The following is a 288,358-nucleotide window of genomic DNA, read 5'->3' on the forward strand; positions in this document are numbered from 1 at the left end:
AAAAAAAGAGAGAGAGAGACTATTTTGTTATTTAAGCTCTCATTTAAAATTTTGTACAACAGAATTTTAAATGAGATCTATAAATTTCAATCATGATTTAGGCCTGTGACTAATCCTGTTGAGGTGTTTTCATTGAATCTCCACAGTACAGCTATTACCTCACCACATCACACTGTAAAGTAAAACTTGTTCTAGTTTCACTAGGAACTAGGCTAAAAATACCACTAACCTCTCTAGGGGGAAAAAACAACCTGTCTGTCCCAGCAAGGTCAGACATCTGAGAGTGGATTGTTGTAATTGTTGCAATCTGCCTGAATTCTTTCAAATGGGATTATCAGAATGAGCCTTTTGCTCCCCGGTTTTGTATTTGCTACATCTGTTAGGCTGTTTCTCTCACCCTTTGTGAGCTTGTCTCTCCTTTCACAGTGCCACATTCTTGGTTTACACCTGGGAGCTAACAGTACCTTTTTGGGATAAAAGGCTTGTGGGGGGCAAGGCCTGTAGGCTGCTGCTTATGGGGAAACAAAATGGTTTTAAATAGACACTTTAGATATTTGACAGCAAAAACATACTTCGTTGGCAATTCTATGTTATATGTATCCTCCTCAAAATAGATGTTCTCTAATTCTATTACCAATAGGATTACACAATTTGCTTATAAGTCTTAACTGCGAGGTGCTCTACACATAAGACCAATATCTTAGCATACTGATGTGGGTATAGTGCTTTAGAGAAGCAGCTAATCTTACTGACCTGTAAAGTATATGGCCTGCCCCATTTGGATTTTTTTTTTCTAGTAGTGGGAACTGTAAACTTAAACTTATTCTTTGGTTTGGAACAGTCACAGATGGATTACATGGAAACTAGACCAAGAAACACAACATAGTTTTTATGCGCTCAATGCACTGTTATGCAACTCAGTCTGAGGAATTTCACCATTATGATGTGGAGAGAAAAAATGTAATGATGTCTCAACACCACCAGATGGCATCAGTCACTTCCATTAGACAACGTGTGTACTGCACTGAAATACTGCTTTGTTGTAAAGTTGTTGTTCTAAGTATAAAACACAACATGTGCATAGAAGGCCACCAATCTGCAACTTTGAAACAACACTGACAATTAAACTTCACATTTATATCAATATTTTCCAGCCTGTCAAATGTGAGGATTTGCTATTGCCACTTTTCTTTGCCATTGTAAGTGGAATATTTTTTAGATTTAGACTGTTGGTTGGATAAAATAAGCAATCTCAAGATGTCAGATTAAATTAGTCAATAATCAAAATAACTGTAAGTTGTAGCTCTTGATACTTACCTTTTGTTTTCTTCATGGAGTTGCATTCCCCACCATCTGCAATTAGTTGTAATTATTTGCAGCTGCAAGCAGCTCATCTAGTTCCTTTGTGCATTGCATTGTGGGAAACTTATGTCCATCAACAGCACATTCAAAAATTTAAAATGGTGTTGTATGAACACTGATATCTTTGCTATATTTACTGTGTCACCTCTCTCGTGTGAAGCACAATATAATGAAAAACCTGCTTTGCATTGGTATGTAGTATGGAAAAGCAAGGAGCTTCAGAGCTCCAGTTTGTCCAATTTCACCACTGTGAACCAATGTTGCAACTACTGAAATAACTGATATGCATGTGCCTCTTTATGCATCTGTCTATCATCTCAGAGGTACACAGTATTATACAATCATATGCATTTAACTCAAGATATTTAGCCAAACCCTGCACATTTAATAATATATATCTTTAGGTTTACACCACATATAGCAGTGTGGCAACAGAATTCAAAACTCAGCAACAGGGAGAATTTATGTAAGAAACACTTGTATTTTCATCTGACACTTCAGGGCAAATTACAGTTACAGACAACTTCTGTAATCAGCTTACAGATCCAAATCTGATTCAAGTTAGCAGTGTTATTATGTGCCTTTTGTTGTAGTCAGATAGTTTTCAATCAAAAACAGTAAGACAATACAAGAAACATTATAACATTAAACATCAAACAATGTGAATACAATAGCTCTTTTAAATCATTTTTAGCCTCTTACTTCATAACTCTGTTTAGAGGAGATGGATGTGGCACTGTACATAATTACTCAAATGCTCAAATAACACAAAGGATTGGCACCAAAAACAGTGATATTTTATGGATGTGCAAAGGAGGGATTCTCAGTCTAATTTCAGTTACTTTTCCACATTGTTATTCATATTTAAGTCACTAGGTGGCACCCTGAGGCAGCCAAACTCCTCTGTAGCAAACCTCTCCTGCACATGCATGTGTGTAAAAGAATCTAAAACAAAAACAAGCACTAATAGAATGAGATGAAAACATCACCAATGACAACTCTCTCATGCAGGTCTTGTTGGCTAGGTTTGGCTCCTTTGGTATAGAGACCACAGTGTATCATGGTCCTCTTCTTTTTCTTGTCACACAAAGCCTGTTTCAGCTTCAGTCTTAAATCCACCTCTTCCTCAGCAGTAGTAGTGTTCCTGGGCACGCTGACAAAGCCAGTGTTTCTCTGGGTTCCTGACCGAGTTGTAAGGTTTCAGCTTTAAGCTCACAGAGGAAGTAGTCCATTGTTTAGTGTTGTTGCTCACTGAGGTGCTACAGTGGGTCAATAGCAGGTAAGTTCCAACTGTGTGACTGTGTCAGTCTTTCACTAGCCTGTAAATATGATGCTGTGCGCCGTGTTCACTAGTGGACACTTCAAAGACGTAGGCTATGCACAGCAGGGTCTCCAGTGTGTCCCTGTTAGTTACCACCTGTAGACAAACACAGAAGATCCTATTGAGACATGCCAAGATAAAATAACCTTACCTTGTAGGGTAACCTTAGTTACCCATGTTTTTAAAGCAAATCTACCTACACTTTTTCCACAGGTTGCCAGTGATAGAAATTTGATGTATTCACAATTCCACTGAAATGTGCACTGTTTCCTGTGCAGGGTGAGAGTACACTATGTAAACAATCAGAATTCCCTCTGCTTAAATCCAAACAAATTGTGATAGGATTTGGTTAGGGAAACTGTAAAACAGTTTACAAACGATAGAAATAAAACATCATGCGATGGCAGGATTGCAGGTTTTTAGAATTGTTTTTATGTAGTTCTTGTGTAGTAGAGATTTCCATCATTTAGGCAGTGGATGACGCAATTGACCCATATCAGGTAGTTATCCATCCATTAATCTGTCTATTAGCTACATCAGCTATACTGCTCATTCTTTTAGGTTCACAGCAGGGCTGGAGCCAATCCCAACTGACCATGAATAAGAAGCAGGGTTCATCATGTGCAGTAGGCCTGTATGTCTTTTTTACCACTATATTTATGGTTTTGGTAGAGCAGTGGCTTTTCAAGGCAGTGGCAATTATTAGTTTGAGGTATGTTCATTCGTACCATTAAACTATTTAATAAATAAATGACCATAATAATAAATCTAATGACAGCTGCACATGGTTCCAAACATAATGGAGTTACTTCCTTAACAGCAGCTCTTAAATGTAGTCATCTTTTCAAGCATGACTCTTTTACTTTTAAACAATCATTGTATGACCATACATTATGTGTATGACCATGCTGGGCCAACAAATCTATGTATGAGAAATGACAATCACAATGAGTTGATGATTAAAACATAGATGGGAATGTGAAGTCTACTAAAACACTACATAATATAACACATGACGAATAATAAATTATACATAATCTCTGTTACTCTATATGCAACGCTAGTTTGTATCTAAAACACAGGAGGAGTGTGGCAACGCAACAAGCATAATTCATTATGCTCAATTGCTTTGCACTGAATGCAACACTTGTTACATGAGGCATATCGATCCATTGTCCTCAACCTTGCAGTGTGGAAACTGTGCGTGCATGTGTCTGCACATCTGTGTTCGAGCTGTTCATGGTTAATATGAACTAAATCAGCCCATTGAGAAACCTAATGACATGCTGCCATGTAGTCGTCAGTGTGGGCTCAATATGGTCATTGTCCCTTGGCCAGTAGGAATGCAGCCACCAATGGAAGGGACACCAATGTCTTTGAACTCTGGTGTTGAGGACCACTTTGTTACTATGGTGATACCCTCCACCCTATTCACTTCCCTCTCCGTGTGCGCTCTCCGAGGAGCAGAGTGGCTCATTCAGAAAAGTCCAACTTAGAACAGAAACAAAAAAAATGTTTTAACTCTGTAAGAAACCATGAAACATTGCTGCTGATAAGCAGCAAAAATATTCTACCAGCTGTTAATTGTCTGTCATGGTTACACAGAAAACATCACAGCATGACCACATTCATTGAAATACAAAATAAATACAGTGGGATACCTGCAAAAACAGAAAGTATCTGCACACCTGAATGGAACTACATGCGTGATGAAGGACAATGAGTATACATAAATGTGATGCAGACAATGAGTCATATCAAAATTTGTTTCAAGTCAGGATAAGATGTTTATGCTTCTTTATAGCAGAATTTCCTATTGCAACAGAGCTAATGCTGTCAGCTTAAACTGGAAGTGAATGGGATTTGTGTTGGCATTCCTTAGTTTTCTTATATCAGCCCTATTCCTTTAATATGTAACAGCAAACCTGTTGACCAAAATGCTAAAATCTCCAGTTTCCATACACATATACTGTATTCCCCTGATTCTTGTGTGTACCTGTAAGATAGTGAAGTTCTCCAGTACACTGTTCATCATGTACTTCTCTGGAAGGTGTTTAAGCTTGTGGATGAAGTTGATCATGTATTCACATAACGGGGAACGGTGGATCCGAAACACATAGCGCCCATTCTCAAAACGTGCATACTCTGTCTAGAAAAACAGATACAATATACTATATAAGCATACAGTCCAATATATGAGAACATACCATGGAAAGACAATTTAAAACACATTAAAGGATTAAAAGTGAAATCTTTTGGAAAAAACACAGGGATACATCTTCCACTGAAATTCAATTGGATACATTGGATTTGAACATCTATGTGATAATCTGCAATGCGTGTAATATAATATACCTAATGCAGCATATGGCATGCCAGATATGACAATAAACATATTTCTCGTGACAACCATAATCAAATGATGAAGCCATTAAATATCATCATGTGGTCTACTGAGGCAGATGGCTCTACCTAGGGATGTGTGTGTATGTGTTTATATTGTACAATCCATCAGCAGTGGGTGGGGGCAGGGCCACTATTGTGTCTAGTTAACGGGAAGCATAACAGTCATGCAGGGGAGATTTGTGAATCATGTCAGTTTCCTGACCACACATCAGTGGTAAAGGACTGGAATCCATCTCCACCACAAGCAGTTATTCCCTCCTCTGGGTGATAATAGTGGTTTTTAACAGGGTCATGACCTCTTAATGTTGAAATATCACTAATCTATCGAGCAATCAGTTACATAAACTTCTTGAATTGTAGCCAGATATATATTGTATAGGCTACTGATGATAATTGTGGGAACTCTACTAACCCCAAACATTGTGTTTTCAACAAAATTTGCACACTACTTATGCACTGTCATCTGTAAATATAATCTGTAAACATAAATTACAAAATATTTTCCACAAAAATACTGCAAAGCATGGCACAGTTGTTTTTTCTACACCTGAGCAGAATCTACAGAACTCCATGTCTACAGTCAGACCATTCAGGCATGGTGGTTGCAGCTAGAAATATTTGTACAAAAATAAGTAACTGTAAAATGACTCACAATCACAAACATTCTTAAGTGACATAATACGCTTGAAAGCAGTCGATGTAAAAGATTCTACTATACATTGTAATGAAATGCTGTTGCCTTTTGGCTGCATATAGACATTAAGGTTTGCTTTCTGAGCTTTCTGAAACTTTTGCGTAACAAATATGTAACCTTCCATGAAAAATAGTAATATTTCATAATAAATACAGGGTAAATGTCTGACTATCGACAAACTCTAGTTTAAATTAACCTATAAAAAATATTCTTGATAACCCCCAATACCCTTGTCTTACCTCCACTTTCTCAACCACCTGCTTGCCAAAGGAGCAGACTTTGGTGGATGAAGTGATAATCATGTTCTCAGAGCTCTCATACTGGCTGGAAACACCGTAGAAGAAGCTGCTGTCATCCTGTAGGTTTACACTAAGATCCGCCTGGAGAGAAGATACATATAACATGTCATATACACCTGTCAGTCTGAGCCATAAGGAACCACAATTAGGTAGAAATCCTGGTGGTGTATGAGCATGTATGAAGATTTGCTTCTCTTCTCATGAAGACATCACCCCCTTTAACTGAAAACATGTGGTACACTACACTGATCCACACTGAGAATACAGACTCTCAAGGATATATAGTACCATCTCCATAATCTGGAACAAAATATCAGGTCCTACTTTTTAGCTCATAGATATAGATCTCAAGGAAGATGTGTATCTGACAAAGACACATCACCAAGAGTGTTACAGCTCAACAAAGCTTGAGAGTGATTCTCTGTAAAGCCAAGAGGCATCCAAGGCCAGATCCTTGTTGACCTGGTGTAACGCTGTCAAATCCACCTTCAAGATTCCCAAGGTACTATGCATCTTTTTTTTGTGAGTGCGTGTTTTGTTGTAAGATGACAATACATAAGATAGATACGATTTTGATCTATGATCTATGGTTCAAGTGGTGGTGTGTTACTGTAGAAGGGTACATTTGAACAAACCACTGAACTGGAAATTTTCCAAGATAAATGATCGAGCTCATGGATGGAGCCAAAGTTGAAATGCAGTGAACAAAATCCTTTGTCATTTTTGCAAAGAGGAAACAAGTTAAGATTTGTTTAATCGCCTTCCTATGTGAAAATACGTCAAGTTTCTTCATCCTCAGGTGGTGCAGATTTATCTATCTCTGATGCTTTCACTAGTTCAAGTTTGAATTGCAGCAAGTATAATCTGATTTTGGACCAGACTAAGGTGCCGTTCCCTCCGTCAGACAGCTGGGCTGTTTTACCTTTTCCCCTGTCAGGCTCTTGTCTCCTAATGGGCCATTGAGACACCGCTCAGCCTCCTCTCATCTCTTCATCACCCGTTCATCTTCATCCCTGGCTCATGTAATTCCTCTATTTGTCTTCATCCCTGGGGCCTAGTGACCCTCCCCGAACCGCCATTCCCTGCTTCCCTAACAGCCTGCGAGGGAATTCATCCAATTACAATCAGCACTGTGCAATTGGCTGATTAGATCATGGTGGGCAGGCTGGCTGTGTAACAATTTAGCAGAGCCAGCTCAAATCGGATTCCCTCGGCACTTCAAAGGCGTGAGACAATCCGTTAGGACAGGGCCACGGGCGCTGAGGGGGTGAGGAGGAAAGTGGGGAGAGGGACAGGGCAGCCAGCGGCCGACAGGGGGGTTTGCTGGAAATTCAATCTAGAATGCCATAGCTTTGGAGGTGGGCCAGCCGCCTGTCACCGTCACCATGCCAACCTGCGCCTCAGCACACCCCCGAGTCATGACCTGCCATGTGGCTGTGTCATTGCGGCAACATCAAATAGGCTCTACCCGTCTTTTACAATGGCATAAACAAGGTTATCGTATTTTCAGATGTGTTGAGGATTTCATTTTGCTTATTTTCATGGCCAAGGAGCATCTTTGCTGTTTTTTTTCCAGTATGGGTGTTGAAATGCCCAGCTGTTTTGCAGCATTCTGTGTTTTGTCATGGATGCCTTGAGAATTGGAGGACCCCCTTGGGATACACTAAGATGAACAGACTGAGAAGGGACAGTGTTATGAGCTTGTTTTCCTCTGGTGGAGAGATGCATATGTCATAACTGTTGACTCCACTGGGCTCTGACATGAATCAAGAGAGTAATATTTCACTGATGAATGACTTGTTGGTTACGTGCCACCCACCATTTCTCCTGCCATCCCCATCTCTTGTTCACACTGTCTCTGTCCCTATTTCTATCTCAGGCTCTTTATTGCTGTCTTTCTGTCTTTTGTTTATGATATATGGCAGGACTACTCATCCCCTCCTTCCCCTAACCCCTGAATCAAATGCCATGGCTTGACCAGCTGCTCTTTCAAAGGACTGGAGAAGACGACTTGCAATATGGTGTCACTCACTTTTTCTCTTTTTTCTCCCCATAATAAATAATGAGGCAGTCAAACATGTCAAAGGCTAATGCCATACATACAAAACCATCTGGTGGCATGAGAGCCTAAGACATCACTTTGAACTTGACATTCACAGTGTTTGGCACTTCAAACCACAGCAGTAGAAGGTTTGTCATCGTTCTTCACTGTGAACCTCCACCATCAACATCCAATCTCCAAACCATGCAAGACTCCTGATTTCCCATATCTTCTCCCTCAGTGTGCCGTTGGAAAACATTGTGCATGACTTTGAGTCTAAAAGTGATCCCTCATAGGTAGCGCTCCCCAACACTGTGTGTCAGGTTTGGACTGCAGATGGATGCTGATCTGTTCACCACAGCAGGACAGCTGATTGTCCACTGTGGTTTTCTCTGGTAATAACAGTTCCTCCCTTTAGGTGGATGTGTTTGGGGCCCCTGATATGTATACCAAGTACATGGATGACTGTGCTGCTGACACAACCCTGTCAGTCCCTCAATATTGGAGGGGTGTTATAATAGGCAAAGAGCACAATGCTTAGTCCAAGACAAGACAAGGCTCTCAGGATTCTGAAATGCTGCACACAGACTGCACATGCCTTTTGTGGTTAAAAACACTTCATTTCACTTTAGGTCAACAAAATGCAGCAAAACATTTAAACGATATGCCATATATTTTTACTAAAAGTCACCTTGGAATAGAGTTTGGCCAGAGATGATTTGACCTCTTCAGAATTTTTGTGATTAAGCTGTCCTTAAGATGTCCTTTTAAAGAGGTGTTATGTTATTTAAACTACATGCATGTAGATGGAGGTGCTCTGAGGTAAAGGAGTGTGTACGTGTTGCGCATGATACAAATACCAAAGGTCTTGTCCTGAGGTAAAGCGAGGTGGCCAGATCAGAGATGAACAAAGTAGACGTGTCCAATTACACCCTCTTAGTTCTTGTTTCTCTCTCTCTCTCTCCAAATCTCTTTTTGGTCGCAACTTGCACTTTTCTCCTCTTTTCAATGATATCACACACTCTCCTCCATCTGTCATCTTGAGACGACTTTGTCATCATGCTTTGCTCTCTCATCTCTCACAGTGTGTTATGGTGAGTTGGTGGTGTTGTGTGTTTGTGTGTGCGTGTGTGTTCTGGAGGGGGCTTATCTATAAATAAGTATATGGGTGGGGGGCATGAGGGTTGGACTCAGTCTAATAGTGCAGAGACAGGTGTCTAGGCTCACATTTCCCCTGGTGAAAGATCAGGCCTGCCACTCTCCCCAAGGCTGCTGTCACGCACAATCACAAACACACACCCACACGCACACACACACATCACAGAAATATAAAAATGTGCCCACACCAAATGCATGCTGTGCAGCAATGCCTTCTTTGCTGGCATAGAACCCACCAATCAGGTCACAGCAACAGTGAGTTTCCATTCATTCTGGACCTAAATCACACTTAAGTTGCTTTAACACCAACGCTTAAGCTATTGCAACACTGTTAACGCTGCTAGGCCATTAACAGCCAACAGGTGCTACAAAACATTAACAAGAGTATTCACTGTACTCTCACTTCACCTTCATGACTTGGGGAGGTTTAAGTGCCCTGATGATGTATGAAACATGCACAGAATATCAGACTGAGCTTTACATAAATAAAACTAACTAAACTGTTTTACCCAGAACTTGACGAGAAAGAAAGCATTATGTGGCCCTTTGTCAAACAGCTCCTTCAGGCCTCCTTTCTTCTCTGGGAACTTGTCGTAGATCTGCCTGATGTCCACCGACTCCAGATAGGGGTCACTGTAGCTCGGGTTGGACTGGCCAATATGCACAAACAGGTGCTTGTTGAACTGGAGAAACAAAAGTGCATATCAGGAGGTGAACAGAGCCAAAAATGTCAAATGTCCAGTTTGCTAAATTGTCTCTAATGCCAAATGCACTATGCACTCCAGGACATCTGTCACACTGGGCCTGCTGTTCCATTGCATCATATTTATTGTAATATCTTATCCCATCACCTGTCTCAGGGGTTCCACCCTTTTCTTTCCACTTGCACCATTCATGATCATGTAATATGCTGTTGTATATATGTGTGTCTGTATGTTTAAAACAGTTATCCTGTGATTTCTTTTAGTTGATGTCATACCTTATACCAAAAACTGAAAGATTAAAGAATTAAGCTCAAGTATTTAGTCTTTTTTTTTTTTTTACAGAGATTTGACATCTATTTCCTTAGTTTTTCTGTTAAAGGATGTTACTTACTGAATATAAGATGACTGTTCATGTGTATAAGTTTTGAATCTTTGAATTTTAAGTCTTTGAATTACAGCTCATGTTACCTATTAGGTTTATCATCTGTTTTATTTCAGACAGGTCTGTGCCAAAGTCTACGCCAAAGTACTTTTCCCTGAGGAAAGATAGCTAATAGCAAGGGTTTAAAACAGCATATGGAAAAGATTTCTTTATCTAGACGGAAACTGAAATATATACTGTGTTAATCAGCAGTAAACAGAAGCAACAGTCAAGCAGCTCAAAATCTGAGGAGCAAAACTTTGTGAATAAAGTGAGTTTTGGTCTAATACGCCCGTCAGTAAGACTTTCAGGTGTTCAAGAACTTTGTTGTAGTAGAAAATAAATAAATAAAATAAACTTTTGCGTGGTGGGAAAAAAAAACCTTTTGGATTACAGATGAGTTATCTCCAGTCTTGTCTACTCACAGTCTCTGGGTCCTGAGGTTGCTCCAGGAAGGCAGAAAACTCCAACATTCGCAGCTTAGAGCTGGCAATACTTCTACCCTGCCAAGGGGGGGCACCGGGAGACATGGACAGCCCTGCTGTGGTTTCATAACCTGCAAACGAGAGGGCAGTGAGTGTGTGAATGTGTGGTTTGAGTGTGACAAAGTAAAACCTGAAATGCAGTGATATTGCAGCTATTTCTCTGAGCTTTGTGGGAGCGCTTCATCATGAGCCAGATTGTCTCATCGCTTTACTGGCATGACAGCCTTCTGTCAACACAGCTAGGGGGAGAAAGAGCACCCACCTGTTATGGGGGCCGGGCCGGACGCTTGCATGGTGTAACTCTGCTGGGAGAAGGGCTTAATGCTGGAGAGACGAGACAGACGAGAGGGAGAGTCATGTTATGCACTGTCTCGGCCTCATGACCCCATCTCACATACTAATTGGACTGCCTGACCTCTAAAGATGCAGGGGGCAGAATGGTATGCTGAATGTCAGACAGCTGAAGACTTTTCTTTATAACTGCACTGATATGTTTTAATTTGTTCTGAGATTCATTTCCTGAATGAAATTTATCTAATGGTTAAAAAGTTGAACATGAAAAATGACTGATGGATACTGTAGTACGTCAGACTAGAAAGAATGGCTACTCACTCTTCATGGCCTCCTGGCTGTCCTGGAAGTGCCCCGTGCCAAAACTGGGAGAAACAAAAAAGTACAAACTATAATACTCACCTTGACACTAATTCTCACTCAACAATTGTGTTATTGTGTCTATTGTGAGGATTTTATGCAAAACAAAAGCACAGAGCTGAGAAGTGTAAAAGAAAAAGCTTAAATGTGTCATATCAAAAAGAAACTAGAATTACTGCCTTATGGTTGTATGGCTCCGCCAACCACTCAAGCTGCAGTTTACATCCATGTCTGTCCACACTCATATATGTTGTAAAGACTTGAGGGTATTAACTGTATGTTTTGGCAAAATGGAACATATCTCCATTCCATATGTATCACTCCAGTGAGTAATTTCCAGCGATGAATCCTTGTCCAAGTGCATATTTGTGAATATTTGAGGGTGTTCCTCAAGGCGTTCCTGAGGTATCACTTTCATGAGAATGGGATGAATAATATGAGAACATAAAGGCTCCTGGTGTGGGGGCATAAAAAGTGTTTCTCAAAGCTTTTTTTCAACGCAATATTTTATTGAATTTTTTATCTCAAAGGTTAATATATCTTTCCACATGGAATAAATGAAACACTGTAAGCATCTCTTTAAAATGACTTTAACTCTGAATTTGTAAAGGGGTCAAATCATCTGTGGCCAAACTACAAGTTCATAAATGTAAACAGCCTCAAATCTGTAAAATTCTGACAAATTGAATGAACAAAGAGGGACAGAAGTCACAAGATTAAACTAACCAATACCCAGGGAAATGATTTACCTGTATCAGTATACAGGGTGATGGAAATGATTAAAACCACAGACTCTGGGATGAAGTCAAAGGTTTTTTTTTTTTTTAAATAAATGTTACTACTACTGCTCAGCCTTTCAAGTTAATTTAAATAATATGCTGGAGGGGACACTGGTTAGGGACTCACCCCACCGGTAGTGGGATAAGCTGGCCTAGACAGTCCCTGGAGAGCCATCTTGTTCTGGAAAGCTGTGGGTGAGATGATCTGGGCTGAGGACATGGTGGCCATACTCTGCAGGGCCTTGTCTTTGGCAGCCTGGTCCTACAGAGAGGGACAGAGAGCGAGAGTGAGACAAACAGACAGTTACGCAAAGGGAGAGCGCTCATCAGACTCCATTTAAGTCAGCGCCCCACTTCACTGGCAACACAAGCAGAGCCCTAAAAGGGGAAATGAAGGGCTGAGGCCAGCTTGCATCATCGGTGAATCCCTGCCAGGCAGAGAGCCGGAGAGAAGGTGATATTACAGTCAAGGGCCTTTGGGTCAAGAGTTAAGTTTATTGCTTTGGCAGGGGCAAGCCAGTGATGACAACTAGCTTCTGTTGGAGGTCATATTGGAAGACAAGGCAGGCAACAGGGTGATATGTTAATATGCTAATCATAATGGTATCAAAATTGCAAAATGCTAATCCTATTGATAAAAGTTTAAAATAAGTGATAGTTAGAAAATTGTCTCTCCTGCGCTATATTGTAAATTGATACACCTCTTGTTTTTGAATCCACTCCTTCAGCAGTTTCCAAACCACAGAGGACTACAAGCACTTGCCGCCCAGCCCTAATGGGCAAGGCCACAAGGTGCATTCTTCTTCCCAGAACTGGCTAACACAAGGGCATAGCTGAAATACGGGGGGTACATGTGGTAGGGATCTCAGTTACACCAAAGACGTATTTAAAAAGGCCTGTGACAGGGGCCAACCCTGTGACCGATGCTGGGCTCTGCCAACTGAACCCTCATGGCTACTGTCCAAGGTGAGGGAGAGTCCTGTTGCCTGCTGTGACTGCGGGTATGCGAGTGTATGTGGATGAGAAATGTAAACTGAGAAAGTACTGGGGGGACAGGGATGTGTAAGCTCTCAGCATACCACACAGGAAAACTTTTATTGAGGTACTTACCAAACATAATACCTGGAAGGAATAATGCAGGGATTAATTTGTTTCCTGACAATTGCGTTTGGTTCATCTTGTTCGTAATTGTGCAGAGTAAGCCTCAGGCTTCCAGAAATATGTTCACATTTCATTGAAATGTGTCAGCATGCCATTTAAAACTAGCATCAATTAGAGAGTGCAATTAAAATAGCCAATGGTTTGTGCCTTTGTGTTAATGGAATGTGAATACATGGCAGTGCAGGGGCCATGGATGTTGAAATACCTTTAACAAAACATGAAACTTCATTATGCAAGGAAATAATATAAGGTAATAATGTTTTCAACTTCTTTCCATTTGCTGCTGCTCAACTTGATTAAAATCATGATAATAACCTCAGCTGAATGCTGGCACCGCAGTTTGATTATGATATAAAACCCTGTATGACTCAATCTCAAATAAAAATGCAACATACTAATGACACTTTTTCAGCAAGGACTTTCTTCTCGGGTAACATGCACACAGAAAAGCTATGTTACAATATCTGTACAGCAGGATTCAAAGATGTTGACTTATAATTATTACTTTGATAAAGTTCACATATATTTAACTCTTCTTTATTTTCCTTGAACTGATTTGCAATTCAAAATCTTGTAAAACATTTAGTGAATGTAAAAAAGCAGATAGAAATTGACTCACGTAGCGTACCTTCAGCTTCACCTGGATCTCTCTGGCCTTCCGTCGGGCTAGAACCTGAATGTGACTGGATACCTGAAAGACACAGATGACAGATGAAACAGCAGAGTTAATCATTGAATTTATGGGACACATTTCCAAGTAAAATGGATGGAGTGATGGCTTTGTGGTTAGCACTGTTGCCTCACAGCCAGAGGGTCCTGAGTTCAAACCTTAGCCCTCCAACAGGGGGGTGTTTAACCCTGTGTGTTTGCAGGGGTTTCCTCCAGGTGTTTCTGTTTCCTTCCACAGTCCAAAAACATGCTGGTGAATTTGCAACTCTACATTCACCAAAGGTGTGAGTGTGAATATTTCTGTGAGGTTCCCAGCTTCACCCAGGGATAATTAGGATGTGTTCCAGCCCCCAGTGACCATGCACAGGATGAACAGGTTTAGAGGTGGATACCCCTAAAACTGATACAAATGAAAACAAAACTATACACATAGCTCGATAACATTAAAGTCAAGTGGAAGAATATGCCTTTTTATAATATGGGTGAACTACCATAACAGATATTTTCCATGTATCCCTTAATCTATAAGAGGCACAAAACATTTGAATTAACAGTTTGGTTTATATTTAAATTAACTTGAATAATTATGAACTGATTTTAAAGGTAAATATTACTGAACATTACTCCTATCTCATATTTTTCTTTAATAATCTGGATTTAATTTATTCAATCAAATCAGCATCTTAACTACGTGAAACAAAATCTTTTTTTTCTTCTGTTTCTGTCAGAACAGCATTGTATTGAACTTTCATAAGATGCTGTACTGCATCACAGCAGACAGTCAGTTTACTGCTGTTGGACCAGCAGGTGTCCCTCTATCTCTCCAACCTGTCCCACCATCCATCTCTGATCCGTGACTGCCCCCCTTTTCCTCTCATCTCCACTCATCTCTTTTCATTCACACACTGACTGACTGCCAGATGACTTAGCAGGGACCCTTTCTCTCCACATCCATCACTGCCCATACATCAGTCGTTCCATATCAAATACTGTAGTGAGGATAGAGTTCCAAATCCCTTACCCGTCCCACCTCAGTCTCCAATCCAGATCACCATATTCCCCAGCTTCTTTCCCCTTCTAACAAGCACCAGATCCATGAGGTGGTGAAGAAATAACACCGACACTTGATCCTATAGCATCTGTGCATTGGGCCCTGGCCCTAAATCAATCGTCATGTCCAGTCCTCCAAGCAGAGGGGAGTGAGAAGTGGGGGGGTGGGGGAATGCAGCGTGCTGGGGCATCACTCAGCAGGACAAGACTTTCTGGAGGGTTTCAAAAATAGGGGCTGATTCATATGGCATTTGCAGAGAACTCACCTGCTTCCTGGTCCGCGTCTTCCCTGTGCGAAGTTTGATATACCGTGCAATCAACTCATTTCGTCCTGTAAGAGTCCAGAAAACACAATTTTAGTTTGATAGAAATTAGCATGGGGTTGACTGACTGGACAATTTTCAAACCGCACTGTAAACACCTTCAAACTCAAAATCATTTAAATTAGTCTGACATTTAATTCTATGCATGGATTTCCATTCAAATTTGAATGAGTAACACAATAATACTAATATGTTAAATATTAAGAAAACTCACAACATGTAATACTGTAAACTCCACTTGTCTTATTGTAAATAGTAATATGTTAATATAAGATAAGTGAAGGGAGAATTATTGAAGGATTTTTTAAAAATTTATTTCGATATTCAATTTCTTGCTTTAAAATGTTTTAGTTCACTTACTATTTGTATACTATTTGCTTTTACCTGCTTTATCCCTCTACCTGCCCTAAATCATATAAAATTAAAAACTATAAAAAAAAAAACCCTGAAAATGTCTGAGGAGATAAAATGGATAAGGTAATGTAGCACCCAAATTTGACCAAAAAACAGATTAAGTTTTACAGTTTCTTTAGTTCTTAAGGTAATTTTTCTTACTGTGTTACAGTGCATTCACATGAAATGCATTGTACAGAAAAATAAATCTTTGTCCATGGTGTATTTAAAGTGAAAGTGGGGGGTTAATGAGGAGCACGTTCTACATGTGGAGGAATTAAAATGTTTACCAAAGCTAACTATTAACTCATCATCGGTGAGCTGCTCCACATGCCTGGCCAAACCAGAAAGCATGAGACAGAGGAATGAGGAAATCTATATGCACTGTATATTTCTGTGCACATATTTATACACATAATAGTGCGCTGAAGTCATCGAAGTCACGGTGTAATTAGCTAGATTAACTTCTTAAAATATGTCTGTGTGTGCACATATTTGAAAGAGTTTGCATGCATGCACGTATAGATGCATGTGAAAACACGCATGTGCCCAAAGCAAGAGTCAGGGCTGTCAAGTGTGTCAACACTGAAAACTGCAAGTGTAAGTATATCACTAAGTATATACATCTGTCTGTGTGAGAGCTTGCATCAGTCTTGGGCTGACCCCCTGAGTGTACACTGAGCTTGTATATCTACAGTGAGTGTGTGCCTGTATACTGCCACTGCTGACAGACAGGTCACATTGGCAGAGCAGGTGGAGGCTGCAGCCATGCGATCTTCAGACCGGACTCAGCACAGACACGGCACAGGCCAGTGACCAAAGGGGGCCCAGTCTGGTGAGGCTGCCAGGCAGCTGGTGTGTGTGTCAATGTTTATGGAATATGCCTTTACGCCCACAGTAAATCTTGGGCTTGTTCCCCCCCAACCACAGTCTCAGGTTACAGTGGAGGGAAACGGTCATCTGGCTTCTTTCACCCCCTTCTCAAAAACTAAACCTCTGGTTTAAAGGCTAAAATGGATTTTCTCGGGTGCAATTCAAGAATAGGATGTTGGAAGATTTTTGTTGTGAATGTAGAGAAGCACTGAATGATTGAGGGATTGTGTACTTCTCTTTATGCAGTGTAATGGACTGTGTAAACGCTAGTAGCTATTATACAGATCATACAAGGGATACACATTGTGCAGACATAGTGCAGAAATTATTAGTCAATTAATCAATTACTTCATTAATAGACAGTTAATCAGCAACTATTTCAATAATTATTTCAGTAAATATTGAGCAAAAATGCTAAACATTTGCTGACTGCAGCTTTCAAAAACTGAATGTATGCTGTTTTTCTTAGTTTTATGTCATTACCGATTGAATATCTTTTAGTTTTGGACTACTGGCTGAACAAAAGCTATAAGTAATATATATAAGTCATATTGTGCTCTAGGAAATTGTTGTGGACATGAAATGGGCACAATTTTTTGACCTTTGATGGACTAAAAAGTTAACCATGTAATCTCAAACTTCATTAATTAAAAAATGTATTTATCAGTAATGGCAGCCATATGTTTGAGATCAGCACATTTACAAAGAGGTACTAAGAAAAGGGAGGATACCTACAAGCACAAGATCAGTTACAGAGTGAATCACACAACTCTCGCACTCAAAGGAGATCTCTCACGCTCCCACACAGGACCCAACACATACGCAAACACACACACATGCACACACATATACACACACTATCATACAAGAGTTTGCTAGACTTTACACCACCTCTTAAACACGGTCATTTTTCCCTTGGCACCACATCTCCCCGTGAATTAACACACAGTCACGACACACAACTGGTACAAACCCGTCAGATTTTCCCTCACATAGTGATGCTTGGGTCAGACCTCACAACGCTCCACAAACCAGCCAATCAAGTGACCCCAAGCGGTGAAAAGAGGAAACCTGATGCCCAGCTGAACCCCCATCAGAAATTTTGTCAGCCAATAAAAGTGATCAGATTTTGCTCGGAATGCAAAACAGTGTGCCTTCCCCGTGTTCTTGTGAACTGATCGTCCTGTTCCTTGCAGTTTGCTCAGACATTTAATGCTTTTTGAAAGCATTCATGTTTTTATTTTTAAGTCCTTGCAGAGGTTGCTGGTTATGCAAACTGGAAAACTGGAGTTCTGCCTCCATAAATTCTTGGGTACAACATTTTTAAAGCAATAAGGAAACCTAGCGAAGGATTTCCTGAAGAAAATCCATGTGATTGCACCATCATTTCCAGTGTACCAAAGTAATTTGTGAGATCTGGAAGCACAGCAACACAACATGAAGTCAGACAGAGCAAGAAAAGCAAGCAGTCAGATGATCAGACAGGATGTAAACACGCTAACAGTTTAGTCAGATTGTCTAAACAGTTTTATTCTGAGGTAAAGCTGAAAGTGAATGCAGCCAAAATTTTGGTAATAAACTCTCAATGCTTGGGAGAACTGTGTGAATGCACAACTACAGTAAGCATGGTAGGTGTAAACTGAACCAGAGAGCATGTCTGTAATCTGTACAGGATGTTAACAAGTTTGTGTAATTGTTTAACAGTTTAAGTTAGTTTTCTCTTCCAAGTTAGTTTGAACAGTCTCATATATCTAACTACATGTGTTTCTTGCTCTGTCTGACCCTAATGGCCACACACGACTCGTTGCAAATGTTTTGGAAAGGTAGAAACTACATCTTCTAGGAATCCCTCCAGCCAAAAATGCTGCCATCAAGAGCAACCTGCAATATTATGGTGCCACCATGTGAAATCAGCTGGATAGATCTACATACTAGGAACTAGTGCTACTGCTCAAAAAGTGGTGCAAATGTTAAAAATGTACACATTATACAACAGAGTGATATTATCCATGAATCAGTGATTGAATCAGTGTTGGTTTGGAAAGCAGAAGAGGAAAAAGTGGTCGATATTAGTCCTTATAAAGTTCCAGACCCATGAAACATGCACACACACTTTACACACACATATTACCCAGCTGTAGAGCTGCCTTTGTGTGAAGCTTTTGTGGACTAAACCCCTCTCTCAATTGCTGTCTGCTCCAGTTTATACACACAGTCGCACACAGAGATATAGACACAAACTGACACACACTCACACACACTTCAGCCCCAGTTGAGGCATTCATTCCGTCTCAATCTTATTTTCCTTTCAGGGCTGTAACTCCTCAACCGTTTACTGTTTATCAGGAGGTGCACTCGCTGGTCGATTGTTTGAGCCCCTAAATACATATTTCTTTAATTCCCTGGGGATTAAGAAAGTGTTCCACATTTCCTCGCAATCAAACTCTTGAAAGGACGAACAGAGAGCTTTGTCAAAGTCCTCACAGTACTTGACCTCAAATGAACATTAAGTTGCCTGTATCGACTTCCTCACATTACAGCAGCAAGTTCTTCCAGTTCCCAGCAATTTATCTTCTGGAAACTTCACTCAGTGTACAGTAAGATGTACATTGTGTATCCAATCCAATAGGGATTTTCAAAGCGGCAGACACACATGCGTGAGCATGTCTCCACAGATGAATAAAAACTTCTCATGAATTCGGAAAAGCAGCCTCTCTTTTCATTTGGTAGCCAGACACTTGTGAAGCTATGTTATGGATTTGGAGGACTCTCCTGGGGCTAAGCTGTTGTCAAACTTGATCAACCTGTAAAGTACCATGTTAACCGTAAGTCAAGTACAAGCATGAAAGACACTGAAATTAGAGTTTAAAAGTTCTTTTGAGAAAATGTTAACATACATGTCTGGCAGGATGTATAAAATATATCTATGTGTGTATAAACACATATACATACACATTCATATATATACATCTTCTTGGGAATAATGATTTAAAAAGGTATTCTGCCACCAACAGTACAAATGACACACTGTTTTATCGACGGTATCCCCATTCAAAATTAGCCAGGTATGTATTGCAAGCATTAAACAGCTTCATTAATGGGCTGTCAAAAAGGCTTTGCTTCATGTTCTTGTATCAGATGCCCTACCACTCCTAGTGTGAGTGCTTGGGGAAGGGCCCATCAAAAATACCCTCCAACACACCCATGAGATCAGAGAGGGGACTCAGTCACACAGCGATGAGATCATGATATCCAATGGGAGCAGCACAGACAGAGAACTTATGCCAGCCAAGGCTGCAGGAAAGTCAGTAGGAACATTATACCATCACCCACTGGTCCACAGTTTGATGTTGTTTATCACACTGCCTGCGGTCATAGACTTGTCTGGGGGGAAATCTGATTCTGGAAAAATTTCTTGAGGCCATGAAAAGTGACCGACCGCAGCAGAAGCAAAGACGAGTGTTCCAGAGTTCAGGGGATACTGCTGGGTTGTGCAACTTAGAAAACATTAGATTATGTGAGTTTACAGGGAATATTTCTGGTACGCATTTGACTCGACTCTTCATTTTTACATACTATAGGATCTAAGGTTGCCCTCATGACTAAGAGGAAATACGAGTTAGAGTCGTGAATGTATTATAAGAACTGGTGTGTGTCAATGAATCAAAAACATCAAAACTATACATCACATTCACTCCTAGAAAGTTTGCCTTCTTCTCTCGTCCTCCTCAGGCCTATTGCTGGAGGTCACAGAGAGGTGAATGGGGTTAGTGAAGGCAGCCTGCAGTGTGTTCCTTCCAAAGTCAACCTCTGGGCCTGGTTGGTCGTAAATCTGCCTTTGCCCAATGGGGCTGCGGTCATCACTGGCCTGGTCTGATCTCTCGTTCTCTCTCTCTCTCTCCTTCACAGTGTCCCTCTCTCTCAGCCCAGTGCATTCCTGACATTCCTATATACTGACTGGTCTGCACCGGGTCTTGCATCTGCTGCTCCAACATCACCCCATGGGTCCATGTCCTGTTTGTGTCCGTACAATAACAGCTCTATGTACAAGAACTTTATTTAGTCTATTTAAAAATTAACCATAACCCTTAAATTATGTTTTACACTATAATTATCATTAAGTTGTAAAATCAGCCATCTCTGCAAAACAACATTTTCCTCATATGTGCTCAGCTATGTTTAGGTCTATGGCAAAAATATCTTTGTTGTTGTAGTCATACTTAAGTCTGCTAATTATATTCTAATTTTGGCTGTGTGTGCATGTACAGTTGTGTATATATGTCTAACTGTATACTAACTGCCATCTTCTCTGAAGACACATCTGCCAGCCATACGTTTTCCCTCCGCAGCACATATGCCCCACTGTGTCTGCTCAGGAAAACAAAGGTCACATTTAGGCTGCAGGAATGTCTTGGCTCGGTGTTATTTCCCCTCTGATAGAAGCTGGATGCAGCCTACTGAGCTCTGAAAAGACCTCTATCCAGCCTCAATACCAGCAACAAGTCAAGGACTACATTAGTACAGAGCCAGATATGCAGCATCCCTGCTGGTCTGGCATTAAAACAGCCACTGAGCATATCTGGTTTAACTTAAAATTTTGACTGGCATCAACGTCGACTACAAAATTGTTTTGGTTCACCTTGTTATAACTAACAGTAAGACAGTCTTTTTATAGAGGACTGAATTGTTTGTACCTCTGACAAACTGAATGAATGATCTGCTGGTTTCTTTCCCAGACTGGATAAAGATTCACTAAAATTAAATAACAAAATAACAATATATATATATATATATATATATATATATATATATATATATATATATATATATATATATATATATACATACACACACACAAACATGCAATAAGCGCTACCTCATCATGAGGATATGTGGATACACAGCGTGACACAAACAGCAGTCAGAGAGTCAGAGAGGTAGGTGGCCCTCAAACTCTAGCGATTACAATTACATACTCAACACTAACTAAAGTTTTACTTGATAAAGCCAAAATTTTAAGTGTTTTCAAGTGACAAGAATCAAAAAGACTCATCTTTGGTTTGCGCAACTGTAATCTCAGAACTTTTTATTTTACATATAATAAGTACACCAAATTACACAGTTCTTACCAGGAGACTCTTGAGAAATAAGGAAAATGTGAGCAAATAAATGATGTGTAAAATGACATGTTATTTTACATCCCTTGTTAACTCAGTTTCTGTGAGTTGGTCTCTTACTATCTCTCACATTTGTCACTCAAACTTGCAAACGCCACAGCTTCCTCTCTGGGTGACTCTCATATGCAGTCCTGCACTCATCAGGATGGTAACCAGCTGCACTGCTGTCGGAGCCAAATCTAAAGTTTGCTCTTGATTTCTGACAAAGTATAGTATTTCTGGCAGAGGAGTAAATTCAACAGATGTCATGTTATATTAACACAGCCTGCCACAAGTGTCTTTGCAATTACAGAGATGTATGCTGAGGTAGTGCGAGGCTCAATGTACTGTATGTTAATCGCACAGACAGATCAACAGATGTCTTATCTGTCTGGATCCTTCTACCTTCCACCATGCTGACCTGAAATGTTGAGATACAGTGACAGTGACAGCTCTGTTACATGCCTGTCACTACTCCCGATGTCTTTTTACTTACACTGTGAGATATAGAGCAGAGAAGTACATAAAGAAGGACAGTGACAGGGATGGAGGGAGCAGTGTCTAGATTTCCAGAGTTCAATATCAGCTGAGGCTTTCCTAAAAACTCTCCAGAGGGAAATGTGACCAGTTTTTAATACTTGATGCCACAGACACTGACAGTCATATGTCCTGTTAAAATGTGCTTTAGCACGACAGTGAAGTCCTTCATATACTTTCAGCCAAGTCACCGAGGATTAGCCTAACTTATGTAATGCAGAGGCACACCTCTTCAAGCACAGAACTGAGGCATTTACAAAAGGAAACCACGAGATCAAGCCCCAGAGGCTTCTTCAAAGGTCAACAGGTCAAGGTCACTGGTGAATCTCTCACTTTACTGCCAAAGTTTGGACCTGGGTGGGGACTCGCTGTTGCTTTCTGCTGACCTTTACATCACATTCTTAATGAGGATCACTTGAGATGAAAACATATTTGCATTGTCTGACAAAAACCAACAATGGGTTGACATGTTGCACAAGCGAAGCTCAGTGGGAGCATGATTCATTGTGTGGGTATACTTTGTTCTGAACTGACAGAAAAACATGCCACTACTGAAGGAAGCTTTGTTGATTTTATCCACTTCACTAACGCAAGCAATCCCCCCCCCCCCACACACACACACACACACACCCCACCCCCAAACCTCCTCAGGAAGTAAGACCCATCAAAATGTGAGAAAAGTGGTCCTCTAACAGATGTGAGGAAATCAAGTGTGACGAAACCAAACAGCTGCATAAAACATGATGTGATGCAAGATTTAATGCAGCTAAATAAAAATGATTCAAAAGACATCATTAAATAAAACAATTACAATTGCAAAAGTGGCACATAAATTAATATGGCAGTTATATGGCAGCAAATAAACAGGGAAGATAGTCATATTTCCAGTACCACATTCTTCCAGTGAGAGCTGTCAGCACATTGGTTTCCACAGCACTACAAGATTGGGACTGTTTTTCCATTATTGCAGCATGAGGCCTTCGGTCAGACCACAGGGCACGTCTCTCGCTGAGAGCCACACAAGGCAGGAAATGTTTTCCTTGGCAGATGCATGTCAAATTACCTCTGGAGCACATAACCGCCTCAATATCCGTGACACCGTCCCTAATAAGCGAGCTAATTGGTCTGTTGAGTAATGGGCGCGAGGGCCAACGCTATGCACAGCATTATGGGAAAAAAATGTGGTGAATGTACATGGAATATGGGGTAAAAACATTCCATTCAATTTAGGAATTTACAATGGAGAAGGCGATCTGAACACATTCCTTTTGTTTCGCTGCTCAGAGACTCAATATCATATTGTTTAGCAAAGAATGGCACTCATTCCTCAAAGGGGAATTCAACCTAAAATTCAGAGTATGTCGCTCTCTACCAACAGACATAGGTATTTTGCTAGGAGTTTGTTTTGTCTGTGTCCATTTTTATCGTGTGCAAGGAGACTAAATAACATTTCTATAACTATCAAGTCATCACTTCACCATTTCATGTATGCCTTTAAAGATATTCTCAGCTGATATTTGATTTGGCCACCTGATTTAAGACCACCCATCAACGCTTTAACAACATTAACAACACTAAAGACCTTCAAAGTGGCTTTACATTGATTGTGGTTGCTTGAATGACTTGAGTTGTTGGCCACTTGTGCCCTGAGGGATGGTGATAAAATGGGAGGACTGTGGAGCTGCAGGGGCTGTAAGGGAGGGCTGTTTAGGGGCAATGGGGGCAAAGTAGGCCTTGCATGGGCTCAGTCTTGCCTCATTTCTCAAGTCATAAATCTGGATTTGCAGCAAGGCTGTCAGGTTGAACTCAGAGAGCAGCTGGAGGTGAACTGAAAGGCAGAAGGACTGACTGACAGACTGACAGGAGAGAGAAGAGGTTGTTCATAAAGGACAAAGACAGAGAGGGAGTCTGAGACAAAGAGATGTGAGGAGGTAAATCACAGAAATAGCAAGAAGCGGGGTAGGCACAAAGACAGTACCTTTGTCTTTCTCATTCTGAAACACACACATATAAGCACACTGGGGACAGGTGTGAGAGAGGTCTGCGGAGCCCAGAGGCCATGCAAGACACTACTGCCCACCTTGGTGTTTATTTGTCCAACCCCCTCCTCCCCTCCAGGCGCTCAAAGGGTAAACGTCTATTCTGGTTTAGGGTTACAGCCGAGCTGCCTTGAACCCTCAGGCTCTCAAGCGCACATGCCATTCCTAGCGGGCCAACGCGCTCCCTGGCGCGCATCACCTGCCCCTGACCCCCACAGGGAGGAAGGGGCACCTCAGTGCCTGCCTTGCCAAAAAGCCCCCCTCCACCTTTGCCCATCCAGTCCCCTATCCCCGTGACACAGAATGAGCCACCTGCCCCTCTCTCCTCTGCCCCCCACCCTCCCCCCAACTATTATTACAGGCTTTATATGGGTTTAAGTGTTGATCAGAGGATGGCCATGACCTCAATAGCTGGCTAAGCTAGGCTAGGCAGACCTAACAGTTAAAGGAGCTGTCTGGCACAGTGACAAAACAAGGCGATGACAGAGGTTGTCTGATAGCGCCACTACCTCTGTCCACCCTGTTTTCCACCGACCAGATCCGCTATCAAACAGTCAGTCAGTAGGACACACTATGGCTGAGCCATCTGTTACAAAACATCTTTCAGCAAGATGTCATAGAGGAATGTCACTTCACCTTCCCAACACCTGTTAGGCAATGACATTATCCAAAGAATCACTGAGGAAATACCTGCAGTTAGTTATTATGCTCCTTTCCCTCAAATCATTATCAAATGCACAGTAATAAACAAATCTCAGGAGGGGCACATAAAGGAATCAATGAGGCAGTAGCCACAAATAACATGAAACACTGATATCTAGTTAAGCTACAGTTACTGTGGAAATCCCTGAAAGAATGTGAAAGAAATTATCCGACCATATGAATAACAGTTTACAGTGGGAAGTGTGCAGAAAGGAATCTTTATCTGTTTATTCCCACAACACTGCAGATGTGGATTGCAGTTCATCTAAAAGAAATATTTCATTGCGACTGAATCTTCTGTCATCAACTTGTCATTGACATATCAGTGAAACCTAAAGCACAGAATTCAGGCAGCTTGACAGAGCTATTTTTCACAGCTTTAACAGTACCAGGAGGCCATTTATAATTATTATAATTATTTAAATTTAGATTGGTATGGGGGTATATAAGGTAGAAATAATGAAAATGGGTGCGTGCAAGCAAGGAAATTTCTGTATATTGTATTGTATAGTGTGTTTCAATCTTGTCTGCAAGTCAGAGTCACTTCCTGACTAACTTGAACTTAAGAAGAATTGTCCCCACTCCTGGCTTGTGTTTATCATCTCATTTAAGAAAAAAAGGTAGACAGATGACGATAGAGGTGGGCGTACCGTACATCTTGCCCTCATCAGAGAGGATGATCTTTCTGCGGCCACAGGGAGGGTAGATGGCCAGGGCCTCCTGGAAGCTCTGCTCGATGTCAGGGCTCCACACGCCCTCCGCATCATTCTCCAGAGGTTTGTCCAGTCCATCCCCCAGCTCCTCACTCCCACCCCTGGGGGAGGGAGCTGGCACCCACTCCGCAGACGTGGTGGGAGGACAGAAAGGAGGCCACAGAGCAGGGGGTGGAGGGGCAGGGGTTGGGGGAGATGAGGGTGGAAGGAGAAGGAGGCTTCAGGCAGTGAACCTGCTTCTATGAAATCCACAGGTTTGATGATGATGATGATGATGATGAGTCTGGATGTGGCAGTACAGTCCTGGGAAAAGAAAAGAGGATGATAAAATTAATGTGGTGCTATGAGAAGTTTCTCAGATCCACAAGGATTTCTCAGGTTCCTCTCTCAAGAATTTACATTTTGTGTAGAAAACAAATCCAAACTAAAATTTTTGTTCTATTTTCTGACTGAGAATTTACCAGACATGTAAAGGTACTATGTAATTTATGCTTTGAATGGTAATAATATAACATCAGGTGATATCATGTTACTGATATACTACTGTATATGATGATGATCAGTAACTCGTGTTACTGATCATCAAAGCTTTGAGATAATGCATATTTGACAAAATTACTTATACTGTCTGTGTTTTTAAAAATCATTCAAACATGCAAACTTACAACACTTACAAACTTATAAGACTTACAGAAGCAAGAAAAGAGAAAAAGCCCATATAAGCATTCAAAAGTAATTAAAAAGGTTGCAACTAACACTCATTTGTCATAATTGTTTTGAGTTCATCATGGTACTCGGGGGTTCTAAAACTAATTTAAAAAGCCACCAAAAACAAAATGGTTTGTAAAATAAGTGATACTGAGACCAGCTGACATCACCACCTAGGTTGGTTAGCACCATAGCTGCTACATTAAGGCAGTCACATGAATCTCATGGCGGACTATGAGATCACATCAACCCCACAGCTGCTAATCCCGACTTGGAAAAATTAAGATCATTAATTAGGTTAGTGCCACCATGAAAACAAATAACAAAGTGGCACCTAGCATTGAGACAACAGCAGGACAGGAAGGGCGGTGCAGGAGGGGCCTAAAGTCAACAAATGAGGAGACACATTAAAGTGGGATCACCATCCTCAGACACATTTAGACACGCATGCCAAGGATGATCATACCAGGATATTAAGGCCAGGGGGCTTTTTAGGTTGCCCATTTCTTCATCAGCACTACAACTGTCTGTATTATTAAACTTATAGATCCTCCACTGAGATTTTAATCAATGTGTTTGTGTGTTGTTTTGGGTGGGGTGTATTATATTAACCAGCTGACAAATTAAAAGGATTAACTTTACATTCTATTCGCTCTTTGTGACAGAAAAAAAAAACAAACAAAAAAAACAATGGGGTCGACATGCAAGTGACAGCATGGGAAGGTATGACTTGTAAAATGTCTGTCCAACATATTCATATCCTGTTTTCTCTACACACCAATTTGTTTAGGATGTGCAGTGCTTAAACATTTGGGTGGAGAGTATGAGACAGACGTCAGCTCCACCTCTTCCTCTTGGCGGATGTGAAAGAGAAAAATGGAATCGGACACGGATGGTAGGATACGGTGAAAAAGAACTCAAACCCGTGAGTCAGTACAAACAGAGCTTTGTGTTTGTCATCAACGGTTTTCCTGCCACCGTGATACTAAGAGACCTCCATGTCCATTTAGGGCAATAAAAAGAAAAGCAGTGACCATTACGTCAGTTAATAATCCCAACCATGAATGTGTGTGTTACATGTGGAGTACAGGGGTCTAAGTTCTGCAAGGCTACAGTTGGCAAGGGGTAGTGATTTGATGACCAAGTCAGGGTGTTGTAAGGCATAAGGCATAAGATTCCCCAGACAGTCCAGTCCTCCCCCCCTCTCACTCTTCCTCTGAGTCCCCTGATGTTCCACAATGCTTCCTGCAAAGTGTCCGGCCAGTCGGCCATTCTCCCCATCTCTCTCTTCTCTCTCTCATACACACGCATTCACATAAACACAAGACACACACAGATAAAATAAACTCATGCTCACACAAACAAAACTCTAGCACACTAACAGACAGACCGGACAAATGCAAAGCCACATTCACCAAACATTCTCCATACATGAAAGGTATGACTGATATGAGCTGAAATGATTAGTGTGATTAATGTTTCATTGATTAACAGAAAAAATAATCAACTATTTTAATAATGGAATAATCATTTAGATCCGTTTTCAAGCAATATTGGTGAAAAAAGGCATTTTCCTGGCTCTCAATGAAAATGTCACATTAGAATAAAGCTTAAAAAAAGCTATTTGAAGGTGTCACCCTGGAATCTGGGAACTTCAGAGAACTTCAAATATTATTACTACTACTAAACTACTACTAATCAATGATTAAAAAAGAGTTGTTAGTAACAATACATATACATACCTGGTGTTGTTATTTTCAATTAAACAGTCTGTAGACAGCACACAATATGTACAGTGACTAACAGTCTAATCACTGAACTCTGATGTGACCCTACAGGAAAATCTGAATCAACACCACACACAAGTAAGTGTGACATTGCTCATGATCAACTAGTTAACAGGTCTTCTCATAAGAGGCTGTGAAGGTTTTAGTAACTGCTTGCTTTTAAAGCTTATGTTAAAAATAAAAAAAGCTGGCAGGCTGGCAAATTTTGTCTTAAAACTTATCTGAAACAGAGAGTGTCTTTAAGATCTACTCTGTATATTGATTAGATTATGTTAATAGTACTCTTCTAAAACACAGACTTCAACCACTAAATGACTGAAAGCACTGAAAAAAATAAAATAAAATCAAATGACTAAATCGTGATAAAATTAAATGAGACATTTAATACCTATTTTCCTCATGATGCTAATTTGTGATTGTTTAATGTATCCAAAAAATGATCATCACTGTAAAATGGCAGACATGTCACTGCAATTAGAACTTCTCATCACAAGCCACAATCTTGATCAGAAACCAGTGACCCGATGGCATCACTAAAAGCACAACAAAACAAAACTTTCTAAAATCAATCACAAAACATAACTTGTAAGAATTTCAATTGTTTGTGTAACTGATTAAACTAAACTGCAACTCCAGCTCAGGGCCACTGTAGGTCACTGTGAGATCTACGGAGGCCATAAACCATTACTGTGTTGCTTGTAGCCTCAGACTGTTCAGGAGGTTAATTAACCTAAGCCATGCCTTAAAAAAAGCCCCCTCCGCATACGCACCCATTTACCCCCCCTCCGCCCCTCACCCGTCCACCCCGGTCTCCCATCCACCCCCAGTGAGGCCCCTCTTCCCTAGATCCGCTCAACGGGATAATCCCTCAGCTGGTCCTGCGGTCAGGGGGCCACGTAACCCCCTGACTGCCCCACGCCCCTGAACACAACTACACACAGAGACACTCACAACTGCACACACATACGCTGACCAGAGACAAACACACTCATGACAACAAATTATGAGGACACACACACACTTCAACAAAGACTGGTCCACACATACACATCATACACGAGCCACAGATGCTTTAAAACATCACAACACACTCACAAAATTCACTCAAGCAGGTTTACATGCAAGGCTGAGAGACACATCAACACACTGTAGCGGTCAAACAAAAAAGCCTTCCCTTCCCTACACACACTGACACACACATATGCACACCAAAACATAGGCAAACACCACAAGAATCAGCAGGTTAACTGAGCCTCTGTTGACCTTTGCCCTGAACCAGTGCCAGCCAGGTGGGTGGGTGGCTCAACTACATGGGGTTGTGATGCCTGAACTCATTATTCTGTGTAAGTCTATCTTATATTTTTGAGATTTTTAGCCTCACTAAGTGTATCTAAAATATCTTAATAATTACTGAATGGATTGCCATGAAATTTTTACATGCAAACGTTTGTGGTTCCCAGACGATGTAACCAGCTGAACTCAGTGTTCCTTTTAGCGCCACTAGCATGTTGACACAGATGTTTTGAGTGAAATGTCTCAACAATCACTGGATGGATTGCCATGAAATTTTGTTTATTAATTTCCCCCTCAGGATTAAAACTGTAATGCCTTGGGTAATCCTATGCATTTTCATGGCTGTCAGCTCTGTCTTGTTATGTTAAAGTAAGACGAGAAAATGTTCTCACACTCTGGCATGTTTGCTTGAAAAGTGACTCAGATAATTATTCAAAAATGTCAGGAAAGTGTAATGGCCAAAAAAAAAAAAAACCTGCAAAAAAAATTCTTCTAGAAAGTTTGTTTGTCTCAAAAACTCCAGAAAGCTACAGTACCTGCTAACTCTCCTGGAGTGTCTGTATGTCTGTCTGAGCATGCATTTGTGTGTATATTTGGCGAGTGTAGGTGTGTGTGTGTGTGTGTGTGTGTGTGTGTGTGTGTGTGTGTACTCAACTGGTCACAATCTCTACTAATCAGGCCGGGAATGTAAAGGCAGGAAACAGGCTGAAAATAAGGCAGCAGTATGGGACCAGGCTATGCAATGGAAAGTTGCAGTGAGAGCCAGTGGAGACAAACGGGTTTGTTTTGTCGGCTTTTTGCTGAGAGGACATGTTCTCTGGCACCAAGTCCAACAGGGCTGCACCAGCGGGAGCCTCCAAGCTCCACTCATGTGCGCACACACGCACACGCACACACACATATGTACACATGCATATACATGTATACAACACTGTGGGTTTAGCATTTTAGATATTACAGAGTCGTGTTTATATAAACATGCAGAGAGCAAACACTTCCTTTAAACACACAAACATGGCAGCCCAGGGTTACAACTACTGATTATTTTCATTATGGATTAATATGCCAGTTATTTTATCAATTAATCAATTGGTCTATAAACTCCTAAAAAATAGCAAATGATGCCTAACAAACTTTCCCTAAGGCCCAAGGTGACATGCAAATTGCTAATTTTGCCCAACCAACAGTTCAAAACCCAAAGATAATCAATTTATTATCACATACATCAAAGAAAAGCAGTTAATCCTCACAACTGAATGTCTGGAATTGGGGAAACATTAAACATTTTGCTTGAAACATGACTTATCTTAATCTAATATAATAGTACATATGATAGATGGCACTTAATTTTTGGTCGATTGAATCATCCGTGGATCCTTTTAGTCCTGTATGACTATCAAGTGATAGAGGCTGATGTCATCATTTCAGGGTAAAAAAAATTTTTTACAAATCTGATAACGACAAACTGACTAATACTCCCTTTTTACACAAACAGAATGGAAACATTTTCAGTTATATAAGCTGCAATTTGTATACTTGTGTATTTTTCATCATTATACAATCCCATCGCTCCAATTCCTTATCTAATGACATCCAGAGAGGACAGAGGGTCAAGACTTGATAGTCAGTAACTACAGAGTTGGAGCCAAACAGGACAGAGGGTCTGTCAGATCAGTCCCAGATAATCCAAACAGAGAGATCCATCAGACTGGCTGGAATCAATAGACAACACAGTCACACACACTGCACAGAGCTGTGGGTGCAGAGGGCTGGTGGTAGAAAAGGAGAGGGGAGGGGGTGCAGAAAGTCTTTGTTCTATAAGGCTCATATCTGAGGCATTATTCGTTTCTCTCGTGCGAGTGGAGGAGGAATGATCGCTATGTGGGATGAGCACAGCAAAAAAAGAAGAAAAAAAAGAAAAGAAAAATAACTCCTCCGCTATTGAGAGGACCTGTCTCAGGGCAACGCAACATACAAACACTCTGACTTGCAAACAAGGTTGAAACACACAAAATTTCCCTGCTTGCTCACACTTCTTTTCATACTTTTTACCTCCCTTCTCACTTGTTTCATTCACCCACGCAAACACACACACATCCACCTCTAGGCTCAGTCACATCCACCCACACACACACACACACACACATCAACCCCCATGTACAGATGCACAAACGCAACTGCAGTGCAAACAATAGAACCTTAGAGTTCATATTACAATATAATTCATCTGTCTGAGACAATAGTGAACCCAAAGCCTTGAAAACAAAGGGCCAAGGCCTGGAAAAAACCCAAACTCCTCTGCCTGTCAGACACTTCAGAGGAGGCTTTGACAGGTGTGTTTTTAACCCCCCACCTATAACCCCCCCTTGTCACACTGTCACCCTGCTCCATTCCACCTGTTGCCCCTCTGGAAAACACACTCCTCTCAGCTGCCCTGCGGGACACCATAACACACACACACACAGATGCACGCAAACACGACTCAGCGAGCCCTGTGTTAGCTATCTCAAACCATGAACGAAAACATTCACTACTCACTCGCTGCTTTTTCAGCTCTATAGCAACATGGAGAGAATCCACTGAAATATACTGTACAATACAAAGTCTGACACGCTGAAATACAGTATTTACACAACCATACTCAAGATAGAATTTTTATTGATTGGAGAAGCACATTTTATACAGTTGAGTATCATGTTCGCTAGAATTAAGAACTGAAATGATTATCCAATTAACAGAGAATTAATGTGTGACAATTTTTAAAGCACATGGCAAAGATTCAGTGGTTTGCTTCTCAAATGTAAATATTTGCTGGTTTTCTTAGCTCTGTATCATAATAAATATTTCATATCCATATTTCACTATTTTCTGACATTTTATGGAACAAACCGTGTTTTTTGTTCTCCGGGCATATCTGAACTGTCTTTTGTGTGTTTCACAAAACAGGACTATCAGGTTAACCACACCATTCTGAAAATTATGAAATACTTTACCCTCTGAAATGCTGCTCATTTTAGAACAATCCTCACAAGATATGTCTGAATCATTGCAAGTATGAGAAGGTAAAGTATGTATTATGCCGTAGAATGAACCGTGTGAGTGTAATATCACTATGTCACTATTTTATTATAATAACTGAATATGGTTCATGATGTAAGTAAGAGTTTGATGTATTTGGTTGAGTTGTAGCAAATACTAATTACTCTATACACTTTTGGGTAGTTTAATCTATTGGAATGCATCATATTTGATGTGCTGATCATATGTTTGACAAGTACAGTACTTCAGTGACTGTACGCCATTTCCAAAAAATCAAAGCATTTGTACTGTAGCTATGAACACACTTCTAGTTGTTTGTCTGGGAGGGATGCACCAATTTTTGATTACATCCAGCTCTTGCTCCTATCAAGTTTGAATGCACTTATCGTACATCACTTCAGACAAATGTAGCTGCTACATTTATGTAATGTAATAGACTTTAAACTATTAGTAGTAATGGACACATGCAAACATGTAGGACATGGTTTTTAGAGGATAACAAGCAGCTCAAAAATAATTAACAGAACAAACTGTAATCTAACAGGCCAGGAAAACATTTAACAGCAACAGCAGCAGTTGTACTAATACTTCTAATTATAGTAACAAGACAAATTATATATTCTTTGAATTAAAAAAAAAATAGCAGGACATTCAAGTACTTCACTTAAGAAAAATGTTGATATACTTGTACATTACGTATTTCCATTTCCTGCTACTTTATACTCCACTAGATTTAGAGGGGAAATGTTGCAGTGTTTATTTCACCATATTTATGTGACTGCTATAATACTTTGTGGATTCTTTCTACTTTCTGCATGTTTATACTTTTTACTTATACTTTTAAAGCTGCATTTTATTTATCTGACAGCTTCAGTGTCTATTACTTTAAAAGATATATAATAATAAAATTGGAGAAAACACCAAGAATCAGCTCAATGTTGGCCAGCTACAATATTAAAATACTGCTCAGATATGAATGCATCAAAATAATAACAATTATTATTGCACAATAGCCTGCTATACAGTATATCATAACATACAAAACTCTAACAGAGAGCAATTACCTGAACAGTGAGTCCTTTAATACCCTCAGTAAATGTTGCTGATACTATTTCTCTCCCTTACATGTAATGGAGTATTTTCACATTGTGGTATTTCTACTTTTACTTAAGTAAAGGATAAGAAAACGTCTTCCACATCTGCACGCACGTTTAGTACACATTAGAGAGCAGAACATTCACTGTTTTCACACTGTGATGTTTCAACTTTTACTAATGCGTCATCAAAACGCAGGTGTTTTAATTATCTAAACGGCAATTAGCTTAAAACGCATCATAGACCGAGAAACATTGTACAGAGGCAACAATCACAGGCACACCACCAGTGTGTCAAGCTACTTCCAGTCTACTCACACTTGTTGACAGGAGAGAGAAAAAAACACCGCTCTGAATTTAACAGGCGAGTTAATGAATACACGTTTTGAATTATCTCAGTTTCCCGGTGTAAAACTTTACCCAGACAGACGCTAATGTTTGACTCCACGGCTATGACGTTATTCCTTCAAAAAACAGAAAAAGTTCCGGCTGAAGCACAGGAAGTCAGACCACACGCTCCACTACTGGAATTAAAAAAAATGTAGGAATTTGAGCGAAGAAATGTAAGATATTTAAGGAATGCCGTCTCCGACAGTGAGTGAGAATGATTCAGAGAGAAAGCGTTGTGAAACACTGACTTCACATCCACAGCATTCAACATAACAAAAGTTTACACTCCGACACAAGACGCAGTTAAAATCTGAAGAGTCCAGCACTTGAAACAATTATAAAACACTTGTAGGAGCTTACCTGGTGAGACTCTATTAGCAGACGGGCAGGCAGGCAGGTAAAGCAATATTTGAATAGATTTTTTCTCTAAATGAAGAATGACTTTAAGGGGTTTTTTTTTCCAATTTTTTTTTTCTTTGTTTGTTTTCTGCTGCCTCGTCTCCTTCCTTAAGCCGTTTGTTTGAAGCGAGAGGAGGGCAGGAATTTCAGGAATTAGCCGTGGTATGACATGAAGCCTGGAAAAAGCCAGAGAAAAAGACCAAGGGAGAGAAGGAGGGGAGGGGAGGGGAAGGAGGGAAGCAGGCGCGGAGGGAGGGAGGCAGGTCTGACCGGTCAACACGTAATGACGAAAGGGGAGGGGAGGGGAGGGGAGGAGGGCTTCGAAAAGGAAAGGAAAGCAAAGGAAAGGGTGGTGAGAGGATGAGGGGGGCAGTGTTAAGGGAAATCTCATCAAGAATAAAAAATACAGCCCTGGTCAACAGATTGTGTAGTGACAGTTTCCTGAGGAAACCTTTAGGAGGAGGGACAAACACACATGACAAGATTATGAGAAATCACTTCTTTATAAACAGACTTTGCTTTTGTGTATGGCAAGGATGTTGTACTGTACACTGAGTAAACCACAGAATCAAAATGATTTAAACAGTTTTTTGTTTTGTTTTGTTTTGTTTTGTTTTGTGGGAGTGAAAAAAACCCTTTAAAACTGAAATTAACAACAATCCAACTTTGGCCCAGAGTCTTATTTATTTACTAAATGTCCAAGATTTATTGGGTTCTTAACAAACATCCGCCCCTTCTCCCCTTTTATTCTTTACTGTATTTATGTGTTTTTGAAATCATGTTGTTTGTGGATGCTGCATACCAAAGTGTGGTCTGTAAAGTTCATAACTCTCTCCTCTTGCTGATTGTTATTAAAATCTTTGTTGTGTCATGATGAACACCAAGTGGTTTCACTTTTCTTTATTTATGCACACTAACAGATAATGTTTTAATGTTGATATCAAGTATGTCAAATTTAATTGCTTAATCCATCCTTGAGGCCTCTTGCCAGATGTTTAATAGTTAAAGGGGTTAAAGCTTAGTATATGAGCTTTTTGAAATTTTTTTTTGTAACAGTCTTTTTTTCCTGTCCAAGTATTCTCACATTCCCTGCCTGTATTCTCACATAAATAGACAAATGCGATAATACTGTTGGACATGGGCATGTTGTTAAAGTCATTGAAGGTCTGGAGGTCTAATTGTCTCAGATGTGATTCTGAACTTTGGACTCTCTGAGGCAACATGTGCAGGACAACATGAACTGGGTGACAGACTCCTCTAGTGGGTATTATGGGTATTACATGGTATGGGTTTATTAGCAAGAGCCACTTCAAAGTGAGAAACACCATGACATTTTTTTTGTTTCAGTTGGTAATGTGCCATGCTATAGTTATGACGTGACTAATTCTATTTCTTAAGACTCTTAAGACTATTTCTTAATGACTACTTTAGCTGTACACCACTTGTGCTTCTCAATCACCTTTTTGCAGAGCTGACTGGAGTGTTGTTTTGCCTTTATGGTGTTTGTTTCGCCAAGATACTGACTGCAGATACGTGTGTATGATTATTTGAGCAAACATGTTTTATTGCATTTTTTGGTTGTAATTAATTTGTAAGTGAAACCATGCACCCAGACATTACTTTTATTTTCCCTGTGAGGAAACTTTAGTTTATTTGCCTTCATGAGGAAGGAGGGAACATAGTGCAGGGACAGCGCCCCCTGGAGCTGGATGTGCACTCTGCTGATTTTACATTATCAAAGTCATTTTACCAATTATATCTCTGCCTTTGTTGCAGCAGTTTGACCATTCTTTTTTCATGTCTCTTGCAAGTCTTCTAACTCTATGGAAGTTTCATCCAAGTGTTTCATATGTCACAGATAAACATTTCAATAGTTCTATCACAATGGTAAAACAAGAAGGAAACTTACTATTGCTCACCAGAAACAGCAAACATTACATACATAGTCTGTATGTATGAAAAATGATGACACATTTGTCTAATTCAAATCACTTTATTAATAAAGTTTCATTGCATTCTCAATCAAGTTTAATGCAGATCTAGTTGTTTTTGTGACACACATTGATACTGATTGACCTAACACACACATCATTCTTCTATCCACATCCTATACTGGAAACCCAAGTGAGAGATGTATTCACATTGTTTTTTTCCTCTTCTTTACATTTTCCTCAGTCTTCCTTTTGGTGCTCGTTCCTTTTTCCAATAAAAGCTCATTTACTTAAAACAGTGGTACATATACCCAACAACCCAAAGTGGTCTACAAACAGTCCAGACTAGACTCTGTTAAATAAAGCCTATTACAAACTACAGGAGATTTCTTTTCACTCATTTGAAGGAAATTTAAAAAGAGATTAAATTTGTCTAAAAAGAATATAAATTAACTTAAAAGCCTCCTGTTGTAGAAGAAGTTGTACTATTGCATTTATAAAAGCTTCGATAGGAAATACTTGGAATGTATGAGAAAGTATTGTACAAAACTGGATCTTCAGTGACACTCCTCCTTACAGGTTTATTGATGAAATCAGTGAACGACAAAGGGAGAACACTGTTCCTAAAAACATTTACACTGTGCTGTGCTATACAGTAATACACTGTAGGGATTTGACTGTAATCTGCAATCTACACATCAAAGCCTTGGAAATTGTGAAACTAGACACCGTTAGACATTGATTCACCATGTTGGAAGGGAATTTTGGTCCAAGCTGAGTGAACCCCTCATAACACTAATGGAATGACTGGCTAATGAAGCTGGGAGCTAAACCCTAACTTTCCCCAGATTCCCTCATGTTAACAAACTGGGAGTCCAGTTCACTTCAAACGCCCTTCTTTGTCCTGCTGTAAAGACACATCTCCATCTCTGCGTTCTCCACATTCAGGGAGCATGTTTTTCTCCTCTTTTTTACTTTACACCTCTTCGTAATTCTTTTTTTCTACGTTTACAGATGACATCCTGAGTCCAAGTATCATTTCTTGGAAAGGAATTTCATTTTATTTCCTGAAAAAAGCAACAGATGAAGAAAAAAATCTTAACTCAAGCGCAGTTGCAGTTTTTTAAAGTCACTTGACTGATTCACTGATTGATTGATTGATTGAGCGAAGATGTACATTAAATGATGTGTAGTAAATCTCACCTAAGCCCTTGAGAAACTTGTTGACTCCCCGTTGCTCGCTCCCTGGCAGGGAGTCCAGATACTCTTGTGCTCTCACCTCAAACAGACCTGGAAACAAAAATAAGACAGGTATTTCAAGTCAAATGTTTTATAGAGACCCCTTACCCTAACAAACAATTTTCACTATGTTGATATATAAGTAATATTAAACTAACATGGAGTTGAGTTGTATGAACTTTGTATGGACTTTTATTAAGGAATGCCCCATTACTACTGAGATTTCATATTCAAGAAAGCCTAGACAACATAAAATCAATTGTAATTACATCACTGAGTTGTACAGTTGCTTCTTATCCTTGGAAACAATAGTTGAAAAAACAACCTCAACTCAAGGTCCATTTACCTTTATTACCAATTCCTCATATTTTAAAAGATGTTACAAGATACTGAAGAAAACTTAAATATATTAGGATATCATATGTGCATAGGAGTTCAATCAGTACATCTACTTTAATGGTTATAAACTGCACTGTAGCACCACAGCAGGTAATCAAATCTCAGCACCTCTGAGACCCTGTCTGCGCAGCTCCCTCTCCTGGATGAAGCCGGTGAACATCTGGGTCTCCATAAACACCTCCAGAAACCTTCTCAAACTCTTGGAAGTGACCGCTTTGCGAAAAGCCTCGCGCTGAAAGGACGAGGAGGCAGAGGAAGACGGGCCGGGCAAGGTGGGGGAGGAGACAGACTCATCCTCCCATGAAGGATGAGTCTGTCCACCCATGAAGAGGGAGTAGTGACCCACCATCTCCACGAAGAAACGTACAAAGGCCTCCGATACCACCGTGCTGAGCGAGCTGGAGTCTGGGAGGCAGAGGATAGAGAACCAGGCAAGAAGAGAAAAAATGTAATCACATGATTTTTGCTAGCCTACTGTCTACTGCAGAAAGGCCATTATATACCTGAGCAGGGGTAGCTCTAATCAAACTTTCTTCTCATGATTTCCAGTAGTAAATAAACCATATTCCATTCATTAGTCTTGATTATTTTACAAAAGTGCCTTTATCGAATTTGGTATTTTGCATAAAAACATAAATATATTGTATAAATGCATATAAACAGTAGCAGTAATGAGAGTGCTGAGTCACCATTGGGCAGATCTCCTTTCTCACAGGCCAGTTCCCTCCTCTTGTCCAGCACATGCTCGAGAGCTGCCTGCAGCTTGTGAGGAAGAATGGAGTCCTCATCATCCAGCTGTGGAGGCAAAAATACAGATGTAAATGCAGTCAACATACGGCAGTGAATTCACATACTGTATTCACATAACATCTGGTAGAACCACTACAAATGTAATGGAGTATGAGGATGAGCCAACTCCTGTCATGGACTGACAGATTTTCACTGTTGTGTCTGTGTGTTTCTATGGTTTCTACCTGTCGTAGGAAGCGGCTGTTGCCGAGGTCGACCACCAGGACCTGAGGGAAGAGCAGTGGGAGAGTGATGTCATTTCCTGGAGCTATTGTTCAGGGGAGGAAAAGTCGAGAGTCAAGGGCACCACAAACAAAAAGACAAAAAAAATTGTCTTACTTCCTCAATAGGCAGCTCTTTGAGTCGAGGCAGAGAGCTGGAGAGGAGGCCGACTATAAAGGGTGTAGGGGTACAGACGATATCCAACATTGAGGGCGGGAGCACAGGGATGTATGTATGCTGCCAGGTGAAGGGGTAGAGTAGAGCCACCACTGCATGACAACACTGAGACAATGTGCTGCGGTGAGAGAGAGAAAGAGAGAGAGAGAGAGGTTAGTGCTCATATAACAAAGACATTTTATTTTGGATGAAATGATATAGTGGGAAAACAATCTATCAAAAAAGGAAAGCCTCTGAAAAATTGCATATGTTGAATACATTGTATTATTTTAATATTTTTCACAGCAGACATGCTGTCCAGTCAAACAAAGGAATAAAAAAATAGCAATACTAACTGCTGATTTAAATTGCAATAATAACAATATGCTATTCCTGCTATAATTCAAAAATGTTAGCAAGGTTACCAAGATTTAGCTTGGAAAGTTTTATTCAGAGTAGCACAAGTGTTTAACAGGGAAGAAAAAAAACTGATGGTGCACATTGAGTAGAAAATTCAGTCAAATCCTAAATATCAAGAAGCTTTTGTCTCTCTTAGTCCACTTAGTCAGTATAGCAGTGGAGTCTTGTATCTTGTGCATGGACTGTATCTTGCATGCACTACAGGACCTACTGAGACACATACGTGAAAAGAAACATGTAGTTTATGTCCCTAATAATGTCAAATAAAATTCTACTTATCTAGTTATAGTTATATTAAGTTATAATTAGATTTTAAAAATGTAAACTCAATGTTATACAAAGAAATGGGAAAATATGTTACAAAAAAATTTCAACAAACAAAGCAAATCCCCAAATGACTGGTTCTTGAGAGTATTATGTTATATTTAAGAGTCGGGAATACACATCTGATCTCTACCACAAGATGGTGCTAAAATACTCCCCCCAAAAATAGTCCCTCCTGCCACCCATTTCTTAATTTGGAACATTAATGTTGAAAGTTCATTTCTGTTGCCCCAACAAACCCGTTGTTACCCTGAGAGGAATTTCAAAAGCATCTTTTAGGGGAGGGTGATGTAACGCTTATAAAAACTATACAGCAGCAACAAACACACTCACCCCACACTGTTAAGTTAATCTTTCCCGCGTGTGCATCTGCTCGCATTTAATTCATTAAAAAATTGATTGACAAGGCCAATTTTCCGCTGACTCATGACTTGTGATCTGAGCTTTGGTGAGAAATGCTTCAACAAACAACCGTACTTAGGTAAAAATGAAAGATATCCCCAAAATATTGTATTTATATTGCCTAAACCCTCAGGGTGTTTCTTGTACTACATCAGGTTACGATGACTGTTTCCGCTGAGCCCACAAGTTGAACCAGGTGTACCACAACAGTTAAAAAAAAACCTTTTGACCCCAACCACAGTGATAATAGCTTAAGAGTAAAAGGTTTTAAGTGTACTGTGTGGGTGTGATGACGTCACTGTGCACACGTGTTAGTTCTGGAGTCATGCTCTAAAGCCGAACTCCCTCTATCTGGCATCCATGACAGTTTTCCAGAGAAGAAGTGATTGTTCCCCAGGCGACTGTATAACACAACAGCATTCCTTCCTCTCACACTTGGTCAGGATCTTCTTTTCCTCAGACTGTTTGTCGACTTGAGGTCTTGCTGTCATATCCTTCAAACTCTTTACTCTCTGTCTTTTCAGCATCATAACCCTTCCTTCATAGATCTGATCATAATGGAGTCATTAAATGGATTAATTAAATGCAATGACTCCATCTGCTTGTTGAAAGGATAAAATGTGATCTTTGGGTTTGAAAACCATCTGGCATGCCATGTAACAACATGTTGCTGGAGCTAACCTGAGTTTGTCAGCAGTGAAGATGACCCTGCGCTCCAGCAGTAGAGAGGCAAACACTCGCAGAAGGAGACGTAGACTCAAAGAGGAGAAGAGACATTCAAAGTCCACATGTTCCAGACGGGAATCTGATGGCCGACACAACTCTATGACCTGTAAGACAGACAGAGAGAGTGAGAGGGACACAACCAAAAAGAATAGAACTAATGTACATACTGCATGCATACACAGAAAGACACTAATATGATTATTTACATAATTTTGATTTGTTATATTTAATATGTGGAATTTGCCTTCAAGAGTGCTGTTTTCCACAGTGACAACACCATCCTTTTACCTCTGTCCCAGAGCCAGGTAGGAAGTTTTTGACAGTGATGGTCCTTCCTGGAGCAGGGAAAGGAGCTTCCATGATGCCCCTCATAAAAGGCTGCACCAGAGCAGGGGAGATAGCCCTCCTCTTCTCCACCTCATCCAGGATCTGGAAAAGGCAGAGAAGAAAGCATAGTAACTTGAATGCTGGCAATCACAAATATTTATATGAGTACATAGATGGTACGTAGATAGGTTAGATACGTACAGAGTCTTTATAACCCCAAACTGAGAATCCCATCCTAAAATATAATCTTTTCAACAGATTAGAGAATTTGTGTAGTATAGATTTTCTGTTTTAGGGTTAGGCGATATGGCTTTAAATGGATTTTTACATACTTATGGCGTGAAGTACCTTAGTTTGTCAGTATTTTGTAAAAAAAAAAAACAAAAAACATCATGATATACATCAAATTGTTAATTTATGGTACAATGGAATTAATTTTCTTCCTCTTTCCCTTAATTTAACCAATGAGGTTGAGAAAAGTGACGGTACTGAGAATACGTTGTGTAGCTGATCTAATACAGGTGAAACATAGTCGATATATCATCAGCACTGAGTACTTCCAATGCAGAAGGAGCTTTTAGTCTATTTGCTGTCTTCTGTAACAGCATATATACTGGATTTACCCTTCTATGTCCATGTCTGTATCCTTACAAACCCAACATCAGCACTGGCACACGTACACTGTACAGACATTTACGTACACAGATCAACATGCATATAAATCTGAGGCTCATTACAGGCAGCCTTTTCCACTGCAGTAACCACATCAGCTGCACTTCACATGTGTCTATGTACTGGTGCCAGAACTACAAGGCTCTGTGTAGAAAGTCAACGAGGCAGAGGATGGGTGGAGCTCTGTGGGCATCGAGGGTGGTACTGCTCTGTACTTTTTTTGGTGGGGTGGGGTTGTATGTATGTGTTTGTGTAACACATACAATTCCAAGCAATGTAATTTCACTGGATCCAAGTAATAGATTTGTGCACTTTATACTTCTGTGTTTATACTTAAGTCACTATATCTACCTTGGAGAAGAGGTCGAAGCAGCCCAGGCGGCTGACGATGCAGTAGACCTCAGGGAGCCTTCGGCCTTTACCACTGGGCTATGAACAGCCAGAAGGAAAGACAGACAGCTTCAAAACACCAGAGTAACATAACACTGCTTATCCAAATACAAGCACAGGATTAGACCAGTGGAGCAAAGAGCTGCCTTTGTTTTACAGAGATTTTAAAGATACAAGAAAGATAAAGATACATACAAGAACAAATTTCAATCATTTTATCATCAAGTCCAAGAAATATGCAGGAAATCAGTACTGACAACTTAAATGGTGATACAATGAATAAGATAATTTACAATGAAGAATTATCATCTTAAAATCTAGAGCTAATGACCAGGGGCAGAAGCATTGTTAGTGCATACCAGTAATCGCCGACAGTAGCCAAACCGCCTGCTTCCATCCTCACCAGTAAGGACGAATGAAAACGTCTCACTAAAGATATAAAAGAGAGAGAGAAAAACAAAGATAATTCAGATATGCTTAAAACTATTTAAAGCTGTAAATGTCACACAGAAAAGACTGTTGTGGAAACAGAAAAATTCCACTCTGGCCTGGACTTTTGCAAACAAAAGCCTGACTTTGTACTTGAGAGGGAAGACCCTCAGGACACATTTACTCTGCAAATAACCACATAAAACTTCCTAAGCTCTACCTGACAGGTATTCATTGACCAGTGACGACCTTCTTGACAGGCGAGAGTGCCAGCCAGTTCATGACTCAGTCTGCAGGTGTGTATTTAGTGCCCCGCCAATCATTGCTTCTAGGTAATTATTAGCCATCACCGTCAAGACACATATTATCTCTTCTTGGAACAATGCAGACGCTTAGAGGCTAGGAGGTATTGGGTAATATGGCCAATTATAAATAGCATACAAAAAAAGGTTCTTTCATCTTTACATGCCACAAGGTCATTTCCATTTTGGGCTTTCAGTTCCTTCATTAACAAGTGGTTATTAGCAACAGCTGAGCTATTACCACGCTGACGAGAAATGCCTGTGTCCCTGTTTTGTTTCACGTTTTTATGTTTTTAAGAGCCGCGGCAGCCGTAAGACGCTGACTGACCTGGGGAAGTTGTCGACAGGTGCCCAGTCTTTGGCATCAGGGAAACAGAATTGAGGGATGACCTTTAGCTGGTCCTCAGTCTCTCGCATGAATTTAAAGCTCCTCTCAAGCTGGATAAAAATAAGAGAACACGTGAAAATGAATATTTTTAACAAAAATAATGCCATTTAAATCTTAGGCCATCATGTTTTACTCTCACAGCTTTCAGATGAGCCCTTTAGAGTGCACATCTTTTTCTACTACATCTTTTCTACTGTATTGTGTTACTGTTTTTAGTTTGTTTAGTATGAATGCTGTTGTTGTTCTCTGTTTGCTGTGATGTTTTCCTTGAAAACACCTATCAAATGTTCACAAACATATATGGGTTGAATTATTACTCTTGTCCATGTAGGAAAGCAGACATCTGTTTAGTTAAATGATTTTCCTTCAAGGAAATTTTTTAACATAAAATTTTCAGTGTCTCATTTTGCTTTTACCTTGAGTGGAAACTGCTGTGTGACCTCTGGCAGGTATGGAACTCCAGCTTTGGTCTTGTGAAGTGCAACAACTATGAAATACTCAAAGAGTTTCCTCTCCTGCAACTCCATCAGATCCCTCTCCAGCGTTCGATACCGGCCCGTTTGCCTCAGCATGGACTGAACCGACACCAGCCGCTGGCTGTGAGCTGAGGAAGGGAGAAACACATTTCATGCTGTGTAAACACATGCACACATATATGCACAGAGGGTCATTGTGGATCCACAATGTAAGGCAATCTGTAGTTCCATCTGTGTATATTGTGATGTTAGCTATACAGTGGAACAATAGAAAGAAAGAAAACTGATCAGAATCAGTACACATCCCCTATTGTGATTATTTGTGAATAATGAAATAACACCAACATAAAAGTATTATTTATTTTTTCTGAGTTGTGGCTACTGGATGTGTATGTAAGAGTTTATTTTCTGTTCTCACCTTTTAGTTTCTCCTCCGTGTCACTTTCAGACTCACTGTTCTCATCTGTCACTACATTAAAGAGAGTGAAAAAGAAAATCAGCGTGAGGAGACTGCAAATAACAATCACAGGAAACTCAGAGCACATGGAATTTGCTCTCATTGCTTTTTTTCCAGCCACTACCACACAACACCACCCAGTCCTCAGACACATGGGTCAGTCTCAACTGACCCAAAAATGTAACCTTGCCCATAAAACAATGTGAATATATATGATGAGGTATTACAGCTTTTATGGAGGTAGACCTGTGAAGTCTTTTTGGTCAAACTGAGTCTCATAAGTTAAGATAATTTGTTTGTGTCTGCAGTGGGTAGAGCGTTCATAGCACTGTGATATAATATCACAAAGAGGTAGGTATACATTTTTAAAATAATGATTACAGTGAATAAAAAGCTATGTTATGGTAGTTATTTTGGAAATAAAATTCCTATTTGCCTATATTGTGAGGCTCTGCTCTTTAAATGTATATGGTATATGTTTTAGTTTATGTGTTAGTGTTGGTATTGTAGTGGTAGTGTATGCTGTCTGTTGCAATCTCATGTGTCTTTTGATTTTAATAAGTGTTACCAGCCTAGTTTCTCTGGGGATTAACAAAGTCATCTATCTAGACTTGCAAAAACACACACAGAGTGCCAGACAATCATGGAATTCCTGCGCAGTAGCACATTAGATAATTGTGAAAATGTTACAAAAACATGGCTTGCAGCGATAAGAAAGCCTTTAAAAGAATTCCTGAATCCACACCAGGATCTGCATCTGGACCTGTTTTTGCACCAGAAACTAATCACTCCTTCATTTCATCAGATTTTATTGAAATCGGTTAATGACACAAACAGAAACAAAAGGAAAAACATACTTTCCTTTATGGAGCCAATGAAAAGGCAGATTTGGTCTTTTACAAGTTAAAAAGGTATGTACATGAGTTTAGAATTTTTACTTCACTAAATTCGGAGTTGATGGGAAGAGGATGAGGGTAAAAACAAATAATGGTCTTTTTTGTGGCGTGCTGTTGTATTTGAAACCTCACCTCTTCCTGAGCTGGACTCAGTAGACTGAGACACTCTCTTCATGCGTTTCTTCCCTCTTCGTGCCTCAAAGATGCCATTGATTTTCAGCACCATCTGGAGGAGGTAAAGGGAAAGAAATGTCCATCTTTAACTCCTTAAACTAATAAACAAAATCTGCCAGGCTCCTACCAAGATCATTTCAATACATCTTCTGGGAGGCCTTCCTCTAGGCACACTTCTCACAGGAAATATCTATCAGAAAATTTTTCCCTGCCATACTCATCTCTAGACAGCAGCATGAGTGGACCAGCCCCAGAGCAGTACACTGGAACCATAAATAACAGACACAGTAGAAGGGGCTTCGTAACAGGCCTCTCAGACTCCTATACCTTGGGGATTTTCCTCCGTCTGCGATTGTACGGGTCTCCTGAGAGGCAGGGGGTGTCGTCAGGGCTGCTGGGTGTGGAGGGGGGGCTGATACGAGAGGGCGAGGAGACGCCAGTGTCCCTGCTGGTCTTGCGTAGTTCCAGGAGCTTAAAACTTCGCCGTTCTGAGTTTTGTCTGAAGAAGCCGGGCCTGGAGGAGAGCTGGTGGGGGCAGGTGGAGCAGATAGACCATAGACATATTAGAAAATAGTTTTAGTGTAGAACTTGTTCCAGTAAATCTACTTTGTCTTTACAGTGATGTATTGGTGATCAGGTACCTTAGTGTCAGGGACAGGAGATGAGGAGGCAGGTGAAACACATTTGCTTCCCAAACAACTTCTCTCCAGCTCTATATCTTCATAGGGATTCTCCTTGGATGGAGGGTCTTGAGAAGAAAAAATATACATATTTTTTCAGAACTAAGAAATCAGTGTCACCTGGATTACACAACAGCATCACACAAGCTTTCAAAAGAGCAGATAAAGTATTCTTTCCATATCAGTCATGTTTGTTTTGCCAGACGATTCCTACTCCAGATGTGTGGAGAGCTACCAGAGGCAACGGTGTGCTTACCCAGCTCATATTTTACTGTGATAAGATGCTTGCACAGCTAAAGCTAAATGTAACTCTAGCCACTGGCCTTCCCCTTCAGATAAGGAGTGAGCTAGTTTCATTTTCCAAAACCTGAGCCTCTTTCTCTCTTTGTCTCTGTCTGTCTGCATCTCTCCCCTGCTCTATCAATCCATCCACCAGATGTGAACTGTAGGAGTAGGAGGATGAAAAGGGACGTTCAGTTCCCTGCTCCATCTCCCTCTGAGGAAAACAAGGGATCGGTGTGCTGTTTTTCACATCGCTAGCCTGATGAGAACTTCACACTAATCTCTACAATGTGTTTGTGTGCTGTCAGCTGTGCACATGTGAGTTTGCGTCAGTCAGTCATCAAGACGTGCATCTGAATAGATGTACTGGTGACAGCTGCTTTCCTCTCAGTCTTAAAACATTATCAGGCATGTGGATTGTGTGTTTAAAGTCTGTTGATGAAACTTGGTTTCCATGAGGGGGCTGATGACAAGACCAGGAGGACATCACACCCATTCATTACTGTCTACACTATCTCTATCTGCTTCCCTGGGCTGCTTTTTGAGTAGACAGCTACAGTAAAGTGAGTCTGAGTTACTTTACCCGTGGGACATTGCTGAGTGTCTGTTGAACAGTGTTTGAGCATTTTAAAGAACAATACTACTGTAAGAAAGGAGGAAACTATAAAAGGATCCAAAATAAGTTGTGGCATCACTCAAACATAATTAAACTTAATTTGATTGTTGCCAGCAAGCAGCATTCATACAGCAGTCAACCAAAGACACACTGAAGCTATTGGCAGTAATATGCTGTGGCTCTAAGCCATTCATATGCCCCCTGCTGCTCTGAAAATCACAGTAGCCAACTTCAGCTACATGGCGACCTCACACAACGCCACCATTGTACGTTATGGAATTAAATGGGCTCTAGGAGGGGTTGGCATAACACACCAGACAATAAGGTAGGAACGTAGGTCAGGTTTCTACATATAATTTTTAATAAAAGTGGAGCAGCGTGGTTCTAAATTAAAACCGTAGCAGAAAAAACAGAGTTGAGTAAAGACAGCGTGGCCTCACCATCACCTCTGTTACTGAACTCTATGACACACACTGATATGAGAAATGAAACTTAAGGGGTCGTGCAGTGTATCAAGGGCATAGAAAATAGAACAACATACACCTACAATACAGAATAAAACAATATTTTTCAGTTTTTGCAAACACAAATCAGTCCATGCCATGCAAAGTTGATGCTGTAATGCTCTGAAACCACATATCAGAAACTTTGTCAGCACTTTATGAAATATTCAATTTGTCTGAGGAAAAATAAAGTGAGTGTTTACCTATTATGTCCTCGTAGACATTCTCTTCTGATAAAGTGCGTGTTAGGCCCAGTCTGGACTGAGCATACCAGTCCACCCTACAGCTTTCTGTAGACGACTGAAGCAGATCCTCAAATTCATAGGACTTCCTGGTGGACAGAGCAACACAAATATTTAGGACAGTTGCACGCCAAAAACCAAAGAAGAGGAAGGAAGGATTTCTGACTGATATTCCGGAGTGATGTTCTTGTTGATGCTTTCAAAAATGTCTGATATCGTATGCCAAGCCGGAAAACTGATGTCACCATTTGCTAACTGCCACATCTGACTGAGTGCATCTGTATTTCATCACTGCTGAAGATTAAAGCCCAGTAGAATAAAGTGCACACAAGGATCTGTGGTTTCATGCATCCCCTCATGCGTGCACACACATACAAGTATACTAAGTTGCAGCTTCGTTAGGTTAGCTTGTTACATTTAATGCAATACAACATCGTTTTCAATTTTTCTATATTGTGCATTGTCACTGATAATAAAATAAAATTACGCAAAGTAAATGACCATGGAAGTGAAACAACACCTCTCTTACAGAGTTTTTGCAAAAACTGAATTTAACAGTCCTTTTTATTGCAGAGATGTTGCATGGCATTGGATGTACCTAATAAATAGCAACTCTGTTATTTGTTCACACACAGGTCCATGCACAAAAATGCCCACTGCAATGGACACTCACAGACAGAGAGCCTGACTAAACAAAGGGCTTGACACAGCACACTTGAGCAGAGTGAGGCCTCCACATATGGTATGGAATGTAACAGATCCAAGCCAAGCTCCAAACAAGAATTTAGACCACTGGAAAAAGTGAACAATAGATGTAGTCCAATACTGCAGAGTTCACATTTTTTGGTCTCCCTACAGAGCCCTGTTTGTTTGATTGTAACCATGTGAATTTGAGAACTACTTAGTGGAGTTTTGAAAATTCCAACATGTAAATTGCTCATGGCAGAATAAGTGTCTCAGATTCTGGATCACACTTTACACATTAAAAGTACATACATTCTTATGTTTAGGAAGTCAAACTCTGCAAAACAAATGCCTGACAACTCATTAGGTCTAGCAAAGGGCCTTGCACAATCATTTTTACTGTCAAGGCTAAAATTCTTGAAAAAGCGTGGGGCCTCTTTTGACATGATTCACACCATTCTGCATGTTGTTCTCTCTTTCGAGTAGAGTTTTGGAAAGAGAAATGAGTAGCATTGATATGTGCATTCCTCAGATCCAAACAATGAGCTCATTCTGTAAGATATTTAGTAACATGGTGATGTCATTGGTGGTTTTGATTTACAGCAGATGTGGGAGATGTTGTTCACCTCAGTATTTGCTTGGTGGTGGAGGGGGAAGGGTTAGAGGATACACAGGGTCATCACTTGTTAACTGTTACCCCAGGAAAAGATTTTGTAAACAATTTATCTCTGTGAATTTAGCTTTGGAGTTGAGAAAGGACAACACGGCTTGATTGTGTGATATTTACTTTTTATGTCTTTTCAGCAAAAACTATGCAGTATCAAGCTTCAGTAAAGGTCTTTGGGTCTCATGCTATTGTCCTTACTGCTCAGTCTCCTACCTGTTACTGCTGTCCCGGGGTTTGTCAGCCCAGGGTCTCCTGCAAACTCCAGGTGGTGGGCATGTTGGTAAAGGTGGAGGAGGAATGGAGGGCAAAGGGGGCAAGTTCCTCTTTCCCTTCCCTGAGCCAGCCCCTGAAGCTGGTGTAGAGGGTGGTGTATGGTGCTGGAAGGTTCTCTGAGGTTTAGGTAGAGGATTTATAGATGGAGCACCTGGCTCACTGTATACGTTCTCTGGATCCCCCTCCCTCCTCCTCCGTGACCCGCCAGGCCGAACTACGTCAAAAGTCCCAAAAATGGGCTCGTTGGCCCGCTTTTCTATTTCCTCCAGCTCTTCCTTTGAAGGAGGGCAGAAGTAATTCCCTGGAAATGCCAGTGAAGGTCTGTCAGGAACGTCTTTTGTTGCCCTCTCCAGTTTCTTAACATGGGTTAAAACAGTTTTCTTGTCTAGGGGTTGTTCTGCAGGCTTGGAAGTCCGAGGCCCTTTCTCTAATATCAATTCTCTGTCTTTGTTTGTTGGGCCTTCTGGAGATTTTGGCCTTGAATCCCCCAGCTTACCAACATTCTCCTTCCCTGAGTCTTGTCTGTCCCAGCTGACAAACCTCTTGCTGTCTGTCCTTTGGACCTCTGAAACTTTAGATTCCTTTTTCCTCACTGTCTCAACTTCCTTTTGTGTTGTGCTCAGTGGACATGTCCCTGTAGAGGTTAGTTGGGCAGGTTCCTTTTTTCCCTCCCACTGTGAGATCTTATCGCGGATGCTGGCAGTCTTGACTCCTGCTGGGCTCTTGTTATGGTTCAGTTTGCCACACAGTCCGTTCTCCATGTTGGGAGTCCGCGGGTCGGTGGTTGTAGTGGCTCTCCTGTGAGCTAGCATGGTGTCAGGAGGACCCGGACTGTCGCTCAGGCTGAGTAGGGGTGAACGAGGACGCTTGGAAGATACAGCGGTGTCCCTCCTGTCTCTGTCCCCTGGTGACCCACACACCTCTTGGGGTTGGGGCACCACAGGTGACGGAGCCTCCCCAACCTTCAAACCACAGCACTGAAGCCTAGAAAAGACACACACAGAACAATTAACATACACACTCGAATGTTGTACTACATTTTTCTACTTGTTTAACCCTTTAAAGAATTACAAACAAAACATAAACAATTTACAAGACCTAACAAATGAAACATACAGCCTTCTCATATGTTAATAATAAGTGTAGGTAAAACTGTAGGTTCTAAGCAAAGCATCTGCCAACACAGAAAGCAAAAATTACTTTAGCAGTAATGGGATGAGGCTTATTTCATCATTAACAGGCCGAAAGGTCATCTATCAAAAACACAAGATGGACACAGACTGTGGGGAGGGAACACAAGTAAACCCAAACAAATGGGCAAAACGTGCACAGAGTCTTCTCTTGGTTATGGGGACAGCACTAACCACTGGGCTGCTGCTCCAACCGATGGGTACTTAATTCATTCCAGATAAACAGAGGGAGAAAGAACATTGCACTGTTGTCAACTCTAACAATTTATTGTGCAACTGTTTTTACTGAAACATCAGTTGCTGCCTTCAGGGTACATAGCAAGGCATCATGCTCCCTATTGCTCTTAAAATTGGCCACACAATGTGAGCACTTACAGTTATGTCAAAATAGAACTTTGTCTATGGGGTAAACAAGAATTCTTGTTAAAAGAGCTCAGACGTCTGTTTGGTGCCTCCGCTTTAGCTTTGAGTCACTCCTGGAAGATTACTGGGTCATGACTGTTTGAACTCTGGGTTTGGGGGTCAAAGTTTACAAGCTACGAACACAGCTATTTCTGGAGAGGAGATGAAAGTATACACAGAAGAGGGGAGAGGCCGTAGTGTAGACGTGCATCTTTTCTTTTCTACTCCTGACCCTCAAAACTCTGTTTTGGCCTAAGCCTATTCATCAAAAGATTTCCAACAAACAGAGGAAATGCGGCCTTGCTGGGTGACTTCTGATGACATCGCTGAATGTGAAAACCAACAGTCATGCAATCTTGAGGAAATCTCAGGGGGAAATTACTGATTCAAGTTTCCTCTGAGACCTTTAAAGAAAAGAAAAAAACCTTGATGTTGTAACTATGACCAGTGAAGAAAATAATTCTCTTCCAGATTGCTCTGGGTTTTATTACTTTGGTCTCTCTCCCCCCCTCGCCCCCCCCCATTTCATTCGCTTTCTGTGTCCCTCAGTGGAAACAGCATTTTTTATTGAGCATGAAGCAACAGAGGGGAAAAACTAGGTCAAATAGGAAAGCCAAGTAAAGGGGAGCAGGAGTAGGCAGGGGGGTCGAATGAAGGAGTAACAGAAAAAGTCGAGCAGATACAGAGGGAAATCAATACCCCCTCCTACTTCCTCTGAGATTGTGATGAAGAGAGAGAGAGAGTGTGATTAGATATTTAAACAATACACACTACGGAAAGCATGTCTACTATCCATGGCCATGGATGGGTGGAGGATGGAGATGAGGGTCATTGAGGGCGGGAAGAGGGGAAGGGGGGTACAAGGGCACAAAAGCATCTCTGACCAGCTGAGCTAACATAGGACCAGCAGCTAAGAGAGAGGGCTTGAAATAGGGAAAAAGGAAAGACCACAGAAACAAAACTAAATTCTTTCAATGATATTCCAACTTTTGACAATCAGCCAAGAAAAATGTATTGAACTTTTGAGCGATGGTAACTATAGTAACATGGCAAACCCTAAAAACAACAGACTAGTTAAATATTCCACTAGACGATCCCTCATTGGCCTAAACCAAAATCCCTTCATTATAATCTAAATACCACTAATGAATATTACAAGGATGACAGAAGGGACCACAGAGAGTGGTCACAGAAGCATTAGACAGTGGCAGCAGGAGGGCAGTAACAGTATCCAGATGCCAGATGGCCAATGCTGCTCTGCTCTCTAGCCCTGCTATTGTTATACTGCTGACCCTAATGGAAAGGCTACTTAAGAGCAATACAGAAGATTTTGATGATTATGGCAAAAGTGCAACTCAGGCTGAAGCAACATGTTGTGGGGAATGTGTAGAGGTATAAAATGGCAGAGTAAAAGTGAACTGCAGCAGGCTCGCAGTGTTTGTCACATCTTATATCTACTAGTTCAAGGTAAGTTTAAGGTATTTTCACCACTGGAAAGACTAAACTAAAAGTTGAAGGATAATCAGTCAAATAATACTCATAGCTTATGCTATAGTTTAGATTTTCACCATCATTTCTGACAGGATGTGTTTCTGATCAACTTGTTAGGTCCAAATTGACACTCAATACTACAGTACCCATAAGCCTCATTGACTGTCACTGACAGAAACCAGAACCATAAATAATTAATCATCTGGGCATTTAAAAGCAAGACTCTGCATCATAAATGCTGAATTGATCTACAATCTGAAAATCTGTAGGCTCTAACTGTTATTCAACATGTTCTACAAAACTCAATCTTCAACTTTACCAGCACTTTACCAACACAACGTTTTAATTGGATGTTTCTCACTGTAATACTCCTAATCTTGGGATTTGTAGTCGACTTCTCTCCCAAAGAAACACTATTACAAACAATATCAATGGCCTGAAGGAGATGCTGTGATCCTGGTCTCAGTATAATCACAGAGCACAATTCTTTTGGTAAAGGCAAATTGATGCATAAAAACGCTACACATTAAATGAAGAATACCATTTAAGAATCACACTTAATTAATAAATTGGCTTTTGAGCCACCTACCCGTTGACTGATTGGTAGATACAGTTGTCAGTGTTTGTACAGAGCAGCAGGGCCCTCCCACCAGTCATGGTGCTAGCAGCTGGCATCCTGCAAAGTCACACAAAGAAAGAAACAGTCAGTCAAAAGAATATTTGTGCAATGGGGTGAGTGTACTGTGTTGATGAAAACATTGTTGAAACACATGTGAATGCAAAGGCAAAACAAACATATGTTTGAGCTGAATTTGAAGCATTTACAAGTGTTACAGAACATAAAATTAGACAGCTATATATATTTCAGCTTGTATGTTTTTACTTAATATATGGAGACGATACACAGAAATAGGCAGACATATAGACTGAAAAATGAGGGATGGGTCAAAAGAAGGGTTGCTTCCCCAGGACTTCCTTAGGGAAACTTCTAACTCTGGTGTGTGAATGTAAACTATCACAAAGTTTAAACCTTTCATTTCTGTGGCTAGCAAAAGTAGTGTCTGAACCAAGCAGCAGAGAAGCAGACCTTACGGGTTGCATGGCATCCCCCCAAAATGCCAGTCCCCACTTGACTGGTAATTGGAGGATACAGCTGAAAACAAAGCTTTAACAACAGCAGGCCAACAGGCATAAACACACATTGCGTTTCAGCACCCATATGGCATTATGGAGAACTTATGGAAAACACTAAACACTAAACCTTGTAATATATTTAAGCTCCATTAGGAAAACATCAGTGGCAGCGAGGGGCACTCAGTTAAACTTTTCTAGGTTATCACTCAGTGTCTCATCTTTTTGCACTTGCAGAGACAGATTTCTGGAGTAATTTCAAGACAAATACTGCACAAACATTTTGCTTTTGTACTTGAGATCCTCTCTGCAAACTCTCCTTTCATTCCAGAGAATAACTTCCTTAATGTGTTGTGTGTATTCCAGCACTACACATTTCCCTCTGTTCTTTATTACAGACAAGCAGTGCCAAGGCGAGTGTGAGGGGACATGCTTGGCCAGTTTGAAAATATTACTTGGTCCATTTGTCAGAGTACAATGAAACCAGATCCACTTGGAGTGAAGCAAGACCATCCGTATGTAACATCAAATTAGAGCCGGTGGTGCGCAGACTTGGTCTGTAAACACTGGTGGAGGGCTGGCATGGACCAGAAGGGCCTGGCCTCCGCTTGGCACAGATGTGGTTAACATAAGAGAGGAGGATAGGTCAGGGCTAACTCCTGCTGGCAGGTACTCACAAATTTGTTCTTAAGTAAATTCACAGAGACACTAATACATGCTTTGCCACCCGGCTGCATACTCACACGCAAAACCTCATATAAAAACACACCTACATAGACTCACACATCCAGCCAAAGAGTTCATACTCCAAACCAATATATGGATGTGTGTATGAGGGACTTCTACCAGATGTGCTGGGATACTTTAGGGTATTCGTAGGCCGTTAAACATTTCCTGAGCACTGCATGGCCCAAACCCCCCTCTATTCCTCTGCCTATAAACCGGTATTAGCTTACCCTGACACTTTTCTCCCTTGTCCCCCACCGCCCCACCCCACCCCGACTATGTAGGGAATGTGGGCCCAATTCAGCCGAATTCCATAAATTGTTGTCCCAACTGGCAGTAAGGCAAGTCAGAGAAAAAGCCACAATTTCGTTAGATTATGTAAAACAAAATTGCAGCCAAATAGCTGAACTCTTCCCTGAGCTAACAACATAATTGGCCCTCTGGGTCCAGTGTTTTGGAATGATTCTGGGCTTCCACGTTTTTTTCTTCCAGAATAAAAGAATGGACATACGGAAAAGTTGTGGTCTCATCTGACAAGAAGTAAACAAAAAGTATATGTCATTTTTTAGCCTCTAGTTTTGCCCACAGCTCAACTTACAGCCTTCCATTACTTTGTCTTTACCCCCCTTCCTCCCCAATCAGTCCAAGGCCTAGCCCCCCACAGAGAGGAGAAAGGAGGAGGAGGAAGGTTTGCGTCAGCCATCCACTGGCTTGTATGCCCAAATTATTTTCAGCTGTGAGCCAAGCAGAGGTCACATGTTTGAGGGGAAACATCAACCAGTTTTTTTCCTTCCTCCCCCTCTTGATTCTTTTCTCCTTACTAAAAATCGAAACAAAAATGAAAAACAGAAATCCTGCACGGAAAGGGGGGTGGCGGGCGGACTATAAAGAATGTATAAAGCCTCCTAGTTTTACAGTCAGTTTTTTCTGGGTTGGGAAGGGTGTTGCATATCACAGGGGGAGAGGAAAGATGGGAGATATGAACAGGGGGAGCAAATCGAAGAGAAGAGAGGGGGGTTGGGGAGACAGGGGTTGTCAAAACTAAAGAGGAAAGTGGATATTGCAAAGAATAATATAAGTATAGTGTTGCGCTGTGAAAACAGTGGAGGCTTTTAGGCTGTCCCACTTCAATGTTTAGAGCCCCGAGGCCAAAACAGAGAAGTGCTGCTTAGTGGAAATTAGAGTAAGACCTTAAAGGGTAATTTTGTGTTTTCACACAATTCTGAGTTACTGAGCTTGAACATATCTCATACTTGATTTATACATGCTGGACAGTGCTTCCCAGCACTCGCCTGAATCTGACAAGCAGTGGTGTCTTCGCATCTCGTAAAAGCAGTAAATTTGACAGCATTGCCAGTTTTACAGCATTCGGTTACTGAGGAAAGTCTTTTCAGGAGCAGTGAAGACTTTTGTCTCCTACAGCTATTGGCAACCATTGTCAACTCTAACCCCAAGAGCAAGATGGCCACCATAACAATACAGGGGCTGAGGGAAGCCATCTGCTGAGGCCAATAAAAACATCACGAGAAACAGCGACCCAAAAGACCTCTACCTGCCCCACCCCCTTCAGCTTCATCCCTGTGAGGTGTGACGGGCATGCTGAGGCAGAGGAAGTGGTATTGTTAATCAACAGCTGTGAGTCTTGGGTGGAGGAGATGGCAGCAAAAAGTGTGAATGGAGATGACTCAGAGATATTTATATGCTTTAGTTTTGAGAAATCCTGAAAAAAAAAACTGTAAGTTTAAGATTATTTTTACTTTCTATTCCTAGAATCACCTGTTGTCCATATTGTCAGTTTTTAGCTTATTTAACTAATGGCCTTCAGATAATAACAATTAAATCAATATATTTCATACAGGATAACCTCCAGTACCGGCCTCAGATAAAAAAGGATTGGTGCTCAGTGAACAGCACTCAATCCTAAACACCTTAAAGCCTTTAACTGGATCGGGATAGCAGCAGTCTGGGTCAGAGGCAGGGCATCAGAGCCAAGCATCAGTTGCATAACAAACTCTCCTGGAGATTTCTATAAGCAAATGGACACTGGGTATCTGGCAATGGACAGATTCCTATAAACATCACTCACATATACCACTGAGAATGGGATGTTGTTGTTTGTGTAGGCTTAATGACTTAAGCATGGTGTTGTGTTGGTGTAATAAATAGGATCTTAGTTATCAAATAGCACCACTTATTCTGTAAAATGTAAACTGAAGTTGAAAGCAAAAAGAAGGAATCAATGTATGTGTTGTATGGGTATGTGTATATGTGAGTAGGTATGTTTTTCCCAGAAGACTAGAAGTATATAACCATGCTAGGAGTTCTCTACTCACCAGAAAGCAAAAAAAAAGACATCCAAAAAAAAAAGTAAAAACAACTTTGCTAATGTTTCCAGAAGTGGGAAATGTAAAGTTTTGTAAAGTTTGACCTAAGGGTAGCACCAGAGAAACTGTGTTCACCTGTATTAAAATGGTTAGTCCTCTGTACAATGGTCTATGACAAAAAAAATCTCAGCGCTGCATTTTTGGACGCCATGCTTCTCTTTGTCAACCCCAGGGTCTGGTTATTCTTGAAAATATTTAGTTCTTATGACATACTGTCTGACCATATCTAAAGGCAAGTGTTTATAACTGTTCTCAAAGGCCACATTCGAAGGCAAGGTGGAAAGGTAGTCGCAATAAATGGGGGTGACCCACCACAATCAAACGTTTTGAGACAATGAATATCTCTGAAGGGCATTCATAGTATTGTATTTGTTTGTACCCATCGAGAATGGCAGAAAAACACATAAATCATGAATGAAGAGAGCTTCACAGGGAAGTTCAAGCCCCACTTACTTCTCACCACCACACACCTGGCAAGAAGTTTCAAACACAAACACTTCTAATGGGGCATAAAGGAAGCTTTAGGCATAGCATCTTTTTCAGCTTTAGCAGTACTAAATTCATTCATCCACTAAATTCATTCATTCATTCAGTGAGCTTCAGAGGTATCCTGTCATACTAAAATGGTGAACTGAAGCATTGGAAGTGGAAATTTTGATGTGTTAATGCCAAAAAATGAGAAGTCAGTAAATTATTGATGCATTGCAATTCATCCTTGAGGGACCATGAATGTTTTTGCCAATTTTAATGACAATTCCACCACTCACTCTGAACCTGACTCCAAAACTCCACACATCTGGCACCGGTGGTCTAGTCATAGAGTTGTAAATGAATCCTGGATCCACAAAGACTTGGCACACATGTGCACAGTATGTTAGCCAGCACACCGATTACTCAGCTACACAGACTGTTTTTTTTCTCGTTCTGAACTCACACAGTTTTGGACTGACAAAGGTAGGTCCAAGAATCAATGCGGAACCAATCAATGGCAATGTGATGACACACACTTGCACACACACCAGATTTTCTTCAGGCTGTGTCAGTTCTGAGTTGGTTTATGACAGCTTTGTTATCGGGACTTGAATGTGTGAATCTGACCCTGTAATTCTCTTTATGCAATGCAATGCAAGTATAGACAATAGCAAGTTGGACAAGTCGGCTACTATGGTTTGATATGTTTAAGTGTAAATATTTGGTGATGATCAGATAAAGTTTAGCTGTTGGAGTCGAATTAGCTTTATCACACTGTATGCAAGGTGGTGCTGTCATTGTTTTATAGCTAGCTGTATGAGGCCTCTGGGTTGTTGTCAGCGAGATGTTGGCTGGCTGCTGCTATAGGTGCTCTGGAGGCCGGCCTGCCTGCCTCTCCCCAACAGCTGCTTCTCATAAAGATTTCATCCTCCCCTCTATCCCTCTGTCCCTCCATCCCTCTGTCCAGCTCTGCAGAAACAGCTAACATCATGACATCAGCACCCCTCACTTGTTCTTCCCCACACTGCTCTCTTTTACTCTCTGTCATTTCAAAATACCTAAAAAGGGCAAAGTTGCTCGCAGCCCACGCTACATTTTGCAGTTATCAGGACATGGAGTCAAATGCAGAAAGCAACCAAAAAGTGGTAGCCCCTAAAACCACTTGCCATCCTTATGAGTGAGGTTTTATGTAAAACTGGGACAAGGAGAGAACATGATAGCTCAAAATGGGAATTATATACTGCAAAGAAGCAACGATTATTCATTTTCTTCTTTTTCTTTCTGTGCTAGGCTGAGTTGAGGACCCCGTCCCCGACAAGATTTGGCTCATTATAGCTTGTGCCAAATCCTTGCCTGTAATCAATTTAACGCACCACTGCACATTTAGCCAGCTCTTTCTGGAATGGCAAACTTGGCTGCTTTTTTCCTCCACGTCCTTCACTCTTTTATTTCCCCCTTTTCATCCTCTCTCTTTCATTCCCATTCAGTCTTGGAGTTGCAGGGAGAAAAGTATGATGGAGGAGGGAGTGAAGGATAGGAAGCAAGGATGGAGGGGTTCTGGTTTTTAATCTTTAGCCCCTCTTTCTCTTTCATATTTAGCTGTACCATGTCTTATGCTCTGTGGATGTGGAGCAGAGATTATTCACATGCAGCAAATTTGTTTCCAGTACTGCAGGGTAGCCAGATCCTGACATGAAGTGTCTGGTTTGTGCAATATGGGGATTTCACAATAACCAAAATGCTTCCTTGATCTGGTAGGTTTCGGAAAGGCTTTGCCTATGAAGTAGGAAAGGTTGATGGTAAAGGAAGGGATGTATGGAGAGGAGGAGGGAAGGAGAGGGTCTGGAAAATAAACAATGGAATTTTATCTAAGCTCGACAGTCTCCCTCTCTCTTTTTCTCTCTCTGTTTCTGTTTCTGTGTCCTGTTCAGGGCCCCTGCTGCTTTCCCAAGCTGATTTCATAGCAAGGCCTTGGACATGAGCCAAACAGGCCAACTCTATGACTATGTGTGCCTTTATCTGTATGTGTATCTGTCCATGCATGTGGTTGACAGCCAGAAAGTGTGTTACAAGCCTGGAAGCTGCACTCTTATTGAATTTATCCATTTTCCCTGCATGCCACATTTACCTCTCTCTCATCGTCATCTCTTTATCTCTCTGTTTTCTCATTCTATCGCACACATTTCTTTGCTATCAACTGGCCTTTCTTATCTTTCCGTTCTATATCCAACCAGAGACCACAGGGATCTGCGTTGTATGATGTGCAGTGGTAAAGATGCTTATCAGCTGGCCTTTAGGGGCAAAAGACAAGCAGACAGGCACGCGCATACACACACACACACACACACACACACACACAGTGCATGTACAAGCCATTCTGTTGCTGACTGTCTTGTCCAAACCCATTGATAGTCCTCCTGCCCTGCTGTGCTGTGTCCTCTTGCCCCTCCACTTCTCTCCCTGCTCCCTCTATTGTTTGGAGAGGATGGACGTGAGACAGCATTGAAACTGGGATAGCCGCAGAACCAGACAGGAATACATGGAGGATACCACAAACAATTAATTTCTCCCTGCATGTTTTTTTTCCTTATCAATCCTCTCTAAATATAACACAAGTATCCATTGTTGTATTTCTAACGCCACACATATAGCATTTCTTGTTATTGTGGTTGGCGTTTATAACTGAGACTCTTGACGGCCCGGGTGTCTACAGACTATCCCGCTGGGAGCTGGAAGAATGGGCCAAAATATTACCTCAGAAAATGTATAAACAAATCTTAATTATAATTGGAGCCACAGAAAAAGCCACTGTGGATGTAATTATGGTGCACAGCACAACCAAGGGACAGACCATTTAGGATGCTTCTTATGCATGAAATGAATAGTTATTTTCTTGTTTGTGCTTGTGCACGCAAACAGACAGGAAGTGAAATGTGACTTGCAGGAAGCTGGGGGAAAGACTGACCTCCTGTGTCTCCTGAAATAAAGACATCAAGCTTTTGCACAGCAAGTTTTCTTGCTGATGAATTAACCCCATACAGTAAGATCTTGAGTTCATTGTTGATAAATGGGACAGCTTTGACTACCACAAGGTCAAAATGGCAGAAAATGGAAGGAAAGCTCCAGACACACTCAGCAAAATCCTCTTAAAAGTCCTTCTCACTCGCTCCACCTGTCACAGTTTACAAATGACCATTCTGTAACAGTTTAACCACAGGCTTTTAATGGGGAGGGTCTCCTTCTCCCTTTGGAGTTTGTGGCTTCCATTCCATGTTTCACTAACTGCAAATGGTGCAGCTTCCAGGCTAATGATGCACCAAAGTCTTCAGTATGATAAGCCTTTAAGAATTTGGAGTCTTTGACACTGTTTGCCTGATAAAAGCTGAAAAGAAAGTGGATAATTTAAAAAAATATATGGAAGCTTTTAAGCCCAGAGAAGTTTTTGAAAAAAAGAAAGAAAAACCTGGATTGAATGAATTCTTTCATCTCAACAATTGCGTTTACCTCACCAACAAAGAGGCCTTAACTGGTTCACTGAAGAGAAGAGAAGCCTTTCTACTAGAGAAAAAGACAAGATCATCCCAATAAGAGGACAAAAAGGAGTGGAGGAGGAGGATGAATCTGTCTTGGAGGCAGAGCAAACAAATTTCTCTATCCCCCCATCTGGGAAAGAGTGTCGTGTTTCGCCTCCTTGCAGAGGTGGAGCATCTGTCCTTCTACTCCCTCCTACAGACATGTCAGCCCCTCCTCCCCACTGGCAGAAAGCTCCCATCAGCAGAGCTCCTGACTCATCCCCAGTCTGCTCCCAATTACCCCGCTGGCTCCACAGACCAGGGGTTCATGCCAACTCATCCCAGGAACCCGCTCTAAAACAGCTCTCACTTTGGCCTACATAACCCCATCCAACAGTGCCTCTATCAAATCCAAAAATCCACATTTGGTACATTTGCAGCTGAAACACCACTCCATCGTCAGCCAACCTCAAAGGATTTGGTGTTGCTAAAGGCCTCAGTATGCTTCAAACAAAAGTGCTTGTTGGATTGCCTAACAGCATCTAAAGCTACGTTTCTGTAATTTTCTGAAACAGAAAATCCAGCAGTCACATAGTCTTCACACAGCGATTGACCAAGTGTGTGGTGGGGAGAAAATAAGCAGTGTTAAAACTTCTCTCTTAAGTTGCTTTATTTGATTTGCCACATAACTACTTCTGTCACTTACAGTATAGAGTGCAACACCATGAATGCTTTCAAAGAGAGACTGTCTGAAAGATACTGCTTTTCCCATCTGCATGTCATCAGGCTTTTCACCCCACCTTTGAGTGTGGCTGCTCACAACAAGTATAAGTGTAAGAGTGTTATTTTTCTATGTGTAAGCCTTTACTTGTTTCTGAGCTATGTCAAAGATACATTTCTATCTACTCATGTTGGACAATAAAGTTATTATGAATCTGAAAAGTCACTTTCAAATTTTCTGTATTCAGCTCCCAATATACAAATTGGAACACACCATGGGCTCATCCGGCTGTAAGAGACAAGACCTTGGTGTAGATGCACCTGTGGTTGGAGCACTGTGGTTGGAGCAAGCATAAATCATCACTGACAGAGTAAATAAGGCCATTGACAGGAAGGCTAGCCAAACAAAAGAAGCCATGCAGCTCTTCCTGGCAATGAGCCTGGTTGTTTGGCAGGCAGTGATGAATTTTAGCGGATGAGGTAATTTATAAAAAGCCACAGGTAATATGCCAGGTGATAGACACACACGCCTTCTGTCGTCTGCAACCACAGCTGTATTCCTTTTCACCATGCTGTTAAACACAGGAGACAGACAAGTCATGTCTTACACCTCAGACAATAACTGTCTCCGCTGTTAACAATACCCAGAGGGACTGGATCTTACAGACAGATTAGGAAGTGTTACTGAATACACCATCATTCACAGGGATAATACCGCTCCCTGCAGTGAGCAGTATTTACAGCTATCTGATACTACATTGTGCTGACACACAACGTGGGATTTCTGAGCATAATGGCAAAACCTCTCCTCTCTAAAACAGACTCAGCCACAGTGAATGTGCAGCAGTGAGTCGACCTACAGATCCTTTCAACAATAACCTGGCTTCTTTAGCACACTAACATTATTCTCTGGGCCCCAGATCAAATTTCTCCTCCAAGCCACAGTATCTGAGCTGAGCTCCAATGCCAAAATCCTCTCCTCTCCTGTCTCCTTCCTGTTTTTTCCCCCCTTCATATTTTAAGGGTTCCACTGGAGAATTCCCACCAGAGCTCCCCCATCCCATCCTTGCTCCCCTGCTCCTCTGCATGCCTGCACAGAAACAGATTTTTATAATTCACCCGCCGATCCCCACGGGAGCTGAACAAGGCGAGAGCTTGGGAAAGTGCTCTTCCGGAGTATAAACTCCAGAGTCAGAGTCGAAGCTGACGTTTTTGACCTCCACACACCCAGTGACCGACAACTATGAGCCTGGGCCAAGACTGCCAGTGGACAAAAAATTGAGTGAAATGGAGAGGGGTGTTTAGCACAGCCGATGCAAGCCAAACTAAACTGATATAAAGATTCACGTTTCCATCGGCATCTCCTCAGGAACCTCAGAACAAATTGTCCTCAACACATAGAAAATATGTTTTGTTAGGCAGTTAGCAAAGACTAAAGTAACTGCAACAAGTGTGAGGACCAAAGAGTGAGCAGGTTGTGCACACCATCTAATTTGTTTTTTACTCTGTCTGATTTTTGAATTGTATCACTGTTTTATTTCTTTGTTTGTGTTGATTTTTGTTGTGAGGCATTTTGTGACACCCGATCTAGAAAAGTCCTTAAAAAGACTGAAGACAAAGCTCAACAAATACAACTATACAACTACATAGCAGTATAATAAAGGATAAGATTATTGTAAACCATCATTACACTGGAGACAGAGAAATAGAAAACTACTACTTTCCCAGCTCTAGAACTTAACAAGACAGTGTTTAGATATGATTTGGTATGATCAAAGCTCCTCTGTGTCTGCAGTGCGTCTGGAGTATCTACTCATTAAGTTGTTACACTTGGATGAACCTCCAGACACTGTTTTAATTCTCATTATAGACTAGATCCCTAAATTGACAGGTAAACAACATTCTTCTCATTCTCAGAGAAGAGAAGAGAAGAGAAAAGAAGAGAAGAGGAGAAGAAGTAGACTGGAACTCTTTAAATGATTGGAAGGTCATTGGTCTTACAGTTTTTCCATCTCAAATATTACACAGATGAGCTGCACATAACCAAACTAACAAACCATGTGGTAACCTTTTCCCATTTTGCTTGGAATGCTCATCATAACATGGCAACCCGAGCCTAAATCAACGAGCTGTACAGCCACATTAGAGTTACACTTTGAACCCAGATGGACACATTCCTTTCCAGATGGCAGCCTTCCCCACATACAAGTTTTTTCCCAAGCTGGACATGTTAAGCAAATGGTAAATGCATTTTCACGTGCAAGTACAGTATGTTAGTGGATGTTCAAGTATTTGTGGGCACGTGTTTGTATCCATGTTTCTATGCATGTTCTGGTCTATATTTCCATGTCTGTGTTTGAGTATGCATGTATTTGTGTGTGTGTTCTAAAGTGTGTATGTGTGTGTGTGTGTGTGTGTGTAAATGGATGCCACGGCCACACGCTGTGGGCACAAGCTGGAAAGCCACACCAAGCTGGCAACACTAGTGTATATGGTCTTCATCAGTAAGCCCACATCTAACATTGTGCCATCAAACTGTAGCTGGCTTTGTATTTGCCCCTCTCTCCAGGCTGAAACCTGCTAGAGATTCACATTCTGTATTGCAGTCTGTGTAAACAACGCAGCAGGACAGGGATTCAGCCTGCCATGTCCTCTTAAATGTCCCAATTAGAGTCGCAGCAACCATTTTTCCCCAAGCCATAGTCCGATTTCTTGTTAATACAACTCAGACACTTAGCAGAGTGAAACTGCCAGACAGAGCAACAGCTTGCAAGCGACAGGCTCTTTGAGAAACAGTGTGTGTATGTATGTGTGTGTAGGGGTTAAGGGTGCATCTAATAAAAAAAACATGGCCAGCTGCCAACTGGATAAATGCCTCTAGTATCCAGTGTGATGGTATGCATTATCCATGCATGCATGTATGTATGTGTGTTGGTTTGACTCTTACAAGGACAGGGTTACGGGTGTTTAAGATGGTATGTATTATCCATGCATCTTTGTATGTGTGTGAGTGAGGAGGGGGTTGGGGGTGTTTTTGATCAAGCTAAACCCATGGCCATCTACCAGCATCACAGACAATAACCCCCGCCATATCTTAGAAACAAGAGGAATTCTTTCACCATCTCCACAGGACGCATTTTTGCTGAGTTTGTCACCATGGTAACAACAGCAGCTCGGGGATGGCAGGAGATTGGCTCAGTGGGGTCTTTAGGTTGCAGGCCGCCCTGCAGAGTGCCTGTCAAAAGCCAGTTCCTGTAAAAGGAGGGGTTGATGGGTTGTAACCTCCTAAAGCCCTGCTGTCACTTTTCTGAGCAGAAAAGAATGGAGAAGACAGATGTTGCTGGTTGCATCGGCTAACACACACATACACACATATACAAAAACAGACCATGCAAGACTGCACGACAGTTTGTTATCAACCCACTGAGGAAGTTAAACCATGAAAAATAACCAAAGTTATCACGTTTTCACTTGACAACAGCAAAATGCATGCAGGCTACTGTACATATGCATTCACAGGCTACTTGTACACTGCTCATAAATGTACACATAAACAAACATACACATTATGTGTAAATATGTAAAAGTCTAGGGAAAAATGTATCAATGTAAAACAGGCATCTAATAGTTAACTTTCTTGCAAATTCAGCCAGTAGTGTCAACGTGAAGCTAAACACTGTTTTCCTGGATGAATTTGCACTCCAGTGACTCATACCAATCATCAAACTGATTTCCCCGCTTCAGCACGCTTCCAAGAGAAAAATAACAAGCTGATTCAGTTGAGAGAGATGACAGACTTGTCACGAATCATGATAAAAAACATCTGGTGTTTGAGTTTTCAGGAGTTTTCTTTTTTTTCCCCTCAAAAAGCATGTTGATGCAGACTGATGAGACATTCTCCTAACCTACACTGAGCAGATTTAAGACCTGTTTCATGTGTTGATGTGTGAGGCTGCATTTATGTCAGTGTGCATGGTAGAAATCATGAGTCAGGGAGAGTGAGAAGATGGATGGGCATTGAGCGAGAATGCCACAAATATGAGTGTGTCAATGTTTTGGCGTGAAGGACAAAAATGAAAATGAATCAGTGAAACAGAGGAAAATGTGAGATTGGAGAAAAATACCCTAAGAATGAATGAGTGTGTGTGTCTGAGAGTAAAATGAATCACTGAGAGAGGAGGACTGAGGCACTGAGAGCGTGAATATTCTGAGTGATGAATATAAGGTCACAAATACCCAGTTTTCCACCACAGTGCACATTGTCTTGCACAGCAGTCATGCAGACAGTCAGCCTCTGCCCCTGATTCAGAATGTAAACAACTGACCCAATCTGACAAACCTCTATGTGTGTGATAGTAACGCTAGTAACAGACACATGCACCCACACAATGGCTCCACACCAGAGCCCCTTTTCAAGATTGCAGGCCACTTATTACAACCTTGCTGACTAGCAGACAGTCAGTCCCTGTCTCTTTATCTCCAACTCTATAAACTTCTCCACAGTAGAGAGTCAGCCAGTCTCAATTCAATAAACTCTCAACCTTACCCAGTTAAGTAAATACAACGCCAGCACAGACAGAAACAGGAGACAGAGAGGAGGAATGTTGATTTGTGCTCAGTAAAACTTCTATTGACCTGCCGAAGCTGTTCATTTATGCCAATACGAAAATAAAACTGAATTTAAGAGGCAACGCTGAAAGTTGGTCCAAATCAAAGAAAAAACATCAGCTGCTATTTCAATCAAGCAGAATAAATCAAATGTTTCAATGGATATTGGAGTTAAAAATTATCCCAACACAGGCTGGTCTGAGGGGCCTGAGGAAGCTGCTGAGATGGATTATGTTGACTGATTGATAACCATCTCTTAAGGGTCATTGCTTAGAGGACATAACAGCCATTCCTGCTGCACTATGATATGACATCCAACAGAGCATCTGTTATCTAGAGAGATACAGTTGATTCACAACACACATATTTAGATGCTCAACTGAAATTTAAAGGTGCCACGTAGAGTTTTGAGCAGTAGCAGCACTGTAGAACAATATTTTGACACAAAGGTCTATTTATTGTTCTATTTATTGTATCATGAGTATATTAACTTTCTAAAAATGCTGATAAATAAAACAGGCTTTTATCTTAAAAAACAGTTTCTGTTTGCTGCAACTCCCCATATTGTCAGTCGGTGGCAGTTAAGTAACATTATTACAATTAAGAGAAGTAGGTCTTGCAAGTTTCATAATATTTCCAAACATTAAAAAAGGTTTATGAGGTAGGAAATGCTTTCGATATGTGTCTTAGGCCTTAAGGGTGCATTCTGTTGAGAAACAATGTTGCATTTGTTTACAATGAAACTCCACATGGTGAATTTAACAGACTATTTTTGGTAAGTAAAGGATCTGAATCATTACCCTATTTATTTGTCCTGGAACATATCAACTCCTTACCGTAAGTTTCATTACAACAGTAATTTACTAGTGGTAATCACTTGGCAATCAAACACTGGGGACCAGTGAACGTCTTCATTCATCAGTTGATAAAGACTGACTCTGGATGTAGTGCTGTCTTCTGTGTCCATTTAGCCACTGTCACTGCTTGTGCTAATTGTCTAATTTGTTGATATATTCCAAACAGACTCCTGTTGCTGCTGCTGGAAATTCAGAATGGATCGCTTTCTGTGCATCAGAGTATTTTCAAGGTCTAAATTTTGGTATCTGGTTGAATGAGAAAACATAAAAACTTTAATCTAGTGGCCATTAGTTGAATCATTTCATAATTCCTGCAATCATTGAGACCTGTATGAGTTGTAGGATCTCATAATGAAAAACAATTCAAACCCAACTCCACAGTCTCAGTAATGCCTGATCATGAATCTGCAAACAAAATGTAATCCCTAATCACTGGAGAGATGACTTTTTGGAGCCACCTGAAGCTGAACTCCTCCATCCTCCCTGGGGAGGTTTCCACCCCTGCCTGCCTCCTCATAACAATACAGGGGCTGGGACTCTGCATGAAGAGGTGCCTTTGTTCACAGCCAAGAATGCTCATCTCACTTATCCTCTCCTCTCTTTTCTCTCTCTGCCCCTCAGCAAGCCAGTTTGGAATGTGATGGTTTTAGTGTGCACTTAGACTGTTATCCAAATGGTCACCAAACCATCTATCTCCACTTTGTTTTCCTTTAATAAGCAGATGAAAACCAACAACCACTGTGTGTGCATGTGTCCTCACGTGCTCAGATACTTCAGTGAGGTACAGATGAGTCTCTTGTGGGCAGCAGTAATGGACTTAGCGCAGACAGTTTGAGACTGGCTACTTGAGCAACACTCAGGCATACTTTATCATGGAGCCACAGCAGTCCAGAATGAAATATGGCTCAAACAAACATAGACAAAACCACAGCCTGACATGTACCATCCATATTGCTTTTAACAAGCATAGATGTACATTCTGTACACTGACACGCACATGCACGCTGACATGTTCAAGGTCACACGTGAGGATGTACATTTGGACTGCAGAGAATATATAAGTAGAGTATAAATAGAGACGGATCCTAAAGCAATATAAATGACTTTCTGACTGAGCTGGGCACTTTGGTTCAGTTGATTGCAATACTCAGTCACCATGTGTCCAGAATACTGTATATAAAGAAATTACACATTAATTTTACTGCAACATTACTGACTTTGTTTTTAAGAAAACCATGCAAACACACACACTGTCACACACACATGGACAGTCTTTAACTCTTCACATTACCTTTCTGAGCTGGGTGAGCCCTGATGAAGTGCTCTTGGAGTAGTTTCTCATTTTGCGTAACCTGACCCCACTGAAGACAGCATCCACTTGCATGGTTCCTTTCCTTCAGAGAAGTTTGCCTTTCCCCCCCTCTCTCTTTCTTCTTTGGTTTTTACACCCTTACTCCTGCCTCCAACTTTCTCTCAGTTAGCACAGTCCCTGCCTGCACACACAGAGAAAGACACAGAGTACAGCTCCGAGCGCACAAAAAGTTTGAAAAGGGCACAAAGGCAGGGAAATCCCTCCTCCTGTCCAGCCTACTCCAGGATAAAATGTTTACAGCTCTTTCTCCACTCTCGGCTCCCAAACACACACACACTTACTCACTCACTCTGACTCCTATCTCTCAATGACGATGGCTCCTTCTCTTTCTCTCTCTCTCTCCCCTTCTCAAACTTTTCCCACCCCTCCTTCCCTCATGCTACCCCCCTCCCCTTCTCCCTTCCTCCTTCTTTCTCCCTTCTCTCTCTCCTCCCTCTCCATTTTCCATCATCACCCCCTCCCTCCACATCCCCTCCCACCCACCTAAACCCCCCACTGCTGAACTAATCTGCAGCTGGCCGGGCGATTGGAGCCCTGGTTGCTGAGGAAACCAAGTGTCCTGCTCAAAAAAAAAAAAAAGGAATGGAGCAGGAAGGGGCAAAGCTGAGCACAACTGAATACATAAATAACAGCCTCCTCTGGGAGCCAATTAAAGAAGCCCAAGGGCCACTCTTCCTATCTCAATAAGGGGACAACATGTTCATCTATTTTATCTTTTCAAGATTTTGTTTACTGGTTCACATGTGCCATTCAACAGCAACATCAACAACAACTACAAGTAGTGCAGAAGCACATAAGTGGTGAGCACTGAATGCTGTGTGCGGTGAGACAGACAGAAAATGGTTTGGCAGAGTTTGGGTTGATTACCGCTGACCTCCTCTAAATGACAAAACACAGACCGGGGAGTCCAGCTCACAATCAGGCCTACGGCTGCAGAATAACTCAATGGTCCTGTGGAAAGAGCGGAAAAAGAAAGTGAGAGAGCAGGAAACAAGGCTGGACATGCATACTGATGGCCAGTGTGATTAATAATTAACCTGTTCAGCCCCACAGACTCTCATTGGCAAGTCCAATATTACAAACATATGCTGTAAAGACAAACTATGTTCAAAGTCTGAAATCTTTCATAATGAAAATATATCATACACAGACATGGGTATCAAATGCTGCACAACAAGACATTTAAAAATTTCCATTTGATATAAGAGTGAAGTCATTAAAGTGGCACCTTTGATTTAAATACTTCCCAAAAGAAAAAGAAAAAGTGTTCTACACATTAGCTTCAGTGAAATTGGGGCAAAGACATACTTTGACATACAATGGGAACTTTGAAGCTCTTGGAGGAAATTAGGAAATGTATGGGGTCTATTGGAAACAATGGGGCTTAATGTTGTTCACTGTACGCATACAATATGTAAACAAAACAGACACCATTATGCAAATGATAAAAACTGTACACATGATCAGGGATCCAGGTTGCACTGTGATTCAATTTGAACTTTCAGAAGTGCAATACGGCAAAGTATCTCAAAAACAAAAACATACAAAGGGGCCTAAGTTGCATTCCTGCAATCATTTCCCTGAGCAGCCTTCATAAAGTATCTAACAGCATCACCTCGGCAGAGCAACTATTCTGCTGACCTCTGAGCCTAAACCCTGACCTCACCTTTGAAAGGCAAGAGAGATCTAAAAAGCCTGGTTTGTCCATCAATAGCTGTGAGGGGAACAGGGTGGGAGGTGGGGGCTAGTAACATCTGTTTGGCGTTTATCCCACCTTATTGTGTTGCTGAGTCCTCTATCAGGCCTACAGCTGGGATCCTGGGAGCGTACTGAGCCCACTGTCCCGGGGACACACACCGTGACTGGGAACATGGTTAGGACAAGTTCTCAGTCCTTGATGGTGCGTAGTAGGCTGTCTGTAAGACCCCTAGTTTAAGCAGAGGAAATGACAATGAAATCAAACCCAGGGTGTGTTTTGTTCCCTGCCTCCTCCTTTCCTTCATAACCCAGAAACAGATTTTCTTAGGAACCTTGTCCAGGAAAACAGTGTCCCATCAGGAAGTACATTTTAATGCCACTTCCATTAATGCCCAAAACACATCTGTTAACTCTGCTCTGCCCAGCAAAGCTCCTATCAACAACTCATCAACAGCCAGTAAGAAATTTTGTTGTAAGCAATTAGATTATATAGCCAACCAAACTTAACTGAATCTGTATGTCATAGTTGTAATTAATAACATTAATAAAGGCTGTACTCCACTGAAATGAGCTACGTTCAGGGTCCTGATTTCGCATTTGCTAGTGGACACGACGAAATACAAACGGGACGAGCACCCACAGTGATGTGTGATATGTCTCCACCTGTGCGGCATTTAATGTCTTTACAGTGACTTGAAGAAGTAACTGTTACTGAATTAGTATTATATCCGTATGTATCAGTCGGAGTTTTTGTATTTAATAGTTAGAAAGCCTTTGAACATACCTTGTAGTGAGAAATACATTCAACGGACTCCGTGTGCTCCGTTAGGTGATACTTTGGTCCATTTCTTGGTTAAGTAGCATGAGTAATTCAGTAGGAAAAAAAGAACAAAAAACGCAACATAAGACTGACAATAATGAATATATTTACGCAGAGCGACGAGAACACAAACTTCCTCTGTATTAATTCATAAACAACCGGCAAACATTTGTGCCTTTTGTTTGTTTTTTGACTTGTTACCATTAAACAGCGCGCCTTTAAGACGAAGCCACGTGACCTGGTCAGCGAGACGTCAGACCCGGAAGTGAAGCGTCTGTCATTGCAGTGTTTTCTTGGATGGTTTGTTTTTCAGTAGAAATGGATGATGTTTTTGGCTGTTACTGTATCGCCAATTGGACTATGAAATGTCTCACTTGTCCTCAGCGGGAAAAGAAGCAATCCACTTTCCTCTCGTGTACAGGAAACTACAGCAACTGCCACCGAGCCTAAGTTAAAGTAACGCCACGAACTTGTAGTGAAATAGGCTCCTGTAGCTTTTTAAATGTAGCATAAATCCAGGTAGACGCTTTTTAGGTGGAATCCCCACCATAAAGCCGTGCATGTTTACATGGAGATCACACAGTTACACAGTGAGTTTGGAGTTATCCTGTTCTGACGATTTTTGGATTCTGTAGTACAAGACAGGCACATGTGGACCAATTCACCTCCTGGAGTTAGCAGCCGTTTTACACGATGACCATGATGGCATTTGGAGCAAGGGCAGTTATTCTCAACCTGAGATACACTTTGAGTAAAGCAGGCTCCTTTGCCAGAGTCAGACTCACTCAGAACTCCAGGGCATGTTTTGGTAAAAGAGGGCAGTTTTTAAACCAGATACCTAAGGTTACATTGCTATGTTGGGGTGCAGTGAATGCAACATCGTGTGCAGTCAGGTGCCAGGAAGCCACTCTACCATCCCAGAGAGCTGAGAAAAAGTCTGTAGCCAAAGTGCAAGTGCACAAAGTTATATTTTTAATTCGCCTCAGCTTCCGTGCATTGATCCTGATCCTCAAATTTGCCCCCCTGCTCCTCCTCTCCCCCTTGGCTCTGGTGTCCAGTCGCTGGGCATCTCGCTGGTTGGATGCTTTGCTGTGGGTAACTGAGACCTCAGGTCCTACCTTCATCAAGCTGGGGCAGTGGGCCAGCACCAGACGGGACATCTTCTCTCAGGAGTTTTGTGAACGCTTCTCCAGGCTCCATGTCAAGGTGCGCCCTCACTCCTGGGCCCACACTAAGCAGTGTCTCCAGAGGGCCTTTGGAGAAGGCTGGAGGAGGGTTTTAATCTTTGAGAGCAAAGAGCCAGTTGGCTCCGGATGTGTGGCCCAGGTGTATAGGGGTTGGGCTAAGGCAGACCACGTGGAAGATCCAGCCTTCCAGTCGCTGGTGGAGGAGATGGAGAGAGAAGACTTGCTGGAGGCCTGGGAGATCCCTGGTTTTAGAGGAGTGGTCAGCTCCCTCCGGCAGCTCTTGAGGGGGAGTAGGGAAGAGGAGGGCTACGAGGAGAGAGGTCACCCAGTTGGTCAGCATGAGGAGAGCAGCACAGAGAAGGCAGCATCTGATACCTGTGGCTATCAAGGTTAGTCTGACTCATCCCTCCAAATCTCACACTGCCTCCATGAATTGTATGCTAAGTAGAGCATGCTGTATGCTGTGTGTCTTTCCATATCCTGCGGCACATGTTTCTTAATTGTTTCTGGCTTATTCAAGGTGGTGCATCCAGGCATCAGGAGGCAGGTGGAGATAGACCTGTTGCTGATGAAAACAGGCACTTGGCTTCTGCACTGCCTCCCTGGACTTAAATGGCTCAGTCTGTATGAGATAGTAGAGGAGTTTGAGAAGCTCATGACCAAACAGGTAGGAAAGTTTAAGGAAAGCCCTACATTTAAAATGACACAGAATTTTCAAAAGTTGCTTTACTTTTCTTATTAAATTACTGATAGGAACTGACTCTTCTTTTTGTGATCAGTAAATACAGCTCTATGTTTGTTTGCATGTCTTCAGAGTGTAGAAGCTAAAAGAAGCTGGAGGAGTCTAATCATTTCAGTAACCTGACTAAACTTTTATTTCAGATTGACCTCCGTTTTGAGGCCAGGAACATCGAGCGTTTCCGGGACAATTTCCGCGATGTGGATTATGTCAAGTTCCCAACTCCCTTGCGACCATTTGTCACCAGGACAATTTTAGTGGAAACTTTTGAAGTGAGCACAGAAGTATTTAAAATCTATGGAAAATGCTGACTGAATGATTGAGTGATAAACTCAGCTTCAAATGTACAGTGCTATTAAGCCACACATCAGAATATAAAATGCTTCTTTAGCAAACTCAACCTGTGTGACATTATTTTTGGGAAATATTCAATTATTCTGGTTGAAGTAATAACTTTTTCATTCCTCATAAATGAGGCCAACATTCTTGCAATTGATAATCAGCCCTTTTCTTGCAGGAGAGTGAGCCCATTTCAAACTACCTGAGCTCCAAGATGCCTCAAGAGGTGAAGCAGAGAATCGCCAGGATGGGTGTAGACACCCTGCTGAAAATGGTAAGATATACAATTAGATGTATTTTTCCCCCTTCTTAATATCTGGAACATTTCCTAGTTGTCTTACGTATCCATCTGCATTCCAGGTCTTTGTGGACAACTTCGTCCACGGGGACCTTCATCCTGGGAACATTCTGGTCCAGTGTCGGGGGCCTCCAGCTGGTTCCAGTGACAGTTCTGGTATTGCGGGGGAGCCCCAGGGTAAGACCACCCTCACTGACTTGTGGGACACGGTGGTTGTCAGTGTCAGGCCAGAACCGTGTCCTCTCCAGTTGGTGTTGCTGGACGCCGGCATCGTGGCTCAGCTCAGTGACCATGACCTTGCCAACTTCAAGGCTGTCTTCACAGCTGTGGTGCTGCGCCAGGTAATGAGGGAAAGGGTACATACAGAAGATGAAGTGTCTTTACCGAATTGTGCTGGTAGGATGGCCTAGTGGACAGAAAGACCTTCCTTTGTATTGAGGATATGGAGGTGAACTTACACGAAACTGTTACTGTGTCTATAAGCAATTGTGTAGGTAAATTATCTGGTGACTATATTTTGGGAAAAGTAATGAAACCATATAGGTGTTTTCCAGATGATGAGTATAACTCAGGAAATATGGAAAATTCTCACTTCATAGGAATGCAGCAGAACATATTTTAAAGCTTGTTTTATGAATGATATAGCAATCCATCTTTAACCCTTTAAAATGCCTCTTATATAGAAAACTGGACTAATTGTGCTTGCCACTGTGCCTTTGATTTTTTTCTCTTCAGGGTGAGCGAGTAGCAGAGTTGATTTTGCATCATGCCCGAGCCAGTGAGTGCCAGGACGTGCCACAGTTTAAGAAGGAGATGGCTCAGCTGGTGGACCATGCTCTTAGCAATACCCTCTCTCTGGGAAAGGTACTAACCAAAATTTGTGCTTTCTCATTGTGTCTGGTTTGAGTTCCTGATGCAGGGCCATAAGATGATGGCTACCATGATGGTCATTATTACTATTTTCAACTGAGGACATTAAGAGATCAATTTTCTCCTGATTCATTTTTGTATTGTGCTTGTTGTTCTTGTGAAAATCTGATTGGTCTCTCTCCTCTAAGAGCCACAGTAGCAAATTAACTTGAGTTATTTGTCTATTCAAAATGTCTAATTGGCTGGTGACAAGTGGCCAGTGATTGTAAGGAATATTGATCATTGATTACTATTGATTTTGTTGACTGGGGTTTTTGATGTGTTTATAGATCCAAGTGGGTGACTTGCTCTCCAGAGTCTTTGGTCTGCTCATCAAACACAAGGTAAAATATCAGCAGCTTACATTTATGTATTATATTCAACAAACAGAACCCTGGTTCTTTGTTGCCATGGTCTTAACCAGTTTTTCTCAAATAAAATAGTCTGAAAAGGATTTTTTGTGCACCAGCCCAAAGTTTTGTTTGTTATTGTAAGTTTATGAAAGTATTCGAAATGTTGTACTGAAAGGCCTTTGAATCTGAAATAGGTGGTTGCTAAGGTTATTAACCTTATGAACAATGCTAATAAAGCTCTAGTTTTGTACTGAATTTAAAAGGTCTTTTAACCAGCAACAGACTAAACTTAAGATAGTTAGAAGAAACACAGTTTCATAACTGCATGAACAATGACTTACTGATTATTGTACTGATCATTTCTCTAGGTGAAGCTGGAGAGTAATTTTGCCTCGATTGTGTTTGCCATCATGGTGCTGGAGGGTCTGGGCAGGTCTCTCGATCCGAACTTGGACATCTTGGATTTGGCCAAACCCCTGCTGCTAAAGAACTGTGCCTCGCTGCTCTGATACATATGTATACACACAGCTGAAGCACAACAGATCAAGTATGTTATAGCTGTATACAGAATCAGGTCCAGAGCCACTCTTTAACACATGTAGCACAAAACAGGAGATTGGCCATGTCAGACACATGCTCACCTACTGGAAATACTCTGGTTTAGAGGAGGGGGGGGTGCCTGGGTAGAGAGTCATCAACATGCCCACTTGCTCACTGTGAATTCAGTGACAATGATTTGCTCTATTCACACATCAGCTGGCAGGGTAAAGTCTGTTTAATGTCCAGTCCAACTGATTTGGACATTTGCATTCTCACATCCAGCTCCTCAGGGTAATTTCTAGATAAGTTCAGGGTTGCAGTGTATGTGTGAAGTCACTATATCTGTGCTTGATCTGTTGTCTGTGTAGGTGCACACACAGCTGTGCTGTATTCACATTGTAAATCTAAAGGTACAATACATGTGTACATCCTCCTATGCCATGATGAAGGGTGGTCCTCAAGGTTGCAATGCAAGATTCCACTCTGGATCAAAGATCAGTGTCTCATCACTACATTTCATCAGTTCTGATGCCATAAATACCTCACTGAATTTTACATAGGTGGAGATCTCCACTTTCATCATTCTTGATTTATCATCTACTGTCTGGTCGAATTACGAACATTTCACACCCTGAAATCCACTTGAAGGCACCTCTAACAGAGTCTAATGAATAAGAGCGTGTATGCTTTCCATGAAACACCACTTGTAGTTTATTGAGTGCTAATGGATGAGTCAGACACATCAGCAGACACACAGATCACAATCAGAGACCATTTGTAGTGATATAAGGTATAAAACAAAATACTGCAAAATCCCTAGTTGATACTTAAAAGCATATTTTAACTTTTTAATGACTAATATTGATCTCAGGATGTCTTTTATCACTCCATCTTTTATTGCATCTTAGATAATGGTGTCTAATGAGCCATATTTGATTTAGTATGAATCACAATGTACTGTAACATTTGTTCTTACACACTACATTGACAGTGTGAAGCTAAATGTACTCACTACTGTACTAACTGACCCATGTCTATTAACTTTCCATCAAAGTAGTGGGAACATGTGTATGAATTATACATATCAATAATAAAGGGAATCTATGCTAACTGATCTTTGTCTTTGCTGCCTTGAGCGACCAGTTGCAAGTTTTCTAACCCTTTTAGTGAGGTCCATTGACGCACCGTAAAAGCAGAAAATTCACTACATCAACATCCATTAATTTACAATTTTATTAAATCTGTCAATGAAAAACACAGACAAGAGACGCGAATCTGTCAATGTCATCAGGAAGAACAGTCAGCATGGCTGAAAGAGTGAGATCAGGAGGTTTTGGTGCAAAATAACTCATTACATACCCTTTATTGCAAAACTGTTGATTTTTTTTTCATCACCATCAAGAGCCCAGACAGAGCAGCACTGTTCAAGTAAGGAGGGAGGGGAGAGGTGACAACTGTGTAAAAAAATCTTTTCAATAATAATAATTATAATTAATAATAATGACAAAAGAAATAAAAACATCTCTAATAGACAAACACAATCACCTCAGTATAAGACGAGATTCTGTCACAGTCACAACAACCAGAGAAAAGTTGTTTTCTTTTTTTCCTCTTTTTATAATGAATTAAATAGTTTTTAAAAATATCTCACCATTTACTTATACTCATCTTTTTTTTTCATTTATTGCGAAAAATAGGCAACTGGACTAATTGTGATGATGCAAGTTTTTGTGTGTCTGTGTGTATGTGTGTGTGTGTGACAGAGAAAAAGAGATTAAGTGGAGAGATATAGTGAAACGTCTTGGAGCGTTGGCACTGAGAGCAGCAGCTGTGTGTGTGTGGCGATGCAGTACTCTCATTCAGCCACCGGGTGGCATGGTTCAGTCTGAACATTCCTCCAGGGCTGGAGCTATGGCGGCCTGCTCCTCCCGCACTGTACCAGAGGAAGTCAAGTTCTGCCAACAACAGCCTCTGTGTTTTTTTTTGTTTTTGTTGTTCTTTTTTTGGAATGATGCTTGTGTGTTGAAACTTTGTCCACGGTCGCTTATCGGCGTTGCCAGATCTCAGTTCTATGTACAAAGGTTTCAAATCCCTGAAGGACATCTACAAAGACAAGTGCAACCTCCATTTGACCATCCCCTTTCTGGAGAAGCTCAGGGATCAAAGGGTCCCTCTATAGGGGAATAAAAGGGGGACTAGTACCAATCAGATCAGGTAAACGTGCCACAGCAGGACTCAACAGAATTGTTCTTGGGAGTAAAAGTCAGGAATGATGACAGAGGACCAAGATTTAGGAATGTCAAAAGGAGCAGGAGTTGTAACACAGTGACCTTCCTCAGAGGGGCACCAAAATATTCTAATATAATTCTTTCTAACAGAATGTCCAAAATAGGTGATGAAACGGGAAAGAAACCAGCGAAATGCACAAATAAAATAATGCATCCATTGTCCATTTGTCATATCCATTCATGCTGATCCATCAGTCTCCCCATGCATTTTAAAAACAGTCTTTAAAGACCAAGTAGTCCTCCTCCATGTTACATGGATTGTATTTTAGTTTAGTTTTTTTTTGTTTGTTTTTCTGTTTTTTTTTTGCTCATCCCGGACTTTTTCTTTCTGTCTCTGTCAGAACTGTCAGTGTGGTGCCCCCTGGAGGACTGGCTGTCCTCCACTTCTCTGTGGTAGCTCCCTGTAGGAGCATGCAGCTCATTTAGGAGGGGAGGAAGTGGGGAACCAAACAGGTAAAGAGGGACTGGATTCATAGAGGAAATCAGGGTGTAAACTTTTAGTCCAATGTGGGTGCATCTTCCACAGTAGGGTGGGGGAGGGAAGGTGGGGCTGCTGGACTAGAAAGAGAGGAAAAGGGGTCTACATAGGCAGATCTTGAGCACAGGCACATACGCTCATTCTCTCACACAATAACACACACACGTTTGTCAGTCTTTGAGGCCCTGGCTATGTAAAGGTCATGGCAGATGGAGCTCTGGGCCGTCAGCACTGCAACGGGGCTTCTCGTTGACTTTTCTTTCACGTCATTGAAAAGATCAGCAGCTGTCAGTGGCCCCATTGACCAGATCCAAACAAGTTAAACTGAGAATTTAGGAGATGGGTAGATAGATGCAAGGGACTGGCTGACATCTTGATGGCAGAAGAGAAGAAGAAAACACATCTCTTTTGGACAGAGCCTGACTTCTCCCTTTTACGGTGTGAGCAGCATCCATCCTCAAATGATCTGATTCTTTTTGGGAGGTGATTAGGAAGACACAGCTACTATGTCACGTTATCTCCTTAAGCTTGTCTTTACATTCCTTTTTGGAAAGATGGGAGGGAGCTGTGTGGGAGTTAAGCCTAGTCAGATAAGCATGTAAGGGTGCATGTTTGGGATAGGGCAGGAAAGATGAAGTCTTTCTCATCCACTCTTGACTGTTTGTCTCCAGCTTCTCTCCATGTTGTTCCAAAGGCTGCCACCAGGGGGTGATGTTTAGGCTAACTGTTGGGGAACAAAGGGAGGAGGACATCTGATCAGAGTTTGTGGCTACGAGTTGAGCCAGGGGTGGTTGAGGCATTCGCCAGCAGAGGCCCTCTTCTCAGGCACCATCTCCAGCATGGGCAGAAGGAAGTGAGTAAAGTGGCCGGCATCTTCGTGCGACCAGCCGTACTTCTCCACCAACACATCAAACAAGGACCACGGCTTCAGCTTAGTGATGTGTCGCAGCTCACCTGCAGGAGGCAACAGCGAGCAGAATCAATGATGGCACAGAAGGATGGATGGAGAGAAGAGAATGGCAATGTTTAAAAGGTTTGGTTCATCCAAATTACAAAGATATGTATTTTCTTACTTAGAAGATAAGGCTGGTGATGATTTTTTTTTTTTTCTCATTGTCAACAAATCCCATTAAAAGACAAAAACCAGCAATGAGGTGATCTTACTGACAAGAATTATCTGTGTAGCCAAAGCCAGATATAGTTTATTCCTCAGAGTGGAATCTAAAGGTATCTAGCCATGCACATAGTTTTAAATGTATTTGCTAAGGCCCTAAGATATTCATCTCTTAGATTTCAGCGTCCACCCCAGTGCAATGGGGGTGAATGGAATTTAGTTTATGGTTCCTACAGTTTTGTAAAATTCTATTTAGAAAATTCATCAACAACATGATTTTCTATCCTTGTTACCATGGGGCCCTTCCACAAAAGCCATAATTCACAAAATACCCGCTCAACAGTTTTCATAGGGACTGTTGTTTTGGCAAATAGTTGTTCTAATGAAAAGAAAAATTCCATTCACTTTCATTTTGTTGGGGTTGTGACAGAAATCCTTGAGGCAAATTTCTCAAAATTTGGCCAAAAATGTCTGTATGGCTGGATCCTGTTAGATTAAGTAAGAAAATATTTGTAATTTGACTGAACTGACGTGCCATTATTCTGCAGAGTCCAATCAATCACTACAGGAACTGATTTCACTAATTAGTTCACCTCTTTCTGCTTACTGCTCAAAGTTGTGCTAATCAGTGAGGAGCTGTAATGATGGGACTGAGAACCTGCAGAGTCTTGGCTGAAAACCACAGAAACAAAAGGACAAGATATGGATAGGAAGAGGCAGAGAAGTGGCAAGGTAATGGAAACAGACAAGAGGAGGAAGGTGTTCATTATTTAAGAGAGCAGGGAAATGATTGGCTGGCAGAACAAGACTGACGGAGAAGAAAAAAGTACGAGAGAATGACTAATGACGGGAGCGATTACGAGTAAAGGTCCAGTTCATGGCTGCCATGGTAACCTATCCTTCCTATGCACTGATTGGGAAGCACAGTATGGGGGAAGAGAAACCATTTATCAAGACTTCCCCCAATACTGTGCTGTACAAGAGACTGATAAGGAAACAGAGCTAAAATGTGTTTTGTTTTTTGCTTTAATGGAGACACTGCTTATGACATCGGTGCATGTTCTGATCTTTGATCTGCATCCTCATAAAAGCTGAGTATATTTCAATTGCTTTCTCTCCGATCAGCGTATCTACATTCACCCCCAAGTTAAATAAAAGTCTGCGTGTGCGCAGGAAACAAGGTAACAAGGCCGCTCGCTTGCACTGCACGGCCGAAGGCAGCATGGCAGACAGGAGAAGCCCAGAGAGACAGAGCGAGAAAGTCAGACCAGATTAACAGAGCGCTAAGAGATAAAAGGGAGAACATTGAGACATCAAGTGCAGGCCCAGACCTCAGATAGAGACAACATCAAAGGCAGAATATTCAGGTCTTATGACACATTATGAAGAATATATGAGCAGAAAGGGAAGGAGATCGAAAGAAAGAGAAGAGAGAATAAATGAGAGAGTGCAAGGGTTATCAGCTGTATCAAACACAGATCCATACACTTACCCGGCTCAAATATGAGCAGAATCAGTGAGGTGTGTGACACACTTAAGACTTTAGATGCAGTAAGGTGAAACCTCACTCTTCTATGTATAAAGATCATTTCTATTGTTATTGCTATTGTTGCCTTCAGAGTAGACTCTTGCTTGTTCTTTGAAGTGTCGACTTTTGCTCACCTGCAAATTGTGAATTATTGATCCCAACTTTGATATGCAATCTGTGGTGACTTTTATTTGTTCTTTTTACTATTATTTCACAAAATTCAACCGCTGTTAAAAATATTATAAGGCTAAACATCTGGCATCTATTGTTTGTTCAACTAAAAGCTGGTTTGCTCAGGTCTTTATTAAGATTATTAAGAACTTACTTTTTATACTTAGATGAAAAGTTATTTTATTCTTATGTCTCTGATTGTAGTAAATTAACTGGACTGTTTTGCTTCAGTCCAGTTCTAGATGATTAAGACAATCACAACAGAGTATATGAATGTCAATGTTGTAGAGATGGGTGACAAAAATTACATGTGAAATAATTAAACTGATGGTCAAAGCAACTAACTGTGTACCGGTTATTCGTGTTTTGTGAATTGTGTGTTTGGTTACTTCAGTTCAGACCTGTGTTTTCTGCCGTACTTTTATTTATTTGTGTTTGTTTATTGTGACATGGCCATCTTTTTTGACCCAATTCTGTCAGTCCAAGAAATTTATCATAACATTATCATGACATCATATACTAATCAAAGTCAATAAACTATAACAATGGATAATTGCCCAGCCATACAATTTATTATTCATTTTTGCAGTGATTGGCAACTTACCTGAAATCAAAATCTTAACTGCCTTGATGCAGAATGTTTGAAGTACTGCAAATGATACTACACAACAAATGCTAATTCATCCAGGCCTTGAGACTACTATAAAGTTCTACAGCTATTCCTACGGGGATAAAGACCTACCCTACACCTAACCAACCATTAGCCACAGAGTCGTTTACCTTTCTTGGAGAAAAACTCTCGGCTGTACTTCCCGGCAGCGACCACTTTGCGTGGGACCTTCCCAAGGAGCTCCATGATCAGAGCGATGTGGTCTGCCCACCACCACATACATCACAGAGGGAACAGGCACGGTTCAGCATTACAGCATGCACACACACATCAACACGACAGGCTGTATGGGACTGAAACACACTACTGCCTCAGGGCACTGCATGGACAAACTAAGGACTTATGTGACACCTTTAAGTGGTGAGGATTTGTTCCTGCCGTTTTCAGTCACAATTTCAATCAGTGCATCCAAATTTAAAAATTATACAGATATATCAATTGTGTTTTACTGTCCATTTTTGTCCATCTAAGACATCTGTGTGTCTCAGTCCCACCAGCTCTCTGTCCAGCGCTACCTCTTCTGTTGAAGAACTCCCGGGAATATTTTCCGGAGAGTGCAAAGTGCCTCGGAATACAGCCCAGCAGCTCTATGATGTGGGCTATGTGGTCTACGGAGGAGAGAGGGAGGTGGGAGGAAGGAAGGGAGGAGAGAGGGGAGGAAAAAGGAAAAAGGATGCCAAAGAAAGGAGAGAAGGGGGAAGGAAATGCAGACAAAGAAAGACAGAGAAAGAAAGGGTAAGGGCAAGGAAGAGAGGAATTAATTGAAAGAGGAGAGATGAAAGTAAAATGTGAAGAAATTGTAAAGGAAAATAGAGAGAGGGGAGGGAAGTGACAGGTTGAGAAAAGGGGGGAAAGGAAGGAAAAAAAGAGACAGTCACAGACAGTAAAGGAGAAAAATCCATGTTAGTGAGCTGTGCCCCCACAGCAGAGGTGATGAAATGAAATGTTCAGTCTTGGAATAAAAGTAACATGCATTCAGATGCAGAACTGAATGAACTGGAACCCGGAGCTACATTTTCAATTTGGCCTCAATGGCGGGAGATCAAAGGTGTCTCTCTGTGAATCAGGATGTCATGACAAAACTGACACCGGCTTATTGCCTGTGCAAAACATGCAAAATGAGGTTAACTGTGTGTCACATGCGATGAGAAAAATAACACCATGAGCTGGCTGAGATCAAAGATTAGTGGGGATGAAGAGACTGAGGAATTAAGTGAAGATGAGGGTGCACACTTTGGAAATGTGAGTATTTTTGAGTAAGGCTAATGACTGGAGTCTACATGCAAATGTAGGGACTGTAATACTTGATAGAGTAAAATATGACCAGAATATAGATACACATATACTCACAGGATAATTGGCTAATGTTGCTCTTAAGCCTATTTCAATAAATGTAATAATTTGCTGGAAACTAAGAATCTGTTACACTGCAGAAGTCAAGATATTGAGCACAGTAACAGGAATTGTGTGAGCTCTCAGTGTATCTATAACATTTGCGCAATTCAGGTTTAAGTACACAGTAGGATGAAAATGAGTGGAGGCATAACAGCAGAATTAAAGGACAGGATTTACAGTTGACAGTGGATAGGAGGATTTGGGGAGAGGGATGGCTAATTTAAACTAAGGTCCCTTCACTTTATTTTTATCCATTTAAAACACAATTAGTTTTGATCTATTACAGTTTGTCCATTGTTCAGATACACTGTTAAAGACAACAGCCCCACTTGTGAGAGGAGATGACACACTTGAAAAACAACAAATTAATTCTTGAAATTGTGTTGTGTTCTCAAAATCTCCTGATTCAAAAATCACATACTGGTGTCATGTGGTATTAGAGTCCCTGGTGCAATCTATACTCAGTGCCTGTCCTTGTGTTAAAAGGCAAAAAGCTTAAAATTAAAAGTTAAGCAAATGCATTTTAAGTTGTGATAAATGCATCACTGCATGTGTGATGTTAGAGCACCGTTATCAGCAATGTATCTTAAAAATGGAGAAAATCTGCAGAGGTTAAATTGGACAAAAACACAAATTTCCATATGAGAATACATCAAATCAATGAATATATCCAATTAGTTTTAAATTTCATCAAACATTTAGGACACTTTGCTTATGGATTTCTATTGTATGTTGAACATTTTCCTTCACTACTAGATATTTTTCATCTTTAAGTCAACATCCCAAATACAGATCAAGCCTATAGTTTTCTGTTTCTTTTGTATGTGTATGTCATAAAGATTAAATACTCACCCTCATCACGGGAGTAGTCCTCTCCAGAGTGGGGCTCAAACAGATAATCTCCAGTAGCCAGCTCAAATGCCTGCAAGAGAAACAATAAAGTACTTGAGTCTATACTGAGTGTGTATAATAAATAAATGAATAGGTGGTGTATTGTATATACAGCCTGTATATATTCTCCTCACCATGCAGGCAGTACTCCAGATATCTGCAGGAGTGCTGTAACCGGCTCCTATCAGGACTTCAATGGAACGATACTGTCTCGTCTGGATGTCCTCTGTAAAGTGCTTGTGCTGGAGAGGAGAGGAGAGCTTACTGTAAGCTTGTATATTTCTTACTAAAAAATGTAAAAAAAAAATGCTTAAAACCAAGTAATGTCAAAATCCAGATAATGTGTCTTACCACCCAGCAGGCATTTCCAAGATCAGCGATTTTGACTCGAATAGAGTCTGCATTGCGAGGGTCTAATGGGTTGATCAGGAGGTCTGCAGCTCTGGCCCTGACTGGAAGGGAACAGAATGGGAGAGCACAGGATTAATACATAGGGTAAGCAGAAAAAGGAAGAGTTTACACATTCTAATCTACTAATAGACTTACTAGAATAGCTTTATCAACAAGGAATCCAAACAAGAGAAATTTAGTCTTAAACTCTCCGGTCATCGTATTACATGAGAACCCAGTATTAAACAGGAAAACAGATTTAACATAGATAACCTGGTTGAGAAAATTTGTTTATAAAAGGAGGTACATCTTTTTACTTGATGTATAATTATCTAACAACGTGCTGCTTGTGATCTTAGAAATGACCCTAGAGCTACAAAGTTAATGATAATAAAATAAACGGTGTGTGTGGATGAGTAATATCGGTGGTGGTGAGTCATTAATAAAACCCAGGGTAGAGATTTGGACACTAAAACGTAATAATGAGCAACTGGGTTATCTTATCAGACAACTATAATGTGTAAGATGCAAGAAGAACATCAAAACATAACAATGATTATTCATGCTCTGCTGATCCGTTACCTCACCTAAAATCTGAATCACCTCTTATTATTATTATGCTTTTTTGCCCCATTCAAGTTAAACTCTCATTTACATTTAAATGATTAAATGATTAAAATTTCATTTTCAATAGAGAGCTTGGAAAAGATAGCAGCATAAACCCAGCAGCATTGAATCGTTTGTTGATGAAATATGAAAATAAGCTGACTAATACAGATGAAAAGAACTGACGCTCTATACTGTGGGCTGATTGAGACTATATTTTAAAAAATATATTTTGTGTAAATCTGTAAATCTTTTAACACAATATATTATTCACACTTAAATGCTTCACAAAGTTTGTAAATCTATAATCATGTGCGAATATAATCACTTTGTGTGTGTTAAGCATAATAATAATGATGATAACCTTTTCTTAACAAAGTTATAAAATACATTACAGAAAAAAATGAAACAAAAACAAAACAAGTAAAAACATGCACAGGGATCATAACATGCCAGTGAATTAAATGAAGTTAAATAAAAATATAAAATATAATGCTATAGTTTAAGGGTAGGATGATAAAACCCAGCAACATATTAATCCAAGTAGTCCAGTGTATATAACCATGTCTCACCTTTTGGTGTATCTCCCGTGCTTGAGGATGACACAGTGCGACTGCGGTCAGCTGTGGGGCTGTTAGGTGATGGCCCTGCTCCGATGTCTGCCGTCCCGACCGATATGGGGTTTCCTGGCTCAGGATCCAGGGGCAAGTCAGGAAAGAGGGGCATCGTGGCCCGATGGCGCTCGCTGGAGCCGTTGGTCAGTCCCGGTTCACCCAGCTCGCCATTATACATCTCATAACCAGAGCTGAGAGAGTTGTCCCTGTCTGTGTAGCTGAGCTCAGACTCCACCAGGGGGCAGAGGAGAGGCTCTGGGGTGGGCGAGGGGGGCGGAGGGGTGCCAGGGTTCGGTTTCAGTCCCTCAGACACCAACAAAACATGACCGTTGGTTTTGGCCGTGTTGGTTTTGTTGTTGTGGGGTTTGATGGGGGGGCTGTTGTCTGTAAGAAGGTCAGCAGTCGTGTCATCATCGTCGTCTTCCTCATCCTCATCCTCATCCTCATCCTCCTCCTCTTCATCCTCCTCCCCCTCCTGCTCCTTTGATTCCTCCTCTTCCACCACTGCCTCCTCCTCTGTTTTGCTCTCACTCTTTGGCTCCTCTGTCTCATTCTCCTCTTTTTCATTCTGTTTATCCTCTTCCTCCTCCTCCTCCTCCTCGTCCTCCTCTTCCTCTTCTTCATCCTCCTCCTCCTCTACCTTCTCGTCCGCCTCCACTTCCTCGTTCTCATCCTCTGTCCCTTTCAATCCCTCCTCCTCCACCTGCCCCTCTTCCCCCTCCTGTTCCTCTACCTCTGCTTGTGTCAGATCTCCGTTGCCTTCCTCTGTGGCGGGGGGAATGGGGGCATCTTTTTCAGCGACAGGCGTGGGCTCCTCGTCATCTTCCACCTCCTCATCGGGGTTGTCATCGGTGATGTGGGGTACATCGCTCTGCTCCTGGGGAGGTGCTGCGCCTAACATGGAGAGAGAAAAGAAGAAACAGTTAAGAGAGGAAGTGAGTGGGAAGGTATAAGCGCAATCAAAGACAGTGTAGGCAGAGAAGAAAACAGCATGAAAAGACAATAAAGACGGGAGAGAAGGAGGCAAAAGAGCAAATACGAGATTGAAAGAGACAGAAGGTGGAGAGACAGAGGGTGGAGGAGGGAGACGGAGAGACACTGTGTTGTGCTGTTTTTTTTGGTTTTTTTTGTGAATCAGCTTAGCCTCCCATACACAGTGGGTCTAGTGTGGGCTGAGTGGTTGGAGCCAATCCACCTCCTATTCATTCACAGACAAACCTGCGTACACATATTCACACTGACTCGTGCTGCAGATCTGTCAAAGCCACTGCTTAAATAAAAAAAAGGTAATCTTTCTGATTGATGACAACCTACATATGGTAAAAAGTACAAGCTAACCTAAATATGTTGCTCGCTCTCCATCACAGAGGATTTCACTTGAGTTGAAAGCTGTAGCCAACATGCTGTGAGGACACGTCATCAGACTGAGCCAATGTTTCCTTTACCTTAAATCAAACTGTATGCATAAGAAAGTACTGTACACCACACTGTTTAAATTAATAATAAATGCCTCAGTGTCAAGAGGAACTAAAAAGAACAAACTAGAGACTGTCAGTGAATGCAAAGTACAATATTCTCAGATTCCTATGAGGAGACATGAGTTAAGGATAGGATTCACCTATCTTACCATTTTTCAACTGAAGCTTCCAGCAGACAAGATTTTAAAGTTTCAAAATGTCAGTCTGATAATGTCCCTGAATTGCCAACAGTTCTCACTTAAAATGAGACAAAATGGCAGAAGTTCAGAGAAAAGTTCAGTCCAGTTCTGCTGAGCAAATCAGTGGTGGGTGAGGTGGTGACTCAGAGGTCTGAGGCAAAGCCGTGAGCAGGCAATGAAGGCAAATTCACTGCAAATGGCAGTTTTAGTTTTCTTTGCACACAGCCTTTCTCACCGGGATTTAGACCAAAGAACAAATAGAACGTGATGATAAGAAAACAATTATATGCAAAGGCAAATAATAATTCAGTCTTAGTGTCTTCAGTCAATAATCTACATAGGCATGTATGTAATTTCAATCATGCTCTGGAACAGTGTTTCCCAATCTAGGTGTCTGGATTATTAAATGATTAAAGGAGTAAACTAAAAATCTAATTTCAGGCACAAAAAGTTTTTGCTTTTCTAAATCTTTTTTTCATTTGAATACTTTTCTCTAGCATGATCAATCGTCCGACAATCGGACTGAATTGACATTTTATTTTCACATCATTGTTGTTTGGAACTGGGGGAAACTGAGACGTGGAGAGTGACTCAGAGGTCTAAAACCAGGCTATGTTGTTCTTCCTCAGTCCTCTAAAATCAAAGAAAACCACTCACAATAATGTCATAATCTGAAATGAGGGGGCACTGGTAGACTCTATATATATATATCTATACACATAAATCCACTATCAAATCACCTGCATCATACTATATATTGTCTTACCACGCCCCACCTTAGAATGACATGACTTACATGTATGATTAGTCAATCTGATAGGCCTCTCCCTCTCTCCTCCCTCCTCCTCCTCGTCCTCCCCATCCTCCTCATCATCGTCATCCTCGTCGCTCTCTCCAAGTGCCATGCTGGGGCCGAGCGGTGGTGGCGGAGGCTGCAGCGGTGAAGGCAAGTTGTGTTCAAGTGCCCCTTTCTCCCCCACTTCTTTGGCTCTCTCTTCCCTCCTCTCGGCCTCCCTCTCCAGGGCTTCAATCTCCAGCATCCGCCTCTCTAGCAGCTCCGCCTGCCGCTTCTGTTTCTTCTTCAGCTTCTTCTTCTTGTTCTTGGAGATTTTCCCCACCTGAGAGAAACAAAAGCGACAGAGGAGAAAGAGGGAGAGTCACAGAGGGGGCAAAAAGCACATGCATGAATAGGAGGCATTTAAGAAATAAAAAGTTTTGATACTTGAATGGAGGGTTATGATTTATAAGTAATGTCCGCTAACACTTGCATTGTATATGATACAATATTTAGATATATTTATCTAACCCTAACACTACATTTTAAATAGAGTGTATTATTGTTGTCCAATGAAAACCATGCATATCAGAATTTTGAATTTTCCATCTAAACCAAAGGATTAAAGGTTCCTGCATGGCTTTTCTGCCAAACTTAAAGCTGTTTTGGTTATTTTACATGAGAGAGCTCTGCATTTGTTTTTGCTCTTCTTGCTGCTCTGAAGTGGGTGAGAAAGGTGATGCCAATTTCCTCCCTGCACCAATCAGGATTTAGAAACATTTGCATCACCTTCTGCTGAGAGTTGCAAGGCTGTTTGTGTACATTGCCAGACCACCATCAGTCAAATTTGATCAAACCACACCCACACAGTCCTCATGACACAAATTAGCTGAGTGATAAACTCTTAATAAACAGTAACAAAGTGTTTTTATTTGATTATAAATATTAAATGCTAAAGAGAACACCCAATTGGATTATATGACAAATGAATTATTGCAAAGCTGTAAATAGAGCTATATTTCTTAATTTATGGAGGCTTGACATTTTGTAGATCTGGGTTTTCACAGGACCACAACAATATGTTATGTTATAGTTCAGTCTGATAGGGACATGAAAAAACAAACTCTGAATTTCACTGCATGTAATATGGTATTCTTGAAATTCCAAAAAGTACTATTTATTAAAGATTCATAAATAAAATGAGCATCTGTCCATGCTAATAGACAGAGATATTGCTTTTTAATATTGTGGTGCACTATCTTCCCTGGGTCTCTAGCAATTGTGATGATCATCTTGTTTTCCTCTTTTTGTGTTTCTATGTTTGCGTGCATGTTTATGTTTGTGTGTGTGTGCGTTTCTCTCATTTCATACTCACATCTGTTGTACTCACCGGTTTGAGCTGAGGGGCTGTGCTAACTGACAGACAGAAAGAAAAACAGCAACAGTCAGAGGCTTCAAAGTTTCACTAACATCAATCCGTCACACACCCGAGTTCACACTACGTTCAATATCCTACTCCTCTGAAACATAAATCATTAGGTTACGTGTTCACGCTCCCTTTAAAGATTTGATACGTACAGAATCTGTAGGTGAAGTGAGAAAATTGCAAACAAATGAAGAATAAGATCTTTCACACTCCCACTGCCTTCTTTGCTTGTCCCAGATCCATAATATTAATGGTTATTCTGCTTATGTCTGAGAATGTACACAGAACATTTCTACCTGCATCGATAAACCTCACAAGTCTATAAAATTTAAGCCCTGTCAATTTCCAAAACATATTTGAAAACCAAAAATGATCAATCTTTCATATTTAACACAAATAGTCTCTTATTATATATATATATATTTTACATATATATATATATTATAGGATTGACTTTAGTATAATCTCTGCCAGGTTTCCAGTTTAGCAGCTTAACATGTACAATAATATATTAAGCAGCATTTTCTGTTCAAAATATGTTTCCATTGTGTCCTACGTACCTTCAGTCATCTTTGTATTGTCTTCTCAAACGGTACAAGCACACATTAAAAGGCATTTCACAGAAACCAGATGTCTGCACTTATGACTAACTTCCACTAATGACATAACATTTTATTTGTTTTGTCTCTTCAGTCACAGACGGATTCTGTCACCACTGAGACCCTCTGTTTTGACAGTTGATGGTTTTGTGCCTGACTTTAATTATGTGGAAATGTAAGCAGTATAATTGGTTACCCTAAGGCTCAGAAGGACTCCATTGGCTGATGCAAGCAATTGACAGCTCATGGGGGGGTTCACCAAGGGGACAGGGTTCATGTCGAGTTCGTCAAGACTGTTTTTTAAGAACTTCAGCAGGGGAACTTGGCGACAGGAGATAAAAGAGCGAGAAATGTCTGTGTGTAGTAAAAAAGGCAAGCAGCCGAGGAAGCACAAAAGGCTTCTCTGCGAATCCTTTTTCATTTCTGAGCATTTCAATATTAAACATGATCATTTAGAGGAAAATAATATTTATTACATAATTGACTATTCATGATTTATTCAATTTATTAGAAATACAGATTAACAAATCAGGAATACAAGCTGTTAACCTACTACATGTATTATAAGCTTCCCCTTTTACCTAAAATCTAAATTTAGATGAAAAAGCTACACAGCTTGCATTAAGGAAACATACTTTATACTGGGTTTTTGTGGAGCAATGCTGCTGCCAATGTTAGATGTTACTCCAAAAAGTTTCCTGATTTTTCCTTTCAGTTTTACTTAACAGAGTAATACATGATCATTTGGCAGCAAAGTTTGGGCAATAAATTAAATTATCCAAAAAGGGAAACAAGCATGGATTCCAATTGGATGCTGAACCTCAAAAGTCAAAATGACTTCAAAAGTGGGAAAAGGTGGCACATTAACAGAATAAAAATGCCTGCAGAGCATCATATTTTATTAGAATACCATAGCTAAAAGTGTGGAAATGTTTCTTGAGATTGCCTGTCATTCACTTTTTTAGTTTTTTATTTTGTTACCTCCACCCAGATTTTACAGGGAATATTAACCAGACTGTTTTGGATTTTGCTACCTGTGTCCCGGTGTTTCCAGCCTTCATGTTAAGGTAAGATAACCTGCTGTACATTCCTATTTATAGAGTGGTATCAATCTTTTATTCTAACTTCCCACAATGTCAAACTATTCCTTTAGAATATATTAAACATAACTGTTTGTGTGCCTGTACCTGCTGATCCAGACGGTGGTGGGGCTCCAGCTTTCTGCCATTCGGTTGCCTCCATGGCCATGCGCCTAACAAATGCATCATCTACACACATCAGGATGTTCTCTGGCTTTATGTCCGTGTGGATGATTTTACACTTCGTGTGGAGGTAGTCCAGACCCTGCAGGACCTATGAACACATTCAGATAAACAGACACACATTGTATTACTGAAAATCACTCTCACACTTGTTTAATCTTGTACATCCTCAAAATAAAAGGTCTCTTTGTCTGCTCAGATCTTATTCTGTCTCTCTCCCTTTCATTCCTTCTCTCTTTCTCAAAGCCAAATTAGCCATTCTTCTGATGCTTGTCATTTTCTGAGGGCAGAGAGGAGAGGCTGTTGATGTTTTTGTTTCACTGTTCCTCTCATTTGTTTCTGTCCAGAGGCTTTGAGATCGCAGCGAAAAACACTCTCATTTAATTTCTACTCATATCTTCAGCTCAGCTTTTGAGAAGTGAGAGACCTGGCAGTGGCTGAATTGGCTCTACAGCTTCACATGCTCATCAGGTGGCTGAGGGGAAAATGCCTGGAAGACCTGTGTCTTAGGATGGCAATTTTACTGAAGTGTGAAGTGCACAATACCATACACTGTATTAGAAGGTCTGAGTACTGGGTGAGCTTTTTGCTTTCTTAAGTTTATCCCCTAGTCTGTGCATATCATATTTATTTATCCACTTTCTTCTTTCTCTCTTATTTGGACATGGAAACTGAATAACCTCCTCTTAACCTCCTACCCTCCAAGGAATTATAGATAGAAATACTTGACATCTCAGTACTACAGTGCACATGCATGTTTCATGATATACAAACCTACTTTTTGTCTAATTCTCAGATGCTGTTAGAAGATTAAAGTTCCACTGCTTCTGCTTCTCAATACTCCTAAGTACATAGGTGTAGCTGGCTTTTTTGCCAAATGATCTGCCATATTACTTCCTGTTTAAACTGTTATTACATTAGGATAGAGACAGTCACACCTTTGTCTTCCTGTAAAGCTTTTTGTAACTTCTTTTTCAAAAGGAGCCATACAATGAAAGTTTGTTTGCCTGCCATATACTGAAGTGACTCAGCCTTTACAGGCTTGACATGACAAGTACAGTAGTCAGTGAAGCTGAAGTTGCTGGTATCTGATGCTATATTATTCTGTGTAAAATAGACTGAGTTAAAACTTTATTAATCTAGTTTGTTGGCTATGCACAATGACTGAATCTTTAGATGTCACTGTGGACAACCCATGGATTTTCTTAGTATTACTGTGTTATTTTATCTTGTGTGTCCTTGAAGAATGTTTTTTTAATTACTCTTTTAATTGAATGCCTTTCACTTTGACAATAATATGATGAAAAGCCAGGCACTCTAAGTAAAGATGTAGTATAGATGTTTTCATATGCTAATATGTACAAGAAGCATTTCAAATTAAATTGTTCTTAGATGTATGAACTCCAAGTTCGAACATGCATTTATGATTCCTGTACATGCAATGGTGAGATCTGAATCCAGTGTAGATTGTTAAGGTGTTCATACTGTATTTAATGCAGGTTTAAAACTTTTTTGGCCCTTTAACTATCTTACACTCTTATACTCATTTTTGTTTGCAATTTTGAAAGTTTAAATGTTTGTCTAAATGTTTTTTTTTTCCCACGTATTTGACTTCATTCATTTATCATCATTATAATCATTGCATTCTTTACATTTAAAAATGTTGTTCTTAATGAGCATGAAACATCAGTTTGTGAGAAGAATTGGGACTCACCATGGAGTTTCTCTCCATGGTGAAACTATAATATCTGTAGCTACTATATAGCATCTAGTTGCAATTGTTTGCAATGTAAGTCTCTTAATGGATAAATGAGGTTAGAGCATATCAGTAGTAAAATATCATCATTAAATAAGGACACAGCTCCATTCAGGACAAATATGTAATAAACATGTCACCTTGTCTGACCTCTAATGCACCACCACCGCTTATGGAAGTCTGTGTGATTTTACAAATACTTGACTGCAGTGGTCAGATGCATAATTTATCCAGATTTCGTGGAAATTATATTATGCCGTCTATAAATACATTAGATTTTTTTGTGTGTGTGTGTGTGTGTGTGTGTGCGCACGCGTGCACGCGTGCCCTTACCTGTCGGATAATGCTCTTGACACATGGCAGCGGCAGACCTTGGTAGTTGGATTTAATAATCCACTTCAGCAGGTGGTGACCCAGCACCTCAAACACCATACACACATCTGGGATGGAGAGTCAAGGACTCACATTATCATATATCTGTCAGTCAAACACACACCACCACACACACACACCATTTGATCAGGATACGAATGCCATTGACTCCAGAGATCTTGAAGTCATCTATCAGCTGGACTACCATGTCTTTGTTGGGGTCACTGGGGTCGCTCTCTCGCACCTGAGAGTGAAGAAGAGGTCAATGAGATGAAGCAAACATGACAAAGAGGAGAGGACAGGGAACAAGGAAGAGAGAGCTGAGAAAAGGATGAGGAGATGAAGATGCTGAAAAATTGATTCTAAGAGGACTGTCCTCTGCACCCACCATGCAAGATAAATGACCAGTGTATCTTTAGTGCGTCTTGTTAACAGAGAGGCGAACAGAGAGAGATGCGCGGTGCGAAGAGGGGAGGAGGGATGCAAAAATGAAAGCAAGAGGGAGAGCAAAAGGAAAGAAAGAGAGAAGGAAGGAACAGAAATACAGGAAAAGGAAAAAAGTGAGAAAAATGAAGAAGAGCAAATGAAAAGAATATGTCAAAGTAATCAGATTCTCACACATCGCAGCAGTTTGATCTCATCCAGGGCCGTCTCTGTGTAATGCTGGGCGCTCTTCACCACCTTCATCGCCACAAAGTTCTTCACTCTATAACAACACAGATACATTATTCAGACTTTGTAGTGACTCACAAACCAATAGGTTGTTAAAGCCAGCAATGCTAATTAATGTGTGTGAGAGATGAAAATAGCACCTGCAACCAATACTGGCTAACAATTGGGCATTCACACTGCCCACACTGGCACTGGAAATGCAAATGTATGAGCTATGTGGCATTTTATCACAAATAATAATGTCAACATTATGTAATGATACACCAGTGACACACTGCTTTGGCCTTATCAAAGTCCACATGTACACTTTTTCACTTTTTTTGTTTTGTAATTCCACCTATTATATCATGTAGTATGGTGAAAATGCAAAACATGCCAATGAAAATGTGAATTGACCAAAACAACAACAACCAAAAAAAAAAATTAAAAGATAAAAGAAGACTGAAAGAATTTAAAGGAAAGCTGCTGTGAAAGGTCTGAAGTAAGCATGTGTCAAGCAGTGGGACTAATTGTAAAGTCAGCGCAAAGTAATCCAACTCCAGCTCACAAGTTTATGACCACCATCAGTGTAATTAACACCAGTGACAAGAGTAAATGAGTTTGTGCACGTGTGAGTGTGTGTGTGTGTGTGTGTGAGTCAGTGAAAGGTGACACTGGGTTGACGATACTGTCATCCATCCTCCCCAGTTGCTACGTGAACGCAGAAAACAACATTATAGTGCAAATGGATGGCGTCTGTGGCAGTGCAAGGTGGTGTTGGTTGCAACCGTTGTCGTGGTAACATGCCAGATCCTGTCAACAGGTGCGTCTGTGGTGTGTGTATGTGTGGTATATTTGATGATATGTGTGTGTCTATGAGAGCAAGGTGAAGTGAAGGACTGCAAGAGCAGCCTTTCTGAACGCTTGAGTGCTTTTTCTGGGTCATGACGTGTTTGTGGTGAACGCCTAAATGCATGAAAGCAGCATGAAGCAGAATTTAAAAGCCTATACTGTACTATAATGTGTGTGTGTGTGCGTGTGTGTGTGTGTGTGTGTGTGTGTGTGTGTGTGTGTGTGTGGCTCACTGTATGTCCCAGCATAGCCATACGGTGGAGAAGTGGCCCCATCCCAGCTTCCTGATCACATGGTACCTCCCATTGAACAAATCCCCGATCTTCACCGGATGGTACCCTCCTGAGAGAGATAAAGAGAGGGAGAGAGAGACAGAAGGTGAAGGTTACAGGCCACTGCAAGAGATAACCAGGCAACGACATGAAATCCATTAGTGAGTGAGAAGCAAAGGGGAGAGCACTGGAGAGGGAGGGAGGTCAAACAGACAGAAAATGTGACAGGACAGAAGTGTTTTACAGCTGAAAAAGAAGAAGAAGAGGAAAGTACAGCACAAACATTTCCAGTGGCGGGTATCTGCAGCATCTAGTGAAGCTGCGATAAAGGGACAAATGAGAAAATGTCTTGAACGTTCAATCTTAGACCTGGGAATTGAGACCATTTGGCCAAAAACAGTTTCTGTTTCTGTTCAGAAAATGCTCTCGGTTACTGGTTTATTAGATACGGCTCAGTAAAACTAATGCAGTCTAATACAACCCTTTGGAGGACTCAGTTTGTGGTGCTGTTCAACTGCATTGCATTACACTGATAGGTGTTATTATTTACTCTTCACTCACTGACATGAATGAGTTGGACATAATATTAGAAATAATTCTCAGTACGATATAACAACACAACAAACTACAGCCTCCAAATTACCTTCTCTTAAACACTCTGAAAACTGAACATCATAGCATTCAAAAAGGTAGAATTTAAGTGATGAATTAAACTGCATTAGTTTTATCTAATACACTGACAGCTGAATGTAAATCGCAACTCCTCTATATCTTATATTTATTATAAATTAATCAATTGAGCATTTCTTAAAGTGAGATTGCCAAAAATGTGCTGATTCATGATGCTATCTAGGAATGCATACAAAGCCAAATAGCATGAATGAAGAAGAAAAAATCTTAGATTTTTACTACATTCATACATCTGTGAGGTTGATTATCACTTGGAGTAACTCCGACTTTATGATGGTAAACATCCTTGAAGTTAATAATTCTGTAAGTGTTTATAATGCCTCAACCTGGAGCCGAACACGATTACCTAAATGAGACATCAAAATCCTCTTTGTTCCACAATGACACTACCAGCTGGCAGAGAGAGAAGTCTGGCTTGCCAGGGTTACATTGTTGTAGGTGTATTTTATTGAACGCAAACTTGGTAAATTGTGTAGTTTCAAGTAAAATAGCACAGACACTCAGGAAGGGTGGGCAGGCCGGGATCCACACACAGAAACTACTAAGACTACCACTGCTTATACTATTACTGTATAAGAACTGCATATATGTACTTCTGGGTGCTTACAAAGTGAGGGTTTTTCAAGTTTGTAAAATGACTGGAGATAAATAAAACAATATTAAAAGCTCATGAAAAGAAGAAAAATATATGACTGTGATTTAATCTCTTTTCTTTTAGTCTTTCATCTTACTCATGTGAGCGCTAGCACTGTGGCTGTGTTTCCGCCAAGATAACATCATAAAAATCAAGAGTTTTCCTACACAGTGACATATGGGCCATCTGAAAAATTGTCTCTTCATGAAAATACATCATGGTATATTTAGACAGACTGAAATCATTTAAAACATGCCGGGCTATTTTTTTTTTTTTCCTGATATTGAATGATAAGTGTAGTGTAATGTTCTACAGTGTTTACAGATTGGGTGTAGCATTTTGAAACAGAGCTATGGTGGAATGAAAATAAACCTCTTAACAGACAGTGCAGTCTTTGGCATCCTGAGCCTCTGCAGGAAACGAGTCTGCCGCTCCTTTCTGGCAACAAGCAAACAACCTTGAAATGCTGGTGTCACAACTACTGAGCGTCTAACGCTGATGGCGAGAACGACACTGCTGCAGAGCTCATCAGGATGGAGAGAGAAAGAGGAGGAAACACAGACAGAGACAGAGAGAGGAGACAGTGTGAGACAGGGTGGCCATTGTGGAGCTCCGGACAGCAGATGTAGAGACTGTAAGTAATGGGCTGGGACAGACTGATTTGAGTGCGCTTGGTCTGTCTGTTTTTGTGTCGTTCTGACCTTTGCAGTAATCTGCGGGGTCCTCCTGCTCCTCATCATCGGAGCCCAGGATCTCCTCCTCCGGCTCTGGAGGCCCTGCCGGCTCAGGGGGAGGCGGAGGGGGCGGTGGGGGAGGAGGAGCACTCACTGGGGCTTTCTGCTGGGTCTCAGGCCTGTAAACACAACATGGGGAAAGAAGTCAGGTAACCTTTCAGGTAACTTTTTTACAGGAAAATACAGCTTGAACGATTTCCTTTCACATATTCTAATATTTCTAGTGACTCACAGGGAGTGCAACTGTAGACTGAGCTTTAAGTGCAGATGACTAATATCAAAATAATAACATTTCCATATCTCTCTCTCTATATATATATATGTATGTATAAATGTCAGTTCTTGAAGAGTGTACTGCCGACTAGTACAATTAACAGCGATTCACCCAGTTCTGAGTTCATGACAGCTTTTATATTTGCTATTCTGAACACATTGTGTCAGACAGGTCTTTTCTGCAGAGAAAAAAAGGCTCAGGAAGGGACATACGGTATGTCTCTGTTTGGAATAAATACAGTTGTCTTGACCATCAATAGCCAATGTTCTGAACAAATAAAGAAAAGGATGTACTCTACTGAAAGTCCAAAAGCAGCTATAAATTTCTCTGCAACACAGAACATGCTTTAAGTTGGTCTGGAACTTTTTTTTGTGTACACAAGCCACTCCATTATTATTGATAAGATGAAATCAACGATTCATGTGTGAGGAATGCAGTGCTACAGGTAGCCAAAAACAAACAACAACAAAAAGGATCTTGCTACTTCCTTCTATAGAGTCAAAATCAAACAGAATGGATGTTCATGCATTCCCAAGTACAAAATTAAATCTGTGATAATCACTGGTTAATGTAACACTGAAGTACTCAAATAATCAAGTAATAAAAACAACAAAGCACATCTGTCACACTGATTTTGATTATTGTATTTTTAACAACATACACTATACATTTGCTATGACATATTTCAAAAAGATTCAACATGCTGTCATTAAAGATAACAATGTGAGAAACTTGTGATAATACATTTAAATGGAGTCCAAACAGTGCAAAACATAACTGCAGTTGGTTCACGGGCTGATAATTATTTGGAGCTCAGACACAGTCAGATCAAGCTAGTCCACACCCACCCGACACCTCAGACATGAATCAGCAGAAAAATGGAAAACCATCCAAAATCAGACAGAGTACAAAGTTTAAAAAAAAGCATACTGATTTTGACTGAGGTATTCAAGCAGGTATGACATGATTAATGAGACTGATATCGTAATACATAGAATATCTAGAAAGACAGATTGATGCATAGATTAGACTTGATCAGCTATTCAGGGTTCATCTCGATGGTCAGTCCTTTCACTTAACAGCCTTGTTCCACTTCCTTGCCCTTGTCTAAAATGGAACTGAGCCCATGAGAGGGAAAACATTAAATAGGCTGCAGAGAACAGGCTGCCTCTTTCTTCAGGCCTGGCTACATTTTGGGCATTTAGCTGGCACTCTTATCTGGGGTGACTTACAATGATTGATCAGGCAGGGCACTGAGAGTTTTGCTTTAGGACGCTGCCATGGTACACATGGCTATTTGTGGGGAATTTGGGAGCATGTCTGTGAGGTTTCTGTTTTGAGCAGACCACCCAGCAAACCTCGAGGCCATCCTAGTACCACTGTGTACTTGTTTCAGGACATTGCAAACTACTGTATGGCACTTTATTTATATTGTGTTAATATTCCCTAATACTAAACACACTGTAAATCAAGAAAACACATGCAAATAGACACAAACACATGCGCAACATTTAGAAAAAAAGAGAAAGAGAAAACGGGCAAATTGATAAACAGCATTCACTGAGTTGGCAAAACATACAGTATGCAGCAAAGTGAAACACACTGCAAACAGCAAACACAACCAAACACAGAAATTCACTTAAGTCAAATACCCGTCAGTGGCTTTGGAAAATGAGCTAACAATTTCAGCTCAGTTTTAACATTCTGCTTTCATGATTTAGATGTTATTGCAGATATCTGCTATTCCCCAAAAGCATACTTGCCCGCGAGTGTTCATCAAATTTTTTAGTTTTTTTTTTCTTTATCTGTAGTGCATTGGGCTATCAGGGCCACCATACATTTTTGCTAACAAGTCACTGCGCTGTACCATGTGTTTAAGTGTACATCTCACAATGCCATACTACAAATGCTTTTACATTTATTGTTCTTGGATAACAAAAGCACTTGGCTTCAAGGGTATTTTCACAGTTGTATTTTTCCCTTTCTGTAATATTCTATATGGATTATTCTGTAAAACACCATGCAATGTGCTCAGAGGTGAGAACATAGCTCTCATTCATTCATTCATTCACTCATTCAACGAAAACGTTTGAGATTTTCAATCAATTGAACATTTTTGTATAATGAATCAATCCAATCTTCACCTTGAGAGAACTGGTTGTTTCAACTATGTCTCTGTAAAACTGAATTAGTCAACTCCCTGTGAAAGCTGAGCCTGAGAGAGCTTGACAAACACTTCTTATTCAGCGTCACCTCACAGTAACGGCAACATGATCAAATGCTAAATTAAGAGAGAAAGGAAAAAATATAAACACACAAAGCCAGTGCTTGTGAGCTGTTATTTAATTGCGGTCACAGGCGCAGACACATGATGGAGGCTCTTGGTGCGTTGCCATGGCAACTGCAGAGCGAGGGGTGGGGGTTTGGTTGGGTGGGGGGGGGTCCAGGACACAAAGCGTTAACACAGTGGCAAGGCCAACAGACACACAACAGCAATGGTTCTTCCAATGCAGCAGCTAAGGACAGAAGATAACTTGGCATTGAGATTTCATTGCTATTTTACAACTTGCACACACACACACACACACACACAAATACATACACACACAGGCAGTAGAGGGTTGTGTCCTTGCGGTAGGATGCTGCTTCTTTACCAAAGCAGTCACGTAGGGTGTCATACATCACGTCTATAAGCTCAGTGCTTTTATACGGCTCATCTTGCCATTGGCTGTCCAAACACTTAGCCCCCCCATAACTTTCTGGACCTGAGCCGAGCAGCAAAAACATTAAGACAGCAAAGACGCCACAGTCTGATAGACAGGCAGAGGAGAGACGGTGACAGAATAGAGAGGAGCCTGAGCGGGTGGACAGACTGAAAACAGAAAGCAAGATGTAGAAATGCAGAGAAACAAAGCAGAGGAAGATTCAGAATCAGAGAGGTGGGCACGAAAAAAGAAAGAAAGAAGTCAGATATAGAGATAAACGTAAGCAGACGAAACCAACAGCTAAAGAGACAGGCATAAACAGAAAAAGGTAGACAGGCAGATGCAGGGAGACAGACAGACAGAAAAATTATGCAGGTGAAAACAGTGAGACAGACTGACATAGAAAGACAGGTAAGAGACATACAAAAAAAGAAAAGTATACAGCAGACAGAATTAAAGCGAGACAAACACAGCATGCAGAGAAAGAGGGACAGACAAATACGGGCAAAGACAGAAAAAAATAGAGGCGGAAAGGCAGAAAGAGAGTAGTAGGCTGACAAGCAGAGAGACCAGTCAGAACAAAACAGAAACACAAGCAGTGACGGCAGACAGAAAAAAAAAAAAAACAGAAACCGAGAAAGAGGCTGCCCAGAGGACGAGAGACAGGCAGCAAAAAAAAATACAATCAGGGAGGAAAACATGCAAAACAAACGACACTAAAGCAAGATTTGCCTCATTTTATATGTCTATACATTTGACACACAAAACCTTCAGACACAAAACTGCATGTGGGGAAATTTATCAACATCAGTGGATATAGACTGATAAATATAGCACATCATTCCACCTTAAATTACATTGAAAAACAGGTGGAGGCGAATAGAGCTTTAGTGCTGAGCAAGTGGAAAACATCAGCGTTAAAAAACAGGAGGCTGAAAACAAGCTCATCCCACCCCCAACAACAAAACACAACAGTGAACTGGTGCAATTAGAAATTCAGATTTTTTTTGGTGGTGATTTGTTTTTTCCTTATTTTGTGAGTATGAAGACGTTATATCCTTTGTTTTAAAATGTAAACCACTGCATGAATCCAGAGAGTAATTCACTCATATGGATTATGTTACTTATGTTTATTCATTCACTCATTCTTTCACTCAGGCACTGTAAGCATGCCAATCTGTCTCCTAGAGCCTGCTGGTGGCTATAAAATGACTTTTTCTCTATGTTATATATCAGGTTCTATTAAACCACCACAATCTATATTTTTAACCAATGACTCTAAAATGTGCCTCTGAGGACCAACAGTGCAGTATCCCTGCTTTCATTCTGACCAATCAGCAATGATTAATCCCCCCTTCTGGTCAAAGGTGTACTAATCAATTTCCTCCACTAATTGGCACTAATTTGCACACTAGGAGCAGCAATTTCCTGCTCAAGAAGAAGGCGTACTTCTATTCGTACCTCTCCTGCACAAAGTAGCTATCTCTATCTGTCGTCGTTTTTGTTTTTTACAGAATATTTAAAAATATTTTTTTTTACTCTCTTCTGCTGTTTGGTGTGAAATTAATTTGATGTTCTTCACACATATATGCTGAAAGTATATTTAACATATAACATTTAACATACAGTGTTGTAAATGATGTTTTTTCTTTTATGTTTATAAACTCAGTCTGTTATTGGAGGATGCATACTATATTTTGTTGTTGTTTAACAAATAGCAGTCTTTTGTAATCATGACACAGACATAAAAACTAATTAATTAACTTAATTACCATAAAGGCCACAACCAGAACAAATGCAAAAATGAACAACAAACGAAATAACACATGCACAGTCTCAAAAGTGGTAGTTTTAAAATCTAATTTCACACACATTTTTGGGATGACTTTTAAAATCTAATTTTAATGTGTTTAAATAGTTGAAATATCTCTCATTATTGAAAAAAAAAAGACAAAACAAACTGGTACAAGCTACATAATATTAGGCAAAGTCTTTTCATTTCTGAGCCTGGAGCCTTTTACTTCCATGCATGTGTGTGTACTGTAGAACTATAAAGGTTTACGAGCATGACTCTAACAGATGATCACTGTCATTTTCCTCACTGCAGGCATACCAGTCACTGGTGGGACAAAATGAACCGAGCACTAACTTGGGTGGGTATAATGGAAGAGCTGTGTGATTATTAGGATGACATAAACACTGTCATGGTTCAGGTTGACAAGTGTGTGTGTGGTGTGTGTGTGTGTGTGTGTGTGTGTGTGTGTGATCACCTTGCCTCAGGGCAGTCTGGGAGAAGCCAATATGAACTATCAGGAATGTTCTGTGTGTAAGTATTTCATGTTCCAAACGGGCTGAGTATGTGTTTGTGTCGCTGAGCCACTGCCACTGAGCAGTTTAAGCATGTTTAAAATAGGGCATTAAAGGCACATTTTAATGGGAGTTATTTATATGTTATTTTTATATGGGAGTATTTTTTTTCATGCACACGCTATTCTGGTAAAACACTCTTTGGAAACTGGTGGCGCTGTAACAGTACATGTGACTGTAGAGCACAGGTTAAGACAGGAGCCTACAACACTGAACTGTGGAGGTACATAACTGCAGAATGCGGTTTCCATCCTTCAGCATCTTGTTATGTGTACAGACATGCCCAGACCGCTTCTTACGCCCTAACTCAAGTGTAAGTGTGTGCACAGATCAGAACACGCACACTGCCCATTTTCAGTCTCAGCCTGAACCCACTCTCACGCCCAACAATGGCATCTGTAGCTCCAATGTTACATTTTTAACAGCCTGACACTTTTTTCCTGTATCCAGCATCTGAAAACTAACATGTAAAAACCACTATAGACTATTTTCCTTCTCACATACTATTGCTTGTGTATACTATAATATGATTAGTTCAAACTTTATGTGATGCTAAGTCTACTTGAAAGGTTTGTCTTGTTGCCAACCAGCTGAGAGTAATGCCCAAGCTCCATCACTCACACCTGAAAACCAGTTCTGTCATAAAGCTCATAGTGACTGCAGTGGGAATGCTATGTTGTGCTGAGAGATACTGAGCCAGAAATAAATGTGAAATTATTTATTTTGACAAAATCCAGAGGGCTGATTCCACTGATGAACCGGATTCCTAACCAATCGTAAAACAGTTTTTCCAACTAGTAAATTCCTCATCAAACCACACGTGTCTGAGCTTTGCTGCTGTAAACTGTTGACTTGACAGAGCCACACTGAAAATATTAACAGGTGTACAGGTAAAACAGCTTCTGGATTTACAATCAAAACAGGCATCCATTTGGATATAAATACAACTCTGTGGCCACAATCACAAAAATCCAGTGTCAGCATGCCAATTTATTGTTTTATAGTTTTATATGTTGATCATGAAGGGCTGTGAACACCATCATCATCCAAGCCTGTATCATACCCATAACACAACTGTCACTATAAAAATGAGTCAAAGCAAAGTAGTTATGATGGGAGCAGAGGAGAGTGTCAGGTACCACTGCTACAGAGCGACATAGTCTGCATAGGAGGTTGGGATGAATGGATGGTTTGACAAAACACTGTGTGGTCAGTGTTGTTTCTTTCAACTATGAACGTTCTATGACCTTAGCCATGTGTTTATTATTGTAACCATGATGAAGAAAAGCCTCTAACCTTAACAACAACAACTCATTTTAAACCAAACCATGATCCACGTGCCTTAACCTGACCAAACTTTACTATGGTATTGCAACATCACAGACTCCTGTAGGTTGTATTAAAATGGTATACTGTTGTTTAGATTGGGGGACTTGTTGGTGTAAACATATATACATACATATATATGGTGAGTTTACTCTGATGAAGAGAGTTTATATCAAAACATTAGTCGCTGCACCAGACTAAAAAGCTCTAACTATAAACCGTGGGCTTCAGACCTCAACACTGCAGATCCAGTTTCAATCGTTCAGTCTAGTTGAGACACCACTTTGAACTCTGAGATTCCCTCATCCTTAGGATATACAGTAGTCATTGTCTGCTGTTGTAAGAAAGTGTTCAAAAATCCCCCTCAAAGTTCTGCACTTTATATTTGAACTGAGGGAATGTATTTATCGTGTTGCAGTTTCTTCTACCTAAGGAAGCATTTTCTCATGATGCGATTTTTCTGCATCTCACCTGCAAACAGTATCCTTTTTCTTTTTACAGATAGAGATTAACTTCTTTTGAGATTGCAGTCCATGCAGATTTCTTTTGGACTGTTTTGTTTTTAAATTTTTTATGTTTGTGTGGTGAGTCCTCCATCCACAACAAATAAGCAACTGAACTTCTTAAAGGATTTCCAGGTATTCCTACTTGATCTGAGTACTGCTTCTATCACTGTAACACATAATTACAAAAAGTATAGTATGTCCATGAACACAATATTATAGAGGATCTCAAAATAAATGGCTAGAATTCCTCTTTAACTCGGTGACCCATTGCATGTTTTTGTTCCATGAGTCCTATAGATAATAGAAAAAAAATATTAATTGCAGTTTTCTACATTCTCTCCTGCCTTTTGATTGACTGGGGCGAATAAATTCATCCACATGCCTTCAGAGACTTGACATCAGTGATGTATCCTGCTGTTAATGACAAAGAAAGTCACAGAGCATAGCTAACACATCTCCGACCAGTGAGAAGCCGTATAAAACAGCTGACCGCTCTCAAGTTCAAACTTGATGACTCATCCTTAAACATGTCTCGTTATCACCAAGGTAACAGGTATTCCTTAGCAACAAGAGCATCATCCTCCACTCTCAATGCTAAGGCGTGGGATTCAGACCACGGGTGTCCTTCAGCTCTGCTTATCCATTCCAACAGTGGCATCTCTACCTCTGATTGATTCATCGTTAATCTTTCATTCTCTCTGTCTCTCCATCTTGGCCCATGTCAGCAGGACAGCTGACTCATTCTCTCCTCTCCTCCAGAGTATCTGTCTGTGTAGAGAACTGAGATCTCACCGCTATTTTCAGGATGCAGCCCGGCGTCACAGGCTGCACTGCCCCCACATAACCTCTAGTTGCACGTTAAGGCTGTGCTGGATCCCATTTCATACCACCGGCCCTCAATTCAGTACATTATCACTAGGTGCAATGCTAGATTCCCATGCAGTATATGCTATGAATGTGCAAACGGCCCCTGCAACAATCTTGAACTTCTATTTTGGCTTCAGATGGATTTTCACTGGCGGAGAAGACTGAGAATCAACAAGACGAAGTAACAAGGCACGAGGCCCAGACAACATCAGCCCCAAGGCACCTGAAGGAAAACTATGATTTATTACAGCTTGGGTTTTATTTTCATCGTTCAGGCCACCATTTTTGTTTTGTTTTTTTAATCATTTTTTTCCTTTTCTTTTCCAGTACACTAAAAGTTCTTGCAGGGCTTCATAAAAGTTCTTCTGTACATCACTGAACTGCTTTGTTTTGATGTTACCTGATAGAGTGTTTTCTATGGACAAACAATATTTCATCAACTCGTTCTGTGTTCAAAAATACTAGATAGACTTCTATGAAGTATGGGGGCTTTGTTTTCTCCAGGTTTTTTAAAATGAGTTTCTTCAAACAGGTGAGAAAAAACATAATCTGTCTTTACATCCATATTTTTTGTTTGCGTTTGTATTAAGGCAGAGGGAATGCATACAGTTAGGGAGTCATGAAATCCCCCAATTCATACACAAATTTGAGAAATTAGAATTCACTTTATGAATTTTTACCTCCTGCACAATACATTCTTGTCATCACTTTGTCTTGTGAGATATAAGCACCTCTTCTATTTTGCGTTAGCCCCGTTAAAATTAAGATTCGACCCTCATTTCCTTTGGTTATGACAACAGTGTATTCATGGAGGTAATTGCTAAGATCTCAGAATGGGGAAACATTGCCACTGACAGCTCCAACAAGGCAACAAGCATGAGCAGTCAGCCAATCATGCAGGTTGTAAACACGCCTGACAGTTTTGCCTCTAAGCTAAACAGCCTCTCAACTATTGTGCCATAAGTTTGCAGGAGTGTCCCTGCACAATTCCAAGCTTTCCTATCTCTCTCAGTTAGGGATAGGCAATAAATTCAAAATCAATCTGGCTAACTGGGATTTCTGTTTTATGTAGAATGTCAACACAATGAAAACCAAATAGATAGTCTGTGCTCTGCTAATCTGAAGCATCTGGTAGTGACACTCCATAGCTGTATGGCATTAACTTAGTCAACTAAGTTAAAATCATGCATAACAAAGACAACCTTACAAACAGTGCAGCCTCTTGAGATAGATGCAGTTCTTCACTACTGGTGTGGAGGACCAGTAGTATCTCATGCAGCATAGAGGCCAAGATATAATGGAGGGTTCTGTCCTTTGACTTCCCCAGTGCTTTCATTGTCATCCAGCTCACAATGATGCAGGTTCACCACAAAATGAGCAGCCTCATGATGATGTTCTGGCCCAAAGTTGAACTGGAATTTAGTTTACTCTATGTTTGGAATGTGTTGTGGATCTGTTGCCACCTCCAAGTGTCCTCTGACAACTCCTCTATTACCAAATGCATCAGTAACAACAATGAAGTCCTTTACAAAGATGAACTGAACAGAGTAATGAGGGGGTAGAGATCAAGATATCTCACAGGTTCCTAACAGAACAAATTAATCAAAAAGCATTAGCATTATCAGATTAGTTAATATCACAGCTCAATCAGCTGCAATCACACAAAAATCAATTTCTTTTTTATGCATGTAGAGTATTGCTTTAATTCCTACTTTCTATATATTCTTCAAATTGAGATTTGTATCTCCCCCTTGCATCTACCCCTTGTTCCCTGAGCTGCTGTAACAACTGAATTTCACTTTATTTACAGGGGTCAATAAAGTGGCATCATAACCACACACTCTAGCTAGCTCTGAGAAAATACAAAATGTACACAACACAACTTAATGAATCTGTGCATTTTACAGCACTAAATGAGCGTTTCATTCACATCCCCACACATCTTGCCAAGATGTTGTTACACAAGACACTGAACTGCTGCCCCCTCACTAACTGTGCTGTATGTCAGTCTGGATAAAAGCATCAGCTAAATGGCTATAACTCGAAATGTAAGCCATAATTTGGTTATAGCAAGTATAATGGGGTTGCAGTGTTTTGCGCAGCTCTCCATGTTTGAGCTAAATACTGTAGCCTCCAATCAGTAAACACAGAATAGCATAAATACTCAGACTCTGCTTTGTGTCACATGGTTCAGGCCACACCAATCTATAGAGGCTAAATTGACTGTTGATGAAATTCCCCAAGGGCAGTCGATGGATAGAATACCACATGCTACACTGCATTGACTGAACTCTATAGCAGATACAGGATGCATAAGTATACACAGTAACAAATGCAAACATTCTCAAAGATAACAGGCAATAAAAGCTAATGAGAAAAATCTATACAAAACCCCTATAGTATGCACTAAAATAAACTTGCAGCAGGCAGACACACACATCTGTGCTTGCATGGAAAACCCTTGTGATAAAACCAGTTGACTAGGAATAAAATTTGCATTAGAAAACAGGAACACTGCTCTGCATGGCTGGCGGGGTGGCATAGGCGTGCATGTGTACACACAAACACGGACACACACACAACCCTTTGAGGCAGTAGAAGTCAAGTGACATGGCAGCAGATCCAGTAGGACAAGCACATTCTTATCTCCTAAACACAAACCAACATCCACATCCCCAAACACACAAAAATATACACACATACCAGGATAATAATATTTGTATTTGTACCTCTGTTTTAGTGTGTGTCGACATGTGCGTGTCATGTGTGCTTCCTGTGACCTCCTGTACAAAAAGCCATTAGTCTGGGGTTCATGATTTCCTCTGCTCAGTATAGAAACATCAAACCACATGTCTCACACATAGAGCCGACGGGTATCTTTCATTGTGCAGTGCACTTTACACTCTGCTCTCCTCTTTCTATGGTGCACTCATTCACTGCATTCTGTATTTATACATTCCAATGACGTCAGCCAGCCACAAAGCCTGGTATTGTCAATGTTACATCCACCCACACTTGTTAGAGCGAGCGAAAGCATCACAGGAAGCCATGTGCATGTATGTAATATACCAACAAACATATTGCTGGCAGACATACAGTGAACACACAAAAATGTGAAAGTGCAGTGAAAGCCTGTGAAGCTCCTGTCAAACCCCTTTTTCTTCTATGATGTGATATAAGCGTGTTTATTACCTGCGGTGCTCTGCATGAACCAGATCAAGAGCTTCTCAACAGGAAACAATATCAGAATGTAACATCTCTACTGGGGGTGAGAATTAAACTGAGGATAGCTAGAACAATAACAATAACCAATCCAGTCTGGAGACCCACAATTTTGAAATAGTCATGTATAAATCTAATGAGGGGAAAGAGATAAGATGTGATTAGGGAAGAAGTGTCATGATGTGATGTATTAAAAACCAGCTATCATTACATTTATTGTCTCCAGTGTAAATGAGACAACTTATCTTGATAATGATTTAGAGCTGAAATCAGAAAAATGATAGGTGCCCATTTCAATCACTAATTTATCTTTTTAGTCATTTCTTGAGCAAAAATGGAAACACCCAGCTTCTTACACGTCGGTGGCAGTCCTCTATTGTCACCATGAATAAGGATTCTATATGAATGCTTTACTTAGTGAAAAAAAACAACAGAAACATGAAATCCTGTGTATTAATAAGCCACTTAATTTCATATTGACTCTACTCCACTAATTGCCAGCAGTAATGAAAACCCAGCAAATACCTTGATGAGGTGGAAACTTCATAACAAAAATGTATAAGCTAAGTTTACAGTCATTACGAGCAACACTGAGGAACCATGTAATTGCTGGTTTGAGACTTAATTATTAGCGCCGCTCCTTCAGCCTGTTCACCACTCCCATGGGGCTTCATTGATACCAAAGGCCCCATCTCGAGCTAGGTAACAATCCCCCTCATAAGTAACATAACATTATGAGTTTTCAGAGGCAGACTCTAAGTCATTTCTATTAATCACTGCCAATCACAGGCAATGTCACTATTAATGAGATCTATATATAACTGTGCCTCTGAACTGCAGTGAGATATAATAATATAAGCCTGTCAGTCTAAGCAAGAGCAAAAATAGAGAGATTTACATGGTTTAATGTGGACAGACATTTTCCCTGGTCTTTGTCCAGAGTCAGATTCATGTTGTCACTGTCATTTCAACCAAACAGATGAATTGCAGAGGTCTCTTCTGGATTAAATTCCTTTTATAGTTTAGCTTAATCCCTGAATAATTTATTGTATATGGGAGGACAAGAATCCTGGTTGTTTTATTTAGATGTCTCCTCTGATCTGTTTTAGGGATAGAGGTGTTTTCTCTCATTGAAATTCACTTATCAACATCACAGCTCAAAAAGGATGTCTCATAAATAGCAGTGATCATCACAATCTCTCTCCCTGGCATGACATATCCAAGACTGTTTGTTGCCTTCAGATCATAAAATTAAAGTCAATCTGCTGAAGGAATCCACACAGAAACATTACTTGACTGGATTAAAACCACACTGCTGTGAAGTCTAAAGACAGAATGAATGGGGCTAAAACTTCCAACATTTTGAAAAAAGACAAAATCACTTTTTTCAAAAATACTAGATAGACAGCTTGTCTGGTGTCTTTTAATACATTAACTTGATACTAACAAAGACTGAGCTACAAGGTTTTGATTTCTTAAATCAGTAACAACTTAAGGGCTGCAGCTAAAGCTTATGTCCAGGAGGCTACCTCATTAAACAAAAAGCTAAGACAAACCACATAGTACTGAAACTTAGCTTTACCAGTTGAAAACAAGAACTCATGTCCCATCTTGAAACTCGCCTATTAGTCTTGTTAATCCAGCACCCCTTCGACATTTTATTCTGCTATTTCTTTTTCTCCTTTCTCCCTCTACCTGTTTCGGAGTGCCCTGTGGCGCAGGCGGAGCACATACAAAGCCAGACCCCATTTCTTCTTAGCGGGCAGACGCGAGCTTAACTCCATAGAGCAGGAAACAAGGATAGATGGAGAAACAGAGAAAAGCAGCTCTTGCTCTCTGCCGCAGATTCATGCATACAGCTGTGGTGGGACAAGATGAACCCAGCCTTGAAGTCCAGCAGAAGTCACGTGGGCCTGTGACACCCACCTGCTAAGGATCTTTCTCAGTGCACGTTTTGACTATGGAGTCTGTAAATACATGGGCACTAATAAACACATTCGTACTATAGCATAGGCCCAGATGCACCTATTTTATAAACACAAGAGCACAAACACACACACAACATGTCACATACAGATCAGAAATGCAACACCTACAACACATTAACACCTCTCCATCGCCAGGACCATTAAAACTATCTTGTTTCCGAAAATACACTCTGAACACTCTCAAAAGACATCCAATGTCAATTAGCCTTACAGACAATGCTGTTCCCAAGAATACTTTCTGATGTGATTTGAATGTCAGCTCATTAGCATGCCAGTGTGTCTGGAGTCATAGCTTTACTTATTACAGTTAGGACAGAGTAGAACTGAGGCCTGTAGTTTCAAGACAATGTGGAACAGTGGTATGAGCTGCAAGAAAAACCAGCAGTGTTACTGTATGTGCAATGCCCGCCTTAAAAAAGTGGAGCCAATTAAAATAATATCCTCCGTGGATAGTCCCTCTGCCAGCCAGATAGATCTGAACCTAACCTAAATTGAACAGAACAGTAAAACCTGTAAAAATGTCAGTTTACTACTTCAATCTGTCATCTTTTGAAAGCAAATATATACCTTAATATTTTGGCAAAATATTTTCATGATTAAATGATTCATTGTATGTTCAATAAGATGTGAGAACATTTCCAAAAGCCCAGGTTTACATATTCAAATTGTTTTGTTTGTCTATTAGTCCAAAACCGAACGGTATTTAGTTTGCTCTCAAAGATGAAAACAAAAATAAATAAATAAATAAAATGACTTAAATGATTTATCAGCTAGGACATTTTTTTGGTCATTAATTTTCTGTTGATTACCAACTGAATTGATAAACTAATACCTGACTTCATCCACATTTATTTTTGTTTTTATTTACCATATATATCTGTTGAAGTAAGGTTATTATATATTTCATTTAAATCCTGACTCTCTCTAGAAAACGGGAGAGAATTCAAAACACACCCACACCAGAATCACCACACCTGACCTGGCAGTGTGTGCTAGCAGCAATGGGGAAACACACACCACTGTGGCGTTACTGGCCGATACTGCCAGTTTACTGCTGTCGAGCTAGAGGCCTGGGTGTGAGCTGAGCGTGCCGAGTTGGCATATTGTAAGACTTTCCTGAGTCCAGAGTTCAGTGAACTCCACCCACTTGGGCTGATGTGGACCGACAGAAAAAAACAAAACACCCATGACCATGCAAGAGGAAGAGAAACAACAGCTCAACAGTGTTCTCAGACACAACAGATGAATGCTGTTCTCAGTTATGTAGCAGACAAGTGACTCAGTCCTACGGGGCATAAGGCGTTGATGAGGGGGTTATGCGTGCGAGTATGTACATGTTTGTGTGTTTGTATGTGTGTGTGTGTGTTTGTGTTTTGACTGTAGCAGTAGACAAAAGGAGACAAAAAATAGCACCTTCAGATGTAAAAGTGGTATCTTTTCACACACATGCGTATGCAAAGCTGCTCAAACAAACACATCTCCCCACACACACAAACACAAACAGGCCAGTATCATTCCACTGCTTTAACGCTGCAGCATCAGTACAGATTAGTCCCCCGGTGACCTAGCATTACCCAACACACTGCGCAAGTCTGCAGAGAGCCATCTATCTTCTCCCTCCATCTTCCCTCACTTTCCCTGCTCTCCTTCCCCTTCTGCTTTTTATCTTTGTCTCTTCGAGGCTCCCCAGCCGTCTACATCGGCTCTCTCCTGAGGTTTCTGCTGTCCTTTCCTGTTTTTTGCTCTCTATGTCTCTATCTTGGTCTTTCTCTTTCTCTCTCCAGCATTCTTCCTTTGGCTTTATCGTCTCTTTCTCAGTTCCTCTGAGAGATCATCTCTTTCCCAGGGCTATCGTCGCACCACATTCCTCTGCTTCTCTCCTCCAAAAATCTCAATTTTTTCTTCCCTCTCTCCTTCCCTCTGCCCCCTCTCCCTCTCTCTTCCTCCATTTCCCCATTTCTGCTGAGTATAACTTACACAGCATCGTAGCAGTAGAGTCGACTCCAGAAAGACTAATACGCTGATGGCAGATAGCTGTAAAATAATGAGTGAGAAAGGCCCTAGCTGCATGCTAAATATCCATACTGCAGCTAAATGCATTACACAGTGAGATGGGAGAACTAAAGGAGAATGTTTGTCCTCAAATTCTTTCTTCAACAAATTCCTGTTGCTTCAACAAATTCCTGTTGCATAATGGAAACACAGTCTATTCTTAGCAAGGTTAGAACTGTCTATTAAAACAAATTAGGAGCACAGCTGGTGGCTACCAATATACTAATAATGCTGAAATGTCATTTTATAGATACAGAAAAGGCCAGGACAATAATTTTTTGGTTGCCCAATAGGAGGTGTGTGTAGTAAAGGAAACTGAGTGCAGCTCAAAACAACTTCAGTGCTGCACAAATAGTGCATGTTGTTTACATTTTTAACAATATTCACTTGGTAACTCTGGTACAATGGCTTCACAGCGACAGTCACGACAACAATAAACATGACCAATCCCGCCACTAGTTGTAAAAAAATGCTGCTTGAGATCTGGTTCCCAGAGAAACTAACAACCTCCAAATGGAACCGACACCAGAAGACAGGAAGAGATATGGAGGTTTAAAAAAAGAGCGCTAGATAAAGAGAGAGAATAAAGTCAAAAAAGAAAAGGAGATTGTACAGAGATGAAAAGATAGAAAGACAAGAGAGCAGCACAGGAAAGACTGGAATGCTGCATACGTAAACATACCGAGTCAGCAGGGACTTGGAGCACTGGACACAAACACACAAAGTCTAAAGCAGTAGAAAACCGAGCCCAATGAAATGATAAGCATTCTTCCTGGTTGTCATGTGGATCTAATGGCAAAGTTCCCATCTTTTTTTTGTACAAACAGCATAATTTTAGTGGTAATTTGCTTTTGCCAAAACCAATTGAATATTTTCAGAGTGGAATGCAGTAGTGCAGAGAATGGGAAAATGTGCTGTTACATTACTAGTTAAGTCAAACAAATGTGAAGGGGTTTGCACTCTTAAATCCAGGCTTTTCAAGAAGTAGTGTTATAGTAGAGTGGGTATGTGTAGCCAAGGTAAACAGCACCATATCATACTTGAAAATGCCCACACCTTGACAAAATAGACTGGAAAGACTCTTCTGATATAAAATGTTGTGCTGGCGATGGTCCTTATATCCTATATAGCCATGTATCCTGTGAAATACCTCAATATCCACTGAATGGATTAGTATGCAATTTTGTACAGACCTTCATGGTTTCCAGACAATATACCCTGATGACTTTGATGATCCTCTGACTTTTCATCTACTTTCAGTTATAACCAAACGCCTGCAAAACTAATGACTAATGTTACTGGTCATTTAATCATATGATATGAGCCTGTTAAACTACAAAAAAGAGGATATACTTTAGTCATTACACAGTGATTTCAGTTTCATCCCACTACATTAACAGTAACATCCTTTACTGCACATACTTTTCATCCCTTCTCATCTACTGTACATCTACTGCATGCATCCATACTACACTGGGTGACACCACAACCCTCATGGTGGATCAGGCGCCTAGGTCCAGATCACATGACCGGCTCCATGAGGGTATCGCCATGACAATCGCCTTCGACACACTACTCGTGAGGTGTCTTGTTCCCAGTTGCTGGATGTTTGACTCAGTGATTCCTATTACTGATTAACCACATAGGATTTCAGTGAGTGACATGGAAATTCCCTGTCTTACTCTGTGGTGACACAGTGAAAAAGTTGTGCTATGCAGTCAGGTTAGACTTGTTTGCAAGGCCAGCTTTGACAACACATACACCCACACACAAACTTTTCTATTTACCATTGCTACATCACTGAAAGCCCTCAGAGGGATAGAAGGGATGGGAGCATGCATGAGGACGTCTCCTTCTCCATCTGTCCCAGATGGAGACTGAAGCCCAAACAAATGAAAAAAAGAGGAAGCAGGAAAGAAAGTAAGGCAATCATCTGTTTCCTTCCAGACGTAAGAGGGGGGCTGGTGGGGATAATGGAGGCCAGAAAACCAGACAGGCAGGGCAGGCTGGCTACTTTGCTAGCTAGCTCCCTGCCACGCTTCATTAGCTATTGTCATGTCGTGCCATGGCTGGGGTTGCTCATGTCTGTGCATGTGTGTTTGTGTGCCCTGTATATGCCTGTAGCGATGTGGGTCGGACCAGAGAAGATGGTGGAGGCGATATAGGCCAGTCGAAGCTATGTATACTGTGTGAATGTGATGGCTGCTGAATGTGATGTTGTCTGCTGCATTGGCCTGGCTCACTAACCGACTGGACACATTCCAACACTTGCTGCATGCATGCTGCATCTTCTGCTGCTCTCTGTTGCATAGGTTTTTCCTTTTATCTTTTCCTTCTGTTTAATCTACTTCAGCTTTGCTGTAGCTTTGTGATTATTAAAATAGGGCAGCAACTAACTGTTATTTTCAATTAGTTAATCTGTAGATTATCTTCTTGATTAACTGATCAACTGTGTTTATCTCAGAAAATGATTAAGAATGCCCATAATTCCTCAAAGCCCAAGTTGATGAATATCTTGTTTTGTGTGATCAATAACCCAAAACCTAAATATATTAAACCAAGAAAATGCATCATATCCTCACAATTGAGAAGCCATAACAAGGAATATTTATTTGTCATTTTTGCTTAAATTACAATTAATTACCAAAATAGTTGCTTTCTCAGCTTATAGTAAATCAGTTAATAACTAGCTTAATTTGTCGCTATCTAGCCATCTAACCATGCCCACCACAACAAAGCCTGATGCTACAGATCACCTGATGTCTATTTTATGAAATAATTCTCTCATGGCTTCTTACTGTGTGGTTAATAGCTTTTGCAACACCACTAATTTAAAGTAATTGCCCACTACTTTAAAATGTAGCAAAAGCCCAAAATCCATAGATATCGAGTTTACAGTTAGTCATATTTAAGGAGGCAAAAGGGTGGCAGGAAATGTATCCAGCAACCTATGTTTCAACTGGTGTCAAATAGATGAAAGAGGAGATGAGATGGAAATTTTAGGTGCTGCGTGTAATGCCTGTGTATATGTGCATGTGTATATGTGATGTCTGTGTTGCTTATTCTAACGTCTCATTTCTGTCATCAGTTCATCAATCTGGTTCCTGCATGTGACATTACCTTCTACCCTTCTCTCTATCTCTATTTCTCTCTCTACCTTATTTTACCTTCAACCTTCCCTCTCACCTGTCTTGTTTCCTCCCCCTTTTCTATCCCTCTTCTTCTCTTTGCTCTTCCCTCCTCTCTTCTTTCCTCTCTCTGTTGGTGAAGAGTGGCAGTTCCAGTAATCACAGTAAAAGTCATGCATCAACCCATCACACTCCTACGGTACAGACACACGCTCATACACACACACACACACACACACAGCCGCTAGCGCGCACGCACACACACACACACACACACACACACACACACACGCACACACACACAGGAACGCTGGAATCATGTCTACGGATTACATGCAAATATAAGACATTAAACCCAGCTGTCATCGTTTGCTTAAGATAGCCATATCTACTACATACGCAGTTTGAAGTGGATGTCGCATTTTCAACAGCTCACCTAAGCATTGCATTAATTTAAACACACACAGCCAACACCTGACAGAACGCACAATGACTGAAGGTTAGATAATCAGCATCCAAGACAGGGAGGTTTACCCAACACCTCTCAGTGTCTCAACAGCCTCTCAACAGCCATGAGTCAGCTTTGCAACAAAGCAGGTAAACTCTTGACCTTTGGGTGTTTATTTATTCGACTTTTGTTTAATCCGTAAAGAAAGTCCCTTCAAAGGACATAAGCCCTCCACCCAGCAGCGTCAGTTATGACCTAAACTGACGTGTCGTCACCCCGCAGGAAGAAGCCTTAAGCCGCTCACACGCTACGAGGATGTCAAAACACTTGCATATCCTTCACGCACACATACATACATACACACACACACACAACGCTCCTTGTCCTCCATCCATCTCTCTCCACCATGTCTGAAGTGCCAAGTTACACAACGGGGATCGTCTTCCTAATGTAAGTGCTGCAAGACAAAATTTGTCACAGTGCCGCCTCTTGCTCTTTTCAGACCCTACTCACCCATCTATTTGGTTTAAAACACATAAGTAATCCATTCTACTCTGCCTTATTTTGGACAGACATGTTACTGCACATCTCAATTGACGCACTCAAGGGCTCTGTGAGTGGCACCTGGAGCCCAGATGGTGTCGCAGACAGAAACATTGTGCTGATATGTGCCAAAATGCAGGCCCAATATAGACTCTGAAGTCCAATCCACACTCAAATATAAGCCACTAATAAAACTAAAAATTAGGTCCAACTTCCAATTCAGTTCAGGCTGCATTTATGTGCCACAAACAAATAATGTCTAGTTTTGTTAATATATATACATTATATATACATTTCAAATATTTTGAAAAGACATTTTTGATGTTTGATGATTCATTTCTGCTACTTCACTGATCAACACATCACTACTACTTGCATCTAAATAATTTTTATCTTTCTAACACATTTCTTGCAATATAAAGCTCTTGAGCTGCCAATGTATGCAGATGATAATCATGTGCCTATTTTTACTAAAGTAACAACTGCTCTGTTTGGTATCTGCATGTATCCAGTCCAAAAGGCAACCCAGCTGTCTATGTCACACTCACAAAGCTGCAGAATCCTCTCTGATCTTTGGCACAGCTTGTGGCTTTCAAACACAGCTTTGAGTGCAGGGGTATTAGCAGCTAGTCTACTCGTGAGGTTCATAACTGATAGCGTTCTTAGGTATATATGAATTAATTCAGAGAGGTGAAAAGACAGAACTTCATGACTGGTTATACTAACACAACTGTTAAGCCTACCTCAGACTGGTAAACCTGAAATGGAGGTAGCAGCGTGCACTGTTTCTGTTGTCATATGAGATGTTGCAGCCGTTAAGGAGGGCAGCAGTGTGTGTATGACTGTAGGTCTTTGTTGTTACCTGCCATGCAACAAGGGACTGCTGCATTATTCTTAATTACAGAGAGACAACTGTGACCCAAACAATAGAGGAAGGGAGAAACGATACTCTATATTTAAGTATGTCTGAGATCAGAAATCCTGCTCTCCTTGTCCAGATGTAAGACATATAAGTGAGTATGACAGTTTTCATCCATATCTGTGTTTGCATACTTGTCTGTGTGTGTATTCGTACATAGTGCCACTGCCTCTTACTCTAAATTAAACTTCACTTCACATTCATCCAAAACTGCCAATATGACACCGCTCTCCTCTGTGCCCAACTGCCCATGTAATAACGCCTGATATTGTTAGTGCCCATTTACTTCTGCCTATTTGTGTGCCCACTGCGTTGTGTGTTTAAGTGTGCCAGTCTGGGGCCTGGCGCTATGTTGTGTGGATGGCAGCGGCTCTGCCTGATCGTACTTGGCACAGCATCAGTGGCTACCTGAGTCATCCAGTCTGCCTGCTCCTCACCCTCCAGCACCCGTCAAATCGAGCTCTTTCCGCATTTGCACACACTGAAAGAGGAATGTGGGCCTGGTCTGGATAGATGTGAATGGATATGGGATCTTGTGCAAGCAGCGAAGAGGTTTGGACGCACATCACGACTTTTGACGGATTCCCTTTTGGATTCACTGCCTATGACAGAGATGGAAACTACCAACAACAGAGCCTTTGTTCTCAAACACCTCGCCGATCCGCTTTTTCGGTTTTCAATTTGAAAAACAAAAACAAAACTTTCCTTCCTTGATTGACTAAGTTATGACTTGAGTGACTCTCATAACTATACAACATTACAACAACATTTGTTTTTTAAATCAAGATCATCTATGCAGCCCTGTAAGAAATAAAATACTGTGTTCACTTTAATCTTATAAATCTACACAAGAGGCTATAATTAGGCACAAATAGGTACAAATTATTTAAGAGGTCATTAATCTCTATTGAGTTACAAGGGTAAATGAGTCTGAAATAGCCTCTGAAACACAACTAGTCTTGATGTATGTGCTCCTGATGTATTATGAAATAATCTGTCCTGACAATTTGAAATGATGCTGCTGTGTGCGTGTCTTTGTCTGTATGTATTCTCAATTAGGCACAGTGTGTCCCGTGTCTGATAGTGCCTTGTGACTTTGCTATTCATACTAAACACCATAACTGGATGTTTCACTATATGCAAAATCTATAATGTAATGAACCGCTTACAGCTGGTTTAAAATATGTGTGTTGTGTAGAAGTTGTGTGGCATTCAGAGGTGCCATTGTTCAGTAATGCTATGCTCTGAGGTGCGTCATGTGGCGAGCTGTTGTCTTGCATCGCTGCTGAGATGCACTGCTGCTGCTGCTGCTGCTGCTGCTGTTGGCTGTGCTAATGTTGACTTGTGTTGACACTCTTGCTGTGTAAGCTCTGTGCACCACTGCCATACAGTGTGTGTGTGTTCTTGTTATTGTTGTCATAGGAGATGTTGCAGGCTCAGAAAGCAAGAGCAACTCAAGTGTGTATCTGTGTAGAGGTTTGTGAGGGATATTATGCTTTAAGATGATGTTTAAGTGCGCTGTACTGTATGTGCTGTTCTGCGTATGTAGGTAAGAATGTTCTGTTTCAGCAGCCAACTGAGTTACAGCACCACGCAACAATGAACCACTGCGTTTTCTTTCCTCGCTACAGTCAGACTGCTGTGACCCAGACAATAGAAGAAACCAGCTAAGGATACACAGACAGAAACAGAAACAGAAACAGACACAAAACATGGAGGTGCTGAGGGGGGCTGGTGGTTGGAGAGGGTTGGGGTGGCTGAGGACAAAATAACAGACAGACAGATGGGCATGCACACAGACATATGGGGATGAAATGATAAGGATAAGGAGTAAGAGAAGGAGGAGGAGGTGTTACCTTTCAGGGGACGAGGATTTCTCTGAGTTCACGGACATGAGCGGTGCCTGTTAGCCGCTCGCTGGCCGAGGGACCACAGGAGACGGCGAAATAGAACAGAAATCTGCTTTCTCTCTCTCTCTCTTTTTTTACTCTTCTCTCCCTATCTCTCTCTGCTGTGTCTGAGTAAAGGAGAGGAGAGGGTTACTGCCTCCCCTCCTCCTCCTTCTCCTCCTCGTCCTTTCCCCTCCTCCTCTTCCTCCTCTCTCTGTGTCTCTCTTGTCCTCTTGCTCAGAGGAGAAGAAAGGATGGAAGACAAAGCTCCGCAAAGGATTAAAAAAAAGAGCAGCAACTGTGCAGTGCACAATCTGGCTGAGTATGTGTGTCTGCCTGCGTCGGTGTGTGTGTGTGTGTGTGTGAGCTGATAGCAAGAGCAGCAATGTCAGTCAGGCGCCCCTCCTCATGCCCCAGCCTCCTTCCTCCCTCCCTTTCCTTCCTTCCTTCTCCTCCTTCACCTTGCCTCTCTTTCACTTTCCCTGCTGTCACTGAGGCTCCTTTTTGTCTTCCTCGTCCCTTCGTCCCCTTCCTCTCTGGTGTCGCTGGTTGAACTGGGTGATGAAATGAAAACACAGGCTCTGGATCCACAGTGTGTCTGCCTCTGTCTCTGTGTCTCTCCCTTCCTCCTCTCTCTGTCTAGCTGACTCTATCAGGCCTTCTGCAGCTCTGCACAACAACAGAGCCCAGAGCGAGCTGGAGCGTTCCACTTGGTGCGCAGGCAGAGGGGTGTCGGCTTGTCACAGCAACAGAAAAATTAATGCTTTTCTCCTTGAGGCACACTCTCCTCCCCCTTTTTCCCCTATGAATTAGTCCCTCCCTCCCTCGCTCTCTCTTTTTCTATCTCTCTCTCTCTCTCTCCCAATTGCCTTATTACGACATCCTGTATCTCAGGGCAACGCCACACAGATCTGCCTTACTCCCCCCTCACTCTTCTCCTCCTCCTCTCTCTCTCTTTGGCATCCTCCCTCCTTTTCTCTAAACCCCATTTCCACCTCTGTCTTTTTAGGATGCCACTGCATATATATGTGTGTCTTATCCCTCTGCCTCCGTCCCAGTCTGTCTCTTTTTTCTCGCCATCTCTCTGGGCAGATGGGTCTGCTTCTACATGAGTGAACAGCTCACAGAGAGGTAGCCAGAGGGTGTGCCATGATGGGGGGTCTGTCTCTATCTCTCAATCTGACCTCAATATTGGCGTGTGGGTCTACGGATGCATGTGTGCACATCTACATGTATATGTGAGCACGCGTGTGAAAAAGCACAGCGGGGGTCGAAAGGGTATCCTGAGGTTAATGTGACTGATTAGTAATCCAGGGAGTGTACAGTAGGAGACCTGCAGTACAAAATGTTTACAGTATGCACAGATTCTTCTCTAAAATACCTGGCAGTGGTTGCTGAATGTACTACACACAAAACAAGTTTTGTGGTGGTAGATTTAAGCAGCAAAGGTAGGAATTAATAAAAAGAGGTAGGGCTCACTAACATTTACTATGAGACACTAGGGATTTGTCCACCAGTAGAGATTTTTACAGTTTACAATGAGGCAGCTATCTCTTTAATATGTCTGTGAGTTTTCAGTTATTGCAGGCAATGTTGCAAATTAATAAGCAGCTGCTTTATGGCAATATTGGATTTGCTGGATTTTCCATCAGTGTGATGAAGTATCTTGTTTTGCCAGGTATTCAATTCACTGGATAATCCAGAAAAGACACTCCTTTCTGGTTACTGGCCATGCTAGCAGCATGGCTCGAAAGATAACAATTTGTCAGTTGGTCTGTTGGTCCACCACTTTGACTGACTGAAATATGTCAACAGCTTTTTGTTAGACTGCCATAAAATTTTATATAGATATTCATGGATGAATTCTACTGACTTTGGAGATGCCCTGGAGGTTAGAATTAAGCTCAAAGCATCGCTGTGCGTAAGTACAGCCTCACAGAGTTGATAGTCTGGCTTTAGACTGTTAGTTTTGTTATTAGTCTCATTCTATCTATGAATTGATCGACTGACTTTCCAGAGAATTAACTATATTACAATGTATATCACCATGGCAATTTTAAAACTTTTATTTTTTTTATTTTTTAAATTTCATCCATATCACGGAAGGTTTCCTATAAAATGCTCAAAGTGATGTCCAATGCAACTGTGTACCATTGTTAAGCATTACGTCCAAAAAAAAAAAAAAACATGACACATGTCAACAAAAACTCAAAAGATTCATTTTGTTTTTCTAAATCACAATTTGGTTGAAATCATTAATTTTGTAAAACGATAACAAGGTAAAATCATGGCATCACATCACAATTCCACAAAAAACGAGCTGCAAAACGAGGCCACTGATTTTGCAACAACTACTGCAGGTTGCATATTAATAAAATGTCAATGGCAAATACATTTCTGCTAATAGTACAAACACTGTAGCCATATATGACTATTTATCAGGGGCATGAGACATGCCTGAAAGACAGAAACAGAAAGAAAACAGAAACACAATGATTCCCTTTCTTTTCTGTCTCCTTTCCCACATAAAAGGACTACATTAGGCACACATGTCTCTGAGCCAAACTATTGTCCTCATTCTCTGTGGATGTGGGCCAATGGGGTGTAAAGTACACACTGGATCTCAATGCAACCAGACAGCAAGAGGAATATTGAGCTAATATGAGAGCAACCACTCGACTTTCTATTCATTTGTTTTCCACACCCAGATTTGTCAGGGTCACGGGAGGTGGTGGGGGAGGGGACTGGAGCTTATTGTGGCATAAACTGGAAGAAATTCAGGAAAACATCCTGACAAATCACCAGTTTATCAGTAAGAGAAACACATACACTAATGAAACAACAACAAATAGAAATCTGCTGGGAGAACTCATCTTATTTAGCCCAAATTAGGGTCAAAAAGATTTTGATGTTGTTAAGTGATGTTCACAAATAACTCCTAACTAAATTAAATCTCCATGAGAAAAGACTGTGAAAAAAGTGCATTTGTGAACAAATGCATAAAACTGCATGTAAACTCAGAGCTCAACGTCTCTACACTTTGAGAGATGCTGAAGTTAAACTTACACCTCTTGACTCTGTCTCTATACCTGAATCTGATTGGATTGGTACTCCAGTATCAGCAGGAATCCAAAGTTGAGGCATCAGAAGTATTGGGAGTTGGTGCATCCTATTTGCACAACACAGTTTATTTTCCTAACCCTAAACCCCCCAATTTTAATGGGTGTGATGGTACAATCCTGATGTCACCTTTCAGTGAGGACAAACTAAGCGAGACTTAAGACCCCCCAAAACGGAGTAGCTCATTCACATGAAGGGAAACATGCACACACGTTCACAGGTGCACGCACACACATGCATTTTGCAAATTCAAAGGCTGAATCTGGTTCCATTTTCAAAAAGAGGAGAAGGAGCAAAAGAAGAATAAGAAAGAGGGGGGAGGGAGAGAGATGATGACTCTCATGAGCAGATATATTTTGGGAGCCTTTATTGAGGCTGCCGGGAGCTATCTTTAAGCGGCCTACTTCTCCTCACTGCCTGGTGGATGCTGGGGAGAGAGAAGGGGTTTATATAGGCAAACACACACATTATCACCCACAGACACACACACACACACACACACACAGGTTCTGTTGCAAATTGCTCCTGGATGTACAGTGCACTCAAAGACAACAAATGTAGCCACAGACAGAAGTCATAGCAAAGCACAGTCATACAGACAAGTAGGCAAATGCATATACAGTGGAGTGTGTGTGTGTGTGTGTGTGTGTGTGTGTGTGTGTGTGTGTGCTTGCGTTAAGACAAACAAGCAATATGCTGGTACTTCAACAGTGACTGTGCTCTTTGTGTCTACAGCCTTGTTGTCACTGCCTGCAGAGAAAACACTGCCCCCAAGTGGAAACACACACGATCACATATACACAAAGTGGTTTGTTCTATAGTATATTGTGTGTGAGTGTTCGAGTGTTTGTGTGTGTTTAGAGCAGCCAGCGTCCAGATTGATTGACATACTGATAGCCTCAGGTCTGCCTTAGAGCAGCTAATTTCCTCTGCTACAGACTTCTATATGGAGCACACCAGCCTATGGGGACTCCACAGTTCAGACTGCATGACATAGCCCGAGGATGCAGGATATAAATCTGCACATACGCATGAAATGAATGTGCATTTCTCATACACACACAGGAAGAAAAAAAAAGTCAAACGGGCTGAGTCTCAATGTATAAGACACATTTCCTTCGAAAAATACACAAACTAGAGGAAATTTAAATATTTCATCATAAACATTTATGCAGTATAAGTGTATCCCATTACATAAACATTTGAAATGGTACGAGCCATTTCTATTTTTGTTTTTAGCCGTAAATGTGCAGAACTGACCAAAAATGACAGTAATGTAACTGCCATCTAGGGGAACTGTTTGCGACTACACTTATTCTGTTTTTAATCCCAATATGAAACAGGTATTCAACCAATTTTCTGAGTACTACTCAGCCTATGAAACAGCTCTATGATGTCATCAGTAGCTCTGGTGAAGCCTCATCAAGCCTGAGAAAATTAGTCCTGTGATATCACCTGGGTATCTTAGTGTATGCTGCATTCATACTTGTTTGTACAGTTTGAAGTAGTTACTGGATCATGTACTTGTGCTATTTAAGGTGTCCCAGTAAGCCATGACAGTGACCTAGCCTGCACAATATCCTGGAATATGTCCTGGAACTGGCTCACCTAAATGCAATACAGTGATATATAATGTTATTAATTAAGCTTGTGTTTTTCATGCTGTGACATGTCAAAATGTAAGCTGTTTAAAAAAAGTCTATTTCCAAACATCTAGATCAGTCATGGGCTTGATTCTCACTCATGGTTTTTGCCTTGAGCTATTCCAATCTCTTCCGCTTACTCATGTCCCATCACTCTACTTTCTTCCAGTTTAATGGGAAAAAACACACACACACACACAGAGCACAGTCACTGGTCAGTGTTGAGTGCTCGTAATTCATCTAGACATACACAGGTAAGCACATTGCATTTTCTCTGTCTCATTACCCTGGGGAATGCACTCTACAGCAATATGTTTGAATGTGTGCACTTTGCGAGCTAGAGTGTGCTGTGTAAGAGGGAAGGGAGGGGGGTATATACCATATACTGTTTACCCAAAGCTCATACTCAAAAAAGAGTAGTGAGATTATGACCCAGTAATAGCCCCTCCTGTTTCTCTGTGAGTAGTGTGTGAGTGAGAGCTCATTAGCTAAGTGGTGTGTGTTTAATTGATGAATGAGTGACCCCCGCCCTCTCTTCTTGCACTCTGACCTCATGTGATGCAGCTGCTGACATGTTTAAATGGATTCTGTCACACATGGGGTTGGGTGTCACTTCACACCAAATTCACCCACAAAACGGCCAGCCTCGTGTTTTTTAACGCCCTTTCACCTCGCTAATGGAGGACAGGTTCAGTAACAGCATGTAACTGAATAGAAGTTGTTTGTGTGATCAGTGTACTGATGTGCACTTTTAAAAGAAATTTAAGGGACTGGGTGCCAATTTAACATAAGTGAAATGTGATATTTGCCTGTACTTTGACTGATTCACATTAAACATCAAGTGTTGTTTATGTTGGAGAGCACACAGAATCTTAAAAATATTGTTTTCAATAGGTAAACATAAGGTCAGAGCTAAAGTATTCAGTCATTTCCAGCATGACGAAAAAAACAGGAGGTGGGACAGCAGTACCTACAAAGAATCCATTCACCCACCAACAAAAACTGGGACATGAATACCCTCTATTGGACAGAAGGAGGATTACACTCACGAGACTCAAACCTGCACACAGTGCACTCTTTGCTTGATACTAAGCACTCATAATGGGATACAGGGCGGCACAGGGGAGAAGTAAATAGCAGTACTTTGGGAGGCCAAACAAGGATAAGCATAAACAGAAAAATAACAAGGTGTTTTTTTCTCACTGTCATAAAGAATGGGGTGAGTGGGGAGCAGAGAAAATAGTCTTAACCGCAAGCTGAGGGGGCGTACAACAATGAGGGCCCTGTGTTTCCATCTACAGAGTAGTGAGATAACAGCCCTGCAGCATGGAGGAGAGAGAAGGCAGGCCTGTGGTCACCAGCAAGCGTTATGTCAACACAATGAATGTGATAATGCACTTAGCAGGACTACTGCTGTAATGTGACTGAAATACACTGACACTAGTGGTTAAATGTCTCTACATGACCAAATGTGAGATTACAGCCTTCAAGTTCAAGCTAAATGGGACTAAACAGGAGTCACAGCAAAAAGGCAGCCAAAAGACAAAAGCAGACTGGAAAAATATGCCTCACAACTGGAAAAACATGCAACTGAACTCCAGTGCAACATTAAACAAGATTAACTAACTATGAAATAAAACCCAAGTTGTAATAAACCAGAATTATTCTTTGAGATAGATGTAAATTCAACATTTAACATTAGGTGAGTAAAGACTTAGACTTCCTGTTACTGGCCAAGTTCCACTAGAAACCCACAAGCTCAAAAAAGTGGTGAAGACTAAGAGATTACAGCCTTACTAGTGGCTCTGTGAGGCTGTACTGGCATGGCAATGCACTGAATGAAATACTAACATCAGCATTGCCAGCATGCACACAATGGTAATGCTAACATGCTTCTGTTAAGCAGGTAGCTAGGTTAGCAACTGACATGTCATATCATATTAGTAATACATTATAAAAAGTGCTATTAAACTAAGGAAAGGAAATTGAGGATTTTAGAAAAATATAAATTGCCTGGTTTATTTGACCAAACCCACCTTTTTATTCATGAGAACATGGCTACACAAATCTCAGATGCTTCTAGATCTAACAAGAATTTTCAGTCTGGTTTTCGAGACAGAGCTAAATGAGGACACCAGACTGCTCAGCATAGCCAATTACTCAATGTTTACAATGGCAGGAGCAGCCGTGATAGAAAGAAGCTGATGCATGGACTGTGAAGGACACACTTACACACATAGAGCATATACACACACTCTCCAGAGATCTGGGTTAGTGTGCTGCAGAGATACTGAGACAAACAAATACCTTGTGGCTAGACTGCAAACATGCGGAGCAGTGATTACAGCCGACACAAGCAATTCGATACCATAGAAATGAGTATTGATTCTGCCCAGTTGTACCTGTGCCTGCATTCATCGTATTATCTGTGATTACTGGTGAGTAAATGGAGGAAATGTTTCAATGTATTACATTCTGAAACACTGAAGCACGCAGACATCACGAGCAGCATCTTGGTATCTCATCATCATGGCGCTTTCTACAGTTTCTTTTTAACTGAAACTGTATCTACATTTTCCATGGGGCTTTGGGTTTGTGTTTAACTTTTCCTATTTTTAAAGGGAGTAATTACTATTAAGTTTATGCTGGTAGTTCATTTTGTGCAAAAGCAATTAACCAAGCAGTAAGACGTCATGAAAGAGCTGGATTGTTTTATAAACTGAACGTCAACTGCTATCTTCCAGGGGTGCACAGGGCGTAACGACCTTTTGTTGCCCTAGGTTTTGACTCTTGATGGAGGTTGTCGAGGTTATATGCAATATGAAAAACAGGTTTGGAGGCACTATTTAAATCTGAAAAATGTCTTTTCACCTCCTCTCTGAGTTTAATCATTTAAAAATCAGTTGTCATCACTTTTATTTATTCAACTATATGGAATCTCATTGTATGCTTCCTAAGCCATGAGTGTGCCGCAACATCAACATGTATGTTAAAATCATCCACAATTAGAAGCCTCACATTAAATAGAGGCTGTAGATATTATAACAGCAAGTATGCTGGCTTTGCATTTCAATAGTACTGCATAATACTTACAGGAGGAGAAACACCCTGAGGCTGCGCTAGAAAAGAGGAAATAAAACTGCTGGCACCACCTCAGTTTCTGTCCTCTCTACATTAGTGTAGAAAATTAAAATGAGGTGTTGTACTGTCTGTTTATATGTCTCAGTTTCCTTAGTGGATAATTAAAAACCCAGCTTGATGGAGATTTTACACTGAGAAGCGCCACTGTAAAGCTTGTCGACATTGTCATGGCTTAATTTGTAAGCAAAAATGTATAATGTAATTAATGTAATAAGATCTTAACAGATTTAAAAACAGAAAAAGAGTGCAGTAAAAGCATTTCTGAAGGTTGAAAGTGCAGAAAGAATTTGAAAACTTGACAGAACATCCTCATAAATTCAACTTCATGAAAGCAATTCCCCCATCCCAAATGGCCAGAAGGTGGCAGTGGAGGGTGAGAGTGCAGCGTTCAGTCTCCCCTGACTGTGATAAGCTCCTGCCCTCGCAGAATTACATGCCCTATTAATGTCTTCCCTTCCTCCTCCCGTGATGACCCACTGGCCTGCAACTGCAAAACTCCACCATACTTCAGAAGCATTACATAGGAGGCACAAATCCTCGCTCCTTGTCCCTCGCTGAACAAATCCACACACACTCTACACATGGGAATCCCTCCTTTTAATTCACTCTTTCTCTGTCCATTCAGTCTGATCAACTCAGTAGATTTGTTTGGATCTTGTGCTTTCCTGGCTACCATTCTGGGAAAGTAGGAGGAAATCCTTAACAAGCTCAAACTCCCCAGGTCAGACAAACATTTTGAAAAGGGGAGAAAAATCCAATGGAAAATCCAGCCTGTGAGCCCTCAAAACAAGCCACCAGACGAGAAGATTTAGGGAGCAGTTCATATAACAACACAGATTATAGTACTGGCAGGCTTGGTAAGAGTTGTGCAGCAGTCAGAGCTAAAAAGGAACAACCACTCAACTTTACCCTTATTAAGTGCTAAGTCCAGAGGTGGTGGCTGGTGGCTCACAAAACCAGCAGACCTACCTAACTATTGAAAAGGTGAGTTTAAATTGGAAGCTTCTCCGCAGGAGCTCCTACTTCAACACCTACTGGAGTGGCCTATTTCTGTATTCAATTAGCCAGTCAGCCAGCAATAATACGGGCACTGTGGCCACCAGGGAGAATATCATTCCCACTCAGACACCACAGAGGAAGCAGCTAATATCATATTACAATTCAGTATATAACAATGAATGATCTGTAAGGGGCATAGCCAGTCTCTCTGACAGTATGAGTCAGAAATCTCAGTTCTCTTCCTAGTTGAGATATTTATGATAAGACTGTACAAAAAAAAGAGTCATAAATTTGGATTTCTTTTTTGACACAATTTTGACATGTGTGCACACGTGTTTTTTTATATCACCAGTTTTTATATCACCAGTTTTGACAGTGCAGTTTTGCACCTGATTGAACAGATTAAGAGTTTGTATACAAAATACATGTGATTTAAACTGCCTTTGTGATGTGCAGAGTATCTGACATCCACATGGTGGTAGCATCAAAGCCCATTAATTCTGTTCAACTGTCACTGTAAAATCTAGTGCTGCAGGTCGACTTGAAATAAGTTTCACCTCACAATCCTGACATGACAGACTGTGGGTGTGGATGGCTTCTCCATTGCCTTGACAATGAAATCAAAAAACACAAGCATGACTCTTGCTCTGGTCCCTCGGCAGGGCTGTTTAAACGGAAACTGTATCAATTGTTGTCCTTCAGGTTTGACTTGTAATGAAGCACATTTCAAAGTGTGTGACTCTGACTCTGGATAATAACAAACACAGACTAAACATAGAGCTGTAGCAGTCTGCGTGGGTTGTTTTTACATAAATGAGCATTTCAAGCTCTCCACACTGTTTCCACATTCAGTTGCTCACCATTCAGCGACCTATGCGCTTTCCCCCTTGTGTCCAACGCAGCAGTTTTTGCAAACCCTCATTTCCTGCCTTCAGCTGCCCTGTGGCATCCTCTAATTCCCTCTCTCCACTTTCCTTACTCACTCTCTCCATCCCCAGCTTTCCTGTTGCTATTGGTTGGCCAGACACATGCTCACACATTCAAACTCTCCTTTTCACCCTTTTCAGCCCTCCTCGCTCCCTCCTTGTCTCTCTCTTTATCTTTTGCTCCACCTCTCCAGCTTTCAGCACGCCTCTCACTGTTTCTCTCTCCCCCTTTTCGTCTCCCTCTCTCTCTTTCTCTCTCTACATGCAGCTCACATGCCCGCCATCAGCTTCATACAGCCAGGCTGCAGTACTGATGAAGGGAGCATTATTGGCTGAGCTGAACAAATCTGCTTGCCAAAGATCAACTCTCTGAGGACATCTGGCCAACTCAAGACACAAGGCCATTGGTGTTCATCCACAGATAGAGGCACTCCTGTGTTCTCCTGGGAATTAATTCAAATTACTAACAAGGGTGACAGTCTGGAAGCTTTCACTGACCAGTTTCTAATCAGTAAAGGTTAATTTATGACAACAACAGGCTGGTCTTGTACAGGACCCAAAAAACCCAGTGAAAAACTAACAACCTGTGGTTTTATAGCACCATTTTGCACCACAGGTGCAGGTAGGTGGATTCTGTTACCACCAGTTGTGCTTGGCTGGTATCCCCTTGTTTCCAGTTTTCATGCTCAGCTAAGCTAACCACCTTCATATTTAATGCACAGACATGAGAGTGATATAGTGACTCTTCTCATCTAAATCTTGGTGAGAAAGCAAATAATTTCCCCAAATTTTTAACTATAGATCTAATATCTCACATGCTAGTGATCTTAGGTTGAACCATGGACCTCTGTTACATCTCTCTCCCCCCTCATTTCCTATCACCTCTCTCCACTATCTAAAGAAGGCACAAAATGCCCAAAAATGTATTCAAGAAATATGGAGAATCTATAAACAAACATAAGGAAGCAAGCCAGTGCCTGTATATTAATGTTAGGCTGCACTGTATGTATATAGGTGTCAATTTATTGTAATAAGTACTGTTTATTTTTGGATAAATTTGTGTGCTGACAAACCAAAATGTCACATAAACCTGCCTTAGTTTTATAAAATAAAGTAAAAACCCAACAAGCTAATTCAGTCTTGACAAACACAAGCTTCAGGTTGCTGTCTGGTATCGGTAAATAAACCCTGTCTCGTCTCTGCACGGTGCTCCAGCCAGCTGCCTCCTCTCATCTTCAGTCAAAGACAGTGGGCTGGGCAAAACCCCTACCGAAAATCAATGCAGTTTACAGTGCAATGTGTGGGAACATTAGTCAGGTTAGAATCAGCTCATTTCATGCAAAGGGGTCTACAGCACTACAACGGGCACTGCAAGCTGACAGATATATATCCTGTGCAGAATATTAGCATTTAGACTCACTAGTGCTCCGTCTGGCAAAGTTATGACTAATGAATGCTATTATACTGCTGTCTGTTTATATCCCTTTCACAGCTCCTGCGTGTTTTGGTATGCTTATCCAGATCCGTTTAATCAAGGAGGTGATTCACAACAAGTCTCAGCCTCTGAAATTTGCAAGGACCTGTCATCTTATAACATGAAATGCGGGCACATTTACAATCTGTATTCCACAAGGCAGATTAAATATTTGATTTTAATCAAGGCTTACACCAGGTAAAAGGTCAGTCAGAGGGCTGCTAACAGTCTGTATAAGCTGCCATTTTGAAAGGCATTTGGAAAGAAAACTTCATTCTTTAGTAGTTATAGGCACCAACTCTGCTCTGCAATACCTCTGAACTACTGCATCATTGCTGTGCCTGTAATCATGGTGACTAGGACTTGCTCCGTTTTTATTGCTACTGGTTTACCGGAGTCACACAGCCAGCGTTTCTATGGCAACCTTAACAACAAAGGGCACGATGGTCCATTTATTTTAGGTTACAGCCCAAACTCGATAAGGGGAGAGATGATAAAGTGAGAGAAGCAAATGTGAAGGTGTAAAAGCTATGGTCCATCACTAAACGAATGCTGTCAGAGAAAAAGAGTACTACTGTTTTGTGAGGGTCCTGCAGCAACTTACAAAGCACTGTTTGTGTTGCTGTTAGTTAAATAATTCATAGTAAGGAGAACAGACTGGCTGGGTAGAGACAGTGAACATCGAAGATTAAACTGTATTAATAAATCTTTTCTGAAGTTATAAGAAATCACTTAAGTGCTTACAGGATATGACTCTTTTTTTTGCCACTTTGCTGCACTTCCTCATGCGTTTCTCCCTTTTTGCTTCTAACCTTCTCTATTTTATCATCTGAAGAGCTGCTGACCTCAACTGAGTTTTAATTCTGTTCACACATGCATCACAGATACATCAAGATATTTCACACAGCCAATGGAGCCAGTGAACAATCCAACAAAGCCTAACAATAGTGGATTTTTGAGGCAGATACTGATATCAATACTTTGAAAAAAATGATAACAATATACAGTGTATTCATTGGAAATACCAAAAGGGTTTTGTATTTATGATTGGGAGTGTTGGAATAAAGTGACAAGATTGGGTTACTATGTGCAGGTGATAAGCTAAACATCAGAGGACAACAAAAGAAAAAGTTGGATGCTGAAGAGAGATGGTGTAACAAAGTGAACTTGGTGTGAACTTTCTTTTGGGCCGCAACCAAGTTCAAAGCATCTCCTACTACTCCACCTACAGACCTCATACATCTATATCTGCAGACACACACAGAGTACTGTGTTATTTTTGTAGATAAATCCAGTAAATAATACCAAAGCACAACTATGCTTACAAATAACAAGTAATGTCTTTGAATTTTGCTGGCATTGCCCCAGCCTGGCTCATGGTGTGCGATCAGCACACTGAACAGAGGTGATAAAAGCTGGAGAAATACTTTGAAGACTAGACTTGTAGCTGCTTATATAAATGTGCTCTGCTCAGCAATTCACAAAGCTGAGCTCAAAAAACATGTGACTGATCCACTGCTTGTGCTGATGATCCAAAACGTAAAGGCAACACTGAGCATGTGGCTCCTCACAAATGAAGTTGTTTGCCTCTGGGTGAATCAGCAACAACTAGGTCACGTTGTTTTTGAATCTGTAAAAAGTGAAATTGACAAACGCAATGCTGAGATGTAACATACCTCCTGTCAGTATCTGATCAATGGTGTCAGTGTGACAAATAAAAGAAGACTGTTCCATCATTCCCTAATAGATAATAATGAGATTCAGTGAACAAACAACTGTCATTGTGCCATCACCTAAGTGAATCTCCAAAATGCTTTTTACATTGCCTCCTATAATCGTAACTGTGGGGACTTTTGTTAAATTCACATTAACTCAAGATGTGGTTCCATATTTCATAAAATCCACAACAATTCTGGTATTACCCTAATCAGTGGCATAACAAGTCAGAATCACAACACATCATTACCCAGAATTCCATGTGGCCATGTTTGCACATTTTTGAACTTTAAATTAACTTAAATAAAGGCAAATAAATAATAATTTTAAATTATTGAAAATTAATCTTTATTTAAACTTAATTTAGAAATGTAACATAGAGGTCTGAGTCAATAAACTATATTCTTATATGTTTATGTTATTCATTTGGTGAATGAATGGCATGGAGTAGATACTCAGAGTATGATAAATACTGCTTACCGTGTAAGTGCGGTTTGCACCATGTATGCCATAGACTCAGTACTAATGAAGCTCAAGCTCTTTTGATACAATAGCAGCAAGATAAAATGAATTAAGAAAGACAGGCTTGTCCGTGCGGGCCTCAATGAAGCTACATCACCTGCACATATGCTATTTATGACCCTGATACAGGTTCATTTTAAAACATGTCAGCTCTGCTATTTTCTATCACCAATTCATAAACAAGACACAATCCAGCAAATGGCTGAATGTCTGTGAAGATCTTTGAGATCTTGAGATCTTTCAGTGTGGACGAAAGTGGTAAATCCAACTTGCAGACTTTGCCACTTACAGGGCCACACCACTCGTGTGGATAAAAAAAACAGAGTTGCAAACCTTAACTTCAATCCTCCAGGTACAGTAAGCGATGCATCTTATTGGGTAGCAAGCATGACCACCCAAACAACAAAGAGACCTACAGTAATACCTCAAACTTGATCAACAGAAAACCAAGGCAAGAAAAGGAGCAGCTGTGCTACTGTAGTCATGCTTTCTGAACAACAATAACTGATCTCTGGAAAGTGCAGAGCACAAACATCACTTCTCAGCTATGAGTGACTCAGATCACAGTCTGGCTCAAAAATATATCTCATTTATCTTTAGACAATAAAAGCTGTTTTGAAAAAAAGAATTGCTGTTAAAAGGCCCTACACACCCCTGATACACCCACAACAGATGTTTTCACATATTTGCCCTGAAGCATGAATACTGTGACTGTTTTTGACTGTTTTGTTGCATCTATCCTGGTGGCAAAGAGATTTAAAGGACTGACCATGACTTGCAAAGTCATGGTCAGTCCTTTAAATATCATCCCAATCTCTCTCTCTCACCATCAATTAATTTCTTGTCACGATTCTACTACTGACAAAATGCCACTCAAAAATACATACAAAACATACATAATTTTGATGCACCTGTTGGGGCAGGACCACTCATATGTTTTCTCGTCTTCTTAATACATTTTTTATTGACCACACATATGCCCCAGCATGATTCTGCCAAATGTCAGCCTGAGCAGAGGTCTTTTTGAGAAGAAAACACCTACAGTATGTTGCATGATGCGGGTAAAAGGACAATGGACATGCAAGCATATAATCATCATATCACCCAAACATGAACTCTCCAGTGTATTTCCTGTAAAGTCCTCAGCAAGGCACCTTGATCTGTTCCTCTAAGCTGTAGTTAAATCTCTCCTCCTCCTGTGTTTGTTAATGTGAAATTGTTTGCCAGACTGAGTGAGGTCAAATCAGATGTCACACAGTCATGGGGGGTGAGATGCCTCTTCAGGCTGGGATTTTTTTTAATATACAGTATGTGCATGCATTCATTGTTTGTCTAAATGAATGAGCTCAAACAGAGATGTTGTATCAGCTATAATCAGAAGAGATCAAAGTCAAGTGACTGCATTGACTGCACCTGAACTGAGTCTTAAAACTACTATTGACTCCAGTACATAATGCTCTGGATGTGAAGGCCTCTTTGTAGTGGAAATGTGTGAGTGTGAGAGTGTGTGAGAAAGAGAGTGTGTATGCATTTGTGTACATGTGTGTTTGTTGTGGTTTCTGAACACAAAGCCCGTCTCAGCTGTGTGAAGCCCTTCAGCGGGGCCCAGGCATGAATCCGGATCAAAGCAGATTACAACCCTTAAGGATGAACACTCTCTTTGAAAGTGAGTATGTTTGTGAAATAAGTCAACTGTCAGAGGGGGAGAGAACAAACTTAAGCATAAAAACATTCAACTACTTTTGACTTGAAAATGCTGTTAAATTTAAGAGAGCTCCACCCATTCATTCATTCATTAGCTATACTGCTTGTCCTCTAATGTTGCTGAGGGGCTGGAGCCAATCCTAGCTGTCACTAGGCAAGAGGAAGGGTACACCCTGGACAGGTCACCAGCCTCTCACTGGGTAACACATAGAGACAAAAAAGCATTCACTCTCGTAATCATACCTGTGTGCAATTTAGGGTCACCAGTTAACCTAACATGCATGTCTTTGGACTGTGAAAGGAGGCCAGATCACCCAGAGAAAACCCACACAGGCACAGGAAGAACATGTAAACCATGCCCCAATAAGAGAGATTCAGAGATCTCTTAAAATGGTTAAGAGTAAATAAACGATGACTGCAGTACAGAAACAGAGCCGAGCACAGGTTTGCTTTCTGTCTGATTATAATAATAACAATAATGACGATACATTAGATAAGGCAGTATAATTAAGAATATAGCAGTTTTAGTCTTTTGAAAATTTGATAGATAGATAGAAAAAAATTGATTTTCTTTTCTCTGTATTTATAAGAGATGCAAACAAGCAACAAGAATAAATCTGACACTGGCAATTACTGTCTAAGCATCTTCACTGCCTGCACTTGTCAGCATGGTGCTAAATTCTCCTTATTATATGATTTTTCTGACATACCTCATCGGCCAACAGAAGGAAAAACAAACATTTTGTGGTTCCAGTGTCGCAAATATGAGAATTTGGGGCTTTTCCTTGTTTAACGCAATAGTAAATTTGATATTTTTAAACTTCTTATTGTTATTCTGACCAAAAAAGCTATTTAATACATTACTTTGGGCTTCAAGAAATGGTGACAGGCATTTTCACTATTTCCTTAATTTTTATAGACCCAAATGACAAATCAATCAACAAGTTTTTCATTCTTGATTAATTTGCAATTTTGTTTGTTTGTTTGTTGTCCCCCTCACAACTTTGCAGAGTCAAATGTGACATCTGCAAATGTCTTATATGGTACAGCCAATGACAAGATATTCAGTTTACTGTGATGTATGACACAGAAAAGCAGGAAATCCTCTCATTTAAGAAGTTGAAATCAGAAAACATCTGCCTACTGTTGCCTTTTGTTCAACTCTATCAGCAGACTAATCAATAATGAAAATAATTTTTAGCTAGAGCCCTACTTCACTGTAAACATCAGGAATGGTCTTGAATCAAGAATTATTTTGTTATTATTTTCACTCATTTTCTCTGCCTGCTTAATCCTTCTCAGGGTTAAGCCCTGCTGTATATTTCCCAGCATACACTGGGCAGAAGGCAAGACCACATCCACATCAGGACACCAATCTCAGGGCTATTTTTCACTCAGAAAACAGCTGCTTCTGGGGGGAAAAAATCCTGAAATAAGTGAAAATACAGCAGATTGATTGATTTCATCACTGACATAATGTTTTCCTGTTTTAAGACAGAATATTGGAATAGCTGTATTTATGAATGAACACTGTTTTGCATACATCTGTTTGCTGTATTTTTTCCCTATATTATATTTGAGCAAATGTTTGGGAATTCCAGCATATTCCAGCACCCGGCCGGAACCTGCCAGCCCCCTGAGGTGGTCGCACCGTTGGTATCACCTAATTGATGCTTTCTTCGACTGCCGGTGACGTCGCTCCAATAGCATCATGCCATGAAGTAAGCCCCCTCTCTCTCCACTCCAATTCGCATGCACTTTATAGAGCCACTGCGCTGCTCACACGCCATCCCGCTGCAGCCACTCACGCCTGGGAAAATCACGCTGAAATACCCGTGCATCTTCCCTGCAAGACCGCCCAACAAAACAGCTGGCACACACACCAGGAAACAATGCTCTGACAGATTCATGAAAAGTTGCATAATCGAACAGCGTGTGAGAGCTATTTCCAAATACGCTAAGTGATAAATGGGGGTGTTCTACTCCATATCAGTCTAGTACAACCACTGCAAAAGGGGGCAAGGAAATGAGCTGTCACATCTGTCAAACCTCCTTCTGCAACCTCCAGTGCAAAAATCAATCCAGAGGTCATCAGCACTGGAAAGGCAAAATAAGCTGAAGAACTGCCCTGCAAATGTTGCTGGGAGTCAAGTGTGGACCTGTGGGGACCTCTACGTCCAGATACCCCGTCTGACTCCTCTAACGTAAATGCCAACTTCCCACACTCCACGGTTAGCCAGTCTGTGAGATGAAAAATACACGCCTTTTGCCATATGTGCTCACAGTCTCTACCGCCGACGCACCGGCAGCAGCGCCGGCGTCACACGGAGAGGGACCCGCTGTCAACAAACCCAAACCCCGGCAAACAAACACTTCACGTCCACTCTCACTCTCACTACGTCGCGCTTTGCCCAACCGCCGCCGCCCCGCTTACCTCCGATGGTGACCCGTTTTGTCTTTCTTCCCCTTCGGCCTCCTCTTTCTGGCCTGGATGGCCATCACTGCCGGGGTGAGGTTGCGTTTATCCACGGGCATGACCGACGTCCGAGTCCGGGGAAGGGTGTAGGGAGGAGGGACGGGGAAAGAGAACAAACACACATCATCAGGCTCTACAAGCTGGCTGGTACGGGTCACTTAGCGTCGTTTAGCATGCGCCCGGTAAGGCTTTCAACTCGCGCAACTTCCGCCACCTTTCATGTTAAATACAAGCAGAAGTGGGGTAGCATAGCCGAGTTAAGAGGCTGAGGGATACGCACCTTTCCTGGAGCTCATGTTTCCTCCTCTTCCCCTCAGCAGGAGCAGGCAGCGCGGCGGCAGCAGCCGGAATCTCTCTCTCTTTCTCTCCCCCCCCTCTCTCCCTCTCTCACACACAAACACAAACACACACTAACCTCTATACCTTGGATGACACGCGCTCCCTCTGTCGTTTGAAGTGGGAGTCGCGTGCAGCCTGCGTGGACATGGACCCCAAATGGGCATGTGTGCTGAGTAAATGTAGTCTAGTTTATGTGTCACTAGCCATTTTTCACTTATTTTGATTAGTCTGTAATTTGCTTTACAGAGGAAGCACTTAGCAGTTACCGGTTTTAATGTTGTGGCTAAATGGACTGTGCAGTGTCGTTGCTTGGGGTCCAGCTGAGGACAGTTGTTGCATGTCAAAAGCCTGATGGTAAGCCCAGGATGCTACTTCTATACAATGTATACTGTTGTGTGTTTTTTGTATTGCTGTCTACATCCCACTCACTGATTTATGCTATTTCATCAAGATTTGTTGGACTTTTGACTTAGATTTTGGTGTTTTCTTTGGTCTCATCTTCAATCTTTCATGGTGCTCAAAAGCTCTGTTGTGAGAAACAACATCTTTGGTTATTAGTAATATGAAATTATTGGTCTGTGTCATTGCTGCTGGCGCAGTGGCTTTTATACAGTTCTCCTGAAGACAAGTGAGATCTGGACTTGAAAAATGTGTTTATGGATAATAATATTGCAATGTCAGTGCCATAGTACACATTTATCACTTGGGTTACAATAGTTATTCTCAGTAACGTCCAGCCCCTTACTTGTTTAAAAAAGATGCGATAGGCAATACCAAGGTTTCATCCCCTCTAGCTGTTTTATGTCTGTATGTGCAAAGACTGCATCTTTTGAGTCCAGATTACCATTACCAGAAAATATAATCTGACCCCCTGTAACTCCATCCTGAAGCCTGACAGTGAAAACCATTTATCTGTCTAAGTGTATTCAGTTGGTAGCAGTAATTGAAAAGGGTGATATCACACAGGTTTTCGCTCAAGAATATTTCATTTCTGGATATGGGAGATACATACACTTTAGCAAGTGTATGCACAGAATCATAAGTGACAATGACTGAACTTGCACTATTCCCATTTTAATTTAGAAGTCATGAGATGGAAATGTGGCAGCAAAGGGATTCAGATGGCTTCAGGAAATAAGTAAGTACCAAGACTTTTGAAATTTTGCACATTGCTTTTAGTGAAACATACCTACTTTTCCAGAAGAGCAGATGAGAAGGCACAAGGGAGGCAGCCCCAGGCTGAATAATTAATGTCTCGCGCCATTTAATCACTGCAGCTCTCCACTCAGTGCTGCATGTTAAACTGTGCTTTCACTAATGTAAAAATGTGATTGGCACTACTCCATGATGGTAAAATGGAATATTAGCAATTTTAGCATTGGACAATAGATAATTTGACTAATTAGTGGTATTTGTTAGCTACAATAATGAAGCCATGATTTTGATATAGCTGTTTTGAAAGCAGAACCACAATTTCTAAAGAGACCAAACCATCAGCTGTGCTCAAAAAGAAAAAAAAAATCTTTAAGGCATTAGTTCTAGCTGGATGTACCTAATAAACTGGCAAGTCAGTGTATTGACTAAAACATAGGGTCCAGTGGCAAAATATGCAGGCTATAATTGGACGCCTGATGTGTGATAGAAGTGCTTGGCTATATTTTGCATTACTAACATAATCACTTCGCTATTTCAGTACTTCTGCTATCGCGAAGCGCTTTTACGTTCGCGTCAACTCCACGACCCAGTCTCAGTAGTAAATCTTTCAGCTTAAGGAGAGGATACTTAACGCCTCCACAGCGAAAAGGCACCGCTGGGATTCGAACCCAGGATCTCCTGTTTACTAGACAGGCGCTTTAACCAACTAAGCCACGGCGCCGGTGTACGTCTATTTTTGATCATTCTGACTACCGAAATAAAGCTGTATGTAACGATAATGGCTGTCTAGGCTCGTGTGATCAAATGTGCTGTAATTACATTACATTCACACTGCGTTTCACGAAAATACAGTTGAACTAACTGAAGACGTGTGTCCGTCTCAGGGAAAGATAAAAAAATAAAATTATGTAAAATGTCTATTAGTGTTCCCTGAAGCCTAAGTTGGCAAGGGAAAGAAACTGCTTTTGTTTTATGCCTGCTACAATATGTAATTGTGTAATGTAATAATGCAGAAGAAGGGCGCATGCGTAAAGATTTTTTTCTGATGTGTCATAATAATGAATAAAAAAACTTTATTCAAATAGAACTTATCAAAATTACCAATTGTTGTTAGCTACCGGGCAGACATAAAAGCTGTAAAAAAAATAATAATAAAATGGAACACGTTTTTTTTCCTGAGTTGCTCATTTTATACCAAAATAAACTTTAAGCCAAGCTAACTCGATGATTGACAGCTTTTTAACCAAACATATGCAGCGGGCGGGCTCTAGGGTGGATCTGTTTCCGGGAACACACACACACACACACACACACACACACACACGTGTGGGAAAAGCTGCTGTTACCTGCTTACTCCCATCCTCACCAGACAGAGGTAAGTTAAATCAGCGTTTTGTGCTGAAACAACAGCGCGTTTCATGTTGTGTGTGTACACCCATGTTTTAGTTTAGGTATGCCGCTAGCCACTGTTAACCTTAGCTAGTGGTGTTAGCCAGCTAATTGATGCCAACGCGAATGCGCTAGCGGCTCTGCTAACTTTTGAGTGCTCAGCAGTACGTTCATTTGATCTTTTAGTGCCTGCGTCACGCTCGAGTAAGAAGTCTCCTCTACAAGTATTCAGCATCCAGGAGACGAGACGTGTTTCCCTGTGCCACTGTTGTCTTTTGCTACCTCACCCCCACAAACAGTAAGTCGATAGCATCATTTTGTAGGCCATTAATGTGTAGCGTTGTCTTTATTGCAGTGGAACGATGCCAGGTATATTTTGAGCTTACTTAAATGCAGCAGGTTTAGTTTACTGCATATAGTTAAATACAGCAGTTGCAATAGTGATGGTGTATAAATCTAAATTTACACAGACATAATACAACTGTTTTCATAACAGGAGTACTGTCCCTCGAACCTTACTCTGTTCTTCTTGTGTTCATCTTGTCCTAGTTTGGTTCAGATGGCTGAATCAGAGCCTTTGCCTGTACAGGTTGGAGAGAAGAGAAGCTGTCCAGAGAATGAAGAAGATGACACACGGTCCAAGAAACCCAAAGTAGAGAGTGATCATGAAAATGGAGGTCCTGCCTACCAAGATGAGGAGCCTGAAGGAGAAGGGAGTGATGGAGAGGAGGATGGGGAGACTTTTGCCAACATGATGAAGCATGGTCTCACTGAGCTGGATGTGGGCATCCTGAAGTACGTCAGTGACCACAAGGGCTTCTCAGGAATCCTGAAGGAAAGGTTTGTCCTCATGATTCATTCAAAATTTTGCATAATTTGCCTAAAAATGATTCAGTTTGGTTTGTTTAACAGATAATTTCTTGTGGTTTGTTCTCAGATATTCAGATTTTGTGGTGCATGAAATCAACAAACAAGGCAATATAGTGCATTTAGATGACCTCTCTATCCCACCAGATGATGAGGTAAAATAATATTTCACTTTATTATAGAGACTCACTAACATGGCTAGTTACTTAAGATGGCTAGCAGGGAATATCAGTCAACATTTAAAATGTGGTATTATTTCTTGTTGAACCCAGTCGATGATGCAGCTTGTTTTAAAGTCTCAAATTCATGACTTGACATGTAGACTTGAACTGGTATCAGAGGAAACTTTTAACCTGTCCTGTCCAGCCCTGGATCAGGTCAGATCATGCTTTCTGCGTTTTTTGTGTTTTGTTTCTTCTATGTCAGGATGTCCCTGAGGCTAAACAGCAGCAACAGGAATCTGATGTGCTGACTGAAGAACAGAAAAAGCAGCTCGGAGAGCTGCAGCTCTTTAAGAATAAAGAGGACAATGTCTCCATTGAGGTGAGTTAACACTGATTGGTTCCATTTATGACATCAGTTAAATCTAATTGAAAGTTTTACAAAATGTCTTTACCCTATTCCTTAAAATCTGCAGGTGATGGATGATTCAAAAGAGAGGCGGACACTGGTCCACAAAGCCATCAAGACTCAGTTTCCTGGACTGGAGACAAAGACAGAAGAGAAGGAAGGACGCAAGTTCATAGTGGCATATCATGCTGCTGGGAAGAAAGCTCTAGCAGGTATGTGGAGAGGAGACAGAACCCAGAACTGTCAGGACAGAATTTGTAACTGGTAATGATCAGAGAAAGGATTTATTGCATGTCCTTTTTATGTCTGCTGCAGTGCATGTGTTCACAGCTGAATTCCAGAGCAGTAAAATTCAATGCATGCACTTGTGCATGAGCATGATCAACACACCTGCATGATTCTGCCCAGATCTTTACTTATGATAATTTTTCAACCAGCTGTTTGTGATTATGGACTGACCTTGTTGTTCAGTGTGGAATGCTCTGATTAAAATTATGACTTGGTTTGGTCAGACCAAACACTTAAAAGATGATGAGGAAAGCAGAGACAAAATAAAATGAATAAACCCTGCACCCTTATTGCATAAATACCACGTTCCGCTCTCAGGCCCATGCATGAGATCTCACCTCTGACAACTCGCCCCACAGTATGCAAAAATCTCTTTCTTAGTAACATTATTCTATCCTCCTTTTGCTCTTCTCTGGTGGATAGAGGTCAAAACAACTGCAGGTAAGAACCTATTCTCCACACAGCACAGAGGAAGTGGTTAAAACCCACATGGAGTTAGGTGTTGGTAACTAGTTGTGATTAAAAATGCTGTTTGTGTTGTTATAGCAGCTTGAATTTATTTCCATCTTGTCTTGCAATATAGTGATTGAATATGATAGTGAAAAATAATCTTGATTAGAAGTGGTAAAATTAACTACAAATTCCAAAGGGGATAGCTGGAATTTTTTGAGGTCTTTTAAAGTGATTTTGTGTTTTTGAATATGTGAATTATAACAATTCCTACTCTGTGTTTCAATACAACTTTTTTCTGTGTCCATAAAAGCTCCAAGGAAACACTTCTGGCCCAAAAACCGTGGCAGTTTTTGCCACTTTGTCCTGTACAAGGAGAATAAAGACACCATGGACGCCATCAACGTGCTTTCAAAGTTCCTCAGGTCTGATTGCAGTGCTTTTCATTTGTTTTTTAGATAGATTAAGAGTATGTCTGGCCAATTAAATGTTTGTGGTTAAGAACCATCATATGTATAATAATGCATGTCTTTCTAGGCTCAGACCCAACATGTTTTCCTATATGGGAACAAAGGACAAGAGAGCTATCACTGTGCAGGAGATCGCTGTGCTCAAGTGGGTGCTCCGTGTTGCATCTCATCTGTGCTCGAGGTGTTTTTGTTGTAAGGCAGATGTTTGCTGGATCTGTAGTTAAAGAAAATCCCCCCATGTCCCTCAGGATCACAGCGGAGAGGTTGGCTCACCTCAACAAGTGCCTCATGAACCTCAAGCTGGGAAACTTCTGCTACAAAAACCATCCTCTAAAACTTGGGGAGCTGCAGGGAAACCATTTCACTGTGGTCATCAGGTCAGCAGATGTTACTAGATGTTTCACATGACTTTTGTTAATGTGCATGACTGTAGACTTCTTTCCTGTGATTTGTTGTGGATGCCGGTTAGCTGTTAACTGGAGGCAGTACACAGTGGAAACACCGGTCATACCTCAAATTTAGCACAAGCTCTCAGGTCTATAGATGAAGTTCCATGGCTTTTATTTACATTTGAAAACCCCTTTAATGCAGTATTGCTTTTAATATTGCTTTTTGCCACAATTTTGAAAAAAATACAGTATTTCATCTCTTAAACTCTGTCTGCTCTTGCCATTACTGTTAGAATTCCTGAACTTGTTGACCTCTCTTACTCTATCAGGAACATCTCAGGAACCGATGAGCAGGTCGATCAGGCCATGACGTCCCTCAAGCAGACAGGTTTCATCAACTATTATGGCATGCAGCGCTTCGGTACCACAGCTGTGCCCACACAGCAAGTTGGCAGGTAAGCTCGTGACATAGAGATACTAGCATAAATTATGACAGGATGGTATATTCAAGTGTTGTTTTCTCATTTTGTTTGGGGTAGGGCCATCTTGAAAAATGACTGGAATGAGGTGGTGGATTTGATTTTGAAGCCTCGTCCCGGAGGTAATAAACTTTTTTTTAAACCCCTTAAACCTAACCCTAACTTTTGCACTTTCTTTTCCTCCATCTGTAAAAGTATTTAAAATGTATCTTTCATCTTTATTGCCTTCTTCAGCAGAGAAAGAATTCCTGGTCCGTTGCAGAGAGGAGTGGGCTAAGACTCAGGACCCAGAGGCAGCTTTGAGAAAGCTGCCCAATAAACGCTGTGTTGAGGGGCAGCTGCTGCGAGGCCTGTCTATGTATGGCAAGAAGAACATCGTCACTGCCTTTGGACTGGTTAGTTTTCTGTTATTAATGGTAGAAGGTTGAAAATAACAGCAAAAAGATGTAGGCACATGCCACATATGAATATGTCTTAACTGGATGAATGAAAGAAAACAGGATGCTACTTGGAAAAGAACTGTCTATTTAGTAAACCCTCTGTGCATTAACACGTTTATTGTTTGTTTATGTACAAATTTATTGCAGCATGACAGAGCAAGACAAGTTTCTCCTCTTTCTAATGGCTGCTGTGCGCTTGTTTTCCAGATCCCCCGTAACAACCGTCTGATGTACATCCACAGTTACCAGAGCGTGGTGTGGAACACCATGGTGAGCCGCAGAATCGAAGCCTTCGGCCTGAAGGCTGTGGAAGGGGACCTGGTGCTCAGAGGAAGTTAGTAATTTGGCTCCTCTTTCAGCTCACAAATGTTGATTATTAAAGGAATAGTTTGACATTTTGGAAAATAGGTTTACTCCCTTTCTTGTCTGACAAACAAAAAAAAACATTTTTGAACTTTGGGCTTTGAATGTATTTAACAAAAAAGAAATAACATGTTATTTGGTGACCTTTTAACACGTCTGGTTGGCAGATTTGTTCCTTTTGGACAGAGCCAGGTTAGCTGTCTCCTCCTGTCCTCAGTCTATATGCAATGGTAAACTACCAGTCACAGTGAATATGCATTTCTGAGAATGTCAAACTACTGCTTTAACCACAGTGTGTTTTAAAGAATGAGAAAATCTGACATACATTAAAATTATTAAAATTAAATATACATTTTAAAATTAAAATTGTCCAAAACAGCATAGATTATTTTGTAATTCATCTGTTAAAAGCAACCAAAACGAAGCATTTCCAATTTGTCAGCCTGTTGCTATTTAGATTAGGATTTTCAGAGAATATTACAGCTTTCCACCCAATAATCTTTATCATTTAACAGACAAAGTGGGTCATGTAAAATATGCTTACTGAAAAGTGTCTCTTTAACAGTATTTTCAGCCTCAGTGTTATCTCTGATTTGTTCATGAAGCCACAGCACACGTCCTGTCTGCAGAGGAGGCTGAGAGTCACACCATCCATGACATTGTGATGCCCCTTCCGGGGTTTGACGTCATCTACCCAGCTCACCATGGTAAAAAGTGGCTCTGTGTGGTTTTGTGTTTGTTTATTTGCATGTTATACAAAGGGATAATTGTAAAAATAACATTTGGGTGGTGTAAGCACTACACCTGTTCCTCTTTCTTACACACACAAACCCACCCAGCAAGGGGCTTTTAAACTCTTTAAGCCTAGCAAAGCTGCTGATAAACAGCTAAGTGAAAGAAATGTGCAACAGAATAAACAAATCAAAACTGGCAAAGAAAAAACTGAATTAACGTATCAAGTAAACCTGTGACAAAAAAAATAAATGAAAGGAAAATACAGGTCTGAGCATGTAGTTGTGTTGCATTATCAGTGATTGTTGTTTGTTTCTGTCAGTGGGTAAAGGTTACAGAGAGCTGCTTTCTGCAGACGGGCTGGACATTGACAACATGAGGCACAAAGTGAAGGACTATTCCCTGGCTGGAGCTTACAGACGCATCATCATCAGACCGAGCGACGTCAGCTGGTTAGCGCTTTCTCTGATACAGTGCATAAAATGATCTGTTTAACATGCAGTATTACTGTTGCACCAGTTCCTCTGTGGTCTAGTACCAACACAACAAAATGTTGAGGCTGCTAATTGTGTCTGCAGTTATGTCAGTGCTGTAATTCTTCAAAGCAGTCTATGAACTGGTTTGTTGGTTTGGTGTTTGTCTGTTTTGTGCAGGGAGGTAATTCACTATGATGATCCCAGGATCTCCCTGGTGCATTCTGATTTTGAGAAACTGGAGAACAAACCTGCCCCCGTCTTCAACAAAGGTAAGTTCATCAAGGCTGCAACTAACAATTATTTGTGTTCCCGATTATTATGCTGATGAATCGATTAGTCACTCGGTCTGTGAAATGTCAGAAAATTGAAAAAAGTCCATCCCAGTTTCTCACAGTACAGTGTGAAATCTTTGCAAGTAATGGTTGCAGCTCTAGTCATTTGATGTTCTGCTTCTCTGTACACAGCCAAACGCAGCATTTCTTTCTTTTCCCCAACAGAGGGGAAGTATCGGGCTCTGCGGATGGAGTTCTCTCTGCCTCCTTCAACCTATGCCACTATGGCGATCCGAGAGGTCCTCAAGTTGGACACTAGCATCAAAAAACAGACACAGCTCAACACCACCTGGTTCAACTGAGACCAGAGTGCACCCTGGCATAAACCCGACTGCTGCTTCAGGCTGCAACGCACTTGTCTACTGTGGCTACTTACTGTTGTGAGTGTTTTTAAGTATATAGTGTGTGTGAGGGAGTAAGTGATTGGATTCTATATGAATCCAAATGTTATTTCTTTGAAGTACAAAGAGCAACAAATACTGTTATTCAACTGTTTTTTTTAAACAATATTTTTACTTGCTCTAAAGCGTTTCTCTGCTGCAATGATTCAGCATATTTTGACAATGATTTAAGTAAACCTTGTGATTTCAGGGTGCTCTCACATATAGTAATCCTTGCTGAACAGTCTGTTTGTACAGAAATATGAGTTTTTGTTTTTTTAGTTTTAAACTGAATGTAAACACTCCTGAAGAGAGAAATAAAAAAAAAAAATTAAAGATTGAGTTTACCATGTGCAGTTTGTCCTTGATTGTTGTTAATGTGATGCTTTGTTGTAACTTGGTGTCTTTCCATTATGCAGGTTTTTGATTGTGTTTTATGTTGTAATAATGCCATTATCTGCCTGTCTTTTTACACAGAAAGATAAGGGTGTGTCTCCCCCACAGAGATGCTTTTGACCACTAATGTGACTAAGATTACATAAACACTGTCTCCCTCTACTGGCTGCCAGAGCCAAGTGTCTCTCCAGTGGAGGATCTGAAATTTATTTTGGGCTCTTATCAATCTGCTGCTGGTCAAAACAGGCACTGTGGTGCTGACCATCTGGCACTGTGGCATATGCCAGCTGGCATGATACAGCTGCCCTCTCAAACTAAATGCGATTACTAATCATATTCATCCTGGGGCTATGTCTGCCCTCTTAGTTTTGGATCATCTCTTTATTTTTATGTTTTAGTGGTAGTGTTTTTAGCATGTGAACAAGTGCAACAAAGAGATTTGACAAGATGCTGAGGAGTCACATAAATAGAGTTGCCAAAACCGTTTCTGGGAGAAAGATGATTTTTATTTACTCTATTAAACTTAACTTGTGTAGTTCACATTTCATGGCATAGTTTATGATTCAAATAAAACAAAAAGGGTTTGCCCACCACAGATGCTGAACACAGGTTATTACTGTTTTCTGTTCATTATCACACATTATTATTCATCTACAAGTAAAATGTGTTACATATGTCAATATCCTTGTAATTTATAAGACAAAAACTTGTGGATGTTGGCCCAGTTTGTGCAGGATTTGTTTCAGTTTGAGAAGAGCATAGTAAGTGCTGCAGTTAAAAGGCTGTATATGAAAATGTAAAACTGTTGATCTAATCTGTCTGTGGTGAACAAAAGGCCTACACAGGCAGGTGTAGTTCCCAGTCATTAAGAGGATAAGTTGTCAAGATAAAGTGAGTGATGAGTACTACCATATACGCTGTAGGTTTTCCATGGTGAGTTTATGCACAACAAAAGCTTTTTAAGCTTGTCCAATCAACACAACACAACTGAAATAATAATCAGCATTCTGTATCAGAGAATAATATATGGAGAACTTTAGTTGCAAAGGGAATAAATACTTTTAAATACTTTAAAATTCTGACAGACATCAGTGGAAGAGTGTATATCCACTTAGAAACCAGTAAGTGGGCTATTTAACTAAGGTTATTTTGATATACAGTGTACACTGTGTTTAAGAAGGAAAGTATTTTTAAGCAAATCTGTGTGCTAGTGGAGAGAAGAACACAGGCCCAATGAAAATGATAATGATTAACTATTATTTCTTAAATGGGGAAAATATTTTTAATCACCAGTCCCTTGCAGAGCAATGTGCAAAACCTAGCATTATAATATGAGCAAAATTTAGAATAAAACATTTTAAATGAATATTGATTAATTTTTAATCAGACATTGATGTAAATTTGAACCTATACTAAATCTGATGGACCATCTCCATGTTTTTAAGGCTGGTGCAGAGCACTGTTATCACTATTAGGAGGCACACAGTTGTCATAGAAGATCTGGAAAGAGCTGCCAACATAAGTTACCCTCTTCAGGAAGTCCTCCAGCTGCTGCACCGACATTTCCTGAACCTTATTATTCTCCTTGTTGTTGAGCCCATAAGCTGCAAACACAGGGAGCTTTGAGCGCTCGGAGAATGGCGCATTGTGGTCAAAATCAACGCAGCAGTAAGCCGACCAGAAGTAGGTGGGGATGCCCAGGCGGTTAATGTTCCCGCGGCGGATTGTGTGACCCGAGGTGGTGACCCCGGTGACCACATAGGCTGTGCCTCGGCAGTAGTTGTTGAGCCGCTTGCGGATGGTGTTCTCATGGTTTTTCCAGGGGCCGATGTTGAACTCTCGGACCTGTGGGACCACATTTGTCAGGGTGTAGGTGGCTGCTTTGTCGTCAGGGTCGGCCTGGTGCTCGTCTGGATTCAGCTGTCCGCGCTCGAAGATAACAGTGTCAGAGTAGTCATCAAGGACAGCCTGTGCATCTTCAAAACCCCTATGAACATCTTCTGCAGGGTACTGCTGCATCTCTCTGGAGCCAGACACTGTGGACAGCTGCCAGAATAAACAATGTCAGTATACAGTAATAAGACTAATTCCTGAAGGATCTCTCCAAATTTTTAAGCTAGCATTAAGCTTTTTTAATCCTACGGGAGATGAGCAGCAAATCCAACCATTCCTACCTGTGGCTCATACATCCAAGGCACATAAACCCTCTTCATGCCATCTGAGCGCTTGAAGGTGTAGGCAGAATAAACAGGAATGTGGCTGACGGTGTCATACAGAGTCACAAATCTTGGTTTTCCATCATAGAACTGGCAGATCTTTTTAAATGGCTGCTCCTCAAGCCCTCGAGGCAGCGTGCCCATGTACAGGAATTGTTTACATTCAGGAGACAGATTTTCCTGCACCTCTGCTCCTGCCATCAGAACAAAAAGCAGACAGGCGAGGGCTTGATATGCTCCGTAGACAATCATGGCGAAACATACAGCGTCCCCACAGTGCATTTACTCCCTCTGAAAAGCCGTCCTGCTGTGTGGACTCTTGCAGCTTGCTCTGTGCCTCTTACCATATTATGCAAATTCTTATCTTTTTCCCTTTTACAATTATCCAGACCATTGCCATGTTTGACCAGCTCAGCATCACGAGTGCAGCCAACTTCAGAGATCTCTTTTCAAGTTATGCTGGGAAAAAATGTATATTTCTGTAAACCATCAACCTATAATTTCCCTGCAATGACAGATCAGAATGTCTACTGTGAGAAACATCTGTCCTGAGAGGTGTTCTAATCAAACAAATTAAGTGGGAACACTTGTGTTGTTGGGCCACTGGTGTATATGGGCTTTAACACACATATTAAGCACATTACAATCATTTATATGTTTAATGTTTCAGATCTTCAGTTCAAGCTTTTTGCTCATATCAAATGAACACAGAGGTTACAGCTGACTTATTATAGGCTTATTATAGACACACTATAACATCTTTAATAAGGCTAAGTGGCTTAGAAAATGGTCAGCTTCATATGTTCATTTAAAGTCTCTATTGGTCTGACACTGTTGTTTTGCACAGTGACGTTCAACCTACTGTTTTCTCCTCAATGAAACAGTTGTATTTACTCTTTCTTTCTTTCCTTCCCAGTAAGTAAAGCTGTATGTGTATGTGTGTGTGCATGTGTGTGCGCGTGTGTGTGTTCACTGGCATGTTTCAGTGAGAGAAAAGACGAATGTTTTTAGAGGCATCTGTTTCCATAACAACTGGTTGATGGCAGCGTGACCTCTTCCCCTGTGGCAACAAACACTTCCTGTTTGCTTACTGGAACATCCTCACTGTTTACTTTGTAACCCCATGCTGACCTACAGTATCTGTTCATCCATGTATCCATTCATGTATGGAATTAAAATACTTAAGTCTAAGTACCTCAGAATTGTAGTCAAGCGCAGAACTTGAGTAAATGTACTTTCCAAGGCTGTAACTATGACTGAACACCAAGGTTTTGTGCTTGATATTTTTTACATGCCCACTTTAACACAAACACAGAGTTCAGTTAGGAGGTTAATGAATGGTTTTTACTGCTTTAAAGGTATAACTGTAAAATACAAAGCCTTCTTAAATGCCAAATTACTAAAATAATGATATCTTTATTTCTAATAAACTGGATGATTAATACGCTGCTTTTAAAACTCACAGGGTGAAAAACACCTCTGAAATAGCATTTAGACTATACAGCACATTAGCACTATTATAACATTTTTGGTGTGAGGCGGCAGCCTCTTTGTGGCAAGAGTCCACACAGCTGCAAGTTAGGATCTACTTTCATCTGATATTTTTTTCTTTTTAACACTGTGTGTATGCAGATCAATGGTTAAAAGGCCTATTTAAATGTATTCATGAGGGCTGCTTCACATACATCCTCTCCTCTACTCTTATATTGTAGTCTGACAGTGAATGTGAGGGCAGTTAGCTGCTGTTTATCCTCTGTGTGGGTTGTTACATTTGGCCACTGTATATACGCTGTGTGTTTGAACATGTGAGACACCGAGAACAAAGACTGTGTTTGTGTTTGCACTCATTTGTGTACTGTATTGTATGTGCATTTGGATGTGTTTGTGTCTGTGCATAGAGAATATGAGCACTGCAGAGGATTTTGGGGGTGGGGGTGGGGGGGGTCTGTTTGCATGTCTCGAGTTTGTGTGTGTTTGTGGGGGGAGTTATTGTGTCTCTTGGGAGGTGTGTGTATTTGTGTTGAGCCAGGGGGTGGGGGGTGTTTGCTGGTCTCGTAACTCTCTGCTGGGGTGGTCTGGTTTGTGGAGGGTTCTGTGTATATGTGCGTGTGTGTCTGTCTGCATGAATACGTGTGTGTATATATTCAGACTTAAGGAGACACACCTTCTTCAGCTGACGCAGTATAGATGTTGTGAGAGTAACAGGAGGAGAGGTCACAGAGAGAAAGTGACATGACAGAGGACAGGAGGAAAGGACAGAGGCTGACTTCTGCTCCACAATGATCATCACACAATAATAAGAATCTCAGGAAGGATTTCATCAACGCTGGTGAAGCAGCCTGAGGTAAGTGTCTAAGATTTGATGCAGCACCTAGTTTCTTTCTTCAGTGTCTTTCAAGAACAAAACTTGTGAACTTAAATGTGGCGATTTGAAATCATCACAGAAATGATTTCTGTTGTTTTTTTCTGGAAAAATAGACATTAAGTGATGTGTTGTTGCAGGATAGATTTGTCCAAAATTCCTAGAACTCCTTAACTAATCTGTGTGTAGCTAAACTTTGACTTGTTGTTACAAGCTGTGCGTGTATGAAGGTGTATGAATCTCACTGCATTTTACTTTATTTTCAGAGCATCTGAGTCAAGGCACAGAAGGAGACCTGAAAGAGAAAAGGGTGTCCCCCTTTTCTCTAATCCACAACTGGAACCAGCTGTGCCAGTGCAGGAGTTCTTACTTTTTGCTTCTAAACATCGTACTGGCCAAACTTCAGCTCACTGGGAAAAATATTGAAATCTCAGTGATCTTAATGGCAAATTATTTTATATAGAACCACAGGAGATGGACAGACAGATGTCAGATGCCGACTTCCTTGTCTCCCCCTCTCCTCCCCCTCCCCTCTTTCACTGCGACTACACCGACTGGTCTCCCTCCTTCTCCATCATCCCGTCCGTCTACCTGCTGGCCTTCCTGGTCGGTTGCCTCGGCAATGGCCTGGTTCTCTGGGTCTACCTGGACCGAGCTGAGGGGAGGAGAACGAGGACTGGAGAGAGAAACCAAACTGGGGTTGGAAAGATTTGTGCCGGCATTTTCAGAACCAGTCAGCGGAACAGTAATAAACCTGGTGGAGTTCAGAAAGAGTCCTTTCCACAGAGGAACAAAGAAAAGTGTAGATCTTCCTCAGGACAAAACTACAGACCATCCTCTCACTCCTCCACCTCCTCCTCCTGCCCTCCCTCCATTCCTCGTCCCTCCCGCTCACTGACAGACTCTCTAATAGCCAGCTTAGCGTTAGCTGACCTCTGCTTCCTTGTGACTCTCCCTCTGTGGGCAGTCTACACTGCCATGGGCTACCACTGGCCTTTTGGACAACCACTCTGCCAAATCAGCAGCTTCCTCACTGCTCTCAACATGTATGCCAGCGTGTTCAGCCTGAGCATGCTCAGTGTGGAGCGGTACTGGGTCCTGACTGGACGCCGGCACTCTGGCCACCATGCCCCGCAGGGCTGCCCCAGCAGGGCTTTGTGGATACTTGGGGGAGTGTGGGTGCTGGCAGGGGTGCTGGCACTTCCTGGTTTGTTGCTGCGGTCTGTCCGGGAGATGGAGCTAGACTCTGAATCTGAGGATGATTGGCAACTAGAGCCTGCAGAGTCTGGGTCAGTGTTCCTCTCCTGCCAGATGGATTACTCTGTGCTGATAGGAGCAGAGCTGGAGGAGGCAGAAAAAGAGAGGGCAGAGATGTGGTGGGCGGCCGCCTTGAGTCTTAAATCAACTCTAATTGGCTTCCTGCTCCCTCTTGTCATCTTACTGGTCTGCTACTGTTCGCTGGCCCAGCTCCTCAACAGACATTTTGGACGGGGCCCTCGTCCTGACCGCAAGCGCCAGCACAGACTCCTCAGGGTCATTGTCACTTTAGTGATGGCATTTTTCCTGTGCTGGCTGCCTTTGCATGTTAACAAGACTCTGTCCATGCTGCTAGAGTTTGGCTTTGTCCCATACTCCTGCTCTTTAGATCAGATTTTACTGGCTGCTCACCCCTACGTCACCTGTTTAGCTTACCTCAACTCCTGCCTCAACCCTCTCCTCTATGCTGCCTGTGATCCGTCATTTAGGAAGAGGTGCAGAGGCGTTCTCCTCACGTCGTGCAGGACGAGCAGAAGAGGAGCAGAGGGAGTGGAGGGAAAGAAGGATGAAGGAGAGGAAGAGAAAGATGAAAGGAGCTCAGCTTTTCCCACAAGAATGCAGGAGGAAACAGCAGACAGAACAGAGGAGGAGATGATGGGGGAGGTGGGTGATGTGGCATGATGGCTGAAGGGTGAGAGGCCACAGCTCAACACCCAAGAAGATAATGGCTGAAAAATGAATGTCAGCATTTTCAAAAATAAAATTTTCAAATAAATAAACATCTTCATCAAATGAACTTTCATGGGTTCATAAACATATTGTAATTCCCTGCCCCCAGTCCACACATTTCCCACAGGAAAGATGCCACCACCTCCCCAGAGATGTTCCCTGGTTAGACCAAATATTTTTTTGGTCATATGATCTGTTTTTATACTTTATAGCCTGAGTTGTTTATTGGTTTATGTTGCAATGTTTTTATTGTTGTTTTCCTATTAAAACAAGTAAACTCATATTTTTACATTTTTGGCTTTTCTTTATTGCCCAAAAAGGAGGTAACTGTATAGACACACTAGCCTATCATATGCAAAAATGACCAAACAAAAAATTTGACTAATCAACTTGTTTGGTCTGCAAAACATCAGAAAATAGTGAAAAATGAACCTAACCACTTCCGAGAGCCCAAGGTGATGTCTTAAGAAGGCTTTTTGTATTTGACCAATAGTCCAAGACCCAAAGATACTTGGATTGGAAAAAGTGGAAAATCCTTAACCTGGAGAACAATTTTTGCTAAAAGTGGATGTAGACATAACACAAAAGGCAGAATATCAGCAAAATAGCCGCTCACCATTTCTCTTGACATTCTTCTCAGGGCCTGCTTCAAGCCTGTATTTTTTTATTTATTTATTTTTTAAATTTCTGTGGAGTACAGGTCTGTTCTGCAGAAGTAAGCACCAGAGCCCGTCCAGAGAGTGGCGCTGCTGCACCACTGAACTGTTTGACCACATCGATAAAACTCAGATTTAGTTTAACTTGACCCATTCCCACCACACTGTTTCCATGTGTTCAGCAGAAGAGGGAAGAAGCTCTTTACGGGGAAAGTCAATTTGTCCGATTAAAGCTGCTCGCTTATCTTTTAACTTTCTACGTGCACAGTTTGTATCGGAAACTCACAGGGAAAAACTATCGCACCGCAGAGACGTTCATGCATACATGTGTCTCAGTCCACACAATCTGACCGGGTTTGAGAAATAATGAAGATGGGGACGGCGTTGATTTATGATGAGGAGATGACCAAGTACAAACTGCTCTGGGTCGAGTAAGTATAAACAAACTCTGGTGCGTACTGCACAGCTAACTGTTAGCTTGCTAATCCGATTAATTTAAAATATGTAAAGTGATCTTACCAGCATTTATCAACTGGTTAATTGTGGCAACATTTAACTTGTTTTTATTCTTCTGTGCTCATTCATTGATATGTTTGTACAGGTAAAGTTACATTAGTGTTATTGTAATTTCATGTAAGATATCTGCCACAAGCTCTAATCTTAGAGAAGCCAGTGGGTGTTAAGGATTTCTTTATTACTCGTTAATGAGTAATTAATCAATTAAACGACTAGTGTTCTCTAACTATTTAATGCATTATATTAAATCAATAATTAAGTTATTGTGGTGGTAGGAACTAAAGTTACGGTTCCTTGTTGTTAGTCCAGTCAGTTAGTGAGACACACTCGCACTGTTCTTTCCGGTAGCTGCGCAGGCTAACAGTTGTGATTGTCTACCGTTGTGTTTCCCATTAAACATTACATCAGTACTTTTGCGGTTAGACACATCTTAACAGAATCTCTGACATAATAACAGAACTTTTTAGGGTTGTTCTGTTTGTGTTTGTTCCATATGCTTTGTGTGCACAGAAATCAAGAGAAACAGAAGCGAATAAAACAATGGTAATCTTGTTTGAACCAATGTCCAGCTCATTTTTTCCTGATTAAAGTCTACCATTAGATCTTCCGTAGTTTTACACACTCACACTTATATCTGGTTGAGACAGTGAGGTGTGAATGCCATAGTACTTTTTGCATTTGCAGATTCACTTGAAATGCAAAAGTGTGATCACAAAAATAGTTTGTGGTTTGCATAGAACATTAACAGTGAAACTATTTTTTTGATGATTATTTTCATCTGAGTGGTAAATAGAGCATTGCTCTATTCTGTACACATCTTTGTATTAATAATGAATACTGAAGGTTTTTAAATATTATGTATTTTATTATTAATTTGAAGTAGACTGCAGCTTCTTGACTTCTGTCATGTTTTACTTATGACTTGATATACTGTTTGTGCATCAAATATACAAAAGTAAAATTCCTACAAGTCTTTTTGCACAAAAATAAGTTTAGTTGTGCCTGGTGAACACTGACTCCTTTACACACACATACACAACTCAACACATGATTCAAATTCAAGCTTTTGAAATGTTTTTGTCCAGTCCAGCCTGTAAGATTGAAGTACCTGAGCGTCTGACAGTGAGCCATGAGGCTTTGGTTCAGAGTGGCCTTGCTGATCGCTGTGTCTCCATACCTGTCCGTGAGGCGACAGATGCAGACATTCTGCTGGTTCACAGGTCAGTCCTGATCTCGACAAAGACCTCCCACCTGGTTCAGTTAATTCTACTACTTCTGGTCATGAGGATGAGATATATACCTCAAATCAGCTAGCTACATGTACTTCTCTGCCACCAACAGTGAAGAATATCTGGAGGCAGTAAAGAAGACCCCATACATGACTCTGGAGGACCTGAAGGAGTTCACCCTCCAATATGGTGACGTCTACTTCCACCCAGTTAGTCCTACACTTAACATTCTTACTAGCTGTTGTCATTTATTTGTGTCTCACTTTTGTCCATTCAGTGGTGGTTAGAGGAATGATTTTCAGGTTGTGGTGATGAAAGTAGGTCATTTTCACTCCTGACTAATCGCCCTTGTTCTCATGAATTCTCCTAGAACATCTATCACTGTGCCAAGCTGGCTGCAGGGGCCGCGCTGCAACTGGTGGACAGTGTTATGACGGGGAAGGTGAGGAATGGCATGGCTCTGGTCAGGTGAGACTGTTTAACCAGTGAGACTCAGCAGTCCTGATAGGTGCACTGAATCTACATTAAGAGTGTTCGAGTATCTCTTTTGTGAGGTTCAAAAGACGTGTGCACATTGTTCTACAACTACAGCATTTGTCTGTTTAGAGAATCAATGTCTGGTCAGAGGGAAGAAGAGTGGGCCATTTAGGACAATATATTTTATATTGTATATCATTTATCTGAAAAGCAAAGATCTTTATGCTCCCAGCTGACATCTGGTATTTTACCACTGTTGAAAATGGACACGTAGAGTTGATAATTAGTTGATTTAGGTAAAAAGGTCACAACAAGTACATCGCTTCTCTGTTACAGACCACCAGGACACCACAGTATGCGCAGTGCTGCCAGTGGTTTCTGCGTGTTCAACAATGTGGCCATAGCAGCTCGATATGCAAAGCAAAAATATGGAGTAAAAAGGTAACATGAATTTTTCTTTTTCTGCTGCTGTATCAATTCTGTCCTCATATATTTATTTATGTCTGTTTTTTCCCCAGGGTGTTGATAGTTGACTGGGATATACATCATGGTCAAGGGGTCCAGTACTCTTTTGAGGATGATCCAAGGTGAGTCTTTGCTGATCCTGGATTGTTTATGTGGATGTTGTCTTGTCTTCTGGCATAATAAATTCTGCATTTTGCTACATTGTGTCCCAGCGTGCTCTACTTCTCTTGGCACCGCTATGAGCATCAGAAATTCTGGCCTCAACTTAGAGAATCAGACTTTGACAGTGTTGGCAAAAACAAAGGGGTTGGATTCAATATAAATGTACCATGGAACAAGGTGAGTAACCACAGAAATACTGTTCACTTTGTGCAAATGTTGCTAGCTTTTTTTAGACTCTGCTCCTCGTTGAAGGATTAACCCTGACAACAAAAAGAAATGTATTTATTTAAGATGCCCCATTGTGATATTTTTAGGTGGGAATGCAGAACAGCGACTATCTTTCAATCTTCTGTCATCTCCTTTTGCCGGTTGCATATGAGGTGAGACAGAAATTTCACACTTTTTGCAGATAGATGATGTGATGTGTTAGATGTGATCTATCTGAGCATGTGATTCTTTGTCCCAGTTTAACCCAGACTTGGTGTTGGTGTGTGCGGGTTTCGACTCAGCCATTGGTGACCCTGAGGTACTGAATATAAATGACTATGACAGCATTTCTTGCATATGTTGAATTTATGTAGCATCATATGCATATTCTACTTTTGCACTTACGTCTTTTTTCTCTTTACATCTCATGACGTGTGTGTGTGTTTACTGTAAAGCTACGTGTCCCGTCTGTTTTCCATCACTGGGACATGATGTAGTGAACTGACTTTAGTGACTGTTTTTTCTTTCAGGGTGAAATGTGCGCCACTCCAGACATCTTTGCCCACCTCACTCACCTTCTGATGAACCTTGCAGGAGGCAAATTGTGTGCAGTGCTGGAGGTTGGTTTGTTGTTGTCAGGCTACACAAAACATTTTATCAACATGGACACAAACATATGCAATAAAGATCTCTTTTCTTTAAATATGTTTCCTTTAACACCTGCCCTCCTGGAGACACTATCAGTTCCGTTTTTTTCTCCACTACGCAATGTATCAAAACACAAGAGTCTAATCTATTAATATGTGTATTACATTATTATATTCTAGATAGTGACCTTTGTGCATAACAGAAGGTTGTAAATGGATTTACTGTTTTTTCCAGGGAGGATACAACTTGACTTCCCTTGCCCAGTCTGTGTGTCAGACAGTTCAGACGTTGCTTGGAGATCCTGCACCTCCACCTGCAAACCTTGATGGTCCCTGTAAAAGGTCTTTATCTCTGTAATTCAGGTGCCAAATCTTATCTTGTGTGTGTGTGTGTGTGTGTTTTACAGTTGTAGTTTATTTTTCTTTTTTCAGTGCCCTTGACTCTCTTCACTGTGTCCGATCAGCTCATAGGCAGTACTGGTCCTGCCTCAAACATGCAGGTAATAACATCCACATAATTATATTTTTTGAGTTATTTAACATTACATCTCTCTAACATTGTCAGAGCAGTAGACTCACATCAATGCAGCAGAACAAGAGATACTGTCTTTTTTTTAGTCCATGAATCTTTCTTCCCTGTCAAGCCTGGCGCCTACATTACCTGCAGTGAAATTACTATATGACAAGCAGCAGCATATGTAGCCTCGAGCTGTTAGCCTCAAGCAGAGATGAGGAGCAGCCTCCAGAGATCTTTTAAGCCCACTTCTTTCCAACTCCACACCTTTACATTTTTGGTTTTTCATTTTCAAACTCGTAGTCTTCAGCCCCAGAGGACACTGACTCAAGTGACGCTCAAGGCTTTGTCAGACTTTGCGCAGCTATTTCTGTAGCCACAAAAGGTTTTATATGACTCTTTCATATCTGCAGTGATACTCTCCAACCAGCAGCACTTCATGATTCCTTCTGTTTATATTGTTTTAACCCCCTGTCACTTTTATGTTCACTGAAAATGTCAGATAAAATATGATATTTTTCCTCCAGCTGATCTACCCACCTGTGAAATCAGCACAAAGCGCATTAAGGTGGCAGAAGAAGAAGAAGAAGAAGAAAAAACGCTGGATAAAGGAGAAGAGGGGAACAGCATAGAGGAAAAGGTGTGGCCAGAGCCTCCAAAACGAGTAACTCCTACTATTCGTACTGCTGTAGTGCTCCCTGATGGTGTCACTTGCCCGGATGGGTGTAAACGCTTCAGTTCATCAGAGGATCTCGACCCACTCATAATCAGCAAACTCAAGTAAGAGTTTATACCTGTGTTCAAAATGGGAAAATTCTAATCATGATTTCATCTTCCACGCGATTCAAAAATGTGCTGTTCTTTTTGCTTCTATAAGGGAGAATTTCCTTAAAGATGCAGATGACAGTGACACTCTCTCATCCCTCTCCAGTCTTGCTGCCCTTGTAGAGAAAGTGGAGAAGAATGAGGTAAAGTCAGGGTGTTACTGTGTTTCGTCTTTTTGATCCGATTGCAAATATGTTATTTTGCTTTGCTGGCCTGTACACAGGAGCTGAAGGCTTCTATCATTATATTTAATTACTGCCTCTCAGATCTGCAGTGGCTTGGCACTGGTCCGTGACGTCTCCATGGCGACGATGTGTGTTGTCCAGCATGCTGCTTCTGCACATCTCAGAAACCGGTATAACAATGTGGATTTAAACCATGTGTAGACTTACTGTTTGTTTTAATATGGATTGTCCTGCAGAAATATCCTTGCAGGAAACACTCCACACTTGAAGGCCAATTACAGATTAATAATATCCAACAGTATAGTATCTAAGAGTAAAGGACTTACTAGTGGAATGTGCATTTTTATTAAAGGATATTTTATTGTCAAAAATATCACCTGATTTGATGCCACTTTCTCTTATTTTAGGGTTTTGGTTGTGTGTGTTGGCGATGGGAAGGTTCCGAGTCACGTCACTGAAGATGGGTGATTATTCTTTGTGATAAAACTTGCCCCCCCCCTATAGTAAACAAATAGAGGTAATTGTCTGCAAAAGAACAACATGGTTACAAAATGTTTCTGTCCGCAGGAAAATACTGGTGGTGCAGTTCAGCAACAAGGACTCAGAGGAACAGAAATGCAAATATTACATTCCTGTGTGTCTGAAGAAGGTAGGTAGTGTATTATACCAAAAGAAAACACAATTAAAAGCATTTGTCACTTGATAATTTCTGTGTACATGTAGCTCTGTACTGGATGCTTATTCAGTATTTTGTTTCATCATGGAGTTCAAGATATTGTGGTCATAAAATCCTGTGTGGTTTACAGAGGCATTTATTTTGTCCATGTTACCCATGACTGTGTGCATGTATGATCATCACAGGAAATGTGTGTTTTTAGAAATGTCAATGGAAACATATCTCACATATCTTCCTACAGGGCTATAGTGATGTGTCGGGGTTCATGCACGCTGTGTTGGGCCTCCTCCTGCCTTTGGCATACGAGTACGACCCCACTCTGGTTCTGCTGGTTCGGATGTCAGATGCTGGGCTGTGTGAGATCGTGTGGCAACAACTGACAGGTCTGCTGCAGGGCCTCGCACAAGGACACATGCTGGTACTCATGCAGGTAAGAAGTTTCATGAAAACATGGTGAATGCCATTTCATTCTTTGTTAGTGTGGAAGTACACATTTTATTCTTGGAGAGGTTTGAATAGCAGGGTGATTAATGGTCAATATTCTGTTTTTCATGTAGGATGGTGAGAAGGAATGTGTCGGCCCCACAGCCTCTTCCCTCCTTGGGTACCCTGCCCCCTCTTTGGGGCAGCTTCCAGCCCCTCTGCCAGAGGATGTGGCGTCCATCGAGAGCCTGAGACACAGGCTGAAGGCTGACTGGAAGCTACTGCAGACCACAGGTGACTTCACAACAACAACAGCAGCATCAGATATAAACATGACACATAATGTGACATCCACAGAGCTTTTCAAATGACCTGTACTGTATTAATTAGATTTTCTGTCTCCTAAAAACAGCTCAAGAAACTGGAAGAGGTGATGAGCTCTGAAGCTGATCTTCCTTTTTGTAAAAAAATAAATAAATCAAATAAAATAATGAATAATAATAATTAATGTTTTGATATAATTTTGTATTTTATTACCAAGTTTTAATGTTGGTGACTGAAATGATTGCAATTCATGAAAAATATTGTGAATCCCATTGTTTATTAATTGACAGGGCTTTTGATACTTTTAAACATTAAAACAACAGATTCAAACATTACAGCAACTCAGTTTTGATGCTGTAAAACATTTGTTTACATCAGTAATGTCTGATAAAACTGGACAAATACTGTTCAATGAATTATGATGACATGAAAAATGTGTTGATTTCTTTTTCCATCTGCAACTCAGACTTTAATATGTATGTCATTACACTGTATCTTACACTTAAATAGTCAAACACAGACTGATTGGCCTTTTAAATAATGAAAAGTTGTTAGTAATTGAAATATTGTAGCACCTAAAAAAACCCACAGATAGATAGCACCAATTAACATCTAACAATAATTTGTCATTACTGTTTAGTACATTGTATAAGAGGCCTAATTCAAGTCTAGTCATAGGCCTAATAATCAATTTAGATATGGTCTGTAATATTGTTTATTTTCTTTATGATTTGACATTTATATCATATTTTGTCAGTACTTCCTTGCACTATAGCAGGTGAAATTAATTGATGGATTTAGCAGTTAAGAAACAACAAATTAATTCCATGTGCACACATGGTATGAATTTTCATTAGTCTGGAACAACAGTACTGGGAATTTTCCAGCCAGGTTTTGCTAAAATAGCATACAGATCTCTTTTTTTACGTAAAATTACTGCCCATAGTCGTGCAAAGTATCGTTACCTTGTGCAGTAATTGAGTAAATACACTTCGTTTCCATCAGCGGGTTGAGAACAATAAACCCTGTAAATCCTGGTCCTGGCGTTGGGTGGCGCTGTGGTGTGAACCGTCAGTAAACAGTGAAGCAGTTGAAGCTCGGACTCACGTGTGAGTCACTTCGTGTCTATTGATGCCCCAACGCTTCTCCCTCCAGCCTGTTGTCTTGACTGTGATTGTGAGTGAGTGAGTGAGTGTGTGTGTGTTTTGTGTCTTTACGCTGTGATTGGATCGCACGCCGGTGCCTGAATGCATCACAGGGAGGAGTGACATTATAAACACAAACCTAACACAGGACACACTCACCCACAGTCAGCCTGGAAGATGTCTGGGACACCGACTACATCTTCGACCTCGCACACCGCTAAGATGAAAAAGGACGAATCTTTTCTCGGGAAATTAGGAGGAACCCTGGTGCGGAAGAAAAAGGCTAAAGAAGGTGAGTCAAATAAAAGATGTTTTTGTGTTTGTTTTTCCTAACATTGTAACATTATGAAAGGCCCCTATGTCTCTCCCCCTTGTTATGTTTCTGTCCATGGTGCTGCAATCACATGATGCGCTATTAAAATATTCTCCTCTGGGACACCACTGGCAGCTTAATAAATGACTGTAACACATGATTTACAAAAGAGTTTTACAGCGGTTCCCTGACACCCAGTTTAAATCGACTCAATGATTTTATATTTTTTGGTATAATATTCTAATCCGGCTCAGTAGGCTTACAGTTTTGAGTTTTAGTGTAGTTTTGATACTGTTTCGATACTCCCATAAGGGTAAGAAATACTTGTCAGCGAATGGGAGGCGAGACAAAGCCTCACAGCAACTCCACAGGCATTTAACATGAGGTAATAAACAGAAATAGATCAGACAGTCAGTGACCGGTGACAGGAATGCAAGGTTACTAAGATAAAGACGTAAGGATTAAAGTGCTTGCTGGATTTCCAACACGAAAACACTCAGCTGATTTCTCTAGTTTTCCAGTTGTTGACCAAACTATTTTCTGCCCTCCCACATGCCCAGTCACTGTCTGCTGGTAAAACGGACAGCTGCAAGGTTTAACGCCTCAGTGTGTGTCATAGTGAGTGTGTGTGAGTCTGCTTTCAGCCATGTGTTTGTAATCTCCATTAAAGGAGGGCCACCAGCAGGAGGACACTGATATTTTAATTGTCTAGGAGCCTCATTGAATTCCATACTTTACTGCAGAAAGTCAGGGGTTTCCACTGTGTAGCCAAACACAGAAGTTTGATTTAAACTGCAATGGAGACCCATAGATTTGATGAGTATGATTCTTCACTGCTGCCTTGATATATGTAATACTGTCCATCAGAGTGGGATAGGGTGATTTTTTTCCAAATAAAATGGGACATCTTAAGTAGAAACCCACAAACAGCAGCTCAGGCAATGGGTTAGTTTGCTGATAACCAAGAGGTGGAGTGAGTCCTGGTGTAATGAGGGTTTAGAATAATTGTCCTCCTGCTTGAACTTGTGCTTTAAGGACGACTGATACCTGCTCCGGTGAGTTACATTTACTGTTGTTCAGTGTGACTTGGCACAGAATGAACCTATACCAGTGTCTCTCAAACTTTTCTTGCTTGGACTACAGGAGTTACAGAGCTGTTAAGTTCTCATGCTAATGTGGACATGAGGTGAGACCTACAATAATCAGACATCATGATGTAATCTAGTCCTCACGTTGAATGACCAAAAAAATGTACTGTTTCAGTCATTTTTCGAGCAAAAAATGTAAACGTTTTTCTGGATTCAGCCTCTCAAATATGAGGATTTGCTACTTTTCCGTGTCATATATGAGAGTTAGTAAGATAAACGATTATTTCTTTGATTCATCAGTTAATTGAGGAAATAATCATCAATTAAAATAAACATTAGTTGCAACACTGGTTTTTGTAATAATGCGGTTTTACAGCCCTCTGCCCAGCCCCAACCTGGGCCCTGACCTTCACTACCCCCCACAGAAGGGACCACACATGGGGTCCAAACTTCCACTTTGACTTTAGTGTGGGTATAAGAGGTAAAAGTGTGGATAGAGAAACCTCTGATAGGATTTTCTTGTTGTGCAAACTTAATGAATGATACCAACATGAAAAAAACTCCAACTTACAGATAAAGACCCCATGTGGTCCTCAGACCTTCATTTTGCCAACACATGGCTCTAAGTCAGTGCTGTAGGTAATGAATTCTCAAAATATTACATGGTGAGTGTGCCAGTGTTAGTGCAGCTTGTGAGTGTGCAGTGCCCCTGTGTGGTCAGTGGATTAAAGCTCGGATGAGACAGGGATCAGTTTAAAGGGAGACAATCTTAACAATGTTTTAATTATAAAGCAGTATAACAGAAGAAGGTTGTGGGAGGTTATTGCTGCTGATGGAGCACAGCTTGTGGCCTCACATACTGCTGCTGTTGTGGTTTCTGTTACTTTTGGGTGTGGTACTCTATGTTCTTTAAGGGGAACACCCAGCAGAGACGAGTTGCCACTGGAAAAGTGGCTTCACTTTTGCTGAATGATCATTAACAGCATAATTGGACTGTTCCTTTAAGGAAGGAACTTATAGTTTCTTGACACTCCTTAGCAACCACACATGTTTAGTACAGTATTAAACACTTATGCCCTCCTCTTCCTCTAGATAGAAAATATTGCTTAAGGCTATTCAACAAGATCTAAAAGAAGATTCCTGTAGTTGTAGACCTAGTTTTTAAACATACTGTTATGTGCCTGGATCTGTCATATCCTGATAAACTGACAGGAAGCATGCATTTCTCTGACAAGGCAGAAGTCCCTTTTTAGCAACAGGCAGTACTGTAATAATAATACAGAGAATGAAAAAAAAACGACTTTTTACTTTGTAAGGACTGAGAGGATGAGTGTCAAGTCACATTTCACTTAGTGTGAAGACACTGGAAATACAGCATATAACTAAAATATAAGCTCCAGGATGGATGCTGATAAGAGTAAGTCATCTGTTTTTCTATCCAAAGTTCATCTTGTTTGTTTCTTTTTTGCTCACTTTACCTACTTATTTTATTGTTGCCACTTTTTCCTGAGATGAAGAGAGCTTTACATGAATTAATGTATTACGCATATATTAAAGAACAACGTAACCCATCATTGCAAATGTAAAAAGATGAATACCATTTGAATTTTTATGTGCGATACAGCAGTTATGTGCTTGTTTTCCTGTTCTCTATACCAGATTGTATTGTTGCAGTTACAAAGCCTTTGTCTCTGTTTCTCTCTCTTCACTTGCTCCTGTGGCTAATCTGAGTGCTCCTTTGGTTCAGGTCTGTCATTCTTTTTTTATTTGATGTTGTTCTACTTTAGTGTCAAGGGAAGAGCTCAGGAGGAACAACAGAGAATAGATCTCTCCTCTAGGACATGCAAGTAGCAGTAGTAGAGTTACAATATGGAGGAAACAGAATTCCAACATTAAGTAAATATAATGATAAATAAATATTAGGTGTAATAGGTTAACTAGTTTCAGCTGTCATGGTTAATATCTGCTGAAGGCCCCCTGTGGAACATAGTCAGTGACACTGTCATCTCCTGGCTGCTGTTACTCACCAGTGCCTGTGTTGGTCTAAATAACCAGAGCTATATTTAAGGTCCAGTCTGTCTTCTCCATACTGCCGCATTATTTATATCTTCCCCCATGTGCCACAGTAAACCGCCTCCCCCCTCGGGAGCATTGGAACCAAATGAGACGAGGTCGATTTCAATCTATTTTACGCTTTCGTTTACGATGCTGTCTGATTATACTTTTAACATTTTCCCTCTAAAGCAAAAGAAATCTAACCATATGTTGCTGCTCTTGACTAATCACTGCATCCTTTTTACATAATGGTTTGTAATACCACTGAGCAGCTTTTTACATGAATTTGTGCAATGAAGCCGGTGTAAGATAAATGCTCTTGACTGCAGGCTTTAGTTCATATTGAATTAGTGTAATTCTGTTAACAGGAATTCAGCCGCTGGATGATTGATTCTCTACTGCAGAAAAACATGTTAAAGGCTCCATTCACATTCTCATTGAGAGAGTTATTCACTAAAACAAGTCTGTTCTCTCATATTACTGTGAAATTACTAGACTGCAGCTAATTTTAATAATCAGTTGTAATTGTTAAGAAAAAAATCATAACACAGGGAACTGCTGATACTCGTTTGAGGGTTAAAACACCATGCTGCATTCATAAAACACATTTCATATTCAATTAGGGGATATCTGGATGACACTATACCTGTCATAGGTAAGTGAAGTCTGTCCTGTGTCCACAGCCCAGAGGTTGCTCATGTGTTACAGTAGAGTTGCTTTGGTGCCTTATGTCCAGTGTGATATCTCCTTCCTGTCACACACACACACACACACACACACACATACGTAGAACACAAACCCCACAGCGTCTCCGGTAACTGGACCGCAGAGGTGGGGTGGAGGGTTGTGACAGAAATAAACACGTGATGACGCCCCTGCCACTGCTCAGCCCCACCGACTGCCAGTCACACACACATAAACACACACTCAACATACGTACACCTCATTTTCTGCCCTCGCTCGCTGCTGATCGGGAGGTGAATTCGGGAGGTTTATAGTGGAGCTATGGCGGGGCTGCTGTGTGGGACCAAGAGAAAGAAACAAGGTAGTTTGGTTTTAATGTCTGGCTTTGAGGAACTTGGACGTGGGAATGAGGAAGCGAGACCTGTTACCTTAGTACACTGTGGGTTAAAATTTGTTGCCTGTTGTGAGAGATGAACAAGATGTGAATTGTAGTCACTGTAATATTTATATTTATATTTATACTTTATAAGTTATAGAACTGACTTTGATTGTTCTAAGTTTTTGTGACATTTCTGGACTGGTGAGTGAACATATTTTTATTTCCATATTGTTCTGCATAAATCTGCAGCAGTTAATGAATTATATTATATAATTTTATCATTTTAATACAGATTTTACTTGTGTGTGAAGTGCCAAAGCTCTGTCCAGCCCAGTGCAAAGCAGCGGTAATGCAGTCAGATGGACACAGAGGGAGGAAGCGGCACAATTATGATGAAATGCAGTGAGCCTGCTCTGTAATTACAGAGAAAACTGCTGATCTGTTGTGAGATCCAGGGCTCGGGCCAGCTTTCAGCTCTTATGAGAATCAGATAGTAAATCTGTGGGGACACCTCCTCCCAGGGTAATTCTGTATATCCTCTCTTTGCACATGCTTTGAAGTTGTTATTTTGGTCTTGACTCTACCATAAACACACTGCTCTAGTCTTTCTTTCATTCTATATTCAATTAGAAAAAAATATTTTACGTGCTTTTAATTTGAAAAAAAAAGGAGCTCAAGTGCTGTCATTTTTTTACCCCAGGCATCCTCACCTTGGTTCCTCCTCGCAGGCTTTATAAATAGCAGGGTCAATGAAATGACAGCTTTGAGAACATTGATTTTGGACCAGCCTGTCGCAGGTCTATGGTGGATGATAAAAGCTATGTGGCCATTAGGGGAAGAAAGCCTTTAAATCCCTGGAGTGTCTCTCCAGTCAGAAGTGAAAGCATCTCAGCAGAAATTGACTTTGTTCAAAGCTAGTGTGTGAAAGTGTGTGTTTGTTACTGTTTTGTGTGTGTTGTTCCTTTTTAATCAACTTTAATGAGCCAGTTTCAATCTAAAGCAAGATCCCAGCCATATTTTAAGAGTATATTATGTAAAGTGCCTGCTTAATGCTTATATTACTTGATTTCTGAGTAAGATGTATGGACACTGGTGCTCCCATATTGCAACCTGTAGTGGAGAGGAAAGAGCCTCACATGGCTGGAGCAAAAGTAAGGAAGTGACAGGCTTGTGACGGCTCTGGCAGCAGCTCAAAATCAACACACACTTTGATAAGCATGTCCACCAGTGCACGCTTCACAGTTTACTGTTCATTTACCATGTTCAAAATGGTCTAGAACAAGAAGATGGAATAGCCTACACTAAATAAATACTAAATAGCTGCCAATAATTCCCACTGAGTGTATTGATACTCATTCTTGAAATTCACTTTGATATCCTCTCTGTTTTCTATTCATCACATTTCCACTAAAACAAGGACATATTAAATTAAAAGTTAGATCAATTCAAATTAGAGAAAAGACTACATAAAAAGACCACAAAATCTGTCCACAGACAGACAAAACTGCCTCTGTGGTAGTTTCTGCTATTGTACATGTCTCCAGGACCACATTTTACCACGATGACACACACAGACTCACAAGATGATGTGTCTTAAGACTGTGGGCTGCAAGATTTAGAGTCCCATGAAACTATTGTAAATGTCATTTTTCTCTAATCTTACTGACACTAAGTATAGGAAAATCGTGGTTAAATGATTAAAAGAGTGTTTGTGGAGGAATAGCTGATTCATAAACTGACACCAAATTGACACTACACTTTCCCACTGGGGATTTTTGTGTGTGTGTGGTGTGTGTGAAGCATTTGCTTCTCTTTTTTTCTCTCTGTTCACAGTTTTTGCCTGCTAATCTCATTGTCACGTTTGTCTAGTGAGTGATCTCCATGAGGAGGGTAAGAATGCCATCAATGCTCCCATGCTTCCCATAGGGACAGACATCCATCCAGAGGACACACTGTTGGGTATGTATGCACATATGCACATGCAAAGAGGATTTTGTTTAGAATTGCAATCAAATCTATTTCTAAAATATTGTTATTATTGCCTGAATGTGTTAAATGTCTTATCTCATGAATGGATGTTGCAGTGTTACTGATAATGCGGTTTCTGATATTATCAACTTATCAAGACTGAGTTTGATTACAGCTAACTGTCAGAGGTTACTGTGGTCACAGATATGTTGACTACCGGGACTTTTAACAGGAGAGGAGCAGGAAATGAAAGTGGGTGGGGTAGAGACGCCTATGTCCTCAGTCACCATGTGAATCACTGTTGACATGAGGGTGATGGAAACATTGTGTATTTGTTTTTAGTGGCTGTAGATTTGTATTTTATGAGAGACAAAATAATATATGTGTCCAAACATGGTGGATAAATGTGTAGGAAATGAAACAGGAAACTGAGTTTCACTATAAATGTTCACTCGTGTCTTGATTTTGTCTCATGTTGTATTTATCAGAGGAAAACGCTGAGAGGATCATGTTGGACCCAACATCGCGGGAAAATCTTAAATTTAAAGATCTACTGAAGGTAGATATCATGATATCTCCTCAGCATAGTCAGAGCAGTAAAAGTACCAAGAAATGTGTGCATTGGAGGGGAAGGTTTCACTGTATTTTGATGTGATCCCAGGTCCTGATTGACTGGATCAACAGTGAGTTGGAAGAAGAGAGGATCATAGTCAAAGACCTGGAGGAGGACTGTTACGATGGACAAGTGCTCCAGAAGCTATTTGGTGAGAAACTAAATTTTTATTTATTTACTTTTTTGGGATCACAGCTCTCACAACATCTTTATCCATCCACCCTCCGTTGGCCTTCAACTGTCATCTGTCAGTATAAAGACGGTTTAAGTTTCGTCTAGGCATCAAACTCACAACATGAGACAACAACAACATGTTTTCATGAGAATAACAAGCTGCACCACCCCATCAGAAAAGTAGTCGAATCACAAACATCTGAGACAATTACAGCATTAATAATTGACTGTGCAATCGATTGGTTGGTGTAGCCTGTGGCTCTAGCACAAAGATGTTTCCTACTCACCTCCCCTCTCCTTTCTTTAGCAATTTGACACTAGTAACTTCCCTAAAAATGACCTCCATGTGCACTGTTGTCTTGAATTAGAATTAAACCACACTGTGATAAAGGTCAGAAGAAATAGGGATTGTATTGTGTTGTTAAACACATGCAGCATCCTGAGCAATTTGGGGAGGGGTAACACCCTTAACCTGACCAGAGTTCAGAGGTAGTGTCCTGCTTTTGGCTGTAGAAACTGGAAACTTCCATTCAGCCCCAGAGGAGGGCAGAAAGTGTCACCTGTGTGTATTTTGGTCCTTTTTTATCGTAATCCTCAAATTAAGCTTCACCCAAAAATGGTTCATCAGTTTGATATGACAGATGTAGTTTACAGTACATATTTCCAGTCATGTACATGTTGACATTGGTGAAGTTTTGTTAAATTCTTCATCAATATATGAAAACGTTGCTAGTTTTATATCTGGTATAACGGGTACAAAACACGTATACAGTACCATGTGTTGTTTGCTTTCCTTTTATTTTCTCTCACCTCTTAAGATAATGTAAGTAGTGTCTTGTGAGCCTGTGGGAGCAGGGCACCTTTAAGAAATAAGAAAAATCCATTCATTCATTCATATAACAATAACTACTGGCAATAAGAGCAGCATTATTCTTGTGTCCAGTGTCCACCGTGATAACTGTGTGTTCACTAGTGTGCTGCTATGATCACTGAAGCCTGACTGTCTTTGGTTTGTCAGGGGCTTCCCCCTTGTGTCTGTTATTTGTTACAGCAGGCTGAAATCTTAAAATTTCAGATTCCACCTCAACGCCACATGCTAACAGCTGTCTCTTGTTGTTCTGTAGGTTAGACAAAACCTTCTGCCAAATGAATATAATGTAATGTGAAAAACTAAGTTTATACTACAATTATTGATTGGATTTACATTGGATCTGTAGGTAGCAGGACTCTGTGTCCCTGTTTTCTTTTGCTCCATACTATATTGCAGTTCTTACATAAAACGTGTTTTCTCTTATATGTAGATTATTCTCTTTCTCCATCAGGATTGATTCTCTGGTGTGTTTTTGTGTAATCAAAGGGGAAACGCTTGTGCTCAAACTCCCTCTTCACCTCCTCTCATTTTTATCTCCACACTCCAACTGGTTTCCTCTACTTCTTTGCTCTCCCCCTTACTGTATTGTCCCCTGTGCAAACACCAGCTAATTATTTCATCCTAAAATTAAAAGTGTCGTCATCTGTCAAACATGTACAAGAATAATACATCAAGAATTTGCATATTACTTTACAAAAGCCAGCTCATGCGAAATAGGACTGATATTTCATTGCATATGCTTCTGAAGTGCCAAGAACAACAATTGAAACACACAGTAGGAAATATTTTATAGAGGAATGTGTGATTTCTTGCTTTCTGTTAAAGCCCTTTTTAGTTTTCGCACTCCCTTTTCACTTTTGCACCTTATGTAATCTCAGTCTTTTATTGCATCAGTGCTCGTTTTGGATTTCTTTTTTTTATCAGTGCTGCTAGTTCGTTTTTTTTTTTTTTTTTTTTGAATAATATTTGAACCCACCTACTTGAGTTAAGCCTCCTAAATTCTCTTCCTTACTTTTCTTAAGAGCAGAGAAGTCATCTTTGTTGTCTGCAGCCAACAAATTTGTACATTTTCAAGATCATTGTGTCCTTGTTTTGCGAGGAACAAAACCCACAGGCAAAAAAAACATTTTGTTATGCACTTTTTTGGTTTGAAGCACTTTTGTAACTTTGGTCTTTCATGTAAACGAAGGTCCTTGCATTTTTTTAAGCCCACGCCGCTGAAGCAAGACTCATAATTCAGAGGAGTTCTCTTTAAAGCACAGACATTGCTCACTTGTATAGTATAGTATAGTACAATACACTGCTGCTGCAAATAGTGTTTTCCTGTGTGCTTGACATTATTATATCTCCTCTGTCTCCCCTGTTGTTGACAGAAAAGTTGTCGGGCAGGAAGCTGAATGTGGCTGAGGTGACCCAGTCTGAGATTGGCCAGAAGCAGAAGCTTCAGACAGTTTTGGAGGCTGTTAACGAACTGCTGAGGCCACACGGCTGGACTATCGAGTGGAGTGTAGACTGTGAGTTTTACATTGACTTCAGTGATTCGCTGCTTGAAGGTATTTTTCATGGATGAAGCAAGAGAGGCTGAAATAGCTTGACTTATAGCCCCTAGTCTGGGTCAGTCTTCTTTTACAGTTGTTTTCATTTAATTATTTTTTTCAAAACATATCCTTAATGTCACCTAACATAGAAACAAGGATCATGCCAAGGCCCCCAGCTTTGTTTCTGAGAAGTCTAAATAAATACATACCCATGATCATCAGGTCCCACTGCTATGGGAAAGAAACATAACATACCACACAACATTTTCTATGGGAAAAATGAATGGAACTTTTACTTCCTGGACCAGGGACACCAGAAATAGCTCATCCCACTTTGCAACTCTATAGTTCTCTTTGTCTTTTGTCTTTAGCATACTGAACTTAATGTCTAAAATTAGTAGACTGCCCCTTTAACAGATAATTGACTCTGTTGATTTGCATTACAAATGGTGATTATTTAATCCTGTGCATGGATTTGAGTAACTCTACAAACACAGGAGCTAATGGCACAATTGCATGAATTCATGCTTCATTAATTTCTCATTTGCAGCTTTTTCATTCCTCTTTTGTCTCTTACAAAAGCGCCAACTGTTACCTTTCATCTTTAGAAAGCTGCTCACATCATTATAATAGCTTGCTGTGTGAAAGAGTTGACAGTCGTTTTTTATGCTTTACTGTTACAGCTATCCACTCAAAGAATCTGGTGGCTATTGTCTATCTGCTGGTGGCTCTTGCCATGCACTTCCAGGCCCCCATCAGACTGCCTGAGCATGTCTCTGTACAGGTGGTGGTGGTCAAGGTAAAGTGTCCCATCAAAGTCAAATCGGGGTGTCATCATCATCATCATTATGTGCAATGATGGCGGGTAGAGAGATGTTTTTATTTATTGTATTTTATTCATACTTTTTTTTAAACCAGGAAAAGCCTTGTTTAGATTAAAAGTCTCTTTTTCAATATGGTCCTGCTCATTTGCAGGCATTTCTAATACAATAATTTCATCTTAGAAATTGTCTAAATGTCACCTGAAAACAACCTGTCTAAAACAAAGCAATGATAATAATAATGCTAGCACCTTGTAGATAGTATCGTGTTGGTAATGTCTAATTTTCTGTCATCTTTCATCTTTCGTCTTTGTCTTGTCTGCTCATGTCACAAATAAATCACTTAGATTTATTTTCATTTGAGCAGAAACGAGAGGGCATCCTGCAGACTGCTCTAGTGACCAAAGAGCTGACAAGCACCACAGAGTAAGACCTGACCTAAGTTTTCTTCTCTCCTCTTCTCTTCAATGTTGTTATTATTAATAATATTTAGTTCAGTATGAAGTCTTTGGAGGCTAGAGAATACTGCAGACAGACTAGAAGACTAAATCCTTTTTATTTTCTGTCTCATTTTTTTGTTTTTCAGAATGATGCTTGGAAGATTTGGTGAGTCCCAGCCACAGACAGTATCTGTTTCATGTTATAGTTTTTTTTAAATCTGTGTAAAGGAATATTTCAGCATTTCATTGGCTTTCTCTTTGAGAGTTAGATCTTTCATGTCTTTACAGTTAATTTGTGCTAATTAATTAATTAAACCAAGTTCTAACATCTTAATCTGTGAGCTTTAGAGCTGTTGGTACATTGTTTTTTTACCCTTGGACAGAGCAAGGCTAGCTATTTCCCCTTGATTCCAGCTCAGTTAGCTGCCTGCTGGCTGTAGCCTTATATTTACAGGATGGATATGAGACTGGTATTGATCTTCTCATCTTTTTGACACCTTTGGCATTTCCAAAAATGTCAAACTATTCCTTTAAGTATTGACAACCTTTGAATCTTTGCTCTTTTACAATAGAGAGAGACGCGTTTGACACTTTGTTGGATCATGCACCTGACAAGCTCAACGTGGTAAAAACGGTAAGAAAAAAAAGACCCTTTTCTTTGCATGGTAATGGATAATTGATCACGTGAAATTTCAGTTTTTATGATCATGTTTAAAAATGGCTTTAATGGCTTCTTTTTACCAGTCGCTCATCACCTTTGTGAACAAACACCTGAACAAGCTGAACCTGGAAGTTACTGAGCTGGAATCTCAGGTGTGAGAGTTAATGTTTTATTTAAAAAATTGTTTTGTCACTGCTACAACTGTGTGATCCAGTGAAATATTAAAATGATCACTAGAAATACATGTCATGTAACAGATTTCTACCCTCATCTTCTCTGTATTTGCATGGCCAACTTCTTAGATTTTAATTTTCTGCTTTTCATATTATCAAATGTACTGTATATATCTGCTATCTGTATTCATGTGTGTGTCCAGTTTGCTGATGGAGTGTACCTGGTATTGCTGATGGGGTTGCTGGAAGACTACTTTGTCCCACTGTACAACTTCTTCCTCACCCCTGAGAACTTTGAACAGAAGGTGATGTGACCCTGAAATAACTAAAATGTTATGATCAAATTGGAAGATTTACTTAACAATTCGGTGCAATATTAAGTTTTAATTTTGTTTTCCTTCAGGTCCACAATGTGGCGTTTGCCTTTGAGCTGATGCAGGATGGAGGCCTGAAGAAACCCAAAGCCAGACCAGAAGGTATTTTATAGACAGAGATATATTACATTATTACAAGATCAGATAAAAGACATGAAATGTGAATTTTCCAGAGGAGATTTTATGGTGGCTGACTGAGATTATGAGTGTCTTGTACTGGCAGGGTGCTCTAAAAAAAAAAAAAAAGAAAGAAAAAAAAAAGGAAAAGGCATTGAATGGTTGATGTCCAACAGTAGCAGTCATGTTAAAGGTTGTCCAGTAGATGGAAACCTTCCCTTACCTTTAAACTCTAACACTGGATGGCTGGTGCTGAGTTCCACTTTGTCGTCTGGTCTGTACCTTTTTTATACGTAAAGAACCAAAATACAACTTACTGAATTCATCTAGTATTTGCTATAAGGATAATTATTGGTTAAAATAATTTCTTACTTTTTCACAATTTAGTATTTTTCCTCTACTCTAAGTTTAGAGCCATGCCAGCTTAAACATATCAGCTTATTATACTTAAGCATCTCAGCATTTTGGTCTGCATTATCATGTGGCATATTGTTCCATATTTAATATCCCATGTTCCATATAAACTTTTACATTTTTTTGTTATTTAAAAATGTCCTTTTGTCAAAATATGTCTGTATATTTTTCTCTATTTCAATACACTTACACTGTACACAGTTTATGGAGATGGCAGCTGAGCAGTTCACTGTTGCAAATACATCTTTAAATCTTGACCTAATACAGCTACAGTAGATTTTCAACATGTGTAAATACTGCCTCGCTCTGCACTGTGTTAATGTAAGAGCTTTTTTCCCTCTTTACAACATTTCCCTGACTAAGCCAAAACAGAAACCTCTCACAATCACTATTCGCAATTTTTGCAGTAATTGAAATCATTATAGTTATTATCTTCATAGCTGCATAGCTGTACCTCTAGTACAGTATACTGTATGTGTTAAGATTAGCATTGGGTTTGTGCACATCTGCAGGTTCATTAAAAATGAAAGCAGAGATCCCAAAGCCTTTAATTATATCAACACTGTCACCCCAGCTAGGGAAGTGCGGATGATGAGAAGCTTAAGGCATGCTATAGTTTAAATGGTGATGCAGTGGCACTGCTGTAACACTGCTGTCTGGCTGGAATGACTTAAAATAGACCTAGTTGTGATAAGAAATTACAATAAGCAAATAAGTATTTATGTAGAATACCATGGTACTGAGAGAGAACAGAAAGTATTTTTATGCCTTTGAATCTCTCCTGGTAATAATATATCATATGATAATAATTTGCAAATTCTTGGGAGCTATTTTGAGCTCCATTTCTTTTCCAAAATTACAAATAATGTTTTGATGGAAAGTAGTCCAACAGCAATCATAGAAGGGTCTCCTCTGAATTTTTTTATTCAGTCCTTTGCACGTGGCAAAGGTCTTAAGTATTCTTCCAGAAACTTCTCAAGTCAATGATCTCTGCTTTGTGTCAATTTTTGTTTTACAGATGTTGTCAACCTGAACCTCAAGTCCACCCTCAGAGTTCTCTACAACCTGTTCACCAACTACAAAAACTCTGAATGAACCCTTCCTTTTCACCTGCTGATATTACTCCCAACACTGTCCTGTGCCTGTGCAGATATTATGCATTACAGTCTGGACACTGGAGGAGACCAACTGGGACTGAAAGTCATTATGTTGGACTTAAAGAGACCCAGGGGGAGTAGCCTGAAAAAGGCTCTGAATGTTAGTATTTAATCTTCCCCAAATGTCAGTATATTTATTCCTTCCTTGAATGTTAACTGCAACCCAGGAAACCCTGCAACCTTTATCTGTGCATTTGAGTACACAGCCGTCACAGAAAAAATGTATGAGAGCAGAATGTTATAACTGGAAAACATTTGTGTCAAGCTCAGTTGCTTATCCTCCAGATTACTGAATAAAGTTGAAAATGCTGTTACATGTTACGAATATAGTATCTAAAAATACTTTGTATTAATATTAAAAGAATAGTTTGACATTTTGGGAAAAATGTGTATTTGCTTTCTTGCCGAGAGGTTGATCGATTAGCTAAAAAATCTGCCTAACATCACCTCTCGAGCTCACTTAACACGTTACATCTGGTTGTTTAATCTGCACAAAAACCAAAGTCTTGTGGTTTTACAGACAGCAGGAACTTTGGAGGCAGTTGAGAAAAAAGGGTTTAAAGTTTCAGGTTGGACAACAAACAGCACACCAGATGGAAAGGTTGTGTTACCTGTATTTTATTTCTATTTTGTTTTATTTTTAGGCTGATTATTTACCCCCCAAAAATCATTGCTATAGAGCCTACATGATACAGAAATTTTGCTTTTGGATTTTGGAGCAGAGGGAAAACGCTTTATCCTTTAAATACCAACTGTGTTGTTAATTTGAACTACTTTGTTCAGAAAATTATTTATATTTTATAGAAATTACATTTGATACAAAGGAAATACATGTATTTCTCAAAATGTCAAACTAGTCCTTTAAGAAACTTGAACATGATGTGTATTATATATTATATGGTGCCTGAAATTCCTTTGGATATTCTCACTATAGCCAGAACTTTTCTTAATAGCTGTAGGAACTGTTAATGGTTCTTGTTTACTGTGAACTATGCACACTACATCTCAAGCCATATTTAAAAGCTAATGCTGTTGCCTTCTGCCTTAAGTGCAGCGTGTTCTCGCCATCCCGGGGGAGTGACAGTCAGTGTATCTCCATTTTGACCAGCCTTTCAGACAAGTTCCAGAGGAAGCCTGGACCCGCAGTGCCACCTTGAGACCTGCTAAGATGTACAGTGCATGCATTTTAGAGCCAGGCTGAATTATTGAGTGAATGGATGAGTCAATCTAGACTGCGCTAGCACTGAATGGCTCACCCCTGTGCTTTTTTTTTCTTTTTTTCTTTTTTTTTTATCTTGCCTATCAAGAAATAAATGCCTGGAATCAAACAGAATGAGAATTTCATTTTACCCCTTACTTGTGTGATAGGTTAGATTTGCTTTGGCTTTTGAGTGAGATTGGCTTTGGAACAGGCAATTCCTGCAATTTGGGTTTAGCTAAAGGAATTATGGGTTTATTTTAGGCCTTTATTTTCTTGTCTCATTCCTTTGTTGCTATGGTAACCTTCCACATCCCCCAAATTGCCCCTTTATATGGCAGATGGGTGGTCCTTTTTCTTTTCTTCAACAAGGCCAGTGCTCACACAGAGCTTGTTGTTCTGTTGTCTCTATCTCTTTCTCCCTTTCCTTCTTTTGTTGCTGGTGTGTTTGCTGGAGAATGGAGAATGGCTGGAGACCAGATGATAGCAAATTGATCTGGCCGGTCACAGATGGAGATGTGTGAACCGAGCCTGAGTGGCTCAGGCCTCCGAGTGTCACGTTTCTCTCGGCCCTCCTGAAGTGTGGTTATCCAAACAATACATTTGTACCCAGACGTCCCCCTTGTTCTCTTCCCTTCAACACATATGTATTATTAAAGTGTCAAATGCGGTACGTGATGCAGAACGTATCCGCCCTTATCAGAAAATGCTCTGCTGCAAAGCCAGTATCAAAAAGAGGAAGTGCTACCTTCTTCTCTGCCACATCCTCTCATTTGTGCTTATCTTCCCTTTTGCCCCTGTGACATGTTATTTTCTTTTAAAGCAGCGGTTTGAAATTGAGTGCAGTCAGACCTTTTGCGTTGATAGAATTCACAAGAGCTTTCCATTCAGATTGAGTGCAGCCCAACACTTCGGATATCGCTGTTTTGACAGTTTGTGGAGTTGACATCAGTTAAGGAAGTCAATTCAGCTGAAGTCACCCGATTCTGTCGAGTCGCTCTCAGAGTGCTGAAGGTAAGCTTATTCAAAAAGACTTCTTGTTTATGACCTTGTTTGAAAGTTACTGTCAACCTCAGGAAAAGGAATCCACACTCACATAAAACACAACAGGAAAGTTGCTCACTGAGGCTTTTCTCTCCTCCAGATCCAGGAAACAACAGTTTGACACGCTCCAGGTCACGTCTGTTTTGTCAGAATGCGTTACTTTATGTGTTTGCTGTGCTTTGTCTCAGGCCATACGATTCAAAATGTTCAGAGGGAGAGGTGCAGCCCTGCGAATCTGTGGGGATGTTGATCTGTTAAGTGCTGAGTGTGTCACTGAAAAAAAGAGAAGAGGAAGTGAAGAAACTAAACATCTTCCTTCTTCAATTTGACAGGCTTTTGACCAGTTCGGTTGGATTCTGTGCCTGTCTGTTTTTAGAAACTGCATGACACCTTCAGAAAAAAAAAAAAAAAAAAAACACTGTGGAAACTCTAGTGGTGTATCACAGTTGATCACGACTTTTCTTTGTATCAGAAAAGCAGGAAATTTGGAGGTACAAGTTGAGAGACAGAGACACTCTGCCAAATACGTTGATGACAAAAGTGTCTCTTGATTCTGCTGTGGTTTTTATTTAAGCACTTCTTCTCTGTGTGTTACAGCGCAGTTGACTCCTCTTGACTTGTCTTCGAGAGGAGCGATGGAGGCCGACATCTTTGAGTATCACAAAGAAGAGGACACTGTGGACACTGAGTCATTCCAGGGTATGTGTGCATTTAGTAAGGTGCTAAATATTGCGTCATAATTTTCAGTTATCACCTGTTAAATCAGTCTCAGTTGATCAATCGTGACCACAATGAACCATTCTGTAGTGTTTGAGAAATTTCAATATTTATATCACAGCTGAGCGATGTTTCAAATGTTTAGTCTACCCTCAGTATAAATGTGAAACAATAAAAGTGGGATAGACTAAATATTAGAAACACCTCTCAGTTTAATGCAGTACAGTTCAACAGTACTGCAAACTGCAGCCTCCAGAATGACCATTGAGTGCATTAGCCAGGTGGAACAAGCTGTAAACACACAGTATAAGTTGTTGTAGTTAACTTAGCAAACAGTTGTGTAATTATACATTGAGCAGCCACTGAGCAACATTAGCATTCATTTGGGGTCCTGTTTCTGAGCACCTAGTGAATTTAAGTCCAATATTCACTCACTCTTGTAGTTCTGTTTTTGGTTGTTACCTCTTGAGGAGAATATGTAATATGTGTACCTGATAACAGCTGACTGCATCTGAAAACAACTTTGTTGGGCATTTAAAGTGAGTAACAAATGTAAGTCCACACAGGGTCTTGCACACTTTCTCTGTTGATTAAATTTAAGTCATGTGAACTATCACAATCTCACTGATGGGGAAAGTAGAACACACACTTTAAACCCTCTGTACTGCCGTCGACCAACAATTCTTGGTGAGTTTGTCACCATGAGCACACAGTTCACATTTGACATAGTCATTTGATCTGTAGTTAGTATAGCAATATTGACGAGAACAGCTTTAAACTGCATTATCATGTCACAATGAAGTGAGATTGCGAAGCGTGCAAGTGTCAAGAGTTCTGCTATCTCACTTCCATATTGTATGGAAAAAATTGGAAACCAGTGGCTTCCTGAAAAAATGTATCCAAACATGCATTCAAATGTGATCAATGTAAATGTTAAGTAAATATATACTGTAATTAAGGAGCTACCTCTTGATTTCATGACATTAATAAGATATAAATGACTATGTAAAAGAAAAAAGAATACAAGAATACTAACAACTAACTCACCAATGGAAGTTATATATATTCACACAGGAGAGAAGAGGAAAATCATTCAGCCAGCTTCTTTAAAAGACCCCAAACTTGAAAAGCTAAAACAGGTAAGAGATTAATTCCTGTCACCTACATTTAGACCTCTGTCTGAATCTCTGTCTTCCATTCAACATTTACCATAACATCATAGCCCATCCTGGATGACTATATATCCAAGCCTCCGTGTATAGGGGCTGGAGATAAATGCTACACTGAAAATACATTACAGAGCCTGCATGCATACATATGTGTGCAGTGAAGAGCATGAATAATATCTGATGCAGGGAGAGAGGTGGAGGGATCAGTAAAACTTTAATGAACATAATTATCAGAGGTGATGGGAGACAGATCAGAGAGGAGCGAGGAGCCAACAGAGTCTGCTGGATCAGACTTTGAAACACATTTTGATTGGAAAAGATAGCAGCTCAAGTACTTTGTGCAGGTGGCAATGAATGAATAAATAACTCAACAGCCCTGACATGTTTTATATGTAGATTTGGGAGGAAAAACAAATGAAGTATGGTCTTTAGTTTTGTGGAGCGTTGTCATTTTCCATCCTTCACAATCATAGCATCTCTGAAAATTGATTGAGAGAGTTTTTCAACAATGAGGTTTCATGCTGTTGAAATGTATGAAAGAAGATGAAAGTATTTGATATATCTGACTGTGTGATTAATTGTGTCTTCTTAGGCACTGGTTGATTGGATCAATAGCACTTTAAACCGGGAGCACATAGTGGTTCAGAAGCTGGAGGAGGATCTGTTCGATGGACTGGTGCTTCATCATCTGCTGTGTGAGTTGATACATATTTGTATGATTGCGCTGTCAGCCCCGATATTTAGTTTAACATTAATACACTTCCACTTAATCATTGTCTAAATTAGACAATGAAAACTAACAAATGTTTCCCTTTCAAATTCTCTTAAAAGCTGTCAGCTCTAATATCCAAAACACAGTTCTAGCCAGTACAACCCTGAACCTCACAAATAATAATTTCCTGATTTTTCCAGCCAGGTTGGCCGGCGTGCACTTGCCTGTGGAGGAGATAGCTTTGACCAGCAGCACTCAGATCCACAAGCTGGGAGTGATCCTGGAGGATTTGGACAAGAGACTGGGTCTGCAGGACAGCAGCCAGATCAAATGGAATGTCAAACGTGAGTCATGCAGCTGACTGGCCTCCACCAAACAAAGCAACAAGTGAACAAATGTCCTGTCTGTACTGGCAGCAACTTCGGATCAACAGGATTTGGTGCTAGCTCAAGGATGCCATGTTAGCTGATACCAACTGTGAAGGATTTTGGGGGAGATAAAATTTGCTGACATTACAATGTGTTCTGTTTTAATTATCTGTCAACTCTCAAGCATTATTCATTTGTTATGAGATTCAGATCCTTATAGCCTTCCTTCTCTTTCATACTGGGTGGTGATGAGTTCTGTCAAATCAGTGAACCTTTTTTTTTTATTTTTATTTTTTTTGTTCTCCGCTGTTCACCTGTCAGTCATCCACAACAAAGACCTTCTGGCCACTATTCATTTGCTGGTTGCCATGGTGAGATGTTTCCAGCCTGAACTGGATTTGCCGTCAAATGTGAAGGTTGAAGTTGTGGCTGTGGAAGTGAGTCTCGGCTTTTCCAGACTCCAAATTTGTCTTGAACACACCTTGCAGAGTTGTTGCTCAATTTTTTTTTTTTGTTGGCTTTAATTTTCATCCAGGTCAGCAGGAGCGGGATCAAATCAGATGTACAGACAGAGGTCCTAACGGAGGATAGGTGAGTTGATTTCTGCCCCGTGTGATTTTGCAGATATGAGAAAAAACCCGGGGCTCACTTCATATTTATTTATTTCTTTTCTTTTTTTGTTTGGCTACGTCAACAGTGACACAGGCCCAGGCTCCCTCAGCAATACTGAAAGTGAGTAAGAGCAGTCAAGAGGTTGAACTGATGTGACATCTTGAATGTCATCCAAACAGCGTTGCAGCCTACAATGACTTAACACACTTTTTCTGTCTGTCTGGTCACCCAGGGGAAGATCCCATTGAGCAGCTGCTGAAGCTTGAGGCTCACAAGGTCAATACGGTGAAGAAGGTATAACAAGGAGAGGAGGAGAAGTGCTGAGGCAGTTTAAGGTGTTAACTGTCACATTTCCACTGGCAGCGAGAGAGCAAAACATAATGGTGTTAAGACAGGAAATAAATCAAGCATCATACCATGCAAGGAATGCTTTTATTGTGGTATTTTGTATTATTTGGACTGCTGCTCTCGGTCACTGTGGGGTAGTCCATTTAGTCTATAAAAGAACAGGTATTAAATGGACCTTGTGGTGAGACAGTGGTTTTATCAACTAAAGATATTAAATTTACAATTATATGTGACAGAGAAGAACAGAAAATCTTCACATCTACCGACAAATATTTGGCATTTTTAGTCACTGATAGTGGTGTGACTCACGGATCGGTCGGTCTCAGTATGGCCTCACAGAGCCTAGCATCTTGTTGCTTGATAAGTGACTCAAACTGTCAGTTATTAAAGTAGTTGTCAATTAATTTCCAGCTGTTTGAATAACCTGTTAATTTACTTAATTTCAAGTGGAATGCAGACTCAAAAAGCCTGATATTATTATCACCCTTCATCTTGCTGATGGCATAAACTGAAGAGTCTGGGACATGTTTGATACTTTAATATGTCAGCTAGATAAGTAAATAACTACCTGACCTCATTTTTTTCATTTTCAGGCCATTTTACACTTTGTCAACCAGAACATGTTAAGCATGGGTCTGCAGGTGGCTGATATGGACAAACAGGTAAAAAACAAAAAAAAAAAAAAAAAAAAAAAAAAACTTACAAGAATAATTGATTGCTTCCTCTGAGATTACATCACCTCCTGTCTGTATTTTCTGTCTAGTTTGCTGATGGTGTGATTCTGTTGCTGCTGATTGGACAGTTGGAGGGCTTCTTCATCCCACTCTATGACTTCAACCTGACCCCTGTCAATCATTCTGAGATGGTATGGACTCACTATAGATTCACATCACATTAGTAAAGGAAATGCATCCTCAGAGAAGTGATAGGCTTGTACTGAAGGCAGGCCAGCTCAACTTTATTGATATGTGTTGTAAAGGCCACCATTATTATTATTCTGTGTGTAGGTGCTCACATGTAGGTTTCATTTTATCGTATTTATTTATTAAAAATCATTCACTTAAAAGAACAAATGACCAATTTCAGATTTCACTTCATTATTAAATCATATTTTTTTAAAGTGTTGATATGCACAGGCTCCATTAATCTGATTCAAAAGTACAAAGATCATAATGCACTTTTTCCATTTCGAATTTCAGCTAATCTAATTTCCCACAAGAGCACAGTGGATAATGAGCTACAGTGCAGAAACCTGATCCAAAATCATGCCTATTACAATATATGATATGATAAAATTAATATTTTACAATTCCCATAATAAAAGTAGATGCATAATTACTACTGTGTCATGGCTCCCTTAAATGATATCTTTGATCTCACTTTACTTGAAGCAATAGGATGAGTCCATGAAAAAGTTATGACTCCTTTATCACAGATATGATGAGCTCATGACTTAGTTATTATATAAAGACACTGTGACACTCATTATTAGACTTTTTTTTTTTTAGACCTTTTTAGACCTTGAAAACTAAAAAGCTTTTCCATAATGCATTACAATGGATTGTTAAATGTTTTCTAGCCAAATATATTAAATCTGACGGTTCTAATGGAAAGTTAACCTAAAAATACAAAGAAGATATGCACATTTGATTTATATTTGAACTATGAACTTAGATCATTCCATGCTAGATTTATAACTCAATTGGAGTTATATATTGATGTTTAAGTGTGTTATACAGTTAGTCACACATAATAGTATGTATAAATAAGATATTGGCACACATATATTACTCAAAAGTTTACTAAAAACATAGTTAAATACTACATATGAGTTGGTTGGGTAATTCCAGTAAATCTAAGCAAAAATTACAACAATATTTCTGTTAAATTTCTTGGATGAAAATGTGATGTGCTCACTTAGCGTTTCACATTTTTGTCTTTTTGACCTCTAGCTTCACAATGTAAACTTGGCCTTGGACATCCTGAATGATACGGGCCTGGAAATGTCCAGTGTTGACCCACAAGGTGAGAAAAGGCACTGTTCACACAATACAGCACACACTCCGCCTTGTTGACAACAGATTTTACTCAAATTAGAATGCCAGGCACAGAGGATGAAAAAACAAACAAACTAATAAAAAAGAAAAAAAAAAACAGGCGGTCTGTGAGTAAAAAACAGAAAAACAGTGGAGCTCCAAGACAGCAATGTCAAACTAATTCAGATGATATCCTCTTTCAAGAGCATTTATCAGGATGACAGGGAAATGCCAGTGTCTGTTTGTGTGTCAGGTGAGGGAGGGGGATCGCTCCGGTAGTTTGAGTTAATCTCAACTGCTTGGCGGAGTGCGGGTCTGACAGTGTTTTGGAGGGAAAGATGAAATTGCTTGCGGAATATGAATGATTGCAACTCGTGTCTGGATGAGTATCACTGTGGATGATTGGCTCAGTCCGAGGTCATCATCATTCATTTGGAAGAGAGCAGCGAGGGAGAAGCTCTCAAGGGGACGATGTTACTGTGGTGCCCAGCGATAGACACAGGGACTTAACCTCACCACTACGGCTATATCTGCTGTGTGTGTGTGTGTGTGTCTGTATAGATGTGTCTGCAGGAAGATATGTTATTTGTATTCATGAGCACTGCTACTGTATAACACACAGTTATCAGGCAGATCCCAGAAATATTCTGATTATATCTGTGTGCTGAAATTTAGTGTGTTTGTCAGTTCCAACCTGCAGCAAGTTATCTGCAGTTATCAGATTTCCAACCGTAAAATCACAACTTCATGCTTTGTGGCATAAATTTATGAGTCTGAGCATTCATCCAAAAACTAATGTACCAGTAAGAGCATTGCTTTATTAGCAGATTTTCCACTTTACATTTTATGTACAGTTTTTGGAAATACTCTTCTGTTAAATAAGGATTAGTATAAGCCTTTTGTACAGTGTCCAGTCATACTGGACACTGTACAAAAAAATAACAAATCAAATATTAAAATACCTCCAATATAACAAAATAATTCAGGTTGTACATCAGTAGATTGGCCTAATAAGTGCCTGTTACAATGGATGACACAACATTTGAACCAGTAACAGGTTTTACTGCTGTGCCTGATCTGATTATTTGTTGGTTTTACTTTTCATCCTCTCATGTGGTAAATTATTTTCATTTTCAATTAAATGACCAAGCTCTTTATTGATTAATCAATGAATGGTACAAAACATAAGAAAATTGTGAAAAATGTCCATTACATTTTCCCTAAGGCCAAGGTGATGTTATGACATAGAGTCAAAAACTGAAAGATATTCAGTTTACCATAATTTAAGATAAGAAAAACTTTTGGTCATACTGGGCAAATCACTCCAAGAAGAGAAGAATAAAACAGAGTGAGTATCTCAGTGAGTTGACCACTTGTCTAAGTGTGTGAATCAGTCAATATCAAATGGATCTACTTCACTTCCCTGCAGATCCATTATTGACAAGTTGCCCTGTATTCTCTCAGAGCTTCCATCTGCCTCTCACAGTCACTAAAACTTCTGCACAGTATTGCCTGCCAGTCATACCATATAGCCTGTGATTGTAAAATAAATCCTCAATGCGATAACAGTTAATGTAAAGACCAGCACAATTAATCTAAGCCAGGGGCAAGTGGCTAATTTAATTCATTTTTTGTGTCTTTTTAATTACTGGCATAATTGCTGTGATGGAATGAGGAATCCCAGCACTCAGGGTCTAAAACAGGAGCGTGCTGCATGCATTAATTAGGTTAGCCAGTTGTGGAGTCGATCTTTATGTCACATTCATTCAGTTAGTGCATCTCACAACTGAGAGCAATTTTGTTGGGATCTCATCTCACCAAGGACATATTGATTAAATTTCCATCTAATGTTTTTTTTTCAGTCCTCCTGATCTATGACCCGTAAGGACAGATAGAATGAGAATAGTCATTAGCTAATGTTGGTAAAAGCTTACACATATTCTCACTGCCACGGTGGCTCGGTGGATGCTGATGGTGCATTATGTCTCTTGTGGATTGACAGATATTGTCTCTCAGGACGTCACTGCCACCTTGAAGATCCTCTACGCCCTGTTCAAGAAGCACAAGGGGAAGTGAGAGTAGACGGAAGCTTGAAGAGGAATTTACCTGCTGGAAATACAAGCTGAAAACCAGTGGAGTCTTTGGTCAGCCTGTGATTTCCTCTGTTTCTAAACTATTGCAAATACTGTAGATCTAATTATTTAAAGTATGAAGTTGTTTATTTTTAGATATTTGGTTGATGCGCATAAGTTAATTTTAAATAAACGTGCAAGAAGCCCAAGTATCATTAACAACTCAAGTATAATCAACACAGCAGTGTCTAAAGGCCCAGCATTTATGATGGCCATGATCCATTCATCCATCCATCCGTTATCCATACCACTTATCCTTAAGGGTCATTGGGGGGCTGGAGCCAATCCCAGCTGACATTGGTGGAGAGGCAGGGTACACCCTGGACAGGTCACCTGTCTATCACAGGGCCAACATACATAGACAAACATGATGACGGCATTTTGGAGCAAGATCAATTAATTTAAAAATTAATCCACATGTTTTTTTCACTGTGTATTTTATGAAGAGAGGTGGATACAAAGCCAGGCTACCAACAAGGCAAAGTGGACACAGATGGATAAGTGGGCAACTACTTCAGGAGGTCCCAAAAGCCTAAGGCTGGTTGTGTGTAAATAAGTTATATTTCGATTAATTGCAAAATTGTGTAGGAGTTTGCACCACAGTAAAATCAACTGAGGTAGGCTCTCCATTATTGCGTGTTCTTGTGACCATGTCTTTTGGCCCCAGGTGGGTCCCCTGTTTCAAAATCTAGACTTAGGACTTTATTTTAGCCCATATTGTGCTCATGGTGCATTTGTTAATAAATCTGTCTTTTGCTGTGCCACCTTATGGTCCGAGTGAGCACTAAGTACTGTCTGCTTTCATGGTATTTTTAAATCTTGTTAACAGTGTGAGGACAAAAAAGTGTTAAAGCATATGAATATTCCACATTGGGTTTTCATTCAAAGAAATAATATATGGTGTGGATGCTTAACCCTGGATTATTTCCTGGTAATTTGCTGGGTTTTTTTCTCTCATTATATTTCCTTTTCAATCTGACACTGCTGCAACATAGCAGTTTTCATTCTTACTATACAACTCCCCCGTCCTTGACTGCCACTTCTCAATAAACAATGTGAAATTTTTTTCTCTGCTTCTTCCTTCTTCTTCTGTGGCCTCCTCCGCTTCTAGTCTGTGAATGCAATTGTCATTTTCGGGAAAATTGTGAGATTTTTTTTTTCTTTCCATCAAATTGTTCACAAGTCAATGTCACACAGCAGGCAGCAATGGAGGGAGGCAGTGAGAATGAGAGACAGACAATGGATGTGGTTCCATCAAAGCATATTTTGGAAAATATGTGTTGAATTAAAAAAGTCGACAAGAACTGGAAAAATCCACTTAATTATCCTCAGTGTTGCAAGGAAGTGTAATTTAAAACAAATTTATGCAAGCCTTTAGTGAATTGTTAGTGGAAATTTGTTATATTTAGCATTTTGGCACCTTCCTGAGTTTTGAATAATAGTATCTGCCTAGTACCACTGCCTCTCTGGTTTTAGTCTTGTGGATTTAGTTTGTGTATTTGCAAACTGCAGAGGGTGCTTCTTTGTTTTTGTCTTAAGGTTAATGTATGAAATTTGGGCGACACTAAATAGTAGCAGCAACCACTGTCACAATTCTTATTCCCTCCAGTTTTCTTGTAGATGTGCTTGTTGACATTCAGGAAGCTAATTAATGCATTTCCACCAAGGTGAAGGAAAATACATGAACACAGTGGAGCATTTAACAGCTAAAGATCCAGATATTTATCTCAGAAAGTGAATGCTGGTTTTGTATTCATCAGTCTGGATGAACTCTTCATCCAGAGTGAGCATGAGTTAAGCTATTATGAATAAGACAGCTGCAATGGAATACTCTTTGCATTTTAAGGTTTCTCAATACAGATTGAAACAAACTGTGCAAAGCCTTTCAGGCAGACATAAATGTCTCGTAACAGTCACATATTACATACACCGTCCACTCACATACTGTATGTTTGCTTCCCTTCTCTGTTGTTAGGTTGACCACATAAACATTTGGCACTCATTCTTTCTATATACTGAGCTTCACATCCTTGATGCTATATGACCTCTTGCTTTAAGCAGTTTTATTCCTCCAGCTCACCTCCCTCTTTCTGTATTAACATAAAGTTGTATGAACATAAATGTATCATTATGTGTATATTCAGGTTCATCAAATGCTGTGTATGTCAGTGTCAGTCAGGAGGGGTCGTGATCTTAGAAACAGCTTACTTATATATGTGTCAGAGCACCACATGAGCAGAGCCACACAACAAAAATATGTTTTATTGTTTCAGGTGTAGGTAGTTAAAACTTAAGTGACTAAAAGATTTGTTCTGAGACAACTGAGCCTTTAAATCAGTAAAAGACATGAATTGAACAACATTCATGAAAATATACAAAACCCCAGCCTGTTCTTTATTTGTTTGTTTATCCAGGTAGCAAAGTGACAGTCTTGTTTTAGACATAATTGACAGCATCATTATTTATCTGCTTTCCCGATAGAATAAATGTCTTTTTAAAAATCTCATACAAACTCTCTATAAAATCTCAATCTCAATCATAAAATCTCAATGACAAACTGTTGTGCTTATCTTGTAGTTCTTGCTCAGAGTTAATGCTGCTAAAATTTTTAAGCTTTGACACATAAGGATGTGAGCATTTTCAGAATAATGACACAAGCTGGGAAAAAAAAAAAAAAAACGTCCATGTGGCTATGTGCAAACATTTGTGTGCTTTTGACAATCACAGTGACATAGGACCAAAGTCAAATAAGATTAAGATTATCCACTGTATGCGTATTAGCAAAAAGGTCACGGCTTAGTCTGTCACCAGTTTCTAATCCATGCGAACAAACAAGGCTAAATTTCAGGATAAATGTTTCCAGGATTACACCTGTTCTGCTCCAATGATGGCACCTTCTTCTTCTTCCATTAGGACAACACATCACCAGCACTGACTCGGCAACATTATAATAGTTACTTTACAATGAGTACATTATATGTAAAAAATTAAATAGCATTCACCTAGGACTGAGAATGTCAGATGTAACTTTACAATTTTTTGAGGCTACTGTGAGTGTACGTTGTTTACACTGTACACTACACAACATAAAAATGATGAGTGAACTACTGAATTACTGAAATGAAGAATTACAATATGACTCTTTAATATATACTACTGACTTGATTTAAAACCAGAGTCTTGCAAAATTGATCTTTAATGTACACTTTTGTTACGGCCGCACCATCTTTCCGACCATTTCACGAAAGCCCTGCGTATATGCTAAACAGGATGTGTGGCCCCCAACACGCGATTGGCTCCAGCTGCTGGAGGCGTTGTTTGTCCGCCCCACCTACCTGGGCTGTGGATTCTGATTGGACCGGCACCTGATCCGGGCCTCCAAACAAGCGGATGAATTTGGTGACAGAGTTTATGAAAATATGGTAAACAATGCTTGACACAATTGTTACGTACGGCTCGCTAGCGTCTCTCGGTTTAGTGTTGTGTCGAGTTTGAAGCTAATTGATGATAATTCTGTAAACGCTGCAAACTCTGCACATTAACAACGAAGTAATCGTGAAGCTATGTGGGGATTGGCTAGGTATAAATTTAAAGCAGAACTTGTCTTTGTTTACACTAGGGACGGGTGGCGTTGTGGCTTTGGTGTTTGGGTTTCTTGGTTTAAAGACAGCGTAATCAGTAAGGTTTCATTTTCATTGTTGTTATGTAGATTGATTAGTCGTAGGTCTTGTTTGTTTAAGAGTCCTCTTTTTGTAATATTTGTTTCATTGTTTTAATAAGCATCTATTTGCCCTGTTTTTTTTTAAGCTTGTGACCCTTATATAAAAGTATTGTCTGGTCAGGGCTCCTTGTCATTAAATGTTTCTAAACATTGTTCAGCCCATTCTGCTCTACTGCTCTACCTGTTTCCTTAACATGCCCTCTGTCACAAACTGGGCCAAAATCACATGCATCACCAACACTGCTGCCAAGATAATAGGTCTCCCCACACCCAACCTCCTAAAGTTCAATTGTAAGGCCAAATACTGCAAACACAATAGCACAGGACATGGATTGTGTGTATATTTTTCTATTTTGGGTTATCTGGTGCTGTTGCTGATTGTGAGATGATATGTGTTCTGTGCTGTGAGACAGATTTTGCCTTTGGGGACAATAAAGTCTAACTAACTAGAAAGTGACCCATCAAAACCCCAGAAAGAGAAAATTATCCATTATTTCACAATAATAGCAAGGATTAGAGAAAAGCCCCCCCAAAAACCCTGAAACAGATCTGTGCATCAGATTCATTTTTTCTTCTTTCCTCTCCCATTAATCCCCTCTCACCCCCCTAAAAGGTAGTTAAAATCAGCTCCATCTCAAGCAGCTGCAACAGTAAAATCCTGCCAAAGCATTGATGCAATGTAAGTGCAATGGAGAAAACTAATCAAAATGAGGTATTCATTTAGATTTGAAAATGGCAAAGGTTTGGTAACCTTTAAAAATGCTGTTGAACAGAGGACAGATTCCTAATAAGACAGTTTTCAAGGTTCAGGCTGCCGAGCTGTCCATCATTCACACACCAGACAGGTCGACTCAGGTGACCAAACTGTCCAACTTTTGATCCAAAATGAGTGTCAGTGAGAGTTGAGAGGAGGAGAAAGGAACCCTGATGTTAAACTGTCAGTCTTGGTTTCCAGATTAATGGAAAATCAGGAGAACTGAACTGAAAGAGTTCAATCAAGGGTCAGAGAGTAGAAAGAGGTAAAAGGTCACCTCCTCTACTGCTTGGAATAAACCAGTGGAGCCTTTCCATACTTTGTTACTTCTAATCTAATAGGATGTCTTTAACCCAGTGACAGGACTTTCTCCAAGCGTCTACTCAGACAATTTCAGAGTTTCTCTGTTCATAATGAGTCTTGCATCAGTGTTAAAGAATAACAAGCTTTTCATGTGTTCTGCTATACTCAAGAATCATTATGGAGATTATGATTATGTTTCAAATGCACACATTGTAGAGATGGAGGCGGGGGAGGAGGTGTGTATGAAAACCGCAGGGGGAGCTCACTCTGCACTATAATTTCAATAAATACAAGATCTCCTGTGGCTGTGTAAGTGTATTTACAAATAAATTATGCACTTGCTGCAAAAAGTGGTAATTTATGATCATTTATTTTTTTATACCAATTTTGTAAAATGTATCATAAGCTTAAGCTAATTTGTATCTAAGAAAATCTAATTCTTTCAAAGTTAAAAGCAGTTTTATAAAATATTTCCTTGATTTCTACAGAAGAGAATATGAGGGTACCTTAAAATACCTCAATAAACAATGGGGAGACAGTGTTGGTAGATAGATGCCAATCACTATCATGTTTCTGGTCATGTATAAAAATACAAACATTCTGGCACAGGGCTATAAACAGATCCTTGAGGAGATTTTATGTTATAAATTTCCCAGGGACCCTGGATTATGTACCTGGGATTGATACTTGGTGATGTAATTCAAAAGAGGGCTGTCTGTCTCCTCCAAGTCCTGATATGCAACTATCAGTCACAAGAAGCTGGTTAAAATGATACCCTCCAAGATCAGGACAGCGACTGGACATTCCAGATGAAATGTACTTTGTGGAAAAATTGACCCACCCTAAAAGAGAAAAGATGAATCGTGTTCACGGCTTGTTTGAAAGACTGGATCAAAGATTTGTAAAGAGAGAGGACTGTTACCTTTCATATTTACATTTATTTTTTATTTTTGTCATTAATGACGTTATGTTGTGGATTTTGCTCAGTATAACAGTTACTGAATAATAGATAGATAAAACATTTAAAAAACAACAACCTCTGAGTCATGTAATTTATTTATTTTATACATGGTCTCTAAAAAAAATTATATTCACCACCAGTTTCTGCCATTAAATAATAAGAACACTGGTGTCATTTGAATTCTGCCAAAAAAACACAGCCCATTATTTTCTCCCAAGAGTGAGCTCATTATTTTGCTAGAAATAAATTATACTGAATATTTGCACTTCCTCTTTGGGTGCTGTGACCTAGGAAGATATAATGAAAAAGTGATTTAAAGTAAGTTATGTTTACCCTCATTTTCTATGCTACAAACTACTGATCCTCTTGGGGGAAACTTGTCCTCTGGATTTGACCCATCTTCTATATTTATAGTGAGTCAGGACCAAACACGGTCATCTTTCCAAGTGGGAGGTCACTGATGAATAGGAACTTACATGAATACAGAAGAGATCATATAAAATCCATAAACAACCCAGGATCTTCTTCCTACAAAGTCTTGTTGCACTTTAACCGCTGAAACTCCACTATATGTCATATAAACATGTAACTGAATTGATAGTGTGCAAGATGGTCAACTTTTTACAGGTTTGTCCTCATCTCAACCCTCATGTGCTGTATTGGAGTGAGAAGGTAATGGAAACAGCCTGGGAAAGATTAAGGCTTAACAGCCTGCAAGGTGCAGTATTGAACTTGTGATCAAACTGTATAGTAGGAAAGCCAAACTGAAAACAGACATTGATCCAAACAATGATGCAACGCAGGAGCTGCTGCAGCAATCATAATGATCATCATCCGTGTTTTTATCAGAGATGTAACTCATAATTTAAGTAGAAATCAGGTTTACTGTCCTGTTTACTTCAAAAATATGTAATATCTCCCAGTGTTCAATATTAAATAAGTATGGTCAAAGATATTATATATTGATAGATCATATGAATTATTGTGGACAGATATATAACCATGACATTGTGAACTAACTGAAAACATTTTTTAAAACTATGTTTATTGTTATGATATCTTATGTTTCACTCAGGCAGTTTTTATTTCAAAATATCCCTTTCCAAAATATGGTTTTAATTTAACACATTTTTTCTCCAATGACTGTTTTGTTTCACTATGCCATATTTCTTCACAATGTTTTGTCTGTTAGTCAAGACAAACAGGGCAGAGCCAGTTATGTGATTTGTTGCTTTGCTCTGAATTAGTGGGCAGCCAATTACAACCACCTGTTTAGACTTGCCTTTGCTGTATTTTATTTGACTTTTCTATTCTATTCTATTTGTGTTTGTCTTGTATTGTGAAGCAATTTGTGATGTCTGATCTAAGAATGTACAACATAAATTAATTCTATAACTTTGTCTTGATAGAAAAAGATTGTGTGTTGAAATTATGACAGAAAAATTGTAATTAGGAAAATTGGCATTATGAAATAAAAACAGCTGGATGTAGTTTGTGAGGTTACAATTGGATTAAATAACTTAATATATAAAACTATAAAACATTTCTTATGAAAAGAAGCTGGATTAGTTTTAAAAATGTATTGGGTTGTGTAGTAATTGCGTACGTATATTATTTTGACATGTGGTTATTATTTATTCCTTGTTATACAGCTTAATTTAAATTGACCGTTAAGGGCCTCCGTACAGAAAGTTGTCCTGTTATCGTCAAACGCACTAATTTACAAAATGGCGGTCTTGTTGAATTATAAACACCTGCGCAGTCTTTTGCTCAATTAGCTAACCTTTTACTGTGACTGTAAATCATTGCTGACATAATGTAGCATTTCCCAAGCAAAGACGAATGTGGACCACAAAAATGTGTACGCTTCCCCACTACTACTGGACGCCAATTTACTTGTTCTTGGATGTTGGTCTCTTGTCGAGCTCGTCGCGTTAGCTGCCATCTAGTCGCCTAGTTCTTCCCACTCTGAGATGCCATGTACCTTGCTTCACTTCACCAAGGTAAGTTTTTATTTGCTGCTTGTGCTGACATGAATATTGTAAGACTATATGTTGTCCCTGCCAAATTCGTGTTTGAGATTATCAATAAGCTATGAAGGTGGCTGCTTTATTTTTCTCTCAGATCTGCTTGATGTCTTCTTGGCTACGGGCCAAGTCCCAGAGCACTTTATTTATGTGTAGTGTTAGCACTGATACTAACTTAAGTTCTTGAAGTGGCTGACATTGTATTTCTTTTGGTAATTTTTGCCCTTGCATTGTGATGCTTTCATGCTGCCTTAAATAGTGGTGAAATATGAATACTCATGTTTGAACGTTATGAAGCTCAGCAGCTGAATTGGATTTGTGTATATTTTAAACATTATTCCCTTACCTGTTGCTGTTGTTTTGGGGGCTCTTTTGCATGCAAGGTCTGTTGTTGTAAATAACATTGTATGTGGTCTTTAGGGGCATAAACATGACTGCACACATCTTTTTCACTTAATTATATTGGCTTCATGGGGAGGTCAGTATGGCTTTTGTCACATTTCCTCGAGACATTTCATATTCAATTTAGCATTAGAGGAATATTTCAACTCAACGCAGGGGATGTGACAGCTTCTCCTGTTGTACTGTGTTGTTGTTTCTTTACTGAACTCTAATTTCACGACAACTCGAAAAACCTTTTTGTAAACTAATGCCTACCAAGGCATTATCAATAACTGCAGCTTGTCAAAATGTTACACCAGTAAATAATACATGACTAAAAAAACATGATAAAAAATAAATTGAAGTAAAAAGAAGTCTGTGTACAGCATAATTCAAACTAATAGTATGTTTTTCCAATGGATCCTGGTATCAGGACTATTGATCATTTTCACTATTGAAGTCATCTGCCAGTTATTTTGTAGGTTAACTACTTAATTTTTAGTTTTTAGTCCCACATGTCTACATGATATAAATATTCAAATTATAAAACAATAAGTTGTTGCTGATTATTTTTCTGACAACTGACTATAACTGATTAATTGACTCATTGTTGATTCTGAAATTCTCAGTCTTTGGTTGAACTACTCTCAACTACAGCTCCTTTCTGATTTCAAATGTGAATATTTGCTAGTCTCCTAAAGTCACTGTTTTTCTTTGAGTCCTGGGCTTTAAGTTGGACAAAACAAGACATTTGAAGACATAACTCAATTCAGTGAAATTAAAAATACACAATAACATCACCTTAATATCATACAACAAATGAAATCATATTTTAGTCTTGATCTATACTGTTACTTTGCGAAGCATTGCTGTGGTGGACCCCACCTAACTTCTCACAACACCACTCACAATGGCTACGCCTTAATATGGACATTAATATCTACTTCAGATGGACCTTAATGCAGTGTCAGTGCCACCAAAGATCCGGCCTGAGCAGCAAGGGCATCGGAGAGACGAGACCTAATGGAGTTTTAATAGACAAATGTTGGCAGGATGTATCTCAGGCTCCTCAATAACAGCAGGATGTGGAAATCCAGACAATGGTTTTTAAATGGTGATGGATAGCAGCAATTGGTCTCATATGCGCAGATGGAAAGAGCGTTGGTTACTGGCATACAGGAAGGAGGACACAGATGGAGTGCATGGAGAAGAGATTGCAGCGTCTTTGACAAGCTGAATCTAGGCTGATCGACAGAGGTGGATGAGGGCTGGATAGAAGTAGAAGTCAGAGCTTATTAGGAGAGCACAAAGGGCTCTTGACAACATGGTAACAAACTTCTCAGTTGCCAGGGGACTTTGATGCAAGCGAGCAGCAGCAGGTGTCTGATTTGAAGAGAGGTGTTGAGGTCTGACACCTCCTGTCGCTGTCTGTCTTTTGCCTTAGTTTTTCACCATCACTTTTTTGCTTTAATGATGTTTCTGTGTTTGCCAGCTATGGATGTGGCTCTGTCGGTTTGAGAAGGTCACTGCTTTGAGGCTGGATGAATCATCTCATGGTGTGTTGATTGACCAAAAGTCTTTTTAGAGCCCCCCCACAAAGGTTATCACCTGAGTCAAAAACACTACATAAAGATTTTCATTTTTTTCTGTAATCAATAATCAGTTTGTAAAGAAGATAAAGCATTTTTTATTTGATTTTCTTTTACCTGAGATTGGTCACTTAAACAAAAAATAAAATAAAATCTTTGAAATACTGGGCACAGCAGACCTTAGCTTTGAATTTCTATAGATATTAAAGTGCTGTGCATGGGTCCATAGTAAGAGCTCTATTCAATATAAAATGAGTTTAGATGGTGGTGTCTTTTTTTCAGCTATTCTAAAACCAAAAACATGATACATGTATGGATTAAACAGTGTGTATATCAGCTCTTGCATAAGCTCCAAATTTTAGCATGTCTGACTAACTAGCTTCCAACCCTCCTTAGAAACCTAACCCCTTACTTCCAAGGCCAAAAGTTAGGATATCATTAGCTAGCTATAATAGTTTGAGGGTAAAAGTTAAAAGTGCAGCTTAAGTACTACATATACTACATATATACTACTACTACATATAATACTATATATGTAGTCATTATGCAATATAAGCTATAACCTTTTTTATAATTTTCTAGCTGGTTATCTAGAATGAAATATCCAAACAACAGCTGTTATTTCAGTTGGCAAAATGGTTGGTTGCCAGGTAAAACTGAGAAATCTGCTTTTGTTAACCTTTGTCACACACTCTTCGCATCGTATAGGCATTGGAAAACTTCGAAATGTGAAAATAGGAAATAGATAAATGATACAACATGTGCCAAGCCCCCCCAAAATTAAGAAAACTAAACAGCTGAAAGAGAAAAGTAGCTAGTGAAAGACAAATATAAAAGTAAAATCAATAAAGTTTTGTTCATCCATCCATTTTAATTTTAAAAGCATTATTTACTGAGATATTGAGCTACATTTTAGACTCTGATAATCTTTTACTTCCATGTCAGTAGGGGCTTGGCTTTAAAGACTTAATGAAATAAAGGAGTTTATCTTATCAAAGAGCACTTGACAGGATTTAAACACACTGGAAAAGATAAAACTTTATTTTTCCCTGTCGTGACAATACAAAGTCAACAAGTGCAATAACAATCCAACTGAAAACGGTACTGAACATTCTATCTAGTAGTAAATACATAGACAGAACGTGGTGCACATTATCATCACCACTACCACACCCAAAAAGTGAGGTATCAACCACTACAAAGCGTCTGTGTACAGGTGGGTATTCAACTGTAAGGCAACTGTTACCATGACAACCTGGAGAGACTGAAACAGATGTGCGCTCCCTTCTTCCCATCCTTTGTTTTATTTTTTTTATTTTATTTTTTAATTTTTTCTATGTTTTATTTGGGAAGAGGGTTGAGCTGATACGATTTACAGTACCACATCACATCAGGCCAGAGTCAAGACTGTTTCAACAAAACAGAAAACATCACAAAACCAAGTTGTAACATTTTAAGAAACGGGAGGGGGGGGGATTCCTTATATGTTTCTTGAAGGAATCATTTTTTTACCCTGCTACTGCTTTGTCAGATGCAAAAATTAAGCTTTTTTTCCCTGGGTGTGATTATTACTTTATTGTTTATAAGAACATACCCTCCTTTTGCCTTATTACAGGTCAGAACACACAGCAGAGAGCCCTGAAAAGAGACATGTTCTCTAACATATCAGATTTTTCCCACTTAACCAGCATTGGGGATTTATTAAATCCCCTTTGTGCTTCTGCATCTGTTAAAAACTCCTCTGTTTGCTGCTGCTGTTCATACTGTGGGAATATGGAGGCAGCTACAGAGAGTGAGCAAAAGAGTGTAATTTAGAACCACTGCTGATCTCTGGGCCAATTATTTCACTTGGACACATCCTGTTTCTCTGCCCCTGAAAGCGATGGCATGAGCCTGCTGGGGCGCACACGCAATTAAACTTTAGCTATTGAAATGGGAATTAACTTGCTCTAACAACTCAGCAAATGTGAATATTATTGCTGATAACTGAGGATGACGCCTGGCAGACCCCGCTCACAGCACTTGACTAGAGTTCTGTTAGGGTCCACTTAAACTTCATGAAACAGAGAGGATAAATACGATGGTAAAAACGAGTGAAGCGGCTTAGAGCCTCCTTCAGCAGTCCTGTTTGCCTTGATGAGGACATTCCAATGTGTGCACAGACCATAGATTCTGTGCACGTACAGGCTCAGCAGCTGCCAAATTACCAGTTACAGATGCAAGATTGGGACAGGCACCCTTTTCTTACTGTACCTACCTTCTGTCCACCTGATCCTCACACTCTGTTGCTTTTATACAGCCTGGCATCAACAGCTGCCTTGTTTGCTCTCCTTAGACAGAGAGGACAGCATTTTATGATTACAGAATTTATTTCAGCAGTTAATAGAAATAGTTATTGTCTATAGTCTAGCACAAAAAAATATTCTAGAACTATTTTAATAATCAATTTATTGTTAAAGTTAATTTTCAGGCAAAAATGCAAAACAATTCCCTAGTTCCAGCTTCTCAGATATGAAGATTTGCTGCTTTTCTTTGTCTAATGTGATGGTTAATTAAATATCTCTGGATATTGGACTATTTGTTGGACAAAAAGAATAATCTGAAGACCTCACCAAATTGCTACAGGCATTTTCCACTATTTTCTGACACTTCATAGACCAAACAATAATTGAAAAAATAATTGGCAGATTAAACTATAATGAAATTAATCTTTAGTTGCAGCCCTAGAGGATTTTATTTTGATAATTGATTAATTTATAATTGATTAGTAATTTTTCATTTGCTGTTTCCAAATGTGAGGATTTATTGCCTTTCCTGTTTCTTCTCATATACAATAGTGATTATTGGTGGAATAAATTAAGGAATTTGAATACCTGACCTCAGGCTGTCAGAAATCATAACAGGAAGTTTTCACTATTTTTTTGACATTTCATGGATCTGACTCATAGATGACTCATTGATTAATTTAGAAAATAATTGGCTGATTAATCTCTAATAAAAGTAATAGTTGCAGCCCTAAAGCAGAGGCTTTTGTTTAAAGAGTGATCATTGTTTTCTCCTTACAAAGCTGACACATAAATGGTTGCAGACCTTTTTCAGTACGAGTTCATTATACAGAAATACTATTTGTCTATTTCATTGACTTCATCCTCATTTTGAATGTAAACTGAGGGAACTGTGTGATACACCTCAGTAATTACCATGGTATATTTGGCTGGTCCCTTTGACTCTTACATACCATGTCATCCTTCTACTTAAGCCACTGTACATTATTGCTGACAGTGAGGGGGATTTTATAATGGATTTCTTTACATTTTCTATTATGGCTAATCGCTTACCGTTATCTATTACCAATGTGGGATGTAGAGCGCTCATGGATATTCATTCGCATCATATTGCTAATGGAGCTGTTTTTCAGGCAGCCCTAGTAATGAGGAAGGGCAAACAAGTTTTCTGAGGCAACTTTATATGTTATGGTCACAAATGGGGTTGTAGGCTCATAGCCAAGGGTTAAGGTTACGTTTAACTTAGCATAAAGCTCTTTGCTGTTCTGATGGCATCCCTGATGTTTTGGGTGACATAAGTTATTCAAACTCAAGATCCCTTTCCTCACCATCGATAAACCAAAGAGAAATCTTGATGACCTCAAGTAAAACCTTTAGATCCACAGCAGTTTCACTGTATGGCGTTATGTCCTTGCCAGACATGTTACAATATAGAGAAATCACTTGTTTTGCAGAAAGGAGATCTAAAACATTTCATACAAGATATTGTTTTTCAACATGGCTGCAGAGACATTTTGTGTCTGGTTTCAGTAAGTAACAAAAACATTCTACTCTAAGTGAGATGCTCAGCATCAACCTAAGCTGTTACATGTTCCGAATGTTAACCACTCATATATTTCTCTGACTAGTTCACATAAATAAATCACCAAATAGATAACCCACAACTGTGTCTAACTGCTACTGAACACAAACTGACACAGCAGTGTACTAAACATTGTATATCTAGAAAGATGAACTTTTTTTCTTTTTTTCAAAAACAGGCAAGCCTCCTGGCTTGCGAGCACAGTTTATCCAGTTCAGCTTGGATTTGTTTGGGATACTCCAGGCCTTGGCAGCCATTTCAGGGGATCACTGAACACCTATGAGCAGCTGAATGTGTCTGTCCCTCCTCTGCTGTGGCAGCAGCAGTACTGTCCTCTGCTTTCTTGCAAACCTTGTTCAGCTGGGTTCCTAAATACCATATCAGCCTGCTTCTATCGCTCCATGGGTGTTTTGTGCTCATTAGAAAGGGGCAGTAGTCACTTCTAACTACTACAGTATGGCTAGCCCACCAGTAGTCTTTATATCTGTGGTCCAGAGAGGGGCATCTGTGGGGCATCTCCTCTGTGCCATGTAAGGGAACAAGGTGTTGCTACTCTTCAGTTTGTCCACTTGCAGCATCATTCTGCCAAAAAAAAAAGAAAAAGAAAAAGAAAAGAAAAATAAGCATGAGCATGAGCATGAGGATACATTCATGACCTTGGAAATAGCAGTTTGACTTTTTAAGACACCTTTATCTACATTCAGGTCAGTTTTTCAAATAGAAATACCCCAACTTTGATGGTTCTAGTTTTTGTCATTTTTTACATTATGATAAACTGAATACTTTTGAGTTTTTTTACTGTTGGTCTCTGGGAAGTTATGATGTTTTGTCACTAGTTTACAGACTTAGTAAGTAATCAATTCATCTAATTGATTTTAGGCCAAGAGTGCACATGTGTGCGTCATGAAATTCCACTGAGTTGTAACAGAAGTTGTTTGGGAAACATCTATTGGATCCCACTGAACATCACAGACATAGCTTTTAACTGCATGGCTGTCTCATGTGTGTTCTGTGCGCTTCATGGTCAACAATGATCTGTATAAGGCTTGTAAAATGGGGCAGCTTTGCTTTTCAAAAAGCAATCAGAGCTACAGGAAAAATTAACAAGTCTGTAATTCTTGTAAAGATTCTAAGCCACCTCCACTGCACTCATTTCTGCTTCCCAAAATGTTAAAAGTACATTGTTAATGGGAAAATAAAAGTTTCACCCTCTTCACCATATTGATTTTCCTTGCATTCTTACATGGACACAGGAATATTTGTTATCAGAAAGTTGATGTGATATTAATGCTTTTGCTCATTGTGCTTTTAGGACTTGAAGGTTATTTTATTGCACTCCAGAGAAAATGACTAAAATGCAACAGAATTGTGTGACACCAGATCTAATGAAAGATCACAAACACTGTTCAAAAATAAACACAAATAATAGCAGCAGCCCCTTTTGCTCATGGCAGTGCCACAAGTCATTCTACAACTTCCAGAGAGCTAAACCTGTACCTCTGCTCTTCCCCTCTAGCCTGCAGCAGAACTCTGTGCCTGGCTGCCTTTGTAGCATCTATGATGTTAATTAACTCACACCACATGGAGAGTGTTGCTTTAATTGGACAAGGTCTTGGCATGCTGCTCTGTGGACAGGCCAGGAATAATTTCATAATGTACAATTGTATTATTACCACAGAAAGCCAACCAGTGAGTTCAAAGATGGATGTGAATATGCAGGAGACAGAGCTGGGCTTTGATCACCACACTCTGACAGAAAAAACTCAGGGAAAAATAGATGTGATATTCTGTTTCAGCCTCCTGAGTAGGGCAAAGTGTGGATGGGTGTCAGTTCCTCTGCAGAGAGATGGACAGGTGTTTAAATGCCTGCGTTAGGGATGGTTACCTATGACCAAAGTGATGTAACAGACCGATTGAGCGAGTGATGGCGACTGCATTTTACTAGACTAGTGATAACGCTGAATCACTGGTGCCTGACTGTAAGAGGCAGTGTTACGGTTGCTGATGAGTCAAGTATATGTGGTGACAGATGTCACCTCACATGGACCGCTCTATCCGTGGCTAAGCTCAGCCAGCCCAGTAAGCTACCATCCCAGAGTGAGTGGGTGGATGCTGGCATGATGTGCTGCTGCAACTTGGTGCCAAGTGATTTATGAACCGCCAAGAGACTCTTTGACGTGTTCTGGTTGATGTGCAGTGGTGTCATTTGATGTTGCCCAACATCTCATTTCTCCCACTTTTATCTATGACACTTCTGGCTGATGACTTGCACAGAAAACCAACGTTGAGTCATGTATTTTTAATTCTGCCTCCAAACAGCAAAGAAGCAGCTTCTTTTATCATCTTGATTACACACTTATTTTTGCACAGTAAGTCTTTATCACTGACTAGGCCAGACTGCATCGACAGCAGCAGATCAAATACTTCTTGCAGTTTAGAGACAGGGAGTATCAGAGTGGGCACACTACACAAGGAATTGTAAAATATGTGATAATATCAGAGATTCTCACTGCCAGGTCCTTTTAAAATTTCTTTCTAGTGTCAAGATATTCAGAAGATGCTGTTGGTGCTCTCCAGTGCTACTAATTGCAAGAGGTGTGTTAGTGAGCAAAGAGGGCTGGCACAAACTGGGATTTCAGCCAGACTTTTTATGTCCTAATAGCCACAAATGGACAACCAATCAGAGCTTTAATGCTGCCGAGTGCCTTATGACCATAGAGCAGGAGCTTCCAGAAACAGCTGAGTTTATTGCCGTTTAAAGGTTACAGAGGAGCCCCTGCTAAGATTTGTAATGCCAAAATGTTTTTTTCCCTTTCTGTGGCAATGAGATAAGCTTAGTGCAATGGTTCCCAATATAATTTGTCTGATGCACCACCACAGCCCTTTCAGGTCAGCTCCAGTGGCCCTTCATTAGCACCACCCATTATGTTCCAAATGTGTTAATTTGAATGGATTTTAAACTGGATATTTAAAGGAATAAATGGATGCTGCTTATTCATGCAGAGAATTAGATTAAAAGATAAAAGATAGCTCTCTCATGTCTGCAAGGTAAATATGTAGCTGGAGCTAGCAGCTGATTAGGTTAGCTTACTATTAAGACTGAAAACAAGGGGAAACGGCTAGTGTGGTTCTGTTTTTCAACTTATCTGCTCACTTACAGACTATTACTAATGCTCTCTCATGCAGCATGTGGTGCGCAGGTGTTACAACTGACTCAGGCTAGTTAGAGGTGTGTCCTGTCCATCCACTCTATTGTAGCTGTTTAATTAACTGGATATTTTGACAATGAATATACTAAAAATGAGTTTAACACCTGTTTATAATCCCACTTTTATATGTGTATTTTCCCCATAAACACAAATATATGGATATATTTTGTTTGTATCAAAGCTATTTTTTTCCAATTAGCTGAGCTACTGCATAATCTTTTAACTGCAGAAGTACCTCCAAGGGTACAGATACCTCTGACTGGGAGTCACTGGCATAGAGTCAGATTTGATGTACGGTCTTGTGTAACACTGACTACAGGGATTATGCATACCCAGGCCAGTGCTCATGCCATGTTCTATTACAAAAAAGCTGATCTTCAGAAATAACATGTCTGCTTTTGAGAAACTGTCTTTTTTTATCAATCATTGGCTGGGTTGTTGCTGCTATTAAGTGCTACATTACTCTGTGAGTAAACTCTCATCTTCTGCCAATTCCCTGCTCATGAAGAAACAACGTGTTCTGTCCTATAAAATGAAGATAAACCATAATATTTGGCTCAGCAGACCCTTTGTTTTTCTCCTGCCCATCATTTGGCGAGAAATGACACCAGTTGAGTTTCTTTTATTTGTTCAAACTTAAGTGAATACATGAATAGTAGATTTTAATAAAGGATATCCACAGAGAGAAAGTAATAACAGTTTCCCAGCCCGCCCACACTGAACCCCCAGCAGATCTGCAGCAGTACATACCAGCTCGCTCATGTAGTGATATGGTTAACAGTTTTCCCACACTCTGAACGCCAAGCTGCACTTTCTCTGAAGACATAGATCTGTGCATGCCGAGAAATGATACTTTTGACTTGCTTTCAGGATTGCTCTGCTGCACTGCTAACCATTTGTGCTGGATTCCTGAGTTGCTGTGCAACTGGGTTGTTTTTAGATGCTGCTGCGCCAGTTGTGGGACTTGACCCCATCTCTTGTTTGTTTACATTTGGCCAACAGATGTTCAACTGAGTGGACCCAGTTTTCTGAGCCATTACCCTGCATCCTCTCTGGGGATAAAGATCTGTACCCCTGCAAATAAACCATGGGCCATCTGATGACGCACTGTGTGGGCAACATCAACTGTGGTATACATACAGTATCACCCAATGGGGTTACTTAACACATTTAAGAAAAAGTGTAAGCATTATCTGGATAGTGAGAAGTGCTTCACTGTGTGAAACAGCAAACAGGCTATTCTAATTTTGCCCCAGAAACTGCTTGTGACTGAATTTAGCTCACAGCATCTGTCACTTTTTTTCCCGATGTGAATGATTATCCAAGAACATTTTTAGCTCTTTGTAAATGCTGTCCTGTTTATTAAAAAGCAGCTACATTTTTTATGGCAAAAAATGTTGCACATGATTATTCCACACCACCATCCATCCTGAAGCAGTTTCTGTCAGTCGATATCGCATGAATTACCATGGATTTAGCATGCTCTCATTTTCTAGGCCCACTTTGTCAATGAGTATTTTGCTGAAGTTTCGAACTCCTTTTTATAGACATCCTCTAGCTTAAAGCCAGAGAGCTGCCAGTACGGGTCAACCTCGCCATTCTAGGATTGATGAGTCCTATCATACTGAACTGACTTCATGTCTAATGAGGAGGCTCCATGGATATGTCCAGTCTTAGTTAACCACATTTTCACCAGCAGAGCAGCCCCAGGGTCCCTCTGCAACACCCCAGCTCCTCTATCTATGGCTCCCACTGTTCACACAGCTTCTCAAAACCATTTGTCAAACCCCTGCCCACATTAAATTATCATGACCCGAGAGATCTCTACCTCTAGGAAGAGACTCTGAGCTCCAGACAGATAGGGTGCACAGTGTCTGAGTTGGAGCACTGAATGTAAAATTGACTGCACACAAAATGTTGGTCAGACTGTGCTCTATGATTTTGTAGCTATATTATGAAAGTCTGAACAATGTCTGCCAAAAGAAGAAAAGTTCCCTGCGGCTGCTGTGTGTTATCGTTCACTCCTGGCCTTATAAATCATCTTGTATGTTTTAACAACAGTCGCGCCACAGCCTAACACTCCCAGAGACTCCTGTGACTGCTCTCAAAGGTAATAAAAAGATAAACTGAAAGGACAGCAGATGGTGTTTTGCTACAGAAACTCCATGAAAGGTTTCTAATGTGACTCTGAGTCGACTCATTCAGGCTAAATATGAGTTAGGGGCCCCTGGCGGAGGGCGAAGCTTTGACATTATTCTCTTTTTTTCTATTCATTAATAATGACAGCTCCCTAATGAGCCGGTCAGACTTAAAACCAAGAAAATTTCTCTTTTAAAAAAGAGGTTGATGTTGAGACAGAGTGCAGCTATTTTGAGATAAAAGACAAATACAGATCAAATGCTTTGCAGAAAATTATCCATCAGTGCGTGGAAGGGCTCTTAAAATATTGATGAAGTCTGTATTCCTTAGTCAAAGGGAAACCATATATTGAATTCTTTACCAGTGAGTTGCTATGATGTTAAAATGGATAGAGTTATCAATATCATTGGTTAACATTAACTGTAATGACGGTGCGTGTGCCTCTGTGTGTGCACACTGCATTCTTAATAAGGAACTCAAGTAAATGGGGAGCCTGATGTTTGAGCCTCCTCCCTGTTGGCTTGGGGAAAGTATGCTAGACATGCTCTAATTTGTCCTTCTAGACACACACAGTTTCTCTGCCATGTAGCTCTCTCTGTAACAAAACACTAGAGTACAAAGAAAAACAGGCAGGCAAGAAAATGAGACACAAAGAGAAACAATGTTAAAAAGAAATGAAGTAAAAGAACATCTCTGAAAGGCACCATTGAATTTGTTCCTAAGCATCTTTTTCATTCATTGCTTTTTCCAAACAGTGAGAGTCCCTGCACAGTAATATATCAGGGTAGAACAAGTCGTATTTTGTAATAGTACAGGCTTATGTAACACATCCCACTGTATGGCTGTAGTCTTAAAGTAAACTGATATGAATTTGATGGGTTTTGACCTGTATTGGAAAGTAACTGAGTATTTTTACTCAGGTAAAATACTTCAGTTGAGTTTTGAGGTAGCTTCTACTTCACTGTATCTCAGAAGCAAATATTAATACATATTGTACTTTTTACACCAATATATGTACTGGATAACTTAAGATAACTTAAGTTACTAGTTACTTTACAGATTCAGATTAATAATACAAAGTAAAACAAACAAATACCGTATCATGGATTGTAATATGTTAAGACTAAGGTTAAGATAGGACTTCAAGTACAAAGTAATTACAGCTAACTACTGCAACATTAAAATAATTTACACGTAATAATCTAATAATATAATTGATATGATTTTGGAATGCGTGACTACTTTAATTTTGGTACTTAGTATAGTACCAAGTATATTTTGATAATTAATGCTTTTGTGGTTTAACCATTGCATGACTTTTACTTCTAACAGTATCTCTACACAGTGAGATTGCTAGTTTTAGATCTGAATACTTCTCCCACCACTGGCATTGACACGGCATTGCCTCATATCTGAGGTATTCAGTCAGCCACTCAGTCACTGTGTTGTTGTAAACTGATTTGGTCTTTCGGCATTAGCTATGGGTCTCATTGGTGACACTGCTAAGTTACTGCATGTTATAACGCACACACCATAAATACAAGAAGCTCAGTGGAGAAAAATTGTTAATGTGAACTTTAGTTGTACTAAGAACTATGATAAACCTGTGGCCACCATCACTTGTAGTTACATCTGCATAACTAATATTAACACAACTGGTTCAACCACCTAAAAGGGAGCTACAGCCTCTTCCAGCTACCTGACTGTTCTGTATAAATTATTTGCACACTGCCATCTCTCCCATGGAGACAACTCTGTGAAGACTACAGCTGTTGTTACCCAGGAGATCTGTGATGTAAATCATCCTCTTTGCTCATTCTTGCAGCTTTATTGTAGACATGTGCACCGAAACTGCAGGTTGGCAGTCATAACATGACAGACCGTGACTCACCATGCAGTGGATGTGTTGTAGGGCAGGAGTGTAGGGCTGTGGCTCTCCCCTCGGAGGCTGTGTCGGGGCTGGTAGTGGCTGGGCACCATTGGCTGGGCTTGAGCCTGGGCTTCACTCTCCTCTGGCATGGACCTGTGCCACTGACTCCGAGCCTTCTTCAGCCAGCGTCCTCCCAGACCCCATTTCTCCAGGTAGACCCGGCACAGCTCGTAGTTTATGGCTGAGTAGTAGAGAAAGTCCAGCGCCAGCAGCACCATGACAAAGAAGCCGTAGATCCACACACCAACCAGGGCTGTATAATTACTGCAGGAGACAGACGGAGAGTATTAGCACAGTGTAATCTGAGAGAGACGATGATAAACACTCCTCACATACTCTGAGCTACCATCCAGAAACCCTTAAGCTGAGTCTTTAACTCCCAGTAGCTTTGATGGAGCTGCCAGGTGTGAATATTTGCTCTTCATGTGGCAAGACCAAGACGTTCATCAAATCCTCCCTTGATAATAACCATAAATATATTTTAAAAACTCCATCTGTTCAATTTGCTGCTTTTTAAATACTTACTTCTTAAATTGGACAAAGAATTTCATTAGCACTAGAGACTTTTTAATCCATCTCATTTTGGCTTCTTCATAGTGCCTCTGAAAATCTATGCTCCTTTGTTTCACCTCACATAAATTTTCTCCATGTATTACATGATCCAGCTGGATTTATGTGGGGCACATTTGTACTTTCTTTTAGTCCACCCACATCCATAAAGTACAGCAAGGTAAATGAGCAGAAATAGTGTTGAAAATAGAATCGTGAGGAGTTTGAGAAGCAGCATTTGCCAAAATGGGTCTGCTAAATATTTCTGGTTGTGATGTCTCTGTATTTATGGTGCTGAGGACATTTAGCGGGGGAATATCACACAAATTGAAAGTGATTCAGACCTATCTGGATGCTATTTAGGAAGAAAAAAATATTATTCTGACTCTGAGAGACAGGGATGACAAAGGATATTACTTCAAAATTTATTTAAACTGGAAGAAAACCCATCACACTTTGCAATTTGTTTGACTGCACTGATTGAAGCCCCTACAAAAAGTGAAGTCCAAGTGCTTCTAGTTCAATAAATCAAGTGAATCCACTTCTATCTGAAAATGATGTGTCCTTGGGGATATTTATCTGAATAAATGTCCATAAAATGAACATCTGAGCTGCTTGAATGAGCACTGAGGCAGGTGAATATCACCACTGCACTCACATTCAAATGCATTCTTAAGAGCATTTACCTTTCTTCAGGTCTGTGTCTGAGACATTTACCCATAATTTGTTTGTTTGCTAAGGTGATTTGAGGGGGCAACAGGCTTTCCATGTAGGACTATACTGTGGTCAACTAGAGGGTAAGCAAACAATATGCGTTCTGTCCTTGAAGGAATCGATTATAACCACACAACTAAAACAAATGTTATTCAATATTGAATGCAGCTTTCTCGAGAAGGAGAGCAGATGCAATTGATTATCTGTCAAAGGTTTGTAGCTTTTCTTGCTGCTTTTTAAAACATTTATTCTCAGCTGACTCTTTCACTCTGAATCTATTTCAATTCTGCACCATTTCAGCTACTCTGGAACCATATAGAGGGCCATATGCTACAATGCATTGACCTTTGAAACCCACACAGGCCAATCGCCTGTGGTTTTACTTCAGACTGCAGTAAATCTCAAACCATAATACCATTTTCACCGTGCACCGTGAGTAGAGAGCAGAATAATGGCCAGTTAACTGACTTGGCCAGTGGTAAATATCAAACCTGCGGTGCTATCTTCCATTGAGGCAGGATGAAAGAGTGGCCCAACAGGCCATCTGACACTAAAATTAAATATCATGACTGGCTGCAGGGCAGTGTGGACCATCCCAGACAGAGGCATGCTGGGAGGGCATTAGTATAGAGAGCTGTGGTTTTGTCACCCAAACCTCCCACTGAGAGCTCCCACAGAACAAGAGGCTCATTTTTCTGAATCCTTCACACAGCTTTAACCTGTTTATCCTGCAATGATTAAGTGTGTCTTTGAGTTTATGTCTCCTGTGTGAGAATATTTTGATGTTTCTTGACATCTGTAGTATAGGTTACAATTAATAATACTGGACACTATAATTTAATGTATGAATTTCTATGATACAGTTATGGATGCCACAGTGGTACTTGATATAATAGCCAACACTTAACACCTGCCTTAGTGAGCTATCACGTGGAGGCATCCCACTCACAACACAACAACTGCTTTTAGCGTCTGCTCCTCTCTCTGGTGGTTTTGAATGCTTTTGTAGGTGTAGATCAATGTCAACGACCCCTCCGAGCAAGAGGCAAGTGGTGTCAGTGAGTGTGATACTGTTGAGAGTGGGAACTGTTTGTGAGTGTGCAGGCCATAATCGCTGGTTTCATCTGATCTGAGGAAATGTCACTTCTCTGAAACTGCTATCTCTGAAACAATTTCTTCCACCATAGCTGCTCAAATGAAACTCTCCTCAAGATTCAGCACAGCCTATTTTTTTTCCTGTAATTACCACCACCAAGCAGGTTATGTTTTGGTCCTGTTTGTTTGTATTTTAGCAGGATATTTGCAGCTTTTCAACAGATAGGACCACAATGTGGCACATTTTATTTCATTACTCCTGTGACATAGGAGTCTTATTTGTGTATTTCCTCTTTAAGGGTTAATGTAATTAGGATAGGTTTCTTACAGTTATGTCTTGAAAGAGTTTTTTTCATCACACATTTTATCTAATTTCAGCCGAATTTGGTACGTATATATTTGGATGACCTCAAAAAGATTCATCAATTCATTTTGGGTTTCAGCTAATGATAACTTTCATTGTAGAGTAATCTGCCTAATTTTATCTCAGTTAATCATTTGGTATATAATACATCAGGTGATCTTGAGCTCACTTTCCTAGAGCTCAAAATCATCTGATGTCTTGTTTGGTCCAAATAACAGTCCAAAAGTCAAAGGTATTCGGTTCACTACATTGTAAGGCGAGTAACAGCAGCAGCAGTTAAGAAACTGATTGATCAACTAATTGATTAATCGTCGCAACTCTAAATTAATTTGTTTTCATGTGCCATCATGTTTTCCTATAAATGGTCAGAAAGGATTTGCAGGTATGACAAATTTTATAAAAACTCTTTAACAATTGAACAATACAAACACTTGTACAATTGCTGCCAAGTTTAGAGAACATGTCTAATGTCATTTTGCCCCCAGGTGGCATTACTGTAACATTTGAAGGGCAATAACTCAGTGGTCAAAAGCCTGACTCACTTTAAATTCTGCACATTTCATTGTTGTCGAAGTCCAAATACTCCTGCTCAGTGTGTGGAAAAAGCATGTAGTCACCACGAGTTGGCAGGGCAAGCAGGATCATTAGACTGGGAGCTGTTAGTTTTTAATGTAGATGTACTGTACCCTAAGTAAGCTGCTGTTTTACGTGTGGAAAAATAAAATAATAAAAATAAATGGAGTGGACTTTCTTAGTGATTATTAAAGGGTTTAGATTGGGATCAGGGGCAAAAAAAGTCTGGCTGGCAAAGGGGGCCGTTGACCCCTTGTGCCCCTGGGCCTGTGCGTGGTAGACCTACTAGGTAATCCATCCATGGATTAAGATTTTCTCCAAAATAAACAAAACTGTCCATCATTGTGTGTATTATAATCCAGGTCAAGATCTAGATTAAAAAATCTCAACATTTTCTGCAACAGTGGTGATTTAGGTAATAATGACATCTCTCAAACTAAACTGTAATCAACCTAAACCAAAAGGCTGTAATAAGATTAAAAACTGATAGGGCAGGGGGTCAAACTGGGTCAAATTGCAGCATATTATCACTCACTTGTGTGCATATCCGTCTGAGGTGGTGGTGAGGTTGATCTGCATGACCATCTGAAACTCAGTCTCGTTGCAGCAGTACTTGAAGGCGGTGTTGTTGTGGTGGCAGCAGAACATGTAGGTCTTGTTGTCTGAGAGGCGTGGGCAGTGAAAGCCAAAGTGGTAACGCCCCTTGTGGTCGGAGTAGGGTTCGCACACCCGATAATGAGCTGAAAGGGCTGCAGTGTTGGGGAAGATGAAATTAAAATGTCAAAATCCATTCAGAAATAGTCAGGAAGGAAGTAGTTTGGTACTGCAGGGGATAAAGACGTGACTCATGACCTCTGAGGCAGACTCTGTGTTTATCTTCCAATTCTAAAAAAATGACAACCCCTTATTAGATATATTGATGAAAAACAGCTCTCCGGGAAACACCCTTCAACCCACAGCAGCAAAATTACAAAAACAGTACTGAGTGCTTTTTTGTTTTCTTTGGAAGCCTCAGAAAAGACTCGATTGGAGAGAGTGTGTGTAATAATAACAGTGTAGGACAAGGAACAGAAAACAACCACAATGTACCAGCAAAATAATCAGGAGACATCACATTATGCATACGGACCTCAGTGGCAAAAGACCTGTCACCTTTATTCTTGGAGGAACACAATAACCCAAAATACATCAAGTACCTCTCATTTATTAGATCATTGTGAAAACACTATAGTGTCAGTGCTTCTGGATGGAAAATGCCAAATATGCTCAGGTATTTGTCCTCAGACTGGTTACAGAGTTTGCTGTGCCAAAATTGTATTACAAATACTAATATGATGGTTTTGGATGAAGCTGGGAAAGGACCAAAAAGGATGAAACATTTTTTTCTGCACATGACCAGGAAAAAAATGAACTCAATGAGAGAAGCTGGCTTGCATTATTCTCTTAAGCTAAAAACAAATGTATACTACTTTTTGGCAGCTGGAATTATATGGAATGGCAGAGTCCCAAATTCATTATGGAGCAATGCTAAAATACTGTATGTAGTACAAATAGTACTATGGCTTATTAATTCATCAGTAATGGTGTGACTTTCAAGTTCCTGTAGCCATTGGAGGAGATCAATCTGTGCATTATTGCTGTCACAAAGGGAAAAACAATAATGTTTCTGTCATGGAGCTGAGCTGATAATAATAAATTACCAATCTATCAGAGAAATGAACCATATATAATGAGTGTCAGTTTTATGGGATTGATGATTGTTAATGTACATCATAACAAACTAAGATATACCAGCTTGTTCAGCACCCTTATAAATAATCAGTGTCAGTTTCTTAGTGTCCTTCCTGTTTCTATTATCAGTAAAAAGAGCAAGAATGAATGTTGCACTTTGCCTAGAGACAGGGCCAGTTACCTGTGTAGTAGTGATATACAGTAGACACTCCACAAAATAGAAACTTTATACTCTCGACCTTTACCTCAACCCATTGAGTGCTGGCCAAGATCAGCAGCATTTAACATTGAGTATGAAGGGAAATAACATAAGACAGATAACACAAAATACGCCACAAATCATGGGTGCAAATGGCAAAGGATTTTATCCTACAGCCAACCATAATAGCACTCTAAAACAACCCAATCAATAAATAAACTAAATTAGTGAGAGCAACTTATTATAGCAACGCAATATTTTGGGGTTTATCTAAAGTCAACTGACAGTATTAGATATGCAGATGTATCAGTCTGGCTCTGTTTATGTGTGTCATTTGCGTAATCTGTAGTAAATGAACCTCTTTGATTTATTTTTGTTTGATCATTCTCAGGCAAAGCATAAATTAAATGATGCCACTTCATGTGAAGTACACTCATATTTGTATTATTGTAACTGATTTGTCCTTGTCTTGTGTTATTTCCTTTCATCACTGAAGCCTAAAAATCTGGCCATGTTGTCAGTGAAAGTGTTGCTGCTGTGATTTAGTTCAAGGTCCACTTATGCTGCAGGCTGATAGAAGTCTTTCAGTAATCTCAGACGGGTACAGATCAGCATTTGAAAAGCGAGAGCTCTTTCAGGTTATAATGAGCTTGGTGTGGCTAGCTGTCGTCCCTTTGACAATCATAATTTTAGCAGTGTAAGGGGTAAATGAAGGACACAGTAGGATTAGAAGTCAAGGATGGCTTATATAGTGAAAGAAAACTCTTCATTTGACCTTTCCATTGACTGTACAAGTTGGTGAATCGGTGAAATGATTTTGCACTCAGCTCATGTTATTTATATCCCATAAATCCTCATACCTAAAGGAGGGGTCAGTGAACTGGCAGTAAGGAAGTAGAGGCCCTCGACATCGGAAGTGGACCATAAAGTCCTCTTAATAATGCACAACTTAAAGGTTTGAAAAGAGAAGAGTTCAGGGGAACCCTCTGGATTTTCAAATGAACAACAGCTGGTTCTGGAAACGATACAGCTGTAAACACACCCACCTGCTTAATTTCATTAACACCTCTTGAAATTTAGGATACAGTTAACAGCTTGGCTTTTTCATTGCAGTTTGTTTACAACCTGCGGTCTGAAAACAGCTACTGTATGGCTCGCTCCATCAGTGCAGCCAACAACAAGCAACATCTGAGCATCAGTCAGTGCTCACACATCATATTTATTTATTTATAGCTGCAATCACACCTACATTTTGTTGACGTTCTAAAACATGGAGGAGAAGTTGGCTCTATTGTACTTGTGTTTCATTCAGTGTTCAGGCACAAGATAAAAAAATGATACTGATTCACAAGCAGCTCATTCAGTTGGATGTTTTTGATAAGATGTAAAATTAATTTAATTACTTTTTCTTTAGCTATGTATACTGAACTTTTTTGTACCAATTTGGCATTGTATTCATTCATCCAACTGTATCTAGGTCCAGCTTCTCACATTTTTTTTACATCATTATACATTGTATATGTTTGGGTTTTTTGGACTGTGTATGGGATAAGCAAACAATCAGTGTCACTTTAGCCTCTGGAATATTTGGATATTTATATATTATATATTGATATATATTGATTATTGTTGGACATTTTATAGACTTTGATAGATTAATGTCAAAAATTGAAGATGAATTGATTTTAAATTGCCGTTGGTAGTAGCCCTACTCTCGGGATCACCTGACTGTATCTGTAACCACAAATTAACTGCTAACTATTTTAAGAATATTTTAAATTCTTCTTTAAATGATTTCTGAGTGTGGAAGTTAGATAAAGGCTCACTTTATTACATTTGATTCTGGTCTATAGTCTATAGTGTTTATTGAAACAGCAGGTTTTTGTCTTTTTCCAGAGAGTAATATTTTCCTCTAGACCAAAACCAATCTGTGAAAAATCTGCAATGTAGCCTTGTACTCAATACCTCTGAAGCACAAGTCAAGTCAGAAATCAGTTGTCTGCATGGTTGAGAGTTATATTTCATTGCTCCTGACCACCAAAGATGGTAGAAATCCAGGAGTTGTTATTTGAAAAGAGATTGAGGTTCTCTGGGCTTGAATACATATTTTTTGTGTATGTGAAGGAGGACTTTTAAAGCTAAAATGGGGTGTTAAGCTGCTCTTTAATGAGGTGGCCATTAACATCAGTCACACACTCACTCCTCTGGTTATTATTATGGATTTTACTGTTTAATCCTGCTACATGCTCTCAGTAGCTGTTTTCTCCCACCATCGCTCCATCCTCCTCTTTCCCTATTTTGTCATTTTCAAACTTGAGTTGGCATCTTTTCCCTTGTGCATAATGTATACTCCATATCACAGAGTTACTGTATGTGTTGGCTGGGGTTTTCTGTTTATACCTTTTGGGGTTATAATGTGCTCTCTTCACAGTTCTATGCGGCATGGCCTCATTTAGAGAACGCCCTCAGGTTTAGAGCTTTCCCTGCCAACTACACTTTTGCTTTTTGGCAATGAATGTTTTCAAGTCCCTTGATGTTAAGTGTCTCTGGCTTAACTTCTGGCCATCAGATGTCAACATCTATCTCTCATCTATTCATAAAACTGTGTCTTTTGGGGTTGGAGGTCCTTATAATGGAAAAAAAAAAAACTTTGGGGGGCCAGACTGGCAGATTCACTGATAAGAAACTTTACAGACCTGCAGTGGACAGCAGGAGGAAAATGACCGTCAGGACATTGAAGGACTGCCGGCTGGTGATAGTCATCTTCTCGTCCTCATGTGGGAAGAAGGGAGGGAGGGAGCGAGGGAGGGAGGGGGGGGCCTCCTCGGCTTTAGGTGGATGTGGGCATCCTCTGCTTGCTGATAGCTCCGCTCACATGGCTGGTACTGCTGGGAGTCAGGACTCCTGATGGGAACAAGACAACCAGGGATAGAAATTATTAAGTTGTTTGATTTGGATTTCTGGAAGTTCCACCCTACTGTGTGGACAGCTTGTCTGGCAGTGAGCGCCCACGATGCCTTTTCAAAATCTGTCATTTGGTTTACATAATGGGATGGCTTGGGCATGAATTTTAATTGTAATCGGCACTCTGGCAACAGTGGGGCTAAGTGTTGGTCTATACTTGTAAAAATTAAGTGAATACAGTTTCTCTGCATTTGATGAGAAAACAGTTCACGCTTGAAACTGTGATCATCTGTAACACAGTACTGACACAATTACTTGATTAATCGATTAGTCGATCAATAGAAAAAATGATATTGATTTATTAGATTAGATTAGATTACCTGGTTCCACCTTCACAAATATTACAATATGGTGCTTTTGTTTGTCTCCCTCTTTGGCTGTGATATTAAATAGAATATCTGTCTGTTGTTCTCATTGTTGGCAAGACGATACAAGTAATTTGAAAAGGTCATCTTGGCCTTTAGGGAACTGTGATTTGATTTTATTTTTGAACATTTCATAGACCAAACGATTGATTAATCAAGAAACAATCAGCAGATTGGTGATAAAAATAATTACAGGTACAGGTCAGTAATTTATGACTGTCGTGGTTTCCTGGGAAGAACTATGTAATTTGTCATTAATTATAGTGAAAAATAGGGAACTGCCAGTCATCAGTAGGGTAGCTGAACATGTGACTTTAAGGAAGCATATACATCAGCATAGAGAGAATAAAAATTATAATATTTAATTGATTTGTTATAATGAATAAATGATTAGATGGTACTTACTTGGTTTAAAATTGAATTTTTAGTACAGATTTAGGTAGTAGACAAACAGTCCCATAAAAATAAAGTGTCATGGTTAGTTTAAATCCTAATGGACTCTTTTTGCCTTGTGACTACACTTCCTTGTAAAAACACATAATGCTTACTGATGCATCATGTCAGCACTCCAAAGCATTAAAGACAAAACTAAGAATAGATAATAAATATCTTTCTTTTATGAGAGCTTTTAATTTAATTTCTAAGTTTATCTTGTGGAGAACTGAGATTTAAGCAACACATAATATCTCGGAAATGTTTAATTATGTAACTATGCTTGGTAGTAAAGAAAAATGCTATAAATGCACTAAAAGTATGATGTTCCTAGAGAAAGTGTTGCTTTTACCAAATATTCAATGAATTACACAGAAGTTGCTCCTTCAGCACAGTGTAGAGAGTTTTGATTGCAGAACTGCTGAGGAGCACTTTGCTTGTTAAATGATGCATCGTGGGACTTCTTGGGAATTATTTTTCTACCGCCTCAGTATCACCGTGCGGTTGCTGCTCCAAGCTCCGTCATAGACACCCCACCCACTGATGCTAAGTGAGATTAATGGGGCGGCGGCACATTTTGCTTAGCCACGCTTGTTTCTGTTGTTTGGCAGATTTCTTCCTTCAATAGCACCAGAGGAAATTAAACATAAATGGTCCCTGTCCCTGCATTAGTTAATGGTGACGTTTATGGTAATTTATTACCAACTCATTGTGCATTTGCATTTGTGGCTCTTACCAGTGTCAGCCACATGTGACAAAGGAATTCTGGATGGACTGAAAACATGGCCAATGTGAGAGGTGTGTCTAATATTAAGGGTGGCTGAGAGACACCAAAGCTAGCGTGTCTGCACAGATTTAATACCAGGTTAGATGTTAAAATGGTTTGGAAAATGTATTCACTTCACCAAAACCATAGGACCTGCACTTCCCATATTTATGACATAAAACGTCTTCAACTGTATGCAGCCTGCCTTTGAAAATGACCAAAGCCATTGAGGACTTCAGCTGCATGTATGTGCAAAGAAACCTAAAGATCCCCTCTGCAGTGGCAGCATGGAAAGTATTACAAAACTCAAGCTTTGAATTATTAAGGAGCCAGCAGCAGCTTACAGCAGAACAGAAACCACATATAAAGAGCAACAACAAGAGTATACAGGGCCATCAGTGTTCTTCTTTATCGTGTGATGAAAAGGAATGGTGGATCATATCCAGTGTGATGTTGCATCACCACCCTCTGCTGTTTTGTCTTCTTTCTTGGACTGCAAGCTGTTTTGGTAAATTCTGAGTGCCAAATGTGGTGCTGAGAAATTTCCATTTTGGGGGAGATAGGAAACAAAAAGTGAAGTTTTGTTTTGGGGTAACACTTTGTTTTACTTGAATGTGCAATCAGAAGTAGACAGGTTGGGGGTATGGATGAGGAGAGAAAAAAGGATGCAGCCTAAGGTGAAAAATGTACTTTCTCAGAAAATTTTCAGATAGTACTTTTTTCACCAGGTCAGAAATGCCAAGACCATACATACTTTTATAAAGCAGCTGCCTTTGAAGTTGAGCTGAAAATGTGTCTTAATGAGCAGAAAAAAAAGTTGAAGAAGTTGTTGGTATAAAAGATGAGCAGTGAGCTACATTTTTTTTTAAAGTTAGCGTGTTTACAGGTTGCACACAGGCAGCCAAATTTCAAATGTTCAATACCGACTGAGAGGAGGAGATATGGGAAGCATTCATCGTGACTGATATTCAGAGCTTGATCCAGGTTGCAGTACCTCTTATCTTTGAAAGTATAGCTGCAACTTTGTAACTATTTTAAGAATCAATTAGTCATTTAAATCATTTTGGTTTCAGGCTCTCAAATGCAACAATTCACTGCTTGTTTTGGTCTTCAATAATAACTGAAATTTTTCATTGTTGGACTGCTGCTCAGACAAAGAAAGATATTTAATAATTTCAATAATGGGCATTTCCCACTTTTCCTGATGTTTTATAGACCAAACAATAAATTGTAATTAATTAATCCATGATGAAAATAAGTCTTAGTTACAGCCCTAATAAGAACTAAGCCATCTCCCTAACAATACATAGACATACTCCATCCAGCAATGGAGGCAGGACGTGACACAAATCTACATCACCTTTATTGATGCCAATACAGAGCTGACTGGCGATGGTTAAAACTTTCACACCTTTGCATGCCTGGCCAATCCATGCAGAAAACACACATGGCTGTCACCTTGTCAGTTTCAGAAAGCTACAAATGTGGGGTGATGCAGACTTGTGGATTAGGGGTCATTACAGATCCAAAATTTTGGACTCGATCAGAATTAGACCCGTGGAAAAGTTACCTGAAGCCTACATGTGTACATGTTTTACTCATCTGAAACTGACCCAAAGACAGACAGATCGATCCAGACAGACCAGAGAATAATTGGACCTTATCCAAAATGTGGTTGACCCAAAAACATTTAAAAAGAGAGGACACCAGGAGCATGATGCACCACCAGTTAACAAGCAGCCACTGTCGAAAAGAGTAGCAATAGATCTCATTTTTTCTAGCAGTTTACAAATCACACTGGTCCTTCTCACATCAAAAAAACATCATTTTCTTATTGTGATAATTAAGATGCATCATGTGATCAGAGCTGAATCCCTCATCTTTTGGGTATTACACATATTTTGACATAAAGACCTGAGACCTAAAACAGCAAAGTACAATGAAATTCTACCTGACCTGATTAGATTAATGATGAATCTAAGTTGGACCCTGTTCCTGGAGAACTCATGCAGACCTCTGCTCCTTTGTTAGACTGTCTGAACAACACCCTGCCTGAACAATATACCCATGGAAACAAATAAATAAATAAAATATATATGTCATCACTCCTGTTGAGCTGCAACTTCTAGCTTGTTATAAATTTATAACCTTGTAGCCTCATGAAAGTGAAGTCAAGCATTACCTAAAAATGTGTGCCTCTTTAATTGGGCTTCTGTGGATAAACAATTGAATTGGAAGAAATTTAAGTTAAGCTAACACCTTGGGGAATCCTATCATCATTATCCTATCAACAGTTACTGTGTCAGTTACTGTTATTACAGTATCTACTTGTTGCCACGTTTCTTATGTAACAGCACAGGCTGATGGTTTCACATGACCAAACCAATACACAAAGCCGTTACTATGGACCGTATGGACAGAATATGTACGTGGAGCACAGCAGGCTGTTTCTGTTGCAGTCTTTTAAAGCATTTTAGATCAGACAAGCTGTTCCCTCTTTAGAAATCCAGGCAGCTGAGTTCCCAGGAGGCTTGTTAGAGTGGCGTTTTATATATTTTTTTCTACTCTTTTTAGTTCTGACGAGAGCTTCAGCGTACTGTCAGATGACAACATGTGCAGTACGGTGAGGGATTCCCATCCTCTCAAATCTACCTACAAGCCGACTCCTGTTCCTTTTCTACTGCTGTGGTCTTTGAGGAGTTTTTATATACATAATTTCTTCCCCTCCCTGTGTTTTCAAATGCATTCACATCATTGTCACATTGCTCTCCGTGCCTTACAGGCTATAAAAGGGTAAGGTTCACGTCATCAGACTGCTGGGCTTGTTTGCAAAGAAGTGGTGAATGTGAAGGGTTTGTGTAATGAGCCTGATGGTAGTGAAGCAGAACATGTACTGTAAATACAGAGAAGTGCATGCACACAGGCACACACAGGATTGTACACAGTGCATGGCTTCCCAGGACTGAAAATAGAACATACTGCCCAGTTGAACAGGCATGCAACACAGATGGAGGGTCTAGTTTCTTCTTGTTTATGTCTGAGGCCAAACTAAAATATACATAAAGACCGTGACAACCCTGGTGTTAACGACTCTTAGAGTAAATGTAAAGGCTGTGAGTGGAGCCTTCTAAAAAATTAACACACTTCTGGGATAACTAAAAGCACACAGAGCTTATTTATTTGTCTACATTTTACTCACTGTTGTTGCCCAAGAGAAGGAGGAACTATTAAATGACCAATTACTGCGGCAACCACTGTGAATCTAACAGCACACTTTTCATCACAACGCAGCAGGAGACCCAAATCTGTCAGAGGTTTGATGAGGGAAAGCGCAGTGGAAGATTTTGAGCTATTTGGAGATTACACACACTGATATGCTGGGCCCATCTCATGAACATTCTTGTCCAAGTCTTATTTTTGTTCAGACATTAACTTCAAAGTCTGTGACACGTTATTATGCTTTCTAAAAATCATTATTTATTTATTCTGGCCTGCTATATCTTTTATCTGAGGAGCTTTCAAGTTTGTAAAGGCATGAACTCGACATTACAACTCTCTCTACTGCTTAACTTTATTTTTAGAAGAAACATTTAGGGCTGTCGTTTTTGAGTATTCACATAACCTTTTATTCCTCCTATGGATGATAGTAGTTGGATATTTATACACCTTTGTCAGCCTCATTATTGGGTTTGTGTTTTTCCTCAGAGCGCACAGATACACTTCTTGTTGCTCCATTTGCCCTTAATCCATGTTAATGTGCATTATCAATCACCCTAAAACACATGAATTCATGAGTTCCTGAGTGAAGTAGAGTTTAGAGATGAGACTCCCACTTCACATGAGGGATGAGTTCACACTAGCTAAGTGACTGCATCTCATATCTGGGTCTGCTGATGGGCCTTCATCCAAATACTGATCAGTATTCTGCTGTGACAAGCCATGTGCCTAATTGATGCTCCCATTGACTGTCATCATAATAAATTGGGTTTCATTCACTTTTGATGACATTAGAGCTTCACTCAGAAGCCCTACAGTGCTCCATTAGGATATGAGCCCATGTTGGGAGATTCAGAGCTGTGATATAATGGTCATCATTGGCACAGAGGACTGATTGTGTGCAGCACAATTGTCAATGAGCTCAGAGTGGCAGCCTGTGGCTGTGAGAGATGGCTGATGGCTGGTGATTGTGTCATACAGCATATGTCAGAAGTGGAGTGGTGGATATCACAAAACAAAGACCATGTTAAAGTCAGACTGAAGTTGAATTGCATGTTTTATGTCACAGCATTAGAAATGAAAATCATGAATCACTTTGCTGATTTGAATCGCATTGTTCAGTTCAAAGATTCTATGTCACTGACTAAGGTAACATGAAGTCTAAAAATCTAAGTAATCTGTATACAGACAAACATAAACCAAGCACAGTTGTGACAAACTAAACCTGTAACTAAAACCAACCCTGAAAAGAGAATCTCTGCTCAGGTATAGTTTTAGTAGCAGAAAACAAGAGGCTGGCAGAATAGATTCTCTAACATGTCTTAATGAATAAGGTGTTAAGGTGAACAAAACAAGAAAGGATCATGTTTTTCACATTGCTAGCACTGGTAAGCATTCTCCAGAGATGAATATAGGTCTAAAGCAGTTTAACTTACAGTTAAACTGTGAGTTTACTGTTAACAGTTGTCTTTAATGATCTGACTGAACATTAAGCAAATCAAGAAATTTCACATTGCGTTAATGATGAATAAGCTAATCTTTTTTTCTCTCTGCCTCTGGGTTTTGGCAATTGATTTCTTTCTTCTGGATTCATCCAAAGTTTAATCTATTCATGTGAAGAACATGCATTCTGTGTACACTATTATGGATATTTTGTGCCCGCTATAACCCCAGGCCCTTGTTTTAAGGCTGGGCTGTTTGATGCTGATTTAAATTAGATTTGTTGTATTTAATACTGACTGGCTGTAAAAGGGAATGTAATCCCATGAACATTACACACAGTTTTATTGCCGTGAGAGCTTTTCTAAACTGTGTTTTTTCCCAGTTTGTCTGACAAAATCTGGTCTGTTGACATAAAAGACAAGTTGCTCCACCTGTACCTCCACGTAGGTCTTCCTATTCAGTTATTTTGAACATAGGTTTATTCTTAAATTATTTTAAGAGTCAAAATATTATTGTAAATCGTAAAAAAAAAAAGACATTTTGCTCAATTAAGTACCATATTACATGACTACACATACAAATTCATGGCTACATGTCTCTTGTGTTTTTCTTGTTCTGTTATTTACAACAAAACAGAGAGGGCACAGATCAGACATGTCTCCATTACAAACTGATATTGTAATAACTTCTTATTCATTTGTGCTGAATCACTGAGAGCTTAGAGCTGCAGAACTATACATAAATTTGACTGATGAACAGAGGTTCTTCTCCAGTTTATATAATCAGTCACCTGAATAAATTTTCCAGATCAAATATTCTAAATAAAGCCAAGAGGCAGTAACAGCAGCTTGTTTGGGTGTAGTGGCTTGATATCGCCAGGGAGACATTTACGTCATAGAAGATGTGGGGAAAAATGTAGCATCTAATAATGAATACACACAATGTAGTGTACATGAGATGAATAAAGTTGATTTTAAAAAAAAGCCAAGGGAGAATAGCACAGCAGGGTTGCTATAGAGCTTGTTGTCGAGAGTTTGGCCGATATGGCAACATAATGGGCTCGGCTATTGTGCAGTGCAGCCACCCAGCTGCATGGGTGGTCTGTTTCTGTTTTTGACTTGGCAGAGGTTTGTTAGCTTAACACAAGGAGAAGATGAGAGAGGAGCTGTAATCAAACATATATCTGCTGCAGGCTTGTTGTGTTTCTACCTGCTGAGAGCTGTCATGTTGATGGAAACCATCATGCCTCCTCCTTCGCTTTGTCTCACACTCTTAATTCATAACCAATTTGGATCACAAAGGCAGATTGGAAAACAATAGAGGTATGTGTCTGAAAGTCCCCCTCAGATCTAACTAGAATAATAACTCTGATACATTTCTTTTAATATATACAGTATAAAGCTTTGGTAATACCCTGTAGAAATGCCAGCACAATAAGCAGTTTAATACTGGTTTCACTGTCATACCAACCCAGATATGGAAGATATTATTGAAAACCAGCGGGGGTTGTATGGGCTAGAGTTATTTACCAAGTGCATGAATTTATTGACAATTTTATCAATTCTTCATAACAATATATAACAAAATTTCTGTTATCATCAATTGATATATAAACACAATCTGGGTAAGCAGAAAAAGTAGATGGATGAATGCAAGAATAGATTAACCAATTAATCAGGCTAGAATCAGGCTGGAACTCTTTGAAAATGAAATTAAAGACTTCGCTAGACTGCTCCAGCCTCATTTCAAGTTGAACTAGAATAGCTCTCAGTAGAGCGCATACATCCGCTGAGGCCAAACAATCCTACATGTCTTCAAATATTATTTCCTGAGAAATTTACAAAAATGTTGATTCTCTCAGTGTAAATAAAAGTGATTTAAAAAATGTCCTGAATCCCCCTTTTAACCAGATCTGCACCGAAATTTGATGGGTTCTTCCTGGCCCATGCCCCAGTCCTCCACCAAGTTTGTTGCAAATCGGTTTAGTACTTTTTGCGTATTCCTGCTGGCAAATACATAAATATACAAACAAACAAACAAACAAACAAGTAAACCAGCAAACAGGCACGGGTAAAAACAGAACCTCTTTGCCTGAGGTGCTAAGCAACTAATATCAAAACTATGGAGGTGATGGGAAAAGATATCTGATACATTTTCTTAAGCTTTAACCACATGTAGAAACAGTGACAGGGGTAATTATAACACATTAAAATGCCCCAGAGATATGTGTCATATAGTAGCTGGTAGTAGAAAGTCTATTCTTGACCAAATGAGAATTTAACAGTACAATTCTTTCATCAGTAATTTTTGCTTGGCAATAAATATATGCATGCAGCAAGGGAGAGACGGCTAATGAGACAGCTACTGGAGTCTAATAAGTTGAATTCATTATACAATCAAGGTCTCAGAGTCAGCTGGGGGATGAGGATTCTTGGAGCCCCATCTAACATAATGCAGGTCTACAGAGATCTTGTTTCTATGTGATGCAGTATGAATGAATCCACCAAATTTAATGCTACATGATGCCTTTGAAAGATACTAAAGGTTACTAAAGGAATCTATGGATAAAATCTTTATAGATAATAAGAAAAGCAGCTCTTTCTGCTGTTTCTGTCTCTTTGGACTAGTACTTAAACTATCAGTTGATTAATTGATTAGTTATTGAAATTAAATCCACAATTTTGATTATTGATTGTTGAAGTCATCTGTTTAGCAAAAACACCAAACCCTTGCTGCTTCTGCTTCTCTAGTGTAAAGATTAGACACTTTTCTCTAATAAATATCATTGTAGGTTAAATATCTTAATTTGACAAAACAGTCTCACCACATGGTCCAAGATCCATTTGATTGTATCAAGTGATTTTTCTTAGACTATGACATTTACTTGGTTGTCAGTGGATTGATTAATTAATTCATAAAAAAATAAAAAATAAGTAAAAGTTGACAATATAAATAGAATAAAGAGTAGTTGCCGCTAGAGTTGGGCGATTGGACAGCTTGATAAATAAACCTGTAAAACACAATTCAAAGTGTGCGCTGACAAGAATTGGTATTTGGAGTTGGGCCGTATTATGCACGTCCTTGTTGCAATGATCGTCATCTTTCACAAAATCACAAAGTCTAAATGACAATTAAACTGCCTTCAGTCATTGCTGTCTCATCAATTGGTGCTGAAAATTCATAAATCATATTTCATAGCAGATTTTATTCCCACCTGTTTGTTCATTTGGAAGCTGCAAGCGGAGGATTCCTTCATCTGATGCCATTGGACTCTTTTTCAAATAGTGTTGGACAGCTGCTCAGGCTGTCTTTACTGGTGCGCGCATCACACACACCTCTGTAAATATATCGGCAATCACCAGTTGTTGGACTGGTAGTGGCTGGTTGAAAAATTTAACATGTTGCCCAAACCAAGTTGCAGCCCTACTTCTGATCTGAGCTTGCTGTCCCTAAGCAGCATCTCTACCATTTAGCCTTTGATCAAGCGACTCAGGGGACTGGGTGTCACTGAGTTTGACTGCTAAATGTCACAGAGATACAGTAGCTGTCGCGCTTAAGTCACTTTCAAGGCCACAAAAAGCCTTCCAGGAATTGTTCCACACTAGCTCCCAACACATCCAAGGCCTGAGCTTCCTGCAGGCTACACAGAGGCCTCATCTGTCAACGCATCAGCGCTTTGGCACTCAAATTCAGTTTTCTTTGGTAGTGGAACTGTGAGTCATGCAGAATAACTGGACTTGTTTTGGCTCTAGGGTTTGGGAGGCATATCCCGTGGACTATTTGGTGTCTGTGATGCAGACAGACACGACAGTGTCTCCTAGACACAAGCCAGTAGTGTTTGTTTGGATTTGCTTTAACACCCCACTCTGGGCTCAGTTGGTTTCTCTTGGAAACGTTCCCTGTCATCATCCGCCTGACCCTGGATTTAAAATAGCTTCTAACCGCAGACAAATAGCCTGGTGGGAATTTCAAAAATGAAGAAGGAGAAAATCATGACATGGGATAGTGATGCACAACAAAACTGTATCCTAAACACAGCGGTTTGTTAATCTTTGTTGTCTCCCCTATGGCCTGCATTAATATTCCAGGTTTACTTAGATGCACGCGATCCAGCAGTTATGATATGAAATACTAATAAACCAACAACAAACTAGCCAAGTATAATTTAGGTTATGGTTAGGGTTTGGGTTTGGTGTACAGTTACACACACTGCCCTGTGCAAAAATGCTGAAATGTGCAATATGCATTATATATGCAATATGCAATATTTAGTTTTTTTTGAGAAGTTGATTTCTCTCCTATCAGGATGGCTGCAGGAAAACCCCTCAACAAAGGACAACTGACCTGACATAGACAATGAAATTAACTGGAGAACTTTGACCTTAACCCTAAGATTACAATATGATCAATATATTACAGTGAAATATACACTAGTACGCACCTATAAGCTTAATCCCATTTAATGTCAGTGAAGGACCCTGCTACTGATAAGTAAAATGCTTCCCATGTCAACCCACACTGTCTGAAAATATCAATAGAAGCTCCTAATCCACAGTGACTGTGTCGGATCCAAAAGAATCACAATGAAAATAGAGAGGTGTGTGAGTTTACCCTCAGATAACCTCCCTGAACAATTCTGTCTTAAGAGGTTTAACACTCCAGACAAAACCCCATGTAACTTAGCCCTGAAATAGCCATGATAGATACACTGTGGAGACCTGGAAAGCTCTCATGCACCTTTAGGTCTCAGAGGTCATTGAGGGCAGCGGTCTCAGACAACCTCATACTGTACTGCCAAGAATACCTCAGATGAGGACGGATAATACCCTGCCCTGCTCCACATCCAAAAGCTAATGGTGTTTTGGCAGCCGATTTATATGGCCTGTTAGAGAAACCTTAAAATGCAAGGAACCGTTTGTGGGCCGTTCCAGAGATCATTACTGGAAGTGTTGGTTGACTGGCCATCGTAGTGGGATTGCACCTCATTAATGAGGCTGTCCTAGTTTTGACCCCATGGAGAGTGAACTCACCTCAGTTTGCATAAGTTTGGCGGATATTCTGTGAATAATAACTTCCTATTATGCCCTGAAATGCTCCCTGAATGCCAGTGAGTTCAACTCTAAGCTCTAATATTCTAACTTTGTGCTAAATGCTCTGAAGTCTTGACCAAAAAGGTTCTATTGAGCTGATTTCTGTGACTGTGGGATGAATTTTTTTATTATCGAAATGAACAATAGCAGAGTCACCTGCTGTTATTCACTGATAATATGTGGACGTTATTATCGTGTCTATTTAAATTATTAGTCATTATTGGAGAGAGGGATTATAGTGAGCCATTACATTACATGGTGAATCAAAAATTATAGTCATTTGAGCCCATAATGACTCATGAATTATAGAGAGGCTTTATATAGCACATTATCTCTGTCATATATGTTGCTGCAGTACAGACAAATGCTCCCACACACATGTATGGCATTTGAGTTGACACTCCCTGTAACGTGGATTTTTGAATGTGTCAGTGAAGCCTCTGGCTGACTTAAGAGACAAAAGCTCTATCTCTCATAGACACACACACAGCTTTTATCCACATTCATGCTTTTCCTGCCTCGTACCAACAACAGCATCACTGTGTATATGTTTTAACGATGAGGTCCATCACCGGTGAAAAGTGAAAATGGAAGGAATGCGTTCTTTTGAATGAAGATGACAATCCCAGAGATTTGCCGATGACTGCTATTGTTACTTCTATTCAATTAATCTATTGATTTTCAATGAATCAATTAGTCTTGGTCAATAAAATGTCAGAAAATTATGAAAAATATCTATTCCAGTATCCCAAAGTGACATTTTGAAATGTTTTGTTTCATCACCAGGCAAACACCCAAAGATATTTGCTTTCCCCAGAAAAAAAAAAAAACCTTTTCAGAGGCAAAAAAAAAAAAAAAACAGGATTTTGACTTTTTTTTTAATGACTTGCGACCATTAACTGATGGTGATCAAAATAGTTGCCAGTTATTTTTCTGTTGATCAACTAATTGATTAATTGACTAAATGTTGCGGTTGTTGTTAAGGTCAATGAGACAAAATAGTCTAAAGGCTCCAACTCTCCCAACTCTTACTAGTTTTTTGAGCTTTGAACTTCATCACTGTCGTCTCAAGTGTCAGGAATGAAATTCTGTGCTCAAAAATGAAAATGAGATTTTATATTTCACTCAGAAGAGTTGTAATCATTAATTCAAGACTGTGAGATATAGTTGAAAACTGTGAAAGCCTGTAAGAGGGCCTTGGAGCATAGTTTATTTTGTTATATGTACTTCTCCTGAAGATCAAGAATGGCCTGCCCAGCTATAGATAGAGCAGATAGAATAGAGATGTTCTTTATCATCTATAAAAAGTGATTAAAAGGATAAAGTGTGCGTCCTAAATGCTCATCCAGAGGTTGCATGCCCAGCTGTGTCTTCAGTCCTTCCACTTGCCACTTCTTGTTGACACTGTAGATGCATTTAAGCTGTTACCTCGACATGCTCCCTTTATCTGGTGATAAAAGCTTTTTCTCCACACTGCAAGGCTGAGCCAAAGTGACAGAGGCTCCGCTGCACCTCGGGCTCTGTAATCAACAGCTAGTGTCTGACATCGATGTTTAACCCTTTGTCCACTCCCCTTGTATCTCAGCTGTCAGTCACATCTGCTCTCTCCCTACAACAATTTAGTGAGGGAGGTCAGTCAGATGTGTGGCTTTACGTGGAAGCTGTTCAGAGCAGCAGGTATCAGTTAGTCTCGTCTGCTTTAAATTTGCAGGCTTAAGGCTTGTTCTGAGATTCTCTTCTGCTTTTCTGCCTTTATTTCTTATTAATCCTGTTTTGATTTTACCCTGAAGAAATTTTAAATTATTTCAGAGAAATACATTTTCTTTGGTCTTAAAGGTGCTACATAAATAAAATGTACCTATTTAATAGTTTTATACATTATACACAGTTATTTTTCTACAGCGTCACTGGTGGTCTGCAGAACACTCACTGTACTGTGTTTCTGGCAGTTCATCAAAGCACTGAGAATCAACCCTGTTACCTTTAATAAACAGGATTTATACCACAGATGAAATCAAAGCTGTGTGTTTGAAAAGGCAAAATGGCTAATTTGTGACAAAACAACTTGCATGAGTTGTTTTGATTGCTGTAGGCCATTAACCAAATCTCTTCGCTACTTCAAATGCCTGCAATTGATAAGCAGTATCATGTTTAGTAGGATTTTTACACGAGCTTTTGTTTAGTTTTCTTTGTTCATATACCAGACTCCATGTGTGTCTGTCTTTCTGCTCCTCAGTGACAAGACAAATCAGTTTAAGAGCAGATTTCAAGAAGACGTGAGAGAAAATGGACTTCTATATATGACAGCATACGCTGGGTCTATAAAGTCACAGACCTTGTCTTATCTCTTAGTTAACTCTGCACATTGAAAGCTGCTGTGTCTGGTGTATAGTGACTTTTAACCTCTTAAATCCCCCTGACCTAGCTAGCTAGTGGAACAGTTGATATAAGCTCATGCTGTTGAGCCAAGTTTGGCTCAAACTAAAAGAACTATATTTTAAGTTCTAGTGGAATTTGAAGTTTTTAAAGACCAAGAATATCAGGCTTAATGTTTAAATGATGCACAAGATAAATAATATTTTCTTTTAAAGACAAGCTGAAGCATTGTTAATCATTATGATTAATATAGACAGTTTGGAATGGAATAAGATGATTGATTTTTCCAACCTTAAAGCTATGTAAGAGGAAATAAAAAGGGGAAAATTGAATGTTTTAAACCACCAGACATCAAGTGGAATTAAAGATACATAGTTTTATTCACAACTTTATGAGCTTTAGCAGACACTATAACTATTATATTATAGATTATGTATAAAAATATAGTCACAAAATAAAAATCTTATATTTGTACTTATATGTGACAACAAAACAAGAATTATGTTGATCACTTACTAATTAGTCACATATAGTATGATGTAATGCAGTCTACTGGAGGTCTACTGGAGGTCAGCACAAGTCAAAGAGGAGGCCACGTGGCTTAGCCGCTCTGGCCACAGGTCAGATGCTGGCACACCAAATAATGAGAATTGATAGACAGTGGGGTCATGCATAAAGATGTAAATGTCAATATGTCAATATTATGGTTATTCTCTTGAGTGTTTTCTCTTTTTAAAAATCACCCTTGGGAAGAAACTCCTGACCTTCCTCCCTCACTTAAGGTTTTTAAAAACTGTTAAGGGACTGAACATATTGAAAAGAGGACAGTATACACATGGACCTCATTATTTATGTATGGGAATGAACAACAAACATAGATACTAATTTGCATAATTGGTGCACTCCAGTAAATATTTGTCCAATCCCTGATGTTTTTTTCCCCCATGAACCATCATTCATGCGTGTTTTAACTGTTTCAGTTGGGTCAATATTACAAGATCCTCAAAGGAATCTGAATCGATGTAATTTTTCTTCCCTTTTGTGTTGACCAGAGATTCACAGACACATAACACAGAGCAAACAATGCATTAATATTCAAAACAGCCACTGGGTGAACCTGTGTCTGAATTTCAACAGCTTGTTCATTATTTGATTATTCTTTCAGCTTCTCGTTTCAGTAGCTGCACAAGAGGAGGAAATGCCTTCCTGACGCCAATAAAAAAATTTAAAAAACCATCCCTCCAAAAACACAGCAACAAAGCTCTAAGCAATGTACATATAGACACCAAGGAGAAATGTGAAAATAAATGCACCTTGACATACTGACATTTAGATAAAATGAAAACATTTTATGGGGTGTTTTATCAGCTTCAAATGAGTACAGAGTAAAAAGTGCAGTCAAATAGAAGTGTTACAGTAACGCCCAAAGGGGTCAGGATGCATAGAGTTAACATGAAGAGCGGGCTACTGATATTAGCATTGACAGTATAATGGGACAAAGTGCTAGCTGGCTTTCTGCCTCTGGCATCTAATGGTTACAGCAGTGAAATACTGTGTGTGTGTGTGTATATGTGTGTATGAGATTCGCTCTACAGGCCACTGCTAGATTATCATCTGTTCTGTGGAATCTGATACGGTGGGGAAGCCGACATCAAAAGCAATGTCAGCGCTTCGTCAAGGAACCTGCGTCTGTCAGCCTCTCTCTCTCACTTTCTTTCTTTTTTGCTAACTCACATACAGACACATAACTATAGATCTATACATACACACGCACACACTTATTTTCTCACCCACACAGCTGGAAACAGGCATACATACATACTGTATATCCTCTTGCTCTCCTTGTAACTCTGGCTCTTTCTAACAAGCACACAAGCATGTGGAGATCAATGCAAATTAAAGCACAAATGTATCACACACACACACACACACACACCAAGCCGAGCCCAGGGCAGAGGAACTCAGTGTGAACCCTACGGAGAGAGATGTCACAATGACAGACCAGATAAACTAAATGAATGCAGAGTTTTCTGCACCGCAGATCGGAAAACAAGACACTTCTGTGCATGCCGAGTGACTACATGCTGCTGTTTATTTTGGGTTGGAGAATGTAATTATTTAGTTGCCATTGTTGTTGGTGTTATTAATCAGTTATGCCCTCAGTTGGAGATGAGGGGATCCAGTGCACTCAGAAGGTCAGATAAGAGCCTTTGTTCTGTTCAGGTTCAGGTGTACAAACAGAGGTATCTCTTTGCTACACAGTTTTGAATTGCAGTGGCTCCCCATTTTCAAGTATCACAAAAGAATAATAATACAAAGAACATGTAGCTAGTCACATTAAGATTGTGTTCAATGAATGCTTCTCTGAACATAGAAACCATCCTTGTGAGGTAAGTTTGAGGTGAACTGTGGTGTGGTTGGCCTGTGGTCAGAGAGCAGTTTAGTCTCTTACTGAAAGAAAACTCCTGTGTTCATATCATGGTAACATGATCAGTGTCAATCAAACCCAACTTGACAGGGCAACAGCATCATCTAAGTCTAGTATTCACTCCCATTTAAAGATGTTTTTTTGTCATTTCTGCCTTTATTTATCTGTGACACTGGACAAAGACAGGAAGAGCAGAGGAGAGAGAGAGGATGACGTACTGCAAAAAGTCCATGCTAGATTCAGACCTGGGCCACTGCAGTAAGACCTCAGCCTTGTTAAAAGATATTTGCCTCTGTAAGCCACTATTGCACCCCATTTTCACTCTGTTTTAGGCTGTTTTTGGTCTCTACTAACTCATGAAGGCAATATTTGGCCATTTAGCTGCATTATAAAGCTGACAGAAGCTGCAGATTTGGGAGATGTGATGTGTGACAATTTCACTACTTTGACATTTTTCTGGACTAGACAATGAGCTGACTAATGGAAAGAAAGACTTTTGAGTTGGGTGATGATTCTCCAAATCCACGGTTTGTTCCAGACCACAATTTGTTTGTTGCTTGTTTTATTTGTTTTGTGGGGTTCCTACAGTGCTTGCAGTTTTGAATGTGCCTGTGTGGTCTGTCTCAGTATTGTGGTGTGATCACTCGATCATTATTGGACCAAGATAGTCAGCAGTATGTTCATACCAGCAACTGGTATGAAGTGTAAGTTAAATTCAAATAAAATAATAATTTTGTGATTTACACACATTATAGGTTTCATTGTGAAATAAAAAAGGAGTTTTGTTACACTGCTAACGTAATGAGAGCTCAACAGGCTGCTGTGGTGGCAGTGGCTTGGGGTTGAGGTTGTATGAGATTGTGAATGTCACACCGGTGCCACTGTGGTTTTCCAGCTGCACTTTGATAGGAAAAGCAAACAAACCTTTTGCAGCAGTAAAAGTGCCCAAGCAAACAAGCTTAGCAACGGGTTAGAGGGAGAGGGGACCATCAAACTCATGGGCTCTGACTCTAACAAAACAAAATGCAGTGTGAAAATGGCATCAGTTGATCAAGCAGTTATTCAGTCATTCAGAAATCATCAGCCTGTTTGCCCCTTGTGGCCATTAAGACATATGGCAGAGGCGATACAGTAAACCAGGGTCATTCACTTTCAGCCAGTCTACTCTGACCTGTGTGGAGTTTTTTCTTTCTGTCCCTCTGGGTGTCTGTGTGGATCACTTAGGGTTTGGATGTCTTTCTATTCTTCTATGCAACTTCAAAATATAGAGTATGTGTCTGTTTTTTATTTCAGTGGGTGGTAGGCAAATGAAAATGTTTACATAAGAGTTATTAGTGAGTTAAAAATAATAGTAGATTATGAAATGTTCTGTGAAACTATTGTGTAGCTGTACATACTGTATGTGACAGAGCTGTAGGTAGTTCTTAACGTTATGCTTCCTTATGGCTCATACAGATTTAGTAGGTAGCTCATTAGCATTCTGTCAGTATTGTTTTACATTGAAGAAATCTGGCAATATACAGTTATATAGCTGACAAAATATTCAGTTTCCAGTCAAAAATAATCTTCTATTTGTGTGTGATAAACTGGGTACAAACTTCAACCTCACCATGACCAAAGATAGGCTCTGAAAACACAGTTTCAGTTTGTGCTCACTTTTAAATAACCTACTCTGTCTGCACTCTGATACGTTTAGATATATGGCTGGATTAGGCGTGCTGTGATGATAGCTGAACAGAAAATGCTGCTCGGTATAGCTGTGAGTTTTTTTGCCTCATCTGTGCTGTGATAAGAACCACCATCCGTGAGATGACGATAACCACAGTTATATTAATTTCAGCTCCGTGCCTCTGACTTTTATACTTGATATTCAGGCACCAAAAACTCTCCCTCTGCCAAAAGATTGTCTGCATCTGGTGCCGCCAGCTACTCTGCAGTTTCAACACCAGTTTGATCATCTGTTCTGCATTTGAAATGCTCCTCACTCAAAATTTTCACCTTGAGGGCCTCTGCCAAGCCACCGGTCACGACGCCTCTCCCTGCTCCACCTCCCCTGGTGGGAGTGTGTTTGTCGGTGTGTACGTCCTATAGGCTTGCTGTATGTGTGTATTTGTGCACATGCCGGGGGGGGGGATGTGAGTGTGTGTATACGGAACGTGTGCGTTAATGTGTGTGCCAAGCAGACATTAACACTCTCTCAATGTCAATGACTCCTCCTAGTCAGGAAAGTCAGCGAGCCGCTGATGTACTTGCCATAACTGTCCCTGTGGGGCAGTGCTTTGTGTGAGAGAGTGAGACAAGGTGACACAGGCAACAGTCCTCTGCTGATGACTGATGGCCACAACCAACTGTCCTGACCTCACTAATGTTTGGCCACTCCTATGGAGGTGACTGTAATTATGTGACAAAAACACATAAAGCCCAGACTAAACAAAAAGTGAGGACGGTCACTGCAGCAACTCTGCTGCTGAATGATTCTTTTTAAAAGCAAATTCCTCACTTCAGGAGTTTCTAAACACATCCTGCTGAATGTAGATCAACACCTCACTGGCACTGAGATGAATGGACAGTGAGGCTTAGGCTTATGCAGCGTCTCTCCTTTTGTGTCAAAACACACAGGGTCCAGAATAATTGCCCCTCCATGCCTCCACCTGTGTTTACACTTCCGAACACAATACTCTTTGTTCCCTGTCCTTTTCTTTCATACACCCTCACTCATCAGTGAATCTTTAAAAAACTTCACTGGTCATCAGTTCGCTTAAGCCTGCGTCACAGGCCTTTGTTGCCAGGAGCCAGAGGCCAACCTCAGCGTCTCCAGGCACGCTTATCTTATCCATGCTGAAAAATGGCTGTGAGGGCTTTGTGGCAAATAGTGAGCAGAATAGGTCTATATTAGTTTCAAGGAGAATTTTTCAATGACATCCTGTAAATAAATAAAGCCAGAACAAAGGCAGAGGCCTTGGGGAGCTCGTTAATCATGTAAATTACACAACTTCTTGTTCACAGTTCATCCAGGAATCACAGTATTTGAAAGGTGTGTTTTGAAAGGCCATGATGTTTTTATTAATTTTTCCTGTTCTCCCATTTTCTGGCTAGATTTAAGTGTGAATAATTTCTTCCGCTTGTGGTAATTAAATGTGAGGGCTCACCTAAGAGACTCACTATCTCCAATTCAAGCCAGAGAGACACACACTGTACCATCCATGTGTGCACATGAACACACCTGCAGCCAGGCACAAAGCAAACAAACACACTTTCTATGCACATACACTTACAGCACACACATTCGAACACTGCTCACTGTCATGCAAAATCATAAAAAGCTCACAACTGCTGCCCCAGGGCCAGTTTTCACACAGACACGCAGACGAGAGCAGGATTTTTCACAGAGGAGCAGGCTTTTGTGTGAATGAACAAAGGGAATCTCCTTCCTCCTCTGCTCCTCTCTCCCCTAAATCCTATCATGTGCCACCATGCGTCTCCCACATGCCTGTTTCCAAGTTACCGGCAGCGTCGGCTGCCAATCCGGCTTAATTGCCTCCTGTGTAAAGTGACGGCTGAGGAGCGGCGATGAGATGTCGAGCTGTCCTCGCCTTTTCCTGCAGCTCACTCTCTGCTACCTTGCCAACAGAGAGACTCCACCTGAGAACCATACTGTATACCTTTGGGAAATTACACAGTGGTGTTGACCTACAGTGAAACTTTGGTAACCAACCTGGATACTTGCTGTGTGAAACAGAAATACCTCTAAAATGTAACTAAGGGAGTTTTAATTTTGAGAAAGAAACTGTTCTCAATTTAGGGAAACTGCTCTGTGAGGACATTTAATTTAAGCCTTAATAGACGATAATGGATAGAAAGCAGATGAATATGAAATGCTTTGAATAGGAAATGTCTTGTCAGAGATAATAAAGTAAAGAACAGAGGGTGAAACAATAACAGCAGGCAGTGTTTGCTGTAGCGATAAGCAGCTTTCTTCACTAACCTTGCTCAAGCCTGGAGAAAAAGAAAAGATCTTCTCGCTCACTCCCGCTCGCAGAATTTACCACCCTGTTGCTCCTTGTTCTCTCTTCCTTTTGTTGTGTCTTCCTCACAAATAGATCCTCCTCATCCTCGGGACCGGGGCTGGAATTAACAGCTCATGAGGGAAGCCAGGCGGAAGAGAGAGAAAACACACCAGAGAAGAAAAGAAACACACTCTTCTCGCCCCTAAGTCCTCCTTGGCAGTGTATCCCCATCCGTCAGAGCTCAGCGACTGAGAGTGAGTGAGAGAGAGAGGAAGAGAGAGAGAGAGATGAAACGATACTGAGTAAGTGGGCGAGTGAGAGAGAAAGTGAGAGAGGGAGGGTGAGAGAGCTTGTGTGTGTGTGCACTGGAGGGTGATCCTCTATACTGTATGAGCTCCTGTTTATCTCTCTGTCTGTCTCCTCGGCATGCATTCCTTCCCGACAGAAGCCACGAGGTCAGCTGCTTTTACAGTAACAACACTTTGTTTCCTCTTGAGGGAAAAGGCTTCCTGTTAGTTCTCCGCTCAACTTCCCTCATGAGGGAAATCACCCTGCATTTTATGCTTTTTTTTTTCAATCCCCTCTCTCTTGCTTTCTCTCTCTCTTGCACACACACAATCTTGCTCTCCATTCCTGCCTCTAAATTTATTAGCATCCTAGTGAGTGTTAATCTAATCTCCTCTCTCCCATCACTGCTTGTCCAGAGGTTATTCCACTGACATGGAATGTGCTGCAATTTAATTCCAGATACAAATTTACAAACTGCGTATTCAGTAGATACTGATGCAATTTGCATGTATAAAGAATACAAATACAAAATGAATTGATACCCAGTATGATGAGAGAGCTGCACAGCATTTGTATTCATGAGGATAAGTAAGAAGTGCATTAATGCAGCATGCAGCTGATACTTTCCTGTTCTCTAAGAACATGGTTAATGGAAGCTAAATAAAATGGAAAAATAGAATAGAATACCATTGGTCTCAACAGTACTACCAATGCAATAGTAGAGACAAAGCTAAGTCTAAGTCAAAGTCTAATCTACAGTGTAGAGCTGAAACAATTAGTTGATCTGATGCTTTTCTTTGTCATACATTCTTGTCGAGCACTTTATTAGGAACACCTGTACTTCTGCTTATTCATGCAATTATGCAATCAGCTAGTCATGTGGCAGCAGACCAATGCATAAAATCATGCAGATACAGGTCAAGAGCTTCAGTTAATGTTCCCACCAAACCTCTAAATGGGGAAAAAATGTGATCTCTGTGACGTTGACTGTGGTATGATTGTTGGTGCCAGACAGCCTGGTTTGAGTGTTTCTGAAACTACTGATCTCCTGGGATATTTATGCACAGCAGTCTCTACAGTTTACTCAGAGTAGTGCCAAAAACAAAAACATCCAGTGAGCAGCAGTTCTGTGGACGGAAATGCCTTGTTGATCAGGGAGGTCAGAGGAAAATGGTCAGACTGGTGACTGGAAAGCTATGGTAACTCAGATAACCACTCTTTACAACTGTGCTGAGAGGAAAAGCATCTCAGCATATATAACACGTCAAAACTTGAGATGATTGGGCTACAATGGCAGAAGACTGGGTCTGGTTCCTCTCCTGTTAGCCAACAACAGAAATCTTAGGCCGCAGTGGCTACAGATCTCCAAAACTGGACAGTTGAAGAACGGAAAATCTGGTGAATTTGGATTTCTGGTGAGGCACGCAGATGGTAGGATCAGCACTGGGAGACAACAGTTTGAATCCATGCACTCAACTTGCCTTGTATCAACAGTCTAGGCTGGTGGTGGTGTAATGGTGTGGGGAATATTCTTAGCACACTTTGGGCCCCCACTACCAATCAACCCTATCTGAATATTGTTGCTGACCATAGCCATTTTTCTATGGCCCCAGTTTACCATCCTCTAATGGTTGCTTCCAGCACAATAATGCACAATGTTACAAAGCAAAAGTCATCACAAAAGAGTGGCTTGCTCAAGGGCACTATGGAAAATGTGGTACTGATGACTGCTTCCCACTTTCAGTGCTTATAGTGGGTCAGAATTAAATTAAAACGATCCAAATTGTTGTTGAAACTGATGTGAAATGTTTCAAAGCCTGGGTTTACGTCACTAAACCATAGCGAGAACTGTTGCTTTTACAACAATTACAGGCATAAAAACAAACCAGTATTGTCACTAGTGACTTGGTCTTGAGAGTGTCAGCGCAGCTTGTATGTGTAGAACATGCTGAAACTGTGATGCTCTGCTATTCTTCTCTGCTCTGCTGATTCCTGATGTGACATGGCAGCCAGAGAGCCTAAGTGTGTCCCCTGAGTTAGGTGCATACTTGGGTCAACATGCACATTAAGCAGTGGATCAATGAAATAACGCGTATCAGTGAAAGGTGATTCAGGGGCCAACCCGACAGCTTCCTCGATTATGTTGATAAAGTGTCAAAATGCTGTGAATCACACCGACAGACACGCACACCACAGGCAAAGTGACAGGGAGCCTCAGTCACACTACAGATGAAGTGATGGAGAATCTCTCAGTAGTGGGGAAATTAAGGGTTTGAACATATGGCCATGTCATCTTGACGCTGCACGTTCGCCCGCTGCCCGTGCGAGCAAGAGGTTCTCCTGTGGAGCACTGTGGGTATTGTGCCTTCCCGGTTGGCGGGTGATGCGCCAGGACTTATGACCGCATGCAGCAGGAGGAGTTTGTTGTGTGTCCGTCAAAGGAAGGTGGGCTGACAAGGAAGCCTCAGGCAGGTTGTTTGGGGATTGAGCTTTATAATGTTTAGCAGGAGGAAATATGCACAGGAGCGATATAATGTGTCCTCTCAGGGTGTAATTATGTGTGGACTCATGAGTGAGTGTTTGGAGGAAGTAAGTGTAACGACTCATAGCTTGTCATGTCCAATGCAGCACATTCCTCCACATGCCATCTTTTGTGCTGTTCTCCCTTTGTGGCCAACATTCAGTGCAAATACAAACACTTAGCAAGTGAGATAGCCTGCTTAAATCAGTTTTTTTTAATCATCTTGCGTTTGCACTGTATGTAGACCTAATGTGATACATCAGAAACATAAAAGATAATTGTATTTGTCACAGAAAAGAGCTGTGATGAAAATCTTGCCGGATTTGGTGATTTTTATATGGAATGCTCACCCACAGTGCCAGATAGTAAATACTACACATTTCCCTTACAACTCTTATGAAATATTGACTGGCTTGAAATGTACCCGGGAAATGAGGTCATGAGAAATGAATGCAAAGCAGGGAAGCTGCATGGATTGTTCGCTGGCGGCACTTAGTCACAAGATAATGCCTCTGATTACTGTAAATCAGACAGCAAGTAGACTGATGTCTTTCATACTTTAAATAGATAAATTATTTTTTCTTTCTCCTTTTTTTGGTAGTGGCTGGGCAAAGGTGGGAGTTTGACCTCCAGGTGTGAGGTGTATACAAAGTGACCATGTTAAGGTGCAGGGCTTTATTCATGACAAGCTCCTTGCTCGAACTGTCCTCCACGCAGCTGGGCTCATTAATAATACAAATGGCTGTGACCACGGAGGCGTTCATCACCTCTATCATACCTGTACCCTCTTACAGATGGAATTAAAATTATCTACTCCAGTTCTCTTTCTGTTAACTGTCCCTCCCTCCTTTGAGAGTTTCAGATGATAGGAGTTATTCTGTCTTGCGTGGCCTTTTCCTCCTTTTAGCCAAGCTCCAGGAGATTTCTTTGAATCTTTTTAGGAGGCTCCATAAATGTAGAGGATCAGCTTACACGGTCCACCATTAAACCTGCAGGGTATTTGATACAGATGTGACTTTCAATCTTCAAAAAATGAGATTTCGGCTTAGCTTTGTATTATTTGGTCCAAGTGCAAGGAAATGACTTTTTGAAAAGGTTTGTCTGTATTTTTTTTTCCTTTTCTTTTTCCTCCCTGGGATCTTTTTCCCTTCTGCAACCCCTGCCAGCCTCTGGAGCCGGGTTATTCTCTGTTGTAAAGAATTTGTAGTGATGGTTTGAAAAAAAAGAAGAGAATTTAGGTTCTTATGCAAAAATGCAGCCCAGCTATGAATTAACGTCCTGCAGCTGATGCTGTGTAGTCCCACGACGATAAAGTGAGTGAATGTTGTTGTCAAGCTTTTCTCAGGGGCCCTGCTTAAGCACACTAGATAGAGGTCAGAGGAGGCATGGGGAATTGTGCAAATCCCTGCAAGTTATTGCATGTCCTCTGGTCTTTAGATGGATGCTGCTAATAGAAACTTGCATCCTGCTGCTTTCTAATGACACTACTATTAATCAGATGCCACTTTTAGACATTTAGGTGCAGATTTGCTTTTGTTTTGGTTGAATTCAAAAGGTCAGAATCATATTGTGCTGCTGACGCGTCTTTTCAAAACATATTTGACACATCAGCTCTGTTAGCCAATCCCCTGTCAGCTGTCTGTCCGTACGCTTTTTCCTCCTTCAGGGAAGTGTGTCCTCCTAATTGCCTTGATGGTAGTGTTGCTTGTTGCAAAGCTGTAAACCCCATCTTGAAAGCAATGGGGTGTCAGTTAACATCAGCAATTACAAGATTCAATCATAAACTGCTCAGCCATCTGAAAAATATTAGGATAATCATTTTCCCCCTCCAAAAACAAACAAACCCAGTGAACACACTAATATGCTGCTGAACAGACCATAGTTTTTATGGCCTTCTCTGAATACTTGTTCTGAGCTGAGCAGCCACATTTCTCACCAAAACCAACGTCTGGAGGGAATTACAAAGTGAGATTATATGCATATTTACACACAGAGAAATAAGCTTTCATTGTTGCAGAATATAACTTTAAATGGCATTTTTAGATCAAATTATTGTTTGGTGGATAGTTTTTATGAGATTCTGCTGGAATCAGGAGTAAAACCTCAAAGTCAACTTTTCCTACTTTGAGTTTTTCGCCTGCAGAAGTGGAAAGTCTCTCTGACAGGTCTTGAGTCATACCTCCACTGTATTTTGTTTTCTGTGAATCAGTCGTATGTCTAATCGATGTCATCTCCTGCTGCATGTGAAGTGACAAATCGGTCCTGGCATCGCACCGAAATAGCTTTGCTCTCTCAGAGTCACTCTGTCCAAACTTTGAACTTTTGCAGCTGTCATCATGTTGCCAAGATTCGGGTCAGCTATGGTGTTACTTTTTCTTTTCTACCATCATCACATAATTACTAACATTTGGTGCTGTCAAAACACAAAACAACACAACACACTGCTGTTCTTCTTCCATCTGAGCTTTGGGCTTGCATTTGTATCCCAACATTTTAGAGGAAACAGGATACTTTTTAGGACTGAAACAATTATCTTGTTAGACAGTTAAAAGAGCACAAAACAGCAAAAATGTTTACGATCAACAAATCATTTCAGTCACTTTTTAGGGAAAAATACCAAATATACACAAGTACCAACTTTTCAAATGTAAAGATTTGCTGTTTTTTGTTTATATTATTGCAAAATGAATCTTCAAGTTTTGGCTTTTGGAATCTGTAATATATACTTTTATAAAACAGGCAATAGGAAAACTGGATTAATCAATAATGTAATTAATCATTAGTTGCAGCTCTAATACCCCATAAACAGATTATGGTAACTGAAATTAAGATTGTAAAATTACTGTAATAAATATTAAATTACTTTGATTGTTCTTCTACACCAATTATCAAACATTTAAAGATTGGACACTACAATAGATACAGAGGAAGTCCAGATTTGCTTTCTCTTTACTGATGTACAATAGGCTGCAAGTGATGATCGTTTCTTACTGATTAATCTGCAAATATATAAATATAAAAAAAAAAAGCAAAAATCTCACATTGATAAGCTGATCTGAAACAGAAAATAGTATGCTGAAAAATGAATGAAACAATGAATACAATCGTTGCAGCTTAATACACAATAGATGATATATGACAGATTGAAAACATGAGGTGAATACAGCTGCAACAGTTGACAATTATTGAGTCAGTCACTAGTAAAATTAATCTGCAGCTGTTTTGCTGCTTGTTTTTCAGTGTTAGTTGCAAATAATCAGTAAGGAAAATAGGTGTTTGTTGCAGACCCAGAGGCCAAATGCTAAATGATGGTTAAATTAAAAGATGTGTATCGCTTTTACATGGAAAAAATGTGACCCAAAATCCAGTCAGATGAAGAGGCCAAGAAAAATGACAGAAGACACAGGACAGCTCCATAAAATATTTACCAGCTGTCAATAGTGTATCTGCCCTTCATCTCTGCTTGTATGTAAACAACAAAGCCTCAGCATACTGTCACCTATCATGATACTTACTTCACTCTGAAGCCTCAGTGCAGAGAGAAACCGTCAGTCACACTGATAGAGACTGATGAAGCTGGAGGTCCATGTAAATTTTGTATGAGGTTTGGGGGGAAAGCTTTCAAAAAGAATTTATGTTACTATCTGCTTTACTCCTGTTTTGAAACCCCACTTTTGGCTAAAAAGAAAAAAATCAAACAAAACAAAGCCTCTCTCATCATGGCCATGGTCACCGTCACGGCCTGGGACGTTGTTATTGCTGTCATAAAGCACTGGAATTACTTTTGTGAATAAAGATGATGTATTATTAGAACAATCCTCCCCAGAGATTAAGTTGTTTTTTGTGCTAAGTTTAATAGCTTTTCACCCCAAGAGCAATCGTGTCTTTCACAGTGATTGATGCCTTCACTGTCGATTTGGTCCAGGATAATTAGTGAAAAACCAATGCAGTGGTTCTCAGCATTTTGATCAATCCCACTCTCAGCCAGAGCCGCTGGTTGCAATGTTTTTTTTCTCAGCATGGATGATAATATAAAACTGTGCTTCCAGACAGCAGGCTGTAAAGATGGCAGTGACAGTAAATGGACTTATGACCACTGATGGATGTAAATTAGCAGCTTTTAATGGTTCACTGACAGGTTTTAACTTTGCCAGTGACAAACTCATACAGTAACAAAGAATGAGAATCTGAAAGCAGACAAGAAGATGAGAGATAAATGGAGAGAATGAAGACATTCAACAAAGATGTAGTGTTCAAGTTCAGAGATGTACTAGTAACTGATGGTATCTGCTGACCTCTCCTCAACTTTCTGTCCACCAATAAAGTTAGAGAAACTAAAGGAATCCTCCAGAATGAGCATAAATGGTCACTCATAAAAGCAATCCCATGCTGCCTTCAAAGCAGTTCGATTTTATGTTTTTAATCCTGTGTTTGTTTGTTTTTTTTAGATTTTGCAAAGTCCCATAATAGTTAAAGAAAGGAAATAAACATAACCCATTCAGGTGCTGTCTTTTACACTAAGCAGTACTTCAAGAACTTTCCACTTCACCTCTAACAAGCCTTTTATAGCTCAGGCTTCTGTACCATGCCAACCCTACTGATAGCTTTAGCAATGTGGTGCCACAAATTAAAACCAGAGAGTGAAGAGCAGGAGAGACCGTCCAAGACTATCAGTTGAAATACAACTCATTCTGCCATTACCACAAAAATGTTTAACAGCAACATTAAGCTGCAAATCTTTGTGGCAAGAGGCTTTTGTTATGTCTGCCTGAGTAAAATCTAACGCACCTGGAAGTCTGGCTCCACGCGTCTCAGACGGTGATTCACAGCTCTCTCTGACTTGTCGGCCCAGGTGCTCCCTGAGAGGAAAGATAGATCTAACATTTGATGAAATGACCTCTTTCATCCAGCTTTGACCACAGAGAGGCATTCTGGAGCAGACACAAACAGTGCACTGCTAAATTTAATTGTGGCAGCAACAGGGATGCAATGAGGCTGCTCCTGTCTTGTTATCTCATAATATACTTTTCTCTTACCATTTACAGTAGTATTTCACTTTAATTTTTTTTTTTTTTTTAGTGCCTTGATGCCCTTTTTGTGGAGTGAAAACAGGCATGTGGAGGTCTGAGACACAAACTGACCTCCTGACCTGAACATTTTTCTCCACTTCCAAGGAATTAGGTTTTGTTAACCTTGCAACATCTAATCTCCAATTTCTATTTATCTGCTCAAAGCCTCACCGCTTTCCACCTTTTCAAGCTAGAAAATGCGGTTTGAAAGAAACCAACATTATGATGTAACTATTATGTCTATTCCCTTCTTTTCTGTTGACTAAAAGCTTTTAATATTAATGTCCTTGGGTTTGTTTGATCTGAGTAATTCCTCTTTTCTTTCTGCGCAAAGTTCAGTCTTTCATTATGGCTTTACAGTGTCAAGTTGAGGCCTGTCTGAATAGAAACACCTTTCTACATGACTGGATGCCATCTTTCTCAGTTAATAATTGCTTAAGGACCAACAAATTTCTTTTAGGAAACCTCACAAAATACCACAATGGGACACCTTTTTCACTTAAGTACAGTGGCCCAGGAAGCTCAATGCACTGCAGCTTAAGAAAACTAGACAAAACACAAGCAAATTAAGAAAACATATTTGTCAGTTAGACAACAAATGCACTGTAAATACACACGACACAACCAATACAGACACACAGGTATGTAATTGGGGATCACCAAAATCGGTAGGATTCATTCTCTGGGGAAGATTAATGTGTATACAAAATCCTATGGTAATCTAGTAGTTGTTAGGACAGACTGATCCATATTATCAGTCTGATAACATGGCTGAAACTGCAACCACTGCTAAAGTGCTTACACTGCACAACATTAGAGTTGCAACCTATTCAAATAAACCTGAATACTAATTTATATAAAATGATACCTCATGTAAAAATCTATGAAAACCTCAGGTAGTATTTACCATAGGGCGAGATAAAGACTGCTGCACTCCTGTTCATGAGAATAGTGAAGGGTTTGTATTCTCAGAGCCTCATTTTGATTTTCTCCTTTGATTTCCCATAAATGTAACAGCTGTCTGTGTCTGAAACGGAGGAGGAGGAGCAGCTGAGATGTTAAGATGGTATTCAGTTCTCTGGCACAAACATTAATGTCCATTTAGGTGTCCTCCAGAAGGCTTTCTAATTGAGGGGTATACAATGTCTGTCAGCACTGCAAAGGACTATTTATATTATGTTTACATTTGAGGCTTTTAGAGACACACTTATCCGGAGGAACCTAAAATGAGTCGGTATGTAACAGCTCAGGGACACAGCCACACGATGCTCAGTTGCTGTGGGGACTGAATCTCTCAAACTTCCTCTGTAACTACAACACTTCTACACCACAGTTCTCGAACAGATTTATGGATAGCAGTAACTTGTGAAACACAACATTGTCACCAACCTCCTTGTGAACCCTCTCCCTCTGCTGAACATTCAGAGCATGTGGTGTATTGAATTTAAAATAATATGTAACAGTGAAAAGCAGGCTACCCTCCTTTTTGTGAGGTTGTGAGCAACACGTATTGTTTTTTTTTTTCTTTTTTACAAATAATCTGTTGATTTATTAATTGATTGTTCAATAACACAAAACAGGCATTGTCCAGTCATAGCTTTTTTGCAGTAATATTTGCATTCTGTGTGAAAGTACTCATGACAAATACAACAGTTTGAAAAAATATAACACTCAGCTACTAAAACCTTGTGTTAGACAACATCCTGTTTATTAGTTATTCCTCATCTTCAGAACCTTTACTGGTGTAAAAGTGATATACTGTTAGAAAATACAGACATTAAAACCTAAATATAACCACAGTGTTACTTGTCCAAGTATATTACATGTGACATGCTAGAATTGAAAGCTGATCACAATGACTCACTAAATAATTTGATAAAATGAACAAAAACCATTTTTTAACAAAGTACAAATAAGTTACATTTGACGGAACCAATGAGCAAAAAAGAGATATCTGTGGCAAAGTTCTTTTATCTGAAATTGTTGTTGATTAGAGGAGGAATAATGATCAGCACTTTGTCAATCAGCATAAGAGCCATTTTCATGTGATTGCACAAGGTTGTTAGACAGCTATTCAGACACATTCAAGAGCCCTACTATGTGTGTTTGCCCCTGTGTGTGTGTGTGTGAGAGAGTGTATCTCTGCGAGTGTGTGTCTAGCTGCATAGAATCAGCTGACCTGAGGATGTGAGTGGAGCTTTCTGGAGCACGCTCCTCATGACTAATGAGCTGACCTCTGACCTCAATGTGTGTGATGACACTGCAAGGTCCTCCTGCCTTTAATATGAACCCTATATCTTACCGTCAGGCTCTAGTTAGATAAGTTATAGTATGTTCTGGTTGTTCAAAGACAGTTCTGCTCTATTTATAAAACAGTAGATAAGAACTGTAGATAAGCATAGCATTTGTAAATTGTTGGAACTGCTAGGGTTGGTTTCTGAGCAGATATTCCTTGAATGATCAGAAAAAAGACAAACGCTATGAAGTAGCTAGATTAAGAAATGTCGAAGCAGCTTTGATAACAGCTGATAAAACACTGCAGATCTAAGATCAGGTTGCTTTTAAAATGTTGGGCCTCTACAGTGATGGTTAATCCTCTGGTACAAAGGAAGCAATGACTTGAGGTGAATGCAGCTCAATAGCCTGAAACATGCAGTGTAACAGCAGACCGTATAGATAATCAGAATAATTCAAAATGATCGATTTAACTAGACCCTCTTTGCCCTATTGATATGTTTCAGGGTGGCGTAAGGGCATATTTCAAGCGTGTGTATTATACATCTGTCTCTTGTTATCAGAGTTTGTGTCTAATATCTGCTGCTTTGTATGGACAGGTGTGAGTCGTATAGATGAGTGATGACCTAGTGTGTTTGTGTCAGGTCCTCTCCAGCCTGGTTTTCAATCATCAGCAGTCTGATTAGAGTCACATGCCATTTGCTCAGTGACTCATGGGAGTCCCTGTAATGCTGATACTGAGTATTAGTATTATAGTAATACATTTCTTAGTGGAGACAGTATTTTTTCTGGTAGTTTTCTGCATTATAAATAAGTCTAATGATAATAAAGCACAGTACAGCACTGTCTGTCAACTAGAGGCTTGAGTTTAAGCTTATACCAAAAAAAAACATCCTCTCTGCTGAAGCATCCTGGAGAAAAACACTAAACCCATACCACTCTAGCACTTCTGACTCCCACAGGAGAGAAACAAAAAACAAGGGAATTTCTTTTCTGAGGATCAATATGCTATCACTAAAAGCATTAACTAACATTGGAGAGGTGTCCCGCACCAACAGTCTACATTTGTCTTGCCAGCTCATTCCTGGATTATTTTAAAATGGTGTCCTTGGTCATCGGCCTAAAATTGTGCAGTAAAAAGAAGCAGGCTCCTCTCACACATAAACCTTTGTTATTCCATCCAGTGCTTGGGTTTGGCTCCTCAAGACAAAGCTGTCAAATCATCCAAGAATGATTCAGCAACTCAAAGATCATTTGTGAAGCCAACAATATAATTTTAATAGCTCACATGAAAGAACAGGGAACACAGAGTACAGAAAAAAGCAATGAAACTCTTAAAACAGCATGATGATAATTCTGTGGATCAAGAAGGAGTTGTACAAAAACTACACGTGCAATAAATAAACTTTGTTCTTTGAACAGATCTTATTTGGAAACTTTTTATTTAAAGCTAATATTAATTAATAACAGAGTTCATGTTGCACAGTTAGTTCCTCTTGTATTCCAGTCACATACTGCAAATCTAAGTCATTCCCCTTAGTCTGTTGCTTTTCAGGGAATCACCTTAAATAAAGACCAAGAGCCAAGTATCTCTGAGACCCCGAAAGAGGAAGACAGACAATGAGAGATTTATTAGCGGTACAGGTCTCATAGCCCCCAGCAAATCTGCAACACATTACTTACTGAGAAATGTCATGAACTGACACATGATATAAGCCCTGTGTAAAGTCTCAGCAAATATCAATCATCCTTTTCTGTCCTCTTCTCCCGTGACAATATTTGAATTATTAACATTTATGTGAAGACGGTAGAGCTTGGGGTTCCTCAACTTCAGTGTTAAGTCACCTGCAGGGCTTCCTGAGATTAGAGAGGGTGATAAACGACAATCTGATTTGCAAATATATTATCCTCTTCATTATATAAGCAATAAATGCTTTGTGAACACTGTGAAATGATGCACAACGGCAAGGCTTCCACCTGTGTGTCCTTGAATGACGCACAAGTTATGATTGTATATCTGGCGCGTGAAGTTGCTTGACTTCCTTGCTATCACATCTGTCTTAAAATATTGATTACTGAGTTATCTAAAAAAAAACAAAAAACAATCATTTCTACACAATATATTTCCCTTTTCCGATTTGAATTATGGGTGATGTGCATTGTGTTTTAGTTTCCCTGGGTTCTGAAGAATAGTGCAGTTCTAATCATAGCAATGTATTCATACTCAACCTCTGCTGAGCAAAAAGTGACACTGTGTTTTTGGGATTGCCTTGAGGAAAGGCAAGATTAGCTTTGATCATACACACACATACACACACTCATGCAGACATATTGTGCTTGTGTTTCATCTGTTCTCACTGTTTGATTCCATCTGTCAATTCTTCAGACTTAATGCACCTCGGGGTCTGTGTTTTGTCTTTCTGTGTGTGTGTGTGTGTGTGTCCCTTTGAGATTGGTAGGGGGGAGAGGAGAGAGACAGGCTGTCTAAGGCCTTGGAAAAAGCAGACAAGGTGATTTCAATTTAATTTGATTTGTCATGAATCACATAACATTAACTCAACATGACACAAGACAGACACTACACACAGACTCCGACCAAACACTTGGGAGCAGCCTGCATGCAGAAGCAGTATCCTCTGTGTGCTGACATTGCTCTTTCTTTTGGTTCAACATTTTATTACCAAGATATCTTTCTGTAAATTCTCATATAAATACCTAGTCTAATGATAGCTGGGGGTTACATACTATTACCTGTAGTGTAGCAGTTTAGCACATAGTAAATTTAGTATAATGTAAATTTCTGCAGCACTAATTCATCAGCACAACAACAGTCATGTTATACTCACCACTATGCTGCTCTCTGTTTCTCTGTTTTCATACTAATTAATCCCAGTTGTTTTTTTATTTCTTTATTTTTACCGTACCTGATCCATGGTAAGCTACAGCCAAAAAAAATCTACTCTTTTTATTCACATTAAAAGCCTAATTAAAAGAGAGAAACCTGCAAGACCTTTAATGTGAAAATTCTAGAGGAAGTGTTAAATTTCACTCCTCGGAAAAGAGCAAAGTGGAGTGGCTGACTTGATTCTTGCTGTACTGATGGAGTTAGCAATGTGGAAATACTGTATTTATCGAGACAACAGGTAAATATTGAAGAAGCTTTGACTTTTTAATTTTTCTTCTTAAAGGCCTGTCTCTAATCTTAGCCCCAAATTAAGGAGATAATTTCCAACAATTCTAATTGCTTTAACTGTACAGCAAACTGATAAACATCAATGAGAATATGAGTTTATTTTTTATATCCTGTACTGTTTATATACCATAGTTCTGACTGGTTGTCAGAAGATGAATTTTAAGTAATGCTGATAATAAATTCACTCTTTGTCATTTTTCAAAGTAAAAATGCAGAAACCTAATTATTCCAAATGTGAGTATTTAGTGGTTTTCGCTGTATAATGGGATACTAAACTGAATTTCACACATTATGGATTGTTTAATTTAATTAATTGAGAAAATAATTGGCAAATTAGGAAATGATGGAAATATTTTGTAGTTACACCCTAAGTTATGATATTGAAAAGATTTAACACTGCTCAGTGTAAAACTGCACAGGTTTGTGTGTTATATATATCTTTCTTCCTCCATGTGAGTAATCATGTCAAACCACTAGACACTTTGATTTTATTTTTATACTCACCAAATCTGAGAGTACAATTACAACATATACTGATCAGTGAACTGTAGGAGGATTTGGCAACAGCCCCAATTTGCTAATGTGCTGGTAGGTAAACACACACCTACACATGCACAAACAGATGCACCTGAATGGTGGAAGGAGAAAGAGAGGAAGTGCAGTTTGGTTGCTCACTGAAGAGCCGATGGCAGACAAGTATTGGCAAGATGAGTGTTGACAGTGTGCAGGTAAAGCCAGACAGCTGCCTTAAGCTTCACAGAGCACAACAAATACATGTAAGTTATTTCATTTAAAACCATTTTACACACTGGAAATAACACCCTTCTTTTGTTGCAGTAAAATGTTCAGTCTGAAGACCTGTCTTTTAAGGTGGGTGATATCACTGCTGCCATATGGTGCACAAGCCTACACCAGTGTAATTTTCTGTACACCATCCCTATCATCATTTAATAATTTTTGGAGAAATCCAGTGCATTCAGTGAACCTCATTAAAAATGTTCTGCACCATTTGAATAAGTGATCAGATGTTTATCTGCAAAAAAAATGGCAGTTGCAAAGTGACTTAATTGCATCTAACAGTTGCTGTCACATGGATCAAGACAGATTATAGATAAAAAAAAAAAAAGTACTCTTGTTACAAGAGTTTAGTTTAATGTTAAGCCCATTATCTGGATAGACTAGATTTAAATATTTGAGAGAAATTCATATTTTCCACAGACTGAATTTTAGTTTTTTTTAACTTAGCATCTAAACTAAGAATTTCAAGTATGTTATTAAATCAGTGGAGTGTATTTTCTATTCCGTTTTTCCAATTATGACCTCGAGGCCATAAGAAAGCAATTCTACTTTGGGAATCAGGAACTTTATGATAACAGAAGAGTCTGCATGTCTCCATGACCTTGGAGGTTTTGTTATTGGGGTTAGTAGCTACTGCTTGTGTCTCCCATGTCAAATTGGACAGGCAAAATGCCAGAGGGAAAATGATTCAAAGTCTCTAATGACGGGGCCAAAACAAGACAGATGTGGGACAGCAGGGCTTCTTCCTGAAGCAAGGCCTGAGGGAGGTGGCCAGGCTTGGACCAATGCTTCTTGGCTAGGCTCAGCGTGAACAGAAAACACAGATCAGCTTTGCTGAGGCCTTTTCACTCACAAGGAGAGGAATGTCACGGAGCAAGAGCTTATGTGTGAAGTTGAGCAGAATCGGTAATATGTACAGACTTGAGCTTACCTTTTCAACAGAAGTCCACAGCTGGGGCTGGACACTCTCTGTGGTGAGATATGAAAAAGTCAGTTGAGGATACTTGAGATTCCCTGGCTATGTCCCATCCTCTAAAATAAAACAAACACAACCAAAAGCACCTATAATCCATATTTCCATTGTGGATTCGATAGCATTTCATCAAAATGGAATCTTGTATCAAATCCTGTTGTCAAATCAGAATCCTTTCGTATCCCTTAACCAAGCTCATTCATTTCAGTTTTCATCATCTCCAAGTCCAAAACATAGCTCCAAATGAATGCTAATGCTCCACTGTATCTGTTGGATCTGAAAACAGGCCACTGTTTTCTATTAGTTTGCCCTATCAATTTTCCTTGTTACCAGGCATAAGCTTGGAAGTAATGTACCCAAAGTAATAAGGTTACTGTTCCTCAGCCCTTTTCATTTCAGTCATAACCCTGGTCTCCTTTGAAGATTAACTTTAAATTTTACAATCAAAAGTCAGAATGAGTATAAAATACTGATAAGTTACAAAGGCACAAACAGAAAGTTTTGCCTAATTTTTCCTCCCTGTTTTCTTTCTTAAAGGGGAATACAGGCCTGAAGGTAGCATCTTTTTGTATGGAAAACACTTTGGAGCCATCACCACTAGTCTCAACCAATTCTGTCAACAGCTGTTGCAATGATATTGGAATCCTAAAATGCTTTGCATAGATAGAGTCAGGAGACTTAGAGCTTTCAAAAATGTTTAATTTGTCAAGGTTGTGTGAAGAATCTAGTACACACCAGAACACACCCTAAGTAGTGATGCAAGGGCCAAAGCGTTCCATGAGTGGGATTGTGTATTTTCAGTGGTTAAAAGGGAATATGTCAGTCAGTTGAGGTGACAGCTTGCGTCCTATTCCCAACAACTGACCAAAAAATCAGTTATTGCAGGTTTAAGAAACAGAAGTGGCAAGTTAAGAAAGAGAATTGTGATTCAATGGGCTTCATGCTTGTCATATCAACTCAAGTACACCCTTGATGGCACAAACATCCATCAGATAGTTATAGACTTGACATTTACTTAATGTTACATAGACTGTCTCACCAGGCTGATGAAGCAGAAATGCATCAGTAAAACATTCAACACATTCAAAAAATTGATTTGAAACGCTTCAGCTGCACTCTTATCTCCACGTTACCATTTTGAAGTAACGCTTCTCATCATTTTGGCATAATTAAAAGCACTGTGTTCGTCTCTCTCTGCTTTGTCACTTCAACAGTCTCCTTTAATGCTGAATTTCAATTTCATGCAACCTCAATTAGCCCTCATCTGTAATAACTGACACAGTGGTTAGTAAATAGAGTCACTATGCGCATGTAGAGAAAGAGAGAGGGAGGAACAAATAATGCCTGTATTACTTGTGTCAGTCCCTGCTGTCCCTTGTGTACGCATGTTTACTTCTTCAATCTGCATGTTAGGTTGCCTGATTATTACGCAACACACCACAAACAGAATGCAATTAGCAGTATTGGTGTGGACAGATTTTCTTTGATGCTAATGAAAAGAAACGTTTGAAGAAGGGGAGACGCTCACCAGCAAAGCATGGTGGTTGCCATGGCAGAGCTGACGCAAAAACAGGACCATCCACACACACTCTCACGATACACAGACACACAGTTGTTGGCTATTTTAAGCCCTACAAAACTAATTTCAGTGCTCCATTTTGAACATTGTAACTCAGGGTGCAGCAGATGGGGGAAAAAGTGTGTGTGTGTGTGTGGGGGGGGGGGGAATCAGAGTCTGACAGGGGTGGAGGTTGAGGTTGGGGTAAGAGAGGTGAGCAGGTGAGCACGTTATGGGAACACAGCCCAGTGTGCCAGCAGGCAGGTTCAGGGGAGCCACTTGTTATCCAGCTCACCTTTGCCCCTCCAACACTCTTTCATCTGCTTTCACAGAGAAAGTCCTCATGTAGACAGATATCCACTTAGATTGCCTGTCGAACGGCACTGTAATCTCAAAGGCATTTTCACAGCATGAGGGAAAGTTTTGTCTCCGACTTGCTTCTAAAGGGAATCTTAAGTTGTTATGCTTCTATTGCAATCACAGTTCCTCAACAATTGGACAAAATTGTTCACAACCTCTGTTGGTATTTTCATGTTGCTAAACACCCTGGGGACCTTGCACCAGTATGTGTGTGTGTGACACGAATAAACTGAGGCTTTAGTGACTCATCCACGTGTACTATAGTCACTGTAGTCATACGTTGTGCCCATACTGACAGGAGAGTTGCAGCACTGGACAAATGCCACTTTGTATTCTTTGTGAGATGAGTGGGTGGAAGTCACGTCTATTCTAGGACCTAGATGGGTTTGCTTTTCAGACATCAATTAGTCTGGAAATAGCAGCAAGTCAGAGAGATTATTGCCAGGATGAATCAGAGAGCAGGCAGGCACCTGCGCCGTGCTGTTTATAATGGAAACGCTCAGGCAGCTGTCATGCACATCTGGGTAAAGTCACAGTAGCTTACATGTGACTCGATCTGAAAGCCTGTGCGAGCCAATTGGTGTCATTTGTTCTTACTCTCATCATTTATTATTTTTATTATGATTTCTTCATAGATTTCAAGTGCTTATGCTGAAAACAAGATTACAACATTTTATCAATACAGTAAATTAACAGGTTTCAAGCGGTTAATATAGGGATGATTATAGCAAGAAATATTCAGATCCTTGATTCAAGCACAAGTACAGCTACTTCAGTGTAAAAAAATAGCAAAAAGTACTTAAATATTGTCAGCAAAATATGTATAAATTAGCAAAAGTAAAAATACTAATGCAGAAAAACGGCCCTTGACTGACGTGATATATTTCATTAGTAGCATTTTTCTGTTGTAGCTGAATTTGGGTGGCGCTAGCGTTAACTACTGGATTAAACTAGCGTTGCAGCAATAAATCGATTAGTCCATTGACAGAAAATTTATCAATTGTTTTTGTCAATTTTCAAGTAAAAAAGTAAACATTAGCTTGGTCCTGCTCCTCAAATGTGATGCTTTGGTGCTTTGTTTCATCATATATGAATGTAAGTTGAATGTTTTGGGGTTTTTGACTGTTGGTTGAATAAAATAAGACCTTTGAATACATCTCCTTGGTAGTGGTACCCAACCTAGGGGTCAGGCCTCCCCCAAACAGCCAGAAGATAAATCTGAGGGGTCATGAAGTAATTTTAGGAAAGAAGAAAATAGATGATATTGTATTTTTTAGATTTTCTAATCTTTGCTATTTCACTGCTTTGACCCTCAAACAATTCCTTAAATTAAACCTTATGTGAAGTTTAGAGGGTAAATGTCTCTTTGGTGGAACAGCTAACAACTCTCAGGGCCTGTTCATACCTGGCATTGACTGAAATATCAGTAACTTTATTTAATCGGGTAGACAGACTCAATTTCACCAACTCTATTTTGCCCATATACTGCAGGACTTCTCAATATTAGATTTAGTAATGGTTGAAAACTCCCCCTGCCATGTTTTTTAATCAGTAATGGCTCTGTTCCAGGGGAGATTAGCAGCTAATCAACATCTTACAGCAGACAGCCTGGCTCAGTTTTCACAGTCAGTAAGAGCAGTAGTCACGTTTGGTGTGGACACACTGCTACTCTTGGTGCTACTACTTCCATCCATCACCACAATCTCACTGCTCCCTCACCCACCACACATTTCTCTGATTTTCTGCTACACTTGTAATTTCTAAGGAGGAATGCAAGAAAGGACACCTAATGGGGCTTGTACTGTCACTGGGCTCAGGTTATACAGATGTAAATGTAGCTGTCATGACAACTTGAAGTCTTCATTTTCTACACATAGAATCTTAAGTATGTAATGTGGAAGATAAGAAAATCTTTTATCTACTGGTTTGAAGTGTAAACAGTAATTATAGTAATAGCTAGTCTTGATTGTTTCCTAAATCAACTGTGTATTTACAGTATTGACCGACTAACTTCTAACGTCTAACTTCCTGTCTGCAGTGGAAGTGGATCTTTATGCCTACGTTTTAGCAAATATTTGATGTAAATCCTGCAGCCCAACCTGTACCCATAAAGTTAATTAAACATATAGGCTACACAGGCAAAAACGCTAAAAGCTAAAAAGCTCACTCACCCAGGTTGTAGACAAATCTTGCATGGTAGCTTGTCTGTACTGTCAGGTATCAGTGGGTACCTGACCTGGTGCTAGACTGTGAACTACAGAGACCATGACATGAACTTATTATTGTGCCACTAACTAATTTAGCATCACAACTCGTGATAGTTTTCACCATATAAACATTGAGCTGCTGCTACAACACATAGAAAGCTAGTTGTAATCAGGTTCACTCCAAACATAATTATGCACCAAAGATAATCTTTTTTATTCAGATATCTGTGGCATATGTGGTGTTGTCAGGTCATGACCTCTTCAGAAATGTGGATGTGTGTTCCCAGTCTTCAGAAATATATATTAGACTGTGTGAACTGATCAGGACTGTGACTTGTGACTGCTTCAAGTCCATACAGTATAGGTATACTGTGACGGTGTGTTTCATTTTCAAATATTTTAACAAAACAACGTGAAATAACAAGGGTTTGAGTGGAAGTTGGAAGTTTTAACCAGTCAATGGATCAAATCATCTTTGGTTTGCAAATGGCTGCCATTAAGAAAGAGAAAGAAAAGGAAGGAGAGAGAGAAAAAGAAGAAAGAAGGAAAGGTTTAGTTGGAGTTCAAAGGCAACAGGAAATATGAACCATCTGTGCGAGCCCTTATTTCTTGGTTGTAAAAAAACATTTTTGTATATTTTTATTTCTAATAACTGGGCAGTGTGCCTTGTGGCTGTTTTCAGGCACAGACTTCAGAGTCTACTGGCAAACAAACAGTGAGGCAATTAGTCAATGGTAAAACATACAATGTAGAACAGTTATACTGCTCTGAAATGCATCTGTTTCACCGGGGTCACACGTGGTTTACAGTTGCTAGACATTCCTGGCAGTAAAAATCTGCCCACAATTCTGCATCTTCAAACACAAGTGGCAGTTGTTAGCATTGCAGAAGAGGAAGAAAACGGCCCCTCATGCAAGTAGCAGAGATTCTTTCCATTGTTTCCCTTACATCTCTGAGACTTCTTATGATAAAAACTGCTCTGTGTCTTATTTCTCTCTGTCAGAAATTGAGCATGTTTCCATGGCAACCACACTGCCGTTAGCCAGCTGTCCAAAGTGAGATAACGTAGCAGGCAGAGTTGAGAGGGACTTCTATAAATTCTCTATTGTGATCCCATAGAAAGCTGCTGTGTCAGTATCAGTGTTTACCTGTCTCACAACACCTGAACCTCATTGAACAGAACCACCTCATCACTGCTTCATGTTCAGTTGCACATTCTGTCAGGTAGAGAATATTTATCACAATAGGGTACCGCATTCTGTCAGGTACCACAATAAGGTAGTGTATTTTGTCAGGTATCACAGTAGGGTGGTGCATTCTGTCAGGGAGAGAATACCTATCACAATGAGGCATGGGCTAGTATGAGATTCTGACTGTATGATAAACACAGTTTTGCGGTATTGCAAGTAAAGCTCTAAAATTAGTTCTTTTGAAAACAATTTTTTTTCTGAACATAATCAATTTTATTTTTAAACATTACAGAATGTTTGGAAAATTAGTAAAGTTGTATGCTAAGTTAGAATAATAAAATAATATAAAATTCCTTAAGTGAGCCTAAGTGCAGCTCAGCAATCTCAGAACATAAAGAAAATTTCTGCTTAAAAAAAAAACACAAAAGAAACAAACAGACCAAAAAGAACTCGCTTATACCATAGGAACGATATGATGGAAAACATCAATGGTTTTGAAACCTCAACTTTTTCAAACCATGGTATACCTTGAGACCAGTAACTGGCCCATGCCTAGTTTCAATAATAAATCATTGTAGTACATATCAACCCTGTTGGTTTTCCATCATACTTCAATACTTGATGATGGTGAGACAGGTGTTAAATTGCATTCTTTGTGGCATTAAAAATGTCTGAAAAACTCTTGAATTTAAGTTGAACATTGCAGAAACCCTGTTAAAGGTGCATTTTGGTTAATTAGAGTGATATATTTCTAGTTATTAATGCGTTCTGTGTGCACTTACAGAGAACATTTAAACTTTGATGCATTACAACACTTAAAATTCATTAGTACTCCTTAGCATAATTGTTCCCACGAGTTTCTTATGAATATAACACCCTCCCTGACAAAGTACGACTGCATTGTGCCAGTACATGCCCTATGGCACAAATGCATCAGTTAGGCCACCATCTGGCAGCTTGTGTAATATTTGTCCTGCTGTGCTCTGCAAGTGCTCCTGCCGAAATGGCAGCACTGGTAATGTAGAAACAGCTTGTCTGAGACATACAAGCCTTATTTACATGCCTGTCCCTAAAGGCAGGAGCTGGCTGGCAGGCTCTGTTCAAATCTATAATTTTGCATGAAGGAGTGAAGGAAATGCATATTATTTCTACACACAATCTCAGCACAGCACATGTGAGGGTGCCACACGCACAAAAATATACATACATGGTTACAAATGTAGAGTACACCATATAATTGTGCAAAAAAAGGGCAGTAAGACTGAAAAATGTGCATCCCTCCACTGTAACCCTCCCAGTGTCTAATAAGTTACCATGACAACCAGAGAGTGAAGAGGATTGCCCTTGCTGAGCTTGTGCTCCCTTTTGTTGGAAAGGTTTCCCTGTTTCTCCTGTGGTTTGCTATAATCACCTCATGATAATGACACATAATCTTTATGGAAAGAATATATTCCCCCCAAGAATCTTTTTATGGGACAAAAAAGACAAGATTAATTTAAAAATCATCCACACTGACTCAGCAGTCACTCCTGCATTTGACAACATCAGAAAAACTAGATGACTTTAGAGATGAAATTAGAATGAAACTAGATGAAATTGCTTTTTTCTGGTGGTTTTTGAAAGAGATTGCTGACACGTCCTCGTCCTATTCCATGTAAATACGACAGCAGTCCATTTTGTTTTTGCATTTTCAAACACTGTCTTAAGGGGCGGTGGATTTGCTGTTTTTTTTTTTTTTTTTTTTTTTTTTTTTTTTTTTTTTTTTGCAACAAACCTGTTGAAAACACATCATAGTCACATCACGTCCTAAAAAGTGAATATCTCCCTAAAAAGAACATTACGATTTTTCATTAGTATCTGCAGCAGCGGTGAGGAAACCACTGAACCACTTATAGCATTCCCGTAATCAACACTCCTGCACCTGTTGAAGAGGATTAGCATTTGAGCCCACTTTCACGTCTATAATCCCCCTTTAATATGCACTTCATGTAATAATGAGCTGCTTGACTTCTCTGATAGCACGGCTTGAATCTGATTCAAAGCCACCCCATGGCTCGGAGAGCTCCCTTTCTGCCTCAGGAACTAAACTTTGTTCTGCTATTTTGTATATAACCCCACCACCACCACCACCACCCCCCTCCTCTGCACATCTCATGCGGTGAATCAACTACTCATCTTCTGGCGCTCTGATCTGAGTAGGCTCTGACTGACGACTGAGGGGGCACAGGTCTTCATTTACCACACGCATGCTCTACAGCAAAAGACAAATGAAGTGGGCCACAATATCTTCCTGTTTATTTCCAAATCAGTAGTGGTACAAATTGCAGGAACTTTTAACAGGATTTAATGTTTACTTGGCAAAGAATTGTTAATTTGGTAAAACATACGTATTCAATCTTTTTTAATTTGCCAAACCCATGAATAGAGTGACATGTCAACAAGAGTGTAAAAGTACACAAAGCCCACATTCCTCAGGTTTGGGCTTACGGCTGTGTTTTCTGTACAGCAGAGAAAAGAAAAGAAACATAGAAGAAGAGAATGTTTCTGTTGTTGTTTATTGTAAAATATGTAAATATTGAATGGGGCTCACTGGCCTTATTTCTTACTGAAAAAATCAAACATATTTTTAATATATGTTCCAACTTTTATACTCTCAAAATTAAAGTAAATAAAAAAGTCCATTAAGACGAGTTAGGTATATTTATGATGAACGTAAATAAACTGTTAGAGCAAACAGTGCAGCTTTTCAAATTCAGTTTGTTAGTCCAGTTTAAGCTGCAGGAGTTTTTGAAGGCTGTTGTAATGCAGTTTGTTACCATAGACAAAATTACTAATTAATAAATTAATGATGACTGAAAACAAATTCATAGCATCTCCTGATGTTTTCATTGCAGAAATAAGTGTTAGACAAAATGATTCTAAGAAAGAAATGAAAGCGAGGGGGGAATTGACTCACTCCAGTACCTAAGAACAGAGAGTGACATAACTGACCAGGCAGAAATTTTGTTAGGTCGCCTAATACTGTTACATTGTCAGATGGCTATAGGAAGTTGAGAAAATCATAGTTTACATCACACAAATCTCCTGCTATTTGTATGCTGTTAAATCTTAAATGGTATCTGTAGTGACTGATCAAGGCTCCCAGTGTCACAAATGGGCTTTGTGGTTTCACTGTAAAAACAGATTCCCTCCACCCACTTTGGTGGGCGGGGAAATAAAACCAGTGACTCAATAAATAAAAACAATGCTGTTTTCTTCCTATGTAATCCTCATGCAGCCTACAAGAGAACTATTTTTACCCAGCAAAATTTCTGATATCAGTCTGCCTGGTGAAGACAGTTGGCCAGCCGCTGTCCTCTATGCTGCTGACAGACAGATGGTTCTGATGACAAAGAACGGAGGTTGTCATCGGTGTGGGTTGAACGGACCGAACATTTCAATTGCGAAATATGTTGGCGGGTCTTAAAGCTCTAATTAACATTCATTGTATTAACTATACTTCTAGGAGTTAACCTGACTAGCACTGTTTACAGTGTACTGTTATGCCCTTAAATGTCACTGTCAAAGGCAACACACTTATCACAGTACTACAGCAGTGTAGCATGAATACCTGCACTCAAGACGACTCGACATGCCAGTTTAACCAAACATATCACTTCATCATATCCCTGTCAATTAACCAACAAAATGACCAGAACAAGCACACATTACATTCAGTATGTGAGCAGCACTCTTTTTTTCCCCCCAGCTACATCAGGTTTCAGGGTTTCTAATTTTCTTGTTCATACAGATGTACCACATGCAGGGATAGCAGAATAGGCACAGAGATGTTTTCATTTTCTCTCTCATTCTCAATGAATCCCAAGACCTGCCTTTGTTATGGTCTTCTTTGTTTAATTATGAAGTGCTGATTAAAATTCTACTCATCTTGTGTAGCCTGCAACACAAAAAAACAGAAACACACATGCATAGACAAGAATGCAGAAGCTGACATTTCAATATTGATTTGCACCTCCAGCAAGGAGATGAAGGATTGTGGCCACGAGAGAGCAGGGGAAATTCATCAAGGAGAGCTTGTGATAAATGACAGTGACAAATATTGTGACATAAATGTTAAAGGTCATGTGTGACATTGGGCACACAGTGCACACCTCTCTAACTAGGAGAGTGAGCCATGTCATTATCTCCTCTTCCAGCTCAAAGGAGGAACCAGCAGGGCAACGGCCAGCTAAATGTCACATCTGCCCTGCCAACGCATGCCGACGGAGCATACTGACAGCCCCGCGGCGCCACGGGCTGGCACTGTTTTGCCAGTCCATTATAAGTATCCATCTCAGGACTGGCACACAATAGCTACTGTCACATTGTCACCTGAGTGCCTCGCCTCCAGCAGACAATGGGCACACCACCATTGCTTGGGTGTGTGTCCTAGTGTGTTTGCAAAGATAACAGAGTGTGACCCGGACCTTTCCTTAGCAAACCAAGAGCCTCCTTCACCTCACTCCCCACTGAGCTTTTCTCCTCTCTGTCCTTTTCTTTTAAAATGCTAGAATTTCTTCTTTGTTCACGCGTGAGGACATCCTTACTCTTTCACTTCGTTATTTCTTGGACAGAAAGGAGAGCTTTTATAAACCAGCATGTAAGGCTGTGAAACATTCAAGCTGCTACTTCAGTCTGAAAGACAGATGTCAAGTTGTTTGTGTGAGTTGAAACCTGCAACTTCATGGCGGTGCATGTGTAAAACACTTCAGTCATTTCATTTACTCTTTGGCAAACTGATGCATGAAGTGTGTTTGTTGCATGATAAATTTTCATACGTCTATCTGTATCTACATAACTGGCACTATTTGCAACATTTTTTTTTTCTGAATTATGGGGAGACGACTTGAAAGCCACTGGGGGGGAGAAGAAGAAAAAATGTGACAGTTATTGAGGGATTATGCGTCATCATTGACATTTGCAGAACATTTTTATTGAGCTGTATTCATTATCTGGTGAATTACTCCCTTTTTAGCACCTAATCAGCCTGCCGCGGATTAGCTTCAGCTCATGTAAAATTTATTTCATGCTTCAGCTTCCGTGGAAGCAGGGCGTGAAAAACCACTCAGACCAGCGAATATGCCACAGGCATGTAAATAAATGACACTTGGTATAGTTTGAATTGTAAAAGGGAGTGTCATTGAAAATAATAAGGAATTATAAAGAAATTTTATGGCATATCGTGCTACTTCACAAAGACCTCTTGATACACTATGAAATATATCGGAGTAAAAACCATTTCACAAGATGTCAAAGCATTGCATTCCTTCAGCCTGTTTGGTATTCTTCCTGTTTCATGTTACCCAGACAAGTTGCTCTGTGACTGACCTTTAACTGGTGAGAGAATTAACTTATCCACCAAGCCTATTTATATGGAGAACAGTACATTATTAATATGTTAATACCTGCCGATGCTTCCGTGCTTCACATTAAAGAAAGGAATAGCTTGACCTTTGGCAACAACCTGCCAACAAAAGTCAAGCTGGCCTAATTTAAGAAAGTTGTTTAATGTCAATTGCCCTTTGCTCCAGGGTAGCACCAAAAGAATGGGTGATGTGTAAAGCTGTGGGGTGAAAAACCACTGGGAGTGACTAACTGCTATGATATAGTGGATGAATTTGTAGTATTCAAAGTATGTGTAACCATCCTTTATTTTACTTAAAATGCAACAATGTTGCAATTTTGGACCAATGTGTTAGACCTTGCTCTCCACCATCAAAACACCAAATGAGGAAACATCTTTTGGAAGAATGGTGTTATATCCCTCCAGTACAGTCCCAGACACATGGAGAATCTATGCCAAGGAGCACTGAAGCTGTTCTGGTAGCTCATGGTGGCTAAACACCTTACTAAGACAAGTAAAAACATTGTCGAAATGTTGGTTTTTCCTTTAATTTTTAACCTGTCTATATGTTCATACCAAACTCTTAACCTGTTGCAGTACTAAAACAAACAGACTACCAGCTAACCAACTTAAGTTGTATTGTAATGGATTCTGAAATTTCACTATGTCATGATGGAAGTTGTTTTAATGTATTTTTTTTTTACTGTATGTGGAAAGCTAGAGAGCAAAGATCAGTTAATATATTAGTTGATCAAAAGGAAATTAATTAGCGGCTATTTTGTTGGTTTTAATTGTTTAGTAAAGTAAAGTAAAAATAACAAACATTTGCAGATCCCAGTTTATTAAATGACATGAGCAGAATTTCAAAAATGTTACCTCGAGCTCTGGGGAATCATGTTATGTCATCAATTTTTTGCTAGTTTCTGACTATTTATAGATTTTTTCTAATAGAATGTGTAATCAAGAATACAGATTAATCGATAATGAAAATAACTATAACAGCCCTAAAGGAGAAGAAATTTGCCATAAGTAATAGTTGCCATTACTGAGTGTTAAGAACTTAAAAGTCCAACACAGTCAGTGTTTGATATAGATACAGATTATTATCTGTTGGGACAGTATTATGAGACAAAAATATATCCATTTATATGTCATGTATTTGCGAGACCAAATGTAGACCCTGATATGTTGACAGCCGTTATACAGTGTTGTGTTTTATGGAGATGTACATCATCTGATACACGAGGGCACACAAAATACATACACATACAAACAACAGACATATCTAGACCTCATCTTAACAGCTAGATCAATATGAGGGCAAAAGGAAAAAAATCCTTTAAGCAGAGTACTGTACAGCTGTTAACACTTTGGATATAGAAGAACACAATTTGGCAAATAATCATAGTGCTCGCGGGACACCAAATAAACTTCATTGATCCACAGCCAAGACTTAAATTACATTTGATTTTTTTCCCCAGTGACTCCTGATTCATGATGTCCATCAGTTATCTCCACTGTGTAAGTCTGGGAACAGTGACAGTGACCCTTGGACCATGATGATTTATATCCAAGCTTCATAGAGGCTCTGGGACTTCGAAGGGACATAGGCGCAGTGTTTTTGCACTCTGATACTATTAATACTACAAGAGTACTGCTATTAATCTCCACCTGGCTACTTGAAAATCAACATCCCTAATCCAGAAGGAGTAAGTCTTTGGTGTAATAGATCTTGATATATGGACATCTGTTTGATGGGTTATGAGGATGTGTATACAATTTGTGTGGAGTCAAAATGACCTTTTCAGCAAAGAAATCCACTGCAATATTAAAAGTAAACTTTGCAGAGTACCATCAGGACTCCATTCCTGAAATGTCTCTGCTACGATTGCACCGGCTGAATAAAGTGAATAGAGGCTGATTTGGTTAAAATTACTGAGCCTGGAACTCCAGTTTGAGCGTTTAGACATTAGCAGCACAGAAGGCCCAACTTCCTGCAAAAAGTCAATGTCTGTAAATTATTTGAATGACTCAAAGGTTAACTTCCACACTCTTGAGTACATTGATTCCAGGAGGCGAGCTATGACTCATGTTCGGGGGGTTCAATTCAGTTGACCGAATTCAGACCGCTATAGTGATGAGGAGTGAGGAAAATTTCACTGAATGTTACCATCACCACACTGAAATGGACCGAGCAGTGTGTGAACCAGAAACTTTTAATGATCCCATATCCAGACGCTATCCTTGTCTTTTGTTTTTCTGTTTTTTTTTAAACTCCTCTGTGAACCTGCTAAGAAAAAGGAGATCTTAAATGTTCTCAGATTTCTGGGAACAGAAATGTTATTGAATAACCAGTATAAGCAAGTTCATTTGAATGTCTGCATAATACTGGACCGAGGCGCCTTTCACACCAGCCGTGGCATGAAAAGAATGGTACTTCAGGCCACTTAGAGTTCTCTGTTTGTGTCAAAGCACATAGTTACTGACATTTGTGTTTAGAAAAAGCCATAAACAGAGATAGGAGTGCAGTGCCAAACGAATAGATGGTCTCAGAGTTTGGTAAGGTGGCTGGCAAATGGGACTCCATCTCCTCTCACTTTTAATGATCTCCCTTGTGTGCTTTGGCAGATATGGAGTTTGAACACTGTTCCAACAACTGAGGCAATTTCATTAAACCACACTGTTTAATGTGCACACTGGTGTTAAGTTTAGACCAAACATACCCAGGGGTGAAACAAGTTTTCAGCCTTTTTTAATTTAATATACTTTGACCTGGAGGAGTATTATGTAATGTATGACCTTAAGTGACCTCTACCGGGAACTAATGGGACCTGCATCAGTATCATCACAACTTATTTCCTCCCACACACAAGTCTCCAGCAGAGCCTTCCTCCCATCTCAGTGAAGGTAGCCTCTAATTAACATAAATAAGTCAGATTTTCACAACAGAGACAAGTTAAGCTCCCCACAGAACTACTTAGATCTGATTTATCACGATGCAAGAACAATATTTCTTTGTTCTTATCTCTCTCTATTGTAGCACTGGAGTATCATAGCCTTCATAGCTCAAATGTATTGTTGGCTTCTTGCTTGTAAAAAGGAGTATATTAAAATCCCACTAAGCTTTTGTTCCTAAAAAGTGGTGACCATAACGTTATCATATCAAGTTGCTGGTATTGATAAATATCTTTTATTAGTTCCTGTATGTGTCATGTATCATTTTGACTTATGGGGCAGTAAAATAATATTTAACAATTATTTTACAATGTTCACTTTCAGAGTATGAGTAAAAGGGCTGATTGATTTGATAAAAATAACATCTCTCATCTACACTGAGATTGTGATTTAAATTGCACTTAATGAATTTTCCCTGAATAACACCAGTGCCATATTTTCTGTCTGCTTTTCTACATCATTTTAAACAGGATACACCCCTAAATTCATCTTGTTTCTAAAGGAGCAGAATCACAGGGGTTTCTGTGTAGTGTTCACCAAATTAAATTTAAGCCTTTTTATGACCTTTTTAATACAGCATAGAATTAATACTTTAATTCAATACTTTTCACAGTTGTGCCAGTCAAAGAACGACAAAAACGAACAATATGGCATACAGTTACTATTTATTGACAGTTATCATATCACATTTTTGTCAGTATGTCACAGCTGTACAATTTATTATTAACGGGGGGCCATTGTCTCATAATTCATCCATGCCTGGACCCAGATAAGCTGCAGTAAATGTATGGATCAAACAATGAAATAATAAATAACTGATTTGTTCATTTAAGTTTTTACAAAAATCAACACCTGTTCATTATGACTCAATGAGCTTCCTAACAACTGTCCTGTAATATGTCTTCAGCTGGAAATGCCTTTTATGAGGGAACTGAATTCAATGCTTTTCAATACTGAAAAAAATGATGCAGTTGTATGTTGTTGAGAACACTTTGTTCTAACCTAGTCAGTCAGAGAAAACTCCAAAGTAAACTTAAGTAATTCTCTACAGAAATAAAGAAATAACTACATAGCAGTTATAATCACAAACTGTTGTGTTTGGACAGTCCTTTCTGCTCTTGAACTCTAGATTTGAAGACCCCTGTCTATGAATTTGTGACTTCACTATAAAAATAATAAATTGTTTAGCCTGAATCAAGAGTGAGCTGGGAGGCAGTTTAGAGAATTTAGGGCCACTATTGAGACCTTTAACAAAATCAGTGCATTGCCAAGATTTAGCATGTTCACATTTAACTGCCTTGCTAGAAGCCCAACAGAAACATTTCTGACACCCAGATTCAATTTGCTTTGCTGGGAATCCTGGCTGACAAAACAATTAGTGCAGCTGTGCCACAGAGATGTGCAGCATTTCTGCTGCCAGCCGCTCACCCTGACATGACACCGGTGAAGCATGGAAAGATACAGCACACTGCCACTCCACAGGTTTAGCCCTGTCTGCCATTCACACACCAGCCTCATTAGCTTGCTGACACTGTTTGCACCAAAAAGCAGCTATTAAAAAGCATTTATACATGGATAAATTAATACTTTGAGCAGTGCTATTAGGAAGTTATGCATGTTTGCTGTGAATTGAATTTCAGCCCTAAATGAATCATAATGTGACTAAATTCTACCTCAATTTTTGTTAACAAATTACCATCCAAAGGAAAAATAGCCTGAAACAAAGCAAAGATCCAAACACTTTCACACACAAATGCGGAGATAATAAACATGCAGGATAATAAACATGTTCAAAGATCAACTAATGAATATTGCTCATAGTATGATGATTAAAACACAGTTAAAACAGTTTCAGTTTAAATGCAGGTGTGTCAGACACAGGTGTGACTGAAAACACTTAAGCTATTAACTCTGTCTTGGAGCAGTGGTGGTGTTGTCCAGAGGATGTTCTTCAAAAACTCTGGCTGTTCAGTTAATTTCCCAAATGGCTTTTAACAGCAGACGTGGAGCAAAACTCCCCAGTGACAGAGGCTGCCATTTTAAATGGTATTTGTTGTCCTGCTCAAGACCCATTTAAGTTGTCAGCTCAAGAGCCTCTGTTGAAATCACAAAGGGGGGAGGCGATGAAGAGAGACAGAGACCAGAGGAGTGCAAAAGAGCTTCAGAATAAACACTGCCTATTGTATGGTATAGACTATTTATGTCCTTAGAATTTGAATTAGTATTTCAGGAAAGAATAAAACTGAGAACTGTGGCTAGATAAAGGGTCATTTTTAACCTTCAGAAATCATTCTTATAAAATACATTTAATGGCAGTCTAGAAAATCTGCTTCTGTCATGTCATTTATACTGCTTTTATTCATTTACCAGGGTTTCTGCCTTGAATGGAATTAGAAGGATAGAATGCAATTTAATGCCTGTTTATACTGGTCAAAGAATAACAGAAAACCAGTGGGGAATATACAACCTATTTATTAAATACCTTAATCTACTGACATTTTTTGTCAGCAGTTCACAGCGGTATATAACAAAGTTCCACTAATGTAAGAAATCAATTAACATTACCTGGCCTCAGATAAATGGCAGAAAATTGATGGATGGATTACCTAATTAAAAAGTAAAATGGGTTCATTTAAGTTTTTGCTAGAGTTGATACTTGCCCTTTATAGGTCAGTGATCTTCCTGGTTACTGTGGCCAGCAATAGCAACAGGGTTCGCTACAGGTTCGTTAAGACTTCTTTTACTCCTGTTTGAGTTGTGTTTGCTAAAAATACAACTCCCAGCAATTATAGTACATGGAAAGAAAATTAAACTGTATTTACAATTTACATATATATTTTTTAAAATATCTACGTCTTCAGTGAGAGCCAATGGGCTTTGGGTGAGTGCCACAGACAGGAAGTCGTAAAATGTTGTTGGTTTTGGTCATTTCATGGGGTTTCTTGACAGCTTTATCTTTAAATAAGCACAAGTTTGATAAATTCTCTGATTTATGATGAGAAGTCTCAGACATGAGGCTCAAGAGATGCCCAACAGCGTTGCGTTGTAGTCCTTCTGTGTGAGTATCAGCTGCCACTCCACTCTGCCACTGTTCCTTTGTAGCCAGTCAAAAGAGATTAGTGAGTCCATCAAACGCCTTTGATCAACAAACAGGCTTGAAAGGGACAAGACACTTCACTTTCGCACAGTTAATTATCTTGTGTGAGCTACCAAGACAATGACAAAGCAAGTGCCAAAGTAGTCAGCTCTCTACTACGTGCCTATCATTTGCTTTCACAGATAACATTCACTTACAAGGCCAAAGCACTGAGTCACTGCATTGTGCTTGGTTGTAAATAGTGACCTTTGAATTAGAAGGCTCCAGCTGACATTTTGGTCTAAAATAAGTCTCTTCTTATAATATTAGGACAAGATAGAACCATTGACTTTTTTCATTTGGGAGAGTAAAGAGTAAAACTGCCAACACTCATCCTGTTTGACTGTTACAGGCGCCTTAGTAGAAGCTTTCAGATAAGAGTCTAATTTGTTAAATATCTGTCTTCATCCTTGTCACATGTATAGGTTTGGAAATGCAGTAATCCCTTCACAGTAACACCTGCTAAAAGTTCTTAAATGTGAGAAGTATATGGCCTTGAAATTTCGAGAGCATTTGTGAGAACCTCTATTACCACAGGGCACCAGGAGACTGATCCTATTAAGCTGCTTTGGGAGTTTTTAGAAAATAAAAATAGATGCTTCTATGAGCTCAGAGTTTGGCCAATAGATTTAAAAAGTTGTTCTGATTTCACCCTTGGAGGAAAATGGCCAGAGAGGAAATTTACAGCTCCTTGAAAATATGAACCTTTCTGATCAAACTTGCTTTTATCTTAGGCATGTCCACAGACATTTATGTTACTTAGTGTTAGAGAATAGTTGAATAGTATTGTGTGTAAAGTCAGAACAAAACAATTTGTTGTAGCAAAACAGAAATAACACAACAATGAATAGAGACATGCATTTTGTTTCTCCAAGATTAATCTGGGTCCAAAGGAAAAATATGGTCAAACCTAACTGAGAAAAGCTGCACTGAGCTGGCGACTGTCTGTTTAATGTGCAGTGGTACATGGACATATCCTCCAGCTCCTACAGCTGAGAGAGGACAGGACAGAGACTGACCTTTAGTCTCTGCATATGCGACATCATCACTGCCGACAGAGGAGTCCTGCCCACAGGCATGGGCATGATGTGTTCATGCTCATGTGTTGTTGTTGTTTGGTGTGTTGGTGTGTGCGCATACAGTTGTAGGACAAAAACCTCCACGTCCATGAAAGGACACATTCTTTCCATCATCATCTGTCACACACAAGCGCGTCGCTCACATAGGGACAACAGTGGAGTTAATGTGCTCTGAAGTTACACCTCTGTCTTTTTTTGGGCAAGATAACCAAACACAACAAAAGCTGAGTGACAAAGGAGGCTTTCACATCAGGGACTAGGGCTTGGATCCAAGTTCACTTGATCCCAAAATTGTGGTCTTTTGATCAGTGTCAACACTGTATCCTGTACTTAGGCTTGATTAACTGAGCCATCTGAAAAGGTGATATCCATCAGTTTGCATCAGGTGTCAAAACATCTGTATGAAAACATGGAAGCAGACTGCTATTTAGAATGTGTAGTGTAGTGTACTCTTCTTCTTTGTGTGTATTGGTGGACCATAACCCAACAAGGTGCATACCTCCACCTGTTTTATCGTGAGTGTAGATACACAAGTGTACTTGGGTACGGATCACCATCACTAATGTAAAATATGAGATGCAAGGGAGTGGAGAGTTAATGAAGTAAAGTGTGTTAATTCCTGAACTTGATGATGCTTCTTGATATTCTTTAAACAAGAGTCTACAGCAGTGCTAACAGCTCTGTAAGGCTGTACTTATACACCCCAAATTGCAGATGTATCATTGTTGTGTGTGTGTGTGACAGAAAAGCACTGTATGAATATGTGTGTAAATGAGTGAGTGTGGCTTGTAGTGTAAAGCGCTTTGAGTGGTCAGTAAGACAAGAAAAGAGTTATATAAATGCAGTCCATTTGTTAGCTAACCCCCCCCCCAAAAAAAACAAAAAAAAAAAAAAAAACACAAATCATAATTAAAACGCAACTAAAACCATTATGTATCAAATCCATCTGTTCAGGAGACTTCATGAAATAAATAAATGTAATAATCTTTAATTCCAATTTTTTCCCCAGCACAGTTCACAAAAATCTACCCCATATGTTATCCATGACATTTACAAACGTGAAAGGTTCGTGCCATGAATATATACAGGAAAATGTCACATTCTGTTATTTTACCATCATCCTAGAGGTGAAATGAGCATGGTCGCCAAGCGTCTCAGTCCAATCACAAGTTAAGTGATCAATGAAATTTCTGTGGGCCAACAAAATAAAGAAGCGGCCACAGGTGCTCTCATTTTAAAATCAATACCCAAGCAGGGAAAATGAGGCACGGATGAGAAATTGATGTGGAAAACTGTTTCATCGTCGAAGACCATTGGTTTGCTTTTCATGCATCTCTGAAAGGACTGTCCTTTGAAGTAATCTCTTTGCAAGTAAATCCCATTTCCCTTGCTGTGATTGGCTCAAGGTCCTTGACAGATTTGGGAGGAGATGATGAGTAAAATAAAATGATTGGCAGCAGAGGAGAGGCCAGTAGGCAAGTGCATATTATGTCACATTAGTGAACTAGCTGGAGCCTGTAAGGCCTGTTTCCTCTGACTGAGAGGAGTACAGCTGACAGAGTACAGGGGTGCAGGCAGTCCTTTGGCTTTGCACAGGGGTTTTTTGGAGTTCAAACAGCTACAGAACAGTTGTTACTGGGTGATTTTTGTCTCCTCATACACAAAGGAAATCTAATGTTACACTGTTTGCAAGCTTTACTGGTTATTCTTTATTTTATGGACAACTTGATACTGTTGATACTAACTAAAAGGGAAATGGAGAAAGAGTTAAGTACATTCTCAGTATATTACAGTTTTCAAGAAAAAAAGGAAATTGTGCTGTGGGTAAGTGACAAATAGTTCATAAACGGACATCAGTATCCACTGGAGTCTCCTACAACATTGGGGACCATCGCTGGCCAGAACACTGAGACATTTGATTCAGTGAGGAACAGGAGGTCACCAAACAAACTGCTCTCCATCATGGGTAATCCATCCCCTCCATGACACACTGCAGAGACAGAGGAGCTCACTTTCTTACAGACTCATCCAGCTGCACTGTCACAAAGAATGTTTCAGGACATCATTCCTACCATTCACCATAACACTGTACAACAGCTCACCTCTGTGTGACAGGTGAACACACTGCTGCACCCCCATCTGTCTATATCATACTTTTACTGCATTTATTATACACTTCCATTTTGCCCAGTTCATATTATACTCCAACCTTTCTTAAACTACACACCATATCTCTGATTAATGCTGTTTTTGATGTATATATGATCTTAGTCTCTGTCTGCAGGTGTGCAGTTCTGATAATTCTGTTGTTTTTCCCAGTCTGCTGTAATGTGAGGATATCCCTCACAGGATCAATAAAGCATATCTATCAAGAAAGACTCTCTATAACTAAAATTAGGTAGCCATACGTTTGTAAGTGTAACTGCTAAGTCCATGAGATTTCAGCATGGATGATCATTATATCCGTTTGAAACACAAAACTGTGTAATTTTCAATGCAGCTGAAAACTACTGGTAAGCATGCTGTTCAGCCAGCATAAATGTCAATTAAATGAAGATATATAGATTACCAAGTGGATCTGTGATATATTTAATATGTTTTGTTAGTCTTTCTAGGAAATTTGAATGGATATTTTCACTTACCTACATCATAATTTCCTAGTTATTTCTCATCACAAGCACGTACTTAACTCCATTTCCCTTATAATTAGTACCAAAGTGCATCTGTCCTAGTGACTGACAGCTAAATACCAGCTAATGTTACGGAAAGTTTACAGTCAGTTAGATGTAATATATGGGACCTATCAAATAAAGCACTACAGTTGAGAGCGTATGCACTCATTTGTACTAGAGGACTTCCAGTAAGTTGGAAACATTGCACCAAGCTGAGCCTGAGTACATTAAACTGAGACATTAAAATGCTTCATGCAAGATTAATAATTGATATAGTTCTGATCCTGACATTTGAGACCCTGTTGTAGGCAGTCAGTATAAAAAGCGGTCTGAAAGGCTATTCCCTGTCAGATCATATCTTCCTCAAATACACCCTCTAGAAAGGCAAATATGCCAACTTGCCACCTAGGATGGTAGTTAGGGGATAATATATGCAGCTAAAACCACTTTTCCACAGCCAGCAACAACAATGTGCAACTTTTAAGTGCCGTAAGCTGTGCCGTCGGTGATGTTGCATTAATAAGCTGCAAATGTAGTGACTGGCTGCACTGGGCAGATTAGCCTGCTTCAGGGTGCTATTAACCCTCTGTTCCTTTCCTCTCAATGTCTCTGCATTATGTACAGTATCCCTGTACTGGAACAGTAACTGGCCCCAGGTTTGCTGTGAAGTAATTTGAACTAATTCAGCAATTAATTTAGCAATACACACTGAGTAAGTGCTGTATCAAGTAAAATAATTCTGTTATTAAAGGCCCTGAAAACCTGTTTTTTCAGTCCAACTCTCAGTGCAAGTGATTTCAGTTTTGGTTATTTCACGTATTTTATGTTCTTCTTTCTGGTTTGAAAAGGGTAATGTTGTGACCTTGCACCTTGCACTTAGAATTAGAATTTTGGCAAATTGCCCCTCTAATTTATAGGACAAGGTTTTTTATTTTTAAGCAATTATGGTCCTTTTCCAGACATGTGTTGTTTCCAACAGTTAAACTTTTAAGATTAACAATATTTGCATATTCATCGATTCTGAAATTTTCCACAAGAGTGAGGGAGCAGATGTAATTTAAAAAATGACTAACGAGGAAAATTCTACTTTTGGAAAGTTACACAAATTGTTGGACACAGCCCACCCTAATCCGCTGTCAGGAGGTTGTTGAGGGGAGTGGGTTTCTGAAGCTATTCCACCATCCGACAAGCACCACTGATGAAGTGTACTGACAGCTTAAGGCCCTTATTTCCTATGTTGATATTGTAATTTTTTGTGGTGCACGTTCCCAAACAAATTGACAATCAAATTACCACTAAGTAATGAGCCCACAATAAACCCAGGGCTTTCTGTGCCTCTGGAGTTATTGGTTGGCACTTTGCCCAGCTGGTAATCCAAGCTTGACTTGCAACTGATTAGCAAAAGTACCAAGTGACTGAATTGCAGAGAACTTTCTATGCAAAGAGATTAATCTATCGAGACATTTCTCTGCTTGTAAGTGAATATAGCACAGAGTAAAAGCTAGAGTGGTTTAAATGACCCTGGTCAACCTGCACTTTTTTCTCTAGGGACCATTAATACAATAATTGAGTTCATTCTCAAGGACCAACACCTAAGTGATGTAAATCTGTAGAAATGGCCAAACAAAGGGGAGTGAATATAAGAATGTGTATATTGAAGGAGACAGGCAATTCAAATTTTGCTTAGCAGAACTGAGACGTCATTCATTTCTCACTTGGCAAGTTGTGGCAGCTGTTATATTCATTGTGGTAACAAGCTGTTACAATGTCTGCTGTATTTCCCGCTGAATCCTGATGCAGACTCATTTTCTCCATGTGAGGATTCCTCCAGCCAATATCGTTATAGCACTTATTTATTTCACACTCGCTGGCAAGGCTATCTTTCATTTAGCTATGCCGGAGGTCTTCCAAGTGGCTCCATTAGCAGAATTCTCATCACTGTGTTTACTTTGGTTGTGACACATATGGGGGACGCAGCATTCCCCGCGCTCTTGTCCCTCCATCACATGCTGGATAAATTATTCACAAGTGATCACATTCCAGTAGTATAATTATCACTGTCCAACACCAACACCTCAGCAGTTTCTTAGCAACTGCTATCCGCACATTTTCTGCTTCCACAACAGCAGTATTTTCCATCTCCATGAAACCAGACTCATTGCTGGTGGAATTTATGAAGTAATGCCACAGGGATTGTCCTAAATACAAATGCACACACTGTGCCTCGTAATCAAAGCTATTTTAGTGTTTTAGCAGTTACTCCTAAAGCTAGTGTCATAACAAACATGTCTGCTCTTCCTCTCCCTCTCTTGCTCTCTCTGTGGTGAGATGGAGTGAACACATCCTTGGAAACGCCAGTGCTTGATGTGGGAGTTACAGACAGAAAAAAGCGAGACAGCAGATCCATGCACACTGGCTGGGGAGATGAAAAACCTCTGGACTGCACTTGTCCATTATTCATCCACCTTTTAGAGCTGGCCTGAGCTGTGCATGTCAGCATGGATGGCAGACAACCACCGCAGGCAACAGGCTGAGGGAGTCAGACTTGGTCTTAGTCAATGAGCTGGTGGCTCAGATGGCTGTGTGGCTGGCAGCCAAAACAAACAGGAGGGAGTTTCAGAGAGTGGAGCAGGGAAATTGTTGAGGCTTTGTTTGGGACAGTTTCAGATCAGTGAATTGCCACTTGGAGAAATTAGCTTGTGGGCCTTTTCAACCAGTTAGTACTGGGAGTTAAACTTTGGGACCCAACACAGGAACTAAAACATACTTCCTCATGTAAGGATAAAACCTTCAACTGTTTACAGATAAAACAAACAGCTTTGTGAGAGAACTAATTTTTAGATGTGCTAAGGTGGAAAGTGAGAGCAAGACCCTCATCTTCAAAATAGCACTGATCTGTCGTGTATGTTTTTCTCCCTATTATGTAACCATATTGAAGCATTTGTAGCTTATTGCAGATATTTTTTAATATCTGTGTATATGTCAGCTGATAAATAAGAAAGTGCAGAATAAACTCACCAAAAATATGGTTGAGGATATTTAGAAACTGTCATAGTTATATACAGGTAGCAGTTTAAGAGATTCTCATCAAAATAACTTATATATATTGTATTTATATAAATAATAAGAATAGAGCTGCAGTGATTAGTCAATTAATTGATTAGTTCAGTAGTATCAAAAAATACTGATGCAAGGTGACAACTAGTTCAAGAACTAGGGCTGAAACTAATGATAATTTTCATCACTGCTTAGATTAACTGCTTAGACTATAAAATGTCAGAAAATTTTGAAAACTGTCTATCCCTGGTTCAGAGAGTCCATGGTGATGTCTTCAGGTGTCTTGTTTTAGCAGTCCAAAAAACATAAGATATTCAGTTTACAGCATCATAAAATAGATTTCAGTCAGTGTTCAGTCCCTGCTCTATCAGAAAGAACAACATCTGGAGAGGCTGCAAAGAAACCAGAAGCACAGCCTGGATCCTGTGGTCAAAATTCAGACAGGTAAAACTAGATAAAGTTTCCGGTAAAAGTTCCAGCAGGCAGAAACGGAAATTACTCCGGTGGTTCTTGGAGAGCTGAGGTGATCACACATTACAGCATACTTGGGTGATCATTTTGGCTGCCCTACAGGGAGGCGGCGAATGGGCGGTGATGTGCTCTAAATTTAACAGTTAGCAATCTGTCTCTGGAGGAGGCCATTTATCGCACCCAGTGACTTTAACACGGCTGTCACAGCATGGACCTATGTTTGACTGGAATCCAGATTGTGTGGAAGCAACTTCCTTCACTTCTTCACAGTCTATCTATAATCAGGTGTCTAGTTGCTATTTAGAGGAAGTGTTCAAATAGGAGCTGATGACTAAATCGACACAACAGCCAGTTTTCTGCTTCTCTTTCACACCAGATATTAAAGCTGAAGCTGAAGGTCTGCACAGTCCTGTGTTTTCTTATCAGTACATCATGTGTACATTTCTCTGTGCTTGTGCTTATACTGACATTTAATGCACCTCCTCACTCAGATACACATTCGTGTGATACCAAACAACTAATCTCCTTCTGGTTAAATTGCTTTTTCACAATCTGATTCAAAGCTGTTTCAGATGTTGACTGATTTGCAGTTATAAGACTTCCACTGTCACCGTTGTTTACACAATAGGACGATGGACCCATTACAAACGCTCCTTAAACTGAAATAACTTGAATATTTTAGTGGCACATCTTATTCTGAATTTGATGTTAAAATTTACAGCTGCCATTGCTGTTGATAAACAAGTAAAATATGCATTCAAATGCATCCCTTTAATGCCTCACAATACTTCACATCATATTAAACCCAGATTTAGACAGTGTGACAGTACAGTCATGTGAAAACAATACATCTAAGTAGTACCAACAGTACTTCTACTGTTGGTACTACTTAGATGCTGATACTTGTATTTTAAGTATTTAAAATATTGATTTTATTTAATGAAATCTGTGTGTAAGATTTCTACTTGTATGAGTATGAGATGAGTCAGTGTAACAGTTTTACTGTATATCATACAGAGGGTAGTGCTTTTCTACCAGTCAGACACTGGGAGAGTAGCCACTGCAGGACCAGTAATGAAGGATATCTTGCTGCATATCTTGATTCTTGATTCATTCCTTTCACTGATTGGCTTTAACGGAGGTTGGGCTAAAAAGCATTGCTAAAGGGCACACAAGCAGTAACTTATGGGGTAAAGAAGAATATTACTCACTCACTTTTCAACAAAGTCTGAGGATAAAAACCATATCACATATCTGAGTCACAACCCCACTTCTCTGACATTTAGGCTGCTGCTGTTTTTTTTGAGTGCTCGCTTTTTATTCAGTCCTTCACAGCAGAGAGGCGAAAGTGACAGATGACAAAAGCTCCAGGCCAGATCAAAACCAAGGACACAGTTGTATGGTACGCACCTTCGTCAGCTTTGTCGCCAGAATTCAGTGACACTCTTGTGTGTTTACGAGGACTATAAATAAACCTGAATACTTATCTGCCCTGTTACTAAAGTGAGAACAAGACGTTCATTTAGAAAACATGGACTGAGTATCTCTTGCTCCATTTTGTCTGTTTAATGGGTTGACTTGAAAGTTGCCACGTTTTAGGATGCTCATTTGTAATTGATCTAGGTAATTTAGCACAACTCCTACTGTCTCTCTCAGTAAATGGGATTCTCCTGAGAAGCTTTTTCAGTGTTTAATTGAAAGTTGCACAATTAACATGTAATTAAGAAATGAGCTGATGGACCAAACACATCTACCGGTGATGATAGCTTCACTCTTTTTCTATATTACATAATTATTTAACAGATTTATAATTAAATCCTTTTAGACCTCCTCAACTGACCGAAACATTTGAGTGGATTCTCAGCTAAAGTAACAACATGTTGGTTGTTTTGTTATTTGTTCTTTTATGTATCTATACTAACATAGTGCTGTAATATACTGACAACCCACTTTAGTGCAGATTTCCACAAAATGCATCATCCAGTAATATACAGTACAAACAGAAGTATGGCCAGATGGTGTTGTCACTTCACAGTTTGCATCTCTTACTGTTCATACTATTACCAACTGCACAGGCTTTATTTCATCCATAGGTTTTACTCATCACTAGCATTTGTTACAGAAGCGTTCAGATGGGTTGTTATGCTCCACACTTTCTGGTTGGCATTAAAATTTCTGTTTTTCTACAAGAAAGTAGAATCATTTCAATTAACACACTAGTTCCTAAACCATGTGCAATGGGCTGTTTTTACTTGAATAGTTGTAAGGTTTGATTTGTTTTAAGTGTTTTACAAGATAACAGCAACTGTAGACAAACAACTGTCATTTGCAGCAGCAGATTTCACTTCCTGATATTAATAGAAGGGAAAACTGTCTAGTCTTTCCTGGTCATGCTGTCTGTCTGTGGTTTTGGTTGTGCATGCATTCATGTCTTATAATGGTGGAGGCTTGCTTCCAGGATAATGTTTCCCCTCTGTGTTTAGTAGGTGGAATGAAAACCTGTCTGACAGGAGATTTGTCATGGATGTTGACCATGTTCTGACGCTCCATCACTCCCAGGTCTGTGTGGGGGTGTTTGTGACCTACCAGACCTGGACGCACACCCAGATCAGCCTGCTCTCTGGGAAATAATAGCCACTCTCACAGGAACAGGTTGAAGGTTAGGACAGAAATCCAGTAATAAACCTGGGCAAGTCCTTGTTCCTGCATGCTGTTTCCTGCATTGACGTACCTCACATGTCAATGGATCTGCTTTCTGATAGAACTGGCTTAGTGGTGTTGACACTGAGGAACTCTGTATAGCAAATGTCAAAACTGGCTGGTTTCATTGACCGGTCTCCAGCCCCCACAGTTCAAGTTGGCACCAACAACAATGATTCTTTCTTTACAAAAAAGATCATGACAAGCTGAGTCAGTCAGCAGAGTTGAATGGCAAACCTGTTGGAGACTATCGAATTTCTATGGAGAGTTATTTTCAACTAATTATATGCAAGTAAAAGTGGGCTCCCATTTACAGACAGAAGTGCTTCCTGACATATTCAGAACGAGTTCCATTCAAATTGTCAGTGAAACACACTTAATATCAAGGCTGCAACTATCAATTATTTCCATTATCGACTAATCTGCAGATTATTTTCTCAGTTAATTCTTAGGTCTATGTCAGAAAAATGACTAAAAACAATTTCAAAAGCCAGCTGTTTCTTCCTCAGGCCAAATATATTGTCATGAAATGTCTTGTTTTGTTTGACCAACAGTCAAAAAACTAAAGATATTCAATTTATTATCTCATAAGGTAGATCAAAGCAGCAAATCTTCACAACAGAGAAGCTGGAACCTGCAAATGTTTGGAATTCTTGCCTGAAAAAGAAAGATGATTATTCAATTATTAATATAGTTGCTGATTTTTTCTCTGTTGACCAGCTGATTCATTAATCTACTAATTGTTTAAGCTCTACCTGAAGACTTGAGGCAGGATGTCTTTCAGATTGTGTTTCTCAGGCCAATTAAATTTGTGCAGCGTGTGTATGTGTGGTTTGCAGTGGCAGGCAGTGCATTTCACACCTAGGCCTTCACTGGTGTCCTACCTGAATTAACCCACCTCTTAATACGTCATTATGATGTCATGGCTATAAAAATGATCAGAAATATACAGAAACGCAGTGATAACTGAACTTTGCATCACAGACAGGCATGTCATGTAGCCAGAATAAATGGTGTTACTAGAGCAATGCTATAAAAACCCAATTAACACAACTTAATGGTTCTCCAAACACTGCAGCCACAGCTGCGCCACACACATGATCTCCAGCAGAAGCATCAATATTAACTAATAAAATGACAAAGATGTGAACAAAAAAAATATAGGTATGTATTTTACTCACCAAAACGGTTGATTATTTGGAGACAAATTAAAAAAAACCTGCTTCTGTTGAGCGGACATTCTCAGCCCTAAAGTGAATTAAAACTTGTGCGAGAAATATGACTGGGCGGACTTGGCAGCATTAGCTTCCATAGCGATAGAAAAGGACTTATTGTTGGAATTGAGACGCACAAATAACCTCTACAACAGAGTCACTGAACTCTTCCTCTCCTTCAGCCATTGTGGGCTGAAAAAACAATCTATGCTCACATGTTGCTGTTTTAGCTTGCGCTGGTAGCTATAGATGTGGTTTGCTAGCTCTGACCAGTATGCTCTGTGACCATCCAATCAAATGATGTGAACATGCCTACGTTATCATAGGCCTGCTAGACGGCCCCTGGTCTTGCCAACTTGAAATCTGATTGGTTAAAGGATCTGCAAGGCAACAGTGTAATTGCCATCCATTTTAAATTACTGGGGCCTACACTGTTGATTCTGAAGGTCTCAAGGCAATTTAATATATATAGTATGAATGAAAAAAAAACATATATAAAAATATAATTCTGTGATTGTGACAGTGTTTAGGACAGCAGAGAAGGCCTTGCCTTCAAACCACCATTGGTGGTTTGATCATGTCCACTGCTGAGCGTGGCTGAGAGTTTCACCTGCTGTTATTTTTAATGAAGTAACTGAAATGAAATGATGATCAAATACAGTTGAGGTTCAGTTTCTTTTTGGTTTTGCTTTTTCCCCAACCTGCACTGTCTCTCTGTCTCTCTCAGAGATATCACGCCTGAAGAAGCAAAACATATAAACAAACTACATCTTTTACTGTGCTACCCTGTGATGTAAAAACTCATCTTCCAGTATAAGCATCAAGGTGTAACTTTAGCTCTGTATGATAAAACATCAGCTGATGAGGGTTGATGATAGTGTAGAAACACTTCATCACACTCCACATCTTCTCCTTTACAGCAACACACATCTAGGAAAGCCATTTCTACTGCAAAGCTTCTGCTTACTGCAATCACTGCTCTCCACCACACTGAATAAAAGAATGTAAACACAGCAGTAGTCTCCTATTCAGTGATGAGACAAGGCAAACGTTCCCATCATTTCTCTTTATCACACAATGAATTAAATAATGTAAACACAATTACTGTGGGAGTTATAATTAAAGCATGATAAGGCATGATCATGTACAATACATCCATCTGGTGTTGTGGTGGTGCTATCAATGGGTGAAAATAGCTATAAATCAAAACCTCAACTCAGGTCAGGTTAACCCCTTCACTTCACTATAAATCCATCTTGCAGAAATCAGTGTAAAAAAAGTATTTAAAAAGAGATTAATTTAATTACATGATACAGAATGTGACATGTGAGAAACACCAAAGTAAAGACAAAATGTGACAAAAGCAACATGAAGCCCCACCTCAGAGTGCTAAGTATATGATGACGCAGGCTCTGCTATGTAGTCTCAGTAAAAGGCCTTTTCTGTTGTGGATCAAGACTATATAATCTCAGAGTAAATACTACGGCAGCCTCAAGATCTGCTGGACCCTGAGGAGACCCATTTAGTTGCCAATAAAGGCACATATATGATTATGTCCTCTAAATTTGATTTGTTCAGAAGGAGAGATGAATTGCACTTCACATGGCTGTAATTATGTTTCGTGAGGGCAACTACCACAACATCAGTGGGAATGTACTTACTTTACTATATTAAACATTCTGCTTCAATGTGAATTATGCATACCATATAAATGATAAAGTGGATTAAGTGCCAAGATTAAAACAAATTAAATTAAGCAAAAAAAAAAAAAAAAAAAAAAAATGCTGCGTATAGTGGAACACTTGTCATCTTGATCTCTGACTTACAAACTGACAACCACATACTGCCTATATCAGTACTGAACATTGTATTCTGTTGAGCCTCCTGGATTTTCCCTTCTGCTGAAACTGCAAAGTGCACCATCAAATGCCTTGCTATTTTAATATTTTTAAAATTAAATCTCACTTTAACAGGGCTTTACCACTACTTGAGTTACTTAATTTTCTCTTTTGTTTGAGTAAGTTTTAACTGTCATTCACCTTGAAATCATTGTGCACTTTGCCTCCTTACTACACTTACTACTTACTTACTGTGCCAAATCAGTACATAGATTAACATTAATATGCTTGCAATAAGCCAGTATGACTAAAAAGAGGAGAGGGCCAATTTGGGAAATGATAATTGTAAATTTCAAATAAAAATAACTGAACCTGGCAGTTGTTTAAATATTCTTACATGGAAATCCCTTACGATGTAAGATCACAACATAAAATAGACCAAAACATCAACAAAAAAAAAAGTATTTTAATCCTGTCTTTAATAAATAACTCGGCTACATTGCACTTTCATACATGATGCACTTTTTAAGAATATCACAAAATGACAACATGTATAGTAGATGTCATTGCTTGCTATGCTTGAGCCTATTTCTTGTAAAAGAAAACAAGCACATCCTTGGCCAACAGTCTGTTAACCACATACCCCGCAGTGTAAAACACTCTCTGCGGGCACAGCGGCGGCAGGAATAGCAACGTACTGCTGGCATGGACATCAAGTCTCTAGAAACAGCTCTCGTTTGCCACTAATCAAGTTCATTTTGGTTGGGAATAATGGCTTATTAAGTAAATGTTCTGTAATATTTAGCAGCACAGTAGTCTTTCACAAAATGAGTGTGAAGTTGCAACAGTGCTTTGCAGTAAAGTATTTGTGTTATTTTTAAGAAGCTTCCTTATAAACTGCATCATTAACACCACCACTCAAACCTGTTTAAGCAGACATTAAAACCACCTGGCTAAGATTGTGTAGGTCTTGGCTTGTTCTGGTGCATCCCACAGATGCTCAGATCTGAATAGATTGAAGGCCGGTTCAGCACCTTAGGCTCCTCATTGTGTTCCTCAAGGCATTTCTGAGCAGGTTTTGTGGTGTGGCAGGTGCACTGTCCTGTTGGAGGAGTGTCATTGTCACGGGGGGGTGCTTGGTCTGAAACAATGTGTGTACAAAATTTAATGGTTTTCCCTCCAATACTTGTTGAGACCAAAGTGATAGACTGACCAACATTACTATTCCTAAATCCATGCTGATCCACTAGAACGTGAGAACTGTGCATTGGTAATGAACTACTTCTTACTTCAAAAGCTTTTTCGATAATTATTCATCCTCTGACTTGAGTTCAATTTGCCTCAATTCAGAACTTTACAGCATTGATACTTTTGAAGTTTTTGCAGGGTAGGGACCTCACACATCAATTTGTTCAACATCCCAGTGTTCCTCACAAGAAAAAAAAGGTGTTAGATTAGTGCAAGAAACACCAGAGCCCATTTTTAGCTGGCTATAACAAGTGGTGAGACGAGGACAGATGAGACACAGCGTGAGGGGCATGACACACTGGAGTCAGGAGCAGTGCCTTAATAAACTCCCACCTGATGTCCCAACCTCAAAACCCTGTACCTTGTTAAAACTTCCCAGCTGAGCCCTGAGAAAAGTAACCTTGCATGTTTCACTACATACTTTACTATCACTAAGCTACTGTGGAGCCTTTCAGCAGTACCATGATAGAATACCATCAGGCTCCAAGCACTTACAATGAGCTCTCAAACTCTGGACATAATTCATATCTCACAGGTTGACCATTTTGTATGGGCCCTTTTATATGAATTCACATTTTCTAACCTTTACATGAACAGACTGGATGTTCATGTCTTAAAAAAAAAAGATAGAATAAAACTTTGCTTTGAGTGAGTGAACTTATTACATTTTCTAAATATTTCAGGCTGTTTCAAACTGGCTAGTCAGAACGTTACAACTTTGAATTTTACTGGCAACAAAAAATGGCATAAATCTTTCAAACTGAGCATTTTAAAACAGGAGCACCACCTCTGTCCATCTGCTGATTCAAATTAAATACATAGCCTGTTTTTTTTAACTATGCTACATTTTGTAGCACACTTTTCTTATGAGCCATTATTACAAGCCTCTTCTCTTTGATGAGCACAAAGTAGCCGAGTACAATTAATTCAATTTATACTAAACAATAAAACTTTCAAATTGGCATGATAACATCTTTATTCTTTGTCTTAATCAATTCGTGTGCCCATTTAGACAGAAAAATGTTGCTCATTTCCTCTGACTAATTGCTTTAACCAGCCTTGGACCTGCTATGCTGTTATAATAGGATTTTAAAAGAGCCATTTTCTGAGGGATTATAGGGCTGGTTGGTATAAGTCACTGCCTTCAGCTCTTCCTAAAGTCAGTTTCATTTAAGAAGGTCAGAATAACGTGGAGGGGCTAGGTCCCTGGGAATAAATGCTTTTATACTGTCTGCACATTGGGGATTTTAATTCATCCCCTCATGTAGGTGGCTCTATAAAATGGCTCTGGAAATATCCAGTAGTGCTGGGCCTTAAATTTCTTCAAAGCTGTGGTATCACATGAAGAAATACAACATGTATGTCAGACTTGACGAATCACAACATATAACTTGAGTCTTACCAGGCTGTACGGAGGATTACATGGAATTGCACCACTGGTGGCGGTGGGGTGGGTGTTAGCTTTTGGTCACATTGTAATTTCCAATCAAATCAAAGTTCTTTGTTGGAGGTTTACTCATGATTAAAGTGACTATATAGGCACACTTGTTAAAACTACACTCTGCCCGAGTTTGGCCTGAGAGCAGGCAATAATCCTGTCAAAGAAATCCAATTAAAAGCACCTGGATCCTGAGGAAACAGGGGAGACTGGTACCTTTTAAAAAGCTATTTCTTAGAGCCGCGGGCTACTGGGGGGCTACCAGGGCTCTGCACCTAATAGAGAGAAGGAGCTGGGGTTCCCTTTTCTGACAACCAATACACTGTTATGTAGTAAAACGAACATGCACACAAACACGTACTGTATACTGACATCATCAACCTACCAATCTCTCTAACTAATATTGTACAACTTTCAAATAACCTTCAATGCACAGTAGAGGCCTTTTAACAACAGTAGATTATAACTGTTGTGGACATCCCTGTTACATCAGCATTATTCTGTGTGAATATCTATTGTCTGCCTGCAGAGCTAATTAGAAGGATTAGCCCAGTTTAAAATAATACAAAAAATGAAAAATCTGGCATTTGAAGATTGGACCATGAAGAGTGCTGCCTCTGCCACACTGCCAAGGAAATAATCTTTATGTAGCTTGTGTGTACCTGGCTGCAAACTGAAATCTCAGTAGATGGATATTCCCACCTTTCGAACAAGGATGTATGTGATAATGCCTTTGTTTTGGCTGTGAACTGCAGTGTTTGGTGAGTAGTTTGTGATACAAGTGTGACATTTTACAATTTTGGTGCAACATTTATCTTAATGATGGCTAAGTAAGACAGCCTAGTGTTGCACAGCTGTCTATAAAAGCATTGGACTAGAGGCTAATGTCACTTACCACAAGTGATTAGGACAACCAGAGACAACCGGAACAATGTGATATTGCTGCTCTTATATCCAGTAGCTGTAGTGCTTTTGGCAATGGAGTGCAAAGACTCCTCCTCCTCCTCAGTGACAGAGGTAACAGCTGAAAACTGTTATGGCTTTTTAAAGCCGTTCAAGAGGTTCAGTTATGGCCTGCGATGATGGGTAAAATGTAGAGTTCAGCTGTTTTAGTTGTCATGTTGTTCTCCATTATGATGAGGGCTCCAACAAACAATTATCTTTATTACCTATAAATCTGCAGGCTATTTTCTCTATCAATCATTTTGTCCATAAAATTCTGGAAATTTTAGAAAAATGGCCATTATAATCTTTGAAAGCCCAAATGACTTATTCAGACACTTTGTTTTGTTCATCCAAAATTGGAGAGGTGTTCAGTTCAGTACATAAATCAGAGAAAAGCAGAAAATCTTTACATGTCAGAGGCAGGAAGCAGCAAATGTTTGGCATTTTTACTTGAAAATATCAGAAAAGCTGTCAGTTAATTTTCAGTCAGCTAATTCAGTAATCATTTCAGCTCTACCTAAATTGCGAGCCACAGCATGTACTTTCTAGTAACTGAAACTGATTATTGAATAATTGATTATTGCTTGTGTCTATCTGCTCCAAATTCTACTTGAGAGCTCAATTTTTCAAATATCAAATATTAGTAATGTTGAGTATTAGATTAATTTTTCAACTTAAAATAGTCACGCCTAAGGTAAACTGCAATACTACTGCATAACCCTGAACATGACTCATATAATAGTATGGAAGCTTTTAGTTGTCTCATCTGTACAGGGTAAAACATAACAATAATTGTTACAGTTTATGGCTTTTTTATTCCTAAACATGAAAGACTGGCCTTTGACACTCCCTACCAATCAAAAGAATGGAAAACAGAGCAAAGGAAGGATGAATAAAGAACAGAGAAGACCAATCACCTCTGCCTGAAGGGTTTTCAGAGTAATTGAAGCTGAAATACATTCACGATGCAGCAGGGTGTCAGGGTGTCACAGGAGGCAGCTAATTGGGGGCAACCCCTTGTGCGCCACGCAGTGATTAAGAGGGAGATGGCATTAGAGGATTGGAACAAGTTTAATTGAGTGTGTTGAATAACTTGATAACTTCTGAGGTTTTTGCTCATTTGTGTGATCTCTACATTTCTGGTTATCTACCAAGAATGACGGGCTAATTCTTCTGATCAGCTCCGAGGAGAGAGGAAGAGTACCCACATAAAGGTGATGCAACAAGGATGTCCATAATTGGCCGTGAATCAAAGCATCTCTTTTAGATTTGCACCTGTTTTTTAAATGGAGTAGGCTGTGATGTCTCACTCTTTGAAGAGAAGCCTGGTTTTCCATTTGGAGCATGGAGTTGTAACTGGATTTGTGACAAATAGGATCAAAACAAAAGACCTGCTGCAAAGCAGATTGCAAATGAGTTTTCTGAACAAAAGATCTAAAGAAAATGATTACAACTAGTTTTTGTTTGCTCTGATCTTGAAAAATGTCTTCATTTGTAATGGAATTCATGCTAATTAAAGGTTTCATCAGGGTTCCTGCAGTTTTCATGGAGTTAAATTTATGACTCTTTAAGACATTTTAATACCTGTTTCACAGTCATACTGTGTATTAGATATGAACAATATCTGTGAAAACCATGCACTTAGTAATTCTACTAAGTGCAGAATATGACAGTAATTCCAAATGATTTAAGTGCTTAATCATTAAACATTACCTAGACCTGGACAAGCAGCAGAAAATGGATGGATTCATGGATGGATGGATTAATCAATTAAAAAATAAATAATTTATTAAAATCTACATATGAATTTTACATGAGGTCAGATGTCTGGGACAGAAGTACTGGGAATTTTCTAGCCAGTTTTAGCTACAATAAAATACAAATGATTTTATAAGTAAATTTGCTGTCAATAGCAGGCAAAATATTTAAGACTTTTGAAAGGTAGGTAATACTTCCTAAGGCCTTTCTGAGGAAACTGAAATCAGTGCTTCATACACCTTTTCAAGATCTGCAGATATCCTCATTACTCTGTTGGGAGGAAAAGCATGAGTGCAGGGCAGTGGACTGCATGGTAATATACAAAAGTGGTGTTAATATTTCAAAAAGCTTTGTCAGCTCTACCAGTGACATTTCATTATCAACCATGATTATTCCTCTAGTACATAGTCTTTGGTATATAAGCCTGCCTGAAATTTATTCTACATACAGAGTATGAGGGGGAGTTACTCTCTATGACGTGATGGTGTCTTCCTCCACAACTGTCAAACCTAGAAAGTAAAATCAATTCACAGGAAGAGGGAATATTCTCACACGTTTCCACAGAGAAAGAGAGCGAGAGAGAGCAAAAGAGGATGCGCTGGTTTCCATAGCAATTGTCAGCACTGTCACATGGTTACCTAGGAACTAGTCCTGTGATGCTGCGCAGTTTATTTGTTTATGTTTGGCGTGTCTCCAGCTGTCGCTTACATAGAACAAAGCCACATCTTGGCATTTCATTTCTGACAGATGCAGAGCTGTCAGTGAAATCTGAAAGGTCAGAGTTTGAGAGATGTCAAGTGTGCTACGAAAAACCCTCCTGCTTATCGCACATAATTTGTCTGAGTGCCACGATTACAACCTGACACGTAGGAAACACTGGGTCATATGCAGGTCAAGAGGACCACACACAGGCAACATCAACCCTGAAACTCCATTTGGTGCAAGCTGTTAAAAGCTCAGTAGATGAGGATAACAAATAATAAAAGCAAGTGGGTCATAGTGAATGAAGATTAAACGCAAATGCCGTCTTTGAGTAATTTATGTAAATGTGAATCACTCTTCAAAGCCTTAGTTTCACCTTTGATAAAGACAACCAAATGCTCCATTTGTCTGAAAGCCTGATCCATTTTTTTTTTTCCTACAATATGATTACAGGGTTGGAGAGTGATACATTACAAGCAGCTGGATAACAACAATCCCATTACAAAATATCTAAACCTCTGATTAATTATAGATACTCAACTAAACCCCTGACTAATTTCAGATTATTTTGGCTAAATACATGATTGCTCAGAAACATGTCTAAACAATTAAAGACGTGACTGTAAGATTGTGAGATTGAGTGGGAATAATTTACTGGGTTGTAATTGTATTTTATCTTTTTTTTAATTACTTCCTCAAGCCTGGTAAATACTCCTGACCTTCAGTATAGTTTTCTACAGCTAAATGTCTATAAAGACAGTGTGAGAAAGTGAGAAGATTAAGTGTGTTTACATGACAGCAAGGAGTGTATGAGAGTGTTCACGGGGTGACAAGAGGCTTTGAGCTCATCTACCTAATGAGAAGACTGGCTTGATTAAACCCTCCACCCCTGTGACTGCCTAAAACCCAGCATTCTTCTAATCAGAGATCACTGCAATTATGGTTCTCTACAGGGTGGTAAAACATGACTGCACAAATGTTACTTTCAGTTTCAAAAGAGGATCTCAATCACAGGAGAGTATTAAAGCACAAACTCTTTAATGATTAGATGTGAATCATCATAAAGCTCTTGTCTTTAAAATATATCTGACATGGCTACAAAACACAGAGACTTTTCTATTTCTATTTCAAACAGAAACGATTCTGTGTACCTCAACATGTTCATCATTCCATATCCTGTTTCAGAGTGCCCTCTGCTGTTTTGGCAAACACACTGCACCATGACTAGGATACTGTTGATGGCCTTCTTAAGGTATTGTTTTCATGTATACCATATGTATACCATATACGAGTGACTGAAAGCATAAACACAGATTAATAGTTTATAATAATATGTGTTTCTGGAAATATAATCCCTGGGTCCTCTCCAACCAAGTGAACCACAGGGTCTTAATAAATTTAACAGAATTACCAATGACATGACCTCAGTGAAATAAAAGTCCATTTAAAGTACCTTTGTTGTAAGTGGTCTGAAGATCCCACGTACTACTATTATTGACCCTGTTACAAAGAGGAAATAATGTATAAGACACTGCAGACACCATTCAAACTATTCAGAATAAATGGAGGTAATACAAATCAAGCATGATTACCAATATTGTTATTCTATCTAGTTTAGTCTCTCACCAAACTTTTTATTTTCTATGACCCAAAAAGTCACAGCAGGAACCTACCCTTCACAGTGTGAAGAATAAAAAGGCTGAAATGAAAAGAAACAAGATTTAGTAAGATATTTTTCTGCTTTTAGAGAACTGTTTCTAACGCTCACAAAATCATTTTTTATTTATACAAAAAAATCAGTCTCCTTAGAGACCGTCAAAAATTGCCGTTGCCGACTATATTTCAAGTCGTCAAGGCGGGGTATTGGGTAAAGTTTTCAACTAGCAATAATCGCGCCTCGGATAAACCTCATAGGCTACGATACTGCCACTGCGCAAAGCTATTGATCAAATCAAAACGACGCGGGAGTGACTCCGGGCCCCGTACCTCTCTGTTAGGGTTTTAACCATGGGCGTGGCTTCATGTATACGACTTCACAATATATCATTATGTACAAAAATAATAAACAAAGCAACCGAAAATTAGTAGCGATGGAGCCTTTATAGATGTATATATCCACAATGTAACGATACATATAGAGAAAACGAATAGATAATGTAAACCTCAGGAATGCCCTGAACTGCGATCCTATAACCGCACATGCACATTATGCATGTAACATAATTTGATGT

The 288,358-nt window shown here is 40.0% G+C and overlaps 11 protein-coding genes and 2 non-coding genes across 30 annotated transcripts; 6 read left to right on the forward strand and 7 right to left on the reverse strand.

Moving 5' to 3' along the window:
* Positions 1 to 1,823: 1,823 nt before the first annotated feature.
* Positions 1,824 to 26,018, reverse strand: LOC108883080 (transcriptional enhancer factor TEF-3). Of its 3 annotated transcripts, XM_051073204.1 has the most exons (11): positions 25,880 to 26,018; positions 15,468 to 15,532; positions 14,102 to 14,173; positions 12,449 to 12,583; positions 11,504 to 11,547; positions 11,154 to 11,215; positions 10,832 to 10,962; positions 9,791 to 9,964; positions 6,023 to 6,163; positions 4,680 to 4,832; positions 1,824 to 2,779 (listed from the first exon to the last, which is right to left on the reverse strand). In XM_051073204.1, exons 4-11 carry the CDS (start codon positions 12,548 to 12,550, stop codon positions 2,666 to 2,668), a joined length of 921 nt encoding a protein of 306 aa, XP_050929161.1. In that variant the 5' UTR covers positions 12,551 to 12,583; positions 14,102 to 14,173; positions 15,468 to 15,532; positions 25,880 to 26,018; the 3' UTR covers positions 1,824 to 2,665. The 3 variants fall into 3 exon arrangements, with proteins under 3 accessions (XP_050929161.1, XP_050929162.1, XP_018531470.1); XM_051073205.1 differs by lacking the exons at positions 15,468 to 15,532; positions 25,880 to 26,018 and adding an exon at positions 15,173 to 15,361 and having other exon boundaries at positions 14,111 to 14,173; XM_018675954.2 differs by lacking the exons at positions 15,468 to 15,532; positions 25,880 to 26,018 and adding an exon at positions 15,173 to 15,361.
* A 10,602-nt stretch (positions 26,019 to 36,620) lies between these two features.
* si:dkey-82f1.1 (DENN domain-containing protein 2A) lies at positions 36,621 to 71,265 on the reverse strand. 2 transcript variants are annotated; one of them, XM_051073207.1, is made up of 22 exons: positions 71,060 to 71,265; positions 69,452 to 69,528; positions 68,497 to 68,698; positions 53,386 to 53,472; positions 49,654 to 50,697; positions 48,051 to 48,178; positions 46,408 to 46,514; positions 46,094 to 46,291; positions 45,725 to 45,818; positions 44,658 to 44,708; positions 44,180 to 44,367; positions 43,704 to 43,813; positions 43,004 to 43,073; positions 42,606 to 42,683; positions 41,544 to 41,684; positions 41,211 to 41,359; positions 39,345 to 39,522; positions 39,191 to 39,232; positions 38,906 to 39,011; positions 38,325 to 38,621; positions 37,782 to 37,868; positions 36,621 to 37,645 (listed from the first exon to the last, which is right to left on the reverse strand). In XM_051073207.1, the coding sequence occupies exons 4-22, from the start codon at positions 53,469 to 53,471 to the stop codon at positions 37,614 to 37,616; spliced, it is 3,186 nt and encodes a 1,061-aa protein (XP_050929164.1). In that variant the 5' UTR covers position 53,472; positions 68,497 to 68,698; positions 69,452 to 69,528; positions 71,060 to 71,265; the 3' UTR covers positions 36,621 to 37,613. The 2 variants fall into 2 exon arrangements, with proteins under 2 accessions (XP_050929164.1, XP_050929163.1); XM_051073206.1 differs by lacking the exons at positions 69,452 to 69,528; positions 71,060 to 71,265 and having other exon boundaries at positions 68,497 to 68,927.
* Positions 71,266 to 71,342: 77 nt separating this feature from the next.
* adck2 (aarF domain containing kinase 2) lies at positions 71,343 to 76,574 on the forward strand. The gene is given in 9 exon segments (XM_018675965.2): positions 71,343 to 72,643; positions 72,645 to 72,671; positions 72,803 to 72,949; positions 73,165 to 73,293; positions 73,539 to 73,634; positions 73,721 to 73,999; positions 74,394 to 74,522; positions 74,858 to 74,911; positions 75,289 to 76,574. Coding segments are annotated over 9 exon segments (1,857 nt in total). The 5' UTR covers positions 71,343 to 71,788; the 3' UTR covers positions 75,430 to 76,574.
* Positions 76,575 to 76,675: 101 nt separating this feature from the next.
* srpk2 (SRSF protein kinase 2) lies at positions 76,676 to 137,667 on the reverse strand. 5 transcript variants are annotated; one of them, XM_051073209.1, is made up of 16 exons: positions 137,521 to 137,667; positions 137,199 to 137,265; positions 97,253 to 97,404; positions 95,189 to 95,297; positions 94,071 to 94,158; positions 93,609 to 93,696; positions 93,414 to 93,520; positions 91,250 to 91,415; positions 89,428 to 89,453; positions 88,059 to 88,380; positions 85,564 to 86,499; positions 84,347 to 84,447; positions 84,130 to 84,237; positions 83,957 to 84,026; positions 81,820 to 81,912; positions 76,676 to 79,180 (listed from the first exon to the last, which is right to left on the reverse strand). In XM_051073209.1, the coding sequence occupies exons 1-16, from the start codon at positions 137,534 to 137,536 to the stop codon at positions 78,996 to 78,998; spliced, it is 2,634 nt and encodes an 877-aa protein (XP_050929166.1). In that variant the 5' UTR covers positions 137,537 to 137,667; the 3' UTR covers positions 76,676 to 78,995. The 5 variants fall into 5 exon arrangements, with proteins under 5 accessions (XP_050929166.1, XP_050929168.1, XP_018531476.1 ...); XM_051073211.1 differs by lacking the exon at positions 81,820 to 81,912 and adding an exon at positions 82,225 to 82,317; XM_018675960.2 differs by lacking the exon at positions 81,820 to 81,912 and adding an exon at positions 82,225 to 82,317 and having other exon boundaries at positions 89,413 to 89,453.
* A 1,714-nt stretch (positions 137,668 to 139,381) lies between these two features.
* Positions 139,382 to 139,455, reverse strand: trnat-agu (transfer RNA threonine (anticodon AGU)). Its single transcript has one exon. It is a non-coding gene; the product is annotated as a tRNA-Thr (tRNA).
* A 488-nt stretch (positions 139,456 to 139,943) lies between these two features.
* pus7 (pseudouridine synthase 7) lies at positions 139,944 to 146,711 on the forward strand. Of its 3 annotated transcripts, none has more exons than XM_018675964.2 (17): positions 139,944 to 140,109; positions 140,310 to 140,421; positions 140,673 to 140,963; positions 141,061 to 141,145; positions 141,417 to 141,533; positions 141,628 to 141,772; positions 142,612 to 142,723; positions 142,836 to 142,913; positions 143,017 to 143,145; positions 143,487 to 143,612; positions 143,697 to 143,758; positions 143,871 to 144,031; positions 144,284 to 144,410; positions 145,045 to 145,146; positions 145,494 to 145,623; positions 145,825 to 145,916; positions 146,145 to 146,711. In XM_018675964.2, exons 1-17 carry the CDS (start codon positions 139,959 to 139,961, stop codon positions 146,279 to 146,281), a joined length of 2,157 nt encoding a protein of 718 aa, XP_018531480.2. In that variant the 5' UTR covers positions 139,944 to 139,958; the 3' UTR covers positions 146,282 to 146,711. The 3 variants fall into 3 exon arrangements, with proteins under 3 accessions (XP_018531480.2, XP_050929169.1, XP_050929170.1); XM_051073212.1 differs by having other exon boundaries at positions 143,874 to 144,031; XM_051073213.1 differs by lacking the exon at positions 140,310 to 140,421 and having other exon boundaries at positions 140,036 to 140,109.
* Positions 146,712 to 146,862: 151 nt separating this feature from the next.
* On the reverse strand, positions 146,863 to 149,267 carry LOC108883086 (endonuclease domain-containing 1 protein-like). Its single transcript, XM_018675966.2, has 2 exons — positions 148,930 to 149,267; positions 146,863 to 148,801 (listed from the first exon to the last, which is right to left on the reverse strand). Exons 1-2 carry the CDS (start codon positions 149,251 to 149,253, stop codon positions 148,196 to 148,198), a joined length of 930 nt encoding a protein of 309 aa, XP_018531482.1. The 5' UTR covers positions 149,254 to 149,267; the 3' UTR covers positions 146,863 to 148,195.
* A 2,510-nt stretch (positions 149,268 to 151,777) lies between these two features.
* Positions 151,778 to 153,271, forward strand: aplnr2 (apelin receptor 2). Its single transcript, XM_051073285.1, has one exon. The coding sequence runs from the start codon at positions 151,808 to 151,810 to the stop codon at positions 153,269 to 153,271; it is 1,464 nt and encodes a 487-aa protein (XP_050929242.1). The 5' UTR covers positions 151,778 to 151,807.
* A 797-nt stretch (positions 153,272 to 154,068) lies between these two features.
* hdac10 (histone deacetylase 10) lies at positions 154,069 to 160,809 on the forward strand. Its single transcript, XM_018675967.2, has 20 exons — positions 154,069 to 154,406; positions 155,577 to 155,711; positions 155,833 to 155,929; positions 156,091 to 156,188; positions 156,534 to 156,638; positions 156,716 to 156,784; positions 156,875 to 157,001; positions 157,139 to 157,204; positions 157,291 to 157,350; positions 157,562 to 157,651; positions 157,914 to 158,020; positions 158,111 to 158,178; positions 158,720 to 158,972; positions 159,070 to 159,160; positions 159,284 to 159,372; positions 159,610 to 159,666; positions 159,770 to 159,851; positions 160,120 to 160,308; positions 160,436 to 160,595; positions 160,714 to 160,809. The coding sequence occupies exons 1-20, from the start codon at positions 154,342 to 154,344 to the stop codon at positions 160,743 to 160,745; spliced, it is 2,040 nt and encodes a 679-aa protein (XP_018531483.1). The 5' UTR covers positions 154,069 to 154,341; the 3' UTR covers positions 160,746 to 160,809.
* An 891-nt stretch (positions 160,810 to 161,700) lies between these two features.
* parvb (parvin, beta) lies at positions 161,701 to 176,925 on the forward strand. 6 transcript variants are annotated; one of them, XR_007813950.1, is made up of 14 exons: positions 161,711 to 162,062; positions 168,159 to 168,248; positions 168,746 to 168,816; positions 168,919 to 169,021; positions 171,289 to 171,429; positions 172,137 to 172,252; positions 172,642 to 172,700; positions 172,861 to 172,880; positions 173,287 to 173,348; positions 173,459 to 173,527; positions 173,752 to 173,853; positions 173,952 to 174,024; positions 175,472 to 175,710; positions 176,660 to 176,925. XR_007813950.1 is itself a non-coding variant. In XM_018675972.2 (14 exons), exons 3-14 carry the CDS (start codon positions 168,203 to 168,205, stop codon positions 175,546 to 175,548), a joined length of 939 nt encoding a protein of 312 aa, XP_018531488.1. In that variant the 5' UTR covers positions 165,998 to 166,271; positions 166,582 to 166,811; positions 168,159 to 168,202; the 3' UTR covers positions 175,549 to 175,931. The 6 variants fall into 6 exon arrangements, 5 of the variants coding, with proteins under 5 accessions (XP_018531487.1, XP_018531484.1, XP_018531486.1 ...); XM_018675972.2 differs by lacking the exons at positions 161,711 to 162,062; positions 176,660 to 176,925 and adding exons at positions 165,998 to 166,271; positions 166,582 to 166,811 and having other exon boundaries at positions 175,472 to 175,931; XM_018675968.2 differs by lacking the exon at positions 176,660 to 176,925 and having other exon boundaries at positions 175,472 to 175,931.
* Positions 176,926 to 177,093: 168 nt separating this feature from the next.
* On the forward strand, positions 177,094 to 187,011 carry parvg (parvin, gamma). Of its 3 annotated transcripts, none has more exons than XM_018675974.2 (13): positions 177,094 to 177,822; positions 178,450 to 178,551; positions 179,644 to 179,708; positions 180,331 to 180,433; positions 180,651 to 180,794; positions 181,140 to 181,255; positions 181,354 to 181,409; positions 181,516 to 181,550; positions 181,663 to 181,724; positions 182,372 to 182,440; positions 182,542 to 182,643; positions 183,731 to 183,803; positions 185,817 to 187,011. In XM_018675974.2, exons 2-13 carry the CDS (start codon positions 178,488 to 178,490, stop codon positions 185,888 to 185,890), a joined length of 963 nt encoding a protein of 320 aa, XP_018531490.1. In that variant the 5' UTR covers positions 177,094 to 177,822; positions 178,450 to 178,487; the 3' UTR covers positions 185,891 to 187,011. The 3 variants fall into 3 exon arrangements, with proteins under 3 accessions (XP_018531490.1, XP_050929171.1, XP_018531491.1); XM_051073214.1 differs by having other exon boundaries at positions 181,663 to 181,706; XM_018675975.2 differs by lacking the exon at positions 177,094 to 177,822 and adding an exon at positions 177,889 to 178,343.
* Positions 187,012 to 196,694: 9,683 nt separating this feature from the next.
* Positions 196,695 to 235,829, reverse strand: shisal1b (shisa like 1b). 2 transcript variants are annotated; one of them, XM_018675977.2, is made up of 5 exons: positions 235,118 to 235,822; positions 214,749 to 214,956; positions 210,658 to 210,871; positions 206,789 to 207,091; positions 196,695 to 200,131 (listed from the first exon to the last, which is right to left on the reverse strand). In XM_018675977.2, coding segments are annotated over exons 2-5 (585 nt in total). In that variant the 5' UTR covers positions 214,816 to 214,956; positions 235,118 to 235,822; the 3' UTR covers positions 196,695 to 200,130. The 2 variants fall into 2 exon arrangements, with proteins under 2 accessions (XP_018531493.1, XP_018531492.1); XM_018675976.2 differs by lacking the exon at positions 196,695 to 200,131 and having other exon boundaries at positions 206,785 to 207,091; positions 235,118 to 235,829.
* Positions 235,830 to 287,927: 52,098 nt separating this feature from the next.
* LOC127142934 (U4 spliceosomal RNA) lies at positions 287,928 to 288,068 on the reverse strand. The gene has a single exon (XR_007814044.1). It is a non-coding gene; the product is annotated as a U4 spliceosomal RNA (small nuclear RNA).
* Between the last annotated feature and the right edge of the window lie 290 nt (positions 288,069 to 288,358).

The sequence above is a fragment of the Lates calcarifer genome, linkage group LG10 (assembly GCF_001640805.2).
Source record: "Lates calcarifer isolate ASB-BC8 linkage group LG10, TLL_Latcal_v3, whole genome shotgun sequence".
In the NCBI taxonomy this organism is placed as follows: Eukaryota; Metazoa; Chordata; class Actinopteri; family Centropomidae; genus Lates; species Lates calcarifer.

What these genes read in the sequence shown, in the direction of transcription:
- LOC108883080 (XM_051073204.1), bottom strand. Translation starts at nt 12,550, where the DNA reads ATGGCCACCATGTCCTCAGCCCAGATCATCTCACCCACAGCTTTCCAG. An exon ending in CTTATCCCACTACCGGTGGG is followed by an intron (nt 11,548 to 12,448) that starts GTGAGTCCCTAA and finishes TGTTTCTCCCAG; the next exon opens with TTTTGGCACGGGGCACTTCC. An exon ending in AACCTCAGGACCCAGAGACT is followed by an intron (nt 9,965 to 10,831) that starts GTGAGTAGACAA and finishes TTGTTTCTCCAG; the next exon opens with TTCAACAAGCACCTGTTTGT.
- si:dkey-82f1.1 (XM_051073207.1), bottom strand. Translation starts at nt 53,471, where the DNA reads ATGCCAGCTGCTAGCACCATGACTGGTGGGAGGGCCCTGCTGCTCTGT. An exon ending in GACGGAGGAAAATCCCCAAG is followed by an intron (nt 45,819 to 46,093) that starts GTATAGGAGTCT and finishes TACCTCCTCCAG; the next exon opens with ATGGTGCTGAAAATCAATGG. An exon ending in CACAGCAGTTTCCACTCAAG is followed by an intron (nt 43,814 to 44,179) that starts GTAAAAGCAAAA and finishes ATTTTTATCCAG; the next exon opens with CTTGAGAGGAGCTTTAAATT.
- srpk2 (XM_018675960.2), bottom strand. An exon ending in AACCGGTGAGTACAACAGAT is followed by an intron (nt 88,381 to 89,412) that starts GTGAGTATGAAA and finishes TGTTTCTCTCAG; the next exon opens with GTGGGGAAAATCTCCAAGAA. An exon ending in CAGATTGACTAATCATACAT is followed by an intron (nt 86,500 to 88,058) that starts GTAAGTCATGTC and finishes TCTCCATGTTAG; the next exon opens with GCGCAGCACCTCCCCAGGAG.
- pus7 (XM_018675964.2), top strand. Translation starts at nt 139,959, where the DNA reads ATGATTGACAGCTTTTTAACCAAACATATGCAGCGGGCGGGCTCTAGG. An exon ending in TGGGAAGAAAGCTCTAGCAG is followed by an intron (nt 141,773 to 142,611) that starts GTATGTGGAGAG and finishes TGTCCATAAAAG; the next exon opens with CTCCAAGGAAACACTTCTGG. An exon ending in TCGTCACTGCCTTTGGACTG is followed by an intron (nt 144,032 to 144,283) that starts GTTAGTTTTCTG and finishes CTTGTTTTCCAG; the next exon opens with ATCCCCCGTAACAACCGTCT.
- LOC108883086 (XM_018675966.2), bottom strand. Translation starts at nt 149,253, where the DNA reads ATGCACTGTGGGGACGCTGTATGTTTCGCCATGATTGTCTACGGAGCA. An exon ending in CTTGGATGTATGAGCCACAG is followed by an intron (nt 148,802 to 148,929) that starts GTAGGAATGGTT and finishes TTATTCTGGCAG; the next exon opens with CTGTCCACAGTGTCTGGCTC.
- aplnr2 (XM_051073285.1), top strand. Translation starts at nt 151,808, where the DNA reads ATGGACAGACAGATGTCAGATGCCGACTTCCTTGTCTCCCCCTCTCCT.
- hdac10 (XM_018675967.2), top strand. Translation starts at nt 154,342, where the DNA reads ATGAAGATGGGGACGGCGTTGATTTATGATGAGGAGATGACCAAGTAC. An exon ending in TCTTTTGAGGATGATCCAAG is followed by an intron (nt 156,785 to 156,874) that starts GTGAGTCTTTGC and finishes ATTGTGTCCCAG; the next exon opens with CGTGCTCTACTTCTCTTGGC. An exon ending in TAAATGTACCATGGAACAAG is followed by an intron (nt 157,002 to 157,138) that starts GTGAGTAACCAC and finishes TGATATTTTTAG; the next exon opens with GTGGGAATGCAGAACAGCGA.
- parvb (XM_018675968.2), top strand. Translation starts at nt 161,948, where the DNA reads ATGTCTGGGACACCGACTACATCTTCGACCTCGCACACCGCTAAGATG. An exon ending in CTGAGAACTTTGAACAGAAG is followed by an intron (nt 173,854 to 173,951) that starts GTGATGTGACCC and finishes GTTTTCCTTCAG; the next exon opens with GTCCACAATGTGGCGTTTGC. An exon ending in ACCCAAAGCCAGACCAGAAG is followed by an intron (nt 174,025 to 175,471) that starts GTATTTTATAGA and finishes TTTGTTTTACAG; the next exon opens with ATGTTGTCAACCTGAACCTC.
- parvg (XM_018675974.2), top strand. Translation starts at nt 178,488, where the DNA reads ATGGAGGCCGACATCTTTGAGTATCACAAAGAAGAGGACACTGTGGAC. An exon ending in GATCAAATGGAATGTCAAAC is followed by an intron (nt 180,795 to 181,139) that starts GTGAGTCATGCA and finishes TTCACCTGTCAG; the next exon opens with TCATCCACAACAAAGACCTT. An exon ending in TTGAAGTTGTGGCTGTGGAA is followed by an intron (nt 181,256 to 181,353) that starts GTGAGTCTCGGC and finishes ATTTTCATCCAG; the next exon opens with GTCAGCAGGAGCGGGATCAA.
- shisal1b (XM_018675976.2), bottom strand. Translation starts at nt 214,815, where the DNA reads ATGACTATCACCAGCCGGCAGTCCTTCAATGTCCTGACGGTCATTTTC. An exon ending in CCTCCTGCTGTCCACTGCAG is followed by an intron (nt 210,872 to 214,748) that starts GTCTGTAAAGTT and finishes CCAACACTGCAG; the next exon opens with CCCTTTCAGCTCATTATCGG. An exon ending in TCAGACGGATATGCACACAA is followed by an intron (nt 207,092 to 210,657) that starts GTGAGTGATAAT and finishes TGTCTCCTGCAG; the next exon opens with TAATTATACAGCCCTGGTTG.